General features: G+C 41.1%; 2 protein-coding genes across 8 annotated transcripts; one reads left to right on the top strand and one right to left on the bottom strand.

Moving 5' to 3' along the window:
• The first annotated feature begins 19,820 nt into the window (after window positions 1-19,820).
• LOC134619431 (complement C1q-like protein 4) lies at window positions 19,821-24,612 on the top strand. Its single transcript, XM_063465266.1, has 6 exons — window positions 19,821-19,925; window positions 21,837-21,908; window positions 23,350-23,421; window positions 23,818-23,901; window positions 23,987-24,118; window positions 24,203-24,612. Exons 3-6 carry the CDS (start codon window positions 23,394-23,396, stop codon window positions 24,409-24,411), a joined length of 453 nt encoding a protein of 150 aa, XP_063321336.1. The 5' UTR covers window positions 19,821-19,925; window positions 21,837-21,908; window positions 23,350-23,393; the 3' UTR covers window positions 24,412-24,612.
• A 1,870-nt stretch (window positions 24,613-26,482) lies between these two features.
• On the bottom strand, window positions 26,483-197,831 carry prdm16 (PR domain containing 16). 7 transcript variants are annotated; one of them, XM_063464122.1, is made up of 16 exons: window positions 197,568-197,831; window positions 138,623-139,086; window positions 104,936-104,983; window positions 49,562-49,702; window positions 44,563-44,665; window positions 40,212-40,413; window positions 39,966-40,131; window positions 39,634-39,787; window positions 37,420-39,097; window positions 37,192-37,279; window positions 35,149-35,321; window positions 34,970-35,047; window positions 34,512-34,681; window positions 33,909-34,080; window positions 30,985-31,242; window positions 26,483-29,874 (listed from the first exon to the last, which is right to left on the bottom strand). In XM_063464122.1, exons 1-16 carry the CDS (start codon window positions 197,602-197,604, stop codon window positions 29,862-29,864), a joined length of 3,945 nt encoding a protein of 1,314 aa, XP_063320192.1. In that variant the 5' UTR covers window positions 197,605-197,831; the 3' UTR covers window positions 26,483-29,861. The 7 variants fall into 7 exon arrangements, with proteins under 7 accessions (XP_063320192.1, XP_063320193.1, XP_063320195.1 ...); XM_063464123.1 differs by having other exon boundaries at window positions 37,192-37,276; XM_063464125.1 differs by having other exon boundaries at window positions 37,420-39,064.
• Window positions 197,832-242,237: the final 44,406 nt, after the last annotated feature.

Here is a 242,237-nt window from a genome sequence, read left to right as displayed (position 1 = left end):
AGAAGTATCAAGTGTTTTCTCCTGCGCGTGTTCATAATAAAATAATTCTGCCAATGATTGACCCAAAATTCTTGACAATCAAGACGCTATATAAGGCTGGACCTAAGACAGAAACAACAGTAAACTGGACACTATTGTTGCTGCTGACCTTCCTGTCAACAGCCAGGCTTCAAACATAGTCTGACAATGAAATTATTCCACAGTTAATGGAAACTGGATCCCAGAAGAGAGGACAAGCAAATTCCTCTGATCAACAACACAACTGTGTTACTGACGTCAATTCTGTGCTGAGAGAGATGAGTGCCTTGTTGGGTGAACTGAAGGTTGAAGTGAGATACTTGCGAGAAGACAATGAAGGTAAATTATAATGTGTGGCCTCAGAATCCATTTAATTAAACCACTGGCATGGTGTCTGCAAATATTATGTCATGCTATTTTTAATTATCTATTTATTTATTTAGCACAAGCAGCTAAGGTGAGAGAACTGGAGTTGCAAAAGACTGAGCTGGACAAGCTGAAGGAACAATATCAAGGTGTGGAGGTAAGCATCAACGACACAGTGCTCTCAGTTCTCACTCCTTCTTTATTCGTCTCCAACATCAACTGCACATATCGCGCCACAAAACAGAGGAACACACTTCCTCAACACTGGGTGTGAGTGGAGCCCTCTAGTGGTCCACCACACATGCCCCCCCCGAACACCCAGCAGAACTAGTCCAGGACCCGGGGCTTAAGCAAACGGCCGGAACGGCTGAACCGGGGGGGTGGGGAACTGACAGAGGGCAACCCAGCCCGGAAGCGAGGCTGGCACTGGCGGTCAGAAAAAGCTGCAGGCGACTCGGACTCCGTTGATTGCGCGTCGCTCCTGGGGGAAAAAACAGAATCCATCAGCCCGGTGGCAGGTGGGCGGCCGCGGCGAGGGGCCTGGGCCGGGACCACCTGATCCTCTTGCATAACATGTGCAGGCTTAAGTCTGTCAACAGAGACAACCTCCTGCCGACCGCCAAAGTCCAAAATGAAATGTTTGCTGCCTGGTTTAAGAACCCTGTATGGCCCGTCATATGGTGGACGCAGCGGAGTCCTATGGGCATCGTGCCTGACGAAAACGAAACGAGCAGAGTCCAACGAACTCGGAACAAAAGTGTCAGGCAGGCAGTGGTGCACAGGACCGGGAACAGGAAATGAGTCTCTCGGGGGGCGAAAAGGCAACAAAGAGGCATCAAAACATGGGGGAGGGCTCTCAGGCAAGAATTCCCCGGGGACCCGGAGGGGCTGGCCGAGGACCAGTTCAGCCGGGGAAACCCCGAGGTCTTCTTTAACCGCGCTACGCAATCCCAGCAAAACCCACGGAAGACGGTCGACCCAGTCGCCACCTGTTAAGGAAGCCCGGAGCGCGGCCTTAAGAGACCGGTGAAACCGTTCGCACATCCCGTTAGCTTGCGGGTGGTATGCTGTGGTGCGGTGGACCTTGACCCCCAGGCCGTCAGCCATAGCAGACCAAAGCTCAGAAACAAACTGGGGGCCCCTGTCTGAGGTAATGTCAGCAGGGGGACCGAAACGGGAAACCCACGTCGACAAAAATGCTCTGGCCACCGTCGCCGCTGTCGTGGACGCCAGGGGTACCGCCTCCGGCCACCTGGTCGTGCGGTCCACCACAGTCAAAAGGTGCGTGAAACCCTGTGACTGCGGCAAGGGACCAACTAGGTCCACATGAACGTGATCGAAACGCCTACCGGGGATACGGAAAGGTTCGAGGGGTGCCTGCGTGTGCCGGTGGATTTTCGAGCGTTGGCATGGGATACAAACCGCCGCCCATTCTTTCACAGTCTTGCGAAGGCCCGGCCAAACGAACCTGGCGCTGACCAGCTTGACCGAGGCCCGGACGCCGGGATGAGAGAGGGCATGCACCGAGTCAAAAACACGACGACGCCACGAAAGGGGAACCACCGGGCGGGGGCGGCCGGTGGAAACGTCGCAAAGAAGGCGCGGACCGCCGTCCCACACCGGGGTGTCCTCCAGCACGAGGCCCGTTTTCGTTGACTGAAGGGCCAGGATGTCCGGGTCAGCACGTTGCTCGGCGGCCATAGCAGCGTAGTCGACACCGACATACACCGGAGAAACCAACACACGTGACAGACAGTCAGCGACGTGATTGGACTTACCAGCCACGTGCTGAATGTCTGTGGTAAACTCCGAAATGGCCGCCAACTGGCGCTGCTGGCGTGCGCTCCATGGGTCAGAGACCTTGGACATCGCAAACGTTAAAGGTTTGTGGTCAACGTATGCAGTAAAGTTGCGACCCTCGAGGAAAAAACGAAAATGTCGTGTCGCGAGGTGCAGGGCCAGCAACTCCCTGTCAAAAACACTGTACTTGCGTTCGGCATCCCGTAGCGTACGACTGAAAAAGGCGAGCGGTTGCCAGAGACCTGAAACCCGCTGTTCCAACACCCCACCCACTGCCACGTCGGACGCGTCGGTGGTCAACGCGATCTCCGCCGACGGAAGCGGGTGTGCCAGCAGGGCGGCGTCAGCCAGCGCAGACTTGGCTGCGGAAAACGCATGGAGGCGTTCTGGCAGCCAGTCAACCGGATCTTTGGCTGTCTTACCTTTTAAGGCAGCATAGAGTGGCTGTAACAGGTGGGCAGCTCTGGGGAGAAAGCGGTTGTAAAAATTTATCATCCCCAAGAACTCCTGCAACGCTTTAACCGACGTGGGGCGCGGAAAAGCTGAAACGGCCTGGACTCTGTCGGGCAACGGAACCACACCTTCAGCGGAAATGCGGTGCCCGAGGAAATCCAGAACAGGCAACCCAAACTGGCACTTGGAAGGGTTGATGATCAGGCCGTGCGCTGCCAAACGCTGGAAAACCTGGCGCAGATGGGACTCGTGCTGGCTCGCCGAGCAGCTGGCCACCAATATATCGTCCAGATAAACAAAAACGAACGGCAGCCCACGCAAAACTGAGTCCATCAGCCGCTGAAAGGTCTGGGCGGCACCTTTCAGGCCAAACGGCATGCGCAAAAACTCGAACAAGCCGAACGGGGTAATGACAGCGGTCTTAGGAACGTCTTCGGCGCGCACGGGAACTTGGTGATACCCCCGCACCAAGTCAATTTTAGAAAAAATCGACGTTCCGGCGAGATTGGCAGAAAAATCCTGAATGTGGGGGATGGGGTAACGGTCATTCTCCGTGGCATTATTTAAACGGCGGAAATCTCCGCACGGCCGCCACCGACCGTCCGATTTGGGCACCATGTGAAGCGGAGAGGCCCATGCACTGTTCGAACGCTGTACAATGCCAAGGCGCTCCATGGCAGCAAACTCTTCCCGAGCGACGGACAGTTTCGCAGGGTCGAGGCGACGCGCGCGCGCGAACACCGGGGGCCCGACCGTGGGAATATAATGCTCAACCCCGTGCTTCGTTACCGTGCCAGAGAAATCAGGGACAGACAGCGATGGAAACTCTGAAAGCAAACGCTGAAAAGCATCCCCGGAGGTCACTACATTAGCCCGAATTACGGGTTCGGCGGCCCGAGTAAAACACGGTAGGGAAGAAAACGAGAGAGCATCAATTAAACATCTGTTAGCAACATCGACAAGCAGTCCATGAGCGCACAGAAAATCAGCACCTAAAATAGGTACAGAGCTAGCGGCAACAACAAAGTTCCACTGGAAATCCCGGCCGTGAAAACAAACAGTCACCAACCTTTCCCCAAACGTTGTGATGGGAGAGCCATTAGCTGCCATGAGCTGCGGCCCACAGTTCGCTGCTAGTCCGTCGGCAGCGGTAGGGGGAAGGAGGCTCTTCTGGGAGCCGGAGTCCACGAGAAAACGTCTCCCGGAGCGCGAGTCCTCTATGAAGAGCAGCCTTTCTGTGTCGCCAGCGGTCGCGGCTGCTACGGCGCGCTGGCGGGTCCGTTTCCCTGGGCCGTGAAAGCGCAAGGCGGCAGGCAGCGACGCGCTCTGTCGCCAAAACGCTGATGGTAGAAACAGATGTTCTTTCCGCGGTGCCGGCGTGTAGCAATCCCTGCCGTCAGCAAGGGGGCGGATGCTCCGGGGGAGGCAGGTGGAGCAGTGGAAGGCGCCGCCGGCGAGTCCGTAGCCAGGGCGTGAACGTTGAAAGTGCGGCTAGCCAGGAGAATGCAATCCGCTTCTTCAGCCAGGGAGCGATAATCCTTCGCCGGCAGAAGTGGGGAGTTTGCGAGGACAGCTCTCACGGCGGCCGGTAGCTGGCGGAGGAAGAGGTGGGCGAAGAGGAATCCCCCGTCATCCGGCCCGAGCAACGATAGCATGTTCTCCATGAGCTCGAGCGCGGTACCGCCACCCAAGCCTGACAAGTTGAGGAGCTTTTCGGCTCGTTCAGCGTCGGAGAGGGCATAGCGCCGAAGAAGCAGCTCTTTAAGGGCGGCGTATTTCCCTTGGGCGGGTGGGTCCCGGAGGAGCGCCATCGCGCGACGGGTGGCCAGCGGGTCGAGCGAGGCCACCACATGGTGATACTTCGTGTCGTCAGCCGAGATGCCGCGAAGGGCGAACTGAGCCTCCACGTGTACGAACCACGACGGGGGGTCATGGAGCCAAAAGTCCGGCAGTTTCAGCGCCACAGCGAACGTAGCTGCAACAGGAGGCGGAGGTCCGGCGGCCGCTGATGCCTCCATAGCGGAGTCTGCGTCATCTGCGGCCCGTTGCATGCTCGAGTCAGGGGTCACCAATGTGGAGGTAAGCATCAACGACACAGTGCTCTCAGTTCTCACTCCTTCTTTATTCGTCTCCAACATCAACTGCACATATCGCGCCACAAAACAGAGGAACACACTTCCTCAACACTGGGTGTGAGTGGAGCCCTCTAGTGGTCCACCACAAAGGTATATATACTCAGCAGTGAAAAATGATGAAAAATTAAAGACGATGAGGAAAATGTTTGTTCTTTTTTTTTTTTTTTTTTCTGGACATCATGAAATATGATATATTTAAATATGTTTTCAGAAACTGAAGCCAAAGTAATGAATATTTACAATCTAACTCAGGTTTTGCTCGTTTTTTCTTTTTCTTTTAACCAATTACTCTGATTACAGCACAGTCACAAGAACTGATCTCCATTAAAGCTAAGACAAATACCACAGAAACCAAGTGGAGGCTCTAACTCTACCTCCGTTTATTCAGTGAGAATAGACTCAATAGGCCCTGTGCACAACTGAGCTAAAGGAATAGTACATTGTCTTTGCTACAAGGAAAATAAACCTCACATCCTGAATGGCTGGTCAATGCTGGTCTTTATATCTATTTAAAAAAAAATATGTGTGTGTGTGTATGTGTGTGTGTGTGTATATGTGTGTGTGTGTGTGTGTGTGTGTGTATATGTGTATATATATATATGTATGTGTGTATGTATGTGTATATATATGTATGTGTGTGTGTGTGTGTATATAAATTAAATTGATTGAGGGATTGAAGAGGTATTGAGAAATGAAGGGGACCACTCTATTTGGCAATGCCATGCAATGTCTTGTCAACACTTAGAAGTACAGAATTATTGAAATCTTTTTGAAGAACACTGCCTTTATATGTAAAAAGAAAAACAACAGCAAAAACAACAAAAAATATGCTACATATCCTAAATACAGTAAGAGTCATTAATCACTCCTGTATCTAAGTCACAGTGGCCTTTTTGTAACCGTACCTATATACTGTTTTTAACCACAAAACCACTGGAAAAAACACTACACACATACACCCAAGATTCAGAGTCTAAACCCAAACAAATTATTTATTATCACATTTCTAGATGAAAGATTTTTTTGTTAAATGTTTATAGGCCCGTGAGTCTTTGGCACTGGCACTGCAGAATAGTTCTTTCTGTAGTAAAATCCATCATCTATTTTCTTGCCCACTTATAGAGTTCAAATGTGGGTTTGTTGGAGCCTGTCCCTGCTGTCATTTGGCAAAAGGTGGAGTACACCCTGGACAGAGCCCCAGTCTACCACAGGACCAACACAGAAAGACAGACAGCCATTCACAATCCTATCTATAGTTGATTTAAAATAATTTATTTTCATTTGATGAATCAAAAATGTGTTGTTATTAATAAAACAGGGATTTTTTTTGTATACCTACAACATTTTAAGGGTAGTGTAAATACAACAAGTCCAAAGTAACATTGCTATTTCCTTGGAATGTTTCTGATCAAACATCCATGGTAATGATTGACCAGACAGTCACATACACTAAAGACACTATATAAGGCTGGAGCTAAGATAGAAAAAACACTGAACTGCACAGACTCCGTGAGATCCAACATGACAGTGTTTTTCCCATTGTTGCTGCTAATCTGCACTCTCTCTACAGTTCGACTTGAAATAAACTCTGACAGCAAAATTACTCCACTTTTAAATCGGGGAATGGAAACAGCACAAACCTCTGACCCTGAACAAACATGTAAACCTGACATCAATTCTGTTCTGAGAGAGATGAGTGCCTTGTTGGCTGAACTGAAAGCAGAGATTAGACACTTACAGAAAGAGAATGAAGGTACAGTAATATGTAATGACACAAGAAATAACTGCTTTAATTCACTGAATTATGTCTTACTTTTAATTTTTTTCTGTTTTTTTAGCACAGGCAGCTAAGGTCAGAGAACTGGAGTTACAAAAGACAGAGTTGGACAAGCTGAAGGAACAGCACGAAGGTTAGTTTTGGGTGAATAGTTTATTTTTATTGGGCTTTCTCTGTGTCTGATTGCTGTGTTAGATTTTACTCCCTATAAGCAACAAATTGGGACATTGTCAGAAGAGTCATGTTTCAAAGGAAACATTTACTGTACCTGAAAACAAATTCAAAAGAAATTAAGGAAAACTGGGTAGGACAAGAGAATCTCATTGAACTAAGTTACTCTAAACATAGCATAGCGGGAACACTAAAACATAGATGTTTACCTTATAATATATATGTGAGAAGCACACTCAAGTTGCAGTTTAACTAGTAGCAATACAGCAGCATTCTGGACCTTTTTCAGGTGATCCAGGGATGATTTGCTCAGCCTATAGAATAAATAATTGTAATAATCAAGATGTGATGCATGTATGGTTACTTCCATTTCGTACTGAGAAACAGGATATATGTCCTGTTAGGGACTGTTTCCCCAATAAATATGTAAGTTTTAGTATAAATAAGAGTCCTATCACATTCTCAGCAAATACTGGAGGAGTGAATTCACTTACAAGCACACACAACAAATTTTGCAGTGCATTTCTGAAGTAGGTACAGAGCTTGTAAATAGCAGTAATCGCAGTAACAATCAACTGGCTATTGGCTCCGACAGAACAAACATAAGGAAAAGGGACCTGTAGTTGATTCTAACTGTATTTGTTTGCTAGATTTCTCAATATGAGGACCAGAGAGATATAGATAGAAATAGATTTCTACCCAAACTGAGTGTGACACGCAGCAACTGAATCAAAGGCCTAGAAGAACATCTCAAGGAAAGACAGCATTTGGTGATGTCTGTGGGTTCTTGACTTCATGAAGTGATTGTACTTAAAATTATGTTATATGAACCATATATCATCTCTTTTATTTCTTCTTTTTATCACTCTCTTTGTCAGCACAAGCAGCTAAGGTGAAAGAATTGGAGTTGCTAAGGGCAGAAATGGATAAGCTGAAGCAAGAGAGCCAAGGTATATACGTCTGTGCTCACAAGTTTGCATACACTCATCACAGACATGAATGTCGTACCAAGTTTGGGCTCTTAATCATTTCCTTAAACTTCTTAAAGTTTTTCCAGGGTGAAATGATGGTGTCTCATACATCTTTAATTACTTTAAATAACAAGAATTGGATGCACAAGTAACTGTAACCCACACGGGGTCATAATTTATACATGCATGCTAAAATATACACATACAGCCACACTAGTATTTGGTTAATTGTCTCCTAGCAAATCCCACTTCAACCAGGTGCATTTTGTAGCACTGAGAAATAGTTAGCTCAAAAGCTTAGCAACAAGTGATTTTATTGACAATTTTCACAGTCAAACAGTATCTTTTTTTAAAAATTGTAATTATTCATTTAATTCCAGCACAGGGAGGAGAGCTGATCACCATTAAAAATAGGGCAAACATCACAGAAAACCAGGTGGAGGTCCTGAAGAGAGAAGCAGAAGGTTTGTTGAACAGGAAACAATCTCATTATTGAAACAGTTACTGGAACATCAGTCACTTTAACACGTGTGTTTCTCTCTCTCTCAGTCAAACGTGTGGCTTTCTCAGCCTCTCTGTTAGGCACAGGCTCACAAAATATTGGACCATTTAACACACACATGCCTCTGGTCTTCAAATATGTTGTTTCCAATATTGGAAATGCCTATAATTCACACACAGGTACTCAAATACATACATTCTTTAGAATTAATTTGATTTGATGACAATATTTACTCCATTTAAATTTTAAAAAATCTCCCACAGGTTCCTTCACTGCACCAGTAAGAGGAGCGTACCACTTTGAATTCTACGTATATGGACATCATTCACATCCTTCAGGGGCTGTTTTGGTCAAGAATGGAGAGCACATCTTTATTGCATACCAACATTCGACCAGTCCTCATTCAGTCAGTTCTTCTAATGGTGTCACATTGCTATTAGAGGTAGGAGATGTTGTGTTTTTGCGACTGTGGGAAGGCGCTTGGATTTTTGACAATGAAAACCGGCACAGCACCTTCAGTGGACATCTGCTTTTCCCCATGTGAGAAGAAAAACAGCCTAAGATACCAGTGCAAGCACACTCTACCAGTGTATTAGTTACTCTGCATTTTTACTACATATGAAGCTGACTGAGCAGCCACAAGTATGAATATGTGAAATATGTAAACTATCATCATGTTTTCTTTCTTTGTTCAGCCTTTTATTTAATAGTTGGCAAATTTTATTTTTAAAAAAGAGAGATTGGGTTAAATGTTTTCTTTTGCTTTTGCTTCTTCTTCTACTTTTTTTTTTTAAAAGTTGAATAGTATCAGACCCAGAACTTAAACACAAATTTAGTTTCTTACGCACACGTAAATACCTTGTGATTTATAAAACCATGTTAATATAGCACGATTTATTTCCTTAGAAAGCAAAGACAGAAAGAAAGTTATGCATTACTGTAACTGTAACTGTTTTAAACCCTTGCTTGTCAGTTTACAGTCAATTAAACAAATAGCTAACTTTAGTTTTTCAACTTCATGAAAAACTCCTGCAATGTCCCACAGAGTTTACACCTTTGGCTTACACTTGGATTTCTTACATCAACACTTGGCTGCCATTAAATATGGCTTCTGTTTTACACCTGCACTTCTACACCTCAGCACAGACTTCATCCAACACATACGTTCCTACCATTTGATTGGAAATATGGACAAGCTGTAACTAATGCATCACAAACACATATTATTGCCAACTTATTTACAGTTTAACTTTCTCCCAAATGAAAGAGTCTATTCCAACTAACTTACAACATTAACAATACAGCACCTGCTTATTTAAAGTTTTTATGCAATTGACTTTGATACCGACTGCTTTTAAATCCATAGTCCGGCTCTATTTTCCGTTTCACAACTCTTAATCTCATATTTTGCACTTGGACCTCAAATCACAGAACACATTTCTCCTGAATGTACCATTCACCTCCAATCCCGCTGGACTTGTGTTTAAACTGAGTTAATGGCTCAATTAAAACACATCTTGATGGATAAACAACAGAGCACTCATTTAAAAAGCACACAGGTTTTATTGCATATCAATTTCATGTATAAATTCTTCATAGCATTGGAAAGATTACATTTGGTATACATTGCTATTCTACAGAATTAATAGAATAGAATAGAATAGAATTCAACTTTATTGTCATTGCACATGCACAGGTACAGGGCAACGAAATGCAGTTTGCATCCATCCAGAAGTGCTTTAGCCGTGATATAGCTATATTACAATATATATTAGCAATAATATAGATATGTAAGTATATTACAGAAATGGGTCTATTATGGTATGTTATAATGTACACGGTATGAAGTATGTTATGAATATTCTATAACTATAAGTATGTACAGGCTGTAGTGAGTACAAGCTATGTACAGGCTATGAACAGGATATAAATATGAAATAAAAACTATACAGAAATCTGAGATATACAGTTATACAGAAATGTGAACTATGCAAGTTAGAAACAGTTGTAGGATTCAAAATTATCGTATGTACAGAATGATTATTTACACAGAACTATACAGTAGTGCAGTTAAGATAAGTGAGATATGTGGATAATTTCTGCAGAGGCTATATAAAGTGCTAGTGGTCGTGAGTGGTGGTTCAGTCCATGTTATTATTGTGTGTTTGAGGGTACGGTTGTCCATTGTGTGTGTGTGTGTGTGTGTGTAGGTGGTTGTGGGTGTGTGTATGTTCAGTCCATGTGTTAAGGTGGGTCAGATGTCATCAGAATCATATCTTTTCAATGATTTTTTTTCTTCAGACAAATGCACCATGTTTTTCATTCTTTAAAATACTATACAGTTAAAAAGAAACTATGTATATTTTTTACTTTCTCCTGTAACAGCGGGGGCAAACAGCAACCATCTTCTATTTTGCTGAAACATATTTCAGTGACCACTTGCCAGAATACGTTCTGAAGCTGGCAAAATGAAATACCTATATGCCTTCAGTTCCTTTGCTTTACACAGCGCGTACTTATTACAGTAGTCCATGACAAGAATTACTACAAACAGTCAACCTTAAAACTTAATGACCCAAGTCTTTACATTTTGTAACCACAAGTTGGAAAGCAATGCATTTACCATGAATTGAATCTCATTCAGTAGAATTATATAAAAAGAAGACATCTGTCTTTAGAAAATTGAGATGATGCAGCAGTCCTAGCATCACACTACCACCTACTGTCATGAAGAAAAATTACAGTGCTTCTGTTATCCTTACCTCTCCATGTTGAGCACAACATGCCCATCTAGTGAAAGTGAAACCAAATGTATCTGTTCTAACATTCAGGGACCTAAGCATGATCAATTATTGGCTTGGACCCATATGATTTAAGTGCTATTTTCAAAATACAGCATCAGGCCTAGTTAGAAAAGTCCCAGTATGCGGAGAGGAACAGTGATCAACAATGCCCACACTCCACCTTTTTGCAGCTATCTACAGTAAATTACTCACGCCCCTCCACGGCACAGCTACCTTGTAGACCATATGGAATGAGTTTTCAGTATGATCTCAGAAGAATAATTTCAGATTAAGAAGTTATCAAGTGTTTCGGTTTTCCCCATCCAGCTAGACAGCTAGACATTTAATTTGAATGGACCGACCAGCAGAATTACGATGCCCGTTTTAATACTTTCTGTGGTTTGTTTTTATCAGTTCTTTTGGTTTAATGAGTTGTTGTCTTTCTTCTCAAATAGTCAGTGATTATGCCATGTTCGTGCAGTTGTGGCTGTGTGCGTTTGAATTTTGGACCGTATAAAATTGGACAACTCATTAAAAAAAAACAAAAAACAACAGTATTTGTTGGTTATAAGACATGTATTAAATCTCAAACAGATGAAAGGGGGAGCTCGATGTTGTAGAAACTATTCAGATTCAATAGTGTAACAATGTAATGCCCTTTTCATGACATCCATAACAAAGGTTGTCCAAGCCTGCCCCCTTTAGTACTTGAACCATTTTGAACATCATATGACATATCATACAATTTTGGTCCTTCTCTAAATTAATTATATTAACAATTAAGCACTGCAGTGCCTACAAAGAAACAATACTGTGTCAGAGGAAAGACAATGACAATGAAACAAGCAGAGAAAGACTTTCCTCATTATTTTTTCTGAACATGATTTAAATCCATTTTCAGCATGATCAAGTTTAAGTTTGAATAACCAATTACAATGGCTAGTGGCCCAGATAACTCATTGAAAGCACATTTGAACATAGAATAAAATTCTTTAAAAAAAAATCAACTGTCTATTGTATCTGCCAATTCCTTAAGTAACATTTAGTGTGGCGCTATTGTTGATTCTGCTGTTACAACTGAAACAAAATCAGTAAATAAGTCACCCATGGTTGGTGGAGGAAACACGGAGACGGCGGTCAACACTCTCACTCTATTCTTGGTGAAACAGTGCCAACTTGTGGACATGCAGTGCCAATGCAGCATGTCGCTGCAGTGTTTGTAGTAGGCGGTGTATACAGACTTTAGAGACATATCAGTCATTAAGAGTCTTTATGAGAGCCTTACGCAGGGTCTCTGTGGTGCTGCGGTAAGCCTTGTGCACTTGGGGAGGATCAGAGTAATGCAGAGTTTCAATGCTATTGAGAAGCATTCATCATGTCCTTCACATCAACAGGAGCTTAGCAGTGCGTTCGCTTTGACAGTCTTTGCAAGACCCTTCACCTGGGGAAAAATCATCCCTGATCTTTCTTTCCAGTGAACATATTTTGCCCTTCCTCCTATTTTATCTGAGCGACTCGTCCCTCCCTCTTTTAACGGACATCCAAATGCCAGTCACATACCTGGGTTTTAGCCTGTCTGTACAATGTCTCTTTCAATGCCTCAGATTCTAGTGAAGTGTTAAAAATGTCTTTAACATCGAAAGGCTGCTCGTCACTGGCTGCTTTACGTAAACCATCCAAGCTCTTGGGAAAGCTGGGCAGTGCCTCCAGGTCCAAGAGAGAGCCCTCCTCCTCTATACACCTGCACACCGAAGCATGGGTGGATGGAAGAAATAGGGCAGTGTGGATGGGTTGGAGGATGGATAGGAAAAATTGATGGAAAGATAGAAAAAACAGGGATGGAACAGATGGAGAGTTAATTAGGGGAGGGAGAATGTGAAGTGAAGAGAAAAGTAAAGGTATGATTAATAAAAGGGATCAACAGACAGCAGAAATAAAGTGGAAGAAAAGGGTTGAAGAGTTTAAAGAGTAGTTAAAGAAACTAGCCTAATCAAAGCACTTGACTTTTTGGGTTACATTTTTGAGAATCTGTGTAGGGGACATTTTTAGTACATGTGTTATCCCTGTTTGCCCTTGTCGATTTACAGTGCTCTTTAGGAAATGCATTAGTTACATTGTTAAGTATTGCAAATTTTGTTAAAACTCAACATTTGTTGTACATTTCTGTGGTTGTTTGGGATAGATTGGGGTAAATCTTGTCAATGAACTCGGACCTTTTCTGCAAATTTAAAACAGACAAATACCTGCGAGTGTGTTCATAGCTCATCGCTAATGGAGCCGCCTCTGCCTCTTCCTCTTCCTCATCCTCCTCATACACTCCTGTTGTGAGAGGAGACGGGGACTCGGGCGCCTCGTCGTACGACTTCTCCGTCAGGCTGCCTTCCTCCTCCTCTTCATCGTCACCCTCCACTTCCTCTTCCTCTTCCTCCAGACCCTGGAGACCTAGCTTGGACAAACTGTGGCTGGGAGGGTGCTCCTCCTCAGGCTGGTCTGATCTGCGGAGGGATCAAAGGTCAGAGCAGGGAGGAAATGTTAGAAGTGCGACATCTGACTTAAAGAGGTTTGAGTCTCCCAAGCCAATCAAGAGGGGCCTGAGGGAAACAATGGGAACACAGAAAAGTTGAATCATGGGCAGTATAGTGGCCTGGATTTTAGTTAAAAACACATGTAGACAAACCAAATGGGAGTTTGAGGTTTTTTTTAAAAAAATATGATTGCTAGTGTAAATTCCTGATCTTTTTTTAAAGATTTTTTTAAGCTTAATATTTAATCAAGGAAGTATTAATTAATTAATTTTGTAATCTTGGACATTTTTTGATATTTACTCTTTCATGTTCATTTTTGGAAATTTTCTTGGTTGTTATATGCCAAATACCACCAGTATTTCCAAATATTAGGCATTAAAAATCATTGAAAACAAGCGAATCACCTAAATAAGAAATGACGAACGAGGTGTGCTCCTGAGACCCAGCCTGTTTATCATGTCTCCTGTAATAGACAAAAACAGTTAAACTGAAAGACCCCCCCCCCCGGTTTTCAGGACGATAAGTTAAAGCTCACAATTATTTAATATTGAAATTAACTATAACAGTTCCCTCTAGTGGAAACTCTGGGGAACTGTGAGCTGAAAATGCAGTTTTGCAAAGAGTGTACTGTTTAAGAGGCAGTTTGCCCACAAATGAAAATTATCTAATAAACCAGCATTTGCTTTAAAAAGAGCCTTTTTGGAAGTCAAATGATAATGCTTTGTAGCTATATTGCAGACAAAGAAACTTGTCTCCCTGCTTTACCTGATGCTTGGGTGTACATTAGTCTTAGGGCAGGTTGCAGACTAGTAATGATGGTATTGATTATTTGTACTGATTAGAGTTTTTGTTTGTTTGTTTTTTGTTGTTGTTGTTTTTAACCAAAATGTAAAAGAATATTAATCTTGAACTATTTCTTGTTTTGTTTGATGTTGTTTGCTTTTAAAGTTGGGTTTTCTGTTGTAACTGTTTTATGTCATCACAGACTCAGTCGGCACAGTCCATCCTCTCTAACTTAACTGGAAAGGTCAACACATTTGTAAAACAATAATTTTTTAAATCTCAGTTTGACTTTGACTTGTTTTTCAGAGAGTTGTTGATGTACATGGGGGGCGAAGATCACACGTGGATGCTGTAGCCTCCAAGTGGGTGTTTTTGTTTGTCTCCTTGCTCTTTATAATCCAGACTTTGTTGTCATGCTTGGTTTATCAGTTTATTGAGGAAGAACAGAAAATGGTCTTTAATACTCATCTGAACTTGAGGAAGTCCATGTTTTGTCTATGACTGTAACTTGTATTTTTTTGTGGAAGGTTGCTTAATGCTGTCATATACATATACAAATACACCAAAGCATAGCTATTTTGATTTCGATACTTTTTTTTCATTACAAGTGAACAATTAGAAAAGTTGACTCAACTAAACACCAATTTGTAATTCTCTACTGTTGGACTTATGAATCTGTTATCTGTTTATATGCCATAAATGATATGTTTCTGATAAGTGCTGTCTTATCAGTTTTATGAGTTTACAAAATGTATTTGATGTTGTCAAATACATTTGTGTTTTGTAATTTCGCCTTTGAAGCCTTCAGTCAGCCATATTTCACACTGAGACATCACTTTATGGTTAGAATAAGTTTGACCTCTTAAACTTTCAGTTAGTACTGATGCTGTTTCTCAGTGTCATAGTACTTAATAAGCAATTTTCTGCCAGAAACGTTAGTCAAAGATATATTTCAAATAGATTAAGAGTGGCTGAAAGTTGATTTAGTTAAACCAGTAGATTAGATCTACTGATTTTCATCACAATGTGTGCTTCAATGGAAAAGATACAACTTTATAACAGCAATGTGAACTGTCAGTCTGCTGTAAATAGTTTTTTGGGCCAGCCACTTCTTCTTTTGTCCTCCAATTGCCGAATTTCCTCAGATTTTTTTAAAGAAACTTTGCACACCATGCTGATATATGCCAAGTCTTCAGCTGATAACTTGGGAGTCATCTTGTTGGTGCACAAATACTATTCATTGTCCATCAAACTATGTTATCTTTGGTCAATTTCATAGATTCAACTAAAGAAATATGAACCAATTGTGTGTTTTTGAGACAGACTCCTTCTATGTCCAAAGAACAACTTTGAACATAGGCTGCTTACAGAAAACCTGGAGAACTATTGCTCAAGACTATAAAAAGAAAGTCATTTAAAGAAAACTAAAAGGAAATGAGGGGTAGCTCAAGGCCATAGTAGGTCAGAAGTACCAAGTGTTATCTTCTGCACGTGTTCATAATAAAATAATTCTGCCAATGATTGACCCAAAATTCTTGACAATCAAGACGCTATATAAGGCTGGACCTAAGACAGAAACAACAGTAAACTGGACACTATGAGATCTAAGATGACAATCCTTTTTCCATTGTTGCTGCTGACCTTCCTGTCAATAGCCAGGCTTGAAACAGAGTCTGACAATGAAATTATTCCACAGTTAACGGAAACTGGATCCCAGGAGAGAGGACAAGCAAATGCTTCTGATCAACAACACAACTGTGTTACTGACGTCAATTCTGTGCTGAGAGAGATGAGTGCCTTGTTGGGTGCACTGAAGGTTGAAGTCAGATACTTGCGAGAAGACAATGAAGGTACAGTATAATGTGTGGCCTGAGGATCCATTTAATTAAACCACTGGCATTGTGTCTGCAAATATTATGTCATGCTATTTTTAATTATCTATTTATTTATTTATTTAGCACAAGCAGCTAAGCTGAGAGAACTGGAGTTGCAAAAGACTGAGCTGGACAAGCTGAAGGAACAATATCAAGGTATATATACTCAGCAGAGAAAAATGATTAAAAATTAAAGACGATGAGGAAAATGCTCGGTCTGTTTTTTTTTCTGGACATCATGAAATATGATATATTTAAATATATGTTTTCAGTAACTGAAGCCAAAGTAATGAATATTTACAATGTAACTCAGGTTTTGCTTGTTTTTTCTTTTAACCAATTACTCTGATTACAGCACAGTCACAAGAACTGATCTCCATTAAAGCTAAGACAAATACCACCGAAAACCAGGTGGAGGCTCTAATGAGAGAGAGAGAAGGTTTGTGAATTTAGAAACAAGCTCATTATTGCAACAGTCAATGTAACATCACTCATTTTAATGCTTTTGTCCTCTGTCTCAGTGAAACAAGTGGCTTTCTCAGCCTCTCTGCTAGCTGCAGGGTCAGGAACTGTTGGACCGTTTAACACACACACACCTCTGGTCTTCAGACGTGTCGTCTCAAATATTGGAAATGCATATAATCCAAATACAGGTATACATTTAAAAAAGAAAAGAAAAATCTGACTTTATGACAAAGTTGAGATGATTGTAGGTGACAATTCTCTATTTGATTTTAACATCCCACAGGATTTTTCATTGCACCAGTGAGAGGAGCTTACCACTTTGAGTTCTACATTGGTGCACATGGTCATGCAGCTCATGCTACTGGAGCTGTGTTGGTCAAGAATGGCGAGCATATTTTTATTGCCTATGAACACCAGAATTCCCATTATGGAAGTTCTGCTAATGGTGTCACGTTGTTATTAGAGGTTGGAGATGTTGTGTTTTTGCGTCAGTGGGTTAACTCAAGGATTTTTGACAATGAAAATCACCATAGCACCTTTAGTGGCCATCTGCTTTTTACCATGTGAGCAGAAAACAGTTGTTAGTTTGCTTGTGCACACTCCACAGCAGTATGAAGGTGTTCTCTGTACTGATATTTGTATGAACCTGACTGACAAAAATGCTAAACAAAAATAACATTTGCAACAAGAAAAAAAATCAAAGGTGTTTTTCATTGTCATGTCTTTACTTACATTAAAAAAGCACCACAGCACCTGACTGTTAGTCCCATGCCAGATTTAATTAAGTGTAGAATCTTCAAAGACAATTGTACATATTATGATTATTTTATTTTTTTGGTTTGTTTTGTAGAAATGTTTTATGTGATGAAGACAATTTCCAATTTACCTTTATATCTATGAAAGAATCAAACTTTGTGTTCTGTTTATCGAGTAAGCTGTACAGCAATCATAATTATAATAAATATATATGAAATTAAATATTGGCATGTTCTGTTACATTGTGTGGACTTTTACTTAACTTGAGAGAGAAATAAAAAGAGAGACAGACAGAAAGACAGGTAATATCTCAGTTCATATAAGCTTAAAATTTAAGCAGGATTGCTCTCTAGTTGAAGCTTTAGTTAGTTCTTAGCCAGGACTGTATCAGTCCAGATTACAAACCATTTAAGTAGTGGTAGTGCAGCACTGAGAACCATTTAATAAAGCATCATTACTGTGTTTACTGAACAAAAATCTAGTGTTTTTTCACTGGGGAAATTATCGGTTATTACATTTTGGCCTGAGATGAACAGATGTCAACATTTTGGCAAGCAGGAATGAGTTAATGGATCGCTTATAATCCAGGGATAACCCACATCACTTGCCAACTGAATGCTCTCATTTGCCAGGAAGGCTTGCAGCCTCAGTCTTTGCCTACCTGTTTCTTTGTCAGTGATATTTAACTTTTCCAACAAAGTGGACGGTAATAAAAAAAAGAAATGAGAGATGAAAGTCCTGTTCCAGATTTAACTAAGTGCGGAAAATTCTAAGAAAATCATGGGAATGGATGTTATTTTTTGTTTTTGTTCAACAGAAACCTTATTGGTTAAGTGCTCTGTTTGTGATTAGCAGAATTCCCTATTTAGTTACAAATTAAATACACAATCTATTTCTTTCTCCTGTGTATAAATACTGTATGCATGTTTTGCAATCACAATCATAATAAAATGCACATTTAAGTAAATACTATCACGTTCTCTTACATTGTGTGGATTTTTATTTAATAAAACATGTTTTAGTATTTTTTATTTATAAAATCACTACTGAAAATTTTAATACACACACACACACACACACACACACACACACACACACACACACACACACAATGCACCACAGCACCGAGTAATACAAATCCTGTGCCAGATTTAATTAAGTGCAGAAATTTCTAAGAAAACTGAGGAATTTATTTTTTGTTTGCTTTGTAGAAACTTTTTATGTGAAGACAATTCCCGATTTGCCTTTAAATCTTTAAATCAATCATTTCTTGTTGTCATTTGCATAATAATTGTATGAATTATAATCATAATAAAGCATATATTAATGAAATATTACCATCTCCTTTGTGGACTTTTACTTAAGTTGGGAGACAGTCTTAAAATTAAAGCAACATTGCTCTCTAGTGGAAGCTTTAGGTAGTTTTGAGCCAGCATTGTACCAGTGCAGATTACAAAGAGCAAATGGAGTAATAGTAAACACCCCTTAATAAGCTGCCTCTATAGGTTGAAAGTATCAGTGTTGGTATTGAAACTGCATATGGTAGCCCTGTATCTATCAGTTCCAGTGTGGCACAGCAGCAGTATTTGCTTAGTGTTCTGAACAGGATGTTGATGTCCTCTGTACTTGTGTTTTGAGTGGTCATTGGCCTCCAACATAATCTGTGCTGCTCTCTGTCCCAACTTTAATTTTAATTTTAATTTTTTTGCATAAATGAGTGTGGTCACATCAAGAGGGCAAAATGAACACAGTAAACAAAGATGTAAGAAGTATGCTATCCATTGGTGACCATCAACCCTACAGGTGCTGCTAATAAATACAGGCATCGCAGACCAGCATGATATTTGAAACTGATTTACTGATATCATTGACATAACACACAATGCATCAAATAAATGCATAGCTGTTGTATTTTTAGGCTTTTGTAAACTTCTGGTTACAGTCTCCAACTCTACCTCCATTTATTCAGTGAGAATAGACTCAATAGGCCCTGTGCACAACTGAGCTAAAGGAGTAGTACATTGTCTTTGCTACAAGCAAAATAAACCTCACATCTTCAATGGCTGGTCAATGCTGGTCAAATTGTCATCCATAAAGCGGTAACTGATGCTGGACTTCTAAGCAGAGTTGCAAAAGAAAAAAAAAAGACACGCTGAACAGGCTAATCAGAGTAAAGATTTTGGTTGGGCAAAAGAATGCTGAAAAAAAATTTGTATCTGTAAATATTAGGGGTGCAACGATACTCGTATTGATATTGAACCGTTCGATACAGTGCTTTCGGTTCGGTACGCATGTGTATCGAACAATACAAAATTTATTTTATCAACTTTTCTTCTGACGATGCTGTCTGTGTTGAGAGCTCAGTGGATCTGCGTTCGACTACTCCGCCTAGGCTGCACTGTCGAGCGCAGATCCACTGAGCACAGCGCAAGCTAGCAAGACAGAAGCTAAGTTCGTTGCAACATGGCAAATTGAACCTCCCCCACCCTAATTCAGATATGGCCTTTGGAACTATTTTGGTCTTCATGTGAAGTATGACACTGAAGGTAAGCGCATCATGGACAAAAGTAAAACAGTATGTCGGATGTGCCACGCAATGCTCAATTACATGGGTGGGAACTACTGCGTTAGTTAAGGTGTTGACGCTGTCCAGCCCCACGCACGGGGCGATCCGCGGTAGCTCGTTAACGGAGATTTGCCGTGTTGTGGCGTTAACGTCATTTCAGATTAACGCTGACAGCACTAGTGGGAACACAATGAATATGACTGCACATTTACTCCGACATCATCCTAGTGCAAAGACAAGTGGAAGCAGACAAAAACAACAAGCACTCATGCTACAAACTTTACCTGAGTCATTTAGACAGCCGTTAGCACATGATTCTCCTTATGGGGACCTGATATGTTTAATATGCTGCTGAGAGTAAAGCCCAAAAGAAGCGTATAGTATAGCTTTTATTTTGGAAAGAGCCATTTCTCTGTAATAAACTCTCTTTTCCAAAGATGAGGGATTTCTCCATCAGATATTTATTTTTTTTATTACTTTGTCGTTTCAGCAACATTAAATTTAAAAACTGTACTTTTGAGTTAAAATATATATTTATAATTTTAATAAATGACAAATTAAAAAAGCATGAACATTTTTTTGTATTGAAAAATATCAAACAGTGACACCAAAGTATCGAACCGAACCGAACCGTGAATTTTGTGTATCGTTGCACCCCTAATATATATATATATATACATATATATATATATATATATATATATATATATTTATATATATATATATATATATAAATTGAATTGATTGAGGGGTTGAAGGGGTACTGAGAAATGAAGGGGACCACTCTATTTAGCAATGCCATGCAATGTCTTGTAAACACCTAGAAATACAGGATTATTGCAGTCTTTTAGAAGAACACTGGCTTTATATAAAAAAGAAAAACAACAACAAAAATATCCTACATATCCTAAATACAACAAGACTCATTAATCACTCCTATATCTAAGTCACAGAGGCCTTTTTGAAGCCGTACTGATATACTGTTTTTAACCACAAAACCACTGGAAAACACTACACATATACCCAAGAGTCAAAGTCTAAACCCAACCAAATTATTGATTACCATGTTTCTAGATGAAAGATTTTTAGTTAAACGTTTATAAGCCCTTGAATCTTTGCCACTGCAGAATAGTTCTGTCTGTAGTAAAATCCATCATCTATTTTCTTGACCACTTACAGAATTCAAATGTGGGTTTGTTGGAGCCTGTCCCTGCTGTCATTTGGCAAAAGGTGGAGTACACCCTGGACAGAGCCCCAGTCTACCACAGGACCAACACAGAAAGACAGACAGCCATTCACAATCCTATCTATAGTTGATTTAAAATAATTTATTTTCATTTGATGAATCAAAAATGTGTTGCTATTAAAAAAACATGGAATTTCTTTAGTGACGACATTTTAAGGGTAGTGTAAATACAACAAGTCCAAAGTAACAGTGCTATTTCCTTGGAATGTTTCTGATGAAACATCCATGGTAATGATTGACCAGAGAGTCACATACACTAAAGACACTATATAAGGCTGGAGCTAAGATAGAAAAAACACTGAACTGCACAGACTCCGTGAGATCCAACATGACAGTGTTTTTCCCATTGTTGCTGCTAATCTGCACTCTCTCTACAGTTCGACTTGAAATAAACTCTAACAGCAAAATTACTCCACTTTTAAATCGGGGAATGGAAACAGCACAAACCTCTGACCCTGAACAAACATGTAAACCTGACATCAATTCTGTTCTGAGAGAGATGAGTGCCTTGTTGGCTGAACTGAAAGCAGAGATTAGACACTTACAGAAAGAGAATGAAGGTACAGTAGTATGTAATGGCACAAGAAACCAATGCTTTGATTCACTGAATTATGTCTTACTTTTAATTTTTTTCTGTTTTTTTAGCACAGGCAGCTAAGGTCAGAGAACTGGAGTTACAAAAGACGGAGTTGGACAAGCTGAAGGAACAGCACGAAGGTTAGTTTTGGGTGAATAGTTTATTTTTATTGGGCTTTCTCTGTGTCTGATTGCTGTGTTAGAATTGACTCCCTATATGCAACAAATTGGGACATTGTCAGAAGAGTCATGTTTCAAGGGAAACATTAACTCTACCTGAAAATGAACTCAAAAAATTAAGGAAAACTGGGTAGGACAAGAGAATCTCATTGAACACTGTTACTCTAAACATAACATAGCGGGAACACTAAAACATAGATGTTTACCTTATAATATATATGTGAGAAGCACACTCAAGTTGCAGTTTAACTAGTAGCAATACAGCAGCATTCTGGACCTTTTTCAGGTGATCCAGGGATGATTTGCTCAGCCTATAGAATAAATAATTGTAATAAAGGTGTGATGCATGTATGGTTACTTCCATTTCGTACTGAGAAACAGGATATATGTCCTGTTAGGGACTGTTTCCCCAATAAATATGTAAGTTTTAGTATAAATAAGAGTCCTATCACAGTCTCAAATACTAGAGGAGTGAATTCACTTACAAGCACACACAACAAATTTTGCAGTGCATTTCTGAAGTAGGTACAGAGCTTGTAAATAGCAGTAATCACAGTAACAATCAACTGGCTATTGGCTCCAACAGAAAATGGGCACTAATAATATTGATATATTCCTATCAGTGTAATAGGTTTCTACGATTAGACTATTTATATGTGTATATGTCCATATATATATATGACTCTTAAATAATTGGACAGTGTACTGATAACCACTTTCATGGCCGGGTGAGGCCCTTTACCTCATTATTTCCTGACAAACATGAGGGAAAAGGAGCTGTAGTTGATTCTAACTGTATTTGTTTGCTAGATTTCTCAATATGAGGACCAGAGAGATATGAGTGCAAGAGAGGCCATCATTAAAATAAAAGAGCTGGAGAAAACATTAGAATTTCTCAAGGGAAATAAGTCAGATATCCTTCAATGACCAGGTCAGTCATCTGATTTCTACCCAAACTGAGTGTGACACGCAGCAACTGAATCAAAGGCCTAGAAGAACATCTCAAGGAAAGACAGCATTTGGTGATGTCTGTGGGTTCTTGATTTCATGCAGCGATTGTACTTAAAATTATGTTAATTTGTCACATTACTTTTGAGCCTCTGAAAGTAGAGGACAATAAAAATGGCTGTAATACCGAAGCAGTTATTTCAATACTTTTATTAAACATGTTGAATCAAAGCTGCAGGTCTGCATTTCACTCACATCTTGATTCTTCAATTTAAAATCCATTGTGGTGTGTGCAGAGACAGCATTAAACAAAAAAACAACCAAAAACAACCCAAACCTAACAGTAGTATATTACAGCTATTATACTAATGGGAAAAGTGCTTCCAACTACTGATCTGAACCATATATCATCTCTTTTATTTCTTCTTCTTCTTTTTATCACTCTCTTTGTCAGCACAAGCAGCTAAGGTGAAAGAATTGGAGTTGCTAAGGGCAGAAATGGATAAGCTGAAGCAAGAGAGCCAAGGTATATACGTCTGTGCTCACAAGTTTGCATACACTCATCACAGACATGAATGTCGTACCAAGTTTGGGCTCTTAATCATTTCCTTAAACTTCTTAAAGTTTTTCCAGAGTGAAATGATGGTGTCTCATACATCTTTAATTACTTTAAATAACAAGAATTGGATGCACAAGTAACTGTAACCCACATTGGGTCATAATTTATACATGCATGCTAAAATATACACATACAGCCACACTAGTATTTGGTTAATTGTCTCCTAGCAAATCCCATTTCTCCGTGCTTTTGTAGCACGGAGAAATGGTTAGCTCAAAAGCTTAGTAACAAGTAATTTTATTGACAATTTTCACAGTCAAATTGTATCTTTTTTAAAAATTGTAATTATTCATTTAATTCCAGCACAGGGAGGAGAGCTGATCACCATTAAAAGTAGGGCAAACATCACAGAAAACCAGGTGGAGGTCCTGAAGAGAGAAGCAGAAGGTTTGTTGAACAGGAAACAATCTCATTATTGAAACAGTTACTGGAACATCAGTCACTTTAACACGTGTGTTTCTCTCTCTCTCAGTCAAACGTGTGGCTTTCTCAGCCTCTCTGTTAGGCACAGGCTCACAAAATATTGGACCATTTAACACACACATGCCTCTGGTCTTCAAATATGTTGTTTCCAATATTGGAAATGCCTATAATTCGCACACAGGTACTCAAATACATACATTCTTTAGAATTAATTTGATTTGATGACAATATTTACTCCATTTAAATTTTAAAAAATCTCCCACAGGTTCCTTCACTGCACCAGTAAGAGGAGCGTACCACTTTGAATTCTACGTATATGGAGATCATTCACATCCTTCAGGGGCTGTTTTGGTCAAGAATGGAGAGCACATCTTTATGGCATACCAACATTCGACCAGTGCTCATTCAGTCAGTTCTTCTAATGGTGTCACATTGCTATTAGAGGTAGGAGATGTTGTGTTTTTGCGACTGTGAATTAACACTTGGATTCTTGACAATGAAAACCGGCACAGCACCTTCAGTGGACATCTGCTTTTCCCCATGTGAGAAGAAAAACAGCCTAAGATACCAGTGCAAGCACACTCTACCAGTGTATTAGTTACTCTGCATTTTTACTACATATGAAGCTGACTGAGCACATCGATCGAGTGTTTGAAAACTGAATTAAAAATGCTTCACAGCAGCCAAAAGTATGAATATGTGAATTATATAAAATATGATCATGTTTTCTTACTTGGTTCAGCCTTTTATTTAAGAGTTGGCAAATCTCATTTTTAAAAAGAGAGATTGGGTTAAATGTTTTTTTTTTGCTTTTGCTTCTTCTTTTACTTTTTTAAAAAAAAAGTTGAGTAGTATCAGACCCAGAACTTAAACACAAATTTAGTTTCTTACGCACACGTAAATACCTTGTGATTTATAAAACCATGTTAATATAGCACGATCTATTCCCTTAGAAAGCAAAGACAGAAAGAAAGTTATGCATTACTGTAACTGTAACTGTTTTAAACCCTTGCTTGTCAGTTTACAGTCAATTAAACAAATAGCTAACTTTAGTTTTTCAACTTCATGAAAAACTCTTGCAATGTCCCACAGAGTTTACACCTTTGGCTTACACCTGGATTTCTTACATCAACACTTGGCTGCCATTAAATATGGCTTCTGTTTTACACCTGCACTTCTACACCTCAGCACAGACTTCATCCAACACATACGTTCCTACCATTTGATTGGAAATATGGACAAGCTGTAACTAATGCATCACAAACACATATTATTGCCAACTTATTTGCCAACTTATTTGCAGTTTAATTTTCTCCCAAATGAAAGAGTCTATTCCAACTAACTTACAACATTAACAATACAGCACCTGCTTATTTAAAGTTTTTATGCAATTGACTTTGATACCGACTGCTTTTAAATCCATAGTCCGGCTCTATTTTCCATTTCACAACTCTTAATCTCATATTTTGCACTTGGACCTCAAATCACAGAACACATTTCTCCTGAATGTACCATTCACCTCCAATCCCGCTGGACTTGTGTTTAAACTGAGTTAATGGCTCAATTAAAACACATCCTAACCTAAATGTAGAATGATTTATGTACTAAATTTCAAAGAATAAATCAATAGCGTATAAGAAGGATTTTGGGTAAAAAAAAAAACAACAACCCAAAACTTAATATAATCCTCAATGTAAAGCCCACAACAGTAAAAGAATATTTAACAAAATATGTCCTTACATTATGATTTTTTGTTTCATTTTTCCTCCACACTTTGCTGGGTGATGAGCTCACTGCATTTTTCCTCAAAAGGTGATAAATTATTGAGTGTGAACCTTTGGGCAATGTTTCCTCCTGACTACATTTTCATGTAGATCGTGTTTGTTTACTGGCACGACAGTGTCAATCAAATCTTTCTTTCTACCCAGTAGTTTTGCACTTTTAACTACATCTAAATCTAAAAGGGTTTCTAAATTTTTATTTGACCTCGAGAACTACAAAAGAAACTACCATTTCTTAAACACAATTTAATCAGTAGAAACTGCAATTTGGGAAGAATTACAATAATTTTTATTTTTAAATTTTTTAAAGTTAATCTCCTCCAGGTGCCCAATCGGCTGGACATCCAACACTTAATTCAACTTTTTTATTTCCATGGGTTAAAGGTGAAAAGGTTATATTTATGACAAAAAACAATTTCTATAACGATATAATAATTAAATTCAATATTTTTCACACAATGAGCAAAATAAGTAATTTAAAAGGACTTACATAGTGAGGTCAAGGCAAATAATACTGTTCTGTTAGTAAGAAGCAAAAATGCTCTTTTAGAAAATAAACCTTATTGAAAGTATCTTACACCAGGCCTCGATTCAGCCTCTCACTCCCTTTTAGCTTCACAAACAGGACTGAACTGGTTAGAGTGGCTGCTTTGGGTGGAGGGAAACTGCTCAAAGCATTGTCACCTATGTTTGCTGAGCAGTGACTATTTCAGGCACTTCTAGCCCACAAATAAACAACAGAGCACTCATTTAAAAAGCACACAGGTTTTATTGCATATCAATTTCATGTATAAATTCTTCATAGCATTGGAAAGATTACATTTGGTATACATTGCTATTCTACAGAATTAACATCAGAGTCATATCTTTTCAATGAAATTTCTCTAAAGTACATCTGCAATAATCACAAGCATCAAAAGAACTGCAATTTCAGAATTGTTCAATATTATTCTACAATCCTTTATTGTTTTTCATTATGTCTTCTCTGACAAGTCTTTTCTAAGTCTTTCGGGACCACCTGTCCAAACATCTGTAAGGCAGTCAGAAGTTGAAGTCAAACATACTAACCTAACCACATGTACAATAAGTGCATCTACGAATTTCTTTTTTTTTTCCTTCTTTTCTTTTTTTTTAAATTTTTAATTTTTTTGATTTGATACACGTTTCACAAATGGACATCATTATGACTGCTAACACGTCATGCACAATAACTTCTTTTTTTGTTTGCTTTCAATAAACATAACAGAGGCGATATACAACTCAGATTTTAACAAAACAAGCACCATCCATTTAAACCCATATTTTTCAATGATTTTTTTTTCTTCAGACAAATGCACCATGTTTTTCATTCTTTAAAATACTATACAGTTAAAAAGAAACTATGTATATTTTTTACTTTCTCCTGTAACAGCGGGGGCAAACAGCAACCATCTTCTATTTTGCTGAAACATATTTCAGTGACCACTTGCCAGAATACGTTCTGAAGCTGGCAAAATGAAATACCTATATGCCTTCAGTTCCTTTGCTTTACACAGCGCGTACTTATTACAGTAGTCCATGACAAGAATTACTACAAACAGTCAACCTTAAAACTTAATGACCCAAGTCTTTACATTTTGTAACCACAAGTTGGAAAGCAATGCATTTACCATGAATTGAATCTCATTCAGTAGAATTATATAAAAAGAAGACATCTGTCTTTAGAAAATTGAGATGATGCAGCAGTCCTAGCATCACACTACCACCTACTGTCATGAAGAAAAATTACAGTGCTTCTGTTATCCTTACCTCTCCATGTTGAGCACAACATGCCCATCTAGTGAAAGTGAAACCAAATGTATCTGTTCTAACATTCAGGGACCTAAGCATGATCAATTATTGGCTTGGACCCATATGATTTAAGTGCTATTTTCAAAATACAGCATCAGGCCTAGTTAGAAAAGTCCCAGTATGCGGAGAGGAACAGTGATCAACAATGCCCACACTCCACCTTTTTGCAGCTATCTACAGTAAATTACTCACGCCCCTCCACGGCACAGCTACCTTGTAGACCATATGGAATGAGTTTTCAGTATGATCTCAGAAGAATAATTTCAGATTAAGAAGTTATCAAGTGTTTCGGTTTTCCCCATCTAGCTAGACAGCTAGACATTTAATTTGAATGGACCGACCAGCAGAATTACGATGCCCGTTTTAATACTTTCTGTGGTTTGTTTTTATCAGTTCTTTTGGTTTAATGAGTTGTTGTCTTTCTTCTCAAATAGTCAGTGATTATGCCATGTTCGTGCAGTTGTGGCTGTGTGCGTTTGAATTTTGGACCGTATAAAATTGGACAACTCATTAAAAAAAACAAAAAACAACAGTATTTGTTGGTTATAAGACATGTATTAAATCTCAAACAGATGAAAGGGGGAGCTCGATGTTGTAGAAACTACTCAGATTCAATAGTGTAACAATGTAATGCCCTTTTCATGACATCCATAACAAAGGTTGTCCAAGCCTGCCCCCTTTAGTACTTGAACCATTTTGAACAAGACACATTCAGCCTACTGGGTAAAATGGTTCAACTAAAACAAGGAAATAAAAAGGCTAAACACTGCAGGATGTTTCAATGCCAAATAGGATCTAAGACTAACTACAGCTATATTTCACTATAAATAAAATCTATTAATTTCATGTTTTTTGTTTTTTTGTTTTGTTTTTGTTTTGTTTTTGTATTTTTTCTCATTTTGGCACACTAACCCATCAAAACCAGAGATTCAGAATCTCCCTCATGTTCTGATAGTTTACCATTCCTTCAGCAACAAGAAAAGAGGGATAAAATGACTTCTTCATTTTCACTCCCCCTGCCATGACAAAACAACCAAAAATAAATACAAACACACACTTCTGAAATCAAATATATAAGCGCTTAGTAAGAAAGAAAAAACAAAGAAACTATGACAGCAAATGGAAGCCCCTTGGAAATGAAATGATTGTCAGAGAACAAAACATTTTCTATGGGTTATTTGGCACATACCACTCTTCCTATGAACATCTAGGTTAATTTGTACATCATATGACATATCATACAATTTTGGTCCTTCTCTAAATTAATTATATTAACAATTAAGCACTGCAGTGCCTACGAAGAAACAATACTGTGTAAGAGGAAAGAAAAATTAATGTGAATAAAATTAACAAATGACAATGAAACAAGCAGAGAAAGACTTTCCTCATTTTTTTTCTGAACATGATTTAAATCCATTTTCAGCATGATCAAGTTTAAGTTTGAATAACCAATTACAATGGCTAGTGGCCCAGATAACTCATTGAAAGCACATTTGAACATAGAATAAAATTCTTTAAAAAAAAATCAACAGTCTATTGTATCTGCCAATTCCTTAAGTAACATTTAGTGTGGCGCTATTGTTGATTCTGCTGTTACAACTGAAACAAAATCAGTAAATAAGTCACCCATGGTTGGTGGAGGAAACACGGAGACGGCGGTCAACACTCTCACTCTATTCTTGGTGAAACAGTGCCAACTTGTGGACATGCAGTGCCAATGCAGCATGTCGCTGCAGTGTTTGTAGTAGGCGGTGTATACAGACTTTAGAGACATATCAGTCATTAAGAGTCTTTATGAGAGCCTTACGCAGGGTCTCTGTGGTGCTGCGGTAAGCCTTGTGCACTTGGGGAGGATCAGAGTAATGCAGAGTTTCAATGCTATTGAGAAGCATTCATCATGTCCTTCACATCAACAGGAGCTTAGCAGTGCGTTCGCTTTGACAGTCTTTGCAAGACCCTTCACCTGGGGGAAAATCTTCCCCTTCTTTCTTTAACAAACACTCACACACAGACACACACAAAACAAGCACACACATCCACACAAACTCATTCTTTCTGTCTTGAATGTATATGACAATGAAATCTTCTCCATCATCCTTTGTCTTGCCCCCTACTCATGTCCACTCAGTCTTTCTGTTCCTCCTCCTACTCTTCCTCCCACCTTTTCTTTCTCTCTCTCTCTCTCTCTCGCTTAGATGTGGTTGAGTGGGTGAAAGCTGCTCGTCTCAGACGGTCCACCTCCCATGCTCAGCCAAGCGTCCAGAGAGTTCTGGGAGGGCGCGTGCAAAGGGTTGTTCTCAGAGAGAGACAGCATCATTGCATAAGCCTGTGAAAGAAGAAGACGGATGATTTTTAGGAAAATACAGAAACTTCAGTAAACTTTCATTGTGTCCAACGACACGTCCAGAAATGAAAGGATTACAGTACATCTGGTTGCTGGTGTTTCACTCAAGTGTGATTATCCTCGAATTTCATGACTTTATACCTTGTAACAAAATTTCATTAAATTGTTTTAAAACTTAATACACCAGCAATGAATAGAGAAGGTTGTAGATGATGTGTTAGTGAGTTAAGTGAAATTCAAAGATATAGGAAAGCAGGAAGAGAGGTGCTGTTTAGCTCCTGAAAATGTGAAAGCATCCATCTCATCCCTGATCTTTCTTTCCAGTGAACATATTTTGCCCTTCCTCCTATTTTATCTGAGCGACTCGTCCCTCCCTCTTTTAACGGACATCCAAAAGCCAGTCACATACCTGGGTTTTAGCCTGTCTGTACAATGTCTCTTTCAATGCCTCAGATTCTAGTGAAGTGTTAAAAATGTCTTTAACATCGAAAGGCTGCTCGTCACTGGCTGCTTTACGTAAACCATCCAAGCTCTTGGGAAAGCTGGGCAGTGCCTCCAGGTCCAAGAGAGAGCCCTCCTCCTCTATACACCTGCACACCGAAGCATGGGTGGATGGAAGAAATAGGGCAGTGTGGATGGGTTGGAGGATGGATAGGAAAAATTGATGGAAAGATAAAAAAAACAGGGATGGAACAGATGGAGAGTTAATTAGGGGAGGGAGAATGTGAAGTGAAGAGAAAAGTAAAGGTATGATTAATAAAAGGGATCAACGGACAGCAGAAATAAAGTGGAAGAAAAGGGTTGAAGAGTTTAAAGAGTAGTTAAAGAAACTAGCCTAATCAAAGCACTTGACTTTTTGGGTTACATTTTTGAGAATCTGTGTAGGGGACATTTTTAGTACATGTGTTATCCCTGTTTGCCCTTGTCGATTTACAGTGCTCTTTAGGAAATGCATTAGTTACATTGTTAAGTATTGCAAATTTTGTTAAAACTCAACATTTGCTGTACATTTCTGTGGTTGTTTGGGATAGATTGGGGTAAATCTTGTCAATGAACTCGGACCTTTTCTGCAAATTTAAAACAGACAAATACCTGCGAGTGTGTTCATAGCTCATCGCTAATGGAGCCGCCTCTGCCTCTTCCTCTTCCTCATCCTCCTCATACACTCCTGTTGTGACAGGAGACGGGGACTCGGGCGCCTCGTCGTGCGACTTCTCTGTCAGGCTGCCTTCCTCCTCCTCTTCATCGTCACCCTCCACTTCCTCTTCCTCTTCCTCCAGACCCTGGAGACCTAGCTTGGAGTTGGACAAACTGTGGCTGGGAGGGTGCTCCTCCTCAGGCTGGTCTGATCTGCGGAGGGATCAAAGGTCAGAGCAGGGAGGAAATGTTAGAAGTGCGACATCTGAGTTAAAGAGGTTTGAGTCTCCCAAGCCAATCAAGAGGGGCCTGAGGGAAACAATGGGAACACAGAAATGTTGAATCATGGGCAGTATAGTGGCCTGGATTTTAGTTAAAAACACATGTAGACAAACCAAATGGGAGTTTGAGGGTTTTTTTTTTTAATATGATTGCTAGTGTAAATTCCTGATCTTTTTTTTTTTTTTTTTTAACTTTTTTTTTACCACAAATGATCAAAATGTGAGATAAAGGCTATGTCCACTCTTGAGCTGGCTGGGCGGCTGTTACCATTTCCTAACCTTTTAACGATCTGACTCATTGTGAGTAGCAAGAGAAACAAAAATAATCTAATGACAGCATGCAAAGTCTAACTCCTGAGTCCACACAAACAACATGGGTGCTGACAGTCTGCCTGGACTTTTCCGATGGCCCACAGATGATTAATTGACCCGCTCCTCACAAACAGACCAGGGCATGGTCCACCTCAGACTAACTCCTCTACGCCCCTCAACGCTTTGTAGTGGTGGAACACAGTTTGCACGACTGAAGGAAGATGATGGCTTGGCTGCAAACAGGCTATCAGCACACTGCCATTACGACCTGCCATCTGTACATTTTCCAGCCTGCACCCCAATACCACCTCCCCCACTTCCATCACCCCCAGACCACGATGTCATGGCTCATGATATCATTTCCTTTGGGATGGCAAATTTACCCCTTTCATTTTTTGCCACACAGTGGACATTTATCAAATCAGACAGGGTTACCTCTGGGAAGGGGTGCACGGGGACAGGATTGGGTCACGCAGACTGGGTGAGTGAATGTGGGTAGAGGGACTTTGTGAGATTTGGGGGGGGGGGGGGGGGGGGGGGGGGGGGTTCTTCTCTTTCAGTCTAGATTAAATATCACCATAATCAAATTGCAGAGCTGGCTGGCGGGGAAAAAGTCCATGCCTGCGAATGGAGAGAGAAGCGTAGCTCTGACATAGGGGGCCCTGGGTTTTGTCATTTAGTCTAAACACGTCAGTTGGGTGTTTGTGTTAGCAGACTGGGGCTATGGGTACACAGTGAGTGGATAGGGGAAGAGCTCAATCATCAGTGGATCTCTTAGATAAATGCCTCAACCCGAGTCCCCCTTAGGGTCCAAACTGAGAGCTATTGCAGCCCGGTCTCAGATGAGGGAGCAGCTCCAACTCTAGTTATATCCAAACCTAAAACTCAAGCCAAAGGCGGTGAGACAGATACCCCTCAGTCCTTACACACTGTGGTGGAGCTGAAAATATGCGTGCACACCTATACTCCCTAACTTTTCTCATTCCATCCCACCCTGTGAGCAGCAGTGCTGCCTCAGCAACTACAGCATCACCAGTTTGGAAACAGGTCAAAGTTTTATACAAAAATAAAGGCTCCCAGGGGCTTTTATTTTGACTGGCTATGATGCTGAAAAGGGAATTTTGAAGGGGGTGGGGAACTGTGATGTGGGGGCAGCTAGGAGTGATTATAGATAGTCATCCATGAATGTGTGTTTGTGTTCAGCATTTGACTTCAGTCACTCAGAGGGAGAATAAACAGCAGGCTGTCTGGTGGGAGGACAGAAAGCACAACACTTAGTCTGAATTACAGATATTAAAATGTCAGACGAGGTTGTTGTGGATGAGACTCAGTATTGATCCCAGATGGCAGAGGGGCTAAACTGCCACTGTGTCTTTTGGACATAATGCATGTTGACAAGAAAAAAGGGGGTGTGGGGGGAGAACGAGGAAGTGGCAGGCAGAAAGTAAGACTACCAGAAAGGAATCCAGAATGAGACGAAGGCAGAATCAATGCAAGAGAGCAAACCAGAAAATCGCCCTTCTTTCATTTCCCAAAACACAATTCTTGCCCTTTTCTGTTAACTATAAAAGCCTTTCAAAACTTAAAGCAGGAAGTTTCCATTTTTATGAGGATATTTAAAAAAAAAGAAACCTGTTTTGTTTTTTTTTTAAATAAAAAAGTTTTCCTTACTTTATAAGCAAGTTATAAAGTTTTTAGAGTGCAGAGAAACTAACAGGATTATCACTTGTGCTACTGGTCTGCAGGGTATTTAGAACTGAGCATGACATTCACAAACACATTAATTAAACTTTAAACATTAAAGAAACTAAAATGTGTGAAAACTGTTATACTGAACAATTACAATTATGTTTTACATTAAAAAAATGAAAGGTGAAAAATTAAGAAAACCTTTTTTTTCATTTATTTAAGTGCAATGGTACTAAGTGTGTTCTAGCCACTAGGGAGCACTGTGTACCAATTTCCTGGGTCTGTACTGTTGATTGCGGGAAGGAGGAAGGCGCTAGAGATGTAGAAGAGCAGCTGTTTACTTTAACTGAACAAACTTTTTGTTTGTTTTTCTGGATTTTCATACCTAAGATTAGATGTCCTAAATAAGGGAGATGCATTACAACATTCCTGACAACATCTGACAAGTTCTTTCTGCTGTAGTTAGGATTAATGTTAAATTTAGAGAATCTAAGCTTGGCAGAAAAGAGTTAGCCACATGGATGGAAAGTAATCGCTGGAGATCTCTGTGAGAATCATGGTACAAATATAATTTTTGTGAGCGGGTTTTCGTCTTACCTCTTATCCGTGGAGCTGGAGGCCTGGTTCATCTCACTGTTGGAAATGAAGTTGCGGATTTCTGAGAAGTACGAGTCCTCCTTCTCATCTAAAAGTGCATGATTTTCTGGCTCTGAGTTTGGCGAGGAGATGGTCGTTCCTAAGTTGGAAAGCATCCCAGACTGTTGGCTCACTGTTGGGGAAAGAGATGTAGACACACACATCCATATGCATAAAAACACATGGCATGGACACACACACACAGACAGCCCACATACCATACTAAGACACACAAGCATCATTAGTGTGATGATCATCGCACAGTTATTTAATTTAGGAAAATATTAGAGGCAAAACACACAATTACTAACATTTAAACACTAAGATCGTGCATAGCTCTGGTGACATTTTTTTGACAAACAGAAAAAAAATGTTTACAGAAATCTGTGTGGAAGATAAACATGATAGCAAAAAGGTTTTATAAAGGTTATGCTCTTACATTTTTCTGACTGTTTTTCAGTAACCCATGTGTGAAAATGGATTTAAACAATCAACTAAGCAAAACTTCCTGTTTAATGATTACGTTACTAGTTCGCACAGCCATCATTGCAGTTGCAAACTGACCAGGAATGTTCTCGTGCTCGTGCTTCTTGAGATGGCGATCGAGGTTGGTTTGCTGACCAAAGCAGCGGTTGCACAGGTGACACTTGAAGGGTTTCTCCTTGTTATGGATATTGCGGACATGGCGTTGAAGATTAGATGAGATGCTGAATGAGCGGTCACAGTATTTACACCTGACGAAGAAGAACAGGGGTATTTAAATGTCAGCTGAAAGAGCAGTAGAGTGAGAAGGGCTCTAAAGATGTATTATTTATCTGCTGAGTTGAGCAAGAAACCACTCAAGGCTCTTGTGATTTGCTTAAAAGTATTCACTTTGTTTTTTCTCTGAAGTTTCACAGAAAGCGACGTACCAAACAAAGTAAAGGCAGGTTTGAAAAATAGCCGTGACAAAGGGAAATATGTCAACTATGGGTATTTCAGAAACTTTCAAGACTCTCTGAATTAAAAATAGAAAGGAATACCTGTAGGGTTGTTCCCCTGTGTGTGTCCGCAAATGTCTGGTGAGATTTGCTGAGCGAGGGAAGATTTTCCCACAGTACCTAGAGCAAAAGGACAATGAGGATGAGTGAGCATACGGCATGGTGCACTTTCACGTTTGCACATATTCCACCAACTAGTTTAAATGAAACGGGGTGCAGACCTGCACGCGTAGCGTTCCTTTCCCTTGCGAAGGATGGCGTCTGAGAGGGAAGGTGGTGGTGAGCGGAAGTTGAACAGCGGATGGGCCGAGTGTTGCAGCGAATTGGGCGGTGCGTCCAGTTTTAGTGCTCCAAAGCCGTCCAGCTTATCTGTCATGTTCTCCATTGCTGACATCTAGGGAATAAGAAGAGTAAAAAAAGTTGAGAAATTCTTTGTTTCATGTTTTAAAAACGAGATAAAAATAATTCAACCAGAGTTTGTTATTATTTACCGTGTTATGGGTTCAATTAGAAAGTTTATAAGGGCAGTTTTAATTTTTCGCACGTAGCGTGTGTTACATCATGATGGCAGCAAGTTTATGTGTATTAAAAACAGAAAAGAAAGCACTGAAAACAAAGGGACAATTTAAGAAAGAACAGGGAGTGAGGGAAAGATACAGGGAGGAAGCTTTGAGGAAGCAACATATCAGAGGTTAGCCTTGTTGTTTGTACTCAAGGCGTGTCACCTCCTTGACCTATAACACATTCACAAATGCCCAAGTACTATTCCTCCAGTGCCCCCCTCTCTGTACAACCTCACCTTCTACTAATGCTTTGTTCTCTACTTCTTACCTTCTTCTGCCAAAGCTGCTGTTGCAAGCCTGCAAACTGGCTAAATGAGGCATTCAAGAGCCATGACTGGAGCAATACAATATAGTTTGTGATACCCCCAACTGATAGCCGCTTCCCTCCCCCCCTAGAAGCTTGTGAACAAAAGAGGCCAGTTATGTAGGAGTTTATTTGCCAAAAACAGCTTACATCCTTCCTTTTTTTAGTGAATACGGGACGGGAGAGACACAGGGACAGACACTCCGTCTCGATGTGTTTATTCGCAGTCTGAGAATGGGTGCAAGGGGGAGCGGGGTGATTCCGTCATGAGACTGAATTAGAGGTGGCATTGTGTTTGGATCACTGAGAGGATCACAGCTGAGACGCTCAAATATGAAAAAAGTTTTTGCAGGGCAGCCTGCGAAAACTTCGCAATCTACGAGATGATGAGATGAGATTTTAAAGGATGGAAAGGAAATCTGTTTGATGCTTAGAGCCTTGTCATGACATCATGTTTTTAAGATTTTGTACCCGGGTTTAGGGTAACTGAAAAAAGGTACCAATACAAAAAAAAAAAATTCTTGCAATTTACCTTACAAAAAAAAAAAATCTATGCTGGCTAACGATATGACATCACACATGTGAGATATGCAAACGCATGTTCATGTGTAAATGTATCTGTCTGCATGTGCACCAGATGTGTGTATTGCAAAGTCACGGTTGATAGAGGACACAGATTTCCAGGTCAGATTAAACCGTTTCCCCAATGAGAGCCCCCCATTCTCCTGGACACAAACACAGGATGTCCTTGACGGACACGGTGTTATTATCTAGCCAGCCAGCCAGGCACAGAGAAAAGAAAAAAAAACTCTGAGGGGTTTGAGTTATTAGCTTGCCTGTGGGCTCCCACTACATAAAACAATGCCACAACTAAGATTAGCGTGGCCAAGAGAGGCAGTTTGTTACAATTCAAATGGTTATTATTCTCTCTTTTATTAATACTATCATTGCTTGTAATCAAGATATGTAGAGGTGGGGAAGGTCTGGGGACAGTGGAACAATGTGACTGATTATCAAAGGGCAGCGATAACAGGCTGTGTCTTCTGAAAAAAGGTAAAGCTGACGAGGTACACAGGCGCCATTCCGTAAACAAAGGAAGAAATCATACAGAACCCTTGAGAAAATAACATCAACACTTTGGAATGATGGCGCTTGGGTCCTATCAATTCAGGTTTAAGCAGCGTGGGAGGCAGGAGTGAGGTATTTTCACATAATACATAGTTTGAAAATAATAGTCAATACTATCTGGGAATAATCAGCTTGTATGCAATACCTGGCGGTCAATTCCCCTGCTTGTTAGTCTCTTGGTGTACTTTCAGTTTAATGTGCACGTAGCATTTACTGTTTCTTAAAAAGAATAGTCTCAAACCAAGCTAGGTCATGTGTGCACTATGTACCTGGGGATGGAAGAGTGGCGGCGAGGGCCGGAGGAACTTGTCCTTCAGAGCTCCTACCGGGTCGAGTAGCTTCCTCTTCTCCACCCTGCTGGACCAATATCAAGGCAGAGGGTTACGTACCAAGGTCAAACTTCATCTAGAATGCCCAACCTCATATTCTTCAATGCATCTACAAAAATGCCTTGATGTTGGTTGTGGAAGTGTCTGGTCTAATCCGGGCTGAAATACCTGTATATGGGGTCCATGAAGAATGCTGAGGGCTTGGCATAGTGCAGTGGTGGTGGCTGGTGTGGCTGTGCCTGGGGCTGCTGGTGCTGGGTGATGGTTGATTGGTGCAAAGACTGTGAATGAGGGTGTGGAAAACCAGATGGAGTTTCATCCTTGATTGAGACCCCTTTTCCACCTCCATAGATGTGGTTCTTTCGATTATGTAGCTCAGCTGGCACACCATTATGACTCCCTCGGCTCCGGCTGCCAATGCTGAGGTCCAATGGCTGTTCTTCACTGCTAGATATTGCTAAATGTCCACTACTGCTCCCAGTACTATTGTTGGGGTTTGAGGTGTTTGTTGGTGTTGAAGGAGCTATCTTGGCCTCCTTGGGTTTCGTGGTGAGATCGAACGGTGATTCTGCTGTGGGAGCAGGAGCTGCCGGGGAACTAGAAACCATTTTGTGCAGTTGCTCACGAGGCGACTTGGGCTCTGCTTTAAAAAACATGCTAGGATTGAGAGCACCTCGATCAGCGCTAAAAGGGTAGAGGGAGTTGTGGAAGTTGGGCAGGAACTGGAAGGGAAACATGGAATGATAGGGCAGTGGACCCATCTTCTTCTCCTGATGAAGTCCAATCAAACCTGGACCAAAATATTTCTCTGCAATAGAAGCGATGGCTTTTATGGAATCAGTGGTGGCTGCATTGGAATTTGTGGTGGTTGTGGGCGGGAGGGCTTGCTCATCGGGTGGGGGGAAGAAGGAGTGCTGCGATGCAGAAGCAAGAAACGGACGATCAATCGACAGGTTCCCTGAACTAGACATGGCTGATATCAATGCACGGTTTGTGTCTTCTAACTGGTGTGCCTCTTGGCTTGATACAGTGCCAGACGGCTTCCTTCTTTTACCACTTCTCTCACGCTCACTCTCTCCATCACTTTCCAGGTCAGAGCCGTCCCCTGAAGCAGTACCTGTGGTGGTGTCCAAATCTGTCCCACTTGTGGTATTGACATCTTCAAGGTCACTACCGTCAGACATATCTGCCATCTTTGATTTTGGTTTGGCTTCTCCACTAGAAGACAAATCCAGTTTATTCTCCTTCTCTTTGTCTTCGTGCTGACTCAAACTGTTAACACCATTGCCATTTGTGGAACTAACTAGAGACAATGGAGGAGCATCTAGAGGACTCTGAGGGAGCTTCACCTCCTGACTGCTGCTCAGCGGGCTCTTTATCAGTGGACTGGCCGGTAATAAAGGAGGTCGTGGATATAGCGATGGGGGAAAAATACCTGGGAAACCATGTGGGAGGGATGGGAAGCCATGGGGTCCTGGGGAGAAGGGCAAGCCAGCATGAGGATGAGGTCGGGAAGGAAAGTAGTCAGTGAAGCCTAAACCTGACTGGTTTAAACCAGAAAGGTGGGGATGGTGGGACTTAGCCTTAGCCATGATTGGGCTGGAGCTCATGGGGATGCCAGGGTTGAACATCCCTGCTGGAGAGCCATAATGGTTTTTGCCCTCACAGAAGCGACGGTGCTTGTTGAGGGAGGAGGTAGTGCTGAACAACTGCCCACAGTCTTTACACTTGATCTGGGTGCGGCAGTCAGCATGCATACGCTTGTGGCGACAGAGGTTGGAGAACTGGGTGTAGGATTTGTGGCACACCTCGCCTGGGGGAACAAAAAGATGCAGCCCACCAGGGCCTAGTTAAACCAGTTTTAACACTGTCTCTAACTCTGTATACCAAAGCAACAGTAACATGAACATTTAAATGTAAACGGCTGTTGAAAAAAAGGTTTTAGGAAAGGAAGGTGCTGGTTCGTATGGACAGGATAACTTACACAATCTGAAAAAAAGTGGTCTTGATTTAGTTTGTATATATTTTACTTCCAAATAATTACTGAACACGTGTAACAGATAAAATAAATAAAATACATATGTGAGGGCTGTTTTTTTTCCCTTACTGTAAAACACTCCATTTCCAATTTAAGCTCTGTCATGTTGTTTTAAGTTTGACAAAAAAGAGCTTAGGTAACCAGATCAAATCTATTATTCACATTGTATAATGAAATTTATTGCAGGGCAAATACGACCTTTGTGCCTGCAAACAAGCTGGTGTACATAGAAAAAAAAGAGAGACTGGATAATGAGTGAGGTTAAACGAGGTAGGAAAAAAAAGTCTCAAATAAATAAATTGTTATGAAAAAGGTGATCATTAACTTCCGAAGCCCTTACTTACAGCTAAAGGGTTTGACACTACTGTGGATGTGCTTATGCTGCTTGAGGCCTGACGAGGTGGCAAAGGTCTTGCCACATTCAGGGCATGTGTGAGCGCGGGCCCCCACGTGTTGAGAGCGGATGTGACGCTGAAGGTTACTGGGATCTGTGAACACCTGAAATTTAAAACAAGTGTATAAAAAAATGCAATGTATGCCATAACTAACAATGCTAAAAAAATTACACAAAATTCCCCTTTTTGTATTTTGTAAAAACATAAGCAGACTTTTCATTTCTTTGTCTTCTTAAAGAACTACTAACAGATAAAGCCTGTGTGTCCTGTGCACAACTTACGTGGCGGGTATGCTGTACCTTATCACAGTTTTCACACTCAAAGCGCTTGCCACTGTCATGTGACATCTGGTGACGGATGAGGTTGGACTTCCAGTTGAAGGCTTTGGGGCACTGATCGCACTTGTACTCCCTCTCTTCTGTGTGAACTATCATGTGTTGTCCCAGACTTGATTGAGAAAACACAAGCTCATCAGTAAATCAGTCAATGAATCACATTTGTAGCACAATGAATGGACTGAACTTCACCTGTACTCATTGGGAAAGATCTTCTCACAGTCTTTACACTCATGGACAGGATCGTCGCTGTCCTCACGTTCCTGTTTGAAGTCGTCTCTTAGTGTGTCAAAGATGGAGCCAGCACTGGAGCACGAATACTTCTGATGCCGCCGCAGCTCAAGTGTTGAGGAGAACAGCTCATCACAGTCTTCACAGCGGTACATCTGCTCGTCTGCACGCAAACACACGCATACACAAGGGCTTGTTTAGCCACAACGCAGCTTTCTATATGAATATAATACATCAAACATTTACGTAACTAGGAGATGTGTATTTAAAAAAAGACATTTCTCATCATAACCTTTTCTGAAGTTAATAATTAGTTTTTGTAACTTTGTAACTTTTGTAACTTTGTCAACTTTGTCAACATTTTAATCACAAGCTAAGAGCACCTACAAGCAGCGCTAATCGCTGACATTTAATTGTGCTTTTAATGTGTGTAAAAAAGACAACATTTTTTTCGCTATCAGATTCAGCACAATATCAAAATGTGCAGTAAAATAAGCTTATTTGCATCTTAGTATACTAACTCCTGAGGAGTGCATGTTGGCAGAGATGCAGAACCAAATGTCTAAAATGTATAAAAAGATAACAACTGATAATAACACTCAGCAAAAAGAAGAATCTCGTCCTGTTTTGTGTTTCAGTCGCAGCTGTATAGACAGGTTTAACAAATGGTAAAAGCAACCCCATAAAATGGAAATCAATTAGCAGTGAAATGTAACCGTCATTAAAACTGTTAATTACTTGTTAAAACAAGTGTTTGCTTTAGAGTGTTGGTGTAATAGCACACAGAGGAAACAATAGGGGCTGGTCTTCCCCTTCCATGTTGATAACCTTTACAATACTTCTCACCAACAAGGTCAAATGCATAAAACTCAGACCAGCTCTTTCAATAGCAAGTTCCTGAGTCCCACGCCAAGTTCAACAGATCAGGGGAAAGCCCAGCGGAGTGTCTTTGTGCACATGCATAAATAAGTGTACGTGTGTGTGTGTGCGCGCACGAGTGTGTGTGTGTAAATGTGCTTATGTTTCCAAAATGAGCCAAAATGAACAGAGGTAAGCAGGGCCACGGTGGCGCCGACCCCATGGTGATTTCAGCGCCAACCTGCCATACCCTCTTTGGCATGACCCAAGCAGCCAGCGTCTGAGTCGGCCCCCCAGGTGTCCCAACATGCCACACACACCCATCCATCAATTCAAGCTGTACTAAATGAGTTTATCCAAAATGACTTACAGTGCATGGCTCACCTGCTTTCTACTGCATGTGGCCGTTTATCCAGCTGGAACTTCTTGGACACATTAAAAGGGCATTAGTGTAGCAACATCAATGTGTCTAACCTTGGGGAGAAGGATAAATGACCTTCTGGTCAATGGACCATTACACAGAGCTCAAACACTAAACTAACTAGCCACTTTGACACCACTGTGTGGACGTATTTCATAGGGAGCGAGCATTTTACTGTGAGAGGGTTGGGTATGATTGCCTTTGCAGCACAAACAACTCAAAATATTTTTTGTCTGCGACATTTAAGAGTGGAAAATATTTTGGACAAAAAAAATAAAATAAAGACATGGTTCATATACAGTGAGGACCTTCAAGTACCCTCTAGGGAAAGGAACACAAGTAATAAAAGATGAAAGGAAACACCTTAAAGGACACTCAGGTGTGTGCGTGAATGTTAGGATGCACACATGCACACATTGCTCCCATAATGTGTTCTTAATAATATGCACGGCTACTTGCATGTGCATTTCGGTGTGCCTGTGTTTTTTCAGCAAGTCTGGCTTGTGTGGGTTTTGTGGAGGGGGGTGGGGAGGTTAAAGTGGAGACTAATAGCTCTCTGGGAGACGAAGGGAGTCACAATTATGTGCAGTTTAGCAGCTAATCTGGGAGCATGGGTGAGGTCTCAGGGGACTCCTCAAGTCCTCCACTTCAAATTCCTTCTCCGATAAGCTGGACACAGAGAACAGAGCTGCGCTGCCAAACTCCTGCTCAACCCCACTGCCTCACTCCCTTGCTCGCACAAATGCAGGGAGACAGGAAAAACAAATCGGATGCGATCATCACAACGGTGAGATGACTTTGTCTCACTGCTCGTCCTTCTATTTCAGTGTTGCTGATTCACATATACTGTAAGCATCTTTAAACACTAAACCATCTGTATGTTACACGTTCTTTTCTGTGTGCCTTCAGCTCTCTCTTACACAACACAAAAAGCCAAATACTTTGGCCCTGACACAGACATTTTGGCAGGTGAAATTTTCTCTCTGTCTGCCTCCCTCATGCGCATACATACAGGCAGATGAATTCAACAAATCATGTATAAACGTGCTCCATCTTTGACACACTCCTACAACATGTCAATCTGCTTCTTTTCAATAATATAGCTTTCTTTGCTCCTGTATCCCCCCCTCCCTCCCCTTCATCTTTGGCACGGAGACCTGTGCGTAAACTGTGCATCATGCAGGGTAGTGGTGGGGAGCTGGTGAACTGCACAGCATCTCACGAACATCTTGTTCTCCCTCCACAATTTTCTAATCAATGACAAGTAACAGTAATCAGATTTTCTTTTTTTCATCTGTGGTTCCAGAAAGACTGGAAACACAACAAAACAATGTTACCTGACAACAGCACTTCGGCACAATAAGTCCAAGATGTTTAAAGAAAACGCAGCGGAACTACGGACCCTTTTCCGCTTAAGTAAAGTTTGAAAGAAAAGTGAACAGCTGTCCAAGTTAGATTACGAGATAAAATATTGGACATATTCAGTCTGACACAGGCGGGCACGGTTGAAAGGCAGTGAGTACAGTGAATCAGGTTACCCAGTCAGAGAGGAGAAGGGTGGATGAGAGCACCTAGAAATGTGACGCACTTTGAAATGTGAGCCAATTTCGAGAGGACAGCGTAAAAGAAGGTGTAACGAAGCACTTACGGCACAAGATCTAAAGAAAGGGTCATAATAAAATACACAGAAATGTATTAAAAGAAAGAAAGAAAGGGAACGATTTTATTTATATTGTGTATAATCTTTAACTAATCCAACAATGAGACTAAAAAAGCTTCAAGCTCTAGCATATTCAGTTAACTGACAGGTTATTTTTCAATCTAAAAATTGCTTCTGATCATACCTGATCTGCTTTGTAGCTTTCTCTTCATTATTTTTAAGCACTAATTAAATTACACACCGAAACAACTTAAACAGGTTAGACAGAGGCATCTCTCCCCCTTTCTTTTCAGTCGGAACACGGGATTCCCAGGGGTTGAAATCGCTACAGAGAAGTCGCTTGGACGCACGGAGAAACGCCAGGCAGGCAGAGTGAGCGAACATAAATATACAATGCCATCTCAATGGAAACTCCTGATTAGACTGTTTTGCTGAACACCAATACAATGGCAGGCTACTGAGGTTGGGGGGGGGGGGGGGGGGGGGGGACTGGAAAAGAAGTCAATGAACAATCCATCAGAAAGGCCGACTGCCTAAAAAACCGCTGTAACGGAAACCTCATACCTATATATCCAAGTTTGACTGAGGAAGTAGACTGTAAACCGTCTCAAACCAACAGCCTTCTTAAAGTTGCACACCGGGGAGACGCTAATTAAACTCATGACTTGCAATTTTCACCCTGTTGTTTATTTATTTTCATTTTTAGGATAGTAATAGTGTTCTGATGCCAGTCCGTTTTATGGTGATTTCCTTACATTTCCAGCACTAAGGTGTTTGTTTGAAGGTTTTCACTCTGATGAAGACCTGAGGTAGTTGAAACGAGTCAGCGTTTTAACTAATATTTCCCGACTAAATGCCATTAATCCATCTCCCCCTCTTGCTCCACCTATGAACGGTTTTTTCTCCCTTTGCTCCCATAATTTGTTCTTAATAATATGCACGGCTACCGAGTAATTTCTGTTTGATCTTAGCTTTCCGTCAACAGAAAATTTCTACTCGCATAGGATGGAATATGACAAGTGCCAATTGACGCCCTAATACAGCATTTCAGGCAAAGAGGCCCATTATATTGTAGCATTGTAAAAGAGCACAATTCAGACCAGACTCTTACGGGTATCCTTTCTATATTGGCAAGCCTATTTTAAATGACAGATCCAAAACGGCCTTCAACCATATGCTTTAATGCGGGATTTAATTCCATCCTGGAAATTTATGGTTCGAATAATTCACATTTCTTGAGTAGGGAAAAAAAATCTTGGAGGGAGAAGTGGTGTCTTTTCCCCCAGTTATGGAGTGTGTTGACCGCGAAAGCGGCACAGGATGCAGGTTGGAGTTTGTTTAAAACGTGCGCTAATGACGCGCATTAATCTTACCTTGTAGGTTGGGTGCCATGGATCCCTCAGGGAAAATACCGTCCTTCATATACACTAAGAGCTCCTCCCCTGCTTCAATGTCCCGGACAGCTTTATAATAAATCTGAAGAGAAAGAGAGAAAGGCAAGGGAGACTTTAACTTAGGTCAGGAAAGGATTAATAAGTCTGGCCCCCTATATATTTACTGTCGCAGCTCAGGGCCCGCGTGGAACCCAATATTATTCTAATAATATGGCTGGTAACGGGGGGGGGGGGGGGGGGATTACGAATATGTAAAGTAAGCTACATTGTCCTCCTATTGGAACATAATTGATTCTGATCTGTTCACGATATTAAACAATTCATTTTACTAACATAATAACTCCCCCTCCTTTTATTTTACAACACAATCAGCTGTTTGTTTAATTGCAAATTTACCCGAACTTTGTGAAATAAAACGAACGGAAATGTTGGTTTCTGTTACAGATGGAAACGTGATCTGCACTCTTGTTAAAAATAAATAAACACCCGAAAGAAATTATATAAGAAATCCAGACAAACGCATTTGTTACAAAAAAAATGTCATAGCAAAAATAAACAGCCCCGCTTCTGTCGTGCGTTTTTGTTTTACAGCTGCAGCAAACCGGGAAACGTCAGGTCTTTAACTGCACACGACAAATCACTTTATTGAGGTCATTTGACAAGTGTGCTCGGACATAATTTACTGCTGGACACTTGGGTTTCATTTTTTTTCCCTGTTTTGCTTCAATACAACAGAAATCGGATTCAAGTTGAAGTATTTAAAGGTAAGTCAGTGCCGAGGCCTAAACCAACAGTACAGGAAACCAAGCTGAGCTTAAATCTCGATTCACAAAATACAAATAAATAAATTATAACGATGATAATTAACATTCAAAGTTTATTTTTTTTTAAATAATCATCTTTACATGGCACTTCTTTACGTGTTGCAGCTCTGTGCATCCCAATTATTATGACACAGCGCAAACAACTTCAGGCGTGATCTGTGAACGCATGGGGGCGCTCTGCACCAGCTGTACACTGTCACCACAACAAGACGGACAGAAGCACTCTTTCACACATACACACACAAACATACAGAGAGGCTGGGAAAGTAACTTTTAAGACTTAGCGCTCGTCAGATGAGAGAGAGGAGACAAAGAGCAAAGGCCTAAAATCAACGAAAACTACACGCATTATTATTATTATTATTATTATTATTATTATTATTATTATTATTATTATTATTATTACAGCGTATTATATTTACCACAAATAGGCTACTGTCTCTCCATGCTTTTTCGACCTGACCTTTCTTTTCTCCGTGAGACGGAACAGTTGAGAAAGTTGCGCGGCGCTGCGGAGAGCCTCCAGCTGCAGTAGCACTTCAGTCCCGGTGGAGTTGGCGACACAACCCATAGTAGGTCTGCCCGAGATGGACCGGGGCGCTAGAGCGCACAAGGCCGGGGAGAAAGGGTCGCGGGTCGGTCGGGAAGAGCTGTAGACGGTCGGTGATCGCTCCGTTTGGTTGGATGAAGCCTGACGCTCCTCTGCTGGGTTACTCTCTAATCTAGTCAGTGAGCGCGTCTTTGATGATGATGATGAGTCTCTCTCTCTCACTCTTTCTCTCTCTCTCTCTTTCTGACTCTCTCTCTCTCTCATTAGTGATTCCCTGTTGCCCCTTAGTGCTCTCTCGGTTACCCGTCGGCCACTCCTCCTCGTCTTATCTCCAGCCAAAAGGATTGAGGGATCTGCGGCACAGACCCCTCCCCGCATCTCCGATCCCAGCCGCCGCTTTGGCCGCTTGATAAATCTACTATTGGTGTAAATAATAGATAAAGCAGCCTGACAGACTCGCAGTCATTCTGTCGGTCACTCTAACACACAAACACACACAGACACACACACTCATAGGCCGAACACATGCTTAAACAAGCAAATAGACACACAGACACACAACAGGCCTTTTTATTTATTTATTTTCTTAGTTTAAGTTTTGCTTCGTGCTTCACTTTTGTGGTCTGAGCATAATCTCATTGCCTCTTAGATTTTTTTAATCTAAAAGAAAAAAAGAGAATTGTTGAAGAAAAGAAAATTTGACAGAGTTGAATGGTTTAAGATCGCATTTTAATAAAACGTAAAAACAATAGAATTTCTATTTTTATGAGGCTTGTGTGACGTTGTAAAGTTATTTTGACGGAAAAAAGATATCGATTACGGATATTGCTACTGAATTATTTTTCAAATATTTATTAAATCGTATTTACAGCGGGTAAACAAAACAAATAAAACCCGTTCAGACACGAATGTGGGCACTGAGGTAAAAAACAATGAACAGCGTCGCAATATCCCTAAAAGTCTTTTTTTTTTATTTTCTATTTTTTTATGCTTAATTTATGTTGCAGCCCTTTTATGTGTAGTTTAATTTATGATATTAATGACACATCTTCCCGGTTTTATGTCAAGATTATTAATTGCAACATTATCAGAAAATATTACACTTTTTTCCTTTTAAAGAATACAAGTCAGTTAATAATTAAGAGGGTTTAATTACATTCTTAATTAATATTTGGATGTCTAATTTGAATATTTCTTTTGCCTTTTCTCTTGCTCGGTCTCTCTTTCTGTGTGTGTGTGTGTGTGTGTGTCCTACAGTAAGGTCTGATCACATAGACTTGTCTTGACCTCTTCCCATCTCTGTCCAGTGTTCAGCAGACAGATGCCTCATCGATCAATGCCAGCCATAGGGGCCCACAACAATCCCCTACTGTGGCCTAATACACATGCGCACGCACGCACGCACGCACACACACACACACACACACACACACACACATACACACACACACACACACACACACACACACACACACACACACACACACTTGCACATGCACGCTTGTCTCTATGAATTGATGGATCCGTCCGGGGGTAGAAGGGCAGATCAAACAGCACTGGAAAGGGCTTCACTCCAAAACACAAAAGATGAAAAGTTGACAAGAAGGTGGACAAGGTTCATCTTTTCCTTAAACCCCCCATCAGCTACCCACCCATCTCACATGCCACTCATAGCTCTCTCAGCTGTTTCCACCTCTCGGTGCAACTTGGCCTTCGAAAAAGTGAATGGGCACACTTGCAAACCCATTTTGACCAACTGTTTGGGGTTATAAATGAATGAGAACAATCTCACTTAGGTGCACGCACACACACAGAGGCACACATTTTGGATGGATTTTAACTGAGAAGAATGTTACTGATACAGTTGTCTGTAGATGCTTACACAGAGAGCCATATTGGGATTATCAGAAAAAATAAGAAATCCACAATGCTTTGAATGAAACTCGTGGAATCACCTGACAGAATGGAGACAAATCTATAAAAACAATGCCAAATTAATGCACGGCCACAAATGTCTGAATTATGATCAGTCATGCACACATTTGTTCATCTTGCATCATTAATGACAAACAACCCCATAACTTCTCCTCTTGCTCTTTAAAAGGTTACTGCCTGCATTTGAATTTGCCTAGTGTGCACATATTTCCATAAACTCATGTATTGTGCATGCAGTTATAAAAAAAGAAAGAAAGAAAAAAGAAAAATCAGTGAATGGTCTCTTAAATTATACATTTTAGCACTGAGTGGCTGCACATAAGTGTGTGTGTGAGTGTGTGTGTGTGTGTGTTTGTGTTGTGTTTGTAAATAAATGATAGGGTCATACCTGCGAGCCACTACACCAAACAACTGGGCAAGCAAACAAAAGCAAAAGCCGTTCGCTAAGTACAAACAACTGCAAAACACATCAAAAAGCAATCGTGCACGTGGCCTTTTCGTGGTCCGATAATTCTCCACAATTTTCTCTGGTGCCCTGATTCTTTCTTTGACATTGTGTGGCAGTGGCAGGGGGCACTGATGTGAAAATCTTAAAAGGATTAGGCGGGCTGGTGTTGCCAGCCAATTGGTGCTTGTCAATCTCGGAGGCCCCCGTGCGTTCAGTCTCTTACGCCTGGTACCAAGCCCCCTTTCTCTCTATCGGTCAGACTTAATGTCTGAAGCTTAAATGGACACACCAGCCTGTCCCCTTGGTGTGACAGGGTGACAGGTGGCAGATCAAGACACCAGGATAGAGAAAGGAGACAGAGTCGGCAAGGAACAGGCGGCTGGAGACGGAGTCAGGAAGGGCCGCGTAGGCAGGGATTAGAAAACAAATGAGAGCGGAGTGACGAGAATGTGGAAACACGCAGACGAATCATACGGGCGGATCTGGCTACTGTCATGCTGCTTAGCTTCTGGTGTCATCTCATTTAAGATTCCCATCCTCGGTTCTCCTTTGGAAGCAGATTGAATTGACAGTGAAATGCGTATTAAGTAACAGCACCAGTATTTAATTTGCAGAAACTGGGACAAGAGTCAGCAGAACAAAATGGGGAAAGAAAAAAAAAAAACTGTCTCTGTGTTATAAACAGAAACGGAGAATTATGCTAATACGTTGCAGCAGTGTAAGTTGTGGTACATGCATTGCATGGGGTTAGGGTTAGGGCCTAGTTAAGCAGTTGGGGTTTTATAGGCAATGGCTGGGCATCTTTCCAAAAGGATCCGATACAGCTCGCTTAGGTTTGAGAGAGAAAGAGAGAGCGAGAAGGGGGTGGTGGGTGGGGGTGTTTGGGTGATAAGAAGCAAAAAGAGAAGCTGCTGCTGCCACAGAAGAAGACTGCGCCTTGGATAATGGTTATTATGGGACTCAGGAGTGTCAGACTATTCCTCAGCCTCTTTACATGGGTCAGTTCTTAACAGCACTGGCAACCATCCCAGCCACAGACACACAATGGAGCCATTCCTTGGTCATTACTAGCACACACTTTTCTCCAGCACACACACACAGTAGATGGGAAGGAATAACTGCCACCCGCCACTCGTCTCTGCCTATTTCTGACAGTGTGGTGCGATTTCTTTCGTATCTGGACTACGGATTCAACTTGGACAATGTTGTCATGGCACTCACCTGGTCTCCTGTGAGATGACAGGCGGCGAGGTTCTGCTCCTCAAATGACGGGGCAGAGCGGACGTATTTGAGCCAGCTGTTGCCGGCGGCATCTGGTCCCGTGTCCAGTGCAAACTTCACGTTGCCCATGTCATCCACCACCTGTTGAAAGGCGACAGGTTAGATATTAAAAAATAAAAAACAAACAGACTGAAGCAGTTTGTTTAACGAGCATGAGACTCTTTTCAATGACTGTTCAATTGACTTGATTTAATCAAGTGATTTTTAGTGTAGTTATGCAGTTGGTGTGTTTACAGTGATTAAATATTTGTGTGTGGGCCAAGGGTTTGATGTCACTTAACTTTAAGGTACACAGAGCTAACATGTCAGTGGGTGTTAGGGCCACCTAACCTTGTCAATCCCGACAACAAGAAGAGGAAAGAGGGAAAAGAGGAGGGAGTACACAAACTGTGGTGTCTTTCACTTGTCTAAAGACTTTCCCTGGCACATATTGATCACCCTTTGTAACCCCTGCAGACCCTTGAGACTCCAAGAGTGGGTTTCATGTTACCTGCTTTCACAGAGAATGAAGGAGGATGGAGGTAGTGGTGGAGCAGGAAGAGGAGGAGCAGAAGAACAGAAGAGGGGCTCATTGTGAAGTGAAGAGTGAGGGGGAAAACCAGGAGCGACTAACCATGCTTTATAGCTTTTGCCAATGAGAAATAAAGGCTCGTAATCTAAACTGATTCCTGAAGTAAAATGCAAAATAATGACAATTTTGGAAAGACAGCAATTTTGCAATAAAACCTTCATATTTTTAGATTAGACAGAAATTTGCGCATATACGAAACAGAACCAGAAATTGCAGGAATCTTTGGTGGTGGAAATTTGTGTTTGCTTGGTGGAGTTGGTTGGTTCTGGGAAATCTGGAGCTGGCAGAAACTACCGGGCTCTTCTCCACATAGCTGGGTTTGAAGCTCTGATTTCTCCCTGGTCCTACATGTGATACTGAGCCTGTGTGAATCCTGCAGGAAGACCTGGCCTGAGACTGAGCAACTCCTCTAATTACAACTACCAATCAGCCTGGCTTGAGTTCAGCCTTGACTTCTAGTATGACACGGTGCACTCCTAATCACAGTCAAATGCCTGCTGAAGGAAATCGAGGTGTGATGGAGAAGAACCAACAAACCCTCTGACATTTTTAGATGTGCAAGGTTCGCGAACTTCTCTAACTGCCTGCTTTTCTAAAGCCATGCTCATGTTTTTTCCCTCCAGCTCGTAAAGTGTGAATGCCTATGTTCTTGTTGTTGAATGCACGCGGAAGGTGTATTTTTGTGGGCGGGGGTGCAGGTGCCAAGTCTGGTGAGTAAATATGTAAAGGGTCTGGATGGAGGTGTGGAAGAAACGCCATGTGCGTGCTTGTACAAATACGGCAACTGTTTTAGGCGGATGCACGTATGCACGGCTAAGGCAACAGCTTGATGTAACAGCAGTGCCGTGCTACTTTCAAGCCAAGGTGTGAGTTTACCGAAGTAACTACAGTAACTGCGCCTTCTTTAGAACAATGATGCCTGTTAGCGCCTTGGCTGGAAATACATATTAAAACCTAAAGGTGTTTGAAAACGCCGTTCAGCGAGGCTAGAACGAAAGCTGCAGCTGCTGGTTGTGTGTTTCCTGATTGTAAGAGTGTGGAAAGAGACAGTTTACTGCAAATCAGTTGCTTCTATGCATTCCCTATAACTCACACTCAGATATTCAAAATCCCAATATATATATATATATATATATATACATATATATATATATATATATATATATATATGTATGTATGTATGTATATATATATATATATATATATATATATATATATATATATATATATATATATATATATATATATATATATATTTATAATCATGTCAACTGAACAGGCCAATGAAAAAATCTTCTCTATTCCTCATGCTCCTCAGATCTACAGCTACTGTCTCCTCACTGTGCCCTTTAAAGTCCAAGCACTTGGCTTGACAGAGTCCAGGCCTTCATTTTATGTGTGAAAGCAGTCAGTGACATGCTCACCCACACACACACGCACACACACACACCTAGTCTTCCACCCAATATCTTTTCTGCTGCCGGTGGAATCAAAGTGCACTTGTCATGAGACTACAAGGTAGCTGCAACAGGTATCTTAGGTGTTTTATGAACACATGGAGAAAAGCTGCGATCCATCGATATGTTGGGCATAGTTGTATTCATACCGTCTCATTTCGTGCCCCCCCCACACACACACACACACACTCTACTACATCACTCTCTCTCTCTCTCTCTCACACACACACACACACACACACACACACACACACACACACACACACACACACACAGAGATCTGATCATGGATTTAATGAGCAGCAGACCTGTGTGTGTTCCTGTATGTGTGTAGTCTGGGAGGCCTGCTAACACCCTGTCTCGGGGTGGAGGCCTGATTTATAAGGCTTCAAATGAGGGGCAACAGAGAAGGAGAGCCAGAACAAGCTTGCGGCTGATTGTTTGTTTATTTACCTTTACCTTTTTTCACCCATTCAACCTCCTCCATCCACATGTAACATGGAGGAGTAGGAGGAGGAGGACCCGGCTGGAAATCATCAACTCCACGTGTGAACAAATTTCAACCAAACAAAGCGAGCGAAAGAAAACTGGGCTACTCAAAGATTTCCCCTAAGCTTCCCTCAGTGATTAGAATGCAGACACTGTAGCTGTAATGATATCAGAAATAGTCTTTATATTACCAAACCCATCTTCGCTGAATGTATGGTAGCTGTGCCTTAATCTTATCACTCAGTTTTCAGTACTTCTCATTTGTTCAAAAGGAGAATGAGCTGGTAAATTATTTTGATCTCAACCTCTTAAAGATTCTCTTGAATATCCTTCGATCTTTTACCAAAGATCATACACAATTAACCAGTTTATTGTAAAACCATCTATTTATTGCTTTGGTATTCGTAGATTTTGTAATTATATTTAATCACTGAGATTGTAGAAGTTGTATTTATACAATAATGTATTTTTAAAAGACAAAGATCCGTCTTACTTAGTATGTTTGTTCACACATTCATTTACTTCTACATCACTGATATACTGTACTACTTTCACTGAAAACATTTTAAGAAAAGCAATTTCAGAACTTGACCTATACTATGAACAGTATTACAAAATGACTCACTTGACAGCATGCACACACAGACACACACCAACACATTCATGTGCACAGAGACACAATGAGACTTCACTGAAAGAGAAGCAGCTCTAAGTGGACAGGATGCAGAGCAAACTCCACAGGAAGCTCTGATAAGAGCACGACACTTATACCTCTCCTCACAACACAAAGGGGAACCTTTGACAGCTAGGAACCTTTAATGGCTGTCTCGGCATGCCCTCTCCTCCGCCAGTTATATCTGACGGATGTGTGTGCTGCACTGGGCTGAATTAGTGGCGGAAAGTTGCTTGTACGGGTAGACGTTGGTGACAAGGTATATATTATTTTCTGTTTGACGGAGGACAGAAAATGGAAATGGCAGCTCGGAGCGCAGTGGTGATTGTGATTTTGATGTGAGCTTGAGATAGAAGCATGTGAGACATAACTCCTGGGTTATTGCGTGTCTCTGAGGGAATATTTTTACAAAGTGTGATCTTAGTGCTCTGTTGCACACTGATGTGGTGTTCAACGTGTGAACACACCCTTGTTTGCATGTATTTGTATACATGCGTGGTAGGAGGACCAAAAGGTTTTCTCGTTTTGAGCTCTTTATTTTTGCTTCCCACCCCCAGAAAATAGAGAAACGTTTGTTTTTGTTTCGAGGTTTTTGGAGGATAGGAGATAAGCGAGCCATACTGATTTGCCATTTTTCAGACCAACAAACCTAACACATTGGTTCAGGTAATAAAGAAGGAACCAGGCAGTTAAGCAGGATCTTTTTCAACAAAAGTTAGCTGAAAGATTTCTTTGAATCGAAAGTTTTTCTGGCTCTGGGAAATGGAAAATAAGCACTCTAAACATGTAGAGAATGGCAGACTTTTTCCTGGTTCATCTGCTAATGTCCTGGGGAGGTTGCCAACAAATGAAAAAAACATTGTTTCAAGGAGGAAAAAGAAAGAACAAGGAGCAGATTTTTTTTTAAGTATCGATTTTGCTCGATCTAGATTGGGTTTGTGTGAAAATATAGAGAAAAGAAGGATAGAGAGATAAACGAAGAAAAAGAAAGGTATGGAGGATTGGGTGCAGTTCAACTTAAAGGAGGCAGGGGGCAGCCTGGCATGAAAACAGAAGCGCAAAGTAGAAATAAAATTTCCCTCTCTACAGCTGTACATGTATTTTTAAATATATAAACAAGGCCATGGTGGTTGTAGATAATAAAAGTAGTATAAAGAGAAAGAATTACATATGGACACACACATGAATACACTCTGTTTCACCCTGAGAAAAAGGACAGTCATAGAAACAGAGCAGTGACAGATTGAGTGGCTGTGAAGTGGGCTGCGGAGCTGGTTGTTAGAGGTGTTACAAATTAAGGTGCAGGAAGACTAACAAGAAATAAAGAAGTGTGTGTGTTGGGGTGTGTATCCTTTCTGGGTCTGTTTCCAGTTGGGAGGCCTCTTAACATGCACACAAACACACACACGTGCACAAACTGGCAGGCTAATAAAGTGGTTGATAGAGTACAGATCATGACAGCTTCCAGTGTGTTTGTGCTCATTCTTATGTGGGTGTGTGTGACTGTGTGTGTGTGTGTGTGTGTGTGATGGATGGGGGCCTATGGAGAAGAACCTACCATGCCACATCACTCAGTGATCTAAAAGAGTGTGTCTGCCCACATTTATGTGCATGTTTATGTGTGCGGACGTAAGAAGTGGAGAGACACAAGAGGGGGTCGTGCCAGTGAGCACCGTCTTACGCTGAAGAAAGAAGACTGGAAGGAATAAAAGAAATTTTTCATGTTTTATTAAACTTCAGTGGACTTAAGCTGGGTGAGGATGATGTGTGAGGGAAGTGGAAAAACAAAACAGAACAGAAGGAGGAAATGAAGAGGTGTGATGAAAAAAAAGAAATAGCTGTAATTGCATTTCAAGTTATTGTTTATAATATCTGTAAAATCGGAACGCTAAATTTGTTGATGTATTAGTGTGGGAGTTGAAGTATTTATTAGTACCCAAATAAACTGTGTAAACAAAATAAATCAATGTTCATCATCCATTCTTTTTAACAACAATGTTTACAAATTTCTTATTTTTTTATAAAAATAATAAAACAATCAGGAACACTGTCATCATTTCTCACACAAACTCGTACTGACGGCATTTTGATCCAATAAAAAATAACAGTAATTATATAAAATCAAATGCTTAAAAATGATAAACTGATAAATTACAAATAAAAAAAAAAATAAGTGCAGATGTCAGTTAGCTCAAAATGATATTTTCACCAAGCACTGTAACCAACCAGACAAATGTGCTCTTTTCAGCACGCCTTTGAAATAATATGATCAATGAAGTTGACAGTATTTGTCAAGCATGACTCATTCCTCTTAACCAGAAAAAAATAATCAGCCCAGAGATTTAACCAGACATTATGTCCAAACAGCACGAATTGATTTCAGCCTTCCACATCTCTACACCACACATTTTCCTTTTTCTCCTAATCTGTCAGAACCACAGCGCGTCATCTTTCCTGTCTTTTCATGCACACGCTGTTCTCGAACAAACAAACACCAATTCACTTGTGCTCAGAAAAAAATGTAACAAATAAACAGACGGGCCACGAATGAGCTGGTATAGCTACTAACTGCAGTGATATTCGAACATTATTTAAATGTTTTCTTTAAAAACCATAAATGCATTAAAACACATGTTCAATAACTTAGCAATAAAACTTTGAAATCAGTGAGTCCAAACAAAGAGAGTCAGTGGCAGAGTATTTCATCAGGAGGAGCCCTACTGTGAGTATAGATTGGACCTTTAAATATAGAGTGAATGTGTGATGGTGTGTGATGGTGTGTGTGTGTGTGTGTGTGTGTGTGTGTGTGTGTGTGTGTGTGTGTGTGTGTGTGTGAGTGTGTGTGTGTGTGTGAGTGTGAGTGTCTGTAAGGCTTATTACTGATGCTGGTAATCGTACACCTGTGTAGCCATGTCTGGCAGCCTAATGACAGCTAAAAAGGAAACAGGCTGTAAATCCACACACACATACACACTCAGGCCTGCACGGAGTACACACATTTTATTGAGGTAAGAGGCCACGCTGAATATCACATCTTTAGAGTTTGTCTCTGTCAAAGGGACAGGTGAATGCCACTGAAAAAAAGTGCGTTTCTGTATTTTGTGCGAGCTTTAGCTGTATCACTAGTAAAATGCATGCATGTGAGGTGTGGCAGTGTGTGCCAGTATGTGTGTGTGTGTGTGTGAAGGTGAGTGAAGGCTTGTTAAATGTGACCCATTTTATCTGGCCAGGGCGGCCATCGACATAATTAAAAACTAGGCGGGCAGGCCAGAGAGGGCCTGGGGCCTTGTAAAAGCCATCTGGGTTGTAGTGTGAGTGAGAGTGCGAGCGTGTGTGTCTGCTTGCATTTTGAGTGTCAGAATGTGGACCTGCTCACTAATGAACCGACTCGCTCCTATTAAATCAGCGTCTCTACAATCACCATCACACAGCTATCATTTGTGGTAAGTGTGCATGTGCGACACTGAAAACATGTCCCAGCGTCCCCAACACTGGTCTGGTCACGGTGACGTCAAATCTTTTTTGTTTTCTTCCTTGGCTCATTACAATAGCTCAATATATATGTAAATATTACCTAATATTACCTAATATTATGCATACATATATATGTATATACATATATATATACAGAGCAGATAAATATGGATTAGTACAGTATCAGGAGGTTCAGGAATCAGTTGTATCAATTGTACTGCACTGTACCATGCTAATATGTACTATAAAGAACTAAGTTTAAACCAGTGTGCTTCTGCTTGTGGCCTTCACCAGGGTCATAGTGACCACAAACCAAAACATGTTGGTCTAGCAATAAAGTTGTTTTATATTCTGCAACTGTTGCTGGAGTTTTGATGTCTTTAGGCGTTTTCCTCCGTGCACCTTGGAAGCAGCTGAAGTTGTGCCAAAAAAACTTTACTCTGCTTCTACTACAGAGGCACATTTTTTTTATACTGTAAAGTTACAGCAGTTATGACATTGTTTATTTTTGCATTATTGGACTGTCAATCGCAAACAAGTACTTATCATGAAATGCATAACCAATAAATTTAGTTTTAAAGTTTGATGGGCAATATATCTAACTGGAAGAGAATAGGGTTTTAAGAGTAAAGCCAGTGATAATGCGTCTGCAACTTTAGTGCATTTTTTTTGTTTTGCATCATGCCACTGTCTCCCCCTGCTCACCCCTGCAGCTTATTTGAATGAGCAGGTTGCCATGTTAGAGTAACTTAAAACAGGAAGTGTGCATGTTTTTAAGAGAACAGGGGCAGTGAGTTTTCAGGCTGGACCTTGTTAATGAAATGGCTTTGTGTTATTTACAGCCCCTTGTTAAAGGCTGGGTGAGTGTGTGTGCTTGTGTGTAAATGCACATGCATGTATACATATATATGCATATATGTATATATATATATATAAATATATATATATATATATGCAAAAAGTCATATGTATGTGACTTTTTGCCCGTGTACACGTGTGTTTTATGTCACGTGATATGTCCAGCGTATATGTATACGCGCTCATGTGGGTGCACAGAAGTTCCCATCACACTATGCCTGTTTTACTGTTGCACAGCCTTTTATAGGCAGGTCTTTATGATATGTATTTAGGGCAATTAGTGAGCAGATATATTGGCTCATTATAGAGAAACAGGTGCACCACAAATGGGGAAATATATGAACGGTGCATCAGGGTCACACACTCTGTCGGCGGTGTTTGAAGGATAACAACTAGACTTATGTGTGTGACAAACAGGAGTGCACACACTGAATCAGTTAGAGCCAGACTGAGGAAATGCTTTCTTATAGTGGCCTCTGTCAAAGAAATCATACATTTAATAAAGAATGTTTACAGCGTTTAAAAGTCAGCTACAACAATTGTTAACAGGCTTAAGAAAAACACAAAGTCTGTCCAAATATTTAATAAGAGGAAGGAAGAAAGAGCAAAGTATGTGTTTAGTGGCTGGAAAGAACACACACTGAGCAAAGTGGTTGTTTATTGACTACAATGTCTAATGTTGCCTTTGTCTCACATTTTATATACAGAATTAGAATAACAGATGTTTTAAAGTGTCATTCATTTGTATTTGTCTTTTAAGTGTTATGCTCTGGATGCTTATACCTCAAAAATATAGAAAATATATAATATCCTTATAAAACTTTGCCTCTGTCACCAGAACAAGGACATTTGTGAATTTAGCCACAAATTAATTAATTAAGTGAACTTAATTAACATCTTTGAAGTATAAGAAATCAGGAAAAAATAAAAACACATATTACCACCACAAAAACAACAACCAAAAAAGTAGCATAATGTAAAGCTTTAAACATTTTTTTATGCTTTGTTATCTTAAAAAACTAAAATAAAAACAACCAAAAATATTGGTCAAATATTAATGAGAACAGTGAAAGCCAGATCTCCATATTTAAGCAAATAATATGTATAAGCGCTGTTGATCATATTCTTCTTAACGATGGTGATTTTTTTAAAAGTTTCCTTAACAAAAAAAGAAAGCAACTAAATCAGTCAAATCTTATACATCCATGCCAAGAATAATAAGAAATAATAATGAGGAGAGGAAACTGGCATTCAACACTGGCACAACTTGACCTCCATGCTATTGACTGACATCGGAAGCGAAACACAAAATGGGACAATTCCTGGAACTGTGCGCACACAAATAGGGAAGTGCTGTTTAGGACACATTTGCAGAACTTGTAACACTCAATTATTTATTAACACCTAAATAAAGGAGTCCTTCCACGGTAAGCTCTGGAAAGATGAGATTTTCAGCAGATGGTAGTAATAAGAGGTTTTGATAACGGGCAGCTAAAGGAAACTTCCTCGCTATTTGTTTATATAACACCGTGGAGAATGATGAAGGGGAAATGGAAGCAGAGACCAAAGCCACACAGATACAGATACACACTGATAAATCTATTCATTCGTAATCGTGCTCCTAGTGATCCAAACCAGACAATTCCAAGAAGAACCGACAGATTTCTTTCCCTCCTCCCTCCAATTTTTTATTCAGTTGCTGTTCAGTTTCAAATCAGCATTTGTCCTATCTGCTACCTCATTCCTTGAATCTCAGCAAAGCAGACTGACACAAAACAGAAGACATCACATGTCTCCAACCATCTTCTTTAAATTTCACTTTTGGGAGAAAGCCATTTTAATGCATTATTGTAGAAAGTTGCATTGTCCTTGTCTGTAGTGACATCATGTTTTGGCAGACAGCTGAGAAAAGACGAAACACGAACACTTAGATAAAATAAACGGTGCTCAAGGTAAAGAGAACAAGAGATTGACAGACAGCGACACATTGTGCTATCATTACGTGTCTCCTTCTCACTGTTGTCATCACCTATAGTCCACCTGGGTTTCTGCAGGAAGCTTGAATTTGAGAGGCCAAATCAGCAAAAATGCATTGTGCAAGATATTAGTGCCCCCTCCCTTCCACAGAAAAGAATTAAAAAAAAAAAAAAAAAAAAGCATTTCAGAGCAGCTGGCCAGGACAGCATGTGGCAGAACCCCTGTGTGGCTGCAGGCCTGGGCCTTATTGGAACCATCTGAGCTTAACTTTGGGTTTTCTATAACAACCAGACTCCAATTTCTTCTCTCACCATTAGTGTACGGCCAGGATTTACTCCTCGGTCTGATGACCCGAGATTAAAAGATTTGCTTGAAAATCAAATATTTACAAATAAATGACTCAATAAAAACAAAAGCCTCATCACTATAACACAATACTCCATTTTGCTAGAACGACTTTTAGCCAACGTCTTTTTCAAATTAAAGAAAAAAAGAAAAAAATGACAGATGTGTCAGCTTAACGAAAATGTATTTTTCTGTAGACTGGAGGAACCTATATCCAAATGTGTCAACTTTTGCTGTTTTAAAGCAACCAAACTTTAGTTTTTTGTTCACTGCATTTTATATGATATTACAAATGTATTTTTGAGCCAACAACTTTTGGTACCTAAATCTTTTTCACATTACTTCATATAAAGAAAAATGCAAAGCCTTGTTTTATCATTAAAAAAAATGTGCTTCTATGACAGGAAAACGTGAAAAGAATGGATACAACTTTATTATTACTATCAAATTATAGTTTAAAAAAAGCAGTTCTGACTTATAAACTCACTGGCTTCAGGCTGTGAATTTTTATATTGCAAAATACTTCGTTGTTTTTCAAATTGCATTCGGGCACAAAATAAAAACAAAAGCAACTGAGGTTAACTTGCCAAAAAAATACAGATTTTACATTTGCTAGAACAAGCCAGTGATAGGCAGCTTTATTCTCTTTCCTCTGCCAATATATTTAAAATCCGCTCTTTTCCTACTTGTTGTAAAAAAAAAAGAAAAGAAAAGTGAAAAAAAAACCACTGCATTTATGCTCTCTCGACTTCCGTGTCTGGCAGTTGTGAGGCACAGAATGCCCACTAGGATTAGCTGTAGGCATAGAGGCATAAATGATGCTATGAGACGTGTTGCTCTCCTCATAGAGGATTAGATGAATATCTGGCTATTCTCATCTCTGCCAAGGACTGATTTAATGTGTGTGTTCTCGTCAGCGCTCTCTGTGTGGCTGCTTGAGTGTGTGTCTCAGTCCAACACTAGCTTCTACGTCACGTTACACACATGTAGAGCCCAGTGCTCCCCTCTTTTTCCCCGAAACCAGGGGCTGAGACTAGCCAGGACATGAAGGCCAATAAAGCTTTCTCTCTCTGAGTGTTGGGCCTGCTGGCAAGAAATAGAGGAAAAGACCCATTTCACTGTTGTGTAAACCATTGTTTCATTTCCACACGTCTCTCTCCCTCTTTCTGCTCTGATATTTCACAGGATTTTTTGGCTCCCGTTCAAGTGCGAACACAATACAGCTATTGAGATCACGGTTAGCACCTCTCGGCCTGCATTGAATTCTGTGCTAGCTTTAGCGCCCGCAGCCACCACCTCATGCTCAAACCACTATAACAACTTCTTTCTTTTCTTTGCAAACCCTTAATTTGGATTTTGACCCAAGACGCAGCACCAGCAGACTCACGATACCCCCGTGCCTGATATCTCATCTCACTATCTTAACCTTCGCCCTAACTCTTTTTCTGGCGGGGCCCCCAGTGTGCAGGTAATGGATCCTGCTCGAGCATCTCCACCCAGAGGCCCATATATCTAACTTTTAATTAAGAACGCTCATCCCTTAACCCAAGAGAAAAGGAAACGGTCAAATCAGCTGCGGGCAGCGGTCTGTGGTGCAGAAGGGTCCTGCAGTCATCTGGTTCGTGTTAGACACAATATTAACAGTGTGTCAGTTATCTGCCTTTTAATGTATGATGGGATATATGGAGGAAGAGATGGATGGATATGGGCCCCCCTCAGAGAACCTAATGCCTAAACAGGCACATTAGGGTGATTGAGGCACATGGAGTAAATGGGGCCCAGAATGGGAGACTTTGAAGTTATTTATAACTGAGGGGATGTTTCCAGGAAACACAAATAAAAATAAAATTGTCAGTCACAAAAAGATTTTGTTAAACAAAAGCAATTTGAAGATGTTGCCTTTAACACTAGATAACAGTTTTCTACTTCCTAAGAACAGATGTATCAAAAGATTAAACAACAATGAACATGGACTACCCATTGGAGAAATTAAAAGTTATCGCAAACCACACGTGACAAAAAATTCAAAACAAGCAGGCTGTTTTGGAGATAGAAAAAAAAGGAGCAGTAGGAAGAAATGAGGAGATAAATGAGGAGGAAGAGCGGCTGCTGACATGAGCCCTCTCCTCTCTGTCAGATAAGAGATAACAGGGCAGCCAGTGTTTAGACACACCATTAGTAGTGTCATCAATCACACACACACACACACATATATATTCACACACAGAGGGAGTGTGGAGATGGAGGAGGAGGACAGGAGGAGGACACAGAGTATCGCTTAATTACTGCTTCCAGGATGTAAGATCGCATACTTTTCTTTTAGAGCTCATAACTTACAACAAAGCGTGCACGCACACACGCTGAACACCAAAAAGCCAACTAGCATCAACAATTAAAAGGCAGTATGCAGTGGCTGCAGAGATTTGATGTGCATATTTATACTAAAATGTAGTGTTTTTTATATATATTATTCATTTCATTGCAGAGCAATAAGTGACATGAAATACTGAATGCAGTGGCTGTTTGATGCACAGAGTTTGGCTCGGTACAGAAGGGTCATGAGGGACAGAGAAAGGGCGCAGGCCCAACTTTAACTCCCACCTGGAAACTTCTCATTAAAGCTTAAACGGCCCACGGCGTCCGAGTCTCCATTAAAATCACACCAGCAAATAACAATGACTTTCAAACTATCCTTTGACTAATAATGCTGTCATTACAAGTTACTTGTGGCATTGCAAAGACCAAAAAAAACTTTTTGGAGTAGTCTGAGGCTCCCCGTGGTCACATTAAAAGCTAAGGCATAATTTGGCCATTCACTAACAACTCTTGGAGAATGCTTCCCTAAAGGAACACAATCAGGCATAATTGGCCAATCAGCAGTGGGAACAAACACAACAGTATACCTCACACAGTGTAGCTGTTTGAGACAGTGCACGAACACAAGACCTCAAACAAAAAATAAAAGACAAAAAAAGGACACAATCTGATCTTACAGTTATGGCATTGCTTAAAAAATTATATACATTATGTATTTTGTTGTTAAGGAGACCACATGCAACGATACATTAAAGTAATGTTAAACAGCTGCTCACCCATTCCAGAGATATCCCAAAATATATATTGATTAAAAGGTCCAATCAGTAAGAAATGTCATATACATGTGCAAAGATTTTAGGAATTATCACACATGTAAAGATGTTTGCAGAGTTTGTTTTTGTCAATCACTCGCAGGTTAATGCGTGTATATTCAAGATTTTGTAAACCACTTTCAGTGTGGTAGCATGTTTGTGATGATAAGGTGACCTTTTTTATTTCACTGATGATGATTGAATTCCCCTGTAATTTATTTCCACTCAGTCAGATGCTGCGATAAAAGGATGGAAATATGGTTTTCTTAATTTATCCTCTGTCATTTGTCCCCTGTAATTCCAAATATTCTGGTTTCCTTCATAAGAAACCTTCAGTCGATCCATGAGTGTTGAATACATTTTTATTTTATTTTTTTAGATTTTACATCTGATTTCTTTTGACAGATTTTAACAGATTCCAATCATTTTTTTAAAGCCAGGTTTTAAACGTATTGCTGCTATTGATCATTTTGTGCGTACTTTGGGACCATTATTCACTCATAAACAGCACATCCAAAATCTATTTTTTATTAATACAGTTCAGTTTTCTTCAGCTTAGTTCGAGGCCTTTTCTTTCATTTTCAGACTCAGGAAATCAATCACATGTCCTTCGCCTCCAGTTGATTACTGTAACGTACTGCACTCCAGAATCAGTAAGAAGACAGCTTACAGTTCACTCAGAACTGCTGTTGTTTGGCTTGTATCTTGTTCCAAGATACGTGACAACATTAGTTTAGCTCTTAGTTAGCCCTTTCTGTCATTACCGGTGGAATCTAGTCTACATTTTAATATTTTATTTATATCTGTTATCCTTTAACTCATCAGCATCCTGATCGTTGCTTAATATCCTCTGTTAGGAACCTGCTGGCTGACTCTCTCATTTTGACCAATGATTATAATTATTAGTGTAGTTGCTGTTTAATTTATGTAAAATAAACTGCAAATTTCACAGTTTTCATTCCTGAATAGCATTAAAATTTGGAGATATGAGGCTTTCCCCTGTGACTTTTACCCAACAATAAAATCTACTGCCAGTGAATAGAAGCTGATCAATAACACTAAGGACGCCTAAGGTGCAACAGGTCATCTCTCAGCACTTAGACATCATTATCTATTATTGACTGACTATTGATCAGTTCAGCTAAGAGAAGTCAATACAGGCATATAAACTCTTAATTTTATAGACTTTGTTAAGTGAATAGAATGCATTTTAATTGTATGGCATAATAGATAAGGAAATTTTCACCCTTAAAAAATGCATTGTGTAAAAATATTTATTTCAGTCTCTGGAAATGTACTTTTTTTTTTTTACTCTTTGTACTGTTGGTAGCATTTCAGTACTTGAGGGCATGATAAACCTGCAATTTTGCATGTATTCTGTAACCACAATAAAACGAACAAAATGGATTTTCATTTGTCTGAATGTGGGCTTGAGCTTGTTAGTTGTACTAATTACTCCAAACAGCAAATTGGATCTTTTAAGCCTGAGGGGTGTATTCACTATGACCTCCCCGTGTGCTTGAGCTCAGTAGTCCTGGGAGGTATTTAGGAGGTAAACATGTTGACTGCACCTCCACCCCGCAATGCTACCATCCATTTACTTTCCCACATGTGCAATTAACGAGCCACTAGCTAATTTGGGGTCTGTGCATATATGCAAATGAAAGACAAACAAAAGGAACGGGTGATGGATGACAAGAAAGGGGGCTTTGAAAGGGCTCGCATAGGACACTTAGCACTGCAACACTAATTAAAAAGCCATGGCACTGAGAGCACGAAGGTAACTCATTAGCTGCAACCTGCTTCTGTGCCACACGGTGCACTGAGTGCTAATGCTAGCTAGCTGTGAAAGAAGGAAAGCCACATAAAGAAAAAGGAGAAAAACAGTAAGAGAATGATAGACATGGGCATTGTGGTGCACTGAGGTGTCCATGTGGGCATATAAGCCAAGCCAAATGAGCTTGGTTGCAATAGCCTTCCTGTGCTATTGCCCATTAGTTTAGTGCAGGGGGTTGCAAGCTGAAGAAAGGTTACCATAAGCATGGCAATTAGGGCTATAATAGGATAAACAACAACCTGGCCAATGGGGGGAGTGAAGCAGAACACAGAATGATTACAGAAGGTGGGTGACTTTAGCTATATTGATCTGTGGCACTGTGGTGGAGGGAGCTGAAAGTGGCACCCTCTGAGCCTGCATGGCTTCTTTACTCAGTGCAGACAATGCCATCAGTGTCCAAATGAAAACTCAGGCATAGACAGATTTTCACACACTTCTCATTCTCTCGTACCTGCACACAGACGCACATTCACTTTGTATAGGCATGCAATTTGTGCTACATGTGCTATATGTGAGTGACCCATCTCCACTAAAACACGTGCTGTTTTTCCTCTCTAGTTATTCATTTAATTTCTGTGCGAGTTGCCACAGTCTCTCTCCCACGGCTCTTTATAAAACTCTTAACATTTACTTCATTGTTTAGCTAAAAATTCTCCAGAAATACTATTTTCATACAGGAGGGCCAACGAGGAAGGAAAAACAGGAGGGAGAAACAAGTGCTGTGGGATCAATGGTGCAAAAAATTGTTTTTATCGAATGCCGCATGGCTCACATTTCCTGCAGACACAGATAAGAGAAAGAGAATGAGCAGACCCTTCTGTGTGTGTGTGTGTGTGTGTGTGTGTGTGTGTGTGTGTGTGTGTGTGTGTGTTTGTCTGCATGAGAGTGTGCACGTGTTTGGTTGGTTAGGCGAGAGTAGGGGAGGGTGTTTGTGAGGTGGGGGCAGAAATAAATGAGATTATTGATGTTACATGTCAAATATAATTGCTGAGATTTGAGCAAAAAGAGGGAGAGAGTAGGCTGATGGGCTCGCTGATCCGTGGAATGCTTCATTTGGGAGAAAGGCCAACAAGTCACAGAATTTGGATTGTGACCTCGGGTGTGTTTGTGTGCGATACTGTAGGAGAATGAGAGTTGTTAACTTTTAAACTTCCCAGTTTCTAGAGAATTAGACACGCAAACACACGTGAGTCTCAATCTGTCAGATATAATATGTTGTGATTTTTTTCCCCTGTGCATGTCCACCTGATTTTTCACCTCTCAGGGCAGACATTTTGGAAAGACCCTCCAGGAAATTCACAGAGGCCTCAAAACACACATATTTTTTTCCCTGCAGGAAAAGGATTTAATATGAAAAAAGCTAAATGAGAACAAAATCTGTAAATACTTTCTGATAAAAGACGTTCTTACTCAATGTAATTCTGCAGTTTACGTCAAGTGGAGGCCTCTAGTTTACCAAAGTATTGGTAAGGATTTATTTCAGGACAATTTCTTCTTCAGGCAGACTCAATTATTTCAATTCTTTCAAGGCTCCAAGTGAAAATGGCTACAGAAAAGATTTAAATAACAAATAAAGGCAAATACAAATACAATACAAGACAAATGCAAGTTCTGTCACTGGTCACGGAAGCCCGACACATGTAAATCCTTACAAATTGCATGAAATTGTCAATGCTAAGTGGGCACGTAGCCTGTATGTGTGTGTGTTTGTGTGTGTACCAGCTCACAAAGAAAGAAATATTTCAATGAAAATGTTCAATTATTCACAAAACAAACATCTTAAATTTGCAGCGCTTTCAACCCTCTCTACTAATTGTATCACTTTCAGCTTACATTGTCTTTGTGAGAAAATAGCTTAATTTCTGAAGGAAAATATCACATTCTGACTTATCCCTCTTAAAAGGTTACATTTTCCAACTCAGTGGCCAAGATGGCCCTCTGGCGCTATCATTATTTAAATGGTAAATGTCAGCATCAACTTTAGGACTATTTCTTGTGTTTTATAGCAGGAGAGGACTATTGTAAAGACACAACAGAGAGAATGAGAACATTGCCTAATGGCACATTATAGGACTAATGATACAAGCAGAGTGTACACAAGCAGACAAGTGTTTTTGTTTCAGGTTTTTAAGCAAAATAAGACAGTGATCTTCACACACAACTTCACAGCACTTGTGCATATATGTCTTTCTGGCTTAATGTGACCCTGTGTGTCTCTCTTGGGAGCACATCTTGTCCAGGCCCGGTTAAAACAAACCCAATCTGCAATTGGATCCCAAAGGTAGACAAGTCCTCTTGCCAATTCTCACATATTTTATGGCAAGCTCTGTAAAGTAAGCCATCCACCTTGGCCTTAGGTTCACGGCACCTCCATAAATACAGAGCCTATGAAAACAGGGCACAGGGGTCAGGCCTGATCCCAGACCTGTGGAGAACATCTTCCAGCCAAATGGTTTATTTTTAGATTTATTTAGCTTCCCGTTATGCCAAAATTCTTGCCTCATCTTTGAATAAGACAAGTACGAGAAATGTCTGTACTTGTATGACAGCATGCATGACTTAATTTTATGAAATTATGGGTTGACAGTGTAAGCAATGTTGGAGTTCATTCCCTCAGACTACTTCTCTGCTCCCTCCCCACCCATCTTTTTCTATCCACAAACACTCCACAGTCTGAGTGTGTGTATGTGTGTATGTATTAAGATGCCGGTTGAAAATGTATCTAATGAGTCCAGCACTGCCCTATCAATCAAGCCTTGTGAGGACAGTGAAAATCAATGGTTCCACGCAGAGCTACCTGAGGTCCCCCACACTTCATTTGTCATAACCGCTCAATACGTCAATGAGCAGAAACTACAACACATTTCAATCAGGAGGCTATTGGCAAGCGTGCTGGGTATAAATCTTTTTGGTGTTTTCCAATGATTGTGAACTTCTCTATTTCAAAGCAGCATTGTGTTGTGGCAAAGATCATCTATTCAAGTCTTCAGCTTTAGTCTTTCTTTCATTGATAATTCATTCATCCAATTTTCTTTTGTTTCCCCCAGCCTGTCATATTTATAGTGCATGATCTTTCTTTGATAGATTCAGCTTTTCTTTTTCTGTCCCTCTCATTTCTCTCCTTCTAGCTCCCACTTCTCTTCTCTCTGGGCGTTTATTGACATTTCCCTCCTAACCTTCTCTCTTACGCTCACCTTAATGCGTGCTGCCTTATCAGATGCACAGGTGGTTTGGAGTTTCATTCGACCTCACTCCCTACTCTTCTCCTTTCTTCCGGGTTATTCATCCCTCCTTCCTGTGCTCTGAAAGTCAAGCTTCCTTTTACAAAACCCCTGCGGTCTTATCTGGGAGACCCCACGACCCCACAGTCATTGCAGCAGCCAGTAGGAGAGAATGGAGACCACAGCTCCCTCGGGAGGAGGACAACGGGACCAAGGTGTGCGTCCATGTACGTGTGTGTGTGTGTGTGTGTGTGTGTGTTCAGCAGCATTAAAACAGTCTATTTGCAGTCCAACTGTCTAAACACTTGTGATAACATACAGTGCAGCAGCAGTAGAACATAGTACTCCAGGGACAGTGCTGTTACTGCTCAACACAGAGGTAGAAAAAAATCCTAGGGCTGAAAGTCACAGTTATTTTTATTCTCGATTACTGATTATTGATTATTTCTCATTCAATAATTGATTGATTTATCTTCAAAATGTCTCAAGATAACTGTCTTCCAAACCCACAGAAATCAAGCTTTCACTAAAACATGACAACACATAACCTTAATGATAAAACAACCAATGTGAATGTGAAACTATTGAAATTATGAATATAATTAATAAATTCATTATTAATGACCCCACTGATATTTCATTTGTTGTGTCCTAACAAGACACACACGTCTCGTAAAGGATTAAAAAAATATAATAGATAAATAATTTCTTTTTTTTCTTAGAAACTCTAAATTGTGACCCGATTACAGACGAGCTGCAGGAACTTTATCGACACATTAATAACATTCAGGCTGTTTCTTACAGTTTTTTTCCCTGTTTGGAAACAAACCAATGAAATGAAGTTATAATGTGCACTGGAATCTCGTGTTTCCTTCCTGTGCTGTTTGTTAGTGTGTGTGCATACTTGTTTTGTTGTGTGTGGTCTTTGTCACAATCTCTGCAGGTGCACCCGAGTGTACGTATCCTATATTCACATCTATTCACATCCTCATTCTTTTCTGGCAACGAGAGCTCCCAGAGGAAAGCACCTGCCACAAATGCACACGTACAAACACACATTCACACACACACACAAACACAGCATATATTCACAGCTACACAAAATTGTATGCCCTCAATGTTTTTGAGACACTGCATTCTTGCCTATTTCCTTGTGTTTCCTTGTTCTCATTTTCGCTCTCTTAGTAGCTTCGTTTAGGTAACCTGCTTCCCCTCACTGCAGCAGACACACACACACACACACACACACACACACACACACACACACACACACACACACACACACACACACACACACACACACACACACACAAAAACACACACACACACACATGCATGTGCACAGATGTTGATTAATGAATAGAACAATGGATTAAACCTGCTTGGAAGAGCAGGAAAACAATGGATAGCAAAGGAAACATATAGGACAGAAGAACAGAATGGGTGCTAAAAACAGAAATGACCGTAAGGATCTGGTCCAATAGTTCAATGATCAAAGAGCAGAAAATGCAACCTTAATAAGACCTAAAACACTATAGCTATTGTTCACAATGAAGTCAAATCAAACGTATATACTGTCTATGTGCATATAATTTCAAAAGAATAACATTTTAAAGTTCATACGGTTGAAACTACACTAGTTTGCGATTCAAAAGTCAAATTTGGACAAAAGTGGTCTGTGTACGAATGTGTTCATATATGACTATTTTAGGTCATACATTCCAAAATGGTGAGATGGGTAGCGATAGACAGACAGCGCCTGGCTGCTGCTGCCGCTGAGTGTATTTATAGGCATTATCATCTAGTCTGTAATGCCAGCAAGCTACGCTAAAGGCATGCTATTAGGTTACAGCGGGTGAATGACATCACATTGAAACGGGAAGGACAGATGATCAAGACATTACGGTTGCTCACAAACTTTATTTCACTTGCCCTTTTTGGAACAAAACACTTCAGGCCTGATGTCAGATTCTTTCTGAAAAGTGAATTTAGGAAAAATGCGGTGAGTTCATTGAACAGACACAACAGTCCAATTTCTACACAGCTACCTGCAGGGGTTTTATTTTTTGTTCATTTTTTTTACTGATTGTTTAGAGTCTGTAAACTTCCTGTTTTGGACAATAAAATATGATCCAATAGTGATTATCAAAGGATGGGGTGTGTCTGTGATAACCACCTCAGTTTGATGGGCTCATTAGTTTTTTGACTGCATATATTTGAAAGATGAAAAAAGTTAAGAGCTGTGACATGTGTGAAAGTTACTGCTTACACATGACTTCATTTGAAAAATGTTCAAATTAAGTGCAGGTTAATTGCAGCTTACCACACTGAAACATGTTTAAAACACATTATCATTAATATCAAGTGCATTATTAAATCCAGCATGTGACTTACAGGTTCATAATATTTACAATCAATGTTCCCTCTAATTTTTCATGTGTCTGAGCGAACACACAAACTCCCTGAGCGGTCCCTTGGACCACTGTGAGCAACAGCAGACGTGTGCACTGTGGTCACGCCAGCATCGAATCCATCCAAGTTACATGATTTATTAAAATAATCAAATTATATTTACATTTATGTTAGACTACTTTTAATTAACTGCTTTAGCCCACTTACAATGAAAATTTTAAAAAATCTTGTTCATGACCTGTGTAGTATGTTAACACTACTGGAAGTAAAAATAACTTGAACTCCAATTTTGAAAACAAAACTTTCTTTTTTAAAAAAAAAAAATAAAGCTCTGACTTGTAATGCATACTTTATTGATCCCCGTAGGGAAATTCCTCTCTGCATTTAACCCATTCACTCAGTGAAGCAGTGGGCAGCAGTGTGTGGGGATGGTACCTTACTCAGGGGTACCTCAGGGTAGCTATTCAGGGGAATCAAACCCCCGACCTTCCGATCATGGGGCCACCACTCTACCTACTGAGCTAGAGAGTCCTGTAACTCTCTGTCTGCAAAATACAGTATGACCAATGTTGGGCAATTAATTATATAGTTACTTCTTCAAAAAAGTAACTGAGTTATGCAAACAACAACGTTTTTTGCAGCTGTTTACCTAAAAATGCAGCCAAGGCGTTTTTTTAAATAAACACTTCAAACTATTTACAGAACAATCAGGTGTTATGCATCAAATTTGATGCCACACAAATTATTTGTGCCACTCCAAAAAAAATTTCTGTCCACTATGAGATAAAGGAGAACAACAGCCTGATACCTGCAGGCCTGACAACAGGAGATGTATCACTCCTGTAACACCTGTAACATTCAGCAGTCGCCTCATTGTTCTGACACACACAACAAAACTATTGACTACACTACACACTAACTACACAAGATTTGCGCTAAACGTCGCAAATCTCTCACATCTCAAAACACCGCCGTCACTCCTAAAGCTTCCCCCCTTCCTAAACAACTAAATGCCATGTTGCCATATCATTTTTTGATTGGTCGACATGGTACACTATTCGACCAATAGGAAAGGGTGGGATTTTTTTGGCTTTGTTTTTGCTCACAGGCGGAGAGTGCTTTCGAGCGTTTTCCTTATAAAACGCCGTTTTTACCGTTTCTTCCTGCAGTAAATATAAACAACGATAGTATTCAGGAAGAAAACCAAACATTGCATATATTTTTATCATAACTCTGGTTTTACGTGGCCTATCAACACAATTTAAAAACTGGTATAAAGTCCACACTTTTTCCGTCTGTCCTGCTCACATCTCCAATGGTTGTACACGTTGTCATTAATGTGGCTTCACTCCACATCAGCCACGCCGCTTTGCTAGCTAAAACACCGGTGTCGGCACATAAGGACGCTGTCATAGCCTGTCAACGACGTTGATTAACTGCGTATATACCAGTGTGAATCGCATCATTGGCTGGACTATGGGATAAGGTGGCATCATTCTAATCCCATGCGGGAGCAGCCAGTCACTTACTGACTAACACTGCAAAACAGAATTGTTAAAGTATTAATTTTAATTTTAATTCAGGTTAGATTTTTTTTGTGCGCAACACAGATTTTCTGTGTGCAGAGACCGTGCCAGCAGTGCGCAATTGCGCACGCGCGCAGCTTAGAGGGTGTTGTTTACAAAACACTATTTAAAAAGCATCTGAAAACATGTTGTTTTCACCACAGAAAGGACTTGGCTAGCTTTTCGGATTCTTTTTTTAAAAATACATTTTGAGGGTGAATGTGTCACTATAATAGGCTTTAGATTAGCACTGCTATTCTAAAATGTCCTGATTCTTTGGGTAAATAAAGGAGAGAGTTGAGAGGCAGCTGAACGCTTTTTAACCAAAACCTGTCCATCGCTGGAGCCTATCACAGCTGACTTCAGACAAGAGGCGGGGTACACAGTCTATCACAGGACTTACCCTGAAAGATGGTAATTTACACACACATCTATGGGCAATTTAGAATTCCCAGTTAACTTAACAAGGATGTGTTTGAACTGTGGGAGGAAACCGGAGCAGCTGAAGAAAACCCACACAGGGAGGTTCTATTCGCTTTATCTGTTTGCGTATTACCCTGGATCTCCGCGCTCACATTCCTTACATGTTTCACCATCTTATTCTCTCCCTGCTGTCCTCATTTTCTTTTGATGTCAAGTGTATCACTGAATAAAAACATTTTAAATTCAGGCTATGTGTGATACAATATTGTGTAGCCAGGGGATGCACAAATGTTTTGTTTGCACCATGAAAGAGTTTGACATCAGCAAAGGGAGCAAAAGTTTCACACTGAGACTTAAGTATATATGAAACAGCCAAGATGTCAACATAGCTTGTGCTGGCCTCCATGTGTCCAAGATTTCCGATTTGACAACAAAATATAAGTTGCACTGCGGTGAAAGGCACAATGAAGAGCTGTGTGTCTGCGGTGGAGAAAACTGTACTGAGCTCATGTTTGTTTTAGCTGGACTGCCCATGGAGCTATATGTGTAAACACACACACTACCCGTTCCAACGTCCAGTTAAAGGATACAGTAGCTCAACTCCCCAACATGTGACAAGTTTTACCTTTCACCTAACCCCTAAAGGTTCTCTGTCCTTCCAGGTTTAGTCAATAGGGACTAACAGATATGTTGTTAATGGCTAAATTCATAGTTCTCCAATCATGGGCGGTGAGTATTGGAGGTTATCATCCCCGGCATAGAGAGAGACAGCCTAATTCCTTCCAGCTGCGAGGCTCTGATGGTGTGTGCGTGTGCGCATGTGTGTGTGTGTGTGTGTGCGTGCGTGTGCATGTGTGAATAATTGAATGTTCAGGGGCTAAAAATGACAGATTTACTTGGCCCCTTAAATGCACCAGACAGGCAAGGCTGAATATACTGTAAGAGAGGCCTTGTTAGAAAAAGATGAGGCCCCTCAGACCAGACTGGGCACTTACTTACTTACGTTTGTGTGTGTGAGTGTGAAAAATACGTGTGTATGTTCATGTTTAAACACTTTACTTAACTATATTAACAGATTCAATGCATTTGTTAAAAAAACAAATGCATTGAATCTGTTAATATAGTTACTGCTACGTGCTGCTGTTTGTCAGAATCATGTAGCATTAGGACATTTTCTTTACTCGCCACTATCTTTGCATGTGTGTGTGTGTTTAATTTAAATATAGCAGCCACCTCAACACACACAAAGTCTACACTCACCTTTTCTCCAAAGTCCACTTATTTAATTTCCTCACTTATGCAGTTACAGTAGTGGGACTATACCACAACCTCTCCTGCAAAGCCTACCTTGTGGCCAGAGGCACCTAGTTCACAGCCTCACACAAACACATAAACACACACACACTTTAAGTGGCTTTTCCTAGACCTATACGTTGCTCTTGGCCAATGCACTTATATACTTAGTGATGCTGGCAGCAGTCAGTGTTAGAAAGCCACACATTTGGAGAAAGAGTTGGGGAGAGGAAGAGTGACAAAGGACCAAGAAGGGTCATTTTTTTATTTCATTGGATTGATTGTTGTATTTCATATAAAAAAAAATAGCATTTACTCCTCAATATAATGCCTTTAAATGACTTGCTCTCAGTAATATTCTGATATTTAGCTAGTTTTTTAATAAACTAACCAAATCATTGCAGTCATTTGGCTACAAACACACCATTTCCTGCTATAATCCAACTACAACTCCAGGAAGCCAAATTTGTCCAGTTTGAAACATGCACTTACATGCATGTTCACATCTAACTTCTATACAGCGTTTTTTTGTTTGCCTATAGTGAGCACACGACATCTGTGGAAAAGTAGAAATAGCTTGAACTCAAAGGTAAGCTTCAAAAAAAGGAAAGGAAGCCCAAAAATTCACGTGTGCAAAATTACATGCAAATAAAATGGCCATGCAAATAGGTGAGAGACTGGATGGATGTATTTATACACCTTAAGCACTCACACACACATCATGGACACACATGGAAGCAGTCACGCATAGCCAGAAGTGCATATTAGGTCACATACTGTACATTTGGTCGTTTGACATGTATGCATATGTGCAGGCACAAAGAAAAAAAAGGCAGGGGGTGGGGGGGAACACAGGGGAAATGCAAAGGGTATAATTTTCCGCAATCAGCCTCCGCTTGAAACAAGCAATTAGGTGGAATGTGCGGAGCATCCCCTTTTGCTGGGACAGACTCAGTGTGTGTGTGTGTGTGTGTATGTTCACGTTTGGGTAGACCTTTCATCTCTTCCTTGAGGTCTCTCTTGTGGTTAGGTAGGGTGGTTCAGGGGCAGTACACAGCAAATTTGATAATTCCACCACCAAATGGACCAGAGCATGACCTCATGTTATGTTATACCGTATAGGATCACAATAGAGTTTATCTGTACTGTAAAATACAAACAGTGTGTAAAAAAGATACAAATTGTGTGAAAAAACACCAGCTTGCTTATACACGGATATCTATTTATAGCATGTTATAAAGTAAACCCTGCTAATCGTGAGCTGGAAAGAAGTATGTGTCATACGTATTTATTTATATGAAAACAGTAATATAAGTGTGTGAGTGGATTAATAAGTGGTTTCTTAATGCTAGGGTTCAAGAGAAGAGAAGAGAAGAGAAGAGAAGAGAAGAGAAGAGAAGAGAAGAGAAGCAATAGACAAAACGAGCAGAACAGAAATATATTGTCTTAGGCAGCCATGGCAGTAAATTGGGGAAATACAAGCCTTAATCCCAAAGGTGGAGTTTCCTCCTTCAGGTTCCTTGAATAGGAGAAAGAACAGAGCACACTCTTTTATCTGTGTGGTCCAGCAGCTCAGCTTTCTTTCTCTGTCTGTCTGTCTGCCTGTCTCTGCCCTTCTTTCCCTCCTGCTATGGCTTGTTCACAGTCCACAGATGTGGTTTGTTCTCTGTTCGGGTATTGTGTGCATGTGCATGTGAAGTCTGATCTCCTCCCTCCAGATGCCCCTTTAACCCTGGAGTCACCTGTGTGACCTGTCTTCCTGTTAGTTCTGGCTATATAGGTTCATGCGAATGCAAAACCCTGAAAGAACTGCTCTTACATCTGATTCTTCTCTTGATTCGTGATCAGTTATTTTATCCAGACATTTAACTTTTCTTCCTAAAACCTTCAGAAGCCGCCTCATGAAATCGCAGAACATGTGAGGTAACAGGATAGGTGGTAGCCGCTATCGGCTTGCAGTCTCATCTGTCTACAGAATGGCCACCGGTGTTTGTCCTCCAGATCGCTTCAGTTCATTTTCCCATCCAAACTGAGAGGCGGAGGGATGTTTCAGTGCTTAAAACTTCCATTCTCTGTCATGATTATTTTCTTACACGGTACTTGTGACTAATACATGTGTATGTGTGAGGCTACGTGTTTATCTTACATTAATTATCAATGCTTGTGTGTACGTAGGAAGACGTGATTGTGAATATATGTGCACGATCCCGGAGTCCAGGGGCCGAGTTTATTGAAAACTGCCGACTCTAAGATAAACATACAAGCTCCGACAAGATTCTCCAAAGAGGAACAAGGTGTCATGGGAGATGCCGGGAAAATAATCACAGTTCAGAGGTGGAAAGTGCAGAGCGAAGAGAAGAGCAGAGAAAACAACACAGGAGAAAAATAAACGGCAGGTGTTTGAGAAGATTTAGTGTAGCACTTGCAAAAACGGGAAATGGGTTCACGTAGAGGAGGAGCAGGAATTCCACATTCTTGGGAAAAGACTAGTGTCAGAGCGGCGAAACAGGCGGGGAGACTAAACGTAAACCTTTCTCTATTGTTATGCTACACCTCCTTTTGCTTGGAAAAACATGAAGTAATTCAAAAAAACATTTACAGCTTGAATAAGGGTGGGGGGGGCTCACTCTGGAAGCCTACACAGCAAGGCGGGGTGGGGGAGAACTGTGCACCCAAATGGCAGCTGGATTGAGGCTTGCTGGCTTTTTGGTCTGTGGGCCAGTATAAAAATGAAGTGCTTGCGGCTGGTGGGTAGAGAGTAAGGCATCTGATATGGGGTCTGTAAATGTGAGCAGTAAAGGAGGGAGACTCATTCCACCTCCTCATTTGGGGGAATTACAGTGACAAAGAGCAGGCCTAGCAAGAGCAGCAGCATCCTGCCATGCATTTGTGCACATACACACAAATGTGGGTATGAAAAAAAAAGACATAACACCATCTCTGTTTAAATATGTCATTCATTGACTGCATGATAATAATGTGATTTAAAAAAGAAACGTCTGTATCATGTTTCCATAAAACTTTGTAGTCAATCCCAAGCAGAAACACAGATTAAAATAGGAACACATCACAACCCACAAACTTGCTTTGTTGGAAAAAAAAAATCCCATAAACTTCCAGAAGGGGGGAAAAAAACCCAGTTCAACCTACAGAAAAAAATAGATGCCTTGCTTAAGAAGTTCTTTCCTCCCGCTATAGCAGAGCAAACCTCACAGAATGATTGCAGTACCTGGTTCCCAGGGCCTGAAATACAAGCACTCCTAAAATAAACCTTTAACTCTTGCCACCAGGCAGAAAAAATGGGCACTAAATGGGGATTTCAAAACAGCAACAGCTAAAAATACAATATTGGTGGAGTGTGAGGTCCAGCAGCTGTGTGTGTGTGTGTGTGTGTGTGTGTGTGTGTGTGTGTGTGTGTGTCTGTGTTGAAAGAGAAAGAGTTAGAGAGAGAAGCTGGCATTTCTGTGGCGGGCCATGAAGCGCGAGCCAAGGGACCTGAGGCAGGCAAGCCGCTGGAATGCACGGGCCGACCACCGGCTTCCTCCTAACAGTTATTGACAAGTTGCTGCTGGCACCTGCTAGAGATGGCTGCAGGACATGAAGAACCCGGCTCTTCCTCAATTCTAATAGCTATCAGCAATTTTATTAATCACTTAAATGTTTAAGTCATTTACCAAGAAAAAACTGAGGTTCTATGGGACTGGGAGTTGGACTGTTTGTTTGAAATCACTCAATGAGAAATCTGGATCAGCACTGTCACTGCTCTTTACTGATACCAAGTTACATACCCAGAGTGAATGAAACAACAGAAGAATGCTGGAGCCAGCCAGGTAAAATATAAGCCATGTTTCTTTTGGCTACATTGGAGATAATGGGGGTAGAGGATTGAAAGCTTAACAGGGGGCCAGCACATCTGCAAGCACTGTCAGCATCTGGCATGCCATCTTCCCTTGTTTTAGGAGACGAGGAGAAACCACCGTGAGCATTTGTGCATGTGTGTATGTGTATATGTGTGTGTGTGTTCTGGGCCCATTTCCAGATTCAGTGTATTACAAGAGTTCCTGCTGTAAGATTATATTTGGATTCTCTAGGCAAGCTTCCAATTATTACTGGCACTTAATTTTCACACCATTTGCAGATCCCTTTAACCAAACTACCCATAAGCCCCTCTGCCTCTCTTTCTCTTACACACATCTCAGCTGAATATTTTAGCTTGAATCAGCAGTTTTAATTGGTTTATTGGTAGGGAGAACGGGGCGGAAGGCTGGACGAAAAAAGGAGGAAGTGATGTAGCACTTTTGTGCTGTAAGAGAAACATTGGACACATACTGTGCCAACATGTTGTGCACGTACAAGACTGAGCAAAGAAAGAAATTAGCTTGAGAGTTAAGTGCAGATGAACTCATTAAAAGAGAATTTCACTTCAGAAAGATGATATATTTCCGTCTATCTTTGAAATGGTAAATTGTAAATGGCCTGTATTTGTATAGCGCTTTACTTAGTCCCTAAGGACCCCAAAGCACTTTACACTACAATCAGTCATTCACACACTGGTGATGGCAAGCTACATTGTAGCCACAGCTGCCCTGGGGTGCACTGACAGAGACGAAGCTGCTGGACACTGGCGCCAACGGGCCCTCTGACCACCACCAGTAGGCAACGGTGAAGTGTCTTGCCCAAGGACACAACGACCAAGACTGTTGGAGCCGGGGCTCGAACCGGCAACCTTCCGATTACAAGACAAACTGCCAACTCTTGAGCCATGATTTGAAAGAAAGGGCAGGGGTCAGGTTTGAATTCAGGTCCAAATTCTGACATACACGAAGAGTGACCTAAAACAGTACTATGCTACCAACAAGGCAGGAAAAACAGGGAGGACAAGAGAAGAAAGACAAGTGAGTGAAAGAATAAAAGAGATGAAGTGCAGTATAGATTCTTCTGGATGAGAGCGAGCGATAGGCTGTCACAGCACAGCACCGATGCGCTCATCATTAAAGAGGTGTAGGTGGGTGTGTTTTGTGCACACAACCTAAAAACCTAAAAAAAAGGAATAAAATCAATCAGCGAGAGTCCTCGTCAACGTGACCCGGCATAAGTGTGCATGCATTTGTGTGTAAGCATGACAATTTACAAACTGAATGGTTACTGAAATATTTTTTGCCACAAAATAAATCCCTCCATGTTGTGTATATTTCAGTGTTATCCAAGCTTCAATTAAAGGCATCATTCAAAAACAATGATAAATGATTCTTTCCATTTGGAGAAACTGTTTTGCAATTAGGGGGAAAAAGGCAACAAATGTAATGATATTTGTCTTTCTTGGCGTGAAATGGAGATCAACACACTCAAAAGCCAAGGAAAACAGGACCAGACTTTTGTCTGATATTGAATATTTTGAGCTGGCATTGGTTCAATCACAACATAAAATATTGTTTTTACTGGTTAAATCAAACTATGGTCTCCACTAACAAGGCTTTTATCTCAAACCACAAGCCCTCTGTGATTCTTCCAGATGCGTAACAATATGTAAATGGACATAGCAGCAGATCAGATTTTTTTTTCAGTTAAACAGTAGATGTTTTTTTATTTCATCACTTGATTTTTCATGTAAATAATCGACTCCATGTACTTCATTACTGTCACTGTAGAGATTAGTTCATCCCCCTGCAAAGTTTTCAGATGTTTTATCAAGTTTAGTGTCAGGAATGTTGCTCTGAAGATAGAAGCTGAGGTTTGGTCAGCAGCCGTTTTCAAGCCGTGTTAAACAAAGCTCTGCTTTACCTTGAGTCCTACATCAACAGCTTGCTGTTCAGCAGCAAGCTTGGCATGTGCAAAACTTTGCATTCTCATCTTTAGATGGGAGACTTTTTTCCTGATTTATTAAATAACCCTGAAAATAAATGCACAATCCAGCTACATGACATGTACATTAAGGTGCGACTGCAAAGACATATAAGGTGTACTTCAGCTCACAGATGCTCACACTCACAAAGCAGTCAATTGGCCATGCCCCTAGAGATCACATATGTGGGGGGGAGAAAAAGGTATTATAATAATTCAATAAATAAACAAGTGCATTTCCCAAGTCAGCAGAAACAGTCTACTACTCCATTGTGTATGTGTATGTATGTGTGTGTGTGTGTGTGTGTGTGTGTGTGTGTGTGTACGGATGTGTGTAAGATTCCTTTTGGGTTCACAAAGGTACAACGCTCCCCGCACATCAAACACACACACACACACACACACACATACACACACACAGCCTGTGTCTCATCATCTGTGAAGAAATAATGGAATTATATATATTTTCTCCCCTGCGCGCGACGAAGCATCAAAGTTCAGTGCTGTGATAAGTTGCCTGTGTGCTTTGCCCCTGGCCATAACGGTGTGTGGTGTTTTCCTATTACTGGCATGTCCTGTTTCATAGATGGATGGACCTCAGGCTGACGTCTGCCACTGCCTCTGCTCTGCTCTCCGTGTTATTACCAAAATCGATGTCCATGTCTGCTGCCATTTATTATCCCCCACCACCCCAACAAACAACCGCACATGCGCACATACACACACACACACACACACACACACACACACACACACACACACACACACACATATACAGCAAATACACATGCACACAACATAAACTGAAATGAGATGGAGGGGGTATATTGGGAAGTTCTATAGCATGGAAATTCTGCTGGGCTTGTGAATCTCTGAGTGCGTGTGTGTGCTTTAGAGCAAACTTGCCCAAAGATAAGTAAAAACTTGGAGATTTTGGAAAGTAAATAAGGTTTCTTGTCTCCCAATGCCCATTTCAGATGCCCATAATTCAGTTTTTGAGTTTTTTTCGTAATGTTACATCATTTTAACAAGACCAAAGGCCAGCTAATAAAAAAAACAAATTTAATTTTTTCCCCCATAATTACCAAAAACATGATAATAAAAAACAAATCAGAAGCCATGTTATTTATCAAGCCATGTTGATAAATAATAAGGTTAGTATAGTTAGACAGCACACATACTGTCCTTAGTTAGGAATGGAGAGTCAGCTAGGTGTATGTATCCCGGTGATGGGTCTTCAGACGCCCATTCATAGGAGTATTTTCTGTCTCACTGACAGAAAACACCAAATCACTTACTCCTCCTTGTGGCAAAAAGTCTTTTTCAAGTCTCCTTAACACAAGTGTGCATTCCTACATTCTCACCAGAACCAGAAAAAAGTGATAGTTTTTTTAAGCCCTCTATTTATGCATGAGGATGTTTACTTGTGCTTATTTCCTGCACAGTTCTGAGTGTCAGTTTGAGTGCACATGTCCTTGTGCATGTGTGTCTGCGTGTTATGTCAAGGTAGCTTCTCAGCCGAGCCCCTGCGGTGCTCCGAGCCTTCTGTCCTCCCCTCATAACCTCACAAAGACGCTAATAAGCCCCCCGATGATGGACGCTTATGGATTTCTGCGCCACTAATTTCCGTAACTATCACTGTTTGAAAGATAGCTGAGGGATTTAGAAGAGGGGGCCAAGAGAAGGCCCCCTTGTATTCTGTGGAAACACAAGAGCTGTATTATGTGATATAAAAAAAAAAGTAGCGTCCCCCCCTTTTCTCTCCCTGAGGCTAAGACCATGATATTTATCTACACACAGTCACATGAGACCATTATGTTTATGGAATATCAAATGCAGGGCTACACTGTTGTATTGAGTTTAGGCTTGGTAATTGCCAGGGGGATGCACAGGTTTTCTGTGACAATCCACTCTTTCAGAGGTGACATTTGAACTTTGGCTAATAGACTGAGATAAATTTGTGTGGCCCACTGAGTGGAGAGTGAAATCGCTTACTAATGTTACAGTTAAACGTAGCAGAAGTATACAACTTGATGGCAACACCAGCATTCCCCTGATAAACACATATAGAAAAATAAGCTATGAATCAAAGGTATTTCAAAAGCATCAACCTGTGGGGCAGCTACAAGTATTAGTTTTCTATTTGTCGATAGATTTCCTATCACGCATTTAGCTCCCCGAGCAAGAGGGGTTTGTCATTCTGAGGCCATAGGGCCTAAAAATCCCTTAATTACATTGTAAAGACAAATGCTGGCGAACTCCTGTAACTCTATCCCGTGCAGCTGAACCAAACATTGGCCTGAGACTGCACCGCTTGGTAAAAACAATGAGCCGGAGAGCAGCACTTGCATTTCATGCGCACCACATAATGCGATGCCTTCAGACTTCCCTCTTTCTGTACAAGGGGCTCTATGTACGTGAAACTGCTGTTTATACTTCCACTTTCAGAAAGTTTAAATTTAACTTATTTATGCTGTTTCCAATATCTGGTAACATTTCGAAGTTTACTACAGGCTGTCACAGGGAGATTCACACATGCTGCAGTCTCTAAGAAGTGAGTGTGGAGCAGGTTTGCCCCCACTTTCTCCACTTACTGCTGAGTCTAACGCAAAACACCATCCATCAATGCCTGCCATATCAACACATTACAGAGTCCACTGGATATGCCAGTCAAACCGATGCACGGTAGCCACACACACCTAAGCATGTGTGTGTATGTCTACTTATCTCTGCGCATTTTCTACTCCACTTGCATTAATTAATTTGTCATCACCGGTTGTCCCCCCTGCCTTCACCTCTGCAGTGGATGAATCCTCCAGCCGCGCTATAGCGAATTTTGCTACCTGGGTCTTTTGCAGGGGTGGTCAGGGGCCAACTTTCTGTCAGTGAGGAATGTAATTAGGGAGAATTAAGCGGCATGGGGCTACAAGGGAGGTCAGGAAGAGCTGGCAGGGTCGAGGTGGGTCACTACCAAGCATTCTGTCTCTTTCTCCTTTTTGCTCTCTCTCTTACTCTTCTTGTAAGACAGGGTCGGGGTGAAGAGGTGTCATATTTAGTCCAGCACTGTGGGAGGCTGACGCGATAAGTCATGGATCTTTTCTCCCTCTGCTCCTGTGTCTTCATCCACATCTACTGTCATTCCCACTTATGTGTTATCTCAGAGTACTTTAAGGGTTCCCTTTTAAACCTACATGCAATTAAGCACTAACAGCTAAAAGTTGGCCTCAAAGAGGCACAAAAATGACCAAGCATGTATTTGTTCTTTTTGTGCTCTGAACCAATCACAGACAGATTATAGTTGCTGGAACTTGTGATATCCAAATAGTAGCAAAGAACTTAGTAACTGAGGACAAAGGAATATTGCCATTTAGTTTGCTGAATGTAGATTAAAAAAATGCATGAGGCTTAGTCATGCATTTCTAGTTATGAGCACCAAAGTCTTTGAATGGCATGGAAATGAAATTAAAGTATTTTGTAGAGTCAACATATGATATGTGATATCATATGAAGATATAGATATAGAAAATCTGTATGTTCTATATCTATATCTTAACTGTTTCACCACCCAGAACTGGTCATCAAGTATCAAGACAACTTAAGTTCAGGCACCAAAGCATCCATTCACCGATCAGATATCGATGATCTGAGCTCCTAGCATGGACATGAAAATGTTTTGTTGACGAGTTGACTGTGTTTCATGTACAAAGTAATTTCCAGTGGCTTTGTAAATTATGTTGAAATCCTCCATTATACAGGTATTTAAACTGATATCTGCAGTCATAGAAGTAAAGATGTATATATAAGGATGCAAATGTGTGTTTGTGTGAGAGACATAAAAACCATATGTGTGCTAAGGTCACCAGATACAGCCTGGAACAATATTAAGACAAAATCACGCAGGAAGCCGTAGCCAAAATATATCCGAACGAACAGAACAGCTCCCGGCCATCTGACAGAGTGGGAAGCCTATTAGGGCCTCAGTGTGTGTGCGTGTGTCTGTGTGTGTATCAGTGAATGTGAAAAAGACGGACCGTGTGTGTGTGTGTGCGCGTGTGTGTTCCAGCAGAAGGTCTGTATAAGTGCTTTTGGATGACATAATATAGACAGGGAGTCCTCAGGGTAGAAAACACTGTATAAACTGAATACACCCTCTGACTGTCTCGATTACACTGTGTGCATACACAGAGACACACACTGTGCAGCTGGGTGATTTTATTGAATGTGTGCACAGAGGGAATTTCCCCACTCATCTCCGGTTGAGTCTGTCTGTCAGTGGGCTACTCACTCGCTAACTCACCCTACCCATCTCTCTCTTGGGACGTCTCTTCTTGCGCTGCCTCTGCATCTCCTCGTTTCCTTCCTTCCTTGTTTTTGGCTCTTGCTCTTAGCTCTCTTTTGGCCTAGTCTGTAATTTCCCTCCATATCTCTTTCTTGCTTGTCTAGTATTTTGACTCCCTCTCTGTTGCTTTATCCACATTTTATTGGTCAGTCTTTCCTGTCATCTTTAAATCAGAGTCTCACCAATCTCCCTGCTACTGGATGCCCTGGATGCCTTGTTGTTTTGTGAAGTCTTTTGCTATTTTTGATTAAGTGAAATCCAACATGGTATGCAGGATCGTCTTAAATTTAATCTGTCCTTATGCAAACTGGAATAAGCCTCCTTCCACACCAGTGAAACTTTTAAAAATACTTTTTAAAGACACTTTTATTCAATGGTCTAAAAGGCTCCTGTGTTTTGACTGTTTCCCAAACTGGGAAATTAATCAAAACAGCTGGAAAACTTTAGGTAAGATTGGGAATGATCTTGTTATTTTCCTTTGACAAAGCTAGAAACGTTTTTTTCAAGGGGTGAAACAGCTACAAGAATCAATAAGTTAAATGTAATAAATGTTCCTTAATCAGCCTCCTCCTTTACACGAGAAATGGTAATTGCACCTGTTCTTTTGGGGGAGTACTCAAGTGTGTCACCTCAAAATTTCATTAAGGGAATGATTATGTTTGTCATTACTGATGAGTTAGACACAAATAACAGCTCCTGCCAAAAAGCATCAAGTAACAAGAAAACAGTAAAAATTAATTTTAAAAAAAACTAATAATAGGAATAATATCTTCACATGTGAACTGTCAACTCTAATAAAGAAAGTAAAAATAATTTAACATGTAAAGTGCACAGTGAAGTCTTTTTTGTGACAGGAGCAAGAATTTCTCTGTTATCTCGGGCTTTACAACACAGTTGGAAGCAAACAGCTTGCTTCCAAGTATCTCTTTTGGTTTCTTGTTTTCTAAGAACTTATGACAGTGACAGGACAAATCCTCTGAGGGAAAGGTGGAGGGAGGTGATGACTGATGGAGAGAAAATGAAAGATGAAGGTAAATCGCCCCAAATTTCATCTCCAAAAGGAGGAAACTCACATTTAAAGAAAATAAAGAATGATATTATTTGTTAGCAGACTGAACAGAGACTTAATTTTGATAAGGTACAATATTCTACTGTATTATACATTTCGATTATATATGTGAATATAAAAAGAATTGTTTCCTTTTTTATTCATCAAACACTATTAGTGTAACCAGAGCCAAAGGACAAAGTGTTAAACACATTTTAGTAACAGTGCTCCATGCCTACTGTGCCATCCTCTATAGGTTTTACGCAACAGCTGGAGAGAATTACAGCAACGTAAGCTGTTGGAAAGCAATCCAGAGGTTTTGAAGAAACAAGCCAGATTTAGACCCAACATATAGCATTTTAAACCATAATTACATACGTAAAGCCTGAAAGGGGCAAAATAGAAAGTGTCTGGTAAAAAAGCATAATTAAGACAAACTGATGTTGGTGAAAAAGTCAGCGCTGGATCTCGCGTTGAAAAGAGGGGATTTTCCAGATTATTTTATGTTATTGTATTTGAAGTGGATATTTGGTAATTAACAAATTCAATTCTTGTAGATAAATTCCATGACAACATTCCTGAAATGAGCCTGAAAACAGTTTGTTCATAATTATGTTTACTTCATCAGCATTCTTGAGTGCACTTCATTGTGAGATTTCTAAAAAGACATCAGCAGATTATGAGAGATGTTTTTAAATGTTTTCATTCTTGGACTCTTCTATGGTAAGCTTGCATGATCAATTCAAGATGACATAGCCTACAGGTCAAGATTATGCTTATTACTTTACACAGTTATACTACAAATGATACAGTTCATCCACTTTGTGTAACAAGCTATTTTAGCGCCTCTCCTTTTTAAAGGCATATAGGCTTTTGAGGCTTCTTCCATTTGATTGGCTTCCTCTTCTAAACTGAAGGTTTGAGCAGACAGTGGGTGAGGTTAGCATGTTCACAGACTTGTGCCTGACATGACCATGTTATCCACTGTCCCTGACATCATTTAGATTCAAGAGTATAAAAAAACACTCATATTTTCTCATATTTAATATATAAAAATATATATATTGGGCAAAGCTTTACAGAAATAAATGTTTACCTTTCCATTTGAAGAGAGATATATCAGACAGGTCACAAGTCTCAACTTTCCATTTCAGCTGTCAGCTTGAAGTTTACAATTCAATTTTACTGCTTAAGCCGACATAGTGACACACACACATTCACACACACACACACGAACACACACACACACACACACACACACACACACACAGACACACACACACTCACGCACGCGCTAACAAGTATTACTATGCGATGGATGGTAGTATGGGATGGTGTTTCCGCAGAAACAGTGGGAGGGATATTGGAGCCAGACGTGCAGAACTGTCAGGGTCTAGTGATAGGGATGGGTGTCAGTCACATCCCAGGGGTCCCCACATGTACACACACACACACACACACACACACACACACACACACACACACACACACACACACACACACACAGAAAACATTATTGTTAACCCTTTTGCTCTCCATTGCACACAGATGAGTGTGATTTGATGTGCTGTACCAGATGTAAGTGGACACCCTTATTCCCCTCAATGAAGATATATTCCTGGCCAGAGGTGGATGTGGGGGTCTGACTCTGCACCTTTACCATGCGGGGCTCAGTCCACATCTGCTTCCCATCAGCAATAAGGCTTACCTTTTTAAGGCTGAGGCGAGGGCAGGCGGGGAAATGTAACAAGGGAGTAGAGGGGGGTGAGCAGAGTTTGGTTTTGGCTTGATTCAATTACTACCACCGCCATCAGAGAACATTCCCCCTCGGGTGTCTAGCTCTGAGTGTGCAAGTGTGCATGCATATGCATGTGTTTATGCTGCAAAGACCAAACTTTGTATTGGTCTTGGAGCATGTGCGCGTACAGTGGTTAACAACCCAGGGTCACTGACATGTTAGATGGTCGCTCAGTGACCCAGGAAGGCCCCAGAAAAAAGTTGCTGGCCATTCTGTTATTTCTCACCTCTGCCTCCTGTGTGCTTTTCATAGAGATACAGAGAGGGTGGGATTTCCATTGCTGGAGAAAATTTCTGAACTTAGTCTGGGGAATTAGTCGGGAATGTAAGTATCATATTAATTTTGGGGGGAAATAAATTACCAACTTCTTAGCATAATAACATATCAAAACTGGAGTAAGTTTTGAAGGGTATTATTTACCCCAAATATTCACTCAGTGCCCATGATAACAGCCACTAACACATGGTCTGTGTGTTGGCAAAGGAGATAGCTGACAGTCACTCATCAGGACCCTACCAGAAATAATTCTCCTTCTGCTTTATGTTATTTTCATGTAACTGCTGGTTACAATTACAGACAAGCCCGGGTTAGTTAAAAGTGCTCATTTATAACTATAAACATTACAACAGATTCCTGTTGATACTTTGGTATTTACCAGCTGTCAAAAAATTGCAGGTTTCACGACTGTTCTATCATTTTTCAGTTTTCTTCAGTGAGAGAAACGTGAGTGTTACAAGGAGATTATTCTAACAACAAACCCAACCACCACAGAACAAAAGCAGTATACATTAAGTGTAATTACACTCTTTACTAGTCTATGAACAGAATATTTTTTAATTGCTTTTTTCATCTTTGCTATAGCAGTGTAAGACACATTTGATGTACACGGCAGCTGCTGACATTATCTTTTAGAGGAAGAAAAACTCCTGCTGCAAAGTTCATCGGGTCTCCCTGCTCCTCTGCAAACTATGTGACATTTTCATTTTAATGAATGTCATACTGATAAGGAGACATATGTTAGTGATGTATGGACTGTTACACTGCTGCTGCTTATACAGTATGTATGAAAGATGACACAGCCTCTATAAATGAATCTGTCTCTCTCCAGCTTGAAGCCTCAAGCACTGAATCACATTACTTAAACAGTGCAAATGTTCCATCCTCTTCCACACATTTATAAATAGCATAAAATATGCTAATAAATGAGGCAAAAATATTAGAAAATACCAACTTTTTAGCAACCTTTTACCCCACAGGCACGAAGGTCTGAATGTTTCTTTTTAAATATTTACAAATTCAATCACTATAACTGCCTATGTGTTTTCATAGTACTCAATTAAACTGGTAAAAAATGAAAGAAATCTACTGAACAGCTCACCACTCACTTCGTCCATATGTTAAAAACATAAGAGAAAACAAAAAAAAACAACAATTAAAACCACAAAATGGGACAAAAACACAGCAAACAGCCAAAAAGCCTGGAGACGTACTACAGTGTTTATGAACATTTCTTACATAGAAAGCTTACACATGCTTGTTTTGCCTAGAAAAAAAAATCAGCGCTTTGGTACTTTGGTTATTAAAAGTGCAGCACAGGCAATAAATTAGCCTCAATAAGATGGACATGTACATCGGAGTCCATACTTTTTCTAATAACCCTAACCAAAAATGGAGCTTGGCAATGAGCAATTTACTTTTCATTACAGATCCACCCTTAGCTCTGCGCAACACCATCTAATAGACTGTCTGACTCACATATGGGTTCTCTTCTATCGCTTTCCCAGCCCAAATGCTTTTATATCATAAATCAGTAGTAAAAACATCTCTGTGTGTAGCAGCTCCACTCGTCACATGACTAGCTTTGACCTTCTCCATCAAATATCTCTAACCTCAGCCTACTGTAGCCTTTAGCAGCGCTGCTAACCAGACGCAGATGGACATTTACAACTGACAGCACATGGAAAGAACTTTACACACCGAGTCGAACCTCAACACTGCAGCCTCATTTCTGGTGCCGTGTTTCTAACAGGTTCTGTTTTTGTAATTAACTGTCCTGCCCCATGAATGAGTCCCTTTTCTTCTGCTTTTGACAAGGTCACTATAAAAATCAGAAAAAGAATTCAAACTCACAAATTCTGCCCATGTTGCAGTTTTAATGAAAAAAGAGAGTAGATGGAGTAGCTGCGGTGTAGAAAAAGGAAATTTAGGGATGCCATGTGTTATTAGTTGGCTATAAATGACCGAGGTTTTGCATCTTGTGCTTTGTTAAACACCTTAGGCAATGTCAAAGGTTCACAGATATCACAGAACTCAAAAAGTATAACTTTCAAGCGCTGAAATTAAATACACAGAGTCATCTTTAATCATCACACAGTCATGTTTGAAATTCTGACGTGACATGTAACACTTTACATTCAGTTATTGTGCTCATAAAGCATTTGTACCTGTTTAATAAAACATGAAAACTGTCAGACAAGATTATGTCAGTTATCTTTCCTGGGCTCTCCTTGTCTCTCCTCTTGTTAACCCTACTTGGCAGCCTCACACACAGCCAGGGTTGTGCTGCAATGGGCAGACAAGGCTAAGACCAGGGATAAGGGAAAGTGCTTGGTAGACAACACGAGCTAATTTGTAAAAGATACAGCGGCTGCCTGGTTTTCCAAGACACCGTGGGGGAACCAAAACATCCAGCAGTTGTCCAAACAGATTCCTCGCACCACTCTGCAGTGGACGACACAGCACTGCTATAATTTACACACACACACACACACACACACACACACACACACACACACACACACACACACACACACACACACACACACACACACAAATACACAGGCTCTCTCTATCCTCTGGCGCAGGAATTTATTTTGCTTGGGGTGATTGCTGTGTCTGCAAGTTCTGAAGCCTTGTTAATGAATTTGAAACGGGGTCATGCGGGGATTGATGGGTGAGAATTATTTGTGTGTGTGCAGAAAAAGGGAAGTGATGTGGAGAGTTATTATGAGATCATGCAAGCTAAGCACCTTTGTTTCACTATTAAAGTCTGACATTATTTTTGATAAAAATGATCCACAGTGGAAGATACGATGATACGATCTGCAATATATCTGTGATAACACCACTGTTGCTACACACACACACACACACACACAAACACGCACACACACAAGTTTAGGGAAGTTTATGCATATCTATGTTTGCATTCACATGTGGAACTTTTCATGTCTTTCCTTTCTGCAGAGAGGAAAGTAAAGGATATTAAGCAATAGGGGGCGCCTGCACACAGCTGGACATGCAAGTAATGCCAGTGCACAGAGAATACACACAAAATGTGAAAAGAAAAGACTGTGTTCATGAAACATTTGTCTCATTGGGACATATTTGATGAAACATGTTCAAACATTAGTATATTTTCTCATTACGGCGTTCTTTTGTTCATCACTAACATCTACAGCACGATGTTCCCTGAGTCTCCTTTCTGGACACTAGCTGGACCAGTGTGTGCGGCTCAGTGTGTGTGTGTGTGTGTGTGTGTGTGTGTGTGTGTGTGTGTGTGTGTCTGTGTGTGTGCGTGACCACCACTCCCTTCTCATATCTGTCTCCCATCGCTCTGTCTTATCACAGCACACACATACCTCTGCATTGCCTCCTGTGATTGTGTAAAAACCCTGGGGCTTTTTTTTCCCTTGTCACAGAGACAAGGAAGGGAAAAGTGAGTCTCGTTGCTTGTGACAATACCAGGGCGAGTGGGTGCTTTGGTGCTTGGGAGATTCTGTTGTTATAGGGACAAAACAAATAAAGTGTCAGCCATTCAAAAGATGGCAAGGCTCAAGAGGGTCAGGCCAAGCTAATTCCTTTAGAAAACAATCAACCGCCATGTTGTTCCCTCCCTCGATGAGCGTCTTGGCTTTCTTGACGCTGATGGAGATTTTGCAAACACTCTTTGCTGAATACCAATATTTCTAACAATGCTTCAAATGTGATAAGCATGGCTTTGAAAAAGGATGCAAAACTATGAGAAATGAGGAGCACACCATAGTGAAGTAGAAATACTCGTTTTCTACTTGCAGAGTGTCTTTTGAACCCTAAAAAACCACCCAAAGAACCATTCATACTAAGAATCTGTGTTATTTCTCTGCTGCATAACTTGCATGTTGCGTAAACTCTCTATGGTCGTAATGTTGACTGTACTTCTTCAATATTTCTAGAAACATTTGCTAAACATTTGATGCCAGGTCAGGCAGCCAGCTCATTCCTGGCCTGCCATGTTGTTTAAAGGCAAGAGTCCAGAAGCTCCCTTTGCAGCAGAGAAAATTGCTGCTTTTACCTTGTGTTAGCACTGGAAATGGCTGCACTAGCAGGCTCAATACATAGGTCAGCCGGGATAACCCCCATATCCTGATTACTGACACAGAGTGCCCTCCGGAACACAGGCCAGCAATAAAAAAGGCTTCAGTGAGCTGCTGCAGACCCGCCTGCATGGATAGAATAGCTGTTTCGGACGGACGCTATAACTGTGAAGAGAGACATTAATCTACTGTGCTTTATTTCCTACTGTGCACGGGGCCATGTACTTAGGTACTGATAGAGGACTCACCTGCAAAAAACAAACAAACAAACAAACAAACCCCATAATTTATAAAAATGCCATGAGCAGTTAAAAAGGAAATATGCATGTGTGTAGAAATCAATAGGCTGAAGCAGAGCTGGCTTTGTTGCCACCACTACATTCACTTTGAGTAAACAGACTGAAATACTGAGATAAAAAATAGTAAAGAAGAAAAAAAACCGGGGGCTTTTAAATCTTCAACTGATATAGGAGAGTGAAAGCCCCCCCACATGTCTATGAATATCTCTTTTATTATTACTATTGACCCAGTGCCATAAAGAATGGCAGGGGCTCTGCATTACTTTAGCCATGTGGATACTACTAAAGGGCAACAGACTCTCCAGCACAGAAACAAACACATTTATGTGCCTCCTCAGATTCAGGGCATACAAGGACTACCTCTTGAACAGATTTTGCACTAAAAAAACTTTCATGGATTGTTTTTATGCATATTATTTAATAATGACATTTCAAAAGCATAATAAGCTTGCTGAAAGACAGCCATTGTGAATCTCTTTCTGTTTGATGTACAGTTACACATATGCAACGTGAGAAATAATAATGTTATAATAACTGACAACTCACAGTCAGGAGAAAACTGAAAACTGGAAGATGATAAGTTGTATGCCTCGTTACATGAAAAAATGACAATTTGCTACTAACAAATAGCTTTTTCCACCACTAAGACAATGGCCTGGGACTACTTCTCTAATCATCTGTGTGTGTGTGTGTGTGTGTGTGTGTGTGTGTGTGTGTGTGTGTGTGTGTGTGTGTGTGAGTGAATGTGTGTGTGTGTGTGTGTGTGTGTGTGAGTGAATGTGTGTGTGTGTGTGTGTGTGTGTGTGTGTGCGTGCGCACTGGGGGGACACTTTGATAAATGGCCAGTTTATGGTGCTGTCACACTGAGGACGTCTATGGGGAAATACTTCCCCACAAGCGCCAGTGTGTGTGTGCGTGTCTGTGCGCGGGTGTGTTTATGTGAGGAGAGGGGCACAATGCTCTGGTCATCTAATTGCAAGCCTTTGGTCTGGCGCATGATTAATCAAACTGATTGGATGGGGCAAATATGGTTTGTAATAGCTCAAAAAGGGAGAGGGTCAAAGAGAGAAATGGATTACTCTGTTTCATTTGAAGATATGTGTGTGTGTGTAGGTGGGTGAATGTTTGCACGTGTGTGTGCACGTGTTTGTGCACAAAGGTGCAGAGGTGTGCACGAAGGGGGTTGGAGCGGGGCTGCTGTGTGTTTGAGGGTCAGAGGTCAAATAAATGGAACATGAAAGAGTAAAAACACAGTGCGGCGCTGCTGACACAGCCACAACCCAGTTAATATCTCACAGGGGCGACGCACTCACTGTGAGTACACTGACGTTTTTTTCTAGCACGCACACACTCAACCGACAAACACATGTATCCCACCATGGTACACAGCAACGTTTGAGTAATTGAGCTGTGCCATTGCAGCTTTGTAATCGCTGACGTGTCTTTACATAGCCTTTGTGCCTGAACAATAGAGTTCCGGGACTAAGTTGTCGCTGGTCACAAGAAAGGCGGAAGAGAGAGAGGGCAAGAGAGAAAGAGAGAAAAAGGAGGGGGCAAAAAAGCAAACAAGCAACTCGGCCTGCATATATGGGTGCCACCTGGTCTTAGATCAATGCACTGACACATAGGTCATTTTTAATATGCTTTGATCTGCCGCCCCAGCTGGGCTGTGTGTTCGCGTGCGCGCGCTTCAGTGGTGGGGGGGGGGGGGGTTGTTGGGTGTGCCCGATCAAGCACATCTTGTTTCTGGACGCCGGATATGGTGTGTGAACTATCAAATTGTCCCTTTAATAGCCCCATTCTTCTTCACTCATTATCTCTTTAACTGCCTCCCTGGAGACGTGGAGAAGCAGACAAAGATGGACTGAAAATTTGAGGAACGGGTGACATGGGAGCAATTTTATGAAGCAATTCATTGTAAATGAATTATTTGAATTCACGGTCAATTTCTGCAGTCGTGAACTTATTGTTCGTGCTATGGAAAGACTATTTGCTGTCCCGAAATAATTCATGTTAGCTGAGCTGAACCCTAGCGCCTATCACAATAGGCAGGAAAGAAAAATGCAAGCTCAGATAAGCATCCTTCAACATTTTTTGTGTGTTTTTCCATATATACAAACACAAACCATTAATCAAAGTCAATCTTGCTTCTCTCGGTCTCACTTTCTTCTCACGTAGTGCCACGCCACCCTCGTCAATCATGTGCTCCATATGAGAAAAACAACTCCTAATTGTGAGGAAGAGGTGGTGGCACACGGTAACATGCAGAGCTTAGTGATTCATTGCTCCCATTCAGAAAGACATGAAGATAATAGTACACACTCTCCATCTTTCTTTGCTCCTCACTCTCTTTCATTTTCTTGTCTCTTTCGCTCCATCTCTTTCTTCCCTTTCTCTCATTAAATCTATTCCACCCTTTAACCCTGTGGGCAGGTGCTACTGTAATTAGCCATTATTTGACTATCAAAAGTCAGGAGTTGATTAAATGGCCACAAAGCGGCGCGCAGAGCACTTTCCCTCTGAGCCAAGCCCCATAATTTCAAAAGCTTCTTGCAACCTGCTGAGGGCCTTTCAGGTCTGTAAGACGCCGCTTCCGACCGCTGGTAAGAGCCTGTTGCCGGCAGTAATCAAAACTGATAATCTTACAGGAGAGAAAGGGGGGAGTGGGGTGTAGGTGGAGGAGAGAAAAGAGAGTGAAAGAAAGAAATGGTTGGGGGCTTTCGGGAGGTTGGAACTCAAGCAGAGAGCCTTCCATTAGAAATGTGTTGTGGCTCTGAGGGGGCCGGTGGCCAGCAAGCGGTGAAAAATGCTGCCTTCTTAAGGCAAGTGAATGGCATCTCTTTAGTGATTAGGAGCTGTAATAATGGGCACCCCTGCCTGTTAACCCTAAGTCCATTTTATTGCTAATTCATTTACCTGTTATTTCAGACATACTTGACAGGAGTCACCTGCTAAGAAGTCATGTTTGTCAGGCAGGTATGCCCATTAGCTGGGGATCTTAAATCAGCCTCACAATGGTGCTGGTAGGGGAGTAGAGAGGCTGGCCTTGTTGTTAGCAGATAACACCACACCACAGTTATCCTGACCGAGACGGAAAATCTTTTCTGCCCCCAAAAATAATTGAACTTCATCCCCGGAGCGATTCTTAATTAATGCATGTTTTTTTTCTTCTTTCTTCTTTTTTATTGTAAGTGGATTTTAAGCCAAGCTGATCTGCTTTTGAGCTCTGCTGTGAAAATCCTGTACACTCAGGAAAATATTACATCTGACCTGGCGCATTAAGGAAAAAACAGCTGATTAAAAACGAGTTATGAAAACATGCAATAATCTCTTTTTGTGTGAAATTAAATGTGACTTTTGGACCCAAAGATCTGATTTTGAATTTGGTATAGTTTCAATTACAGCCTGACCTTTCGCATTCTCCCGATTGAATCAGTTTTCTCTGAGCAAAGCCATTAATAGCCACATAAATATTTGACTAGATATGGCTTATATTCAAATAAATCATGTCATATTCATGCTGCTATATTCCCCAAGGAGAAATGGGGCAAAATAATAATTTTGACTCCCTGGTTAATGTTCTGGATAATTCTCCCGAGGGAAACACTCTCTATGATAATATCCCCATATGAGCATCTTGATCTGAAATGTCACAGCTGAGATTTGAGTGGGGTTCACTCCCAGTGTATAGTGTATTCCCATAAAATGGAGCTGACTACTGACATATGTGACACTAGAACACAGCAAAATATGACGTGAATGTACTCTGTACGCTGTAAAAAAAAAGAAAGCGTTGATTGGAGTTTAACATTTGGCTATTTATTTTTTCTGCAAGTACTTAAAACAGTAATCACCACTGACAAAGAAAGGATGTGCAATTTCATGTAAATTGTTCCCTAACTGTCGTATTAGATAGTCCTTTCCTTCAATGCCAAGGCACTGTCTGTAGGGTTCATATCAGCAGCGTGTAGGCCACGCTCTGTGACTGCAGTGAACTTCTCCCATTAGTTTCAGTGTTATTAGCAGAATAAAAGGATTATCCACTATGAATTACTGCTAGGACACAGAATACCCTCTCTTGGGAGGATGCTCTGTGTGAGCCTGCCTGCATCTGTGTGTGTGTGTGTGTGTGTGATATCCTCTCAGTGCCTGCCTCTCCTGGGATCCCCCACTCAGCCTAATCATTGTTTCTCTAACAGATAATTCTCCATGTCCTCACACGTGTCTCCGTGTGTGTTTGTGTGTGTGTTAATTGGCACTGTGCTGGCTGAGTGTGCTCTTCCTTGTAATCACTTAATTAGGGGTGACGGCCCCGATGGTTGTTTACTCAATTAGCCATCCTCTTTAATTATCTAATTCACAGCAAGTCAACTGTCCTTGTTAGCACGCTCAAAGAAGTGAAACGCTATGTATGCAGTATAACCGCGTGTGCATTGATGTACACGAGAGAGAGCTCTGATGAATAAAACAACGCAGAGGGCAACGAGGTAGCTTGAAGACACGCATAAAAGGGAAGCTAGTGCTCCTGCTTAAGGCTACACACCGACAAACACCTAACAGATATTTCATCAGACGCTAGGCCATGCTCATGGACCGCATATGAGCGCTCGCCCACATGCCTCAGATTACCGGTGCCTTGATTCCCTGGGATTTAATCATGAAAGATAAAATCTACATCAAAAAAAAAGAAAGCGAGTGAAATCTCATGGTGAGTATGATTGATGGTTGCTTTAAACGGAGGCGTCCAGGGCCAACTCTATTGTTTCTTTCTGACCAGCCATGCCATCCACCCCGCCACCTCCACCCCCACTCCTTCATGTGGATTAAGGCCTGCCGTTTATTTAACAGTTCATTTGAGCGAAGGGGCGACCAAGGTGAAGCCAGTGGGAGGCAAGAGGGGTTGGCAGGGTGTCTGTGCTGTGCCGTGGCAGGACGTCCCTTGTGGGACAGTGCCAGGCTGCGCTGTGGGGAGACGAGACAGGGCCTCCCCAGTGGACTAATGCCCTGTAATGAAGATTAAGACTCAGTCAAAGACCATACTGTTCAGCCGAGATTGGAGGGAAGGATGGAAGGATGAAAGGAGGGGGAGAGGGAAGGAAGTGAGGATAAAGGATAAAGTAGGGATAGAGAGGACAGAAACCCTGCTTTTCAGAATGTGTTTGAGGGTGGATTATCCTAATTTGCAGCAACAGGTACAGATACCATCAACTATAGAGAAAAATCAGCCCATAAAATGAGTTGTTTTGAGGAGCTGTAACGCCACATATTTCACTTCTCTTTTGTGTATTCTACATCAAGATGTCTGAACCACTTTGGCAAAGGGTTTTGCCAACAATGCGTTAAATGACTTAAAATCAATTAGCAGCAATATAATAATGTGTAATTAGAATTTGAAAAACGTTTAAACCCAAAAGATCTATTAATATCAACAATATCTGCTGAAGCAGTAAAAAGTTGCAAAGTACAAACGATAACCTGCATATGATTATGGTTAAAACCATTTTTACCTCAGCAATTTAATGCATTGAACCCAATAAAGAGATGCCATAATTTTGACTGTGAAGTCAAAGACCACACACTATGAATACCAAGACTAAAAAGTAAAAACCACTCCTGACAAGCTTCAAGCATTTCTAACATTAGACAGTATTTATTACCATTTTACTTCCTTTTTGCTCTCCAAGAACATCCGGGGAAGATGTCTGTCAGTTAAAATGGTGTTTGTTCCACTTTCTTTCTCAGCCATTTAGTGGTGAGGATGTGTACTTGTACTTGACAACTACGGTTACCTCAAAGAGAAAATGTATGCACTGCTAAAACAATAAGCTCCAAGTCTGCGGGGTTGTATAATATTCTTATTTAGCAGGACAAGACAGGAAAAATACAATGATGCTTTTTGAGTCATAAAATAAGTTTTACCTGCTTTACATAAAAGTATGTTTTTCGATCCTTTGTGTAATCTTTGTGTTGATTTCTTTGGATCCCCATTAGCTGTTACCAGCATTTTTGGGAGGGGTTAAAGATCTTGCATTTTTTTATCTTGAAGAGCAACCCAGGGCCCCATTTGCAAAATCCTCTTGGCTTTAGAGAAAGTCACTGATACATTTTTAGAACTACTTATTATTTAAAAAAAAAAACATTTTCTGGCCTATCTTTAGTTTAGATAGGCCTAAAACACACAAGCACACATATAGTATGCCAATATCTGTATGTGTATCTGGGGCTCTTTGTGGAGGTATCGAGATAGTTGACCAGAGCTGCTTCAACACATGACATGCTTCACTTACCACCTTGTGGCTAAAAGCTCCCCTAAGACCTGTTACACTGAGACACACTCCCGCTGTCTCCCGCCACGACCACATCCTTCACTTTTCTATTCCTCTTCCACCTCCTCGTGCTCTTTTACTTTCCTCCTTTTCTCTTCTTTAATTTCTGATGAATTTTTAACATGTTTTGTCTACCTAAAATATTTCAGGGGGCAAAGTGATGCGTGGACACTGGGAAGGATGGACGGACGGGTGGGTGGGGAGAGGGGTATTTTTTTCACATGACCTTGTATTGACAGGGCCAGGCTCTTTCCCCCCACTCTCTGTCTCTCTTCTCCAGACGGGCCCTGTCTGTGACTGGGCTGGCAGTTCTTGCCTCTCTTGGGCATTCTGGCATTCCTCCCTGTCATGCCCCCCCATCCCCCTGCCTCCGGCTGTCTCTTGGTTTCTGTGCGTTTCCATCTTTATTGACACACACTCTCTTGCTTTAACTCCATCTCTTGCCAGTCTATCTATAGATATTGTGTTGCATCAACTGCTCGCCGGCTCTCATTCTGTCTCCCTTTCTTTGGCATACTCTTCGGGCTGATTGATGAAGCGTTGGGAAAAATAACAATAAATAGGAAAGTTATGCAAAGAGTCGGCGTGCTCTTTTCTAAATCAAGTAAACAACTATGATCAAAGCACAAAGTGCAGATGAATCTTTATCTCCCTCACTCGACAGGTGAAAGTATTTTTTATAATATTTTATACTATTTTATATTATTTTTGACAAGCAGGACCACACAACTCTTTACTTTCACCCTCCCCCGTGCTTCTAAGTTTCTGTGGCAACACTATGTGGATCGTCATGTTTTTATCACCCGTGCTCGACCAGCCGACCCTCTGCATTCACTCTGTCTGCCTTAATGGACTCACTGCTCTTTTGACAGAAAAGACTCTGTGTGTGTGTCTGTGTGTGTGTGTGTTTTATAGCAAATCACACAAGACAAGAATTCTGCATTAGGATTAAGAGAATCATGAGCATTAAAAGGAAATTCCACTTTCTGAAACAATGTATGAAAACCACCAAATTCGGGAAACAGACAAAAGTTGAATGCCACACACTGATGACTTACAGATCTGCAGACGTAGCCCAAGCTGTGATGAAATTGTGTGATGGTCCATTTAGGCTACTGTTTGAGGAAGGGGGCTTCTGGATTTGAGTGCTGATTTAAAGTTTGAAAAATAGGAAACAAAAAAACGTGCAAAACGTTTTCAGGTTGATGATGGTTCTCTCAGCCTGTTTACTATTGTTTCTCATTATTCATAGGAGCTTATATAAAAACCTGACTAATATTACATGAAATGACAGTAAGGTGACAATAAGTTCAACCGTTCTAGAGGGAGGTTTTAGTCTTTTATACTTTTAGACTTGTGTTGAGAAGATTGCAGTCAGGGAATACGAGTGTCCCCGCAAGCATAGTAAAATTGAATGTGTGAGGTCAATATGTGTGAGGAAACTCATATGACAGCCCCCGCAACTGTCAGAGTATCACCCTCCTTCTTTTGTTGGGTGACCCTAGAGAATGTGGTGGGAATGGCCACTGGGAGAGAGATTACGACGAGACAAAGACTGCGAGAGGGAATGAGTGAAGGATGGAGAGTGAAAGGCAGAAGAAAATAAAGTGAGGGATAGAGAGAGAGAAAGACAGAGGTCAGAGAGCCAGCTGATGTGAAAGTGCCTCCGATCACCTCGTGCTTCTCCTCCGCCCCCTCGCTCTGTCTCTCTCTATCTGTTCCACTCTTTCTTTCGTTCGTTCCCACTTGAATTCCTCTCCCAGCGCTTCACTCCGATGTGACGTTGGTTTTTGATTGACGATAACAACAGAGATGCGTCAGTCAAGGCCCACACACGCTGCACACACACACACACACACACACACAAGTTAAAAGTGCCAATGGGAGTTAAAAGTGGCACTCGAGAGAGCAAATACACACACACACACACATGAGTACAGTAACACACAGCAGCAGCCTCTGAGTGAATGCTCCTCACAAGGCATAATGACAGCATTCTGCAGTAACCATAGTTGGGACAGTTCCCACAGACAAGACAGGCAGAGAAAGAGAAAGACCATTTCTTTCTGTCTTCACCTCTCCTCCTACTCCCCACCTCTTTTCCAACAACCCTGACTTTGTCTGGAGCATGTGACCCTCCACAAATCAACACTATTGGCTAACAAAGTCTGGACAAATGAATCTTCTACTGTCACCAGTGACTGCAGACATATTTAGTAGACCCCCCCCCCCCCCCCCCAAAAAAAAACCACAAACAAAAAAAACAAAACATAAAATAAAAAATAAAAAATAAAAATAAAAAATTCTATCTCTGGGATTAAATTCTTATGTTTCTATGACGTTTTTAGCTTCACCCAAAGCCTCTTAAACTGCTCTTGCAGCATTATTGCTACGTAACTGATAAACCGTCATTAAACAGCTCAGTTTGTAGAGACTGAGCTGAGTGTGCATTTTGGGCATTTGATAGACAGATAATGTACTTATCAACCTTTTATTTTTATACACAGTACAATATCAGGAGGCAAAGGTTATGAGCTAGAAGATCTTCCTGCAGCATTTGCTCACATACATGATTTCTTTGCATATCTGCCTGTCTGTCTTTCTGTCTCATCTTTCCATAACCTCTACACAAACTATCTACAAGCTAAGAGTTGATTGTCTCCTGGTTTCAGAACACTTTCTTCCTCTCACTGGACCAGACCCAGTGCAGCATTTCGTGGTGTATATTTAAAAGGGGGGAAGGGGATGACAGTGGTGGTGTGGTGGTGGTGGTGCTGGTGGGTGAGGGGGTGGGGGGCATGGAGCCAAGTGAAAACATGTCACTCAGGCCCCATTAAAACGTAACCCTGCCCAGCAGAAGAAAGAGACCCATATCATCATTAAGTCATCTCGGGGCGAAGCAAAAACCACAAATATTATTCCTGCAGCCCCCCGAACACCTAACACACACACACGCATGCTTACACACTCCTCCCTTTTCTTTCCTTTAGATGACAAGGAAGACGGGATGATTGGAGCTGTGCTGTGTTTGCACACTGCCTGAGAATGACAAGAAGATGTTTGGGAACTTCCTGATCCTGGAAAGGTTTATATATTTTTTGATAATTACGAAGTTCAAGCATAAGTGAGTGACTATCTATCTATCTATATAGAATTTTTTCTCTCAGCCCACAAAAAAATACAACATTTCACAGAAAAGCAACACAAATTCATATTTATGAATTGACGACATGTGATTTACTTAAAATTACTGAATTATCCCAAAAAAAAAGACATGCAGTTATTCATTTCAGCTCTCCATTAGTGTATGCGTACCTCACATCCTCTGAGTGTAACAGAGATGTTTTGTACAATCTTTAGACCTGCACTACGCTTTGTGCTGATGCGTGTGTTTGTGTTTGAAGCACACATGCACAGAGCCTCCCCCTGAAACCAGGGAGTATTTGTGACGTTCAGCATTATGAAAAATGACTTGCCCCCGTGGCACACTGGGGTGGCAGTGATTATAATATCCAGATAATCATTTCAAACAAATTATCATAATTATCAATCAATCATGAGCCTATTTAAGCAGGCGGAGGCATGGGGGAGTGTGAGGCTGTTGGACGAGGGTAAACCATGGCCCGAAGCGCTGGATCACTTCTGTGACCCATGAGCCTCCCTCTGTCCACATAATAGCCCTCATACATTTAGGGTCATTTAGCTTGTGTATTTAGAGACTCAATTCCCCAGCTTGATATGGAGAAGAAAAAAAAGATACTCAGTGTGTGTGCACACACACCCATAGACTCAGAGCTGCAGCTGATCCCCATTTGGCTCCCTAGGCTTTCAACATGGAATGGGAAAAACCTACTAGGTCAAAGTTCATGTCAACCCATGTCATATTCCAATTTGCAAACTGCATTTACGCTGCAGATTAAATAAAGTCTGGTGCTTAAGTGTGAATAAAAGTATATATGAGGGTCCCTGCCGAGCACAGAATGAAGACATGTTTCACTATGAGGAATGCATCAATGCAGTATTGATACATTAGGTGACTATGCCCACCTATTGTCAGACAAAAAGGAGAGGAAGAGCGACAAGGAGAGTAACAGATTTAAGAGATCGTCTTAAACAGATATTTCCCTGTATCGTTTCACAGAAAATCCCCTGTGAAAAGCAGTGTGAATTGATTCAATCTCAGTGGTATTGAGAGGTGAATGAATGGGGCTTGGCGAGAGAGACAGAGAAATTGAGAGAGAAAGAGAGACAGAAAGAGAGAGAGATAGATAGTAGCCCTTCGGGGGAGATGATCGTCTTGGGAAAAAAGCAATCAGTGCTCATTGATTTTCTCTGCTGGTTGAATGGAGGGTGTCTATCTGGAAGTCATTATCTGCCATCTGATCTGCTGGAGTGTTTACACACGTCGGTGTGGACAGCAGCGCTCTTCTGAAGATGAGGATTAACACACACAGAGACCCACAGACAGACGAACACGCACACACTGCACAGACTGTGGTCTTTCCCCCTGCTCCGTATCTAACTACCACCCTTAAATCCAAGAAATCCAAAAAGAAACACAAGTCCTCCAATACCCTATTAATGTCCACACACACACACACACACACACACACACACATACACTTAAGTGTATGTGTGTGTGTGAAAGGGAATATACATAAGCAGGGCCTAGACAGCTAAACAGAGAGATAGTCCTGTTTTGTATAGCCAGACCAGACCAAACCAAACAATCCCTGATCCTATCACCAATAGCCCCTGATAGCAATCTATAGCTACAACAACACCATCCTATGTGTCGAGAAAAAGAGATGGATAAAATGAATGGAAGAAGATGGAGAGAGTAAGCAAAGGAGGGATTCAGATAACAGACCTTTTTATTTGCCGTGTGTGTGTGGTGTAAAGATGCATGCATGGAAGCCAGTAAAAAACTTCATACATACAAACATTGACACTCACAGACATACACACATACACACCCACACAGCTATAAGGTCAGCACTGGGCAGCTTTTAGTAAGTGGAAGAAAGAAGCTGCAGTATTATCTTTGCTTCTATTTTATCCCCTGCCTTATCCCTGGCTCTAATGGTGCCTCCCTCTAGCCTTTACTCACCTTTCAGACTGACACATTAATATGAAATTAACTGGAATGTTAGTACAAGGAAAGGACGAACATAATTTATATTTCTATATAAGATTACAGTAGGGTTACTATTAAATCTCTTGCAATGTGAGAGAGCATGTGCTGATTTAGATTTTTTTCTTTTCTCATCTATTTGTGCTTTTATTTTTCTTGAAATTTCATTTATTTTGTTAATCAAATTTTTATTTGCTGCATAGTTTTCTACAAAAAAGAAAGTCATATATTACTATGCAAAATTACCATAAAATTACACGATCCAAAGAACCAAAAGTGAGTCATATTCTCATCTTATTCTTTAAGTCATACATGTTCTGCCCATTTTGTGCAGAGGCTGGTAACCTGCCCATACAAAATAATCTGAAATCGTTAACGGTAACGCAATAATGCACACAGTGGCAGTATGTAGATATGCATCACTATCTATAAAATATACTATATATAACATGTATATGTATATATATATATATATATATATATGTATATATATATATATATATATATATATATATATATATATATATATATACATACATAACTGCAACTCTGTTCGCTGGAATGTGGCGCAGTGTAACAAATGAGAACTAATAACCCGCAGTTATGCAAACACATCTCTCTGCAATGAACTAGTTTATTCACAAGTTACGACTAAATTAAAATTCTGCCTTAATCAAGCATAGCAATGGTAATGACACAGTAGAGGCAGAAGAAGCCGGTGTTTGTGTGTGCGTGCATGTGTGCCTGCCCTCTGTTTGTGTGTGACTGCATGCGGATGAATGAGTCATGTCATAAGGAATGGCTCATGCATAATTTCATTCATATTCATAACAGGCATGTGGTCTGCCACCGCCCGATGAGGGCCCACCGCAACTCACACACTGCATAATGAGATGTGGCCAGTGTGTTTTTGTGCGTGTGTCTGTTGGGCTTTTTCTTTTATTAACCATAGGTAGGCATGTTGTAAGCCTGTGTTCTGTCATCTGTGTGAGCCTCAGTGTATACACATTACAACTCTATGCTCCTATCACTGCATGTATGCAAACGCCTAAGCATGAGGACAACGTGTGAGTGTGTGCGTATGAGATCATGTGCGTGCAGAGTGGAGTGCATGGGTCACTCTTATGTGGAAGGTGGTTGGTAGTTTATAAAACCAAGTAGGTTTTTCCACATTGTACGAACATGTGGGGAAGACGGAACAGCCCAAACCACTTGCGGTCAACTCTCAAAATAAGCTCATTGACTAATGTAGGATTTCAAATCAACCAAGCAGTCAGTGATTTACATGCCTGCCTGTTTATAGATGCCACAGCAACAGGACCCTTGACCTGAAATGCAAATGAGTACACTTATTTCATATTTCTTTTCTAAGAGCCATAATTATAAACTGCACTAAAAAGACTTGAAGTAAATTTTGCCATGCAGATGTTCAGTCCTCTTCCACAATTACTTATTCAAAGGTAGTCAGATTTTTATATTAAAAAAGCAGCCTACTCATATTTGACCATTTTGTCATGTAAGATAACACAAAAGTATAAATATAATAAATGTTGCAGCAATGCCATCTCAAAGATCTGAGAGCTACTATACCAGAAGTTCAAGCAATCTAACGGCAAAAAAATTCAGCTCTCAGTGGGTTTTGCTTGTTTTGGTGGGATACTGTAAATATATATTGCTAAACAATATAACTTACTGCTGTTGGTTTTTCAACAACTGATTCCGACTACTCGGTCACTGACTTGAGTTAGCTATGCCTGCAATGGCTTTAGTGTTTCTCAGAAAGAGCGTGCCCTCTCCAGAAGCCATTGTTCTTTCATGGACCATTAGATGGACATGAACTCTCTTGCTGTTCTTTGTTGACCTAGTGACACTGGTCATAAAATCAAACTGCCCAGCCTCTTCAATAAATTTATCACCTCATAAAGTGGTCACTGACTGGTCAATGAGACGTATCGGTCATAGTGTGTTTGTGTGTGTGTCTGTGTGTGTGCGCGTCAGTCTTTTTTATCTGAGTGAAGAGAGGGTTTCTTAGAATGCAGATCACTGTTGTACAGTCTTCAGTGATAATAAAGGCTTTAGTCACTTAAACGCTAGCCAATGAATGCAGTTGCAGTGCACCACATAGACGGACATTACTGATGGGCAACAGGATGAACACATTTCACAGAGCTCATCACAGAGCTTTAACAAAATTGCTAGTGGAGGTTCTTGTAATAAAATATAAGCTCACATGACCTCACACAGAGGCCAGTGATTTTTTTTAGATCCCACAAACACAGTCAAATATGGAATAGAAAACCCACTTTTCTGTGACTGCTACAAAATGCCAGTTTATTACTTCATCCTCCCAAGAAATCTGATAGTTTTGATTAATTGGTAAAAACCAGCAGAACAGTTACTCAGGGAGTGATCCGGGTTGCACAGCAGTATAACGATTTATAACTATCCTACCTTTTTGATGCAGCTATCAGGGGAGTCATCCTCATGGTCATTCATCATCTGCAAAGCGAACACAAAAACATATATAATATACATATCTTTTCAGTGTGCCAGAGAAGTTTTGATTTTGATTGAGAGCCAAATACATTTGTCAAAGCATTAAAAGAAAACATCAATTCCAGCACTTCAAATAAGGTTTGACCGTCGGTGCTTGATGACAAAAGCACGGGGTGTTCGCAGTTCATCACACACACACACACACACCCTCTGGGCTACAAATGTGACCAGAGGGATATAATAATGGACTAAGAGGTCACAAAAACACACACAGAAGCAAACATAACACTGCACACATTCTGATGAATGAATACCCCGCATTTGACGTTAATTCTCCGCTTCAGCATTGCAGGAAATTTCACTGAGAATATCTGTGTGTGTGTGTGTGTGTGTGTGTGTGTGTGTGTGTGTGTGTGTGTGTGTGTGTGTGTGTGTGTCAGTGTGTGTGTGTATAATTAAGCCTTCAAGCAATATTTACTGGGGGCAGATGGGTGGTAGAATGCTCCCAGTGTCTGCTAGAGGAAATGAAGGAAGTGGGGGAATGATGAAGAGATGGGGCTACTCTGCTGCAGTGAGAGGGCATTTCACATAGAATGGTAACCCAGAGTCTCTCTAAGTTTGCCTGTCTTTTTCTCTCCCTCTCTGAAGCCCATTGACGGTAAATGAGGATCAAAGAAGAAATGCAGACTGTTTTCAGAGCAGTTTGGGGTGGAGTTGAGGATCAGCATAGTACTTTACTGAGTTTAGGTCAAATTAGGCCTATAAAACTTCCCCAAGTGCAGACTTAAAGCATATCTGAACCTTCCTTTTCCTGCTCACTATCCTCCCCATCTGCCCTTTAACAGTATGCATGTTGTTTGGGCGTTGTGACAAGACTGGCTGCCCTTATTTTAGAGCTGATATATTAAAGTTTGTATTTCCTTAACCAATGCGGCCCACCGTGATGGGAAAAGAGATATTTATCTGCTGTGGAATCTCCATGTAGACTGTGGAGCTATTCTTCAAATTCTGGCTCACAGCGATGTCTTTTATGCACCTTTCAATACAAGGCTGTAATTCACAGGAAGTTATTATGAATTATGTGCATGAGATTTAGGTTATGCCCACTTGCTTGAACCTCAGGGAAAAAAAAGAGCTTGTGAGTTTCTCCAACTGTTTATTCTTTAGTTAAAACTGAAAAAATTTTAACTTTAGTACATAGTAGTGCAGAAAAGTTGACTCTTTCTTCTTCTTCCCTCCCTCCCCCTTGCCAAACAGTGAACCAGATGGGCCATATGCACACGGATGTACCTTAATCGATGGTTTTCTACATTAAGCTGTCTAGGGATGTGCTTCTAAGCCTCACCAAATGGTAGTAATTACACCACAGACACTTACAAAAGTGTTTTCAACCTACTTACTGTACACATCATCTAAACCTTTACAGACGCATCCTGTTCCTGTGAAATCCACTCCAAACAAAGCAACAGTAAACATGCTATCAAATTGAAGAATTTTCACTTGTAACTGTAGCTCCCTTGTTTTGAAAATGTGCACATAGAAACTGCGCTGCTATATGAAAATATAAGTGTCCCTGCTGATTTGGTAACTTATGTTACAGGCATGCTAGCATAAGTTTGTGAAAAATGGACAAACTTTGCTGATCCTCCAATTTTGTGCGTTTTTTAAATTTTATTTTATTATAAAGCATTTCTTGTATATCAAATTTTATGTTCATTATTTCAGTTTAGTAAATTACAGGGGCATATGGATGAAAAAAAAGAAACCACGACAAAGTTTATTCTTGATGAAAAAAGCAGCCACAGATGCCAACGTCATGATTTAAAGGAACAAGCGGTCACAAACCGGCACAAAATAAACAGACAATTTTTTTTAATTTTGTGGAACAAAAGTAGGCCTCGTCGGTTTTTTAACATGATTTCAACATGACTATTTATTAGAAAGAAAGATATCCGATTTCTACGTCTGCCTGGGAGGTAAAAAAACAGTGCTCGTGAACTTTAAAAATTGGAATAGAGTGACAGTAAGCTAGAGAAAGTGTGTAAGAGAGAGAGGCTGCAGTTTGGAGTGTGCTGTCCCATTTCTTGTAATACACCAAACCAGCTGCAACAGTTTACAAAACCAACAGCTTGGCTGGGTCATCTAAAATGCTACCAGGCGTTCAACAGCTATAGGACAATTTCTGGACTTTCCCTCTGCTCTGCTCAGCTACATGCCAAGTGTGTGTGTGTGTATCAAATTGTGCAAGAGTAACCTAAAACTCTAGAAGACATGCAAGCAGACATGAGTGGTTTTACTGATGCCTTAATGCCTTTCAGCTTTAGGTTGGGGGTCGGGACTGTGTGGGCACTCCTTCGTCCAAACCTCCCTTCTGAGTCCAGAAACACTGAGCTCATTGTCAGAAATATGGCCGACTAATTATAAAGCTTCCTTGCATTTTATTTCTATGCATTTATAATGTAGATTGTCTATTGTGAAGCGGCCCATTTTTTTTGGAAGTTAAATATAAAGATTAGTGGTTAACAGGGTACTCTGTGATCTAAAGTTCACAAAGACAGGTGGAGATGCTCTTTCAACACTGGCAAGTTGTGTGTACACACTGACTCACATAATACCCTCACACACTTACCAGACAAACACACGCTACGAATATTGTACCCTTGCAGCAGGACTCTGCCAAACAAATAAATAAGCTATTAATTAGGGAAGGAAAATGTGATTGGCCACTGACTGGCAGACCTATGATTTATTGCACGTGTCACCGTCGCCTCAAAGTGACTTTACTCTTGGTTGGAGAGACAGGTCGAAATACAGACCGGCCTATGTTGAGGGATAGATTTTCCACTACACACAGAGAGAGGTAAAATTGTCCATTTGTTCTGTATCTAGCCTGCTGAATGCTGACATGTCAATATGTCTTATGGAAAAGAGAAAACACTGAAGTGAAGGTAATTAGACAGAGTGTGTAAAATGTGTGTCTGGGCACACAAATGTCTCTCTCTGGCCCATATGACCTCAAACATAAACAAATCCAGTCGTGGCTTGATGAAAGTGCAGCCACCTGCAGAATCCTTCCACCGAGAGCTGTCCAGACCCTCATTAGGAATATGCGTAACTCTGTGTGTTTGTACATGTGACACTATGTGTCTGTGGTGTGTGCTTTCGACCTGACTGTGAGGGAAAACCCCTCCATTATTAGTTTTTCATAGCACAACTTTTGTTATTGGACAGAGTCAGGAGTTTTTCAACGCCACCTTAGCACCATTCGTATTGACAGAACATGACGACCAAGTGGACAAAAGAAAACATGACGTGGCGCGAGACACTCAATGAGTGGACTGCTTTATTGTTTTTACAAGCTCTGTCACAGTCTAAAACACATGACAGAGCAAAATCATTCTATTAAAAAAACAGCACAACAACCCCAAACGGGGTCTCTTTATAGAGCCCATAAAGGCACATATGTATGCTTTGCATGTACAGTCAGTCTTTTAAAGAATGAAACATACACTATTCTCATAGTCACAAAATTCACTGGTATGATATCAGAAAAGTACCCATGGTTCCCATGGTAGAGAAGGACCTCACAAAGCTTGCTCATCCATTGGAGTGAGCAGAAGAAGAGGGCCTCACTTGGAGGTTTGCATCGTAGGAAAATGTTAGCATTCTGTTGCCAAAAACAATTCTCCTCAACCCTGGATAATATGAGGCAATACAGTAACACGGCCCAATGGAGGGCCGAGGATGTCACAAAGCCACAAGTTTCCAAAAAGAACCAGCAGCAAACAAACCTCAGGGTTTTTTGAACCAGGGCCCTGACTGACAACCCATTGGCTGCAAGTGCCACACCAAGAAAGCCACAAATTGAAAGTTTTGCTACGCATTTATTGGGATCTTTTGGAGCTTCTTGGCACATTGACAGAGTTTCATTGTGGTGGCAATGCCCTGGTTATGTTATTGATCTTTTTGACGTATAGATGGAGAGGAAGCGGTCTTTCACTGTGGGTTGAGTTGAATAATATGCCGTTGAGAAAACATATTTTTGTCATTGAGCAAGAAATTTAAAAAAAAAAAAGAAAAAGAAAAGAAAAGAACAAAAAAGTTGTTAGAGCCTTTAAAATCAGAACTAACCATCATGTCAAACACAATCTCTACAAATGGATCTAACTCTTCTGACTCCCACACAGTTGCAAATTTGCTCGCAGCACTACAATCAATAAAATGTCACAACTGCCCCAAAAAAGAAAAGAAAACAAAAAACAAAAGAAGAAGTGATAAAAAGTCTCCTTTGGGGTTTTTTTGTCTGTGGTCTCTTGCTATCATTTGGAATCCCTGATAATGAACCTTTTACACTTTCCTGCCAGAGACTGCTTAAGTAAGGATGCTTGTCTGACTGAGTCTGCTTTTTAGCATCAAGTCAGATAATGCCTGCTTGTTGTTCCAAGTCCTTTCTCTGGCGTGCTCTTTAAAAGGGGGTAAAATGTGGCTATTTCAGGACTTCCCAAAGATAGTGGCTTTGACAGTTGACCTAAAACAAGACCAGGGCTATGACTTCTTAAAAACATACCTCAACAATGAGGTTTCATACAAAGATTAAGTAGGTAAGTTTGAAGACCAAGGAAGGAGAAGAGGAAACAGGGCTGAAATTCACACTGCTAAATACCAGGAAACTGGGCGTCCATCAGATACAATATGATGCCTTTAATAAGTGGAAGACTTAAGGTGCTTTGGCCAAGGCAAACATCAGGGGCACTGCTGATAGGAAAGTTTCACTCTCTTTCTCCGTTCTTTCGTTTTCTAGCCGCTATAGAAGATTATTATGCGCTTAACCACTGATTACCTAGTGTTACTTACACTTTCTGTTCAACTTAATGTGAGAAAACTACACACTTTATCAGTAAAAACGAAAAAACGAAAAACTAAAAAAGGATCAGCGAGATCAGACACTTATTGCATGGCGTTAAAGCTCTCTGTTACCCAATCCTACACCCAGATGGGTCAGGGTGCGGCCTGTGACGGAACTGAGAACTGTTGGTGAGATAGAGATTAGTGCACAAAGGTTAGATTTGGAAGGCAAACACTCAGAACTATTGTGTGACTCTGGAAAGTCACGGCCACTTGTCAAATACAAGCGGCTGATATTTACAGAACAAGCGTTGACCCCGTGTGTCCTGAGAGTCTTTGTGTGATTTATGAAGAAAATGGCATAGTGAAAATATACTGGCAGAGGTTTACACCGACCCCGGACAGGCTTGTCTCATCATTCCAGTGTCTTGTATGATTCGCAGATCTTGCTTAGACATGCAGTCGAGATGCCACACTCAGTACGATTGAGCAGATCAAATATTTGCGTTCATACAATTGCAGAGTTTGAAGTCATTTCTTTGTAGGAAAGTGATGTTTCAAATTGAGGTTTGCACTTAGCAAACAGACCTTGGGAAAGAAGCTCACTTCACGAAAAAGAGGGCAAAAGGAATGCAAAGGGAGGTGGAGGGAGGAGGAAAGAGAGCTGGATTTTGTAAATTTATTAAAAGGGCCATATTTTCATGGGCGCCTTGTTCGACCATTCATCACCTGACGTCCAAGACCCCTTATCCTTTTAAGGCCTTTGATTCTGAACTTTATATCGACAGAACCATACAGATAAATTATCTGCTTGACTTCCACTTTATTGATAGGTCATTTGGGCAGATGATCAGTAATAATCATAAGTGAATAAAGGCGTGCCAATAGATCTTCTGCTAGCAGATGGTGTGACAGCCGCAAGGTTGAGACCCAATAAATAACCCTACCTTTTGGCCTAAGAGGATTGCCTACACAGCATCGGCAGCTGCTGTGGCATGCCTTTCAGATAATGATATATTGCGTCTTCCCTATTCATTTTGATAAAGGTTGCAGTTTATCGACACGTGGCAGCAGGAAGAAAAATCATATTGCTTTATTTCTTATGATCTCCCATTCTTTCTGTGACACATATTGCCTCTTAGCAAGCACAAGGTTATGGGGTAAGATTTAGAGTCTTGACCTTGGGGCATATAAATTCAATCAAAGGTCACGCCACAGATACTTTTCATTTCAGCTGAGCAAAATGCAAACACATCGAGTGCATATTTCAATGTTTACATCGATGCATGGCGTAAATCTGATATTGCTATTCAGCTCAGCAGTGTCACATGTTTCAGATCTTCATTTCCCCTTACAAACTGAATTTGTATATTTACGTATATCAGACCACACTGTCTGTCCCTCCGTCGAGTGCCAACATGAATCCCTAATTCAAACCAGGAATTCCTTTTAGTAGGTAGAAAAGGGCACAGAAACACAGACAGGGAGATCTCTCATCACATCAAGGCTTTTCTGGACAGCAACCACTGAGATATTGTCATGTGATGACTGACAACTGGCGAGTAAATTGCATATAGTTTATCAGGGTCAGGCTAAATATTTACAACATAAGCATATTTCAGCATAAACAGCATGGGTTTGGTAGCTTTTCATGTAATTACTTTAAACCCAGTATATGTATGTAAAGAATAGGCCTGCTCAAACAAGGGGACTACATGTGGACAGATATTCAACAAAATGCAAGACAGGAGAAAATGAGGAAGACGCAAAGACATTTTGAGGAAGTTTTTGCTTGAAAAACTGTATTTTACAAGTCTGTATATTGGCTTTCATATGTGCTGTGTATGTTAGTGAAGCATCCCCTTGAAAATGCTTAAGGCAAGTAAGGGCTTTTTTTAAGGGTTTCATGGGTTTATACCAAGGTCAAGTCCTACACACGGTGATTATGATGATGCCCGAGTTACGGCATCATCACAGCTACGCCAAGTAACTTGCTGATGAGATTTCTCTGGCAGATAAACAAACAAGGCTTGAACATGAATTTCCTGTTCAAGAGTATGAGAGTGTTTGTTTGTGGCCGGCGGTTTACTTTGGAAATATGATGTTTGATCTGATGCACCAAACAGGGACAAATCATACACATACTAGAACCATTAGGCTACATAATTACAGTACTAACAGTAATCCAGATCAATTATCAAGCACCTCCAGCAGTTTCGGTGCAATCTAGTGTGGGTATACACATTTGTGAGCCAGTCTTTACTCTGAGTAGTCATTTTGTACTGGTCCTGGCCTCTGTGTTTACCAAGACATTTAGACTTAGGTCTTAGGTTATCAGTAGGACTAAAGTAAATGGTATAGCGCTTTGTTTTTATTGTGCTAATATACTTTTCAACAAACACGCAATGAAATGACTAAGACAAAGCTGCGCATTGGTTAAGAATAGCCTTTCTTTTACAGAAACAGATCCATCAAATGAATAAAAAAATGCTTTTTTAAGTCTGAGTCAGCATTCTCAGCTGTAACCAGAAAACAAAGTTAAAAACCTTTAAAGCTTTTTTTGTTTTTTTACCGAATAAATTCAAACGCAATTATCCTTAACCGAAGCTTGTGCACAATATAAATACCAGCAATAATAATGGCAGCTTAATAGTTTTAATGGCTGCTATTAGCATGTGTACTATTTTGAGTACGATGTGACGATAAAGCACAAAAAGCATTTGTGTATAACAAATGGACTGTAACTTAGAACGTTGTTTATCCTTGTGATTTCTTTTGGTGGCCAATCAGATTATTTACACGGTGGAAACATATAAAGACTAGAGCACTTAAGCTAGTTGCTACTGCCAAAAGATACCGTCTGGAGATATTGGCTATAAATGACTTCTTTTACTATGGTGGCCAGAAATGTAGCATAGGGCTTATACAAAGAAAAAGAAAAGTTAACATACTTGATTGCCAAGTGCAAATAATGGTCTCAAAATCCTTTTTTTAGTTTCATATGTTTTTATTTCACCAGCCATTAAGTATTTGGCAGTTGCATATGTTCTAAATAATGGTTTAAAGGCCTCTATAGTCTTTCTGTACTCACTACATGGGTAGTTTTTTTAGGGGATTTTAGAAATGACCACACTTGACGATCCAAATGACGAAGACAGTGACTACAAAATTATGGCTACTAAATAACGAAAAAGAAAAACAGACTGAAGAGCAGCAGCACTTTAAAACACAAAGGTAACCTCAAGATATGACTGATTAAATGGGTTGTGGAAAAGAATCATCTACTTTTCTGCACTCAGCGATTTGCTCTCTCAGATTTTTGCTATATGGCCACCTTTATGGGGCTCTTGTGCTCTGTCTGGCTTTTTTTTTCCTTCTCTGTCTTCTTGGAGTCATACTCTGTTTAGCCTTGCTCCTGAGAGATAGCAACATTTATCACCTCAGGAAGTGTCTCTAAGTCCACAGGATTAACCCATCACCTCCACAATAAATGTCAAGCTCTTGTGATTAATGAAGCTAATGAATTCAATTATAGCAGCAGTGTCCAAGAACATTGTAGTAAGATGATTCACCGCTGTCCTTTTTTTTCCCCTCAGCTGTCCTAAAGTTTGTCTGTCTGGGTTAAAACAGTAATTGGTGGTAAAAGAAGGTTGTGAGACATGCTGCCCACCACTGCTTGACAGTGATACAGTTACATCTTTGGTTTCTCTTTCATCAGCCTGGCATGTTGGTTTGGCCTTGTGGACATCTCAAAGATATACGATATAACTGTTTGGAGATAATGTAGCGGTTCCACTCCCTTGTACAAAGGCCATTGTCTGATGTTTTTGCCATCAAAACCCAAGATGAGTTGAAGTGTCACGTGGTATCAGACTTCAAAAGAATGTGGGGTAATGATGTTGCAAAAGCAATGATACGATGCTACTGCTTATCCCAGCACTAAATGGAAAAAACTCTGCACAAGAGTGGACTTTGTGGTGCAAGACGCTGCCAAGTAAAATTTTAATATCTGACAGATACCTCATTCATTCCAAAGTTCAATTGCTCTTATTGCATATAAACCAAAAACTGTTCGATCAATACCAGCAATTATAAGCTCCTACGTCAGACTGCTGAAGAGAAAATGCACCTCTGTGCAGGTGAATATTAATACCAACTCCTCTGACCTTCGTGCTCATCAAAAATGAGTTTATTAGCTAAGCCATATAAGGCCAAGGTTTTTACAGCCCTATTAGAGGGAAGCAGAGACTATCTCTGTCACTAAGATTCATGTTGCCCAGCTTATCGAGCACTTCCGTTATCAGCACAAACCTTCAGCAAGTTCCAGTTGCACACCTCAGACATGAGACCCATCAAACCTCACAGGTCTTATCACACTTATCATTTTATTCACCGGTGTCTGTGAAACAGTTTTTTGTTTTGTTTTTTTGTAGAGCTTTTCATCATCATCCTCACGATCATCCTAGTACGATATGTACAGATAGGATGCGCCATTCTGGTCTATGAACCCTAGTTTATAGCTGTCTGACTGTCTGGCCTGTCCATGGGATGATGACTGATGATTTTATTGGGGGAGTTGCATAGTCACAACTCAGAGCTGGGACTTTCCATTAGTCATCTAACAAGAGCAATCAGCTTGGAAAATGTTTGCAAATAGCTTCTTGACCTTCTTTTTTGTTATTATATCCCCAAAGCCAGGATGTATTCTATTCTGCACCCACTCGTTCATCTATTTTAAATAACAGAAAAAGCCCAGACCAAGACAAAAGAAGAAATAGATTTTGGAGCCAACAGTCATTAATGTTTTTGCCCATTTTGGCCCTTGCAGTTACAGGAGATGATTTAGGGGGAGAGAGCCACTGGACAAAGGACGAGGGAAAGCAGGAGCAGGAGGAAACTTATCTGTCCTTGGGCTGAGGGACAGAACAGTGTTGGCTTTATTCGGCGCCTCGGCCCTGTCGTTAAGGAACGATGACACACTCCTCAAGGCCCACATTAATCTTTAACAGTGCGATTTTTAAAATAACACCAGTGTTTTCCCTAAGGCATGTGGGGAGAAAAGGCACCGTTCAGTCCTGCCGAGTTCCATCAAGTTTTCTTTTTTTCTTATTCCCAATTCTGCTAACACTGGAAAGCACAGAAACAGAGAAGGGTTTAGAGAAGAGATTTAAAAACGAAACTAAGCTGCACATTTCACAGGAGTATAATGACCATAGAGCAGAGCTGGAGCCTTTCTGGAGCAACATCACCAAGTGCTAAAAGCCCTTGACCTCACTTATTCACCCCGACAGTGGCAGTTCCAGTGGCTCCTTTGCGCCACGCATTACTGTTGTTAACAGTGTTATCGCAAGGCAAGATAAAGACTGTGGCAGCTGATGGGCCTTAAGTGAATAAGTCTGCAGATGCGTAAATAGAGTGGGGAGTGTCCGTCACTGAGCTGCTTGTTAATGACATTGGAGAGATAAAAGCTGAAACAGAAACATTTTATATTATTACACACACTGTATTAAAACACAATGTGTACTGAGCAGCAGGCTAGGAAAAGGAGCATGGGTAAAAACGAGACAGCGCCAGTAACAATTTTTAGTTTTTGGGAAACAGACCCCAAAATCAGGGCATGGGGAGGAACCTCTGCAATTTACCGGTGGCTATTACACAACATGATAATACTGCAGCTCTGAGGTTTCCCATCAGATCAACAAGGATGCCTCACAATGCACCAAGAAAGAGATGGAAGCTCAAGTAAGATGATTCTGCCAGACAGCTAAAGACAGAGCTACTGGTCTAGGAAGCCAATGGATTCTTGCAAGCATCTCGTCTCAAAAAACAGCCTCCCTCTCCCTTTATCTCTCTCTATTTTCATCCCTGTGCAGAAACAGCATATCTCATTTCACAGCATCTAAAATTCAGTCGGGGTAAGAGTGATGTGTGTCCTCTCTTTATAAGACTTTTTAAGACCTTCTTTTTCGAGGCTGTTAAGCTGTCGGATAGGCTTATCCATTATGTAGCTTTCAATAACTTCCATATGCGTTTCATTTCTCATCTCCTCCCTCCTTCCTCTGTCTCCCTTCCGCTGAATGCCTCACACGGTATACAGAAGGTCGGGCCAAGGCTAACATGTATCTATAATGTGTTCGTCTCAGTCAGCCCCCTGAGGAGTGGAGCCCTGCTCTGGCTCGTTGGCACAGCGGACAATGTGGGTGTTGTGTGGAGGAGCTGGCTGGCTGTCCACTCAGAGACAAGTCAATCTGGGGCCACTACTGAACTGCTGCCTGTCCTGCTGCTCTAGTGCCTCAATAAGACCCTTCTTCACATTTTTTAAGTGTGAGTCGATTATTTATTTTTCTTTTTTCATGTCTTAACTTTTTTGTACACTCCCCTCGCTGGACTGGGTCTGTCCGCAACTCTCATACTCCGTACAGCCTGTTTTCTTTCATGTGTGTCTCTATAAGTGAATGTGTCTGCATGATTACAGAGTACTCCTTTTCACACTGGTGACACCAGGCAGATTGAGACATCAGGCGCCTGCATGCTGTGGTAAATTAGCTATTCTTCTCGGTGCCTAATTGGAAATGTAAATGTTTTGCAGGGTTAGAGAAGCGCAGTGACAGGATATGATTTGCAAGGAAGCAGAACATCTGATTATAGATCATCTTTTACAAAATCAGAACGTACGTAATCTTTTTTTATATAATGAAATCTGATGTGAATTAACTCAGAATAATATTATGTTAATGAGAAATGCTAAGAACCCAAACAATAAATGGACACTGGGGGAAAAAAAGTTTTTTGTCAAAAACCTTTTGCGGAGACATATTCCCATCCCGAAACCCTTGCCACTTATAATGAGCTAATACTCTAAACTCTAAATTAGAAGCAAATACATTTCCATGCATAATGACCCAACCACAAAAAAGAAAAAAAAAGAAACATTAATTACAGTGCCGCCATCTACATAATTCAGAATAAAATATGAAACAAAAATGCCACCAACACTAATTGAGTAATTCATCACAGGACCTTATTGGTAAATGTTCTTCTCTGGTTGAGCAGTTTCAGCAAAATGAAAACATTTGCATGAAGTTAAGATTTGAGGCCCACCAGTAAACACTGAAAAGTGAAACTAAATACCATAAAGGGTCCAACGTAAGATTTATCAGTTTACAACAATATTAAAACATTTCAAAATCAATCATCAGAATGTAATAACAGTGTTATGCAGTTCAAAGAATTATGCATATTAGGTATTATGTCATTTATATCAAGCGTTGGCTTGTACTATCTTATAATACTACTTTGTACATCCGGATTGGTTGTTTCTGCCTTTCCTTCACCAATTTATGTTTACAACTTCTTACCAATGATGCTGAATGACAGGCAGTCAGCAACTACAAAAAGTAAACCTAACAGCGGCTCACACTCTTGGCAAACAACCATCAGAGACCAGGATTAGCCAACTGGCTAGGTTTTGTTTTTAGTCTAAGATTTATTGCTCTTGTGTCCACAGCTTACCACGTACCCTTAACCCTTGTTATCAGCACCAGGACACGATGATGACTCGAGGCTCAGTCCCTGCAACAAGCTGAGTTCATGTGGCTTCAACAAACAACTGTGTTGGTTGACTTGACTTCATCTGTAACAATATCTTGTAATAGCCGAGAAGAACAGCAGTTGCTCAGATGTCCACTATAAAGAAAGTTGGGCTAAGAAGCTAAATCAGCATCATCAAGAAGCAGATGATGCATGCTATATATATAGCATATATAACATATATATAACTCAGTTTATTATGTCTGTTTTGAAAAAGCAATGTGGCGTGACTTTGCTCTTTACATATGCAGACAGTCTTTTGAATATAGCTGGAGCTTGGCCCATCCACAGTTATGGGCGGTACTCCCTGTTGCTGGGGGTGAACTGGAGGTGCTGGGAAAAAACACTGTGCATTCACAGTAAATGAAGCCTTGTGAGTAACCGTGGCGAGAGTGCTTCTTAACTGATGAGCCCAAAGACAACTTCACGGATCATCTCTGCCGCACAGAGACACCCACAATGCTAAAGACCTACTGCCATCTTTAGAGCAAATCGCAGAAAGCCACTGAATAGCTTAGTTTTAGCCTCAGTCATGACAACAAATCTAAACAGTGTGAATTGAGTTTTGTCTCATTCTTCTTAATTGGCAGCAGCAGGTTTTTGCCTCTTTTTCTTCTCCGTTCAATATGAATAAATGCGACAAGCTTCTGATCCCAGCTTTTCAGCCTATGACTGTTTATTTATCTATTTCAACTACACCCAAGGGAACAAAAGGCATGCAGAATGGCCGCTGACAGCCATGTCGAATATCTCTTTCTGCCAAATCTGGCTGTTTTCTCTCACTGCTGTCACTTGATGTCTTTATGCAAGGCTGAGAGTTCGCCACTATGAAAAGGGTGGGGGGTGAGCTGAGTGAGTGACCCCCACAGGAGGGGAGTATTAAAAGTAAAAAAAGAGAGCGAGCGCAAGGGATGGATGAACCAGAAGGCGGGAGTAGAGTAAAAGGGGGAGAGGGGGCACCCCTGCCGGGTCCCAGGCATCCCGGCTGGCAGTCCCCATCTTGGCTTCAGACGGCTTTTGTCAAAGAGGGGAAAAGAGGGTCTCTTCTTCACTTGGGCATGGGACAATGGACGTTTTGTCAGTCTGGAAGGGGGTGTTCGTGGGGGAGTATGGAAGGATGCTGAAAGAGGAATAAAGCCAAGGACCCATCTTCACAAGGGGTGGGGTGGTGGCAGTGGGCAGCCCTTTGGAACTGGACAGATGTTGAAATGAGGATGATTTATTAGCCTTAGTGTCCTTGGTGGCACTTGGCCACCATCCCAGACTTAGAAGTGAGAGAGTAACTGAGAGCAAGAGACATGGGGAAGAGAAGGAGGAGGGTAGCTATGCATCAGAGACATCTTAATACCTTCTATGGGCATGGGGCGCTTCTTTCTCCCCAACCGTCGTGGCATTTTTGCCCGATTCTCTCGAGGAAAAATAACTTGGTCGGGAGTCATCTGCATCGCTGCTCCGGACCTTGTCACCCAGAGTTATCCTCTCCTTTCACCGAACCCCCCCCTCACCCCACATTCACCACACACCCCGACAGACAAACACACCAACTGTGTGTGCGCTGCCTTCACTGCACCGCCACCATCAGTCCTCTGCTTATATAAAACAACAAATTACCAAATTAACATTCCCAACAGTCCTCAGTCTCCCTTCACTGTTCTGGGCAGAGGCGCTCTGAAAGTTGCCAGAAAACAAGTGTAAAAGAGAAAAGGCTGAGTGTGTGTGTGTGTGTGCGTGTGTGTGTGTGTGTGTGCGTGGGGGGAGAGATTCTATAATTGTAGCCAGTGTTTCTTTAAAAAAAATGGAGAGTTAAAATGTGTTTTACGTGTAACTTAGGCAGCTGCAAATCTCTGTAGTCTTAGCTCTGCTCTATGCCGTAATTGGGAGGTGTCACATGTTTTGAGTCACAATGTATCACCCCGGCATGTTTTGAGTCACAGCGTATCACCCCGTCGTACCACCCATGGAGACCCGTGAGCCTAAGCTTTTATGCGAGTGTGTGTATGTCTGTGTCAGAAGCTACCGAAGCCAAATTGAGGAAAATAGTATGCATTCCTCAGTGCAAATCTTCCTTAACAGTTTCCCACATTTTAAACCGTATGAGTGTCTCTTTCCATCCCACTACACATCCCTCTCTTTTTGTTAATCCAAACACTGCCATCCCATTCGCTTCACACATACGACACATTTTCTCTCCGGCTTGACCTCCCGATTTTTCTCTCTTTTGCTCTCCTTCGCTCTACCCTTGCAGCAACATTTAATCTTGCCACTTGTTTGTCCATCCTATTTCCCAGCGTTCCACTGACAAATTGTGGGAGGGTTACTTAGTGCTGGGGGAAAGTTTGGACAGCTTTCATCAAGGGAACCCAGGGGAAAGATTGATTGGCAAAGTAATTTACTGCTCAGTGTCTGGTCTGCACTCCTTGTTCTCTACCTCTCTCCCTGCCCTTCTACTGATCTGTCTGTCCATTCTTTTAACTCTAACTCTTAACAAATCCATATCTGCTGCCTGAAGGTAAAGGTCTCAGTGGGAGTGACAGTGAGTGCGCATGTCTGTATATGTGTTTATGACAAGTTCTGGAGGTAAAGCTAAAAGGTTTGAGTCAGTCTGAAGCTGAGAAGTTTGAATCTCTGACCACAGGCACAGATGAAAAGAATGATTGTGTTTTCATCAGTATTTCCATGTGCCATTTGTGAGCATATGTGTATTTGTACATGTGTAAAGAACAAGCATGTGACCTTGGAGGTCTGGAGGGGGCGAAAGCTTTTGACGTGCAGAAGAAGGGACGGTCATCTATCATTTAGAAAGAGAGGGGTTGGAGGGGAGAGGTTGCCGGGTCAAGTCTCCATCACTCTCGCTGTCTACTGTTCTCTCACTGTCAACCTCACAGCAACTGACCACTCAGCAGAGTCCACTTCAGGCTCACCACGACTGTTTTGCCTCACAGACTGCTCCCTCCTCACGCTGGGCCCCCGGAAACTTTTGTTCCATTCATTAGTACAACAAATACATACAGATGCTCTGGGAAGGAGGGCACAGAGAGAGAAAGGATTTCCAAGTACATGCCCCCCCACCCATTAAATGATTGCTGATTTGGAGGCAATCTGCTTCTTTATAAACAAACAGCATGCTGAGGAGCTCATGCGAGAAGTGGCCTCATTATTTAATGTAAACCTGGACAGTTAAGTGTTTAAAAAGGGTATTAGTGATGGGAGGGTCTCTGAAGGGGTTTGCTCATTTTTTAGGTTAATACTGAAAATACAGTATGGAAAAAAGAGAAACTGCATCCTGTGACAATGAAATGGATACCCATGAGTAATAGTAACCATAAAACAGTCCATGGGATACACAAAAAAGCTGCAGGTGTTGATTTTGAGGTTTCTGTGTGTATGAAAGTGTGAATAACATCGGTTTAATTTCATCTATATAAAGGCGTTCCTTACCTTTCTCCTGTTTGATAAGGACCGTATATTGAGGTTAATCACTTTTGCTTCTGCAGAGACCCTTAAAATTTCAAGACAAGCAAAAAAAATCTTTTCTGATGTGGCATATCTTGATAGAAAGAATCCTGCTTGACTGTTTCTGTAGGCTAATGACGAGTTGTGCAAATAATGGTGCTCAATGGAAAGAAGCAGGGAAGATGGATCCAATGCGTTTAATACGTTTAAAAGAGCATTTGCATTATATATGGTTGATTTTTAGAATCCTGTTTTATTGTGAAGAGCTCATGATTGTAACAGGAACTGAATGTGCTTGTGATCAGTAGCTGGACTGAAAGTTTGTGCAAGTGTGTATGTATGAACTGGACTATCTGCCTGACAGACTTCGTCGATGAGCACGTTTTGTAAACTGCCTGTGAGAAGGTGGGGACATTTCTCCTCAAAATCCACCGTGTAGCTGTTCACTTTTGTTTTAGCATGCCATCTTGGAGATGTCTGCTGATCACTCTGCATTCCTTCACACAGAACTGTTATGATCTAGTCCCATTTCAGAAGGAGGCGTACTGTTCCAGATAATTTTCCAATAACTTAATTTGATTGTCTCAGCCGCATTTGATAACGTGGAGAAGCATCCAAAAGTGTAAACAAAGCTACCGAAAAATTAACTGGTAGCCTATAGAAAACATGTCCTCCACCCTTTAGAAGCAGTATAAAAATGACGTCTAAAATGAGTTGAAAACACGTCCACAACAACCACATTTGCACTATAAATAGCCTCTATATGGAGGGTCTACAGACGTCAAAACTAGATGTTCAGTAGATGTCAAAAAGCCCTTCAGTGGAACAAAACTGGACACCCAAAAACTACATATAAAAGACGTCACCCCGATGTCAGTTTGTGCAGTGGAGACATACACGTTCCTCCAACTCCTTGACTGCTTCATCTAAAGTTTTTTGGGTTTTTTTACTCTACGTCTCAAGGTAATTATATTAGACTATGGTGCTTTTCTTTCTGTCCCCAGGTTAGCGAAGGCAGAGAAATGAAGGAAGAATAGACAGAAGTGAGAGAACTGCCTCCTCCTCACCTTTCTCCCTTCCTTTTGCTGGACGACCTTTTCAAGCTGGCAGAGTGGGCCCTGGTTTCAGTTCTGCGGCCATGTGAAAGGAAGATGGTGGCGGCTCACTTGGTGGAGTGGGGGGAGGGAGGGTCACAATGACATATGCAAGGAACCGAAAGAATGCCGGCCTTGTTGTTGGACAGCTTGACATTGATTAATGAGAGAGCGAGAGACAGAGAGCGAAGCGGGAAGAACAAAAATGAGAAGAGAGGGGTGGCATTGGTATAGTAGGCCAGACGTGGGGAGCTGGACTCTTGTAGGGGAGAGAGACTCCGGAAGAGCCCTGGGCTGCACTGCTGATCAGGAAGAGGGTAGCTGCAGCATAAGTCTGCCCATTAAACCGTATGTGTTTATGTGTGCGTCTGGTGATCCGGGCTGTTTAGCCTAAGGGATTGTCTGTCTTCTCTCATACGCAAAAACACATGCAGGCACACACAATTCAGCGAAGGTCACATCAATCCTCATCCATCAAAGTGCAGCCAAAAGAAGACCATCATCATTATCATCATCATCATTACAAGTTGCTTTGTTGTTAGTTTTTTCACACACATATAAGAAGCTCAGCTGCTGCCATGGTAAGCGAAACAACGGAAAACTGAATTCCACAGTAAATGAACCTCGTTGCTGAAGATGTGTTTTGATTGCGACCAATTTATGTAACAGTATGCACGTAGCTTGGTGCCCCATATTATGAACTAGATATTATACAACTGTAATGCAGTAACAAATAAAACAGACTTTTGTTTTGAAGAATGCCAATTAGCACTTCTTTTCACAAGTATTACAAAATTATGACAATATTATAAAATATTTTGCTAGTATGTTATCTCTGATGATGTACATTAGAGGTGGGTTTACTGCTTTTTGGGACCTTTCTTAAAAAAATCCACTCAATATCTTTTGTTATTGTGCTTTTGCTTTGTTTTAATTTATAAATACAGAGTTAACCCACTTAAAAAAGTGTTACTGTATTATTGCTATACCAGTTTGGTTCTTTCCATGTACTGTATAACATTTAGTTCACTGGATAAACAACCAGGTTAATTCAGAGGGAGAAATGTAGTTATGTTGTGACACAGCTGCTGGGAAGTGGGAAGTGTGTCTTTCTTCTACTACACAACACTGTGATCTACTACGTGCACCTAATGGTGTGAATAACTTCAGCTGACATCAACCACTTTAAAGCCCATGTTTGTTAATTGATTATAAAAAGAGCATCAATTGAACTGAACTAACTGAAATACACGGTATAACTACTATATTAGACATATTTTCACATTTTCAAAATTAGATTTTTACTTTTTTGTTGAATTCCAATTATTCAAATTGCTTCCATTTCTGTAAAATCTCAAGTTTAGCCTCCTTCTTTTTGGTGTCTACATTGACAGAGAACTGTTGACCTTTTCCACACCAGGAGCTACTCCAGGCCGCCTCTGTCTCTACCCAAAAGCGATTTCAAAGCCTCTCCTGGATGTCCCAGGACCCTTTGTCTATAGGTAAGCACAGTGTGCAGCCCTCTCCCCATCGGCAGCCTCTTCAAAACTCTGCACAATAGCCAGATTTCCTCCCAATTTGCTGGCAGAGAATAGGAGGCTCAGGAACTCCTTTCAGTAGCTTTGAATGGTGTGCCTAATTCAAACTCAATCTTTGGGTTTGACAGGCCTCACCCCAACCTTAGCTGGGCTTACTTTGGGCCTCCTGACTTTTGCTAATGCTAGGGCAATCCCACTGTTGAAGGACTTAGCCTTGTGCACACTTGTGCCTCTTCTGCAAAGCATGTTGCCTTGCTTTTATACTTTTGTGTATTCCGGCTGAAATTTTAAATTGCACTCTACCAAAGGTAAGCCCACAAAGCACGAAGCCAATTTTTTTTATTTCAGCAATGCTATACTTCATACACTCATTTCCATTTGGAAGCTTTGCAATACAAACCATAAGTCGCTACTCATCCCTGAGTAGGAACAGCACTGACAACTTTCTCCATCACAGCATCCTTTTTCTAACCTCAAAGTGACCAGTACCCCTTAAACATGCATATGTATATTGTGAGTTTTTTTCCTTTTTTTTTTTTTTTTTAATAGACTCATAGTGTTCACTCCACTGACCATTTGTTCTACTTGACCTTGCTGTATTCCTCTCTGGCCCAATTATGCAAGCACACACGCCAACTTTGCATATTTGTGCTTCTTTTTCCCCTGACACTCTTGAGGTCAGTTCCAATCAACCACCCTTTGGTAGTACGCACTACACACACATGATTCTCACCAGAGTTCCTTAAAGACACCCACCTTCCAGGTCCAAAGACTGCTATTAAAGCAATCAGGAGCTTTCTAAGCTAGGTCAAGAGCAAGGTACTCACATGGGAATTCTGATTTAAATTATGCAAAGCGCGAACAGGAGAAGAAGGAAGAAAATAGAAAGAGCAGAGAGTAAGATGGAAAAGAAAACAACCAAACCTTCGACAATCACACAGGGACAAAGCCTCGCAAAAGAAAGAGTAGAAGAGAAAGTGATAAAGGTGGGCAAGTGACTTCTGATCAGACAAAAGGGAATGAAACAGTGAAGGGAATTTAAAAGATTAGTCTTAAGTCCGAGACTCTGACCATGGGACCTGATGAAGCATTAGAAAACACGGTGACGACTGAAATGGTGGGACCACACGCAGTTTTGTGAGTGTGCACGTATGTGTGCATGCACCGTGTGTGTCTGTCTGTGAGATCAGCTTTCCCTGTGGTCCATTCAGTGTCTAGTGGCTCAGGATACTGAGACAAGAAGAGCAAGAGCAGAGAGAATTATCTTGAAATACGATTGGAACCTCCGTGTGTGTGTGTGTGTCTGTGTGTGTGTGTGTGTGGGTGTGTGTTGGCGTCTGTGTCCAAAAGGGACAGTGAGAGAAAGAGTAAGTGAACAGAGACAGTAAACACGGTAACTTTAGAGCTGTTAAAGTGGTGAAAGGGAAATGGGACAGGCAGAGTAAGTGTGCCAATTTTATGTGAGCTAGCCCTTTTTTATGTGTTTGCATATCCTAGCATGCATGTATGCTTACTTACTTTTCTATTCATGTTCAAAAATTAAAATCAACAACAAGTTACACAAAGGAAAAAGAAAGATACTTGTGTACATACATTTCTAAGTGCTTTTTTCTTTAAAGTTACCCTATAAAGACAAGAGGGGCCGGCTCTCTGAACTAAAAGTTGGTCATGTATAATGACTACAGATATAACTAACTTACAGAGAATAAGCTAGTAATTACCCTTGTGTCTGAGTAAGTCACTGTAGGCATATCCCTTTGTGTGTATCGCTGACTGTCCTCTGGCCAAGCCTACCCTGCGGTGAACATAATCATGGCCCTGTCGTCCCCAGGTTAAAGGCTCACTGCTGGGTCTTCTGGCACTAATGCAGTGCCAAACTATAGGGGTCACATTAGCCCCAGCTACTTCAGCATGCATTACAGTAGAAAGAACATTCCCCATTAAAAGCCACCAGCAGGCTACACCTGTGATGGCCTAAATGAGTCACTTAATGATAGCTGTGCTGCAGGGAAGGAGTGCTCAGACAAAGAAATACTGATTGGATACTGATTTAGTGTGAGGGTCAGAAGAATATGAGTCAGTGTATCATATCTCCTCTGTCATTTTTGTCGCTTTAGGAATAGCGGGGGTTCAAGCTCTGTGTGGGTATCATTAGAGGTCACACACTTTACATACTTCTGTTACTTTTTCGCACATTAACACAGAGTGCAGCCCTACTGCTCATACTGTGAGACTGCGTGTGTATTTTTTTTCTAAAGTTTGTCCATAACTTCCACAATTATTTGCTTTACGATTATGATTAGACTCAATCTGACATTTTCCATTATTCTTGTTATTTTTTTTATCACACATTCAGATATTTAATACACAACAGTTATTATTGATATTTAAATAAAATATATTTAATTAAATGCTTTTATTAAGTTTCTGATACTTAACTGGACATCAGTCTTGATCATGTTGATCATGATCATGTTTTCTATGTTGGTTTAAGATATGTTTCTTGGGATGAAAACCAACAGCTACCTGTAGATCACTGTAATATTACAGTTGTTCTGTCCACACAGAAAGAATGCCTAAACCATCCAGGAGGATGGAAATCAGCTTTAAATTAAAGTTAAGTGCACACAAAACAGGTCCAGAACCTTGTTGGAGTCTAGGGCCATACTGGGCAGATTTATTCATTACAAATCTGGATTGATATCAGAGTGAAATTATTCAGTTAGCTATGATGTTTCTTGATATTTCTTGCATTGATAGCTGAAATGACTAAAACACTGCAGCTACTACAAAAGTAATCAGAAATAAGTGTGGTGTGGTGCTTATTGGTCCTGGTTCCTTTCATATGCTCTACAGTAGTCATCCTAAGCATGCCTTTAGATTTCTTTAAATCTGCTTTCCTATGGCTTTCCTGATCTGGATTTCTCCCTCAATGCAACCAGTCGTTTGTTGTTCCCGTCACATTCTGTGTTTTATTTCTGCTTTTTTTTTTTTTTGTTCCTACCTCAAACCTATTGTTGCTTGTAAGTCAAAGAATGCCAAATAAATCAATAAAGTTCAAACTGAAAAAATAAATAACAGAATAACTGATTAAATAACTGATGAAATGTGGGAATTTCAAGGATGTTGTTGATGTGATCAGCCAGCAACCTTAGAGAGAAAGTGGATGCAACTTCCACGAAACCGTTTTCAATGAATGTTTGTGTCCTACCCGAGGGGTGTGGGAAGAGAGGGTGAGTCTATCCCAGCAGTGGAGATGAGAAGAGGGTAAGTGAGCCATGTGGAGGAAGCCAGAGGGTGAGTGGTGATCTGTAAAATGATACCCTGCTACCTTTCTTGACCTCTCTGTCGGGCCACTCTGTTACTTGGACAAGATGGGAGGTATAAAGTGGCCCGCTATCCCGCAAGGTTGAGTTGCTGATCCGTTAGCCAGAGAGGAAAGTCAACCCTACTCCCATCTTCACTTCAGTGGGAGCATTTGTTTTGATTTTTGTCCTCTCTTTCTCACAGACAAACCTGAGATGCCCAATTTATCTGGGATAGAGTGAGGGGAAATAGGGCGCCTTGCCACTTGAACACTAGAACTTTAAGCCGGCAACGGTTGGCCGACTCTCTCTGCCAATGTCTTCCTTGCCTGTAATGCAATGCTGACATACACAGAACAACAGAAGGGTTTTGATAATAGATTAACAACGGATAAATACATTGTGATGTTATCATATAGTTGTATCGAGCTGCAACTGATCACTGAATATTGTATTATATCTTCTTCTTGATGTATATTTGGCAAAAGAAGAATAAAAGAGGATGAAACGTGTAATCAAAAGCTGCCACTTCCATGATTTCTTGCTTTTAGCCATAGGCTTTCCTTATGGAGTCAATAATGTGAGTGGATGCCCACCCACATCTTTAGGCTGGGCAACACAGGGAATGGTGAAAGAACAGGAGGAACAATTTGCTCATTCTCAACCAAGACATGGGGGCTTTGGATGAAGAAAAAAAAAGACACCCAATATCCAAAATCCCTCTCTCAGGGCCATCATGTGAAGAATTCCCCCTCTTCTCCTCCTCCTTTGCCCTCCCCCTTTCCTTTCCTTTCCTCTTCTCTTCTTTTCTTTTTTAATCAAGCCGTCTGGGGTTGTCAGGTCTTTTGAGACGAGGACTCCAAGCCATGTGAAAAGTTAATCCCTTGTGGGCCTTCTTCTCCATGGCGCTCATCTCCCTGGGAACACTGGTGGTGGCTTGCAGGCAGGTGGTTGTGAGTGGGGGGAGGTGGAAAGGAAGCAGGATGGATGGAGGGATAGAGAGTGGGATGCACAATGGGTTGCCGTGCCAAATGGAGGGATGTATAGATTGACTCCAATCCTCCATCACCAACAATTCTCACACCTGAACTTATAACCGTGTTAAGCTCCTTTCCCCACCCATGGCATGCTACCTTGCTTAGCATTACCACCCACTACAGTAACAGCACTTTTTTTCCCCTCCTCTCTCCCCTCCCACCCTGCCTCCCTCCACAGTCTTCCTCAATTCCAACTCCAAAGCCTTTTGATGAGGTCCTGTGTCTAACTGACAGACAGACAGCTGGAATAGAGAAGAGAAAGGATTTGCACTGTGGAGAGCTAGTTGAGTGGCTTCTGAAGGATGACAGTAGTTCACAGTGGAGAGGGTACTTCTGCTGCATTGTGGCCCAAACCTCGCTGTCACAGCAGTGACCCCACCTCCCCACTGCCCAAACCACTTGGCTTAAACCGTTCCACTCTAGTCGTTTCACTGTGGGTCAAAGCAAAAAATCCCAACAGACTCCTCTTGGGCTGTCTGCCAAGGAATGAAGGACATGATAAATAACAATGGACGTAAGACATGGGGATCAACTGAGCATTTGCCACAATTCTTTCAATGAGCTGTTTCGGACAAAAAGAAAAACAACCACAAACTCACTTTGTACATCAAAGAGAAATCATATTTTTGCATTGGAGAAAGGACAGATAATGTTGCTCTTCAAAGCTCCCTTCATCAGTCTGAAGGAGTCTGTAAAATGCACACTTGAATGCTTTGTTTGCAGTGCATTTTTTTCTATTCTCTGCCTCCCTCTTAGAGCGAAGTGCCATTGGAAATATAGACAGGCTCAGTCAGCCATCTTAATCCCTCTCCCTTGTCCATCTCACGCTCACTCAATCCACCCTAACCCCACACACTTTCACTCTTTCACACACATACCCACGCACACACCCTCCTTCACCTTCCTCCTCCCAGTTGATGTGCCCAAAGCCCTGCCACCCAAAGAAAAGGCCTTGAGGTAGAGAGAATCTCTGTTGGAGGGGTATACACTGTGAGATTTGGGAGTTTGTAAAGGTCAGCGCGGACTTTGTTCAATCTGAGGGTTTATCTCAGCAACAGCAGGGCAGGACAATGGGGCCACTCGCCGCGCGACAGAAACCCAAGCTGTGGCAGCTAAATTACTTCACTGATAAGGCCGAATTAGAAGCACTGGGACCCCGGAGGGCAGGAAAAGAGGAGGATGGAGCAGAAAGAAAAGGAGGAGAAATAGCGAGAGAGGCCGTGTAAGGTTGAGAAAGAAGGTTGAAAAATCAATGACTCACAAAAGAAAAGATCTGAGTGTGTAATCTTGGTATAATTAAAGCGTGTCGTGTATTTTTGTCATAAAAGCACATGAAAGCACAGAGATTAACACTCGACAGTACAATGCCATGTAAAAGGAGACCGCAGTCTCCTACCTGTGAGCATTAGAACTGGACATAAGTGTTTTAAGTGTACTGCTCAACACGAGATGTGAAACTTACACAATTAGGTGTAAAGCAACAAAAAAAGGGGGTGACAGAAAACTGAAAGGATAGTGTTAAAAAAGCAAGTTATGGTGGGATTCCTGTCCCACTCAGCCCACTCCACGGGAGAGGAAGAAGACGAAGGGTTAGAAAAGTGCTGACTTGTGTTACTTGAGTAGTTTGGTAAGCTTCGTGTGAAACCATGCGTATGTGAAAAATGTGTGAGTGCTTTGTGCATTAGTTGGCATGCTCTTGCACTGTACACACTGTATGTGTCTCTACAGTAGTAAAAGGTCTGACACTCTCTCTGAAGAAACATGCTCAGTTGCACATTATAAACACTCGCACTTGGCATCAGAAAGTGCCATTGTGAGGTCTCGGCCAGCAGAGGGGAGCAAGCTTTGTCACTGGAAACACAAAGAACTCAATAAAATAAAAGCAAACATAACATTATATAATAAGTCTCTCTATATATATATTTTTTAAATCACCTGTTTAATTATATTAAAAATTTGAATGTTTTATTATTATGGAAGTAGTTAAACCTGGACAGATTGTAATTCCAAATGACTGTCCTATAAGTTGAATGCTGGCATTATGTGCACCTAAGGGCACACAGTCCCAAACTCCAGCAGTATGACAGTGCTTTGCTTTTGTTCTGTTGTTTGGCATAATTGCTTAACTTCACATGGCTCAGACCTATTAGCGTCTCAGAGAAGCAGAATCCTTTGCAGTTTTCTTTATCCAGCCTTCTGAGGTGGCATGCTCGGTACCACTGTGTACCAGTTGCACCGACATCAGGTCACCTCCTCTCAAGACAGAGTGGCACAGAGCAGAATCATATGACATTTATCAAGGACAGGAGGACTGAGGGGCTTGCAGTACACCGCTCGGAGCATTAAGAAGATTTGCACAAGCCAAGTTAGCCTCTTTCAGCCTCCCTTTCTTTGCAGACATCCAAACTGAACTCAGCTAACAGAACTCAGCAGATTTGTGCTCATTTGCTTATTTTTTTGTTAGCTCCACTTGCTGTTTATTTCTGTGTCTGCTCCTCTGTTGGTAACAATTTTTGACCTCAAAAACTGATGAAAGTAAAAGTGTCTTTATAAGTATATTTAATTTCACGTGGCTGATTGTCTTCACGCTCACTCAACACCAACCCTTCTTTAGGTTTCAGCCATGATGAATCAATCTTCTGGTTAAAGAAGGCCAAATTTACCAGACAAACAAGCAGGGAGTTCCTTCATAAACATTTCTAGCTGCAAATCACTCAATATTTAACAATACATGTCCAAGCTCTTTTCAATCTGTTCTACATTTGTGTAGTTGCTCTCAGATGAGGACAATAAGAAACATTAACGACCACACAACTGCACTCGAGCTTCATAATGCACAACAAACAGTCATTTACAATGACTGGTTTTCAGAAGAATGCAAATAAATCAAATGAGGGGATAAAATTATCAATTAAATGTCTGAGAACCCTCTATTTGAAATGTTATTTGTCATCTTGACAGCAGATCTCACACTAAATTAAGATGTTAAAACAAACTGCTTAGGGGATCTTGTCTTTACTGGCAGAATTGTGATTTTAGGAGGATGGACCAGTGCCCAAGATAATTAACAGAAATGTGGACATGAACATCTGCATGCACAAGACGCACTGAACAGGTGCCTATAAATCATGATTCTGTCAAAACCTCCATGTTGTCTCATGCTGACAAGACGCCAGGTCTTGCTCTAAATGACAGTAGTGGAAAAAATGAGCAAAAAAAAAAAAAATCACTGAAGTGATTCCAGAGACTTTCCAAAGTAAAGAAGTCCGAGCATGTTTGACACTTCAATAATTCAACACTGTTTTCAGATCTAATGTCGTCATGGTGCTTTACTTCTAACTCTACCCTGTTATGCTACGTAACCGAGTAAAGGAAAGAAAAACTTTGGAGAAGGTGTTTTTTTTTAACCTGGCTCTGCCTCTTTATGCTTGTGTGGATGTATTACTATGTAGTTTTGTACAGTTTTCATGGCTGTACATATATGTGTTGAATCACACTGCATTACATACCCAGACTAATATCAATATTTTTCTGAAGATCTTAAAAGCAAATACGCTTGCAAAACCAGAGAACAGAAAAGTTAACTGAACCTTTTTTTTTTAATTTCATAATGAAATTACTGGTCAATACGAGTCCTGCATCTTCTTCTACGGTCAATCATATGCTCATGAGGGATCTTTATACTCCTGTTTAACTCTGACAAAGACACACACTGTGTAGAACGCTAGTCTTTGCACCTAATAAAAAGTAATTAAAAGGCACAGCTGTGTGTTTCATTTTCCTCCTAGGCTGACTTCTCATGCACCGAGGTCTACAGTACAGCACAGGAGCCTTAAGAAGCTAATGAAAATAAGTATTCCTACAGCTAAGGCGTTTGGGCCATGTTGTGTATCTGATTATGGAAAATGGTAATCACAACAGCCACGGGAACCTGATTATTAGGTCACCACCTCCAGCTTGAGTCACAGAAATGTTAAGCAGCATAAGGGATTGAGATTTAAATGGAGAGAGAGGGCGAAAGAAAGGGGGAAAGTGAGTGAAAATGAAAGAAAGTGAGTGATCTGGAACCAGCAATGGTCTCGCATTGGAGGACTCGCACCTCGTCTTCTGTAGACAAGCAAAAATTCTGAAAGCACAGAAGGCCATTTCTTCAGAAGAGCATAATTCAAAATACCAACAAAAACAGCATTTGACAAATGTCATCATCTTCCAGTGAAGCAAAGAACAGTGTCATTGTTTGCTTCTGCCTCGAGGCTGTAACTGATGGGACTATTCATCGGAGGAATGATGAACGATGGGGTTCCTCTGAAAACACAGTGAAAGAGCGGGGCAGAAGAGGGTTGGACGGCAGTTACCTGTGCTTCACCACAGACTACTGATGCCCTGATGTGAGGGTTTTTGAATTAAAGTTTAAAGCATGACTGCAAAAGGAAGCCTCACATAATAAAAGATAGCACTGTGGTGTGAATGTGTGAGGAGATTGTTCAGGCAAACAAGAGGATCCACTGAGACTGCTTGGCTCAAGTGGCTGAGGTCTGAAACCAGTGACCAAGTAAAAACAGTCCAAATCCCTGAGACAATATTTGTTGAGTTCTACTTCCTTCAAAGATAGATGACTTTGCCCTGTGTACTTCCTCAGGAGCCCGTCCACTTTTCATCTGAGCCCAGCTGATTAATTTATTAACTAATTAACAGATGTTGGCAACGAGTTATGAACAAATGATAAGGCATCAGGCTTCTAATCAAACCTGACATTTAATTTGCTGCCCTGCTTCCTCGTTATCAATTACAATGTTCATTGAACATAATTGACAATGGTTTGCACTGGGACACAGGAGGCTTGTCTTTAACAGGTCCCTATAAAAAAAAAAAAACTGCTCTGCTGTGGCGTTTCCAGGGGCAACGGATACCATATGTTTAATATTAGACGGAATCTGTTCCATTGGAGTGCTCCGAAAGCTGGGAAAATTGGATTAAATTGGCTAATGGCATGTTTAAAACCTACATAAAATGAATCTGAATGGAAGATATTACAGCACAGGCCCAGGACTTGTGGTGTTACACTCTCTCTCTCTTTGGTGTTTTTGCTCCGTGTGTAAACTTGGGGTTTCTGTCAAAGTCAAATAACGACGACAGAAAACCACATAGTGTTGGTCAATACTGTTATTAGAAACCACAGAATTGATATCCCTTTCATTATGATGTGGGACTGTAGGCACGTGTGCCAAACTAACTCCTTATGTTAACAAATGATTTCATATGAGCATCACGAAAACTGTATGTGCAATTTTTATATATATGTATAGTTTTCAGAATCTTGAGGTTTTAATAACACTCCTTGGATCAAAAGATTCAATATTGCAATTATTTTTAATTACAGCAGTAAAATTCAGTATTATGCTTTTTTTTCACTGCTTTATTAAATGTTGGGAATACTTTCTTCTAAAAATAACAATAATTACTAGAGATCCTTGGCAAAGATTTAATGTGGCAAAATTCAACAGTATGTGTTTCACAACTAATCTAGAATCAGTAGTCTCTAATCAATAATTTTATGTTTTTTGTGCCATTGCTGTGTAAAATTTAGTTTCCCCAAAATGCATTTATAATAGTTGTTGTAAGACAGAAGATGTTAGTCACAACTAGCTTCATAACTGTATGATATTAGCGGCTATTTTTCTTGATGAGCTATTAGGATGTGAAATTTAAAAATATAACTCCCTTTTACTTTCCAACAAAGCAAAATCTGAGGAGATGAAGCTAACATGGTCTTCCATTATTCCAGCTAAGAAGTACTTTCAGCTCAAGGCCACATGGTTCTCAGAGCATGATCTTCATTTGATAACTAAAAGACATGATAATGAATATATTTACATGATGAGTTGCCAGACAATAACCTACATGGTGTCAGTTTAACCATGACATTCAGACTGAAAACAAATGTAATGATATTGTTTCCAGTGTTTTTGTTAATGTGATCTTTAACACAACTGTTACATCAGAACATGGCTGTCATTGTGCGAAAACTGCCAAATCAACCAGGAAATGACTCAGCGACTTGCTGCTCTTTCTCTCTATCTCTCACATTAGCCTTTTGCTTGATGTGTCTGCTGTCCTCAGGTAGAGTGAGGCAGTTTTTGCTCTATCAGCTCAGTGCCAGTCACCTTAAGGGTAAACATCAAGATAACGAACACCTTCCTGTGAAAGGCAAACAGATCAGACAAGCTGCAAACTGCACCTTGAATGCCCTGTGGGGCATAAGAACTTGGCCATCTGCCCTCCTCGGGCAAAACACAAAAGCCAAGCAAACACTTCAAGACACAAGAGGTGGGTCGGGACAGATAAGTGTCGGGGTGCGCCAGGACTTCTCCTCCACAGCATTTGAAAAGAAGGTCTTAGCTTAGCTCAGCGATTAGGTTATGAACAATAAAAAAGTGAGCTGTGACACTATTTATTAAGTGCCTGACACATGGTGAGGGAGATACATTCTGCCATAGCTGGATGGGTATCTGTCACGTAGGACGTAGGCGACATTAGCGTGCCCGCCAGAAGACTTAACCTATCACTAAGTCAATAACTGGCTAAACAGAAGAGCTAGCATTCTTTTCACCTCTTTCCACACATCACTGGATGAATGATACTGATATGGAAAATCACCCCACAAAAAGTAAACAGAAAAAGAATGACAGACAGGGAGAAGGAAGTTTGCCTGGCAACAAAGTCATCCCAAGGTCCACTAAATGGACTCTAAAGCACACATTTCTATATGTCAAAACATATGCGCTGACTTTGTTCAAAGGGTCAGCATCAATGCACATATCAAAATGTAGAAATGCACAATAATCCTCTTTAATGTATTCCACTGTGAAATATTTCAGTCACTTAAACTTAATAAGCCAGAACATCAACAACAGCTAATTACATGAGCATTAAAAGGTAGCAAACAGACAAGCAAATGGCTCTGTCTTCGCAAAGTTGGTGAGAATGTGCTGCAAGGCTTGATGTGTGACCTTCACGCAAAAACTTGGTGAGATAGCAAGCACAATCTGGAGAAACAAAAGATAGAGAGAAAAGACAAACCTAATAGGTGAGTTTTAAAAGCCATGATTCAGAGGTGCAAAGATACGCCCAGTGATCACAAGGCAAGGAGAATGTGCAAACACCATTAATATCGCACTGAAAGGGCTTGGTCGCACGGTTTGTTTTCTTAACAAATGTTCATAATACAAACAGCGATTTGATTTTATGTATTTTTTTTTCCTAAAGACCAAAGTCAAGTTGCATTTTTAACCTTTTATCTCTTGACTTCTATATGGAACACTGTTAGCAGCTTTCCTAGCTCTATAGTAAATGTAAATTTTTTATTAACATGTGTGGCTGCCAAAGACAACCACAGATGTGTTGCCCATATGCCTCCTGCCATCTGAGCACCTACGGGAGTATGATCATACAGTCTAGTCCGTGCCAATCAGTGAAGAACACAATACCTCCAGCTACTGTATGGCGACATGTCTCTATCAATAGACAAGTCAAGCCAATCTACCAGTTAGATAATAGCAGCAGTCGCTCTGACAGTTAGATCCCTACACTGGACTCTCTGTGGGCCTTGCCTCTCTCTGCTTGCCTTCCTATCCTCAGGGGTTAGCAGTCCTACACACCCAACCAGATAGAGACACACACACACATAACGTGGACCTGGGGCTCTGGCGTTCTATCATGTTTAGCTAAAGGGGGAGCATAATGGTTTTTAAATGGATGACTCAGTGCTGGCCCAGAGAGGGCGTCTGAGACAGAAGAGAATGGCCATGGCCTGCAGCGAAGCAGCTCTTAGATTGAGCTGTCCGTCTCACTAAAATGAGTCTGAGTTAACACCTCTTCCAGTTCCCAGTGCCCCAGGACAGACAATAGTAGGCTTCCTCTCTGCCTTTCCCTTTCTTCTTTCTGTTGTTCCTAACCTTTCACTCTCTCTTTCTATTACTCCGTGTTTCTCTGCACCCATCTAAGCTTTTACTCAGAGATCCAGAGAGCACTAAAGCATCGAGCATGTGACTGAGCTGTTTGGGTTCACTGGTAGACCACAGAGCTTACAAAGCCAACATGATGAGTTATTGCCAGTCTTAGTAAAAAAGAACAAATAAAAAATAAAGTCAAAAATCCACAAAAATGTAGACAGTGTATTTAAGCTGTTTTGGATGCAGCAATGCTGCTGCAGATGGATTATATCACTGTTGATGGGTGAAAACCTTGTGACTGCAATTTTAGCAATTTTGTATTCTTAGGAATTACAGGGCTTCACTTACAGTTTAATCAATATCCTTTGAGTTTTACATAATTCTATAACTTAAAATGAGGCTGTCATCAAGAAGAAACCAAGATTGTTTGGGGGGAGGAGCGGTGGTGCCTTTGGGGTTCACCCAACATCATGAATTTACTAATTATTAAATAAAGTGGAAGCACAGTTATGCAAAGAGTATCACTCTGATAATTACATTCAGCTTTTAATCTAAATTGTCACAGTACCTGCTGAGTTCTAACATATGAGGTCTTATTAAATACTATCGCACACAAAGGTCTCGGGTGACTTCTCCTATTATCTCTCATAGCACATCACTGTGTTTTGGCAGGGGACTGTTAAAACACACAACAGACCTTTAACGAACACTCGTGTTTTCTTCCTGCATTTTTGATGTTGTTTGAAACATTTTGGGTTTTTGCATTTTACGGTTTCCCTCTATCAAAAAGTATCAAGTCTTCTCGTGTCCACTTACATCTTTCTGTACTTAGCCAAGCTTCTGTCACTCCCTCGCCTGTCTATTTGTCTAAGACCAGGGGCAGTAGATGAGTAGATGGTGAAAGGGGGGAGAAATGGGGTGTATGGGACTCCTAAGGGAGTCTGTTGATGACTATCAACAGGCTGACTGTTATGACTATCTGTGATAAGAGTCTGGGAGAGAAGAGCCTCTGAAGATTTCCAGCCCCAGCCCAGACAGGATATCTTTAAAAAATAATACAGCCTGAGCCAGGGTCAGTCCTCCAATGGCTATTCAGAAGGAGAAAGAAGAGAAGATGGAATTATTGTTCCCTTTTGACAGGTTGGGAGGCAGAGATCAAAGATTTTACCTTGAAGAGAAATAAAACTGACCTCAGGCTAATAGCAACATGCATACTGATCTAGAGAGAGTATATTGAAAATGTCACAAAACGCCAAAACGTTCCAGCATCAGCTGAATCTTGGCTGTGTTCACATACATACCTTTCTGGGTGGCTTATGAAACTGAAACTGACAAATGAACAGAAAACTATCTTTGTAATATCCTTCAACATGCTGAGATATACTGTATGTTCCTCTTTTAAAGGAGTATACACAGTGTAAAATTTGCTGAGTTTCTTCCTTTTTTAGGCCAGGTGCGAGTGTTTTTGCCAAGGCACTTTGGGGGGACGTGTGGATGTGTCTCTTTAGAGCTTAAGTCAGCCTCATCCTAAAGCAAAAGCGCTAAAGCTATGCTGATGAATATGCATTAGCCGGGTGTCTGGGGAGAAAAAAAGGAAGGAGGAGGGAAAACTGAGAGAAAACATGAGCGCTATGGGGAGTGTGTAGCTTTTGGAGAGAAGCCTCTTGCACCCCAAATGGCTGGCCATAATACAAAGTTTAAAAAGGAATATGTTCACCCTGGCACACTGCCACATAGCGTGTGCCTGAGTGTTTTAATCGTCTGCATGCTCCTACAACTGGTGAGAAGAAAACGTGGCTGAAAAAAAAGACTTGTTCAGACTGAAACTATGATGGGAATCCTTTGGGATTTTTTTTGTTAATTTATCTACATAATTTTCATCTGACTGGTTTTCGACGGTATTTTATCAACGTGAGCCATGTGTTTTAACATTTGAACTATGTATTGCATAGTATAAAGCATGAAACCATGGCAACATTCTCAAAAAAATTCCCTGCCTTGTTGGTTAAAGTTTTTTTAACTGTGCCCATCAGCTGCTGGTGTCTAATTCAATCACATCCTGCCCTTTTCAGAATGATGTTCCAATGATTAACTTGTCCAAGCTTCTATCCTTTGTTATGTATGAATGTAATATGAGACTACGTGAATGACCGTCCTCCTGAAAAACGAACAGTCAAGGAGTCAGTGAAATGAAAAGCAGGCCAGCATATTTCACCTCTAATTAGGCATTTGAGAAAGCGAGACAGAGACGGAGAGAGACAGAGACCAGGAGTTTCTTTTTTCCCTTAATGAGCTTACTGAAGCAACTTCAATATCCTCTAATGTCATGTTGAAATGAAAATTAATAGTTCAATATGCCGCCACCGCACTGGGCCACGCTTCTTCCATTTCCATATCAGATGCCGTGACCAAATGAGTCTGCTCGCTTCAGACCGACGCCCAGAAAAGCTGATACCACCGCTAATCAGCCAGATTTTTCCATTTGACATTGCTAGGCTGCGCTGCCGGAGTTCTGCATAAGTATGTTGTCCGCGTATGACTTTGAGTGTATGCGACAATCAAAGATGAGGTCCAATCATACACATGATGGAAACAGAATGGGCATCTATGGTGATGAGACAGATTCTCTTGAGGAAATGTGAAATCTGAAAAGTGCCTCATTGCTTTAGTTACTTTCTTCACTTCTATTTAGTTTCATGTCTTACTGTGTTGTACTGCGTTACCAGTAGCGGATTAAAAGTGACCCGCAGTTTATGTGAAATAAAATAAAACTAATTAAAAGAACAGCAACTATAATGATTTCACAGAGAACCTGTGATAGTTCCTACCTCCCATCCAAAGGAACTGTCTTTGCCTGTGGCCACATGATGCTTTGTGCTGTGCAGACCAAACCTCTCACCAACACCTAAGCGGGTCTTTGCCCATATACCCAGACCTGCACCGGGCACAGAGGACTCCCGCAGCTCCAGTTCACTGGGAATGGGAATGTCATCAGGAATGTAGACAGGCGCCTCATAGGGCGAGCCCTCCTTGGGTGTGGTGAAGTCCTGGTCATTGCTGCTGCTGCTATTGTTGTGGAGATGGTGGTGGTGGGAGGCATAGATATGGGGGTGTAGCAGGTGGTGGTGGTTGCTGTTTGGATGGGAGGGAGTCGGTGAGGGCAAGGGGGACATGTTGATGACGCCGTCTTCTGCGTCGTCTTCTGGGCTGTCGGCGCCACCTCCGCTGCCAGCCGCTAAACCTGGCAGATCAGCCTCTGTGTCGTACATGCTGTCCACTGGCTCACTGTCATCTAGGAAACAAAGACACACACAGAGATGTCACACAGGATCTGTAACCTCCTGGATTTTCATGCCAGCATTATAGACGGGAAGAGAAAATCTGGTTTTAGCCATAAATCTATGTGAATAGCTTCCCTGGAATTGAAGAAAGAAATTGAAATACTGTAAATCATATTTCCAAACCCAGTGGCATACTACGCATGCAAGGAGTTCTTGGCCTTAAGTTACAAAATGCACTTCAATGTCCTAACCTCTAAATTGTCGGCAAACCACACAGCACAATGAGGAAATTTAGTGGTCCTCAGAAAGTCGTACTTATCCATCTGACTGGCTTCAGCAACAAAATGCTTAGTTCACTGATTTTCCAGAGGTTATCTGAGAACAGCCAGAAACACAGAGATAGTGGCCAAGTCCTTCGTGGGAATAGTTCTCAGTTTAATCGTGGTCACCACGTCCTGCCAGGACTCATCTTACAAATAATTCGTTATATCTATCATTGACCTGGTGGGCCTCGTCGCCCATTATTATTTTCACATCTAAGACCTGACAACATGATTGTGCCGGCGCTCCTGGATCCCGCCATTCTGACATGAGTGAAAACAAGAACAGCAAGTATGGTTTTGGTAACATCAAATTTCATGATTTTGTTTTTCATACTGAATAATTCAGGCATTTATTGTGTAAAATGAAAGTTTGTATGCACTAGAGCCTTTTGGTGAGTATCATTCCCTTAGGCTGTTTTTGAGTAGAGGCTTTTTAGTCCGGCATATCAAGTTTTTAGTAAAGCAGATGAAGATGTGTAATAATTTTCCCTCGTAAGCAGCATTACATTGGAATTTGAATCAGGACCAATGGCATCAAGGGAGAAGAAAGCTTACAAATATGAAATAAATGCACATTTTTCAATCCAGCCCTCAACAGATCTGTATCTATTTGTTTGTGTCTCTGTGTTTTCTTAAGCACATGTATACATGTCTCTTTGTTATCCCTCTCTAGACAGTCCTGGTGTCTTAAGTCAACGTACCACTGCAGTTTTACTATCTAAACACAGGGACTGGCAATCAGCAGGCCAACTAGGCCCAAAATTACAGCAGGAGTGGTTCCAATCAAGCGCTTTCCCCCCTCCTAACCTCCATCTAGCCTGCTGCCAAGCCTGTCGTCGCTGCCCAGGTTTTAACTGGAGCTGCAACATGACATTTTAAAAATGTGCTTGTTAGTGTATGGAAGTATATTATTTTGTAATGAGAGGTTTTAATTTAAAAAATGATGCAAGTTGAATTCAATTAACAATTGGGATGTTTTATTTCCGTGAGTTTGCTCATTCTAAAATGCTGTTTCTGTGTTATGTCAGGTCAGAAAGGCAGAGAAATACAGGCAGAATATGCTGTTTGGGAATCCAAATAACAAAACCGTCGTTACAGAAAGTGTAGAAAAGCACACAATGTGCAGTGGATACCTTTTTTTGCTATCTTGTAATTAGACATGTAACTTTAAAATGCGAAATGTGAAACTTTGGAAGCATGTGACGAGGGCTTTTCAGAGCCTGGCAAACCTGCAGCTTGTCCACATACATTTGGGTAACTTATCACATAAAGCTGAAGCAGTAAAAGTCAGCCTTTTATTAGTGATTTTGCGTCATCCCAGTGATTTTGACTGGAAAGGAACCCGTTTTTTAATGATCACTGTTTCATGGGGATTCAGACCAGGCGTGCAATTAAGCATTGGAACATGTGAGCCAGCAGTAGCTTCCACTTTTCACAGATCAATTAAAGTTTTATAACTCAGCCCTATCTGCTGCTCCTTCCACACAATCAAAAGTGTTTTCAGATTGTTAAACTTTTTTTTTTCACTCACTCTCTCGCTCTCTCTCTTTCTGTTCACTCCCCCACTCTCACTGGCACTTGACCCATTGAGAGCAATTTTGACAAGTAGAGAGACAGCCTCGGAAAATCTATTAAATACCATTTGGCTTTAAGAGCCCCTATGAACAAAAAAAAAACCCCGAAATGCACAGATCGCTACGTCAAATAATTGAGTAACAAAGAGAAGGGAAGAAAAATAAAAGTTCCTCTTAATCTTAATGAACAAAACATCTTTTGTGAGACGCATGGTGCAGTAAACCACAGCAGAAATGGCAAACACGGTGTGATATTAAACATGTTCAACTTTCAGTCGTAACTTTGTTAATTCCTAAAAAGAAAACAATTTTTTTAAAACATGTGAGACCAGAGACGAATGTTCTTTGCCATTCTGTAATACTGTGTTCAACTGATGATGAAAAAAAGAAACTGCAAATGAGAAAACAAAGCAGGCTCATAAGTCGAAGGGTGAGAAAGAAAACAAAGAGGAAAAGACAAAGAGTCCAGCAACCGATGACTGAGCTGCTTTTAAACAGCTGTGTGTTAGCTCTGGGTCTCAAACGTCCCAGAAAGAGATGTTAGGTTCACCTCCCTAAGGGCTTCTTAAAAAACACCCAGGCCAGATAGTGCCTTCCTCTCCCTGGCTCCTTATGTTGTTCTTTCTCTCTCTGTTCCCCTACGCCATCTCTTTCTCTTTTACGGGGAGCTATTTATCCTGATTACATCAGGGGTCAATCATTAATTCGCACCTTGGGGGTCCCGGTGCTGGCCATGGCTACAATGGGCTGCTTGTTCAGCGGCTGTTATTCCAGTGGAAAACTACTCTGCTCTGCCTGAGAGCCAGGCACAGGCCACATGAAGGCATCCCATTTATTTGATAAATTGTAAATGCGTGCCATAAACGGAGCTCTTTGCTTTGTAGCATGGCTTGCAATAACAAAGATTTTAGGGCACGTATGAACAGATGCGGGGTATCACACAAACACACATCTGTTTGCAACTGAAGGAGCTGTTACTGTACTCAAAACACATGCGCAAGAGATCAGATGGTGTTGTAGGTAAAGATGATATCTCATAATTACTACATGTCAAAGGGAAAGAACAAGATATGACACAGATATAGCATTTACAGTCACTACCCTAAAGTACACATCTGACACCATCAACTATTTATTGCAACAACAAGCAAACAACAATAGCACAAGATATTAAAGAAAACACGTTCTTTCCGTTCAAGATTAGAAGAAGCTACTGAGGATTTTTTTTTTGAATAAAAATAATAAAATATGAAATGCTGATAACATTGTAATCAGCGTTGCCATAGCAAAATAACTTGACACGGTGCTGAAAATCAGCGGTTTAATCGGAGGACCTTGCAAAAGGCAAATTGTTCTGTGGTTGTGTTTAATCAGAGCACTCTAGACTTAAATGCATAAAGATAGAGATCTGGAGTAATTTTCTGCCGTCTGCCTGGACGCACACAAACACATGTGCCTTGTGGCATATGGACTGAGCGGTATTATCGATGTAGTCTGAAGAGCAGGAGGAAACAACACTGACGGCATACACGAATTCTGAGAAAGGAGCTAATGCATATAATAAAGACCAGCTAATTTCCTGCAGAGTAAGCAGTCATGCCTTTAGTGAAAATAAAAAAAAAAAATTACAAATCTTTGTAAAGCTGTTGCTCAAAGGTGCATTTTTTTTCTTGTTAGGAAGGGATACACATATTGAACAGAAAAAGAACTGCACAGTACAGGATAGAACAGATGCCAAAAATAGCCCGATTATTCAGAGCCAGGTGTATAAGCAGCATGGTGAGGTCATGGCTGTGGCTATGATAACATTAAAAGAGAGAGGAAAAAAATGTGTGTGTGTGTGTGTGTCCCATTGATGGCCATTATGAAGCACACACATCCTATTTCTCTCACTGCCTTCTCCAGTACACACAGAGACTGCATCTTTTGGCTGGCCGTAAATTGATCTGGTTTAATTCAAAAAGAAAGCCAGCCACTGATGAAAAGACAATATCCAGGGGAAAGGCAAAACTATGCAAAATTCAGCAGAGACTCCAAATATGGGGGGAAAAGATCGTCTGCTGACTGAAAATATTTTTTAAAAAATCAAGGCAGAGGGAGACTGTGTGGACCATGACAGATATGAAAAATAGCTAGGTGGTTGAGCAATAAACGACCAAACATTTTGATGTGGGAGCTCTGTGTGCATGTGGGGCAGTGTGCAAAGCCAAGTGTAATCTGCTGCCTGTGCCACTATATTGTGTCAATGTGGTCCCACTTAGCTGCGTCACAAGGCTACAGAGCGATATTGGTACCTGTTCCTCTGTAGTAAGGCTTTTGATGATTCTGTCTTCACAAAGAGAGTCCCCCACCACCACCACTACCACTACCGCCACCCACCACCCCCACTTCCCTAGTTAAAACAGGAGGGATGCAGCTGTAAAAAATCAAACAGGGGCAAATTAAAAGGTAGAAAGAGTGAGCAGTAAAAAAAAAAGAAAGAAAGAAAAGTGTACAGTAGTGATTTTTTTCCACAGTGACACTGGGGTACCATATATCCAAAATGACGTGTAAATGGAAGCATGTGACGAGGCGGCCAAAGGAGGGCATTCAGTGGAGAAGGTTTGTGCATTTCCATGTGGGTGGAACTAGTGAGCGAGCATTGGGGGCACGATCATCTACAATACGAGAAAGCCTCTCCGAGCAAGAACACCACACTGTTTCCCCTTGTAAAAGCACCAGGGAGCATTTCCAAGCAACACTTAAAACTATAACACAGCTACTTTGGAATAGGTGGAAAGTAAGAAGGAAAGAAAGACAGAAAGAAAAAGAAAGAGAGAAAAAGGCCAATGCACCATCTGAAGGCCCATTTCCCCTCCACAGGGTTGCTCATGTAATGCTGCAGATAATTACGCAATAACAATAATAACTATAATAAAGAATTTATCCGACAGCAACATATACTGGGATTGTTTGCTTTGCAACAATCTCAGCAATAAGATACTCAAACTATAGGACTACATTATTTTATTATTAAGTTTGCATTTTTACAAGCCACAGTTTACAATGCTTATGTCATTAATGAAAAGTGCGGTAAAAAGTGGGTGGTTTTTATTTCTTTAAGCGCTAACATGACTAAAATATCGTGAGAACAAAACTGAAATTTAATTTTCATTTCTTAAAAGGTTCAAATCCACGCATCCTGACCCAATGACCTTGTTTTTTGGCAGAATTTAGAATATTTACTTTAATATTGGTGTCTCTTTGTCTGAGTCTCATCACTTACTGTCTATGACTATAAGGCTAGAAGTCTTTGGTCACGGCAGCTCAGAATGGAGAGAGTGAGTGTGCATTTTTATGTTTGTGTGTAGCATCAATACAACATGGCTGATGTATTGATGTGTCATTTGTGCTGAGCAGCCCAGAGCCATTCCATCCTCCAATAAAGTGCATGTGTGAGTGTGTGTATACACTGAGATCAAGCCTCCAGGCAAGTAGGAGACAGCAGGCAACCTCCTGCAGCTGAGAGCAGGTGTGTTTTTGCGTGTGCGTATATAAGTGTGTGTGGTGGCCCTGTAGTCCCAGGGGACCCTGGGGACCAGGCTGCTGCAGACATTTATTAACAGGGCAGATTAATAGCACTAGGAAAACATGTTCACAAACATGATAAATATTAATAATAATCAATATTGAGTTACATTTGCCAAATTGAGTTGCAAACATCACCCAGGGGGTGGGGATGGAGAGAGGAGGGAGAAGGGGGAAGAAAGGAGGTGGATAAAACAGGAAGAATACTGAGTGCAAAAGAAGAAGAAGGTGAAAAGAAGGAATCAAACAACAGTGAATAGTCTACACATGATTTAACAGCGAAAACTAAGCAAAACCCTTTACATTTACACGTCACAATAATCGAGACCACCCAAATCAGCTATTTTAAACTGAGCATCAAAATCAATAACAAACAATTCAGGCAGAAGAAAACTATTCTCATTACTTTAACGTATCAGACCACTGCATTGCTAAAGAGGACGCCAAAGTCGGCGCTAAGATAAATCAGCGTAACTGCTAAATGTTTTATATTTCCAATCCTCCGAGGCTACTGAACGAAGGAGCCAGTTGGAGGACAGTGGGACCAAACCGGAGTCATCGTCAACACTCAGAGCACATCCGCACAAACAAGGCGGTGAAGCAAAGTTTGAATGTCAAACGCCACAGTCAAATTTTCACCACCATGGAAAGCAATTCTTGAATTAATTTTACAGCTTCACTGAGATCTAAAGGTGAGTCTGATTTATGAAGACATCCTCACTACCGGTGGAAGGTAGTCAGCACAGTCACTATCCACAGAAGTAATAGAAATCAATCAAATCTAGAGGCAAATAATTTATAGCAGTTTTTATTTAATGTATCAAAAAACGTCACTTCTAAGGCAACAGAATAACAGAACGTATGGTTGCTTTCAAAGATTCCACTATTCAGGAACAGACTCTCGCACTGTGCTTTGTCGATCTCTTTTTCCGTTTCTATATGTGAGTCTCTAGGTGTGTGTGTCTGTGTGTGACTGTGTGTGTGTGAGAGAGAGAGAGAGAGTCCCTACACCCACTTCTTGTGCAGCTTCATTTAGCAGGCCATTCGGGAGGCCAGACAGCAGCTAGGGGAGTACCAAGGCAGACAGTGTTCAGAACAAACCCATCTATTCTAATTAACCAGGGAAAAGAGAGGTTTGACTTGTGCGTCTGTATGTGTGCATGTATGTTTTCCAAGCAGGGCACTTTATTCAGTTTAACTTTTTATTTTAGGATGGGTTTATATTGTCTTTAATGTGTAAAATGTGAAATAATAATCACACTTTTTTACACTGATTTCAATAAAATCTTACTGGATCTTGGTCAATATCGTGTTGCGTCCACCTCAGTAATATTTATATGTCCTGACCTGCCTGATTATCATAGTTAGATGAAAATCTAGAGAGGGAATTCAAGGCCAACAGATTTCTTAGCTGACATGGATGCACTTGGGTGTGTGTGCATGCTGAGTGTGTGTGTGTGTCTGTGTTAGTCAGTGTGGTTTGGCAGACTGGACGCAGCATACACCGATACATCAGTCTATTACTCTTTAGCCTTGCTCCTGCTCCTCTCTTTTTCTCGCTCCCTCCAGTCATTAGCCAGTGAATTAACGACAATCGAGCACGCTATTAATCACCCTGACAAAAGTGTTAGCATTGCCTGGCTAGGCCGGCACGAGACTCCGGTGGGGGAGGAGGAGGAGGAAGGGAATGGAGGTGGTGGGCGAAAAGTATGAGAGTGAGCGCAGGATGACTACAAGGGTCAAGGGAGACTCTTGGTCTTTGGGGAAGGAGAAAGAAATGTAAAGATATGGAAAAGAAGAGGTGTGAGAGACACAAGGGACATAAAATAAAAAGAAGACGGTACAGCAGAAAAACAAAAGGCTGATGTGAGCAACAGAATTCAGCGCTCAGTCTCTGTGCACTTGAATATGTTTAACTTTAGTGTTCTGTTATTGAACAGTTAAAGTAGGTTATTTATACTACGGCGAAGCAAATGTACTCAAGGTTAAAGCTTATCAGCTCTTATGGAGTTGAATGTGTGGAGCTGCTGAAGGGTTCCTGTTTAAAGTCAAAGTCATTTCCTCAAGTATAATGCAGTGTAACTACACCTTATGTAATTCTGAATTCAAATTGTACATATACATGTGTGCACCTCTTATATAGTTTGTACACCTTATTGATTTTTTTGTGTGTGTTTTAAAGGCCCAGATAGGGACGGGCATTGCAAACCAGCTAAGGCTATAAATGGTGAGGTGTGTTGAGCAGTTGATGTAATATAGTTGTCCCACTGTAAAAATAAACTAATTAAACTAAACTTTTAATATTATCAGCCATTGTTTGTGGTGTAGTGCTGTGCATCCTACAAGACCGTATAAAACACATAATTGCATATAAGTCTTAGAGAGCATGCAACATGAAAATATATATATTGTCATTTGGCATCTACCTTAAAATACAGAATTTGTAGGAAGGGCATTATCCAATGCAAACTATACATAATGCTTCTATTATCAATTTGTATTTGCATTTACTAAATGGCATATAATGTAAATAAAATAAGACCAGACTTTAATAGACTTATAGAAAAGCCAAGAAATTACCCAGAGCTTTGCAGGAAGTTATGTTTGCCGTCCATCTCTACTCTAATAACGAATGAGAACTCCTTCATCTTTCACTCCTGCTTTCTCCCTCACTACCAGACTAAGACCACCTGCTGGGAGGCCTGAGCTCTGGACGTCAGGTGGGTCACAGCCATCACACAGTCCCATGTCATCAGGCTGTCACAGTGAATGGAACTGACATGGGAGATATGCTAATCCACTTAGCTTCAAACTCAGCCAGGAGGCCGGTATGCAGCTCCGCCTCTGCCCACTATGAGCAGAACACACACAGACACATTAAGCCATGTAACTGTGAACTTTCCTCAATATGCATATTAGTTTAGATCAAATGAAGCCAAATGATCCCTGTGGGGCTATTAAGCTAGTACTCAATAGGATTTATATCATAGGAAAAGTATGAAAGCTAAAGCAATACCTTCAGTAAATAATGGTTCTCCGAAGCCTCTAATAGGTCACATTTTATTTTAGTTGTTTAAAGAGTGCTAATGACATCAAGTAATGGACTAGAGAGGACTAGAGAATGAAAATTATGCGTGTCACATGTTCATCCCATGTAAATGGAGATGCAGTCAGGCGTGTGTGCATTAACGTATAAACTGACTACTGTGATATAGTTAGTAAAAATGTAAAAAAACAAACAAACACTGCATTCTCACGCACATCAGCATGGTGTTATAATCATACAGTACACTCTGACTTTCACACATGCTCATTGAGTCTGCACCAAAGTGATCAAAGTAATTCAGCAAGCAGCTAGGTGTCAGAGTTCAAAACTATTGCACCACTCAGCCAGATGATATCTCAAACCTATCCATCATATTTCCCGACCATGACTTCCCCTATTAGGAGCGGTGGCGGTGTTATTACTAATCTGTTCACTATCCCACAGAAACAGGAAGGAAGAGAGGGAAACAGATGGGAAGGCAGGAGAATGGCGAGCGAGGGACACAATGCTTACTGCTCCCTTCCTCCTCATCCACTTCACCTCCGTCCCCCTCCTCTGCTCGACTCGCTTTCTAGCTGTCCTCGGAGTGAGAGAGAGAGCGCGAGCGGAGGCTCACAATCAGTCTGACAATACTGTATACAAGTGGTTGAGAACAATGGAGGCCAACCACAAAGAATTCTGGGAACATAGCCACAGACTTCTTCTCCTTCGGGTGGCTCCTGAATGCCAGACCCATCGATACACATCAGCTGGCTGAGACTGACCGGTGCCAGAGAGAAGAGAGAATATAAATACATAATGCAGATATGATGTGCTTAGGTGACTGCTTCTCATCCCTGTACTCTATCTCACTTCTTTGCTGTGTTTCTATGCATTCACGCATGTGGCAAAAAATGGATTCATCAAAATGTTTCCTGTTCCTTGAAATCAAATACCTATGCACATGCATCACACGCCAGCACATGCATACACACAGGTCGAGTGTCACTTCCTTCCATAATTACGACTCTTAATTAACACACATACAACCACCACATGTGTGTGTGTATGTGTGAGATATGGCTAGGCAACTGAGTGCAACAATAAGTGCAAAAATATTTCTGACTGAATAAAAAACCCCGCAGAAACAAGAGAGAGGGAGAGAGGAGTAAAAGAAAGGCAGGGTTAGGCAGACATGGAGAGAATGAAAAAGACAGAGGCAGGCAATTTTGTCCCTCTCCACTTTAAGTGCGCAGGGTGTGGGGTGAACGCGGGTCCATTTGGAAATAATTGGCTGGTAATTAGGAGGGGTCGACAGGTCGATTCGGGAACAAATGACTGTCTTTAGCTCAGGTGGACCTCCGCACGAGATAATGGGAGCTATACCTCCCACCCCCTCCCCTTTCCACTTTCTTCTCCTCGCTCGTCTCCCTGCTTCTCCCCCATCTTTATATCTGCTGCTGTATGTGCTACCATATTTGCTAACAATGTCTTCACAAAAATGCATACGTTCCCTTATATGTAGTGTAGTAGCAACACACTACATATCCTGCACTGAACACCTACTTACATTTAGAGTACAGCAATCGCCATGTTTGGTTTTTGGGGGACAATGCTAAAAGCTTACAAACTATGAATCAGGTCATTGTCATTGTGTTTAAAAGTTACATTACTGACCTTCAATGCTATTCAGAGTGTCCTAACAATAGCAGCATGCATTAGCATCTTGCTTAATTGTAAGGTGGAAGTGGCCAACTTTATAAACAAGTCAAGTTCACAATGCTTAATAACAGAGCAAGGTAAGAAGAATACATGAAGGAAACCAAACTTCACAAATAAACAAATTTAGAACCAACGTTAAAAAATACAAATACAAAATGATGCAAAACAATACCAACTTTGTGTTGCAAGGACAAGGTGTTGTTCAGGCACACAAATATGAAAGGGAACCCAGAGATACAACAGAATTAGCCAAACAGTGCATTTTGCCCCCATTCACCCTACCAACTACAGGCTCTCACACTCTCTCTGTTTCTCTCCGTGTCTCTTTCCCTCTCCCGTCCTCCCATTCAGCAGCGCTGGGGTCTTGTTTGGCTTCCTGCTGTTTGTGTCCAGACAAGGTCTTGATCTGAATACTGATTCCCCATTGATAGGCCCGCACTTCCGATCTAATTAACTTGTTTTGTCTTTGGCTAAATGGAAGCGTCTGAGGGAGGGTGAGAGAAAGAGAGAAAGAAAGGGGAGCGACAGCAAACAATGTCACAGATCTTTGCTGGAGACGCACCGTAAATAACAACAAGTAAACACAAACAGAACGAAGGTTAAGGAAGGATGTGTTAAGAAAATAAATTGTAATGCGTGTGCATTAGAAGCAGCCATAAAAAAAACGAAAAAACAAAAAAAACCCAGAGTTGCTCGCATTAAAAGCAACACTGGAAGTAAACAAGTAAATGGAGGCTTGAAGCCAGAATGAACGAGCACATTTACTGAGCTGAGTGGTGACAGGTGCAACAAAAACTGAGTTGATTCTTACTGGAATAGCTACACAAAAACATGGTTAAAATATGGACTTTCAATTTGTTTTAAAAAATGATTCTCAGGCTATTAAGCTTGACTTGTGATTTTTTTTTGCGTAAAATTAGTATTAAATATGCATCCAATCATCATATCTTTAGAAAGTATATACCCAGCACCAGCAATTTATTGATTTTTATTTCATTAATATCCGTTTATATTTTATAACCCTCCCATGGTAATATTTCATGTCCGTATAACTGGTTTTACGTCCTGAACTGGCTGGAGATGAAAGCAAGCGTCTATGTGGTTTCCCTTCTGTTTACTGTCCTCTGGTTACCCGTAGGTGCATACATTTCCGTGGGCATGCGGCCATTGCCGCTATTTTGCCTCACCTACTTCACAGAAGGAAATACGGAAACAACAACACAAATACGTTAAGGAGGAGAGCAGAAGCAGACTGCGACGTCACAGTGCGTTGAAAGAAAGATATCAGCGAGACAGGCTAGTGACAATAAAACGCAGGAAGGCAGGAGGGGTGGGTTGGTGAGGTCACTTAATGACATATGACCCAAAATAAACTGCATAAACAAAGGAATAAAGAGGCTTCGATGGGTAAAAGGAAGAGGAGAGGGGCAGACAGAGGGAGGATCAAAGGGGATGTCCGCTGCTGATACTGCACCTCAGATAATGTGTGGTGCAATTAGCGCCCTGTGACGATTTCCATTAGAGCTAATCAAATATTTATACTGCCTTCTGAGCATGTCACAATGCTGCCCTGGCCCTTCATATCAACGTGACAAATGCCTAATGAAAGAGTGGGCGTATAGACAGTGAGAGGAGGTGGAGAGGCAGAGAGATAGAAAAGGAGAGAAAGAAAGAGGTGTTAGAAGTAGAGTTTGCTCTTTCTCCCTCTTCCACATTTGGTTTGCAAATGTTAGACCTCTGTCATCAATTACATGGCTGGTCTGGTGGCAATGAGTGGCTGTGTGTGTGTGTGTGTGTGTGTGTGTGTGTGTGTGTGTGTGTGTGTGTGTGTGTGTGTGTGTGTGTGTGTGTGTGTGTGTGTGTGTGTGTACGGGTTCGTACTATCCTGGTGGGGACCAAAATCTGACTTTTACTATCCTGGTGGGGACTTTCTGCACCGTGGGGACCAAAATCCAGGTCCCCTCGGGGTTGAAAGCAATTTTCACACTCAAAATGCGGTTTTACTGTCAGGGTTACAATTAGGTTATGGTTAGGTTTAGGGTAAGGGTTAGGGTTAGGCATTCATTTTTAATGGTTAGGGTTAGGGTAAGGGGCTAGGGAAAGCATTATGTCAATGGGATGTCCCCACGAGGATAGCAAACCAGACTGTGTGTGTGTGTGTGTGTGTGTGTGAAGAAACAAGGGCAAGGGAGCACTGATGCTACCTTAGCTAGAACCATTCATCAAATTGGGCTGGATGCTGAACCGGTCCAAATGGGCCACATCACACACAACTCACCATTAAACCAAAATCACTGCTAGAAGTGGTTTGATTTGAATTTGATTCTCATAATAGTGCCATTCTCAAGATATCTACATGTCAGAAGAATGCATTTGTGAGCTATAGAAAAATAAACTGACTACAGTTAAGTGGTGCTTCTACAGATAAAAAATACCAATAATAACACATTCATGCTGTTGTCCTCAAAATGGAAAAACCGGATGATATTGATGTTCTATTGTTTGGTTTTTTTTTTTAAAGAAAAACAAACTCATACTCAATATTAAAATGATGTGACCCAATCCCACTCCAACTACATCCAACTAAGTGTAAATGAACTATTTAATATCACAAAAACCTTTTTAGAGGCTTTCAGAAACAGTTTTGAAAAAAAAATGATCTCAGATGCACACACACACACACACATTAACCATTGCTGGCCAGTGGCACAATTGAGAGAAGGTTAGGGGTAACAAGATGGGCGGGCCTCCAAAGGTGAGAGGTCAAGTCCCGGTCTGACAGACAGATGGAAGAGAGTGGTCAGGGCTTGAAGGATGAGAATGGGATGAAGGATGGCCCTGGTTGGGTGCTGTGTCAGTCTGGGATATGAATGACCGTCTTCACTACTGTGACAGAGTAATAAGCTCCCATTAACCAGGCAGGTTAACTGACCAGTGAGAGGAAAACGCTATAATCAGAGGATACAAAAAATACTTAAACAGAGCAAAGAGCCCTTGTGTAACTAACAACTCTAAAGACATGAGGCTCAGAAGAAAAAAAGAAAAGCTGACCAAAACAGGGAACTGATCAGGGAACTCTAACGGTGTGTTCTACCTCGCTCTGCTCCCTGGTCTTTCACCTCACCCCCAACCAGTCACAGTCGATGGGCTGATCCTTGTTCTGCTGGAGGTTTCTTCCTGTTAAAAGTGAGTTTTTCTTTCCCACTTGCTTGCTCATTGCCGGTCGTTTGAATGTTGAGGATTTCTTTCTAATACTGTTAGGCTTTTGCCTTACAATATAAAAAGCACCTTAAGGCAACAGTTGTTGCGATTTTGCGCTATGTTAATCAAATTGAAAATAAATTGTAAAACAATAAGAGGAACACCTTCGAACAAGAATGCTTTTTTCTTGCTTTTTAAAATTTGACGGAGACATCCTTGGAAGAAATATACAGATATGTCGAAAGTTAAGTTCTTAACTTAATAAAAACAAAAAAAGAAAGAAAATGTGCCACATTTTAGGTAATATTTAAGGGATCTTCCTCTGTTACTTGAAGTTGAAATGTGATCACTGGACAAATATAACCTATAAGCAACAGACAGGGATCTCTGATTCTAACCTACATAACTCAGATTAACAGAAAATGTCAGGATAAGATGCTCCAGCAGGCTAATCTCCAGCACAAGTGATAACATTCAGCGTTGAAACCATGACAGATGAGTATTGATCTCTGAGTTGTTGAAGGAGGGTAAAAATAGATTACCAGAGCACTTTATTGATATTGATTGAAGAGGCAAAGGGGTAAAATAACTTCCGTCTAAAAGAGAATCCTTCGCTAAGTTATTGTTCAATGATAAAAAGGATGTGTTGCACATGCGGCGGTTATAGATGTTCGCATTTCTCAGCAGAAGGAAATTAAACGTGTGCTTTAAAGGAACTTCACATGATAACACTAAACAAATATTTAGTATTATCCCAAGTAGCCCGTGACCACCCTTCTCTAGAAGCATTGTCACAACTCGAAACAACCTCAAACTACAACACGTATACGCAGACCCACATTTCACGCAGTACCATACCTCAGACATACATCTCAAACATTCACATGTGTAATCATAACTCACCGAAAGCCGACATATTATCTCACGCGTCTTCGAACTGTGTCGTCAAACTATGAGTTCCCAGCTACTCATAAACTCTGGTTACCAATTAACCGTGTGTGTGTGTGAGTGTGCTGCAGAGATACTAGAAGAGAAGAGGAGGTGTCTGGCAGACCTATCTGCAGCGCTGCGATGCGCTAACGTGAAAGAATGCCAGACTCAATGTGACATAGATAGGGGAAGTGCAGAGGCCCGATGGGCTGAGTGAAGGTCGATGTTGAGGTCAAGACCCAAAGTGGTCGAAGCTCCATAACACCATCTCCACATCGTCATTTAAATACAAGAATATATCTTATTCATTGTAAAAAATGGTGAAAATGGGGCTCTTGAGACTTTCAGTGAAGAATGTTTTTCAGGACGCATGATTGCTGCTTGGATCTAAAGTGACAGCAGCACTTTTACTCGAAATCCACCTTCTGTCGACACTTTCTCACATTTTTTTTTAATCTTTTCAACACTGTCTGCCCTAGATAGTCCCGCTTTTCTCTAATCCCTCCCGGTTCTGTCAATGACACTTCACTCATTTTCTTCATTCGTCCTAACCTGACAAAGTATCAGCTCCTTACACCACCACCTCTGCACCCAACCTGCAGAAAGACACACCTGTTTCCAGGTTCAAAGAGAGCCTAGAGTCTGCCCCAGTTCAAGCCTGGAGTGCTTCTAGACTAGTCAGAGTATGTTTTAAGTAAACTTTAAAGATCTTAAGGCAAGTTTTAAATCATTAAGTCCAAATCCCTAGTGAAATCCCAAAAAATGCTCATTTCAATTCTTCAGAAACAAGGCCTACCCTCATTTTGTAGCTACCAGTAGAATATAATAGTATATATTAGAAGAAGGTTAGCAAATTCAAAGGGTGTATGCCAGTCCCTTTTGGGGAAGCGCTTGATTTTTAAATGCTCCCAGTTCCTAAAATGAGACTTGACATTAAAATCAAACAAAGTTAATGTCCTAATTTTTATGACCTAATTTTGTTTTCACTCCAAGACGCCATTGAGGGATGACCAGAAGGAAAGGGGGAAGGCAGTGGGTGAGAAGGGCACAACTGTGCTTGAATGGGTGAAGCCATGGGACACTGGTGCTGGAACAAACCCACTTTGCTCGTGAAGGGATGATACTGGCCAGGAAGGAGGAATGAAAGCTGGGGGTTGGAGGAATAGGTGGCAGAAGGTGGGCACAGAGTATGTGCGTGTGTGTAGCGCTGGGGTGGGGCTGATGCGTTGGTGCGGGGGTGGGGGTCATTAGCACTAAATCTGTTCCATATGACACATACTCACATGGCCTCTGTCTGGACTCTGTCTGTCTGACTGCCCCCCCACCCCCCACCCCCCTTCTCTCTGGCAAAGAGAGAAAGTAGGTGAGGGTGAGGGAGGGGTAGAGGAGGATATTTCTCAGCCACAACAGGAGCTCTGTGATGACAGGGGCCAGGCCATGTCACACACCAGGGACTCTGGTGGCTCTCCTTATCATGCAGAGAGGGCATCACTAAATGCCCTTTCTTCTATCCCTCCATATCTCTTTTGGCCTCTAAAGCTTGACAGAAACAACACAAAATACTGATTCAGACAAATACAGTCAATGGGTGTTTAACACACATCAAGTATGACCACAGACGTTATGTGTTTATGCATATAGATGAACGTAAAGGAACAATATTCCTTTAAAAAAATCTGATAACAACAAATAATAAGTTCAAATATCAAATCAAATGGCAGGGTAACATTTCCATGCGGAGTGCCACCTTCTGATCATTCAAGTTATGTATTTCATACTGACAAATTGTTATCCATGGTTATAAACACCATTTATTTACCTGAATGTCACGTAAAATATGTCTTATAAGGCTTCGTATGTAAGAGCAGTGCATGATGGTCACACTCACGTAGGCACCATGCAATGTCTTATCATGAGTTACGCTACTACTACGTTATTTTAGCAGTAGCATAAGCCTTTTTATTTGATACAGTGGCTTACATATATGAGGTCAAGTATCTGGTGAATAACCTTGTGTCTATAGAGTTATGTCTACAATTCCCATTTTCATTATATGCCACGATAACACTTGACTATCATTAAATCTGGGAAGTGTTGTGTGGTCATAAAAACAGCTTAAGAGCACTATTTTTTTTTTATGTCATTTCATGTTTTAAAGAACCTGAGTGATAATTTTATTGTCATTCATGGCATGATGGTGATGCAGCCGCCACACACACTTGTCTTGTCCTTGCATCCTATACGTCAAAGGCCTGGTGACTCTCTCTCTCACACACACACACACACACACACACACACAGACTCTCTCTCTCACACACACACACACACACACACACACACACACACACACACACACACACACACACATACACACACACACAGGCTAATCACACTTTGCTTCATGCCTCTCCCTGTGAAACAAAAGGGGGCCTTGTCCACATGCAGCGCTTGTACAAGAGGCTTAGGGACATTTTTCTCATTTTTGAACAGCTAATATCTTGCAAAAGTTGTCTAATCTCTTTACGTTTAAGTTGAGATTTGTGCGCTCCCAGCCTACAACACCCCACCTCCTCCAAAAGCCTAACACCTACCCCTACTATGCCCTGACGCATGGTGCTTAACCAGACCATTTTAATTAGGTTATGTGTGTTTGTGTGCCCGTGTCTGTGTGTGCGTGTTAGTATTGTTTAAGCGTCAGGGCTCAGAATTACAAGCTGATATAATGAAACACAGCAGGTGATGAAAGAATTAGAACCCTTTGAAATCAGCCTCAATTTGTACACAGACAGCTAAAGAAAGTGGCTTCTAGACACAAGCATATAAAAAGTGATATTGTCTTATATGTTGCTTTTATAAACAAACTTTGTATATTGAAAGGGTATATACGCACTACATGAAAAATATATATATATATATATCCCTGCTCTTCCACTTCCAGTTGGATGGATGAAAATATATAATTTGCCATATTTTATATTTACTCTGTGTTATTCTATACTTTGTGTAGTTAGTTGTCCTTAGTGTTAAACTTCTCCTAATGTTCGGACTTTATCCTTCTGTGGAAAGAAACATCTAACAATAGAGAAAATGTCATAGTTAACAGAATAGAAAAAAAAAAGGGAAAAACATGTATTTTATCAAAAAAGTTGTCTTGGCATGACACCTTGGCAATCTTTCACGACACACAACTACTGCATGCAAATATAATAGCGCATACACACGGTACAATGCATTCTAAATGACACTTTTAACTAAATGTTAAAGCGAGGAAGATAGTTTCAATTCTCTCCATGCCCAAAGCAGAAAAGGGACCGCAGACGCACTAAAGCAACACAATGTGCTGGGAGCTGCAGCGCAACTACAAACTCATTCTTTGAATGAAAGGAATAAAGGCTACCAGGGTTACAGGAAGTACAACCAAGTTGGAGAGTGACAAAGAAACACGGAAAAAAAAGAGAGAGGAGGAAAGAGACAGGGGAGAGGGGCTGCTTTTGAGAGACAGATGGGCTGTTCTCCTAAAGTTTGCCGTGCCAGTGCCATGCTGAATGCCGCGATTTCTAACAAGTTTCAAGGAGGGTCATTGTCTGGGCCTTTTTCTCTCTGTCTACCTTACTATCTATCTTCCTCTATTTGTCATTCTTAATGCCAATCTGTCTGCTACGCTATCACACTGGCTGTATGTGCACAAGATTGCATGCATGTATCTACCTATATCTGTGCCAAAGTTGAGACAGAGTGCAAAGGCAAAGATATGGAAAAGGTATTCTTATAAATGCTCCCCAAAGTGCTTTTTTTTTCTTGATAAGTGTGTGTATGCGAGTGTTGCCAGGGTGAGCTACATTCTGCTACCGGGGAACTACAAAAGCAGCTGATTAGAAACAGTAGGTGAGCTTTGCTAACAATTCCCAGTGAATATGCAAAACGAAAAAGGCCAAAGAAAGAAATAGAGATACAATGACAAGGACGAAGAAGGAATCACAGTAAAATGCTCTGTTTCTCTGTGTCCTGACACCTCTAAGAAATGTCTACTGCCATGTTTAATACTAGGTGCTACATGGAAGAATTTCATAAATACTTGCATGCAGACACAACTGCAAATTAGCTTACACTGCAGGTTCTGCAAGCAAGAAATTATGCTCAAGCACTGCATGCACATAACCAATGCCCATATTTCAGGCTTGATATCGAGGCGTGACGTCACAGAGAAAGATTAGTGCACTGTGAGATAAGAAAATATATTCTGATTAACAAAACAGAAGCTGATTAAGAAAGTATCTATGCACTGCACATACTCATATGTACTCACATGTGACCAAATGAACAAACAAATTGTAAATACTTGCACCCAACAACACACACACAACTCTGTGCAGAACAAAACAGAGTTAAACAACAGAGTCAACAGAAATGTTTCCAGATAAGATATAAAGAATATCTGACAATTCTGAATTCAGGACAATGGTCACAGATGGTGCATCATCACTTTTAGCACACAGCAGGATATTGTCCACTTCAAACATGCTCTAGCAATTGCTAATAGAAGAAAAACACTCTGTTTTGTTCACAAGATGTTGCTGCTTGGATAGGGTGTACAACAGACAGCACACATGACACCCTGCGAATTCACCAGACACTTGCAGCAGTATTCTCACGTGGATGCAATTGGATATCACACAGACTTTGTACTAGCGAGCTAGTCTTAGTCCCAGTGCAGGCCAATCAGCCTTCACAGGATGTGCATTCTTGCATTCACTTCTCTGAGCTAATGCTTAGAAAGGTTTTGGACTGTAATGCATATCTGAAAATTGCTAAATTATGTCCTGGTTGGGGTTACTTACATTTTAGCTCATTTTCTAACACAACTAAGTGATGGCCCACTTTTCTTTTTTCCTCTCTTGGAAAACATTCTGTGGCTGCTTCTGTTGGGTTTGTCTTTTTTGTGTTCACTGATTTTCAGTGCGTCTGTTGGGAAAATCCTAAAGATAACTTTTAACTTTCTTGTGGGTGGTGTATTTGCATAAGTTGGTTTTCATAGGTCGCTGATTTCAGCCACCATGCTGAGAATAGCTGAGCCACGTGACCTTGGCTTTTGATCCAGGATCTTAGAAAGAACAGCTTTCAACACACAAAGATGGATATTTATGTTGCATATATTTACCTAATTTTCTAAAATAATCAGCCAGTCTTCCATAATCATAAGACATCTTTATTCCTTCAGTCTTCCATCTAATAAATAAACATCAATTGTCCCATTTTCGAGTGAAAAACATTCAAAAAACCATCAAATGCCTTTTTGGTGCGGCGTGAGATGGCTGCATTAATGAAACATCTTATATTTCCTAAAGAGTTTCAACCATGAATAAATCCTACTTGATTGTGGTTTATTAATAATGCAACCATCTTACTCATTCACACTCATTTTAGAAATAATTTTCACATCAACCTACATTAGCAAAACTGGATGATGCTTACACACCCTTGGGTCTTTCCCCTTTTTTGTGATGATGGTAATCAATGTTTGCTTCATTGTAGGTGGCAGAACCCTTTTCTCTAATGTCTCTTTATATACCTCTAACAAACAAGCGTCCATTAGATCCAGGTGGTTTTTTTTCTTTTGTTTTTTTAATAAACTAAATTTAGTTTGACCTCCCCTGCCATGGAGCGTTGTGTTTGCACTTTTCACGCTTCACCTCTTAAGCAGACAGTGTGCACAGATATTACAATACATGCTTAATCAGATTCATATGGACGAAGCTCAGATTACTACGAGCGTCTTTTTTTCTTTCTTTTTTTTGCCAATAATTACATATTGCCCTCTAATATTCCTGAGAAGCCTGAGTATTGCTGGAATCCTTTCCAGGTCCTGTTGACGGTCTTTACCAAAAGAAGTCAAACTAATTCCAGAATAGCACGTGCACTCCAAAGAGCTTAACCTCCACTGCTATTACTACAAAGAAGCACTGAATCAAGCAAGCTTGGCACTGAGGCAAAAACAGTGCTTCTTTTTCAAGAAAAGAAACACATTAATAACTGATTTCGGCCTGTCGCATGTCTTCTCTCTTTCCCAAGTGACAGAAAGGAACTTTTCTATGAGCTCTAAGTCAAACAGTCAGAGTCCTTTCTTCATAATAAAAATACCAATTTTTCCCTTCAGCTTGGGAAGTTGGCAGACTCCTCGAGTAGACATTCTCTTCCTGTTGCTTCATGCTTTTGGATGGAGGCAACATGTACCCTTGACTTGCTGCCTTCGAGATTCTAAATAAAAGCATTTTAGGCTATTTTGGGGCCAGCTCTGTTTATATCCCTGTTAGCTGGGTCAGACAGATCTAGGGTCAACAATAAAACAAGGCAAGCTGAAGATAAATGAGAGGGGAGGCTGGGTAAGGATTTACTATTTCTTCTATTAAATACATATACTCTCTAATAAAGCCTACTTTCTCCATTTAATCAGTCATACTGTGGACATGTGCCTGTGTGTATCTGCATGTCACAGAGGGCCACTTGTACTCAAGGGTTGAAGGGACTCTCTCCATCAGCTTCTCTGATTAGAGCCATAATTAAAAGCTGTGCTAATTGGTGCTGAGCCCAACACTGGGCAGCAAGTTCATTAAGAACCTCTATAAAATTCTCCTCCTGCATTCCACTGAATGGTAAAAGAACCGGCATTAATAAATCTCCCTACCCGGGGGACAGGTCAACTGTGAAGGAGACTGACTGAGAGAGAAACAAAGTCTAACAAAGCAGGGAAAAAGCGAGAGCTCTTTCTATATCGATCAAGTTGATCCCTGCTTGGTCAATGTTTAAAGGCGAAGGGTGATAGATTGTAGCAAAAGGCAGATAGTTGATTAGTTAATTTAGTAAACGTACAAAAAGTTTTACAGTTTGAAGGAATCATTTGAAAGAGAACAATGCAAATTTAGGAACACAACTTTTTTTTCCATGTATTTTACTACAACGTCTTAAAAGGGAATTGATTTCTCATACGCTAGATTGCCAAAAATCTTTTAGTATTTTAAACATATCCATTTATAAATTCCCTTCTGTGCACAATATGCAGAAGACTAATTCTTAAAATCAAAATACATCTACAAGCGAGATAACAGAAACAGACAGTTTTCCTACCTCTAGTTTTTTCAACTTTAGGTGTAACAGATAATTGGTTTCAAACATAAACACAGCTACAGGATACATGGAAGAAACAAGTCTATTCTATTGACAGAGTGAGAGAGGGAGAGAGCACCTTACAGTGTCTATAACCTCAATCTGATTTCGCTAATTGCACTCAAGTGCCAAGTTACCGGCAGTCTCATTAGCACTCTTTTCCCTAAATTACTAATCAAGATCCAAGAAACAATTACTTTTCACAGAGTAGAAAAATGTGGCGCTGATAATGTCTTTTTTTCCAGTGGGTTTCTGCCACACCTAATCATTCTAGTGTGTGAGTATGTGTGTGTGTTGTAGGTCAGGTGGGGCCTTTCTCTATGTAGATGTCTGTCTCACTGCCCTGCCTTCCTGGAGCAAGCTCAAGAAAAGCATTCAGATGCCAAGGAATTCTACTTTCAGTGAAACAGAGACCAACAATATTTAGCAAATGTACCATCGAGAGGCTGCGATATCTGAAAGGCTTGGCCACAAACCTCTCAGTGTCAGTATTCACAGGGGCTAGCATAAAGACTTTGTTTTCAACATCATTTTCCTGCCCGCCTAAACTCTTGGGTGAACAATGAATTTTTTCATGCCTCCCCTGTGAACGTGAAACATGCGTACAGCAACGTGTGGGTAATGAAACTGAATGGAGGATCTCAGCAACCTCTCGTGAGAAAAATGTTGATTTTACTGATTAGTTAACCAGGTCCACGTAAAGTCGAACTGTACATTAAATAACGCTCTTGTACAGGCCTCTACCTTTGTCAGTAAATAAGCTAAACTGTGCTCCCTTTTCTCCTTGTGGAGCTCCCCAACTAAGATGTTGACACAATGAATCCCTCGCAATAACACTTTTGTTTTTGTGCCCTCTCTGGTTGTGTTTACATTCGCCGAGCTCACAGACAAGGAAGCTGTTCAGTGTCCACTGACCAAAGGTTCTGTATTTGCGCAAGGTGGAAGTGGGAGGAGATGAGGGAAAAGACACAGGACGAGGGTACTTTCCCATTTTTATAAATATACATAAATATATCATAGAACAACAGGTATAGGGAGGAGAATAAGTGAACAAACAAGAGGGAGCCGAGAGGTGTGGCTTCAGACTATTTCAGGTGCCTGGCGTTTAGAAGTGGTGCAGGTAACTCTGGTTTCAGCCACCCATCTCAAGGTCAGATGCTGTTTTTCATGCAGCCTGACCTGGAACAAACACCTGGCACGCTCTAGATAAAGGCCACTAGCCATGCCCAGCATTCGTTAGTCATTACTCGCTCAGCAGCATGGCCACACCATTCTCATGTAAATATCCACACCGGTCAGCATTTTGCATGGAAGCCTGTGATTAATGATCTAAGCCGGCGAAAATAATACTTCAGTATGCGCAATGTAAATATAGTAAAAAATGACACAACAAGTGCAAGGGAATTAGAATAAGTAAAGACAAACAAGGTGAGTGTATCATGGTGTTTAACACATCAGTGAAATATTTCAAGGAGCATTCAGCCAGGCTACAGCTCCATCACGTCTAAATCAAAAGTAAGCCAGCGCCCATCCTCACAGGCTACAATAAGCCAGCATTCCTTTGTGTCTGCCATTTTAGCTCCAGTCAACCCCACGTCGACACGAGGGCATTAAAGCATTAGTGGCTAATGTTTTTAAAAGTGTATGGTATCTTGGAGGGATTCGGGCGGTAGGCGCTGCATGTGTGTGTAATGGCGGATGAGATGGGTCCGCACATGGCAACCATTACACACACAGCCCCTCTAATCGCTGCCGACCTGCCTCCTCGCCTGCAGCCATCCCACCTCTGACTGTGTGTGTGTGAGTGAGTGAGTGTGTGTGTGTGTGTCAGGGGGCATACCAGGTTCAGGAGGGCAGCATGTTCACATAGATGCATATTTTGCCACATTAACACACCCATTACATACACAGGCATACGCTCACACAAAGACACCCATTAGCTTTGAACAATTTCGACAAAACTTTCCCTTAAAGAAGTAAATATGTAATGAAATACAAAAAATAAACACCTTCACAGCTTTCCTCAGTTCAGCTAAAACTTTAACTGAGTGTGTCGGAGAAACCAGCTGCAAGCAGCTTTGGAAGACAGATGAGGAAAAGAATTAAGAGATGGACAAGGAAAGAGCCAAGAGGGATTAAGGAAAAATAATGTGAGCTATACTAGAGTAGGAAGATCTGTAGCGATTAAACGAATGTAAAATAACCGGACTGAGATAAATGAATAATTTAGAACGGCATTACTGTGTTCTTAGAGGGATCTGCCAAGGACAACAGAGAATAAACAAAGTCAGACAGATGACTCACTAGATAGACGGGACGAGGGACCGTCTCAAGAGTTCTCATTTTTAGGCCTAATACACACAAAAACAAAAGCTTTTTGGTACTTTATATGTAAAAATGTTTTCTTACAAAATTCTCTTTAACAAAAGACAGCAAACTTCGAAAGTGCTAAATATTGTCCAAACAGAAGAAGTCATAAACGGCCCATGCCTGAAAAAAATAATATACTCTAAACCTGGTTAAAATATTGAGAATTAATCTTTCTGATGCTTAATGCTGGATTCCGCCTGTCCACATATTCATGCAGATATACAGTTCAGGAATGCGTTAAGCTTGGGTGCTTAATTGATAAAGCATCCAAGCTGCTGTGCGTTTGAGTGTGTGTGACACTGAAGCAAAAACAGATATGAAGCCGGTCGGAAAGAAGTCAGAACAATGTGTCTTTGTGTGTGCGGGTGCACGCGTATGTCTGGAGTTGTGTCTGCAGAGAAATATCTAAATATTATGGAAGATTTTGTTGTATGTTTACGTCTTGAATCTCTGTATATGTGTGCGCGTCCACTCTATATGTCTGCGAGCCCCCCCCCCCCTAAAGATTTACAGAGGTTCATCACATGTTGTACCTACACCTACTTGTCTCCTTGAAGACACGCACGCTCGCTTGTGCATAACAAACATGCGTACACTGCCTCAGGTGAGCGTGTGTGTGATCTGGAGGGGGATAACTCTGTGGCGAGACCACACAGGAGACAGCTTTCAACTGAGTAAACACCACATCAAAAACACACACGCTCTCACAGACACACACACACACACATATACGCATGTAGCACTGGATACAGTTTGCTTGCCTCCCTCCTGCGTAATTGAGAAAAGCTGCCGTCCATTAAAACTTGCTGACATCACTTAGACAGCTAAATATGCAGGGAGCTAACGAGCTAGTGGGGCCTTTGATTGAGCTTCCAAACAGGTTCAAACTTTATCGCCTGCTACCCTCAGGACAGGACACAGGCCTGCCATGCACTCGAAATTGAGCATCTCAAACAAACAGTCTACACACCAGAAGTGGAGGTAAACGTCTGCAGACAGGAGACCGCTCTTTCTCATCTTCTACATGGTGTGCAACTTTGTCTATCACACAGTGCCCACTCTAAACAGCATGAGGTATCGCAAATTCAACTTTTGTGTGGTTGTGTGTGTTTACCGCTCGCATCCGTGTGGACATGCTGATGTTTTAGTTTGAATGTTTAATGTTTTATTTAGTTTTTTTGTGAGCATGCAGCTGGGCAGGCAGCAAAATGCCGTCTGCGATCCCCTGCTCTTCCCCGGTCTCCACCTCTAGCTCGCTGCATCGCCTTCATCAGATAAAGTGAAAAATACATAAGGTTGGCTGGAGCCTGAACACGCCTAATTAAGACTGGTTAACTTAGCTCTGAGACTTCTATTACATGCATGCGTGCACGCACACAGGCGCAAAAGAAACGCAAAGTCACACACACACTTGGCGCTCCCCTCTCCCTATTAACACCTGCTTCTTTTCCAATTAGCCCCCCAAATAGAGACAAATGGGCTAGAGGGGTCTGATTAATTCACTTCTGTCAAGGACTCTGCTACACAATGCCGTCAGGGTGCTCAGGCAGGCGTGGGCTCATGCACGTGCAGACGCACACGTGCACGTTTGCACACTAGCGCAAGCTCGACCGAGCATAAAGCATCAAAACAAAGTACTGTTAACGCGAAAACAGTTAAAATATGTGAAAAAATTGATAATAGCCCATTATCGTACAATGTTTAAAACCCAGAAGTAAATAAAGGGAGCTGGAACATGACGTTGAGACATAGATGCACTTTAAAGGATGATGAAAAGAAGGAAAAGTCTATCTGCACCACTCCTCTTCCGGGGACAAATTCCTCTCATCTTTGCTCTAGTGGGCTTGTGAGCGCATACATGCATCTGTGTATGAGTGTGTGTCCATGCATGTGTACGTAAGCTGTGTCGATCCCATCATTAGTCTTGCTCTCCTGTCCTCCCCTGTTTGTTTAAGCAGAGCTCTGTGTTTGCTTGGAGCAGCATGTCCTCCAAAGAGACTGCTACAACGCAATCACTTCAAAAACTTTGCCGGTTCACACATACACACCTGCACACAAACATGGGCAGGTAGCGCACAGATAGGCCATGGCTTGTTAATCTGTGACTTAGACCTTTCAAGGCACCCATCTTACTGACAAAAAAAAAAAAACCTGGGTTAATCTTCTTCATTTTTAAGACATGAATTTATGTTTCAAGATTTTAGCAGTAGAGTCCTATTGCCACACACTGCAAACACGGCAATAAAATGTAAACACACATTTGCGTATAAATATAAAAACAAAAATAAAAGACGTAAAAATTTGATTTTTCAACTTTACTTGAAAAATCTGAAGAGCTTAATAGATGGAAAATATATAGATACGTTAGCAGCAAAGACAGATCAAACAAGGTAGGGTTGAAAACAACACAGAATTTGATAAATACTCACAGAGACAGCTATGACAATCTCACCTTTGAACTATGAGTGATGAACACTCATCTTTTTATAAAGATTACCGCTGTTTACACAGTGGGTGGAGGCTTGGATTTAGGAATGGTGCAATCCTTTTCCACTTTTAAAAAGACAGGTGCCTGTGCTCACATTGGTCTAAAACAAGAAAATCGAGATTTCGTCCCTGTGAAGACGTTCAGCCTGTTTACTCACTTTGACTCATCATCCACTGACCCTAATATTGAGCATCCTGGATATCACTGAGTAAGTTATTAACTGGCGATGTTGGCTCTGGATTTACCAGCTATGAGCACATTCAAAGTAAGATACAAAGTGGATAGGGCTAGACAGGGTTAAAGCCCTGAATGAATTACTTAATATGACATGAGGTAAAATGGTAACACTGAATTTCTAAAGCTATAGCACCACCAAAAAGCATTATATCCATTATATCATCAACCTCGAGTTTGTGTTAGCATCCAGCGAAACTGGAAACTCCATATTTTCAGTGATCTGGTTCTCCTGAGTTAAGTTAATCTGCTCTGGAGGTGGTCAGCCTTGCGGCATTAGGTACCAACAGTGTTGATCTATCCCAGTTGAAAGTGGCTCATCCTTTGTGATACAGGCCCCTGCTCTTGAACTTTCTTCAAAGGCCAGAGAAGGGGTTTTTTTTTTTTTTGGAGTAACAACAATAACTACTAATCCTGGTGGAGGGGTAAACCTGACCGGACAAAAAAAAGAAAGAAATAAAAATGTGTGTTTGTTCTTCTGCCATATCTTTAGTGATTTACTAACAAATAACAATTCACTCAACCCTAGTTGTCAGTGGCATTGAAATAGCATTAGCACTGCTGACCACCAGCTTATCCAAGCACACACAGCAACTCAAACACAATGCTAACATTGCCTCAAATCTCTGCACAATGGCAAGGCCACACATTAGTTCCACACCAAATAAATAGCTGCTGCTTCAGTTCATAAACTCTGGGTTCAGAGGTCGAGCTATGTCAAGTAGGGCCCTGAATGAGACGCCATGGGATAAAAGAAAGACAGAAAAAAGGGATTTAGACGAGGAGATGGGTGGGGGTGCTTATAGAATACACCATCTCCCTTTCTCCAGTCCACCCGTTGAGTCTGAAATGCCACTCTACCGTTGGCTCTTTTGTGTGTCAGTCTCAAAGAGCTTGTCTTCAATTAGCCTGATAAGAGAGGAGAGGATGAGGGTGGGGCAGAACTGGGAGTGGGGGGGGGGGGGGGGGGGGGGGGTTTACCTGGGAAGCCACTAATTGCTTTGATGCCATTGGCCCTTGTTTGCTATGTCTTTTTTGCACCCACCCCCCCACACCCCTACCCTTGATGCTAAATTTGAGAGTGCAATTTATCTTGTGGTTGGGGCAAATGGCAGTTCTGAAGGCAGCCACCTTCACTTTTGTTGTTTTAATGACATCATTTGGATCATGTAGTAGCAACAACAAGCAATCACATGACTTAATACCACAGAGGACAATGCTGTAATGTTGATTAATGTGTGCTGTTAAAACACAAACAAAAAGCTGTCCATGAGAACAACACATAAAAACTTTTTTTTTTTCGTAATCCACAACAGGTTTGTCACCAACTGGTTTGGTTAACAATTCCACCTTACCAGACACACAGCTCACCTTGCCTGTTTACTTAGATATGACAGGCATTTCCAGATAGCTTTAGAAAAAGCAGACCTTTTAAGGACTTTTTAAAGGTTTATCTCTCAATTTTTTAGGACCAGAAAATCTAAAAAAGCCAGCAGCAGGTTGTGTTGATACATCCCCCATTTCACTCTGGGACACTGAATAGACCATCAGCCACAATGACTTTTCTCACACTGTGTTACTCAATTATTCTATTATTATTTTAAGGTCATATTCTTGTTTTATTTCTTTATTTGTCCCAACAATAAGAATGTTGTAAACACATTGAAAGCCTTTTTGTCCAAACAGAGGAATCCCAGAAAAATTTCCTTTAGTGTAAATATAGATACATCATCAAATGCATTCATATCAGTGTGGGGAAATGGAAATATGTGTTACATATTTCTCTCGCTTTCCCAATTCCTGCTCCTTTTTTCTCTCTTTTTCTGCAGTCTCTTGGTGAATGAATAATAATTTTGAGCATATGATTTATCATGGCACAGCGAACAGTCACTCATCTCAACACCTTTATCCAACAGTGTAGGTCAGTGGGTAGGTAGAGTACAATCACTGGAAAGAAAGGTAAGGGATGCAAGGGAAGCAAGGAGAGAAGATAGAGGAGGGGAAAGTGTGAGTGAAAGTTATTACCAGCAGTGTCTGCTGATTGCATTCAGCAGGGGATGGCGAGTAGGTAGCCAATGAACCATCTAAACTTTGTGCACTGAGATTCTACTGAAGCAAGGGGGAAAAATAGAGGTAGGAGAGAGAAGACAAGAGAAAAGGCATCATATATAGGTTTAGGAGCGGTTAAAAAAAAATTCAGATAACCACAGTAACACCACAACTTTGAATTAGATTATTTTGATAGCTATTTTAATAATAATAGCAGTCAAAATCATATTATAACTTTGTTTATGGTGTGGTTTCGGTTTTGGGTTTTTTTCAACAGGCATGGTGTTGGTGGGGTATATGGAAGTGCACAGAGGTCACCTGTTATCAATGAGTGCTCTTAAGCAGACAAACACTGCTACTGACAATATTATCATATCTGTATCACTGGCATTATAGAGATATTACATTTTTCAGGATCACAGGTACATAAAATATGTGTATCGTGACATCGCTAATTTAAAAACATGTTATGCTATTTCCTCTTTATTTTTGCAGCTGATCTGGACTTCTTCTTCTGTCACAATCAAGATACAAATTGGAATTTTAAAAGCTTGGCCACTACATTCACAATTATTCAACATTAAAGACTGACGCTTGATTTCCTGTGACCTCGAACATAAACTGTGTGGTGATTGATTCTTAAAATATCTGTCACTATAGCTACACACTGACGCTGTTATAAAAGATATTTTATCGTCCTTATCTTCAGCTTTTTACAGCTTCTGGTCCTCACCTGTTGAGGAATAAACTGTTGTGACAGTCCACCAACACTGTCTGCCTGTATCTTGTCAGGGTGTTATCAGCATGAGGCGCGATTTGGCAAGGCCACACACTGTCACAGCTGTAAAGTCTCTCACAGAGATACACACACACACACCACAAGACTCACACCCAAATAGCAATCCCAGACACCCAGCTCCACAAGTGCAACTCTCATTGTCAAAAGTCTGAACATCAGACACACAGAATATTTTTATGTTTAAATGAGGGAACGTACATTCTAATGCTGAAACTCAAACACCCTACAGTCAGTCCAACTGTGCTGCAGTGCAACTACTCCTCTGCTCAGTGCACAGCTAAAGGCACAAAGACAAAGCACCACGCACTAGTAAAAGGCAAGCAAATAGCTTAGCTGTTTGCTAATACAGGTATGGAATGTGCTAAGCCAGGCACTGTGGGAGTCGGAGCGGGGAGTTTATGTGTGTGCCTTTTGGCTTTTGTGTGTTTGTGTGTGTTAGACGGCAGAGAAGGGATCCAAAAGAATTATGTGCGTCCTGCCTAATGACTGTCATATGGAAGGGATTGAAGTGACCACTGCCATGCAAAGGGCTGGACCACACCGCATCTGTCACAAGGCCCCTTGTTTGTGTTTTGGTATGCGTGGATGTGTGTGTGTGCGTGTGTGTAACATTTGCATTACACGTCGGGCATTTAGGGGACACTCTGAAACCAAATGAAAGACAGTGAGTGATGAAGTAGAGAATGAGGGGCAATGCTTGGGATCAAAGACATTAATAGGCATAATAGGCATAGTAGTAGAATAGTAGTAGAATGGGCATAGCAGAATAAATCGTGTAGTTATGTAACCATTTCTAAAACCTGTATGTAAAGATAACTCTTTGTTCATATGTGAGTTATTGTCTCTCATTTTTTAAATACGAGCACAAAGTTCTTCGAAGTTCAAAGCCTTACTGTCATTGACGTGGACATCTGGTGCTGTCAGTCATGCAGAATTATTATTGCAATAATTACAAGTCAGCTAGGAAACACCTTAGTGTATCTTTGGAGACCTGCAAATGCCAGTTGGTTTTCTACAGATGTCTACAGATATGCAAATGTGAGAGTAATATCACCCGAACTCCTGAAAGGAAGAAATTTGACTGCACTAGCATGACAAGGCTAGCAGAGGCCCATCTGTAAGTGCTTATTGTGATGGATACAGCCCTATAACCACACATCTAGCTTTCCGAGAGGGACAAAGATATAGGGATAGGGAGAAGACTGAGGTCATGAGAAATGAGACAGATGACAGAGGAGAGGATAGGCCAGCCCAAGAAGGAACGGCTGGGCAAAGCTGAGGTCTGTGCATTTTTACAAACTCCTCTCTAAATAAAGAGCACGTTATGAGACTGAATCAATCAAAAGTGAAAGTAAGTAATCACATAATGGACGGCAGGATTCATGGGGTTGGCTAGATGGATGATATTTTAGCCATATGTGAGATACTACGTGAAGACTTACAAAGAAAATCAGGGTGAATCTTGGAAGTAATTCGATACTTTGATCAGTGGTTACGTATTCTCTCCTGGTATTGCTCTTTGCCTCTTTTTTTTCTCGCTTGTGTCTTTTTCAAGTTTGTTCTATAATTCTGCATATTTGCTGTTGTTTGGTAATCTGTGTGAATGATTCCTAATTACTTTTAACTAAAGTGATCAGTTCAACTGAGAAGTGTTTTTTTCTTCAAATTCTATCTGAATCCTAAACCAGAAACTGGCGATTAGCTAGTATTTCACAACAGCAGCACCAACATTTAGCTTTTTACCATCTTCTAACCATTATCATGCATCAATTTATCCATGAAAACTTCTGAGTACCAAGTTGGGTACCACTTCTCTGAACTACAGTTTGTCTTTCTTCTGTACCAAAAGCAGAAAGAAAAAGCGGCGGCAGTGTTGCCAATGTGCAGACATGTCTCTTCAATGGTGGCAGTTACCTCTGACCCTACACACCCAAACATTTTCAGGAGACTATTTGTCCCTGTAACACATTGACCAACCCGTCTCTTTGGTCAACCTTGTTTCCTCTTCTGAAAACAAGCCATCAGCCCCCCTCTTTCATCTGCTGCCACCCCAAGCATCCGGCCGAACATGAGGCCCAGCACCAGCCACCAAGCAGCCTGTTCTTTATTGTGCCCGCTTCCTGCTGTACTTTTCTCCTGACCCCCTGTTGTTGTCCTCCCTTTGCCACCCCCGCCTCTTCCTCTTCTCCACCCCCCTCCTAACCCCCAAACTCCCTCCACCGATCCCCGTTTCGTGCTAATTAATTTAATCCTGTAAGCAGGTGTAAGCTCAGTCATTAAGCAGAGCCAAGTCACGGTAAATAGGGGGTGAAGGGTAGGAGGGGTGCATTGTGAAAGCGAGGACAGAGCAGGCAAAAACAACAAACGGCAAAATAGCTGGCAAAGTGGAGAAATACAGTTTTCTTGTGTGTTTTTTCTTGTACAAGAGGAACAGGGTATAAAGGGGCAAAGGAGTCTAAATGATGGGATGAAAAGAGGGTGAAAAAAAGTCTTATTTCCACTTTTTCTATGGAGACGAGTGGTACAGTGAAGGGGCATTCAGTGAATGTTATATCGATATCTCTCTGCCTCTCGCCATCCATTTTTCTTGCTTTCTTTCCTCTCTGTTGTTGTGTCTCTTCCTGGAGATATCTCTCTAATACGGGGGTGGAGTGAAAGAAAAAAGGCCTGAAAAATGGGGACGCTTGGGGTTGTTTTTCTCCCCTAGCTAAACAGAGCGGGACTATGGGCCTGAGTCTGTGCAAGTTCTTTTTATTTATCAACCATCCTTTCTCTCTGTCTGTGTCTATCTCTTTTCTTGAGACCAGGGGGGTCTGAATTGAATCTGTTTGGAGGGGGTGTGAGAGTGTCCAAGTTTGTGAAGAAGTGGGTCTTAGCAACTGGTGATGCCCCCTGCACTGGAGCTGGAGAGATGCTGCTGTAGCAATAGCAGACAAAAGAGATCGTAGAAAGGGAAGTAGGCAGAGAGTTTGTAAGGTTTCATCAAGACTGCGTGCAAGGAGCTCCCAAGTGGTTTCTTCCGCTGTCCGTCGTCCAATGGGGCAGCAGTTTACCATGCTGCTCGCAGCGCTGGAGAAAGGAGACTGAGCAGGGCTCTATTCTTCTCCATTGGCCTCTATCCCCCGGCAGCAGTCAATCAATCCCGCTCTCTTGTCCCCTCTCCTTCTGTCAGCTTCTATCTGCACCTCAATCTGCCTCCCAGCGCACATCCTCTGGCAAAATAGAGGTCACAATTCAGGCACTCACTTTCTCTCACTCTCTCTTTTTCACCCCTAATTCCTTTTTAACTCAGTGAGCGGGTGTCAGGGATACAACTCGGTGCATTCCTGCCTGGCTTGTAGCGCAACAAGCTATTGAGCAGGAGATAAGCCTCTCTTTTAGGAAGGGTTGAGGAGAATTGAATTCAGGGCCTGAGTGACGGGAGGAGGAAGATTTATCCCCGCCGGTGGACAATGCTGCCTTTTCGGGGACTTTAATCTCCCTTGGACAATGGGCCTGGTTTTCCAACTCCACCATCACCAACGCCCCCATCCCTCTGTGCTTTTCCCACGATGGTCCCTGATTAGCACCACGGGCCGATTGAACATAAACCATTATCTCTATCTTGTTGGATTTTTTTTTCTAAGGAGGCTCATCTGTATTTTTTGTCAAGGGTGGAATAAAAGGAGCTTAGATGAAAGTGATTTAAAAAAAGACAGTAAGAAAGGTAAAGGGTTTGTAAGGCAATGGAGTGAAGACAAATGAGGAGCCAGACAGACAGGGAAGAAAATGTGAAAGGAGGCAGGGAGTGTTGAATAAGGTGCTGTGAGTGCCAAGTTCACTGAATGTGCCCAGGACAGAGGGTGATTCCACTCAGCTGGGGAGACACTCACACAAACACAAACACGCACAGTCATTACTATGAGTCGTGCAGCCCAAAGGGAAAAGAGAAAAGGGTAAGAACAGAGACAGACATCTTAAGGACAGGGCAGGATTTTCCAGGCTTAGGGTTCAGATGGGGTGATTTCACCATTTACCCAATAGACTCTAATATACGCCAGCCCCTCAATAAATCCTGTCTCCATAAAACCTCTGTCTTATAAAGATGCTGACAAGTAACCCAGATGATGTAGTTTGTGGTGATGAGGAATTTTAATTCAAAGAATTGATTGATTTCAAAGAAAAAAGTATCAGAGGCAACCTGTAGGCAAGTGTAAAAGACCGCTTAAACACCAACTGAACTTGCCCTTCACATATAAATTAAATTCACAGATTTAAACAGTGCAGTGAAAAAGTATTCGGCCCTTCCATATTTGTCACACTTAAATGTTTCAGATCATCCCCAAAAAAATTACATTACATGACGATAACCTGAGTAAATAAAAAAATGTGTTTTTTAAATGATGATTTCATTAATTAATGGGATAAAGCTATCCAAGCCTACCTGGCCCTGTTGCCCCACTTGTTAAATCATGAGTCGATTATGATAAATCACATTTTTTGGAAAACCAAATTCTACTAAATTCCTATTTACTTCAAGAGCACATCGACGACTCATCCAGGAGGTCACAAAAGAACCCAGAACAGCATCTAAAGAATTGCAAGTCTCACTTGCCTCAGTTAAGGTCAGAGTTCATGATTTAACAATAAGAAGATGGGTAAAAATGGCAACCATGGGAGAGTTTCAAGGAGAAAACTAATGCTGCCCAAAAAGAACACAAAGGCTCACATCTGCCTAAAAAAACATCTTGATGAGACTTTTGGAAAAATATTCTGTGGACAGACAAGACAAAAATGTAACCTTTTGGAACGTCCGAGTCCTCTTAAATTTCATAAAAAGAAATACAGTGTTGGTTTTGTGATGGTCTGGGGCTGCTTTGATGCTTCAGGACCTGGGTGACTTGCCGTTACTAATGGAAACATGAACTCTGCTCTCTACCTGAAAATCCTGAAGGATTTGGCCAGTTCATGAAGCTCCAGCTCACTTGGGTTATGCAGATGATCTGAAACACACCAGCAAATCTGCTGAATGGCTCAAACATAAACAAATTTAAGGTTTTGGACTGGCTTGGTCAAAATCCATATTTAAATCCAACTGAGATGCTGTGGCATGATCTTAAATAGGCTGTTCATGCTGGTAAATCCTCTAATGTGGCTAAATTTTAAAAATTCTCCAAAGAAGTGTTGACCAAAGTTCCTCCACAGCAATTTGAAAAACTCATTCACAGTTATAACAAACACTTTACTGCGGTTCTTGCTGCCAAGGATTACACATCCAGTTAGTAGGTTTTGGGGGTAACTACTTTTTCACATAGGGTCAGGTAGGTTTGGATAGCTTTTTTCCTCAATAAATGAAATTTTAAAATTGCATTCTGTATTTACTCAGGATATCTTTGTCTACTTTTTTCTTTGATGATCTAGAGGGCAGCTCAAAAGGGATGAACTTCAGTGCCCTGAAAGGGGGGGCAAATACTTTTGGGTTTTTTTTTTTCATCTCTAGTGCTGGCTTACAATTGCACAACCAGTGATAAGGTAAAAAAAAAAAAAAATAAATAAACTTTTATACCTGTGATCATACTGTTGATCATACAGGTATAAAAGTTTAATTTCCTTTATATGTAAATATAAAGGAAATTATATTAGATTTTTGTGTCTCTGTAAAATCAGCAGTAAATTATGTCCTAACTAAAATTTAAACCTATCAGAAGTGCCAAAATAGAGAATTATTTTTTTGTATTACTCAGTATTATTTAAGTGATCCGTGAACAATATGTGAAAAAAAATATGAATATCTCTCACGTACAACACGCATCAAGTATTTTTTAAAATTGAGTAACACTAGGATAAAATGTCTACTATAATGTCCAAAAGCACAAAGGAGTGTCCTCCGATTCTCAACATTTAGATTAACAGATTATGCACAACAACACAGTCTGAACTTCTAAATACATTACACATCCAAGAGCTGTTACAAGCATAAGCATCGTGGGTGGGTTATAAGTTTTATGTAATGCAATAAAGTATTATAATATTGAATATCACTATCTTGGCATCGCACAAACACTGCTGTGAAAAATTACCACCTCATTCCATTTCTGCCATAGTTGGACCGACCGCTCTTTGCACACAAATTCACATGCACACGTCCTCAAAAGAAATACAGAGCTCACACTCGTATTACATTAAATCTCCGAATTATGGGTTACCAATTTCTAGTCAATGTACTGCGTGCCCTTTTCTCTGCTAAGCTGGATGTCTTGACGGAGTGTGTTTCCAAGTCCAAACCACACTACGGGACGCTCCTAACCCAGCGGGATGATCTGAAAAAATAAATACTGCCATAATTACAGAAGAGAGAGACATGGGCCATGTCTGACATGACAAATCCCAGATGGATATCTCCGAATGACCCTGCATGTGTGTGCGTATGATGGGCATGTTTGTGTATAGGTTTGGACCTTTTGGGTGGTTTTTTGTATTTCAGTGGAAACACGACCTGTGTTTAACGTCTACATGGGCCCCTACTCTTACCCTACACTACACTACCGTGCTGTGTTTGGTTGACGGAGGATGAGTGAAACAATGCACAGGTGAAGAAAAAGAGATCAAAGAGAACAGAAAAAAAGAGGAAAAACAGGAGTTTAAAAAAAGCAAACAAGAGACATAAAGAGGGACGGAAACCAAGAAGAAGAGAAGAAGACGAGACAGAAAGAAAGAGACATGGAGAGAAATCTCTGGATGTGATTTGGGGAAGCTTAGAGTAAATATTTATTTCCCATCCTTGGGCCTGTCAGTGGTAACGTGATGGATTCACCGCCTGATGTCTTCCAACACACACTGCTGCTATTCAAAGACGCCTGTCCCCCCCCCTTGTGTTTATGGTGGCATGACTTGCACTGTGGCATACTGCTACACAATACAAACACAAAATGAGATACTTACACTGTGGGCGTGCGAATACACAGTCACAGCCACACACATTTACGCACACATACGGGCACGCACAAACAGACAAATACACGTGTCTCGTAAAAGCATTCCTTTGTTGAAGGACAGATTACCAGCTCAGCTTCATCCCTGGTTGTTTTGCACTTTTCCTCTTTTTTTGTGTGTATGTCTGTGTGAGTGTTAGTGCACGTGTGCGTGCGTTAGTTAATGCATGTGCGTCTAAATAATACGCCAAATTCGAGATATCTTGCTCCATCTCTCTATTGCACTCACACACACAAACGTACACATCATTTGTGCTTTGGTGACGTCTCCATCTTTGGCAGGAATCAGTGCAGAATACATTTGACAGTGTTCAAATAAAGTCGATGAGAGAAGCAAAAAGAATCGAGATTGCTTTTGCACAGGGAAAATAATGAGGATACATCTTCTTCGAAATAATTTATTGAGTAATTTCCAGTCGAACCGGCTAAACTTTCCCTTTCTGTCACTGTTTAAAATGCTCTCAGTGTGTTTCTCACTCTTGCCGAGTTGTGAAATCCTGTCCGGGAAGCATGTTCGAATCCCCGTCTCAGGAGGCCTTTTTCCCAGAGAAAGCCAGCTCTCATCTCTGGTGCAACGCAGAGTGATTGGATGGGCCAGTCGGTGAGGCTGCGGGCACGCTGTCCCTCTGCACACCCCTTTCTGGTCATCCTTCTCCCCTCATTTTTTTCCCTCCCATATGCCGAAATAGTCCTCCTAACGAGTGTTGGCCCATCCCTGTTCCCAGCTATAAAAACAGGCCCCGGTGGCCGAAGATGCTTAGAGAATGTGGTTATTATTGCACATACACACACACACGCAGGGGCCCCTCTCCAGTAGTTTGGTAAATGATGCCCCAAACTTAGCTCGAAACAGGAATGAGTCCAAGGTTTCTTCTCATCATCATCATCATCATCATCATCATCATTCCTCAGCAGGCCCATGACTCAGCCCAAGTCACATTATTTGTTCCAGAGAAAACATAATTTTTTTTTTTCTGTCAAGCTTTTTCTCTCTGTCTCTCTGTTTTCGCTCTTACTAACTTGCGCTGTTTTTCTTTCTTTTCATATCATCCCATGTCTTTATCTCTTTTGCTCCCACTGTAAATCGCTTCCCATGTCTTCCTTTTTCCCGCTTTCTCCCTCCGTCTGTGTCTTGCTTTTCCTACTCCATACACATTTTCTGTCCACTTTTTTCCCCTCCCTTTCCATGGGCAGACTGTTCTTTAAGAAGCAGGCCAAAGTAATTCAAACAACATGGGTCTAATTTGCTATGACATGTTTCATTTCTGACCTCACTTCAGATAACCATCTTGCTCTCTCCCTTTCTTTCTGCATTTCTCCTTCTCTCTCTCACATTAAGCGATACGCTTTGGATGAGCCTGGCCTAGTCTTGGAGGATTCCCCTAACCATGTGCTCATGCTAACGGTTTTGTGGGTACTCAATAAGACCAAAATGTTTGCTTTTGCTTTGTAGGTCATTTAAACAAATGTATTCCTCTGAAGCCAAAAGTTGTTGGAGGCTCCATAAGCCATCTGTCAAGTTTTTTTTTTTATCTGGATTGAAGAGGTTTTTAGTGATTGTGTTTTTGGAGGGACTTTTTTTTATAAGTTCAGAGAGGACGACTACTGCACAGTGTAAACGCCATACCACAGGACATGATGTTTTACCCAGGCGGACTCAACAGTGAAATTTGAATTATTGGCAGCTCTGGGACTGGGAGGTGGTTGAGTGGGGATGGCAGGAAATGACTGAACAGTTCAATTTGGGTACTGGGATAAGTTTGAGTGAAAAAAACTTTATAGGCACAGCACACTCTGCTGCCAACCCCAAAAGCCACAAATATGAGCGTGTTCCCTGAGAAGTCGGCCATGTGAAAACAAAAGTGCCTAGCAGTGGGCAGTGAAGAGAGGCTGAGGGAGGAGAGGAGAGGCAGGGAACTGTCAAAGTTTAATTTGGGTGAGAGGTCAACCCAAAGCCAAATCCAGAAGACGCTTACCAAAGATATGTCTTTCTACTGCCCATTGGAGGCCTTAATCATAATTTCCTTTTTCTGTGTCACTCAAAGGTTTACAGTCATGAGAGGTCAAATTAGCTGTCACAAACACCATTTACCCAACCACAAGAAAAAAGAAGAATTTTTTTTAAAACAAATACATTTAATTGAATTGTGTGTGCAAAAAAAAAAAAAAAAACCAGACAAAACAGATTATTTGTAAATATACATATGGCCTGCTCAACAATACACTGTAAAAGTTATTGTGGTCCTGCCTGAAATTTTCCACATGGGCCAACTTTTACGACTCAGCTGTGGAACGGAACAATTCGTGGATTTTAAAGCCATCGCAACACAGATCATAAATATGCCAACTTGTATGATACAGCTATTGTAGAACAGGCTGATGACAGCTGTCACACAAAGAATAAAACAAGCTGGGTTATTCTGCTAAAAATATTGTGCGCTGGGCATCACTGTGTGATAACACGACATTACATTGGTACTCTGGTTAGAAAAGTCTCCCGTGGTCTGACTCCAACAAAAACCAAAGCCCATCATCATCCATGTATCCTGCAGAGCTGAAATTCTCTCTGCTTTTCCTTTGTCAGCAGCTCATTGCAAGCCTCACGTGTCAATGAGAGAGATAAAATGTTTACGTAACAACATCTGAGAGAGCAGCAAATGGTAACTCATTAGTCATTTGGCATGAATTTTTCCATAAAATGTCTAGGAAATACTAAGGCATGTACTGGCAAAATCATGGAGACATCTATTTTCTTTGACCAATTTATTCCCATCCAGTAATAAAAACAGTTAGTAACCCTCGAAAGACACCACTCCTCATACCTGGTTATAGCCCATGCAAAGCTGCCAACTAATGCCTTTAGCTGCTTCTGCAGCGGCACTGCCCTATCTCCTCCCTCATGTGCACCAACAAGTGAAGTGAGTGTGTAAATGTTTGTGGTTTTCTGCCGGAGGAGGCGCTTTGTGCACGTGTTCGCTTACCCTACGTATGTACGCATGAATACATTTGCATAGCACAGGCCATAAGAAAGACTTCATTCACAGCTTCTCTGAAGTTAGCCAGAGGCTCACCTCAAGATGTTCACACTCCAGAGCTGCCAGCTGTAAACAGACTCAACTCTGTCTCTCTGAATTCTCTCTCACTTTCACTTTTTTTTTTTTTTTTTTTTTGCTTTCATGTTAAAATGGGGCTTTGTTTTTTTCTTTTTCTTCTTCTTTAATGGAGTTTACTTGTTCTGTGGTATTTTTTAAACAGCTGCAGGTAATAGCAAGAGAGGCTCCAAGTAACAAGGCTCACTGCTCATACACAGTACAATCTGTTTCCATTGCTAACTAATCTGATCCCTTTTCTGTCGATATAAAATTTCTGTCGTGAACATTTTTTTTCAACTATTTTTGTACAAAAGAAAAAGGGGAAAAAGAGGTGACTGAGATTACACCTATTAGAACAAATTAAAGGTCTCTTTAATTAATTTGCTTCCACTTCATAACATTTTCTCTGCAGCCTAGCACTGAACCAATGACCCCTCTCTGACCAGCACTTCCTGTGATGGCAGAAAACCAGTAGAGTCAATTTGATTAGTCGCCACTCAATACGGCCTCAGGTAATGAGCTATGTCTGGAAGTAGGTGCAGAGGGGGAAGATAAGGGGCATGGGGTATTGGAGTCGGGGGGTTTCCTGGGGTTTGGCATGTGGCGGGGCAAGGGACCCTTCAAACTTCAAAGATCTCAGATTGGACACAAAACACACATTACAAGGAGGAGGAGGAGAAGGAGGGACCACACAAATTTAATTTTCCTAAAAAGGGGAAATGGAGACAATGAGGATCTGGAGGTAAACTACTTGTGACCCCACGTTTACCTGGTTACCCCCACCTCTATACTCCTCATCCTTTCCTCCCTCCCTCGCTCTATTCCAGATCTGATTAAGCCACAGTGGAAGGGAGCCTCCACTCGTTAAGGAACCCTGTCATGACAAAGAGAAACACAAAGCATGACCGGCCTTCAATTGGAAACGGATCCCCAGTGAAGGGGCAAAAAGGGAGGGAGCCAGAGGAAGAGAAAGCAGAAGAGAGATGGAGATAATTGAATCAAGGCTGCGGGAGAAGAAAGATAAATCTCATTATTGATACTCCAGTTAGGCAGAAAGACTGCAAGAGCTTTTAAGTCAACTCAAACGCCCGTACAACCTATCCTACGGTGCATTCTACAAAATGTTTATTCTACGGTGCACAAACTTACTCCTTAGTCTCTAATTACACTTTAAAAAATCCAATCACAGTTGATGGAAAACAAAACTAAAAGAAGGAAGATTATGGAAGATTATTGGGTTTTTTTCCTGAAACAGGTATGCTCTCCAGAACAAATACAGAACAAATGTGTCATTTTTTCAGCTTTCCAACTGGCTAATCTGTTGTGGTTTCATGTTGTTATTTCAATGTTCCTCTCCGCAGAAATGCCAGCTAAAACAATTGTTGTCTTGGTAACTGTGTTCAAATTGAGGCTCTGGATCAGTCGCTCTCCGTCACTCACTGGCTTAGGTGAACAGCTGAGCTCCTTTCCCTTTCAACACTTTCAGGAAAGAAACTAGCCATTTATCGTGTTTGTGCATGTGCGTGCACATGTGCTTGAGTCTCTGTGTGTGTGCTAAATGTATTTCTGACAGAGGAAATGTCTTACAAATCTGTAAATTATCCTGATGACAGTTTATACTCTGCAGTGGTCACCTTTGCCACAATGATGAGCTCATAAGAATGAACACACACACATGACAGCAATCTGATTAGATCACTCCTTGGAGAGAAGCTGGGAAAGCAAAATGTACTTTTCTCCTTACAAAGCCACACATGTAGTGTCAGAGGTAGAACTCAAGGAATATTGGACTTGATCATTAAAGAGACTCACTGAGTCCATGCTGTCTTGGCCAGTGCAACTGCCCCGCCGCCCACCCCCTTCCTAACTGTCCAGCAAAAAGCCTCCAGTTGCAAGTTACGAAGTCTGAGCACAAAGAAAAAGAATGTCAGACGTTGCCAGATAAGTATCAGTTTTTCATTTTTCCCTGCAGAACATGGCCTTTGCTATAAAGCCTAGCTCTGGTCCCAACAAATAAATCCCAAAGAGGTAACTGTTAAATCTGAATTTACTTGCTGTTCTTTTACAGAGATATTTGTGAGTGCAAAATAATCCAGGAAGCTATTTTCTTTGGCAACAGACTCTGACCAGACTGTCTGTAGAAGCTGCACTGCAATCTAGAGGATGGTGTGAATGAATGTGGTCAATAATAAATGAGGAGGACCGTAAGGACGACTAGCTACGAGGAAACTCAAGAGCCAGGTAAGCCAGGGGAACTGTCTCCATCGCCTCTTCTCTTCTGTCTCTTGCTCTCTCTGTGCTCGATAATTTTATCTTTCACACAGGGTCTATACAGCTGGCATGTAGGCAACTGAGAAAATGCAGCATATATTTGGCCAGGCATGCACACGCGGACAAACAAACACACAGAAAGAGGAGAGTGAGCCAGCAGCCGTTTGAAACATTCTGACGTGTAAATAAACACCGAAGAGCTTTCTAGCCAAACAAAACCAATTTTTAAAGCTCTACAAACACCATTGGACCAATCGAGACACTGGCCTTTCTTTTCTTTAGAGGAACCGCTCAATTAATATGTCACCACAAGTCATGACCACGAGACCCTGCTAAAATAAGCGAGCCACTTCAGCCCTTGCCTCTGGAGAGAAACTAGAGAGAGACATAAATTGCTCTCCTTAAAGTAAAGGAGTCATCCAAAAAAACCAATAAGCTGTGAGTGGGCACCTGCGGCACTGGAAATAAATACTTTTTTTTTTTTTTTTTTGCTGAAACCTTGCATCCACCCTCGTTGTTTTATGAACAACCCATGGAAACAATATATATTTACTCATTTCCACAGATATTTCCTACCCTCTGTGCAGCCTTCGCTTTATCAAATCCTTTTTATAAATGAAGTTTAGCATTCAAACACACAAAAACACTGATGACTTTTAACTGAGTGTGTAGGCTCTATAGGTAAATCACAACTGTTCTAAGCATGACAATTTTGGATTTTACCCCTATATTTATAAAGCCTGAACAATTACAACAATTTAAAAAATATATTTTAATTACAAAAAAAAGGCATAGACATTTTTTCTGGGTATTTCTCCTGGTCAGGAATGCTGCAGGAAAATGCGGTTTCATAAACCTTAATGGTGACATATACATATATATGTGTATATACATATACACACACACACACACACACACACACATATATATATATATATATATATATATATATACATAAAAATGTAGCTGTTTCTGTTAAATATGTGTAAAATAAACTATGAAATATGTGTTCTGAAATGAGCAAATATCCATCCATCCATTCACTTCCACATATCCTTTTCTGGAGCCTATCCCAGCTGTCATAGGGCGAGAGGTGGGGTACACCCTGGACAGGTCGCCAGTCTGTTGCAGGGCTAACACACAGAGACAGACAACCATTCGCACTCACATTCACACCTATGGGCAATTTAGACTAATCAATTAAGCCATCCCCACAAACTGAGCAGAAAAATAACTAAAATTAAAAGTATTTGCCCAAAGACATACTTGTAAATTATCTTTAATTATTATTTGGTCAAAATACTTGGAAAAACTAATGTGCAATAAACATTTCAATTTATTTACATCTGCATGCATTAAACAACTAATCTTGACAAAATTGCTCAAGCCCATATTTTTTTTTAAGTTTGATTTATTTGTTGGGGTTTTTTTTTCAGATGGCTAAGAAACAGGACTCACAGATTTTGTAATTGTAGGTACTGAAAAAGGACAAGAGATACCATGTTGGCTTCCTTCTACGCATCCTTGCATTGTTCCCCCGCTACACCTGACACTGCCTCTCAGACCTGTTGTGTGTGTCCGTGTGTGATGTGATCTTGAACACAATGAAGGTATGAAGAGCGGAGGAAGTGATCAAAGTGTCAACCAGAACCTCTGATACTAAAAACCCGCAGTGCCCCCTGCTCGGAAACGTTATCTACACAGGTACGTAATTTAGATACCCCACTGGAGTACTAGAAGGCTTTGATGTTAGTTTAATGGAGGATTAAAGTTTAAGTCACACCACCGCTGCTTTACTTTCAGCCAGTAATGATGACAGTAGTTTTTGATACAGGGTGCTGTGCTTCTGAAAATAAACAGAAAAAGACTCAAATATGTTGCAGTCTAAACTTTGACCAAGAAAGAGTTCAAACAATAGAATTCAATTTGTCAGAGTTAAGAATTTAAAAGGTGCAATTTGGATGTTCAAAGTTTAATGAGCCTCTCTGCTGTGGAAATGAACTGCAAACATTTCAACAATTTAAAAGAGACTTTTGAAATTAAAATTCTTTGCCTCCGACATTACAGATGGGAAAGCTGTAGAAAAACTGTGCAACTGCTCCCTGTAGTTTTACTTAAATTCAAACCCCCACATTAACTCTTGGAATCACTTATTTTGTATATTTTGTAACATTTTTTAAATGCTCAAAAATTACCAAAATCTTACAAATGAAAAACAAATCGTCTAAATTTTCTAAAATTTTCAGCAACAAGGAAAAAAAACAAGGAGGGAAAAAAGTGGAAATTATAGATGGATTCCACTGATTGCATCTCGTCGTTGTGCTATTGGTTTCAAAGGTTCGGCTGAAAGTGAAAGACACGGTTAAGAGGATGACGACCACTGTCCTGGCTGCACTGTGCATGTGCACGCGTGTGTCCCGGGGTAGACCCAGATGGCAGGCAGGCAAAGAAAGGTGGGCAAAGCGGACAGGAAGCTGTAAAGGAGAGTTCTGGTTACGAAGATCAGACGGCAGGACAAACTACGCTCAAAGCTACTCCCGCTGCGGTTCTAAAGGTGTAGGTTACACTCCCGGACACAAAGGACGCACAAATACACACACACAAACTCCCAGCTCCCCAAAGGGTTGTGCTGGTGTGTGTTTGCAACTGCTAGCATCTAATTAACATGCAATAGCAAATGTCCACATATTGTACATGCATGAGCATTTAGCCACACACATATCCTCCAAGCCCCCTCAGCTAAGTAGATCCACTTAAAAGGGCTTCTATCAATTGTCAGCAGCCACGTTTAGTTGTTTAGGCCCATTTTCTCCACTGATGAGGACCAGACCGTGGAAGAGGTAGCCACCTATTAGCCTCATGTTGCTTCTAATTCTGACCCAATAAAATGCCATTCTTGCCGCCATGGAGAGTTCACCTATCTTACCTCACAGAGAGAAGGAGAGACATGAGAAAAACAACTAAGCAGTGGTACATTGGACAGGGAAAGAAAGCAGGAGTAAGAGAGTGAGGCACTTACAAATAAAAATGTAACAGTGTCAAAGGAAAAGGGAGGCGTGTGGGCCTGCTGCTAATTTCCCGCCCTGAGTGCAGTAATCTGAGGGGAAGATTAAGGTGAAGGAGTTATTCTTGACTATTTTATTAAGAGGTGCTTTAGGCGCTGGAAGAAGGGGCTTTAGTGCTCCTCCAGCAGCGTGCCATACAATACAAGACAAACATTTGCTGTTATTTCACCAAAGTACTCTCAGATGTGCTGGGTCGGGTCCTTGCCTTTTGCTGTGGAGGAACTTGGCATCAAAGTTACCTACAATTCTTTAAAAGCAACAACAAATAAAACAAGAACAACGACAAAAATCCCTTCTGTGAGGTGGGTCATGCCCCGAAAAAACTGTCCAGCTAATGAATTCTAAGCGGTTAAAAGAAGGGCTGGAAACCATGACACCTAACTTCAATTTAAAATTTTACCTTATATCAAAGAAAATGGTGCAAACATGTGGATCTGAATGCCGCCATTAATGTGTTCACCTCATTGATTGATCATATTTTCCTTTCTTTCCAATGACTAACAAAAACGGGTTATCTAGCAGAAATGTGTGAAATAATAGAGATTTAACTTCATGTCCCAGTCTTTAAAGAAAAATTTGAATTTTTTACATCATTAAAAAAAAACGCTGCAGTATATAAATATTCAAATGAAGCTAAGGCTGGCAAGAGGCCAGTAGAAGCCTCACCCACCTGCCTCTTTTGTTTGCTTTGTCATTGCTTAACCATTCTTAAGCACTTACTGCTCTTCAGTGCTGTTGAAAAACAAGATGCCTCTGTCAGTTATGCGCATGTGTGCCTGCGGTCATCGAAGTGAACTTTTACTGCATTCAGGAAAATGAAGAGAAACTGATTTGCAAAGCCAATTGAAATAGCCCAGAAATAACAGTAACAACCCGTGGAATCCACCCCCAAACTTAACCAACATGCAGGTCCTTGAGTGCAAACATTTGTTTGGAACAACATCTTCCTAATTAAAACTGCTTAATTGGCATGTCTGGAAACCTCAAGAACTCTGAGTCGAACGGTCAGCGTGGACAGACAAAAACCGCAGAAGTGGCCGTTTCAACCACTCATAAAACACAATTCAGAAACCGGATCTTCCTCTTTCCTTTTCTGTTTTCGAAAAAGAGGATGTGGCTAGACTTGATGAGGAGAGAGGTGGAAAGTGAGGGAGACATAAGGCTTGGGAAGCCTCTCCTTAAACCAAACTTAGAAATTCTAATTATGTCATTTCAGACTTTAAAGATAGTCTGCCTGATTAAACTTTTGAGGCCACCGTTTTGTCAGTCCGTGTCAACACAGAGCATCGCTAGTACCAAAGCCCTAATAAAACCTTTTGTGTCCCAAGATTAATGCTCTTCTACATCAGTTACAATACATGCACACCCTATTAACAAAAAAAGTTCTGGCATGCATCAAAGATTACAAACTGAAAGTGAATCCAACTGTGGAATTTCCTTTAAATGCAAGGATTATCCACCATCCATCACCCAACGTCCCAATGACTGCTTATTTGGTTACGACAGACCCGGAAGAGGCAGCCCAGTTCGTGGCATCACTTGAGTCCTGTAGGTGATGATGTGTGAAATCTTTAGGGAAGGGCAGCAACAGTAAGTTGCTTAGAAGGGCCAGACTAGAAAGCTGGTGATGTTTTAGAGCAGATGTAATTGCCAGCAAAAGAAAGTAGCACTAAATCTCTCATGAGTCGTAAAACTCTATAACTATAATAACTGTTCATGTGACAAAGAAGGAATCAAAAATTCTCAATTCCAATCTCTGTTCACTTTGATGCGAACCAAATAAATGATTGAGCAATATTTTTTTCCCATCTTAGCTCAGTTTACAACCATCAGAAGCCAGCTGAAGTATTTCTTAAGCTAGCATGGGGCCTTACATCAAACTCAAACCCATGTAGCATTAAAGTCTGCAAGTTAAGCCCAGTTTTACAAACCAAAACCAAATTCTGCCACACAAGTGTAACTGGTCTGGGTGTGCGCAGCTCGCAGCACCACCCCTAGCTTCTGTGTGTGTCTTTTCTTTGTTGAATGGAGGGTTAAGTGTGTGTGCGTGTGTGTGTGCACGTGTGTGCACGTGTGTGTTTCTTTACTGGAAAGAGTAAAAAAAAAAGTCCCGTAAGTATTTTAATCTCCTCCCTGTAAAGTCACATGTGATTGTGTGATATCTAACAGTTCAGAATCAGGTTATTCAACTCTAAATGACAGCGCTCTTATCTCTGGACTGTGTCTATAGGTGAACCTTTTCCAGCGTGGAGAATATCCAGTTAATATAGGCCGAGCACTTTGCCTTTGGGACACTGAGCATCACACAGACGCATGCTTGTAATAGAGCTATTTGTTTTCCTCAGAAAGCTGTCCAAACACTCTCGCTGGGATCACTCGTCTGCACAAAGGCCAGCTATGAATTGGTCAAATCCATTGAGATTGGTCATTGATTAGGCCTATGGCTATAGGGGCACAAATATGCAACTAAATTAGATATTGGTGCTTGTGTGCGCGGACAGCTGTGAGCGTGTTAGTGTGCATGCGTGCATTGCTGTTGCACTGAAATCCACTTAACCTGCGTCCGCTTCTGATGAAGTGTTATAAACCGTGAACCTCCAAATGAAATATCAATCTTAAACCTCTTCTTCTGAGCAAAAAACCCTTCACTTCAATAAGAGCATTATTAGTACAGTTTTTTATAAGACTGTACAAGTCCTCATCACAGCGAATCATGATCATGATTCACTGTGTCTAAGTAAGCCACTAGTTTTCCACCAGTCTTTCTTGAGTATGTTTTAATATAATAATATTAGTGTATAATAGTACACATACCCATCTCACAAAACATATAATGGACTATAGATAACTTTCTCCTGCCCCTTCTCATCTTTTTCACTTCTTCCTGACATTCGCTGCCCTTCCTCTTCAACGTCTCCCTTTTCAACAAGAGCAGTTTGCCGGGGTCAGAAAGCAATTTAAAACCTCTATTAATGAGAGTCAGTGAGAGAGAGAGAGAGAGAGAGAGAAGTGAGAGAAGAAGAAGTTAAAAGAAGGGAGAGAGAGATAGATGAGGTAGTGGGGCGTAGAGGAGAAGAGGATGAGGAAGGAGGGAGGGGGGTAGTCTGGGGTGTCAGCCATCAAAGCAGACCAGGAGAAAAGAAGGCCAGGTGCTGTTTGTGGGAATGTGCCGTCCATGGTTCCAGGGACCAGGGAGCTAAGGAGGGGGAGGTGGGGGCACGGTGGTAATTAGCCAAGCCTGGAGGAGAGAGAGGGCCCTTGAGGGCCCGCGGGGATAGCCCCTCCGAGAGGATACCATTTGCACTTCTACAGGAGCCGCCAGCCCCGGGCCACAAAGAAGGGGAAAAGGGGAACTATGGCATCCTTTATCAGGCCGGACAAAGACGCCGCATCTTTTCAAAGGGGACCGGAGAGAGAGAGAAACTCCAGTGTTCCAAAGAAGGAGGGGAGAAATAGGAAAAGAGAAGAAAAGAAAGAATCTTAGGCCCGGTCAGGAGAGAGACAGAGGGAGAGATGCCAGTGTGTGGGTTGCAAAGCGAGACAGGAGGTTACGGTCATACCGTGACCCAGTCGCTCCTCTGAGACATCAGAAATTCACTAATGTCCCACACACGCTTAGATAACACACAGGCACAAGTATATTCCCAGCGCATGGCAACAAAAAACAAAACAAAAATGGCATCACATTGTTTGTAAACGCTATCATATTCCAACTCAGCTAACATCACTTTCAAGATGTGAATTAGAAAATGTATCCTTAACCAAAACAACACTTTGTCTCAAAAGAGGCAAGTCAGTTTGCTCTCTCGCTTCTTCTCATGGCAGCTAAGTAGAGGCAGTGGATAAGGAGCCAAAACGGCCACCCTACCTCTGACATTATCTGGGAATCTTAAGAGTTTTGCCCTCTTGTAGAGCGACGGAAAGTGAAGGTCACTGACATTACTTTTACCTATTACCTTTGGAGAAGGGCTGCACAAGGGGGTGAATAGTAGCCATTGAAGCTATGAGGTTTTGTGCTCCCTGTTTGAGAGCAGCCTGACAGCCTTAGCTGAATAGGGGCCAGAGGTCAGACAGGTCATGTGATAAGGCATTTCAGACCTGCATGTAGGGCCCCAGACTGAAGAGGCCTGAAAAATCTCAAGACCCCCCCCCTCCCTTCACTGTGTCTCTTCTCCTCCTTTCTTTCCCCTTTCCTCTCTGTCCCCTCTCTCTCGCTCCCTTGCTCTCTCTGGACACAAAATGCCATTTGTTGTCCGTCAGTCAGTAGCGCAGAGCCCGGGTTGGGCCCGGCGCTGAAAGCTCCATTCACACACCCTCTCACCCAGGGATGTTTTTGCAATTCAATATTTTCACACGCAGGCAGCTTCATCGTTACTTTGGAACCGTACACTTGGCAGGATGAGGCTGGGGGCCTCTGGGACAGAGGGGCTGAGAGGTGGAGGAGAGGGGTCAGCACAGAGGAATCCTAGTGTCAGGAGGGGACGGGCCTACGCCAGCTAATGGGCCATCTTGAAATGTTTTAGCCAAGACCCCTCCAACACCTACGCACACACACAAACAAGTGTGCACTCACTCGCGAACGATAGCGCACACATTCCACCCTACTCATCGCTTCACAACCAATCTGACTCCAGGTTAACAAGGACGGCTCTTATTTCCTTCATCAAAATCTCTGCGCTAATATAGTCACACTATCCCACCAGGAAAAGATTTTTTTTTCACTCACACCACACTGCATCTTTCTAGCCCACATCTCAAATACACAGGGCAGACCAAGCCATAACCAAAATACAATGGTTATATGTGTTTTTGGGAAAAGCGCATAACCACACTCAGAAAGCCCACCATGAGGGGTTTCATTTCATGTTTCAAGGCTCACGCAAGAAACAGGAAATTCAAAAAACACAGAGGAGTCGAGAACAAACGTAGGTGCCTCATGTAAAGATGCCTGCTTTTCACCAAACCATTCCGTGAGATTTATTCCAATTTCACAACTGTAACACCAAAGGATTTGTTTAACATACAGAGTGGCTGAGGTAAATTGGGGTAGGGGGGGACTGCACTAATATATTTATCCCGCGCACCACACTCTACTTAATGAAATTAAACCACACCAATCGTGGCCCTTTGTCTCTGGGGAATTCAGTAATCAACATGCCACCAGTTTTCATTTTGTATGAAAATAAATGGCAGCTGGTGATATGGGCCTAATTGTGTTGCATCAGGGAGGAGCTGGGTGAGAAAAGAAACTTGCAGCAGCGATGTAGTGGAGCCAATTTTCATGGACAGGAGTGCTCGGGAGAGGTGGTCAAATAAGCAGAGGTATTCATCTGGGAACTGCTACCCAGCTTCCACTCTCTCCTCCTCTCCCTCCTCTTTGTTCTATCCATCATACTCACAGAGAAAGTTAGGAAAGTATGAAACAAATAGAGAATCGGTGAGCCCTATGCGCCAGAGCCTGGCAGGGTCACTGGATAATGACAGCTCAATTACTGTGAATCTCCATGTACCACCCGCCCCCCCCCCCCCCCCCCCCCCCCTTCTCATAATACAATCCACACCCGCCCCACCCAGCATGACAAATTTGTCAAACGCACCAAAACGATGGGCCTGACAGTGTAATCGCTAACCGTCCCAACCGACATGAAAGAGGTCTTTATCTGGCCAAATCAAAGAACCTGATCTCTGAGAGAAAAAGGGTGGGGGGGCTGACCAGAGAGGAGAAATGTCCCGCTCGGCCCCCGCGAGACATGGAGATGTCTCTAATCCCCTTTAATGAGACACTGCTTGCCCATCTTTGTGGTAATGACGAACCACAGTGAGAAAGACAGCGAGGAGGAGGAGGGAGGGAGGGAGCAGGAGAGATAGAAGTGGAGATGGAGCCAAGGCTTTGAACTGGCGGTCTTATGAAAGGGGAAGCAAGCAGTGGGAGTTTAGAGCCACACTGCCTCTACACATCACTGTTTGTTTCCAAAGACAGGCAAACAGCCCAGGGGACAGAGCAGTTTGTCTGCTTATCATATCAGAACAGGATGAGCCATCATCAGCTGTGCCGGACTGGGACTTGAAATAGACAGCATGTGTTTGTGTGAGTACGTGTGAGTATGTGTGAGTATGGAGGGACGAGCTACGATTCAGACAAACAGAAGAAGAAAACTGAAAAATGAAGTGTCACATTTCTTTGTGATCACTAAATGCATTTTAATGCTCATTTTTATGCTTGTTTTGCGTCACCTTGTCATTACATTGTACTGATGGCTGATGGTAGGTCACACCAATAGCTCATGTCAAGATCCTGAATATTAGTAGCAGTATTAGTTTTCATGCATTTGCAGTGCATAGGTACACTCTATATCTATACATGGCAAATGGATCACACAATATACCAAAATATTGCTTTAAAATATGCTCTAGTACACTGCATTTGAAAAAGCTCTGTATGTATATACAGAAAAAGTTCAGTGACTGTTTCTTTTTTGTAAATTTACCATTACAACTGCGGAATCCTTAATTTGGATCACAAAAAGAAGCCGATCATGTATCGTCTCATTACGATTAAATATCTGGCAATATTGAAATAATATGGCACACACTGGAAACAGCTCTGCAGTGAGGAGAGAGCATGGAGTAAATTAAAGTGAAAGCAACATAAAGGTCAGTTCATGAATGGATAAAAGGAAAGGAAATGTAGAATTGGACAGAAGTGAGTGGGAATGAGGGAGAAAGTGCGGGGGTTAATACCAAACAAATCAGGATTAGACCCAGATAAGACTAGTCACAATGTTGAGCAATCCCTGGGATATCACAGTGCAAGAGGGAATCATGAGGGCTGTTAGCGCACACTAATTAGGGAGTCGACACATTTGCCCCCTTGTTTTGCAAACAACACACACTGTTTAGCAGTGGGTGGTACACAATCACACAAGACACTCATAGAGCTAATCATTTAGCGTTAATCAGCATCCTCTGAAGTAAAGATGGGATATTTCCAGTGGGATGATTCCAGCAGTCGTGATGTATTTTTAGTCCTGAGAAGCTGGAATGGAATACTCTAGACATGACCCACCAGTGGCTGGACATAATTTGATAAGCAACCACGGGTCAAGATATAATGCTCTTTACTTCAGGCCTTTCGTATTTTTTAACCTCATTTTCACTAACACATATGACTCAGGTTTTTTTTTTACCAAGACCCCTGCCTGCATTTGCAGGCTGAAAACAAAAAGCATAAGAAGAGACAAAAAACAGGGGGCTGAAAAGAACAGGAAAAAGAAAACATCAGCAATATATCTGAAACCCTCTCAGGCATGTCAGATTCCCCACTACAAAGCGATTTGGAGACTGTTGTTTTTCTAAACATGGCAGATGAGGTCACAGCGCAAGTGGAGAAACAGGCATTTTTGCCAGCTGAATATGGTGAGGTAACCGTATCAATAAAATGAATGGGATTTGGAGCCATGTGCAAGAGCTTAATACAATGGTATTTGTATATCAACTCAAAATTTGACTTAGTCAGCAACGAAGCGGAAAAAGATGCACAGAGCTAAAATTTGTGTGAGTGTGTATAAGTGTGCGTGTGTGTGGGTCTCAGTGTGAGAGTGCCTGCGTGTGTCCAGGTGCCCACCCATCGCTGTGCCAGACTTGGCCAAGGTCAAAGCTCCAAACAGTGACAGGACCTCCAATAACTGTACAAAATGGTGCACACACTGATTCCCACACACTTGCACGCATTTAGTCAGCCAACAGTGCCGGCTCCTGCTGTTTGGATGACATTTACACTCAACCTTTCTAGTTTGTGATTGATTGGGGTTAAAGCATACCAATGCACAAAAAATCTGTCACCACTGAGGTGTGTGTGTGTGTAAGTGTGACCAGGCGGGATCCATCTGCATTATACTGCATGCATGGCTTCAGTGCGTGCTTGTGTATGTGTCACTGGAAAACAGGGAACTATGAAAGGCAAGTCAAATGTTTCAAAGCAAGCCTTCAGTGAAACCCAGTCAACAGCGAGGAGTCGCTGGGACTTCACTGTTGTGCTAAAACTATACAAATAATTCTGCTAAAATGAAGCAGAACCCATTTATTCTCATTCTGAGAACCCAAACCAAATCAATGTCTTTGTTTCTGTCTCTTTTGTGCAGATTGAAATAATGCACTAGATAAGAAGGTATTTATTGGTCATATATAAAATTAAGCCAACACAACCTTTTCATTTGAAGTGATATCAAGATAGCTCGAAGGTAATGCAATAGGGAGTGTTGTAGTACGTGCTGGGGATCACTTGGTCAAATGATGGATGTGACATTGAAATGTTAGAATAGAAGTAAATAAAAAAAACAATGACGAAAGGGGCGAACAAGTAATTTCATCCTCATAATTGCTGAAAGACAGAAGGAGGCTTAATGTAATTTCTTTGATTCACGTGTTATTTCATTATCCACTTTATTACTTTTTTTTTTACATTTTATTGCAGTTGCCCTTGACCAGATTAGAGTCTCTGTTTTCCAATGAACACTTGGCCAAAACAGCAGCAGCAAATTCATAAGACTAACTGACTGAATAACAAGAAAAGGATTTCTCCTGAGACACTGTTTCACTCTATGTTCAGCAGGGAAAAGGAGGAACCAAAAACAGTCCGAGGAAAAAAAAAAAAACCCATAAAATACTGTATATAATAATTGATATATTTGAAGTTCGATAGATTATTCTATTAAAAGCATTACAGCTGCAGTAAATCATAGCTTAAATCATCAGTTAATCATTTGTTTACTTATCACCTGTGTGTATTCCTGGCACAGGTGCGGGAGATCATATAAGTTTTCTTTCTAAGCTCAATGCAGACTTGCAGGAACGGTTACATAAAAACTATTTGCACCATAGGAATCAAATGGTGACCATATATTACTCCATGAGACGCAAGACTAGACACTGAACGGACCATAACCATGACCTTGTCCTAACTTCGACTAGAGCAACTTCCTCTGCAACAAATTAATATGTTACAAACATGCAAAAATCACAGATGAGTCACACATAAATCTTTGTTGGCTTTTTAACTGTCAGTTGTAAAGCTACTCCTTTCAAAGAACATCATACAGTGTGTTCTGGTTACACAGTTACATGTCAATACAAAAGCATTTTACTAAATGCATATGGGCAAAAATGATCATAAAAGGAAATAAACATGGAAAACCAGTCAGAACCTCCCTCCTCACGACATGCACAAATCTGCAATCTGCACATGTACACACTCAAAATGAGGAAATGACATCCAAATCCAAAACTTCTATAATCAAGTACTTATGTAGGAAACGTGGCCTCGCCAAGTGTGGACTGATGCAATTAGTCAGGCTACACAATTTTTCAATCATTCAGAAATTGACACAAATGGTCCTAAAATCAGTCCAAATGCTCAGATCAAAATCCCCAAAACCATATAAAATAAAATAAATTGAAAACTATATTGAAAACTTCACTTTAGAAATCACTGCAAAGCATGTCATCCTCATAACAAGGTGGTGAACAATATGTCTGTAAAAGAAAAAAAAAGAGCCTGTAGTATGCAGAAGTAGCAAAGTCTGCACATTTCGACGACAGCCAAACGGTGATGCCTGAATCGGTGCTGCAAAGATCATTCACATCATCACACATGAATGCAAATGGGCTCTATGGAACCACAAGAATCTCAAATTTCCCTTCCTGTTTTAGCTATGCAAGGTCTGCAGCAATAAAGCAAAGATCTCACAGGTATTTTTATTTCACAATTTAGCCAGCGTTACTGACATTCAGCATAAACAAATGTCTCTGTGGGTACTGTAAATGCACTGAAAGGAAATTGTCAGAATTCATAAACAAACAGATAAAAATCTGTAATTCTTCTCAAACCATCAAAATAAGAGTCATTAACAATATTTGTATGGGTGCATGTTGTCTGCACTAACTGACTGGTGCACTTCAAAATAAAAGCAACTAAAACTGAGATTTACAGTTTCATAAAAGTAACCCCCCCCCCCCCCCCCCCCCCGCCCCCAAAAAAAAGAAAGAAAGAAAGAAAAATCTTGCTACTGTGGATTTCCTCTGCATTTGATGATCCTATCATTTTTTTTATGTCCAGGCTCTAATCTGTGAACATGAAGGAGTGCTATCTGACACATATTACCGCTGCATAGCAGTAACATACTGGGTCCCTGAACGTTTAGCCAGAAGTTCAACATAGCTACCATTGTTGGTTTTAAAGTGTTATGGGTTGGGTTTTATTACTTCTGTCAAAACATCAGAAGCTGTTGAGCCAGGCCAAGTTCATGACTGGGAGTCCATCTAATAAGAGGCCTTTAACACGAAGATCAATAGGATATCTTGCGATTAGTACATCATAGAAAGAGACAGAGACAGGCCGTGAGAGAGGAAAGCTGTCTAAAATTGTGCGCATCTTTCCAAACACAAAATCACAAAAGCAAGACTGTACAAAAAAAAGAATTATTTTCTGATTATGCAGAAGTTTAAAATCGGTGTAGAAAATCGATAATCTGCGTGAATTCACTGATTTTACATTTCACCATATGTGAGAAAGCACACGGTTCTTTTTTAATGACCTTTTTTAGCGCAGGAGAGGAAGAGAACAGCGCGTGCGTGCTTATGTATTGCTCTCACCTGTGTACTAAAAAAAAACATACCTGAAAATAAATGTACGCCCACTCAACCGGAAGTCTTAATTGATCAAAAAAAAAAAAACAACCCACACACAATTTAACGCTACATGTGGACCCCTAAGAATACCACAATAAAACCGCCGCAAGGTGTTAAACATTTCAAACACAATCAGCCTTCTGTAGCGCGCACGGACACACACACACACATACTCACGCATAACTTCATCGTGAGTAACGCCAAAAGTAATTATATTGTCACTTTGCGTCTTTATTCTCAGCTAGATTGGCTGGTATTGGTATTGATTTTTTTAGTTTTTTAAGATAACAAGAGGCCAAGTCGCATATCAAATCCGTTCCGTTCGATAAAATGGGATATGGCGTTAAGGCTCGAGTGTATCCATGGAGTCATTCACTGGTTAAGAAAAAAGTTCAATTAAATTAAATGAAAAACAAAGCTTAGAATAGACTGTTTAATATTTTTAATAAAAAATTAATAAATACAATAGACGTTGATCTCAAATTAAAAGTTGCACCTTTTCAGCAAAAAAAATTAAAAAATTAAAAATCAGAGGAACAGAAAGTAAAACCATTTTTTCCTAAAAAAAACCAAAAACAAAAAAACACTCATTAACACTTTAATGTTGACGCAAAAGTATTATGTCAACACACCAGAACTAATGCATAGCTTGTTAGAGATCAATGCCACTTTGCATTAAAGCGCTCAAATAGTCGTGTTAGGTGAAAAGTTTCTAATATCGTGGCCTTTAATGTGCAGTCGGTGTCGGCGAGAACAATAACATAATAATATAAAAAAATATTAATAACAATAATAAAACGATAAAGTAGCTGCTGCATAATAGCCGTGGGCCTACAGCCTACTGTACTCAGCTACAAAAGAGAGTGTTTTACCCGAGCATCAAAAAAGGGGGGAACGCACTCCCCCCGCGTCGCATTCAAAAGTTGTGGGCCTGCACGATTTGAATGTTAAGGAAGAACATGATATTTTTCATGCCTTCTGTCTGCTCTGTTTTTCCTACCGCTGCAACACAACAGATTGGAGGCCTGTGAGCTGCAGAGGCTCCCAGTGCTCCGATCTCAGTGCTACAAAGCCAGGTATTTGTGTTCATTAGCACCCGGATCAACAGACTATCAAGGCTGTTTAGAGATCAAGACCAAGTGCAATTACTGGCAATAGGCTGGGTCCTCCACACGTTTAAGTATTTTTACAAAGCAGCCTAGTTTACGTTTTTTCCTTTAACCCATTTTCTTTGAAAAAAATAATTAAAAAACATTATGTATATGTATTTCTTGCTTTGTTTTAAACTTGTACGGGAACTTTGTCCTCTCGTGTATGGCAAACGTGTGAAAGTGACACGATAACAACAAGAACACGACTGCAAAGTGGGGAGGGGGGAAAATGTTATTGTTTTTATTCTCGTTGTTTTTCCTTTGAAAGAAAGAGCGCTGAAACCCACTCCCTGAAAATGAATTAAACAGCGCTAAAATAGAACAGATTTATTTGGGACGTGTCGTAAGTAAAGCTCTTTATTTAAAAAAAATTAAATAAATAAATACATAAACATTTCATGTCTGTTTCAAATGCTTGGCACGGAGTATTTGGTCTGAAATGACTTTGTTGAATAGCCTTAATTGCGTCTAATGTGAGGTCGAGGTTCACGCTGAATTAAAAGGGAGGGAGGCAAAGTTACAAAGTTTTCTGAAAGGGCCTGGAAACACGCAAATAAAGCACGTCCAACATACGAGACAGCATATTCCTAAAATAATATATTTTCCCCCCATTATAATAAAACAACATACAAGCTAGAATGCAAGCTTTCACAAAACCACAGCTCAAGTCACTATGGTTTGGAAGAAAACAAACACCAAGGCAGAAACAAAATAAAATGACAACAGGCCCGCAATAGAAATCGCGATGTTGTGAAGCATTTGTCTTTCAAATGAATTGTGGATAAATAAAGCCGAGTGATCCACGCAGGGCTGTGGAAACCAAAGTGCATTCATGCAAGAATAAAATCGGCGGTTTAAGTAAATGTAATTCATAAATCAACCCACCAACAACAAACAAATGTCAAACGATAAACATGGTCCATTTCCAACAACAAAGTGCTCATGTTCACACTCACACACACACAAAAAGAACCGAATACATGAATTTTCCGTGTGACGCGACCAGCAGCCCACAAAAGTCGTCGTATGGGCGCTCTCAAGACACATTATTGATTGGCATTCCCTCGAGGAGGAAACAGCCTGCTGCTGCAGTCCAGTGGCCTTGGGTTTTGGGACGAAACAAATTAGCGGGAGAGCAATATCTGCTGAGATTTGAGCAGGATCGAATTAAAGAAGAAGAAGAAGAAAAGTCCTCATTAAAATATTGCTCTTTCCTTTCTAAAATCGCATCTCTGCGTCTCAGTTTGCAGGCAAATGAAAGAGTGCGCCCAGGCTCGCCGTGAGCTCTGCAGCGAGCAGCAGAGCAGTGCCACAGCGCCCACTATTTTAAAAGCAGGGAATATTATTTCACAAGACTTGAAACGGCTCTATGAAAAAAAAAAAGTTACTATCCATTTCGACAACTTTCTCGGTAGCTTCAGGAGAGGAATCTGCGCCTTTGCGGAAGCCCCCGACAACCGATAAAGAGCAAAAATACGAGATGAGGCTCAATTATGGGAGACAGTGTTTATCTGTGCCTTTTATCGGAGTGTAATCAGCTAAAGCACCAGCGGCGTTTCTCATCACACATGAAAACTTTTCTTTTTTGTTGACACTGGAACCAGCGAAGCCAAGACCGCAACACGCAGGGAAACGAGACTGAGCGGCCGAAACGGGACACATTTACAGCGGAAAAGTTATTTTTGAACAAAGAGTAGTCCTATCCTCTCTTAAGGATATGGCAAATGACAAGGACACAGTGGACGTCTACGGAGCCGGGAGTTTGGAGCCGGTGGGTGAACGCGATAAGAAGGGGGGAAAAAATAAGACCTACTTTTGGCCAGTTTTCTCGCCCTCGCCTTGGATCTCATCTTGTCGGCTTGTAGATTCCTCTCGTCGTCCTCCGTGAGCCCAGAAGCAGCAACAACACTATCTTCATCTCACCAGCATTGTCAGTTGTGATACCTTCGCACATGCGCACAGGCCATTCAATCTGACACCCTCGCCGGGGCCAAAAAACTTTCCAATGTATTCATCATCATCACTTTTTTTTTTGTCCTATCGTCTCCCCTTTAGATCACTTATCTCTTCCCCTCCTCCTCTTCCTCCTCCTCCTCCTGCTCTCTCTTCACCATCTCACCTTCCCACCCTCCCTCCCCCTTACCATCCCCTTACCCCCCCCCCCTCTCACCCTTCCACCCGCCCCATTCAGCTCCTGCCAGCACCCTCTTGGATTTTTACCCCCTTTAACAGCGACTGCTTGGTTTTCTCCAGCACAGCGGTGAGCGCAGTGAGGTATGGTGGTGAGGTCAAGGTCGTATTGTAATACTGGAATTACATTTTTAAATATAATTTGATCATTATTACAGTATTTATAATTAACATAATATATTATTTTGTTGTTTTTGTTCCTGTTTATTTAAATGTTTTTTGTGCTATAAAAAAATACTTTCCTTTCTTAATTTAAAGACTTACAGAAACTTTGTGTTTAGGCTGTTGCCGCTACTGATACTTCAGCATGTGTTGCTGGAGCTGCAGAGGTTATTTTTAACTTCATTAATTCACACGCACACGTAAACAGGTCCAAGGCTCGAGCTCGATTGTGGTTGCAACTTTACAAGCTTACAAGCTATGATTGTGTGTGTGTGTGTGTGTGTGTGTGTGTGTGTGTGTGTGTGTGTGTGTGTGTGTGTGTGTGTGTGTGTGTGTGTGTAAAAACCATGTTGCCCTCAGGACAAGCAGCGGCCAGCAGCTGTTTGACGCATGCACGGCGCCTCCACCAGCAGAGTCCTACCGGAGAGACGTCCATGCTTTCTTTCTTTTTTTTTTTTTTTCTTTCTTTCTTTTGTTTCCTTCTGTGTTCACATTTGTAACAGCCGTGCTGCTTATTTCTTGGATAACTTTCTGTGTCCACAGTTAGCAACAACCGTGCGCACACTGCTTTGGCAAATCACCTGAACGCAGGTAGCCAGATTGCAGGCTTTCTTTTTGCAGCTGTGACTTTTGCACCTGTTTGTTTGTTTGCTCCAGGCAGAGGAAGACCGTCTTTACGTTACGTGCATACAGGAGTTCGATGTAAGGACTCAAAGGTAAAATTTAGATCTCTGTTCTCGACAAAAGAATCTGCTCAAACACAGCTACATAACCATTCAGCACAACATTTTTTTAACTTGTTAATGTACAATTCAGAAAACAAACTGCATTTACACGAGACATTTTGTTAGACGGTGTAGTTTTATTACAACAGTTTTACCATCTGTATTATTATTATTATTATTATTATTATTATTATTATTATTACATTGAATGATACGCACAATATATTTTTGCTGATGTCCAAACATTTCATGAAAAAAAAAAACGAAAGCTGCAAACATCTATTCCGATTTTACTATTTTTTTTTTTTTTAAATAATCTTCTGACTTTTTAAAGCAACAAGATCCGGTTTGGCTGCCAGGCCGCTCAATATATTCATGTGGTGCCTGCATGGGCCTTTAGCCTACATGTCATATGGGAATGGTTTCCGTCTAGTTTAGCTGAATAAAGGCGGCTCTATGTTGGAGCCTATTAAAGATCGGTGACGATGGAGCAACTGCAGTCTGCTGGGAGAGCGGCAAGGATCTATTCCTGGATATATTTTTTATGGGCTATGCTACTTACAAATCCATACACATCATTATTATTATTATTGTTATTATTATTGTTATCATTATTAATAATAATAATAATAATAATAATAATAATAATAATAATAATAATAATAATAATAATAATAATAATTTCTTGATTACACTGCTATATAAGCACTGCGAATAATTCGGCGATGTATGACAGTTCTTTGGTCTCCTTGCATCCTGACTTCTTACAGTGCGCGGTGATCTAAATAAAGGATCGAGCTCATGTCCCCAAACAGTCTATACTGGGAGAGAAATTGCCGTGGGATGTTTTCCCACGAGTTGAAGTGAAACGAATGACGTGATCATTAATCAATAACAATCAGCAGTAATTAGCTTACATTAAGTGCATATTAGGGAGTTTGTCTCGCATCATGAGGCGAGGAGGTTTGCGTTGTTGGCTTGACAGAATGCAGAAATGAAGAGTGAGTACGGCGTGTGAGGGCCACCTGGTTACCTGTAACCTGTTAATATATTTTCTTTAGGATACTATGAAAAAAAAATCTTCAGGTAAAACACGAGGGGTTTATTTAAAAGCGAGAGAGAGAGAGAGAAGCTCACGGCCTTGCATGCGACGCAAAACAGGGACCGACAGATAGAAGAAACGGATCGATAAGCACATAATAAATTATGTGAATAACAATCGTGTACAAAGGTTTTGTTTATTCCTTTTGGTATCCAACAGAACCGTGGAAGCGTGACGACAAGCCATCGATAATCCATCGTTTTAATCGACCGGCTTTGTCGATACCTCCTCCTTCATCCAATTTCAGTCAGAGGAAAACTACAAAAAAGGGACATTCAGCAGAACTTGCTCCACTTTGTCGGAATAATTTCCACCAGTCTCCCGAAAAAGTTCAGACCTCTCAATATTTCCTGCACATCGGGTTGGACAAATGCTTTCACATGGTGCAACACCTTTTTTTCCCTTTTTTTAAAGGAGCAATTAACTGTGATTATGCTTGCAAAGAAAAGTGTTGCTCTCCGACACTGGGCCGTTGGGGAATACTTTTCTGCGCCATTTAAAGCTTTAAATGCTTTGGGGAAACATAGAACGGCTGCTCGGAGAAACTTCGCGTTTCGTAGCATTTGCTTTCCAGAAATGTGACGTGCATTTTTTTTTCTCCGTCCGTCCCCCCCCCACCACCACTACCCCTCTCTCTCTCTCTCTCTCTCTCTCTCTCTCTCTTTTGTCTTGCCACTGGAAAGAGCGCAAGAAGGCAGCACTGCTGGCTCCGTCCCCGGAAGAGAGGTGTGCTGCTGCACTCGCGTTCAGTCATCTGCACGTGCCGGGTCGCTCTCCGTTTTATTCCCTCTAATTAAACTAAAGAGAAGCAGATGGGATTCATAATCAGCGGAAAGTGACAACAAACAAACAGGCACAAACAGCAGGGAGATTCAGTTCGATAATATATGCAAAGCCTATAATTATCCGAGTTTTTTGTTTTATTTTGTATGATCATTTTATTATGTTTGCCTTTAACCTGCTAAAGAAAAAAAAACATCTTTAAATTCGCCCACGCACATCCTCCTCTGTGTATCGCTTACAAACCAGCATTTCTCGTCAGCATCATAAACCCTCTACAGATGCATCCGAGGCCTCTTTATTCACGCGTGTGCTGATTATATCTCCAGTGTTAAAGGGCACATTTAAACTCTGTTAAAATTCCGAGAGCTCATTTAGATTAAGCGATGATGCCTTTACATAACGCGAGGTGACAAGCCCGTGAGATTTCTCAGCAAAGCGACGGCCTTCCCCGCTCCTTCTTACAAAAACACTAAATTATTGTATTTAATTTTTTTAATTTTTTGGGCCTCACAGCGCTGACATCATAGATGATTAGCTGAAATATATTTTCAGGCCTGGGAAATTTTGATTATTAAAAAAAGCAAAACACTCAATTCCAACGTGTAAGCTAAGACGCTGCTAACGGATCATTATTATATCTATTTATTAACTCAATAATGTAATGACATTGGCCAAGATTAATCCAAAACCTTGGACTTTTTAAGTACTTTGTTATCGCGATAAATCTTTAGGTGCGCGCGCACTCCTAATAGCTGTGCGAGCTTAGGTGGAGGCGAGGGGTGGAGGTAGACTTACAGAGGTGTACAACAGTGTGGACTGGTGTGGTCGGACTGCGGCGACTGTACCCCCACCCTCGCCTCCCACTCTCCCCATCTCTCTCTCACACACACACACACACACACACACACACACACACACACACACACACACACACACACACACACAGAGGCCACTGAAACCCAAGCTTTATCCGCGGTGGAAAAGACTCGGGGTCTCTGGATTAGACGCTACGCGGAGATAACATCAGCGCACATTAGATATGTGAAATGGAGCACCTCGCGGTCCGGCCTGCGGATGACGCGAGTCGGGGGACATCAAAAAGCCGCAGCGGGCCCTTTTGTTAGCGCCCTGAGCATTGTAAATTTGCTAACTGTAATTCTGCCACAGTTCATGTAATGGGAGAGTAAACACGGTAACTAGCTGTGGCAGGGCACTAGAGGAGCCTTCGCATTCACACACAAAACACGCGCACTGCTTTGGGTGTGTTGTGGGGAGAGGATGATGACGATGACGATCCACACACCTCAAGACACATTTTCCACAGATCAATAAGGACACATTCACCGAGATTTACAGCAGCCAATCAATTATAAAGTCCCGGTGAAGTCTTAGTCTGGAGTGGCACTCCACAGCAGGCCGCTCCCTCCTTTCCTCTAATGAAGTCCCTGGAAGCGTTCACGGGGAAGGTGTCTAAGTAATTATTAGTCATTAATTGGGTTCGGGACCTCGTGCGTCTCTGGGAAATAGAAAATCTGACCGCTAATCCAGGACGTTTCTCTGGGACCCTTTGCGGCGTTGTTAACATGCTGTCACAGACTGACGGGCGCTGCGCCACCACCACCGACAGCACGAATATGGAGAGGTTATAGGGCAGCGACTGTACAGATACACACTCTGCGTGAGGCCTGAACTGGAGTGCTTTTTTTTTTTGTTCACACCTGGAAAAAGAAACAAATAATAACAATGAATTAATATATATATATATATATATATATATATATATATATATATATATATATATATATATATATATATATATATTATGTGTGGAAATATTGGCTAGTACGCAACAATAACTTATGAAAAATACATTATTCAAAATTATTCACATTATTTTGCCGCAATAGTCGTAAAATATTATTTAATAAACTTTATCAAGTAGTTCTTCGATTTTCCTGGAAATGGCTTTTTATATGACTCAGTTAAGCGGTGCCTGGAACAAACAAATGCATTCAGCTGTCAGTTCATTTAAAACAGAATCAGGGCCTGCTTCGCCAAACAAAAAAAAAGCACAAAGACGTAAAGGCACCTAACCATTTTCGTTTTTATTTGAGCCTTAATAGATGCACTTCTCTATTTTATATTCTAAATAAAATATATTGACTGTAACAAGGTTTTTCTATATTTCTATAATATAGAAATTAGAATAAATATAAATATAGATTTTTTTAGACGAATGCAAACGCATACGATATATTTTATACCCCAACTTCTCGATATATACTACGTCATCACGTCGCTGAATTCAAAGAGAATCAAACCAAAATCAAAATCAAACGACGGCTAACGAAAAATAATAATAATAACACAAAAAATCGCAAAATGTAAGCAGACAAGGATAAAACATTTTTTTAAAAAAACCTGTCAGGAATATATGCAAAAAGTCCCATCATCATTAATGTTGTTGTTTTTAATTAATCGCTCGTTAATGTCGCCATCAATTTCCCCGCTGATCAGAGGAGCGAGGAGCCAACAACCTCGCCAAACAAATGCACACTAAAATATCGCCTTGAGGCTCGAGTGAAAATTACCCCGATGTAGAAATGACCTTAATATGATGTAATCAATCAAGCTGTCTGCTGGGACACTGGGAATCATAATGTTAATCTTTTAGTTTGGAGCGATGGGGACGTGGGGGGCGGGGGGAAGGGCGGTGGCCTGTCATATTTTACAACTCAGCCAAGAGACTCGCACTTCTCTACAAGTTCAGTTACACAGAGTAGCCGAAGAAAGCCCGATATAAACTCCAACATGGAGTTACAGTAGTCCTACTATATATATATATATATATATATATATATATATATATATATATATATATATATATATATATATATATATATATATATACGTAAAGGCTAAAAGATCTGAAAGCCTGATTTGTTTGTGGGAGGAATGTGTTAGCTATTTGTGGTTGAGGATATTTTGGAAAGCGTGATACCAAAGTATGACAACTACAAAACTATAAATAAATGATGCATTACATGACACAAAAATTATTCTACAAAACTATGATAATAATAATAATAATAATAATAATAATAATAATAATAACTTTAGTTTGAGCTATATTATGAATGTGGACATTACTGAATTAAGATAAAGGAATGGGGAGACATAAAAATATTTTTTCAATTAATCTGTCTAAATAATTTTTAATTAACATACTTTTTTTTCACTAAGTTTTTTTTTTTTGAGGGGGGGGGGGTTAAGGTGAACTGAACTGAACAATGAAATAAAAGGTCAGCAAATTAAAAACCTCATCACAGAGCTAAAGCTTCTGTAGATGCCCATTTCCCTTGCGACAAGCACTCATGCACACTGCAAACATATTAGCACTGAGAGCATACACACAACTTGGCAGGCTACAAGAGGCTTGTTGGGCAGCACCAAGTGCTGAAGCCCGTGCATGTTATCAATAACAACTGTGGACAGACGGAACAGGCCGAGCCCACAAGTGTCCATTTCACACCAGACTGGCATGGCACTGGGTTAGGACTCTAGAGAGCTGTCTGCCAGCCCTCACCAGCGCTTTGAAGCAATTTAGCTTCTGGAATTTCTGGTTCTCATCTTTGAAACGCAGCCCCCTGAAGGTTTAACCTGAAAGTTGTGTTCCCACCTAAAGATCTGATTTGGATGTGGTGTGGTTCTTTGATAGCATACCAAGATTTAGGAAAATACTGTGTACTATATAAAGAGCAATATAAAGAGCAATGACGAATTAGAGATTGTCATTCTTTTAGGTTATCAAAATGCAATTTAAATTTATCTATGTAACTACGAAACAAAGGATGGCTTTTTTGCTGAGGTAGGCAGCTGAAGAACTTCCTTGTAGAACATCATTAATTACACACTGGAAGATTTTTGATGCAACAAATAATTTCAGAATCTCGAAGCAATCATTTAAACAAGTTACACACAACAAAACAGAAAGCACAAATAGGTTATTTTAATTTAATTTATCATTTGTTTTGTTTTGTTTTGGTTTGGTTTGTTTTTATTTTGGGGTTTTGATCCCTAAACACAATTCTGGTCAAATGAAATTTATCTTCAGGAATATAAATGACATTTAGCTAGATTTCCAAACTTCTTCAGATCCAGCAGTCTCCATGTGACCACTAAAACCGCGCCGATGTATCACAGTGTTGTATGCAGGGTATGACGTCACTGCAACTGCCTCAAGTAGGGCCCCCGAGCACAGCATACATATACTCACACTGCTGGAAGGAGGGATGCCAAAGGCTCAGTCCAGTTTTGAAGCAAAAGCACTGTTAAATAGTGTTCAGTACAGATGTTCTGGATGTGTCATTAACATATATTCTTTTTTCACTTGATCACATTTTCATCATCAGAATCATCAGCATCGTATGTGGCAGCAAATCAGACTTTTAATTATTTTCTGGTAACAAAAAAGGCTGATCTCTGTACCAGATTTTGGATTTTTTTTAAACAGATTCATAAGTCCTGTTGAAATTCTCAAGATAAATAGATGCATTTTTTTGGTCGCCAAGGTATGCAGACCTTCAGTCCAAGGGATATATGCACATTTCAACAAATCATGAAGAGGAATAAAACTTACCCAACATGCTTCCACACAGATAAACAGCCCTTTGTGTGTACACACATGCTTACAGAGTACAGTGCAGTGTTACTCTCTATTTTACTCTGAGGAAAAATTTTCAAGTTAGCCTGTTTTCCCCGCAGGAGTGGATGGCTTCCCAGCATGAGAAAAACTAAGTTAGGCCAAGTTGCACACTTACTCTATAAGCCTGACATTTCATAGGAAACAAACCATAAAACACCAAACACTCTACAACCCAACAAAGACCAATAAAGGTTTCAACATCTGAAGCACAAACACTGCAAGTAGCAAACAAACCCAGCAGCTCTCCTGCATCGTTTCCATTTCCATCTAGATTATTTTCCCATCCTCTCCTCAGACTCTTGTAGCCGGGCAGTGACCGGATACATTATTTATTTGTTTGTTTTGCTGCAAAGTGTATACGTGTTTGCGGCAAGAAAGCAAATGTGTGTCTTGCTGGACTGACAGGATGATTAATAGGAGGTTGAGTTAGGGATGGGGGAGTGATGGTGATGCAGGATGGGGGCTGGGCGGGGATTTCGGCAACACATCAAAAACAACAGCACTTCCCGGGATTCACCGCCACTTCCTCCGTCGGACCACCCCACTTCCCTAAAGCCTACTTCAGCACAAAACCCTGGGGTGGCTCAGTGAGGGTTTACATGGAGGAGGTAATGGAGATTTTTTCTTTAAGACAAAGTCACCAACACAAAGAGGGTGGGTTAACTGCATAATTAGTCATCTTGCTCTGAGAACATGGGAGGAAGAAAGAAGCAGGGGGGAGAAAATAGTGCAAAGGAATTTCGGTGTGCATCAGAGCTGCATGTTGTTTGTTAAAGGGGCACAGCGACTGCTGAAATGGCAGATAGCTTCATGCACAACCTGGATAAATATTGACTTTGGGCATTTGTAAGCATTCTTGGCCAAAAAGGGACAGGTGATGTTAGTGGTGAAAAGAGGAGCAATGGGAATAGGAAATGTTGGAATCTGACGACATGGAATGTTCAAGATGGTTCTAACACAAGCTAAGCTAACCTGATAGAGCCATTAACTAAAAATGAAACACTAATGTGCAGTATTAGAAAATATCTAAAGATGCAGAGACCCACAGTGAACAGCAATCTGGTCTGCGTCACAGAGCGAAGCTTTGAAAGAGTGCCCTCCTGTGTCAGATGCACAAAAACATGTCGCGCAGTGCATCTGTCCTCAGCCTCTGACTTCAGCCTTCGACTCCTGTAAATAGACATTTGAGAGCTTCTGTGCCACGGGCCTGTCTCAAAACACAATACGCCATAGCTGAGCTTACTGGGTCTGGACGTATGCCTTTAATTTGAAAAACCTTTTCTATAGTGCCAAGTGTTTGTGTGTGTTCCTTGTTCTACCTAATCACGAAGGAGGAGAGAAACAAACGCTGAATTTTAACAGGTTGTCATCGTCCACTCTTGCTCTTTTCCGAGGGAGCTAGCTGCCAAATCCCTGAGCATGCATAACAATTCCATTACACTGTGCAGGACACCCACACGACTCTTTTGAAGCCAGAGCATTTTAGAGTAGAAGAGTTTATTGACTTCAAATTGGTACCATTTGGCCCTTTTCTTCTTATTTCTTGAAAAAAAGTGCAAGAGCATGAGCAGCTTGGTGTTAAATGTTTAAGTGATGTTTATTCGGATGAGGTTAGGTGACAGTTGCACAGCGGGATGCCAGTTTTAGCTTATATTCAAATAATGACTGCTCATCGCTGGAAGGATTTTACTTAGCATTGTGATTCCTGCTAACATTCAAGGGCTTGTTTTACAGCAGAGCTCATCTGTAGACCAAATGTGTCACAGTACAATTGGAAAGATTCGGTCTTTTTGGTTGGGCTAATAAACTGTGTCAGATGATTGGACTTGTGATCCGCCCTGTCCTCGCTTGCCATTTTCATAAGCTCATATATCACACAGTGACATTTGCCATGTGGTAAAACTGGACAACTTGCCACTCCATTTTGGGGATTTTTTTTTCTTCTCCCCACTGTCATGTCACACAGACGCTGAAAATAATGTTTTGCTGTGACCCATGCAGAGTAACCTTTTGAAGTTGTCAGTTGGAAAAGGCTACTGTGGGACACTTATAGCGTGTCAGCTGCTAGGAATTCAGTGTGTGGAAGACTGGGCTTACAGACACCTGTATGCCTGGGGTCATAGTGGCACCTCTCAGCTTTCCAAATCCTGCAGGATGGTCTGTTCTAGTGTGTGTGTGTGTGTGTGTGTGTGTGTGTGTGTGTGTAACTTTACATAAGTCTACAGACAGGTAATCAACATGCAAATAAATGCATCTCAAAATGGAAACATCAGAGTCCCTCCAAAACTTTCTTTTGAAATGGTGCTGTTGCCATTCCTATGAATTTCTAAGTCAAAGTTATTTTAATATAAAAGCGAGCTTTATCATTCTGTCATATGTCCCACTGTATTCAAACCACGACAGGTCGTCACCACATCACCATGGTGTGATTTCAAAGACTGCTTGTTAAACTCTTAATGCGTGACATCGATTAACAGCTCAGCTACACTTCAACCCACCAGTGCCTGTGAGGAGGAAATGAAGTGATCATGGCTAACACTAACTGATGTTTTTTTAATACACTGAATAAAAAGATTTCTGGTTTTTGTTGTCCTCTAGCGAACAACAACTCCTGTGCTCGAGTCTTTTGTGGTAAATGTACAATAAAATGAAAGCAAAGCCCAGTAACTTATTCCTTAGCAAACTGTATGTAAGACTATGAAAAGGATTTTGTTATTCCATTGGGAAGGAAGCCTTTGTTTGGTCCAAATCCATTCTGGAAAATATATTACCTGAGGTTTGTCATGCAATATGTATAGAGCACAGACAACTCAGTCTCTAGTTATGCAGACATATTCTTTTCTCTCTCTCTCTCTCTCTCTTTTTTTGTACAATCAAAGCTCAAATCAAAAACACTGGAAAATACAGAGAAACCAAAGTAATGTGAAATGAAAATGCAGTTACTCTATGTTGGACATACAAATGCTGCTCTGAGTGTTTGTATGTGACAAAATCTACCACACACACACACACACACACACACACACACACACACACACACACACATATATATCTGGGTGCTGCTGTCAGTGCAGCAGCATCAGTCATCGTTCACATGGGAGAATAGAAGGTGGCGTTTGTAGCCAGGCAAGTTGATCTGTTTCCTCAAATTCACAATCACAGGCTGGATGCCCGTCTATACTGATAACCCCAGAAACTTTGTCTATTAAAAAGATGCAATATTTAAAAAGTCAAAATCATACTCGAGCATTACATCAAGGCAGGAGAGATGGAGAGGAGGAGGCAGGGGATGTAGGAATAAATGTGCATGTATGTCTGTGTGTATGCACCCACGGGAGGATGTGGGGGTTCTCTGCCATCGGTGAGCTTATCCAGAGGATCTGTTCTGCTTCAAGAGGAGAGAGACGTCTGATAGGAATAGAGTGTGCCCCACACTTGCAAAGAGACACACACACAACCCAGGCCTCTGTCAGCCTTACCTACCGCTGAGTGTTTGAGCACCCCCTGGTCCAAAATCAGAGCTCCAATAATAAACTCTACTGGCTCTTCTGATTTGTCGTGACAAATGCTCTCTGCTCATTGGTCTCAGGTAATGCCTGCTGCAAGGGATTTCACAGCCTTGATTTCACAAGGGTCTGTGACAGTGTGTGATTATGTGTGCACAATGCAAGTCAAAGTACATGCACACATAGATTTGCCATGAATAATGTTTATTTGAGGCATGTAGACTGAACAAAAGTAACAGCAGAGGAAGGTATAAGAAAACAAAGGAACTTTTTAGGGGGGAGGAAAAAAAACTCCATCTATTTATTCAAGCTGCTCTGCCTTTGCTTCAATTAAAATGTACTTTGTCTTTTATCAGAGAGTGGGCGGGGGGTTGAGGTGGACTTGCCCTTTATTCTGTCCACCACCTTTTTTGGTGAGGAAAGCCAGTGGGTGCCAAATGGCAAAGCCTGCTGGATCATTATTTGAGTGCCAAAACGGTGGGAGAGGAAAAGTCAGCAGAAAGCTGGTCATTAAAATTCCTACCATCTTGTTGACTGCATCTCCCCAACCAGCTTTCATTTCCCCCTCAGGAATTGGAGGCAAAGGACGGCGAGGAAGTAGAGCTTAGCTGAACTCAAAAGAGATGATCCTTAAATATAATATGGAAGAGATGTCCTGGAAAACAGCTCTAGAGACAGAGATGAGTCTAACAGTGAAACAACACTGACCTCAGATCTGTAGGAGTTTGTGAGTCATGAGGATGTCGAAACCTACTGAATGCTTTCCAGTACTACATTTGACGTTTGATTCTAAAACAAGACAAAAAGGAAAACTACAAACAGTCAAATTATTTTTCTCACACAAAACAGTGATAGTAGGATCCTCGATCAAGTGAGAGACAGCATGTTAGAGCCTTATATTTGCACAGGAGAAGAACGGGATCTCAGCACCTCTTATTCGTGCCAGGATAACCGAGAAAAAAAAACCTATCTGAGACAGAGACGTAAGCGTTCTTTCCTCTTTTCTTTTGTTGAAGAAGGGTGGAGGACCACACAGTGAGCTGAGGCCAGATAGTTAGTGTATATTAAGGGACTGGTTACCGCAAAGGGGGATTTGTGCAATGGACCTTAGAGGCTCTGGGGGTCTGGTGGTGGCCTTTCACTATGCTGAGCAGAAGTGGAGCATCCACATCCTTCCACGGTTCAATAACAATGTAGTGCAATATTTTTTTTTTTAGGTAATTAGATGCACATTAGGTCGATTACATGGTTAGTGATTTTCCATTTCAAAAAGTCAGTTTAATGGTTATTTAGTTTTAAATGAGCATAGAAACACATTGGAAACAAAAGGTTGCATGTTAACTTGAACCTGAAAATCACCAAATCAGCATTTAATGTATGTATTCTATCACATTTTCTTTCAAAGTGTGTACCAATTAGTGCGATCTCTCTACTTTTACCCATTTACTATGTTTATTTGTGCAATTCAAGCTATGTGAAATAAAAGTTCAGCTCAAAACATCAAAATAAACAATCATAATTACAATATTTCATCAATATTGTAAATATTGTAATGTTTAGAGATGCAAGAAAAACCAAACAAACCATAAACTAACTTGCGGCTCTGTCCCTTCTCTCAGAAATAGTGTGGGTGGACCCCCCTCTGGTCTAAATTACCTGCTGACGGACAAGCCAACAGCAGCCAGTAAGGATGTGCTGATAGGCAACTGGTGACGCACTCCTCTCCCCTGTCGCCACGGATCCCATGCCACCAGCCATTTCTCCTCTTCCTCCTCCTCCTCCCCTCTCACTTTAGCCTTCCTCTGTGCCCCGTGATGCGCTGCGGTAGGTCAGGTAGGTAGAGACGGTGAGCAAAAAGAGAGCAAGGGATAGAAACAGAGGCGCACGGGGTGAAAGAGGAGACTTTATTATCACCGTTGTTTCAAGCTCACTGATCCCCCATCGATGACTACTCAAATGTCCTGTCTTTTCAACACACCAAAGCACTCCTGGACCCACTCCCCCACCCCCACCACCACCACCACTACCTTTCCTACAAATCCCTCTTTACTTCCACACAACCCCTCAGCTCCCCATTTGCTCCTCTCCTGTTTCTACCTTCCCTCTCAGTGGGCTCACACTGCATTTGGAGGGTTAGGGAAAGGGGGAGGAAGAAGGGGGAGAAAGGTAGACAGAGTGCGAGAGAGAGAGGGAAGGAGGGAGAGTGTCAGGCCTCTGGCTGTAAGGGAGAGTGCACCTGGATGGGCAAGCTTCCTGGACATGCTGTGAGGGGCTATTGTCCTGCATGTCAGCAGCCCCTCTCTTTTAATGGGGCCCGTATATCATCATTCTGATTATGGCAGATGACTGGGACTTTGGGGGGGAAAGGGGGTGGAGATGGTAGATCTGGTAGAAATGTACATGTGTGTGTGAGATACAGAAAGAAAGAGAGTGTATTGGGGAGGGAGGTGGGATGAAGGCGAGGTTTGGGGACAGAGGCTTAAAAACGCAGGGACCCCTAAATCCCCCATCGACTGAAATCCTAGCACTTAACCCCAGCTATGGCATTGTGAGCTGCCGTGGGGATTTTTTCCTCTCTCTTTTTTTCTTTTTCTTTTTTTTTGGTGGCCGTCATTCTTTTTAATGGACTCTCTAGCTCGGTCTACTCCTCCCTCTCCCTCCATTCACTCAGTTTTTCTTTTTTTTTTCTTTCTGGTTTATGACTTGTTTTCTTTTCAGAAGTAAGAAGAAGTGGAATGAAGTCTGGTCACCTGTCCTCTGCGGTCCAAATATCCTCTCAGACCAGAAGCTGTTCACTAAGGAAAGATTCCTGAAGTGGACCCTGTTTATTCCCTCAAATTTTTCCAACCAAGCAAATGGAAAATGGAAATGTTTAACTTGTAAACTAAAGCTTATTACTTAATTGAAAAAAAAAATATTTGGTACAGAATTCACATTTTGCAATTTCTATATCCATTTCTAGATTATAATTTTGTTTCCATTCTCACCAAGTCTGTAAACGTACATGATCTGAATCTGTTTTCCTAAAAAGCAAAAGTTTTTACATCTAAGCAGCTCAAATAACATCTACGCTCTTTTCGTGCTGCTCTAGTGTGTCAGTGTTAAATGTTTCTCAGCATAACCGGTGGAAAATCTGATCTAACTCAACTGCAGATCAAAGATTGAAGTGTTCGTGTTTTGGGTGAGTGAAAGGAGAGAGTGCATTCATTTCATGGGGACAAATGACAGCTAATTGAGAAGGTTTTGTAAGAGCTTGTCTGGAAACCTTTCAAATGAGTAAAGGGTCATTTCCCCCATAATGACCTACCTATGTTGGATTTTGTATGGCGTGTGTGTGTGTGTGTGTGTGTGTGTGTGTGTGTGTGTGTGTGTGTGTGTGTGTGTGTGTGTGTGTGTGTGTGTGTGTGTGTGTGTGTGCAAGCGAGTGAGAGAGACACATACACAAAGAGTCAGAGGGAGTCGACAGATTAGGGGTGTAAAGCAAAAGCCGATTGGCAATGTTAACATTATTAAAGTTTCTTTTTTAATTAATTAAAAACATAAATTGAACACTTGTCACATAAAAATGCACATTTATTGCCAATCATTGCTTTTCGCTCTACTTTAGAAACAGGAGTAGGCAACAAAAACACCAACTGACCACCAGTTTGGCAATATTTTTGTAAGATTACTATCTAGTGTGTTTAAATGCATACCTGTGCACACACATTCATTCCCCAGTGTTGATGTGGCAACAACAAGATTCAGCACCACTGTGACCTTTAGTTCTGGCTCAAGGACAAATATTTACATGGACCACAGCGACATTATTTTTTTTTAAGTAATTCCAAAGACATGTCGCAAAGCTAAATTCGACGTACGAGTTATTTAAAGTTGGAGTCAGGATGTTGTTGCCGAACAGTAAGCTGGGGTTCTTTCATTTATTAACTTTCTTCTTTTCTGTGCACGTCTCCAAATCCAGATGTGTCACACCTTCAGCAGATTCAACATTTCTTGTTATTTTTCCGAGTGAAAACTCGAGGTGGGAGATTTACTGAATGTGATGTCAGAGTACTTCCTATTTGGATGGCATTAACAAGGCTGAGGGCAGAAAGAAACCTGTAATCCCTCTATGCTGCTTCGGTGCAGTCATTTTGAAAAACAGTGAGTCAGTGTCCGCTCGGTGCTTGGTGCGTCAGATGAGAAGCAGTTAATGTGTCAGTAACTGGACAAGCAGTATATTTTGAGGGAAGCCGCAGAATCAGAGAGTAGTGCACAAGCACCACTCTTTGCAGCATAAAGAGTAAACAAACAAACAGAAAAGGAGAAATTAAAAGAGGTGAAAAGGAAGGCAGAAAGCTTTATTATTCTGGCGTGTCTGGCTGGCAGCTCTCAGGGGATTGGCGGGATTAAGTGAGAGCTGCGGATGACATCACGGGTAAGGACGAACGCTTGACTCATAAAGTGCCCCTCGGTATGTGCATCTACAGGCCCAGTTCCAGAGCCAGGGTGTGGGCGAGGGGGTTGAGGGGATCATTAGTGAGGTTTTATTGGACCAGTGGGGAGGAACCGCTGGTACGCGGGTGCAGACGCACAGGAAAACAAAATTCAGACTTCGGTGTGTAGTGCAGCTATTTGATTGCTCCCAGACCCTCAGTGCAGTATGCATGTGTGCTTATGTAAGGGACAGAGATACATAGAATGAATTGTGTGCTTGAGATTGATATGCATACTGTACACCAGTGTATTCAGGTGAGTTTCACTTGGACTTCTATTTGAGGCTGATACAAATGCGCAAGCTTGTGTGTGTGTGTCCATGTGTGTTTTTAAGGATTTGTTGGCACTTGTGTATGATTGTCCTTTCATACATGATGGTGCATGTTCATGCATGCGTCTTTCATTATGATGGAAACCAGAGAAATCCTATAGTCTTGGGGGCCTGTGCTGCAAGTTGATTCTCCAGTGACGTTTGCTCCAAGTTCTCATAAAATGCACAAGGCAAAAGCCAGAATTCCTTTCTGTTTTGGGAGCCACACAGCCCCCCTCCCTCTGCAGTCGTACATTGCCTCCTTCTTCTTACAAATGTATAAAAGACGACAGCAAGGATATCCAGTGCCGGCTGATACAAATCCCATTCGGTCACCTCCAGATGGGACGGCTGTCTTTTACAGTGAGAACTCAGCAGTAGCCTTCCTGACTCATTGTTTCACTCCATATAAAATGAAATCAACCACATCTGCTGGGGGTGGCCAAATGCAAGCTACCTTTTCCAGTTACGCTGGAACAGATCCTTCTGAGTGATCTGCAACTGTGCTTTCTGCAGAGATTTGTTACACGGAAAGAGCCTTATAGTGACCTATGTGGTGTTTAGTACATGAAGCAGGGCTAGCAGACAGTGGTTTGACACACTCTTAAGATTTTCTCTGTCCGTGTGTCTCGTCAGTGACAGCCCCAAGAAAAAGCCAGAGGATCTGAGTCCCCGCCATCATGGCACGGCTAGCAAATAAGCCATTCATTCTGATCGCTGTCATTCTGAGCCGTCTGACCTCTCAGGGCTGAAAGGCCCACTGTGGTCTCATAAAAAATACCAGTCATAAAACAGCTGAGGGGGTAAGACACTCTTGAGCTATTAGCTGGTGATACTGGATGAGATTTCAGTAGGTGTCAGGGTGTAAGATTGGATGAGGCTAGGAGGCAGGCTTGTGTCTCAGGAACGATAGATATGCTGAAGAGGTGAGGCAAAGTTATTAACTTGATCAGCAGAGTGCCTGTCTAAGTATTTTATTTGCAGTGTTTGTGGCACAGCCCATTTAGCATAAATATGCTAGCCATTGCTGTCCAAAAAGAAAAGGCATGGCCTTAAAATTAACTCTAATGGCTCCATTACTTCACTCTCTCAGAGTTTGCCGTCAAACAAATCACTACCCACACACAGTCTCAAAGTACTAAATGCACTTGTTATCAATTGGGGGAAGGCATTATTACCTATTAGCTGTTTTAATGGTGCAAACAGGGGCACACAAAGTAAATACTGAGGTTTACGACTTCCCCTCCTCAAGAAAAGCACATGTTTGATTGTGGTTGCTAATGTTAAACTAATTAGAGAGGTCTGAAATACCATGCAGAACATTTGTGTTCACTCATTTGAGACTAAATACGGGTTAACGGGAAAGGGAGAGCATCAGTGTTTATAATAATGCTTTGAAAGCATATTTTCTGTACCTATTAAAACTGATAAGGCATTAAAGATTAAGTAAGTTGTAGATAGATAGTCTCTAGTGTGAGTCAAAACCATTTATTTTCTAAAAGAGCATGACTTAATTACTCTAACTTAAAAAAAAATACAACTCTCTATCTAACTTGAGTTGTGTTCACCTAGATGCAAAGTTTAGTGCATTAGAGTTTAACAAGTACACTAAATTAAAATCTTAAGAAAAAAGAATTGAGAATGGATGAACAATAACAAACAGTGCTTTTGTCCTGTTTTTAATGTGAAATGTTACCCTAAGCTCATATTTTTGGTCATATAGTTTATATGTGGATAGAATATTCTAACACAAAGTAGGTAGTCTTACTTTTTTAATCATCAAAATATCAAAGCATTCTTTGATAGCATACTATGTATGGTCTTTAATAGCTGTTCAGGGTTGAGTCCTCAATTGGTTGTGACTCAAATAAAAATCACATCGTGTTAAATTATTAGAAGGATGCAGCTTTTAATCAAATAGCACTGTCTTCAGTCATCTGTAAAAAATAAAAATAAAAATTATCCTTTGTCTGTTCGGTGACAGTGGAAATAAAATAAAAAACAACTTTTTATTGGGATCTTAGAGTGTGTTTGTGTGTGTGTGATCACGGTGCACAGTATTAGCCTGATGCCCTGGAGAAGTGACAGAGAAATACTGCTGAAATGTATTCATAGATTTGTTTCCTCCAACAAGCAATAAAATCTAGAAGAGAAAAAACAGATTTAACACTTTGTATTTCCAAAGCATTCTACGCAGCAAAAAAATCTGCCTGGGCAGTATATCACCTGACCTTCTTTATATATATAAAAAAAAGAAAAACACACACACATACACAGATTCATTGTTGAACCCCCAACTCCACCCCCAACCATCCTCTTAATCCCATAAATGTTTTTACAACTTGCTGTGTCACTTAGAGTGCTGGACACTGAGGTGTTTACATTAGGCTAGCCCTACTAGCTAGCGGCACTAAACACCGCATAGTCGTCTATCAAAATGAAAGTGCTCTCATAAACATTCTAATTAGGCCGTGCTTTATTGTTATTTAGGCCACACATCATTAAGTTAGTGTAAACCAACATATTAACCTTTGATTAGTTTGGCTGTGTTAATACTGTGTCATCACTGCGCCACATTTATCACAGCCCTGAGCATAACATTTATCATAGGGTCAGCCACCTTTAGAAGGAATGAACTCCAAATTAATCACAGTAATATCCCAAGCCACAATTTGGATGCATTATGCGGCATAGCAGAGTTAAATATCGGCTTTTCAGCTTTAATACTTCAGATGAGGCTTTCCAATGCAAGCTTATGTTCCACGGATCCAGTGGTACATCTGTATCCTTGCTTACAGCATTATAATTCAGTACGGTGATTTTTACAGTATGTGTGATTTTACAGCATATGTTTAAATAAAACTAATAACAGCAGACAGGTGACCAGTGCGGGTAACACTAAGGAAAAAAAGAGGATTTCTTCAAAACAAACTCAAAGGAGTCGAGCCAGGAAATATTTTACCAGCACTAAGTAATTGGGAAAGCAGTTTAATTGTAGAGGATTATGTTTTCATGTTTGGAATATTGTGAACTGACTGTATAGCTTTATAGGGAACCATTAACTCTGCTATGTAATACACGTAAGACCATTAATCATGATCATCGTCATTTCTGTCAAAGCTGGACTTGACCTCCACTCACCTTGCTCCGCAGGAAGACATGCAAAAATCAGGGAAATTGTTAGTTTGTCTGTTTAAGCTATTTTAGCTGGGCTAGTATTCGAGGCACTACTTGTGCTTACAAGTAACATCGCATTACAGAGACAAAATAATGCATTTGAATGGTACTCAAAGCACATCAAGGCATACATAGATGGATAGATTAGCAGTGGAGAGATTTCTAAAGTAAGTGTATTGATCTGAAATTCAATGTCATATAAATAGCAAAACATGAATAATAATATAGGAAAAAATGTTGAAATTGTTATTTTTAACTACAAATGCAAAGAAATGAGATCAGGGACTGCTCTTCTGTATTTGGGAGACAATAAAATTTTATTTTTTCTCTGCACAGAGACACAGATAGATGTATTAAGCTTATCTGTGTCCTTCCTAGTGAATGAAATGTTATTTTGTACAAGGCTGGAAATTTGGGTTCAGAAGCACGGTGGCCCAAGCAACTCAAACTAGAACTCTAACTATATGATCAGAATGTGATGTGCTGCATTTTCTATAATGAACATATTGAAAAACTGAATATGAACACAATAAATGTTATGACACATATGGGACCAGAAGGTTAACTAAGGAGGGGTGTGCAAGTAAAAGTCATTTTAAGTTGCTGTATTTTACTTCTTTTCCACAGATCGAAATTGCCCAGTCGCCCATGCATCATTCTCCTCTATTTTAAAACAAGACATTGTTGCACAGATATTTTTATTTGTATATTGTTCTACAAATTATCTCAGTATACTACACAGAGTGTACCAGTGCATCTGCACATGGGTTTGGTCAGAGTCAAATGTCCCAGGCTGATTCTTATTCCCACTCCACACTGTAGGGTGCCAACTTCAAAGTGGTAAAAACTCAGACTTAACTGGTGCAATTTTGATCTGTAGGCAGTGTATATATATCACTCTGTCTATGGAGACCTCTGGAGTGCTTCAAGGGTAAAAAAAAAACCCTCCCAGTAAATTAACACACACAAAACAAGGGAAAGACCTATTCATTCCACCAGTGAACTTTACTCAAGTCCAGCATCACATGCTTGCGTATACAGCAACAGTAAACAGGGAAAAATCTGTTTCCAAAAATCTGAAGCAACACCAGTTTGAGTCAGTGTGTGAGCCATTCCCATCATAAGCTGGATCTTACTTTGACACAGACGTTGATAACTTGTAGATGAAATTCAGATACATAAACCTTGCTTTGTGATACTTTATTTTATATGAGGAGCACACAGAGACTATGCTCGTGGAGAAGTGCAAATATAAAGAAAAAAAAGGCCCCGCGCACACCAGATTGTGTGCCCTGCAACAAAAATGACCAAGATGTAAGTACACCTGAGTTCGATTACCGTGAGATTTAAGAGGAGACATGCACACTGTCTGATATCAGAGAAAAACCATTAATTTGTGACTCTGATTCCACTTGACCATTTGCTAGATTCTTTGTCATCAACTGCTCAAAACCAATGTATATGCCATAATCTAACAATACTAAAATCATACTGTTCAGCATGTTGCTCAGTTTGCTGTTCAGTAGCCATGTTTCAGTGGTCCCAACTATTAAAAGTGTCCCTGTCGCAGTGCATATCCTTTAAAAAAGAGCTTTACTAAGTCATTAATCCCATCCATCGAGCTGAGTGGCTCATCATTATTTCTACCCACTGCGCTCATTTTACCTTTTGTTTTTTTAAACTGAGAAACAACAGTTTCAAGTCACAATGCCAAGCGAATTAGTCAACCCAGCTGCACGGACGGTTTCAAAGGGCACAGGCAACAATAAACTACTAAAATCCCAATTTGAACAGCTACAACTAAGGTTAACACAAACTCACTAATGGAAATGACATGCCCACAAAGACACAATTCTAGCTTTAAATGGCAGCGCTATTCCCCTGCAGTCCAAAAGGGCTTCAGTGAGATTTAATGTCTGCTTAAGGAGTTCCAGTGTTGAATAATAACATAAATTCGAGACGATTTTCTCTGACTCAGAGATTACGCGCGTGTACTGCACAGTGGTGGATGGTTTCAGTCCTGTTTTCTGTACACAATTTTGTGTGAGCCATTATCAAGTTCACATCTTCTCTCCTCTAAACAATGAAATCCAAAATGCTACAGACAGATTATGCTAAATCCAAAGGATGGCTTGGTGATTACAATAACGACCTGAAATAGCACATAATGATAGACACTGTGGAAAAACATGCAGGAGGAAAAAGGCTCGAGGGCAAAAAAACCCCCCCAAAAAAACAGTCTTTCCAAGAAGTACTAACACTGACATCACGCTACTAATGCTTTTTATGGAGATCTTCATTATCCATCACTGGCTTTTATTTAGAGATAACACTGAGAAATCATCCAAGTGGGTCAAAAGCGCTCAGTTTTAGCGTTGGTTCTAGGAGTTGGGATATTATCCAATTTAAAGGGGTGTGCATGCTTCCATGTAAATATATATATGCATGCAAAGAAGCATAGCGGAGCATAAAACTGTGCGCACAAAAATGTTTTGCGTAAGCATGTGTGTATGCGAGGAGGCAGGCTCAGGCGGAGTACTGTAGATCTTTGCGTGAGTGTCTGTAATTGGCGGCAGAGGAAGAATCTGTGAGCTGACATCTGCAGTTGATTTTTTGGTGATAATAAATCAGGTTTCTTTCTTCACTGGTGTGCTTCCACACTGCTCTCACTCTCGGTTGTCTGTGTTCCTCTATGTATTACACACACTCACTTCCCTTCCTTTTCTCCTCCTCATTTCCTCAATTCTGTGGAAACCCAAGGACTAGTTGCACAGAAAACTTTGGAGTCAGCCTCACTTTTTGGGTGGCCACACGAGTTGAGTTGTGAAAGCTCCTTCCTGGCCAAAGCTAGTAGTGGGAGAAAAGGAAAGGAGTGCAAAAAGGAGAGACCTGCTCTGTGATTATCAGCGAGTAGAGGTGGATGGAGACAACGAGGTGTGAACAGGCTGCAGCTGAGGGGGAGCACACAGTCTGGCAAAACCTGCAACTGCCCGTGTGGAGCCCAATTTTTGCTGACTGCACCTATCTCCACCATACATGGCTGAGTTAATCGTGAAGGTTCTTGCCACTGAGCCATTTCTCTCCACATCAATTTCCTGTCTAGCCACAGCCTCAACACCAGATTTAGAGCCCAATGGCTGCTGTTTTTATGTTTTGATTATCCTTCTTCTTGTTACACTGAACATAATACAGTGTGAGACAGAGAGGGGGAAAAAAATTAGGGGAAAAAAACCCTTCCTGGAGGTGACCTGGGTTGTGTTACATTCAATAGATTTTCAACTGACAATTACAGAACTCATGCACCGAAACATAATCTATATTCCACAAGATTACCAAAGGTAAATTCAGTAAACATTTTTGATTACCATGTTTTTCATTTAACAAAGTTACTAAATAAAACAATTCAAACTATGTTTACTTTAGATGTTTATCACATCAAATACATGCATACAAGATGTGCCACAACTAAAACAAAAACAGATTAGGTTTCCTTTGGGGAAAAAAAAGAGACTGCCTGATCCTGATTATTGCCTCTCCATAATGGAGATGGAAGCCCACGCCAATATCATTTAGTTTTATTCGCATTAGACGGAAAGAAAAAAGGGCTTATTACTTTAAAACCAAATTTTATTTTCATAGGTGAATAACCTTTTGATTTGTACCCAGCATTAATTGAGGACCTTAATAGAGGTATTATAGCATATACTGCAGCGGCTTTTACTGTAAAAGTAAAGGGGCACAGAGGAACATGCCATGGCTGCACAAACATGGCGGGAGACACCCGGGAGTGCAGATGCTGTTCTGTCTGGGGTCTCAAGATGAACTTTAAAGCACTTGCCTCAAACTATATAAAGTCTGTGACTTTGTATATCTTTGTGTAATAAAGAAAAAAAACATCATTACAATAGATTAAAAAAGTATTTAGCACACACTTAGTGTATTAATATCTTCCACAAGAACAGAAATTTAAGGGTGAAGAGGCACCAAGCACACCTCAGCAGGCAATATGGGACCAACCTTTGCCTTTGCATATGGACACAGACACACAGACAGGAGGAAGGGTTTGGTGCATGAATATGGATGTGTCTGCTTGTGCGTTTGCATGTGTATGGTCTGTATGTAAAACAGTGCAAACCTTGGAGACGGACTGGGCTTGAGCTAATTTCTCAAGCTAGTAGGAGAAAGCAGAGCTGACAAGGTTGGAGGAAAGGCCTTGAGTGTACAGAGCAGAGCACAGCATTCCTTTAGCACGCCGAGACTACAAAGTTTCCTTGGATCATTTCCATTACAGCAGTTTTACACGTGCGACTTCTTTCCTCGGGGTAGCCAAGGCTAGACAGGTGAAGTGATTAGGCTTTAAACCTGGCTGACCTCTAACTAGCAAGACAAAACATCTTGTGTTGGATCAACAGATGCTTGATGGAATGCAACTTCCTGCCTCATCTGTCAAAATTCCCAACAGAAGGGGAACAGAGTTTTCCTCAATTAGAATATTTACAGCTGAGCCGAGAGGCTAGATGGAGTGAGAACGCTAATCTCAATCAATACTTACAGATATCTTACAGAAACTGTGTCTTTGGGATACAACTGATTCTGGTAATACTTAAAATCATTTTTATTCCTCATTAGCTTAAACTTAAACAATAAAATTGTTGATATATTACCTGATTGATCTTTAATCAGACCCCAGCAGATCTTCCCAAAGATCGCTAATTAACTGAACACTAATTACCAGAGGACGTAAAGTCCCCACTCAGCGCCCGTGCAATGTGTTGTTCCCTCAGGCATCTGTAAACACTGGGCCTCAGTCTGTCAACGCTGTTGTGTGTTTAGACATCTGTTTCGACCGCAACTTAGCACTGATCGTCAGTATCATGTGGCTACAGCCTGGAGTTACATCTGCAGTCCCAAATACATGTTGTCTATTACCACATTTGGATCCAATTCTAAGGAGTGTTTAGTGGTTGCGGTGGTGAAAGACCTATCCTCTCTCGTTGTTATGAAATTTGTAAGAGATGGTTAGCATCAGAGCATGCATGCGGTGCAGTGTTACAGAATCACTCAAGTCTTTTCTGAAAGATAAAAGGATATGAGTTGAACTGACAAGAATTTGCCATCACGTAACATACACTGAAGTTTTAAATGGGTCTGTGATGCCTTTGTGTTATTTTAAACAGACACAGAGGCCTGAAATGTGAAACATTTAGAAAATTTGTGTTTAAGATTTGTGTGTGATTTGTGAGGTTTTTGGTGCCATTTTTTCCCAAAGGTTCTTTATTTGTGTGATAATGTTCTTCAATTGTTCGGCAATTGTTGGATGTAAGTTTGTTTTCTGACCACCAAAAGTGTAACATTTTAGAGAAAAGAGCAATGAGACATTCCTGAAGATGGTACTCATTAACACGCACATAGTACGTCAAACCTGCTTGCTAGAATACAAACACCAGCCCCTGCTTTAGCTTTCTGAATCTCACATAAGAAAAGAAATATATGACTTGGTCCAGTGTATCATTAAAGTATATGGAGCATTACCCATAGTGCACATAGGGGCCATGCCACATTTTTATTGCAGGTTTACAACTCGCTGGTGGAATAACTGCAGCTTGTTTCCTTAGGTGGAAGATTGGGAAAAGAGAGAGGATATGTTTATGTGCTTATTAGAACCATGTCAAGAAAGCTGAGCACAGTGCCAGGTTACTAAAGGTAGTCTCCCTGAATTCTAGAGCAATGACTCTAGAAATCAGTCCTTCATAGGAAAAGATCATAAGTTTGAAATGTGCCATATTTGTAACCAATAATTAGTAACATTTCACAAAACTGCCCATTAACACAAAATAATAAATGCCAATGGCTGGCAGCAACATTTCCTAAGGAATCACACTTTGATGAATCAAAAGTCAAACCTCAAACAGTCTAACAGTCCAGCGTTTCAAACTTATAGACTACATCTGTGAGGGCTGTCCACCTGTGTTAGCAGAAACTTCTTGAACTCCATCTACATTCATTTACTAGATTTACTGGTAGAAAGATCAGTCACTGCTAACAAACTAGTCCCTGCCCTTCAAATCTCAAGTTTTCTGAATACTTCTGGCTGACCAGTACCCAATGACCAGGCTGGTATTGAGAAAATGCTCTAAGCCGTTTAGCTTTCTCTCCAAAGAGGATCTTGTCAAGTGGCCAGACGCATTCCCACGCCACCACTTTGTGCAGCAGTTGGTGACAGTTGTTGGTCTATTCTGAAGAGCTGCTGTGAGTTGAAGGGGCCATCTAAACACATCCTGCAGAAGGTGGAGAACTGATTCATGGGCCTCTACTCTGAGCTCAATGATGCTAAAGAGCAGAACAAGTTCCACCATAGGTAACTTCAGTGTAAGATGGTAAAATTGGCGCTTAACTGCAGGATGAGAATTTGATTATATTTCTTACTTATTTATTTGTCACAAAGTATTTTGATAATAAAATATTGACAGAGAATATATAAACTAATCCCCAGAAGTCGTTGATACCTAACAGGCTCCCAGAATGGGAAACTCCACCAGCTGCAACCTCAACTTATTATTAATTACTTATTATACCCTAATGCACACTATTAACCATGTCATTATCCGTAGCATTATAACGCTATCATTATATATCGATTTTACCCACGCATTCATGACATCAAAAACATGCATAACAATTTGGATACTGCAAATTCAGTTATTTTGGTTACACTAAAAACAACACAACTCCGTTAGATGGTCTCAGCAAACTCTCTTTAATGCAATACTGATATATTTCTCCCGTAGTTGTGAAAATGTTGATTTAGAACCAGAAAATTGAGTAATTTATAATTATTCTGTGTAACTTCAGCTCTCACCACAAGTCTTTAATTGACTTTTCTGAAGCGGGATCAGTGAGTCATCTTCTTGCTTTGTAACACGCAATGAATAAAATCCAGTTAACATAACAATTGAAAATGCCGGACAGACACACAATATGCTCACTTGTGAAAGTGCGCTTATTGTGAGTCAATTTCCCTGTTCATACAGTATGAATCATATTAATCTTTCAAATGGCAGCAGATCTCAAATAACACGAGCCATTGGGAAAACAATACCTGGAAAAAGCCTTTTTTATCTATACAATGCAGGACTTGCAGCTTAATCACAAGACTGGGTTGATAATCTATATAGAACTAAATCAATACGAGGGTGGTGTGAGGGATCATTTCCCTGAGGGGGAGGTCTGCCATTGAACATGACACCATAGGACAAGCGTGCCTAATCTATGTTTGAACTTTAAGTGAGCGTGGGCCTCTCTCTTCTTAACATGACCACTCCATTCGATCAGACACCCCAAAAGCCGGCTCAAAGCGTGGTCACTCAGACGATCATATGAGAGAGTTAGCGCCCATGTGGTCGAGGGGGACTGGACGAGCTCTGTTCCGCATCCACCTATCCACCCACCAGCTCCTTGAGAAAGGGGCATTTTGCCGAAGCTCCCATGCTTCCAGGTGTTTTGGTCATTAGGGCTTCTCTCTATTAGAAGTGCCATACCGCTTGCTTAACGGCTATAACGCCAACCGTCGTGCTCGGATCACACCTCCACAGCTGTAAAGCGCAGTGGTGAGGGGGTGGTGGTGGTTGGCAGCCGGAGAGGCATGCGCATGGGGGGACGGGGCCAAAACGCCTGCTTTGTTCTTCGGGGGCTCCGGTTACCCCCAGCTCTCCCCACAACCCGTGTGACATTCAATACAGCAACAGTAAATTTTACATTAAGCGTGTGAAATCACAGATGCACATGTCACAGCAGCATCATAAAGTGAATTTACTCAGCTTGACTTCAGCACGCACCTCAACTCTTTAAGTCACTGTAGGGGGGCAGTTAGGGGTGTGGATGGTAGGCAAAATTACAGCAATTAATTTTTAAAACGGCCCCCAAAAAAGTGCACTATATGCTGATGTGTATGCAGAGTGCACACCTGGTCTCATTCACTTTACTAACAACAGCCTTCCTGCCTTTGGTAATGCATATTAAATTGATAATTGATATTCGGGCATAGCCTACAGGCTTGTTAAAGGTTTAATTATCTGTGAAAGGAAAAACGACTATGGGAAAAATAAGAGAGTGAGACTGGCATTTGCACTAGCATTACACACTTGCAGCACAGTACAAATACTAACAAAAACCGGTACACTGTAATAAAAAAAATTGGATGCACACAGTAAAGTTTTTGTGCCATTGCAAAAAATGGTTCCCATTCAAATGTCATTTTGAAACCAACAGCAGAACAACAACCCTGCCAAAGTGCCCAAGTCCACCTGTTCACACTCATATCATCCATCTACTAAAAATAGAAAGAGAGGAATCCATACAAGTCTCAATGAAATGTAATGTTAATGCACTTCCACAGTTAATCAACCATAGCTGCTCTTGTGTGCTTTGGATGTGCATGGAATATCATAATTAAATTTTTTGGGGACATTTTTTTTCCTTTTAAAATTTCATGAACACTAAATTATGTCAGCAGCAACATGGTGACCGCTGCATTGTGCGACTCTACATGGACAAGAAACACCCTAACAACCTCAGGGTCAGTCCTGTGAAATTTCTCCATTTCCTATGCATAAAATTCTGAATATGACTTATTCAAGCATTCCTGAAACCCCTGCAGTTCTTTTGGCAATCGCTAAATAAATTCTCCACAGCCCCCTGTGTCGCATAGCCTGCCACAGTATTCCCCCCGCTCAAAGAATCAGGGAGAGCCAACATTAAGGCTGGTGGCTTGTAAAGTGAGATGGGAAGTTTAATTGATCTAAAAGAATTTAATGCGGCGTAGTGAATCGCGGCAGACAGCATGGATTTATATCACAACCCTGGAGAGCTGAACATAATATTGCCTGAGTTTTATAGCAGAAGGGGGATTTTTTTAATTGTTGCCACAAAAATGATTTACTTGGTGTTGAATAAAACCACAGTTCAATAACAGCCCTAAATGCCCACTTTAATTCCCACTGTTGCATAAAATATCATGGAATGTGAAAGAAAATGTGCTTCCTTCAGACCTAAACAGTTTTCCTTAGAAAGACAGATTTCATTTTATTAATTAAAGCAATCCCACTTGTAGAAAACATTTTTCGTCATGTTTTTTTTTCTTCTTTTTTCACTTTGACCTATTTCACACATCACAAAGCAATATTCACGCCTGAACTGTATCATTTTAAACTAAGCTCTTGTTCTCTCAAGTGTTAAGTCCATCCTGTACGGACTTCTATGAAAACACTCTGCACACTCATGTGTTAGAGATTTTGAATGTAAAACCAAGATTACCACACAGCCACAGGCAAAGGGATTCAGCACAATCCCCACAGGATGTGTAGCGGCCAAGTCAAACAAGAACGCAGATATTTACCAACATGTTCTGGATACTGTGGCCACACAGATATAGAGACGCACAGATATGCACAGAATAAATACCAGATGGATTCTGCCTCATTATGTTTTCTTTCTGAATATAGTATGTGGGTGAATTCACGGTGATACTTTAATCTGAACACATGAATGCATGCATGTTTCATGCTCTGCTCACAGACTGATCAAAAGGCCAGATAGTCAGAGCTCCTTCAGTTTGTCTGTTTCACCCAGCAACATGTTGTATGTTCAGACTGTTTTCAGTGCTATATATCCACAGGTTTGTGTAAAGTTTGGGAATATTTTGTGCTTATGCAAGCAGGATTTGTGCCTGATCTGATTTAATATGAAATCTATATGAATAAGTAAACTATTTGCATATTTTTTTTGCAAATAATGTAGTATTTTAATCTTCAGACACACCTTGGTGGGTTATTAATTGATGACTACTTTTCTAGGTTCCCAACCTGACCTCAGCAACTGATCAACTCCTGAACTTCTGAATGAGTAAAATAAAAATACAGATTATGACCCTGCTGCTCTACTGATCTCAGTCAGGAGTGGTATGCATGATGCTATGTTATTGATGTAAGCACTCAAGCACAGATTTTAAATATATTGTCTGTGTTCATCTGGGTTTGTTTATTGGCACATATTAAACATCACTCAATATGCAGCAATTCGACTGCCACAAAATTTTTTCTTACCTGGCTTAAAGGCTTGGATTTGTATCGGATGTCAGTAATGCTAAAACCTGGAATATTGTTTTTAGAGGCAGTGAATCTACATTCTCCAGAAAACATTGTAGGTTTTTCCCAGTTTCAGTATTTCTGAATCACCTGTGAATGCTTCCACTTACAAGCAAACTGTCTGAGGTGAAGTCATATTAAAGCAGCAGTGTGTCGGCTGTGTTTGATTTAAAACCAAAAGTGAATCTGACTGAGAAGCGGCTGACGTGTTCAATTTTCTGAATGTAACTAAGCATCATCTGAAGTTTGACTAACACTGTTGTTGACTTAGCTTAGCCATCCTACCTGGGAAAAAATCAATAGACCTCAGCTCAGCAAAAAATGTATTTACATTACAGCAGGGAGCACCGGATAATGAAGACCGAGTCGGGGAAAATGTACGATGTATCATAAAAAAAATATGATTCTTCTCCAAGCGAAAAATAAACCCAACAAAAAATGTTCCACTGCAACTTCCCATTGGAATGATTTTAAGACAGACACCAGCTCATGGGAAGAAACTAGGCACTTGTTAAACCTACCAGACCAAGCTCAAACCACACCTAGACCTGGCCATCCATCAGACTGACTGAACAGAATTTACAGTGTGACCTGATCGGTCATCATTTATTACTTTTACTGGTCCTAAGTGGGGGCAATCACCGGCTGGTGTTTGTATAAGAGGAGACCTCCACCTGCGAGGGTCTCCCATTAACATAAACCTAACTCGGAGGGAGATATGTCATCTGTCGGTGTTCGTTTGGGCCTGGAGTTTAGCCTTAAAGAATTCTGTGGGGATTTTTTTTTCTCTACGTAAACAAACTGCTATGTATCTTTAATCAAAAAAGTAACTAATCTTTCTGTGTAACACTGGCTTTAAACAACTTCTAGGAACTATGATTCTTCAACTGGTCATCTGGAACAAGATCAAAGACAAAGATGCGCAAGTGATATCTTAGCATATGAAGAACAGGAAACAGATAATAGGATGGAACTGCAAAACAGAAATCAATTATGTGTGCAAGACACTAACTCTTAGCCAAATCTTATCTTCTTGATCAGTGAAAGATCTAAGGGGAAAGTTGAAGTAAAAACCACAGTATAACCAGTGAAGCCAGCATGCCCTGAAGCTACTGTCACCCCAGGAGGTATATGTAGCTCGTGGCTTTGAAGTGCCGCTTACACTGGCTTCTGTTCAACCTCATGACACGTCCTTCAGATGCTCCACTGAACTTGATCAGTCACTCAGCAAATAAATGTTCAACCAAAGTGAGGGACAAAGAGGAGCGGATAAAGATACCTAGAGGGAAGCAACAGTAAAAACACAATAGGTGGGTGAGACACGCCATAAGAAAGTTCTCAAGTGTTCATAGCTCTCTGATACTTCCACAGTTTCGCTTCCAAGCGTTTCAAGTGGGAGAAGGAAAAAGAGAAAAACAGACAAAGTGAGAGTCAGTGCCAGGGCATCTGATGAAAACATGTTTGGCCCTGAACCACATCCGTGGTTTGGATACTTATCAATTAGCCAAATTTGATCAAATGCCACAGGTGAAGTGCTCACCACATCACAACATGAAGCATACTGTGCGCGATGGGCCTCGAGGGGATGTGTGAGGGGTTGCCGAAGGTTAATTGGGAGAGAGAAAGAGAGCAATAGAAGAAGAAGAAGAAAAGCGAATAATAGAAATACCCTACATGGGGCTCACCTTCACTTCACTGTCTAATCACTACCACATGCAGACTTTGCATTAGCATGTGGTATCAGATGCACATGGGAAGTCCCTCCAAAAATACACATTCTTTGTCATTCACTTCACTTCCCAGGTTTTGGAGAAGCTTGGGATTTCCTGAAAACATTTGATATTATTAAGTTATTCAGTCTATGTGCAGGAAATCTGGGTTGCAGTCGTAGCTAACATCTAATTTCAATGGTTACTATCAACAACCCCCCCCCACCCCCACCCCTTTCCTCGCCCCTTCCCCCACCCTCTCCCTTTACTCATTCGCTTCTCTCTGTATAATAACACGTAATAGCAGTAAAAAGTCCATTCTTAGACACTCACTTATCGTCTTCATTTTGTGTCATCACCTCCAGCTGTTGAGTCACACAAGGGTCAGTTCAGCTTCTGTAAAACGTGACATATTGCATTGTGGGATTGTTAGCAGAAAGTGCCGCAATCCTTCTCTTTTATTTTCCTGTTGCATTGTGGAATCCAACAATACTCCAATAAAATGGCCCACAGTCAATGAAGTACGTAGCCACAGAATTCACAAACTGCTAAGGCTAACTGTAATGCTCAACCGGTCTTGCTAATGATTGCATGAGAAGTAAACTGTTGTGCGGTGTCCCGAGCAGGTTAAAGCCACTAAAAAGCAGGAAAGCATCTCTTCCAGGCTTAGGCATTAAAAAAAAAAAGCCTCAACCAAAAGCAACCCCAACTGTCCCAGTGAAGGTGTGGGAACCCAAGCCACAACCTGGCATTACATAGCTCACAAATAAATAGCATACCCTGCCTCAACTCTCATCTAATTACAGGTATGGTTTACCAGCTACGGCTTATTAGTGTTTCCTTAGCAAACTATAAAAACTAATGACACCATTTTGTAGTTGCCTCGGTTTTCTTGCACCTCCCTTTCATTCCATGTTCTTGGGCAGCACCGATTATTTTTAGCACCGAGCGGTGAGGAGTTAAATGCTCACAGCCAAAGCTAACGTCTGTTTTCTCCCTCGGTCAGCATTTAACATCCTGTAGTTTTGCCCTGAGTTTTAAGACGCTGCGGCTGCTTTGAGTGAAAACTAGATGGAGGGCATTTGCAATAAAAGAATACCTTTGTGTCTGCTGTGGCAGAGCGTCTCACATTTCAGAAAAAATAATCAACGGTATGTTTTGGTGGTGAAATAGAGTATAAGATATTCTCAAATGGCCTCACCACAGTAAACAGCCCAAGTTCAAAAACTGACTTGTACAGTGCATACTTCTAATAGCCTTGCTCCCCCTAGTGTCACTTTATAAAATTTCAGGTAGAGGTGTTCGTAACATGCAGTGCTGTTTTTTTCTTTTCTTTCTGTTACAAACCAGAGTCTTTCAAAACTTCTGTTCAGACACGTTTTGCTTTGTTTATTAATTTTATCCTACTAACTTTCAAATTTTGCACTTTAAAACTCTGAGCCATTGCTGCCTTAGTGCCAAGGACACCAAGTGACCAGAGACCACAGTCTTGTACTCAGTTTCATTGCCAGAGGTCGGATTTAAGATGTGTATGAGTATCAGGGTGTCCACATACTAAAACAGGCTTGAGTGACTTTAGTGCTGTCCTCGGGGCAGCCAGAGTGCTCTGACCTTCCTGAACACACTTCACAGACAGTGCTGCTGAATACTCTGTGGGCATGTTTGTTAATGTTTGGTTTTACTTGGGTAGGAATGAGGGGGGTAAAAAAAAAAAAAGCAACAGAGGAGTAAAACTAGGAATATTAATTATCGCAAGGAGAGTTTTCTTTTTCCAAGTGCTTTAAATAGGGAAAAAAACGTGTGTGGCATCATGTGTGTGTCTCATTTGTGTCTCCCTTGAATTGTACGAGAAACATCAGTTTCTTGAGCAAAGTGCACGGATGAGCAACTCTGTCAGTAAAAGCACCGAAAAACAGGTTTCAAAACATCACTGTTAAAAACACAAGCAAGCAAAACTGTCACAGTCTTTTTGTCAAGAAAACCAAGTGCAAGTATTCTTGCGTCCATTATCAAATATTGTGCTATCCATTAAAACATCTTGTTTGCTCGTTTGTTTACTTACCCCGGGCTTGTCGCCACTTCGTATACATTCCACCCATTCAGGGACGTTTCACTATTCAGAATGATGTAAAACACGCACATCTAATATATTATTTAGTCATATTCCCCTTAATAAAACACATTTTTGATTCTCACTGGTGTGATCCTGACATTGCATTTCCATTATTTTCTCTTTAAACATTAACCATGGCTGTGTTTGGGATGCATTTCATCGTCTTCTGCTTAAATATTCAAATGGCCTGCTGGTTGGGATAGGGAGGCTGTGATGTTTAAACAGAGCTGACAGAGGAAGCAGGAGGAATGTTTTCCCTAAAATCTGCTGAAAATTCACTTTTTCCAGGCCCCTCTTTCTCTCTCTCTCCCTCCCATTACTTTACAGTGCTATGACTGCAGTTTAAGGCTCACTAGGTGCTGAGTGAGGATTTCTTCCAGTCAGGTTCATAATAGCCTCATATAACACACACACACACACACACACAGAGAAATACAATATTGTATGTTTACTGCTCTGATACTGATACTGTAAAATCGGGATCTCGAGGCTTATTCATAAAATATGGGACGATAATGTATTATTACATAAAATAAAGAAAATTTAATGTCACTCAAGCTAAAGTAATAACAGGTACACTGTATAAAGCAACAGGGACAGAATGAAGTCTATCATTATGCCAGTTGTAGCTGACCACTGAAATGCACTGTATCCAGGATTCATTCTAACATATTGCAGGGTTGTCCAGGAGACAACTTGTGACATTAGCAGTGTTGTGGGAATAATTATGTTATTTTGTACAAATAAAAACACTGCACTATTCCCTATATGTTAGTAGATTATGAAGTTTGGATAGTAGGTTTTTGTTATCATGGTTTGTTACAGTTTTACTGGTTACAGCATCACCAAATTCAGGCTAGGAAAAAAAAGTCCCATTTAAAACAATGTCATTCCCCGAATTACACAACTAGGGTAGGCCTTAAATGTGTCAAGACCACCCTGCAGATAGAAGAGAAAAAAAGCCTTGTTATCCCAAAAAGTTCCCATTTTGTTTCAGTGATTATAGAAGCTACGGGTCCTCACCAGAAACGCTGGATGTCCCCTCTGGCTGCTGCTTGGCTGATTGGCACGCTTTTCAAAGCTGCTTTCTCACATGGTGTCCTGACTGAATCTGAATCAGACCCTGATTAGATCAAATTGCAGAGAGAAACCTGTGTACCCCTGTGTGCCCACCTTTATATCGCCTCAGTGCCAGCAGTTAAATTGGACGTTTGAAGGCAGAGAAGCACTGTCTGTGATTAACATCGAGATATGCTGCATTCTGAAATCTGTCAGGTTCTGTGACCGTCAGCCGCGAGCAGAGGAGCTGAGACTTCAGGTGCTTGCAATATGTTTAATACGATTTCACACAGAAGGACACATGTAGCCATACCGACTAAAAACCCAATATGCTGCACAGTTAGTCTTTCTCCAGGCCTCGCACTTTGCTCATTGACAAACCAGCGGCTGTATATTTCCCCCATTATAGACATTCATACATCATCAAAGGGACAGATGCGCTCATTTTACAGGCACTGATGTGATGGGAACATAACTGACTTCCTGGTTAGCATTACAAGTAAGACACATGGGTCTCTGTGTCATCATTCATCTGTCAGGCACACTCTTAGGATGGAAGCACTGCTTTGACACAATTCAAGACAGTATAACTAGACATGTCTACGTCTATTAGAGAAAATGAAAAGCAAGACAGTGGGATGAAGGGCTAGATGTGCAATTTGTCCCCTATCTATAATTGTTTTATTATAAGTGCAGCTCTTTATTAGCAAAGGTGACGCGGGGGTTAATGAATGACATAAATAGATGCCACAGCTGACAGCTATGTCGAGATGAACATCATCTCCTCGGGAGAGAACGGGAGCAGATGTGTGTGGGTCTGTGTGTGTGTGTGTGTGTGTGTGTGTGTGTGTGTGTCTCAGACACAGAGGTGGACTTAAAGTGTTCCTTGACTCTGTACACTTTGCCGCACATTTAATTGTAAAGGAGTAACACTGCCATCTACTTACCTAAAAATCACATAATGATAAAATGAAGGCATCTCTAGCTTACAAAAGACCTTCAGATCTTCTTCTCTTGTATTTGTAGCCCAATTACGGCACAATAGGAAGTTGCATAGTGAAATTATCAAAAGCTTGTCATCTGTATATCCCATCAAATTTAAGATTAGGGTATGGCAAATGAATATATGTGGTGGTAACGTTGCATGTACTGTATGCACATATTCTATGTGTGCACATCAGTGCCTGAAAGCAGAGGCAAGAGAAAGTAACCTAGCTGGAAGAAAAAAAGAGAAAGAGACACGGGTGGTGGAAATGGATGATGTTCATTAGCTTTTGATGGATCTAATGACCGTGTGGATTTATGTAAAGCGGAGCTGGATAATGGAAAAGAGGCGAGAGGAAGGAGAAAATCATTTGGAAGAGGAGAGGAGGAGGGGGAGTATATCAATGGCATGATGAGGGGGTAACAACAACCAGCTGACAGGCATCATGACCAAGGATATAGATCAATAACTCCTCCATTACGTTATGAAGAGCAGGGAGATGAGAAGAGGAGGGGCGGCAATGGAAGAATATTTTGCTTGATAAGTACACAGGGTGGAATAATTCGTATGGCTGGGAGGGGGGGCACTGACAGGGCCACATAAACAAGTGGCAGCATCTCTCCCCAGAGAACCAGCAGTGATGATGAGGAGAGGAGGCGCCGCTGGAGCCTAGAAGGGTGAATGGCGGGACGCGCTCCAGCAGCATCTCTCTCGGTAGGTAAAAATAAAAGTCAACAGGAAAGGGCTGGCGCACAGTGCCGCCATGATAGCCACCATCAGTTATGGGTAAATTGAACTGTCAGCCTCTCGGTGTCATTTCCATGGCTGGATGAGAAGGAGAGGCAGAGGCAGAGAGAATTATGGGGGTATTCACTAGGTGATCACAGTGTGCACCGTGAATGTTCTGGCAAATTAACTCCCGACGGCGAGGGGGAACAATGTTAGGGCTGTCAGGGAGATAGAAGGATGGGAGGATAAACAGGCAGAGGGGAGGAGGGAAAAATGGGTGCAAGTGGTCTTTTAATAGATATTTGCCATGTTTTCTTTCATGCAGTTATTGTGTAAAAACCAATCCTGTCAGTGGAAGCATCTGGCTTATGTTAGCAACCTTTCTGCCTGTTTTTTATATTCTTCTATTATGAATCCCAAAGCCCAACAATGCAGTGTTTACAAAAAAGTAGTAGTACTTTAAAGTTAATTATTTTCTGATTGTATATACAAATGTCCAGAAATAATGCATTCATGTACAGAAACATCCTTTCCGTGGGCATACTTCTGCCTTTTTGTGTTTTCGTGGCTAATCTGCATGGGCATGTATAATCTTTTTTTGCGCACTCAGTAGCACACACAGCTCCTCCGTCTCTTTGCTTCAGCCTCCACTCTGTCTCTATCCTCTTACTTAAATATTTATAAAGATTCCTATTATTGTATTAACTATTTATTGATTTATAATTTAAAAGATTTATACCGGTCCCCTGGAACTGCAGGGGAGAGCGACTTTCACCTATAGACATCCGTGGCTATTTATTGTCCTTTAATATTAAACCTGGGCCTTATTTGCTGGTGGCATTCAGAGACAGGAACAAAAAAATGTTCAAAAAGAGACACACATACAGAGAAAGACAGACACGGAGAAAATGAATAGGAGGGATAATCTGGCTCAATATTGGTCTTGGTCAGGTGTTGGGCAGCTTCGTCTCCCTCTGGAGCAGGTCATGCACCGGCAGTTCACACTGAGCCTCGACAATGAAAATGTATTGCCTTGCTCCATCTCTTATTGATTTACATCTTAAGACTCTTTGGAGGTGAAGCGCTTTTCTATATGGCTTCAGCTCTGCTGTCGGTGATGGGGGGAGGAGACAAAATGTAGACTAAGAGCAGAGAGTACAGTGCATTTGTCCTGTGACCATTCCAGTGGCATTTGGCAAATTTCATCCAAAGTTCAGTGATGAAGCATAAAGACAGCAAGTGGATATTAAATGTCAGCTGTCACGCTAAATATCAAAATTTCATAATGTTAAAGGTTCCCTTCAAGCTGTGACAAAACCAGTTTAACATCGTTTGTGCACGAGTGCCATTCGTGTCAGCCCTGAAAACATTTATTAACAAACAACTGCTTTCTCAGCACATCTTCACTCTGATCTAGTGTTCTCTGTTCTAGTTCACACGAACACAGAGAATAATTTTTTTCACTTGTTGAAGAGTGAGAAGAGTTTTCTATCAAAGATTAGGGGCAGATTCATCATAATTCAGGAGCTCAAAAGACGAGGGCTGCAGGGAACGAATAAAAGAGGAAACCTGTTGTGGTCAGCAGGAGGAAGGATGCTTGGGTATGGAGTGGCGGGTGAGGGTAAGAGGGACGGCGCAGAAAGAAAGAAAGGTGTTGGGAGTGAAAAGCAGATCGTGCTTTCATGCAGTGCCCAGTGAGTGACAAGGAAACCATTAACGGAGTAGCGCTAGCCAAAGGGATTAAGTCCACACATGCATAGCTATTATTCAAGCTAATTAAAGGGTCTTTTTTTCTGGGAGGCCAGGTTTACCTCTGCAACAAAGCCGGCAGAGAAAGAAGCAGGAAACGGCTCAGGCGATTTTGCTTAGCTGGCAAATCTTTAGCATACGCTGATCAGAGACGGACAATAATGGATAATTTGGAGGGCCTAGTCTGCACTGTGCCTGAAATCGAATAAAAGGCTGCTCCAAAGGATTGATGTTTCATAATCTTTCATTCAAAACTTTCTTATCCCACTTCACTGAATGGTAGGAGAACACCTGTAACATCTAGCTTAGTTTGCAGGTGGGCTCAAAGGAAAGACAAAAGAAATTTTAGATTTCTTACCACATGGTGGAGTGATGCACGGATATGATCATACATACTGACAAAGAAATATAATTCTTGACTGATACCAGAATATTATACAGTAGTGTTTTTTACTGTGTTTTTGTTTAATTAGAGAGTCGGCAGTCAAGAGGCTGAAAGGAAACACTCGGAAGAGGGTATGTCATGACACTCAGGACATGCACTGTAACCATTCAGATAGGAGAGCCTTGAAGATGGAGAATAGAATTAAAAAGCAACAAATAGATTAACAAAAAAAATGCTGAAAGGCAATGCAAACACACGCTTTTACTGATTAGTCATACATTGATGCCAAAATCAGTGTTAGATTGCTTGGGTAGCCTGGCCATGTGTACATATCTTGGTTGTAACAAATTTAAGGAATCTTTACGAAAAATGTGTGGTTACGTGAAAATAAAATGCTTATTGTTCTCAGGATGATGTTCATTCTTCAGTGAGGCTCCAGGTTCTACTATAACATACTATCCACAGGTTAAACGAGGGCACAAATGTGACAAGCACATTAAACATGAAAGTGATTTTTTTAAGCATTTACACCTCTGTGAATCATAACCCATGAATTTTAAATCATTCAAACACTGCCACAGACCCAGCCTGGCATTCTGGTCAAAGGAGGCTGTAACCCATGAATGCCCGTGAGACAGCGTGCTACTTACCAGCAGTGGCGGTACAACAGTGGGATCAGTAGAGGTTCTGTCCCTTGTGGCTATAAATAGCTGCCAAGTATCTTTGCTGGGGGGATTTCACCCTAACAGCTCTTTGGAGACCACTGAGGGCCTGCTGGCCTCTCAGCAAGCAAGCAGGAGCCTTACCACTGCAGACAGCACTGGGGACGGAGGCAAGGATGCAGGGGGGAGTGAAGACATCACTCTACTGGTTTTACACCCACGCACATGCTACAGTGGATCAGACAGCTGCGATTGCACCTGACACTTGACATGCAGCCAACAAAGCAGACAAGCATGGAAGGATGAGAGAGACCGCGAGCCAGAGCAGGAGGAGGAGAAAGACGAAGAGAGAGAGGGAGTGGATGTTAGAGCACAGTGAATGACAGGCAACACACTGATAGGAGGAGGCGGGTGTAATGGAGTGTGAAGTGGAAGACCTCGAGAGACAGTGAGAGAGACCATCTGCCTGTCAGCATAGAGCAGCCTCTCGTCTTTCTCTCTTCATCTTTGACTGTCTGTCATTTAGGCGCGCACACACACACACACACACACACACAGGTGCAAACACCCAATTCAGGTCAAGGGAGATAAATTAAAGACATTATTCCCATTCATCTCCTTAACTAGATGACACTTGTTGGAAACAGACTGCCAGTCACTAATTTGCAACCTGAACAGTAGTTAAGAACATATTGCAAGACTAGTGATATGAAGTATGACATGACGTGAAGTAATTATGGAAGAATTAGGAGAAAAATTGCACCAGAACTGAGATACGAGCAGTTCTGAGAACAGTATTTGATGAGGAATTGGTACCCCACAGTATCAATTAGAGAAATGATCAATATGCCCTAATATTTGGAAATGGCTTCTAGTATAAAAGACAATTAGCTCGACGGGCTTTCCTCATCAGCTGAGGGCATGACATTTTTTTGAAGTGTCCCATTAAATGACTTCTCAGGATTAATAACGAAGTGCCCTAAAAATACATTACACATACCACACTGTAAGTGATTGACTTTTTTTTTCTTTTATGTAACTTCTACATATTTCACAAATATCCATCAAATGTAAGAATTTGTAAGTTGTCTATTTATAAAACTAGCGTAATTGTTAGGACTGGCTTAAATTTTGGTGAAAGAATGCAATAATTTAAGGCTAAGGTGTTTCATCGCTAACAAAGCCTGAAAGTCAAGTGTGAGTCCTAGTTAAAATAAGTAAGAAGAGAGGAAAGCCAGTAACAACTAGAAACATTATGTCAATCGGAACATAATCCACTTGAAGAAATATTTAACAAAGGAATTGTAAGGTATTTAATAACGTTACACCCAGCCTAGAGAATGGCCAGTTTTCCTGATTGAATCAGAATCAAAATCAGAATACTTTAATAATCCCTAAGGAAATTATGTACAGAGCCACAGGTATGGTTCCAATCACCCGGTATGATTATGGCAGCAATAAGCCAGATAGGTGAAGGTGGTACTGAAGATGGCGCTTCAGGGCTGAAGGAGAAGAGGAAAGTCACAGAGAAGATTTATGTTGTGAAGGAGGACATGGAGTGTGAAAGAAGAGGATACTGGCACTAGATAACATCCTCCTTGAAGGTCTGTTACAAATTGCCTGTAAGATAGACAATAGTTCCCTAGGTAATGCTGATAAGGCAAAATAACAACAACAAAAACAAAATATTTATGGAAAAATGTATAGTCCGCTCCACTGACACATGCCATAAAATAACAATATCAAAAATGACTCAAAACAAAGTTCAGTGCCAAAACATCCCTGTGGCACTTTGTCTAACTACTACTTTGTCCAAACACATAATCAATCACTCCAAACCAGACATGTCAATAATGCCAGTCACACCCCCAAACACACCTCTCTCATATTTCCACAAGCACTACCAGCACACTGAACACAAGGAGTGAATTTAACCAATGACATCATCATGACTTGAAAAAAAAGCTTTTGCTTTTTTAATAGGAGTCTTCCGATTCTTTCAAGAACTCCATTTGATTTTATCAGTATATTTAAAAAAGCACAGATAAAAAACAAACAATTTAGATGAACACAGGCCCACTCAGTCCAACCCATCTTTCAAATAAATTATATTTCTGTAAGACTGCTGCACATATTCTCTTGGAATTATTGCCAGATCTTGCAAGAGCAACAAGCTATCAGGAAATGAAAACAAGCCCCAAACAAGCGACTTGGCTCCAAAAAGACAAGCTCATATTACACTACCACAGCCACAATGTGACATAGACAGACCTCTTGATCGATTCATAAATTCAGACAGTTGTCAGTTTATTTAAAAAAAAAAAAAATCTGAGCTAAACAAATGCAGGCCAATAGATCAAAAGTTTCTGGAACCTGACAAAAAAAAGGAAACAAAATAAAGACAGCTGGGAGTCGGAATCAGGAAGTTAAAGTGAGAGAACCCCAGGTCTGCTAAGGACAGCAACTTTACAGAAAATTATCCTGCAGTTGCTTATAATAAGCAGAATGTAATTTAGATGTTATGTGTAGTTATATGGTGGTATTCGAAGTATGAAAGGCTGCAAAGCCAACAGGTAAAGCACTGCGGAGCCAGACACTTTATGTTTTCTCAAGGGTTTTCTCATCTGTCCCTGTTCAGCCATCCATCCGTCTGTGGCTTCATCCGAGAGATCTGTTTTTGTTGCCTAATTACCTCTCTCTACCTTCTGTTTGGTCTCTTCATCCGTCTATCTGCCGAGTCTCGCTCCCTCTGGCCGTGATAAAAAACAGTAACACGGGAGGGGAACCAAACTGCTTCTTAATTTTCTCTGACAGCCCGCTTTAAACACACAGGCCCAAATCCACACTCTAATTGAAAGCACATTCCTATTCCAAACAAATTAAGCACAATTAAGGCCCCTGAGTTATGAGTATCTATCACTGTGCGATGTTTTTATAAAAATCACTGCGCTCTAGATCAAAGTCTCTCGACCCCTCAGCTTAATTGCCTCATTAAGAGCTCCCTTCTTTGTGCTACGGGCTTCATAAATACAGGGCCTGCTCGTTTCATTTGGGAATTACACTAAAAGACGCCCCTTAAACTAATCGCTTCCACGTTTTCAATAAAAGTTCATCTGTTTTTAGGTAGAGAACAAAATGAGATTTTCTTCCATTTATAGAGCATAATTTGCAAGGTCCTTTTAGCTCCTCGTGTGATATATCTTTTCATTGCGTCTGTGACCAGGCCCAAACCTGTAGCCGTGTTAAGCTACTTTCTAACACATATTAAAAAGCATCTAATAACGCTGCAAAAGTATGGCTGAACGAAACGATACGCAAAAGATCATAACCTTGGACACATTAGCTTAGGGTCTTAGGTGTGGCATTTGACACATCATAACAGGTGACAGGAAGAAGGTGTCACCACCAGGAACCAGCAAATCACATGACAGGAAGATGATTGTGTGCAGCTGAGAAGGTTCCCTCCTTCTATGACCTCCCTCCTTTTCCTCATCATCACAGAATGCCATCTGAGCAAGGCTGGCTTTTAATTTAATCTTATAAATGAGGTGCGCACTCCTAGACAACATGCTGTTCCAATTTGAAATGGCTGCTTTATTGGGGGACAGCGACACAGAGGGAGAGAGAAGGGGAACGCGAAAGAGTGGGAGACAGAGTGAGAGAGGAGGGGCTGACGGGGGGTGGTGACGAGAAAAAGAAAGCCAAGGGAAAGACGGTGGTATGGAACATTTGTTAGTAATCCAATTCCACATACCATATGGCTTCATTACCATTATGCGGGAGAGAAGACTTCAGTCAGTCTGAAAATAAAGACCTACTTAGCCCCATCCAAACTGACCCCAAATGAGACATGTTTGTCTCCGTGTGACAGTGTTAGTGTTATTGCCCTACTCTTGAATTCTTCGTGGTCGGTTCAGATCGAGCTTGCAGCTGCAGCGTGGTTTCGGAATGTGTGTATGCGTGCGTGCACGTGGTCGTCTGAGTGTGTGCAAGATAGGGATCGGGCGGTTTCCCAGTGACTGATTATTACGGAAGAGAGTCCTTAGTCATTACTGCAGGGAGAGAGAGGGAGCGAGAGAGCTGGAGAGAGAAGAGAAGGACCATAAGCCAGCTCCATTCAGATGTGAAGATGACTGATAATGCAGGAGCAGCAGGACCCCTCGCTGGGTTCATTGGCCCCTAAGTGCTCCTTTGCTGAATGTGTCCCTTATCTTGCCCTGACAGCAGTAATAGAATATGCATAGCTCTATTAGCATACAAGGTAATGGCACCCTTGAGGGAGGGCACTGACATAAAACTTTAAGTAGAAATCAAAACATTGGTAAAGGCAGAAGCAGAATAAAAGGGGTTATTGTCACCCAGTGCAAACATGGCCTGAGGCCATGACTGTGACTGCGTGCAAGGTATGCTGACTTTATGCTTTCATGCACATCTGTCTGCCCACAGAAAATATAATAATCGCGGCATTGCGATTCATACAAATATGTGGTATTTTTACGATTTACATAGTTAGATATCGTGTAGATATTTTTGCATGTAGGCATGCATGAATACACTCACCTGAATCAGCCTCCTCAGGGCACTGAAGAAAATGAAATGAAATTGAGTGCAAAAAATGGCACTGTACCATCACACCTCAAAGTTGCCAAATACAAAGAGAATAATAGTGAATTTATGGCAGGAGGGGAAAGAAGTGGTGCTGAAGTGCCAGAAGGAGTTTTAATGGCAGAAGGATCTAGAAGCAGACATCAAAGACGTTAGAAACGTTTGACAAAAATCTGCGTGACGTGAGACCCAGACATTAGAAAAGGTAGCGAGGTGACGGATGCAGTAATGTAATGAAAGGATTTGCACATAAATTATCTCACTGTAATTTCCAGATCTCTCAGCTCAGCGATTTAAAATTAAACACACAAACAACCCAGAACTGTCTAGAGTGTGCAGATCGAACAGTCGGCATAAGAAAGCAATTTACTGGTCCTCACATGTCACCAAAAAAATAAAAAAGGATACAATGAGAGGTCGAGTCCAGTGAGAAGTTTAATTTAGTCTGGTGGGACAGACCAGGAGAGTGTTCGCTTTACCACATATTAACTTTTATTAAAGATATTAACCTTGAGGAAGAGGCCAAGGAAGCTGTGTCAGTGGATGTTAAGAATTAACGCCACCAGGGCAAGCAGTTAAATAAACACACCGCTCACACAGAGCACAGCCCACCTCCATTTCTCTTTTCTTTGTCCAGTTTTGGTGTGCAAAAGAAAATCAACACTAATATGGCAATAATGTCAGTAATTGCATCCTCAATTGTCATTATGGTGATTATGGAGCCCTCTTTGATATGCAGTTCTGCTCCACTTTCGATACGAGCCATATGTGAACAGGGCACAATTATGCTAATCATTCCACATCCAAGTATGTAAGTGAAATAAAGTTCACCACCTTGAGCAGGAAAGCCCAGTGAAGAATGCCCCCCTGTGTTGAAACGCGGACCATTAGGAAATAAAAATTAGTCTAAAGTCAGTCATCACTGTAGGTCTCTGAAGGAGGAAATTCAAGCCTGACCAGTTAGCGGCTGTTTTATGTTAATTACCATGAAAAATGTAGGCTTGATATCAACAAAAAAACAATGTTGACGCATTCCAAAATGCGTCACATTATAAGGCTCGCACATAATTAGACTTGGCCCAACTTTTATGGGCCATTTTGGCCCCTGCTAATGGCTCTGTGCTCGGACTTAAACAGGCCAATAAAGCACAGCCTAGCATTGTAGACTCGGCATTATTTAAAAGAGGCAGACACTATTAAGAGCCATCA

The sequence above is a fragment of the Pelmatolapia mariae genome, linkage group LG20 (genome assembly GCF_036321145.2).
Source record: "Pelmatolapia mariae isolate MD_Pm_ZW linkage group LG20, Pm_UMD_F_2, whole genome shotgun sequence".
In the NCBI taxonomy this organism is placed as follows: Eukaryota; Metazoa; Chordata; class Actinopteri; order Cichliformes; family Cichlidae; genus Pelmatolapia; species Pelmatolapia mariae.
The sequence above is the reverse complement of the archived record's forward strand: the minus strand, read 5'-3'. Positions and strand labels throughout refer to the sequence as shown.

Coding starts and splice junctions, on each gene's coding strand:
- LOC134619431 (XM_063465266.1), top strand. CDS start 23,394: ATGGATAAGCTGAAGCAAGAGAGCCAAG. Junction 23,902..23,986: donor CCTGAAGAGAGAAGCAGAAG/GTTTGTTGAACA, acceptor TCTCTCTCTCAG/TCAAACGTGTGGCTTTCTCA. Junction 24,119..24,202: donor TGCCTATAATTCGCACACAG/GTACTCAAATAC, acceptor AATCTCCCACAG/GTTCCTTCACTGCACCAGTA.
- prdm16 (XM_063464122.1), bottom strand. CDS start 197,604: ATGAGATCCAAGGCGAGGGCGAGAAAACTGGCCAAAA. Junction 35,048..35,148: donor AAGGAACGCTACGCGTGCAG/GTCTGCACCCCG, acceptor CTTTTGCTCTAG/GTACTGTGGGAAAATCTTCC. Junction 31,243..33,908: donor TCCAGCTCCACGGATAAGAG/GTAAGACGAAAA, acceptor ATCCCTCCGCAG/ATCAGACCAGCCTGAGGAGG.